At 42.2% G+C, this 288358-nt stretch overlaps 2 protein-coding genes across 6 annotated transcripts; one reads left to right on the top strand and one right to left on the bottom strand.

The window, feature by feature from the left end:
* Positions 1 to 139222: 139222 nt before the first annotated feature.
* tbpl1 (TBP-like 1) lies at positions 139223 to 181876 on the top strand. Of its 2 annotated transcripts, none has more exons than XM_080192743.1 (9): positions 139223 to 139403; positions 154830 to 154921; positions 158691 to 158771; positions 159341 to 159528; positions 165161 to 165243; positions 166055 to 166118; positions 172689 to 172792; positions 173077 to 173171; positions 179492 to 181876. In XM_080192743.1, exons 4-9 carry the CDS (start codon positions 159394 to 159396, stop codon positions 179569 to 179571), a joined length of 561 nt encoding a protein of 186 aa, XP_080048869.1. In that variant the 5' UTR covers positions 139223 to 139403; positions 154830 to 154921; positions 158691 to 158771; positions 159341 to 159393; the 3' UTR covers positions 179572 to 181876. The 2 variants fall into 2 exon arrangements, with proteins under 2 accessions (XP_080048869.1, XP_080048868.1); XM_080192742.1 differs by having other exon boundaries at positions 159336 to 159528.
* slc2a12 (solute carrier family 2 member 12) lies at positions 179725 to 270786 on the bottom strand. Of its 4 annotated transcripts, none has more exons than XM_080192740.1 (7): positions 270696 to 270786; positions 232939 to 233053; positions 227448 to 228782; positions 227074 to 227196; positions 221515 to 221647; positions 216092 to 216234; positions 179725 to 181237 (listed from the first exon to the last, which is right to left on the bottom strand). In XM_080192740.1, the coding sequence occupies exons 1-7, from the start codon at positions 270699 to 270701 to the stop codon at positions 181197 to 181199; spliced, it is 1896 nt and encodes a 631-aa protein (XP_080048866.1). In that variant the 5' UTR covers positions 270702 to 270786; the 3' UTR covers positions 179725 to 181196. The 4 variants fall into 4 exon arrangements, with proteins under 4 accessions (XP_080048866.1, XP_080048867.1, XP_080048864.1 ...); XM_080192741.1 differs by lacking the exon at positions 270696 to 270786 and adding an exon at positions 270451 to 270491; XM_080192738.1 differs by lacking the exon at positions 270696 to 270786 and adding an exon at positions 263551 to 263693.
* Between the last annotated feature and the right edge of the window lie 17572 nt (positions 270787 to 288358).

Raw genomic sequence — 288358 nt, 5'->3', positions numbered from 1 at the left:
GCAGAACTGTCAGGAACATAGGAATACAGAGAGATCTGGGAGTACAGGTCCACAGATCCTTAAAAGTGGCAGTAGAGGTGGAAATGGTGGTAAAGACAGCATATTCATGATTGCCTTCATTGCTTGGCAATGAAGTATAAAAATTGGCAAATTATGTTACAGTTATATAAAATGTTGGTTAGATCACAGTTGGAATACGATTTTCAATTCTGGTTGCCACACTAACAGAAGAAAGTGGAGGTTTTGGCAGGAGTACAGAAAAGGTTTACCAGCATGTTACCTGGTATTGGCTGTCAGGAGAGCTTGAATAAACTAGGATTGTTTTCCCTGGAAAGACGAAGGCTGAGGGGCAACCTGATAGAAGTTTATAAAATTATGAGGGGCACAGATAAGGTGAACAATTGGAAGCTTTTTCTCAGGGCAGAAATGACAATTACAAGGGGGCACAAATTCAAAGGGGGAAATGTTCAGTGGAGATGTGCAGGGAAGTTTTTACACAGAGTGGTGGGGGCCTGGAGTGCACTGCCAAGTGAGATGGTTGAGGCAGGTTCATTATGGACATTTAAGGCTTATCTGGATAGACACATGAACAGGTGGGAAATAGGGGGATATAGGTGGTAGTCTAGATAGTGCAATGTGGCCTGTGCTGTACTGTTCTTTGTCTTTGTTTCTTTGCATGTACTAGAATAATGTTAGGATTCCAGACAGTGGAATCAGTGACGTAACTTCTTTTTATACAATCTCCTTATGTATCCTTACCTCTAATGTTTTCCTGAATCCTCCTTCTGTGGTCCAATTTCACCTTTCTTTATAAAATGAGGCAAAATACTTATTTAGTACCTTAATCATTCCTTTAAATCCCAGTATAAGATGACCACATTCATCTCTAACTGATCCATACTTTTTTGAATATGCACTTTACTTTTGTTTGCCAATATGTTTTCTTCCTATTTTTCAACACATTAATCAGCAGTCTTTATCATTCTTGTGCTTGTTTGTAAATTCCTTTATGTCCATTTTCCTCCTGCATCCGCTGTGATCGGCTCAAACCATATATATCTCTTTCCCCATTCGTCCAACAATAGTCCATTTGCTACTTCCCAATCCAGCTTTGGCTGTTGTTCCTTCCAGACAAGATACTGCGTCAGTATGCCTGTCTTTCCACATTCACCTTCTTCCTTCAAAAACCTTCAAACCTATCTTTCCTTTGACATTGTCTCTGTTTCCTGTTAATTCCCATCTTCCTGCTCCTCTCCCTCTTACTCACTTTGTTTGGTCTACTTTTCTCCTTACCAAGGATGACAGTAGAGCTCCCATAAAGGGTTTACCACTAAAGTGCATTGGACATTATTGAAGGACTGGGGTTTTAGTCCATGAGGTGAAAGAATAGAGTGAGCCTACGACTGGACCACACTGATGACTGTGAGGCTAGCCATGTGAAGCATTGACAGCTCTAACTGAGCTCTGCAAAGTTCATGCAGGAAAGATGTTTACTTTGGCTGGGGAGTACACAAAGATGGATCACAGCCTTGGACTAATGCCAAGGCCATCTAAGATTGAAAGTTGTAGGAGATCCTGGAGTAGCTACAATCCGCAACCCATTGTGCAGGTGAGTCACTCTCAGTGCATAGACACCAAAAGAGCCTTTAAACCACTTGACATGATAAAGCTGTTAAAGGATATGAGTTTACAGTGAGTGAGTGTGTGAGTGATGGAACACAATTTTCCCTTATCCGTCTGCTTGGAGGAGCTGCCTCAAGGGGCCAAATTGTGTTCTTATGCTGCTCCTTTCTGTGGACCTATCTATTTAATTCTCTCTGCCAGGTTCGCTTCTCTTTGGGAACAAGTGTGAGGGTAACATGAGTGTATTCCTGCCGAGTTTAATATGAGATTGATTCCAAGTTCCATGGCCATGGACATTGTGAGGGCATGGGAAAAATTACAGTTCAACTCACAGGTGCCCAAGGTCATAAGAAAATGGAGTGCCATGCACATTCTAATGTGTGCATTTAGCACAAGGGCATGGTTGTATAGTTTAGCACATGCAAAAGATCATAACAACAACAGGGCAACCAGCACAACTTAATTAAGCTATCATCAATCAAGGAAAAGTATAATATCTATAACCAAAAGATTCTGGGCTCTTCCAGCCAGCCTCTACATGTGACTTGGCAACATCCTGGCCCTGTCAGCTCCTTTCCCCACACTGCCCTCATCACTGGAGAAGTTTCAGCCCTCCATGTTTCCCTTAGCCCAGACATCTCCCTTTCTAGCACTAGGTTGTGCTGGACACAGAAGACAATGATAATCAATGGCACTCTCTATGGTGAGTATTGGAATCCCCTGCCTGAGTGGTCCAAATATCTGACTCTCATCTTTAAGAAGCCTATCGTCTGCTCAGTTATGGACCCCGGTGGAGGCACGTGCGTCACGGTAACTCCCCTCAACGGAACTCCGCAGACAGTGAACTGTGTCATCAGCCAGGGTCTTCTGGGGGCATTCCTTGTCCCCAAGAAGCCAGCCTTTACTGAGATCCTTCAAAAATCTATGGCACCTGGGAATGGGTCGGATCTTAGGCATTGTGTCAGTCCCTGGGAACCAAGCACAAGCATGCAATATTTGCTTTTTGTGATCAAATATCAACTATACGTTTAAAAAGTAGAATGCTTTTCTGCTGATGAATATGCTAAGCAGTGGTGATCTTCAACATCACTGGCATGGAATTTCCTCCAAGTCTTGTGGCCGCAATTTATCATGGAAAAGCTGGAAGATGTGTGCAACCGCATTCTGGGAAATTCTAAAGTGCTTCTGGCATTGCCTTTCACTCATTTGTAGATAGCTATATTGTCTGCAATATACCCCATCAGATAAATAGGTTGCCATCACAGTGGACAGTTTTGTCAGCATCCTGACCTTCTTGAGGCCTCACTACCTCTTGTTGTTCAGGCTGTTGCTTCTTCTGGCCCTGTTCCAACCTATAATGGGCCCTTCATTACTCATCCGGATGGGTTCCATGAAAAGGCAGGGTTGCCTGGAACCTGCATCATTTAAGCCTATTTAGAACTGTGGATGAATTGAAGTAATGCATTTGGTGAGCATATTCTTTACAGACTTGTCACCATCAAAAAGCCATGAAATCAGTGCTCAGCCCTGTGCCTGGCTTGGGTCTGGGTGAAGCAAATCCTGGAGTACCAGAGATTCCTCTCATTCACACATAACTCCGCTTAAAGACATTGCTCTTTGACAGGTCCTGGTGAGAGCCATACGCAAGACCCCTCCCCCGAACACAATTCTGCTTGCCCCCACCACCCTCGAGACTCTGTCGAGAGACTATTGCCCTGGCAGAATAGAAAGATTAACCACATGAGCACTTGTCAGCATAGACATTCACCCAGAAAGATAAAGGTTTGGAGTTGGGAGGTTTCTGTCATCCATTAACAGTGTCCATTGGAGGCATCCAACTACTTCCTCCCTCCTTCCCTCCCTCCCTCCTTGCCTCCGACAGTAGCCATTTGCAAATGGCACAGAATGAATGACAGTCCACACCTCACTGGGATCTCACTGTTATCAGACCTAAAGACTCAAGAACAAACATTCTGCTGTTTGGGCTTCACCAAAGACAGGAGAAAACAACTGAGAACTGAGTGCCATCCAGTTGTATCATGATTATTAGGGCTCCCTTATGGTTGGCCAGTTGTGTTGGCCTTGAACTCCACTCACCGGAAAAGACCCTCCTCCTACTTCAAGATACTACAGTTTTTCATGGACTGTGTTATGTTCTGGGGAATAACAAAATGTGCATGTTTGAGACTCCACAACTTCTACTATCCCCTTAATAGCCATCAACTCCCCTCTCATTACTCTTGACCCACTCAATATTACCATTCCGGTTTGCTCTGTCAAACTTGAATCTCCTCCCTTTTCTCTTGCATCTCCACATACCTTCCCTCCCTTCTGAGCCCACACATTTCCATTTGCTCAAGCACCTTGACCCCTCTCATTATATAAGCTACCAGTTTTTCCCACTTCTGCAAATCTGTCACCCTGTCCATTGAACCATCAGTAACTGAACTATCAGTTACCATCTATCACCTTGGACCTCTCACCCTACCGCATCCCACACACCAGCCCCTCCAACCCCTCACCCCATCTAGCCGCCACCATCTCCTCCAACCCCTCCACCCTTTCCCCCTATGTGACTATTCCCTCAGCTGCCCAATGGAACATTTCAAGCCCTGGACCACACAGTAGACAGCACCAATTCTATTTTCTAGAACCACCTGTCTCCCACATCCTTGGTCCTTCCCCCACGCAGCCACAGGGCCCCTAGACCCAACAAGAAAGGCCCTTCCCTCCATACCACATTGCTTGCATTCCCTCATTGCCTCCTCCCCTGCCCCAGACAGTGTCTTCCTTCATTACCCCTTTACCTGCCTCTGATGCCCAGCCTCTGCTCCACCCTCCCACCCGCCCTCTCCTCCCCCTTTACCTGCCTCTGATGCCCAGCCTCTGCTCTACCCTCTACCTGCCTCCTCCTCCCCCTTCATCTGCTTCTGACGGCCAGCCTCTGTCCATTCTTCCATCCTACCTGATCCTCTCCACCCTTCCCCTGTCTCCCAGCCCTGAAGCAGCTTGTGCTACTGGCACCGGATGTGAGTCAAATTGTGAGCAGTCCCCAAGAAGGAGAAAGCAGCATCTACTTATCTCAAAGTTATGGAAGAAGTCAAGCTCGCCAGGTTTATGCTGCTTAAAAACAGTCGTAAAACTGAAGCTTCTAATTTCTGACTCAATTTGCTGGGGGAACCTAATTCCAGTTGAGTTGGTCCTTTAGTGAGCATGTATGACATGCTAATACAATCTTCTAAGCATAGTTGACCTGGAGGCTCTTTAACCCACCTTTAAAGTCCCAAGATCAGAATTCTTGCAGTTCATCCCAACGCCAGGGAAGTGATTTTTGGCCTCACTCCAAATTAAGTTCCATATCCACTATGGGTCCTGCTGCTGGTGGGACCAAAAAGTTCCACCTAGTCTGTGGACAGCTGAGGGGAGGTAAGGCAAGTCTGAAACCACAACCTGAGGTGGAACACCAGACAGCAGCCTGAGGAAGTAAAGTAACCTGGCAGCAAGCTTTCACACTGTCCCACAGACCAGCACCATAATTAAACAGAGGAGTCTGCCCCAACCTCCGTGTTATCAAAATTTCACAGGATGATAGAGAAGCCAGCAACATCCTATAATGAGCGAGTCGCCATGGTGGCAATGGACACATATGGTCTCTCATCTACTAAAAGGGGAGATATAATGGGATAGGGGAAGGAAATAGTTAAGGCTGTAAGAAGAGGCTGAGAAAAAGGTGTTGAGGAACTGGCAGAAGATAAGAGAGATTTGTCACTCATTACTGGCAATCAGAAAAATATCTCAGGGGACAGGCAGAAACGATATCCTCAATGCAAATCAGATACTCTTTGATAGGTCAGATACCAATTAATATTGGTAATTAGCCTGATGATCACTTTTCAGTTATTAATGAGATATAAACATTTGAACATTCTCAATTCTCTTTTCTATTTATGTTATGTTCAGTCTAAGCATCACCTGCATAAACAAAAGTCGGCAGAGCACTTTATGGGACTGAAATTTCTATTCAGTTATGCTGCTGTAAACTGACAGTGGGGGTGGGAGTGCAATGATGTGTAGGAGGAGTCATTCTATTGCCTTCAGCAATCTTACCCTATTTCTGCAACTTTCAACCAGAAGTGGTATTTAAAGAAAGTTTATATATTAATATCATAAGTAGGTTTACATTAACACTGCAATGAAGTTACTGTGAAAATCCCCTAGTTGCCACGCTCCGCCATCTGTTTGGGTACACTGAGGGAGAATTTAGCACAGCCAATGCACCTAACCAGTACATGTTTCGGACTGTGGAAGCACCCAGAAGAAACCCATGCAGACACAAGGAGGATGTCCAGACTCTGCACAGAAGTGACATAAGCCAGGCATCAAACCCGGTCCCTGGTGCTTTGAGGCAACAATGTTAACCACTGTGCAACCATGCTACCCTCTACAGAATATCTTCCCAAATATGGACAGGTATATTGCAATGAGGTGGAAATAACATCTGTTATTTGTGCCTTAGTAGTGCTGGGCACTGGGAAAGACATGTACTCATGGTTTGCAAGAGGCACTCAAAGATTAGAGAGCTGCTAATCAGCAGCAGAGAGACTAATTACACTCTTTCAACCATGATTCCTGTGGTCACCTCTTGATGTACTTATCTGATGGTAAGAACCACTATTGTGCGTGTCCGGTGGTGGCTCCTGCCAAGTGATATTCACTCTTGCCCACTGGTTGAGAATTTGAATCAGACATTGGGGATGAAGGGTGGTTCGGAAGTTAAAATGGTTGAGCCTCTTTTTTTTCTCCCTCTAATGTAGCCAGGTGGTGATTCTCGCTCCACCAGCCTGAAACCAGACTCATTCCCTCAATTAAAAACAGGGCCACAGTGTTAACAATTGCAAGGAAATCAGTGCCAGAAAACTTTTAGTTTGATCTGGTAAGAAACAGCAAAAATGGTAACTCAACAAATATAGAAATGTTTTGTGGTGATTGTCTTTTTAAGGGCAACACAGCAGAAGAGGTTCATCTGGTTTGAGGGACCAATTGGGACAGGGAGTGGGTAATCACCCCAGAGGGTGGAGTCCTATCTTGGAAAGAACTCAGTCTGAAAACATAGGGTGGGATTTTAAGGCCTTGTTTGTTCCGAAACCATAAAATCCCTCCACGATGTCTATGGTCCATCCCTCACTTGCTCCGACTCACATGGCAGGTGGGATGGGAAGATTCTGGCCATAGAATCCCTACAGTGCAGAAGGAGGCCATTTGGCTCATCAAGTCTACACCAACTCTTTGAAAAAGCATTTCACCTGGGCCTGTGGATTTATCGTGACTAATCCACCTGACCTGTATATGTTTGGGTTGTAGGAGCAAATTGGAGCATCTGAAGGAAACCCTTGCACACATGGGGAGAACATGCAAACTTCACAGAGTCATCCATGGCCACAATTGAACCTGGGTCCCTGGCACTGTGAGAAGACATGTAGGGGTTGGGTTAGCTGCTCTAGAGCAACTGGGAGGCTGCCAGCCGCTGTACCATTTTTCCTTATTAATAAATACCCTTTGTGTTCGTACATGCATCATTACAGTGCAGCTGGGCAGGAAGCGGATCACCTCACCATTGCGCCAACCCCACCCAGGGTGCTATCCCAGAATCTGTCGAGTCCATAAGTGTAAAAACCTTTTGCGACTGCTCCAACAATATCTTATTTACAAAATTTTCTGGACAGCTGCAATGTTCAAAATACATGCAAAGCCACACTGAACAAAATTTTGCCTGACACCTTGTGGTTGGGGAGGGAGATCAAGAAATACTCTACCTATTTAAAAATAGTTTGGCATTGAGGAGCTTTACAACTCCCTCATAGGCATCCATATCAGATTTTATTGTTAGTCTGACTCAACACCGTTTGAATAGTGTGGATGATTTTCACTATTATTTTCAATGTATATAGGGATATATATTTAAAACAGATATCACCATACATCTTGGAGGGGCATTTTTCTCTTTACAAATTCCATTATTATGTAATGGTCATCCATTATTCCTCAATAAATTGTGCATTGGAAGATTATTAAATACATCAGCTTCCTGTTTGGCTCACTGGTTTAAAAACTCTATTGGAAACACAATCCATATGTTCTGTCCCAAGTCCAGAGTATACAGATTTTGTAGAGTGTCTGTATAGAAAAGCATAAACTTACAGTTTTAGGGAACAGATGTTCACTTTCATTTCCCAAAAAGCTCACTTTTCATGGTCAGGTCAAGCAAGTATTTTTGAGCTTTCAAAACAGTTTGAGTCATCTTTTTCATTTGCCATGATTCTTTTTCTTAAACAGATACCAGAAACCTAGTGGACCATAGGATGATACAGTGCAGAAGGAAGCCATTTGACCCATCATTCCTGTGCTGGCTTTTTAAAAAACGTTATCCAACTTCTCCCATTTTCTGTTATTTTCTCATTAGCTTTGCAAATTTTACCTTTTCAAGTTTATACCCAATTCACTTTTGAAAGTAATTCTTGAATCTGCTTCCTCCACTATTTTAGGAAGTGTAATTATTCAATCATGGGACATGGGCATCGCTAGCTGGCCGGCATTTATTGCCCATCTTTATTTGCCTGAGGGCAGTTGAGAGTCAACCACATTGCTGTGGGTCTGGAATCATTTGGAGACCAGACCAGGTAAGGGTGGCAGAATCCATCCCAGAAGAGCATTAATGAACCAGATCACAACAACTTGTGCAAAGTTTCTTATTTCCCCTCTGATTCTGTTGCAAATTTTCATTAATCTGTATCCTCTGGTGACTGACACTTCTTATAATTTCACCTTAGCTACATAATCACAAGCCCTGATCACTCTGGACACCTCCATTAAGTGTCATTTTAATCCTCTCTGTTCCAAGGAGAACAATCACAGCCTTTGTCAAAATCCAGTTTTGTCGCATAACTGATCTAAAGTAAAGTTTATTTATTAGTCACAAGTAGGCTTACTGCAACGAAGTTACTGTGAAAATCTGCTTCTAGTACCATTCTAGTGAATCTTCTCTGCACTCTGTCCAGAGCTGTGAATTCCTTCCTAAACTATGGTGCCCAAAATAGAAGACAATACTCCAGCTGAGGCCTATAACCAGTGATTCAAGTAAGTTAACCATGACTAGCCTGTTCTTGTACTTAATGGGCATAAACATGACCAAATGGTGCTCATGATGTGGTGAGATCAGTAATGGGTGAGGAACCCCTTGGTAATTAAAGGGACTTTGCCGTGGCTGTTTAAGTCAGAAATGGAATTAACATTGTGTTTCCAGGTTTCCTGGCCGATCATAATGTGAGCATAATGATGACCTGCACTCTACCAATGAAAGCTGTCTATTTAAAGGGGGCCTGATAAGGTTATGAAAGGCTGTAGAAAAGCATTTCCCTTAAGAAATCTGAAGGCAAAGGGAGACCTGAGAAAGTTACTGACATGAATTATGACATGGGGCAGAATTTTCTGGCTGTTCACACCAGCAGGATTGTCTGGCCCAATTGCAGTGATTGGAGATTTGGTTGAGCTCAAGGGGGAGGGGGACATGATTGGGCAATATGCTCGCACTGTCCCCAGCATTGCCCCTTAGAACTGCTCAGTAGGGGGGAGTGAGGGTCAGAAGAGGTGGACGAATGTGGGGTATCCTGCTTAGGAGGAGTGGAACAGTGGTTTCTGATTACTTATTTACTTCCATGTACAGGAACAGCCTTCAAAATGGCACCCTAATCTTTAAAAAATGAAGTTTCTGATTGAGTTTCCCCTGCCCATGACATCATGGAAGATTTACGAAGAGAAAAAGATTGGGCCCTCACAGTCAGAAATCGGGGAATTTAAAATGGGGAGCAACTAAATAGCCAACCAACTAAATTCATACTTTGGTTTGTTCTTCAAACCACAAATAACGTGCCAGAAATATTGGGGGACACAGGGACAGCGAAGCATTGAAGGAAATCAATATTAGTAGGGAAATGATTGGTTGGGGAAATTGATGGGATTGAAGGCCAATAAACCCCACGACTCCACCTACATCCCAAAGTTGTTAAAGAAGTAGCTGTAGAAATAGTGGATGCATTGGTGGTCATCTTTCAAGATTCTACAGACTCTGGAACAGTTCCTACAGGCTGGAGGATAAATTAATTTGACTCCACTATTTAAAAAGGGAAGTAGAGAGAAAACAGGGAATTATAGACCAGTCAGCCTGATGTCAGTAGTGGGGAAAATTCTAGAGTCCAGTATCAAAAATTATAGCAGAGCACTTGGAAAACAATGGCAGGATTGGACAGAGTCAGCATAGATTTACAAAAAGGAATTCTTTGAGGACGCAACTAGTAAAGTTATGAGGAAGATCCATTGGATGTGGTTTATTTGGATGCTCAGAAAGCTTTTGACAAAGTCAACATAAGAGATTGGAGGTAGTGTATTGAGATGGATAGAAAACTGGCTGGCAGAAAAGAAACAAAGAGTAGGAATAAGCATTTTTTTTCTGAATGGCCTACAGTAACCAGTGGAGTACCTGTAGGTTCAGTGCTTGGACCTAGCTATTCATAATGCATATTCATACTTTAGATGAGGGAAGTAAATGTGATATCTCCAAATTTGAAGATGACACAAAGCAGGGTGGGATGGTGAGCTGTAGGGAGGATGCAGAGATGTATCAGTGAGATTTGGACAAGCTGAATGAGTGAGCAAGTGCATGATAAATGTGAGCTTATCAAATTTGGTAGCAAAAAGAAGGCAGATTATTATCTGAATGGCTATAAATTGTGAGAGGAGAATATGCAAAGAGACCTGGGTGTCCACGTACACTGAAGATAAAAAAGACAAATGGCATGTTGACCATCATTGTGAAAGAATGTGCATACAGGCGCATTCATGTCTTGCTCCAAATACACAGGGCCTTGGTGAGGCCACACTTCAGATATTGTGTGCAGTTCTAATTTCCTTATCTGAGGAAGGATATTCTTGCTATAGAGGGATTGCAGCAAAGGTTTACCAGACTGGTCCCTGGGAGAGCAGAACTGATACATGAGAAGAGATTGAGTGGATTATATTTATATTATATTATATTGAGTGGATTACCTTCTGCAATAACCTCTTGTGAGGCACTTTGTCAAACGCCTTCTGAAAATCTAGAAAGACCACATCCACCGGCTCTCCTCTATCCACCGCCCTAGACACATCCTCATAGAACTCCAGTAAATTTGTCAGACACGACTTCCCTTTAATAATATAATATAATAGGCTGGGCGAATGGGCCAGGAAATGGCAAATGGAATTTAATGTTGGCAAGTGTGAGGTGGTCCACTTTGGTAGGAAAAATGGTAGGAAGGACTATTACTTACGAGGCAAAAAACTGCAGCAGGCGACGGTGCAGAGGGACCTCGGGGTCCTTGTGCATGAGTCGCAAAAACCCAGCTTGCAGGTGCAGCAGGTGGTCAGGAAGGCGAATGGGATGCTGGCCTTCATAGCGAGGGGGATTGAATATAAAAGTAGGGAGGTCTTGCTGCAGCTGTATAGGGCATTGGTGAGGCCGCAACTGGAGTACTGTGTGCATTTTTGGGCGCCGCACCTGCGCAAAGATATTTTGGCCTTGGAGGGAGTGCAGAGGAGGTTTACTAGGCTGATACCGGAGTTGAGGGGGTTGAGCTATGAGGAGAGGCTGAATAAACTGGGCTTGTACTCGTTAGAGTTTAGAAGAATGAGAGGAGATCTCATTGAGACGTATAAGATGATGAATGGGATGGATAGGATAGAGGTGGAAAGACTGTTCCCGCTCAAAAAAGACAATAGGACTAGGGGGCACAGCCTCAAGATAAAAGGGGGGCGGTTTAGAACGGAGTTGAGGAGGAACTTCTTCACTCAAAGGGTGGTGAATCTCTGGAATTCTCTGCCCGTTGAAGTGGTGGAGGCTGCCTCGCTAAATATTTTTAAGACGCGGGTTGATGGGTTTTTGATAGGAGAGGGGATTAAGGGTTATGGGGAGAGGGCAGGAAAGTGGAACTGAGCAGCGACAGATCAGCCATGATCTTATTGAATGGCGGGGCAGGCTCGAAGGGCTGGATGGCCTACTCCTGCTCCTATTTCTTATGTTCTTATATTCACTGGAGTTCACTGAAGAATGAGGGTTTATCTCATAGAAACCCATAAAATTCTAACATGACTAGACAGGGTAGATGCAGGAAGGAAGTTCCTAATGGTGGAGGTGTCCAGAACCAGGGGTCATAGTCTAAGGAAAAGGAATAAACTTCTTAGGACTGAGATGAGGAGAAATTTCTTCAACCAGAGAGTGGTAAGCCTGTGAAGTTCACGATTACAGAAATCAGTTGAGGTCAAAACATTATAGGTGAGATTGTCCGGCCTCCCAATAGCAGGAGGTGGCACGCTGTTTGCTAGTGGCGGAATTCTCTGGTCCCGCTGATGTTGATGGGAATTCCCATTGACATCACCCCTTGCTGGTGGGAAACCCCTGGGCAGGGTTGCTCTGCTGGCAGGACCAGAAAAACCTGCTGGCGTGAATGGCCAGAGAATGCCAGCCTATATGTTTTCAAGAAGGAGTTAAATATATCCCCTGGGGGAAAGGGGATCAAAGGATATGGTGAGGTTGGGCGGGGAGAGAATGTGAGATTGAGCTACTGATTTAGATGATCAGTCATGATACCAAATGGCGGAGCAGACCCAAAGAGCCGAAAGGCCTACTTCTGCTCCAATTTTCTATGTTCTAAAGGACCCATGCCTTAGATTCCTATCCTAAATTGCTATCAGAATGGTATTGGGGCCAACGGCTTCAACACAGCTTTTCCCCTTCACTGCGACATTCCTGAAAATGGGAAAATTCAGCCCCACAATTATCCTCGTTATCCTACGCCAATCCCAAAGTCTACGCCTTCACTCTTAATTCACAGGAACAACTGTTGCAGTGTTTTCACCAAACACCCTGAACTTGTTCTCAGCTCTCTGTATATGAATCGTCAAGAGAATACCTGCCTGCCATGGTCAATGAGGTATAGGACTCCACATCATCAACAACACTTACGTTCTTTTTTTCAGGCTTTTCAACAGGAATGTGTGACAACGTATCCACTGTAGTTTGTTGCTTTCCCTTCTCTGTTGAAGCATCTGGTCTCAATGTTATGTGATGTGATGAGTTTCTTTCAGCTTCCTAAGATGTCTAGATAAGTTAGAAAATTCTGTCCTGAAATCTTATGGTTTGACTCGGCTTCCAATTCTTCCACTTTGTACACAAGTGGGCTTGTACAAGCTTTCTCTTTTTGTGTCACACACAAAGTTCCTGTGATTTCTGTTCCTTTATACTGAAGGATAGAAGTCAACTGCCTCTTGACCATTTGTTGAATGTCTCCTGGGTGTAGGTGCACTGCTACTTCTGTGTCCTACAAACTGCATAATGACAGTCATTTTTCTTTATGAAATCTCATTGTCACGTTGACTAAATGCACAAATTTGTTTTTCACTTCTGCGTGTCTTTTACCTTTTAATCATGTTAAATTCTCCCTCGACAATAGAAAATCTAATAGTCTCTCCCAAGACTCTCATAACAATGTGACCCCAAATTTATTTGTCTTTTGGAGCTCCAACTAGTTCTATCTAGTCAATATAAATCATTAATGAAGAAATCTATACTCTCTCCCAGCCTTTGGCTATAACTATTGAGCTTTTCGTTATCTATGATGGTCGTCCTTCTAAGGCTGAAATATGTATCACTGGATGTTATAATTTCTTTGTACATTGTCATTTTTTTCATTTATGCCTCGCCTGACAAACTCAGCTGTGCTCGCCCCAAGACTGGAAAATCTCGCCTGAGGTCAAAAGACCTTTACAAGATCCATGTCCCGCCCATTATGATTCCTGTGACAGGCGGGACGAGAAAATTCTGCACGAGTGCCAGTGCCATAGGGAAGGGCATTGATCTGTTCCTTTCTAGTCTGAAAGTGGTTCTGTACCTGGTAAAATTACACCAGCATATTCCTCCTCACCGATATTAATGATTTAGATGAGAATATAGGAGGCATGGTTAGTAAGTTTGCAGATGACACTAAGATTGGTGGCACAAGAAAGTGAAGACAGTTATCTCCAATTGCCACGGGATCTTGATCAATTGGACCAGTTGGCTGACGAATGGCAGATGGAGTTTAATTTAGACAAATGTGAGGTGATGCATTTTGGTAGATTGAATCAGGGCAGGTCTTATTCAGTTAATGGTAGGGCATTGGGGAGAGTTACAGAACAAAGAGACCTAGCAGTAAATGTTCATAGCTCCTTGGAAGTGGAGTCACAGGTGCACAGAGTGTGAAAAGGCATTCGGCATGCTTGGTTTCATCGGTCAGAACACTGAATACAGGAGTTGGAATGTCTTGTTGAACTTATACAAGACATTGGTAAGGCCACACTTGGAATACCGTGTGCAATCTGGTCACCCTATTGTAGAAAGGATATTATTAAACTAGAGAGAGTGCAGAAAAGATTTACTAGGATGCTACTGGGACTTGATGGATTGAGTTATATGGAGAGGTTGGATAAATTGGGACTTTTTTCTCTGAAGTGTAGGAGGCCAAGGGGTGATCTTATAGAGGTCTATAGAATAATGAGGGGCACAGATCAGCAAGATAGTCGGTATTTTTTCCCAAAGTAGGGGAGTCTTAAACTAGAGGACATAGGTTTAAGGTGAGAGGGGAGAGATACAATAGTGTCCAGAAGGGCAATTTTTTTACACGGATGGTGGTGACTGTCTGGAACAAGCTGCCAGAGGTAGTACTAGAGGCAGGTATAATTTTGTCTTTTAAAAAGCATTTAGATAGTTACACGGTACAATGGGTGTAGAAGGATATGGGCCAAATGCAGGCAATTGGGATTAGCTTAGGGGTTTAAAAAAAAGTGGCATGGACAAGTTGGGCTGAAGGGCCTGTTTCCATGTTGTAAACCTCTATGACTCCCTGTCTGACATGGGTCACCCACATTGGGGCATCAGGGCCTCCCCAATGGGTGCCCCATCATGACCCTTTCTATGATCCGTCTGTGCACAATCTGCACCCCCCCCACCCCATGATCCACCACTGCACGGTCCCCCTTGCATATCCCGCCATCATGGCACTCATCCAAGCCCCACTCTCCCGACATTCTTCCTGGAACACTGGTGGGGTCCAACTGACACTGTCAGAGTAACTGGTGGCTGCTTCTGGGGTGCCCGATGGGCAGTGCCAGAGTGCGTGGTGGGTACTGCTGGGTGGACAGTGCCTTATGCATACTGCCCGGCCCATGCCCACAACCACCTAGGGGGCTTCAGTGGCCTCCAAGCCCCCTGGCATGCCCATTGCACCAGGTCTGTGCTAATGGAGACTTGTACTGATTGTTGCCATTATGGTGCCATCCCCAAAGGGCAAAAGATTTCATGCACTGGGTTATGAATGGTTTATGCAAATTTAAATGCTATTTTAAATCCGCTAATTGGCTTCACGCCCTTTCTGGACAGGAAACAGTTCGCAGCAGTGGAGCAGGGCTGGGAACACAGCAAACCATTTGGCGTTGGGCGCCAATTGGATTTTTAGCATCGCACACTAGTTTCCAGGCTCACCACATTGTTTGCCTTGCACAATGAGGTGGTAAAGTCACACACTACGTTTTGAGTTTTGAATCAGAACATCCAGAGGAAAGCCACGCAGACGTGGGGAGAATATGCAAACTCCACTCAGACAGTCACACAAGGCCAGATTTGAATCCGGGCCCCTGGGATGGCAACCACTATGCCACTGTGCCATCCCACGGTTTTTTGCCACAGTCCAAAGATGCACAGGTCAGATGCACTGGCCATGCTAAATTGCCCCTTAGTGACCAAGAATAAAATGTAAACCTGTCATTCCTAGTTTTAGATACTGATGTGTCTTTCTACCGCCTCCTAATTCAGTGTTGATTTATTAGCCCATTCATTTCATAATTGAGAATGGTTTCCCAGAAGGTTACTTTTGAGGTTTTGATTACTTGAGGGGCTTGAGGTTAATTGGATAACTTTTTCTAATGGCTGACAGTGCCATGATTAGCTGAATGGTTTCATTCTGTTCTGTATCGTGTTATGATTTAATTGCTTTTTCAATTTAAATCTTAAGTTAAGTATTCTCCGAAGTTTTAGCTTGTGCAGGCTTGTATATAGATTTCATCTTGATTTTATAGATCAACTACATTCCCAAGTAAAGGAGCACATGAAGTCCTGTGTGCAACATACTCCCAGCACCATCCTTTGGCCAGTAGTTCAAATACCACAGTTGTGTCTGTTGTACAGTATAATCTTGATAAACTTCTTTTCCAGGAAATGGTATGTTATGCTTGGATGGCGTTTTCTGTAGACTCCATCTAAAAACTGACCAAACTCTTAACATTATTACCTCAGTCCATTTAAGACATAATTCTGCAACTTGATCTCAATCAAAACAATATACTAGTTAATTCAGTCATATTTTTAGAAAATGGTAATGACTTTGTGCTAAATAATTTTGAATATGAGTTCTGTTTTCCTTCAGTAATGACCATATTTATGAGTAGAGAGCAAAACAAGGTCATGTTCCGTTACAATGTCAAACGGGTCTATACTCTCTGGGGTTTAGAAGAATGAGAGGTGATCTCATTGAAATATACAAGATTCTGAAGGATCTTAACAGGGTAAACACTGAGAGGTTGTTTCCCCAGACCACGGAATCTAAACATGACGGGTACATCTTCGGGAGAAGGAGACAATCATTTAGGGCTGAGATGAGGAGAAATTTCTTCACTGAAAGAGTTGTGAATCTTAAGATTTCTCTATCTGGAACAGTTTTGGATGTTCCACCATTGAATATATTTAAGATTGAATAGAGGGATTTTGGGGTTCTGTAGGAATCAACTGATATGGGGAATTGGTGGGAAAGTGGACAGGAAGCCTGGGTTCAAGCTTGATCGTACTGAATGATTTTAAGTTTATTGATTAGTGCCACAAGTAAGGCTTACATTGACACTGCAATGAAGTTACTGTGAAAATCCCCTTGTCAGAGCCACACTCTGACACCTGTTCAGGTACATTCAGGCCAATGCACTTAACCAACAAGTCTTTCAGACTGTGGGAGGACACCAGAGCACCCGGAGGAAACCCATGCAGACACGGGGAGAAGATGCAGACTCCGCACAGACTGTGACCCAAGCCAGGAATCGAACCCAGGTCCTTGGCACTGCGAGGCAGCAATGCTAACCACTGTGCCACCACATGGCCACCTGATCTAATCCTGCTTCTATGTCTTGTGTTCTTGTGTTGTGTTATTCCAGCACTCATTCCATTCCATCCACTTTGTATATTTTCCCTTCACACCACTTATTTCCTTTTTTCAATTGATGTAGTCTTCTTAAGCTGTGACAGTAGACTACTTAATTAATTAGAATTCCCTTTGTATCCTTGTTCCAGAAGAAGCACATCAGTGGAAGGTGAACACTGGCAAAACCCAGTGGACATATCTCACTTTATGTAAAGTTAAAATAAAATATGTATATTTTCATGAACGTTTTTTAAATATAAATAGGCAGGACTTTTTGATTTTGCACTCATAGCTTGGGCCTCATTTGCTAGGGGCATGACTTTCTGATATTCATTCTGAGCAAGCAAGGCTTCCCTCTCAGAGTGCAAAGATGAAAACCAAGCCCCCTGAATCACAGTTAGGTAACATAATTCACTTTGCACACTGCAAAAAATACCCTTTAGAAAATAACCACTATTTAGGGCAGGATCTTTATCATCCATCAGAAATTGGACCTTGGTTTAATAACTCAAAGATACAACAGCCGCCTGTGAATATTATATTAAGAAGGCTGCATTATGTATGGTTTCTTGTTCCATAGTACTGCCTAAATCCAAAGCTTTCTTGTCCAGAGGCAAAAGCATAACAAAAGGACCTTGGTGTGTTTGTCCATAGATCACGGAAGATGGAAGGGCGTGTTAGTAGGGTGGTGAATTTGCCTTTATCAATCAAGGCATAGATTATAAAGGCAGGGAAGCCATATTGAAGTTGTATAGAACTTTGGTGAGACCACAACTAGAGTACTGTGTGCAGTTCTGGTGGTCACATTATCAGAAGGATATGATTGAATTGGAAGGGGTGCAAGGGAGATTCAGCAGCATGCTGCCTGGGATGGAACATTTAAGTTATGAAGAAAGGTTGGATAGACTTGGGTTGTTTTTATAGGAGTAGAGAAGTCTGAGGGGGTGACCTGATCGAGGTGTACAAGATGATGAGGGACATGGACAGATTGGATAGGGAGTAGCTGTTCCCCTTAGTTGAAGGACCAGTGAAGAAGGAACATAGGTTCAAGGTGAGAGGCAGGAGGTTTCGGGGGCAGTGTGAGGAAAAACTTTTTTGCTCAGAGGGTGGTAACGATCTGGAATGTGCTGTCTGAGAGGGTGGAGGCAAGTTGCCTCACATTCTTTAAAAAGTCCCTGGATGAGCATTTGGCACATCATAACATTCAAGGTTATGGGCCAAGTGCTGGTGAATGGGATTAGGTGGGAGGTCAGGTGTTTCTCACATGTCAGTGCAGACTCGATGGGCCAAAGGGCCTCTTCTGCACTGTAAGATTCAATGATTCTAATGGGAGTTAATTGGTAGTTGTTCGCACAGGCTTCCACACCGCGTTCAGCAAGTATACTTGTCAGCTTTTCCCCTGTCCCTCCTCAACTCGCGAGGCTTGCATATCTGAACTACCGGGCAACTTGTCTTTTTTAAAATAACTGTAACTAGCTCAGTCCGTGAACTCCAACCAAGTTTTATAAATATCACAGAGCCCCCTAGATAATAAACCTGTATTATTCTAAACCGCACTGGTTTTGCTGTGAAAATAATGATGATGGCGGTGTACATTGAATCAGAAATAATTCACTTCAAAGTGAGACTGCATTCTTTCAGAGACAGGCAATGTCATGCCCATCATAGTTGTGTGAATAATAGGTACCATTATTAGTGCTGCAGGAAGCAAAAGTGTATCGCGATAACAATACATTATTCTGAGCTGGAACGGGAAAGGTTCCACCCCTCAGCTCTCAGATACTCTATGAGATATAACAAATGAAGCAAACGAAACTGTTTGACTTGGCACCACGCAGCAGATACTGTACTTTATTATCACCACCAAGAACAGTAAAAAGAAACAGGCCTTGTGTTTTCTAAAGTTTATAATTTAGTAATGGGCTTTTCAGTTCAGAACACATCAAACAACAAATCAACAGACACATTGGGTTTAAGGTTATTTTTGGCTGGCGTTGAATAAATTAACTTGCCAAAAAGTTTTTGAATGATTGCCAAGCTTCAACAAGGCTGAAGGGCAGGAGGTTTATTTCCAGGAAGTCTCGGAGTTAGGAGAGATTTATGTTCACTGCAGTGACATCTTTTTTTTCCAGCAGAGCCAAAAAATGGGTTTGGGAGTAATCAAGTTGCCATGGGGCATCTGAACCTTTCACACTCCACAAACCTGGATCATTAGGTACCAATGTATCAGTCGGCTGGTGCTGAAGCTCAGAAACTAAACATAGCCCCGACATAAATCCCATGATGAATAGAGATTGTGTACAAAGATCGTGTATAACGTATGGCAAATGGAATTTTTAGAACTCCATCCCACTTTGTCACATGCACCTGATGAATGGAAATTTTAAATAATAACATTAAATGGTCAATTAGCGTGATCCCTGTGAAGTTGGAACATCAGAGAGTCAGACAGCAAAAGTCTGGAACATCGGAACAGACTTTTTTCTTAAAGGCATGTCTCTAACTTAACCTTCCTGCACTTCTAATTGGCTTGAGTGCAAGATGGGATATCTGCTCAGTGAATGCTGAAGCTCCTCCTTTATTGCAGAATGGCAAATGTAGTTTAACACAGACGTACGTATTTTGATCTCAAATTACATTAAGGTCACAACAACTATTTGTGTTGTTCCTCCAGTAGTTCAGTCGGTCACCTGCCAGAGTTACCATGGTGGCCTGGGGAAATCCCTGCAGGATTTCACACACGTGGAGATGCCGGCGTTGGACTGGGGTAAACACAATAAGAAGTCTTACAACACCGGGTTAAAGTCCAACAAGTTTATTTGATAGTAAACCCACAAGCTTTCGGGGTTTGCCCCTTTGTCGGGTGAGTGGAGAGTTCTGGTCTCAAACAGAGCATATAAAGGCACACACAGTTTACAGAATACCGATTAGAGTGCGAGTCTTTACCGCTAATCAATTCTTAAAGGTGCAGACAATGTGAGTGGAGATAGCATTAAGCACAGGTTAAAGAGATGTGTATTGTTTCCAGACAGGACAGTAAGTGAGATGTTGCAAGCCCAGGCAAGTCGTGGGGGTTACAGGTAGTGCGACATGAACCCAAGATCCCAGTTGAGGCCATCCTCATGTGTGCGGAACTTGGCTATCAGTTTCTGCTCAGCGACTCTGCGCTGTCGTATGTCGTGAAGGCCGCCTTGGAGAACGTTTACTCGAAGATCAGAGACCGAATGCCCGTGACCACTGAAGTGCTCGCCAACAGGAAGAGAACAGTCTTGCCTGGTGATTATTGAGCGGTGTTCCGCACACATGAGGATGGCCTCAACTGGGATCTTGGGTTCATGTCACACTATCTGGAACCCCCGTGACTTGCCTGGGCTTGCAACTGTCCTGTCTGGAGACAATACACATCTCTTTAACCTGTGCTCAATGCTATCTCCACTCACATTGCCTGCACCTTTAAGAATTGATTAGCTGTAAAGACTCGCACTGTAATCGGTATTCTGTAAACTGTGTGTGCCTTTATATGCTCTGTTTGAGACCAGAACTCTCCACTCGCCTGACAAAGGGGAAAACCCTGAAAGCTTGTCGGTTTACTATCAAATAAACTTGTTGGATTTTAACCTGGTGTTGTGAGACTTCTTACTGAATTTCGCACAACCAGTTCATACTCATGCACGTACATTTTCTGAGTACATTCCTGTGGCCACTAGCACATGTTGGTCAGCTGTGGACCTACAGCTCGATAAATTTATTCCACCTCCTTCTGCAGTCAGCAAAATGATGGTCTTATAGAAGAGAAGAAAAAGAATGCTGACATGTGAATCATGGTCACAGATCTACATCTGGCAGAAACTGCTCAGTTGCAGCTAACCTTCTATTCATTTCCATATCATACCATGGTATGTATAAGGCAATGTGATTAATTCGGTATAAAGTCCTTGTAATACCAGGGTGTCTACTACAAATTTAGTGTTCCAAAATGGCTGCCACGCACATTATGTGCTTTGGGACTATTTTTGCTGTCTGAGACTGTGGAAATGAGGACCTGTCTGTGTCCCTGTGCTTGGAGCCTGTGTTTAAGATGACCACAGCGTTCATTATAATTTAATCGAAATTAGGGACTTGCTTGTGGATTGATCAGGTGGGAGCAGTGCTTAGTAGCCAGGTCACTGCTTTAAATTAGATGATACTTGAGATATATTCCCTTCAGTTGGAGCTACTGAGGTCCTGCACATAAGTAGTTGTGAGAAAGCTCATTGTGAGAAAGCTTACCTTCCAGGTAAGATTATACTCTATTCGAAACTTTTGGGCAGAAAAAGACATTGATCACAGGAGAGGTGAGAGACAGCAAGGATGATAACCATTTTTATATATGAAGGACTTGTTTAAGATGAATTATGAGAAACATGCAAAAATCATTCCTAGAGTTAATGTTAGTCAGCATAATGGCCACATATTTAAATATCCAACATTTATAGTATCATAGAATTGTTATGATGTAGAAGGGAGGTCATTCAGCCCATCTTGGCTGCACCAGCTCTCCAAATGAGCACAATGGCGTGGCTCTCCAAATGAGCACAATAACCGGCCTCACACCTTCCACAGGCTAAGCCTCGATTGGAAGGACTTGGGGCCCCCCTTGAGCGTCGTCAGAGAAAGGTCTTCTTCCCTGCTTTTTCCCTGTACCCCACACATTGGCCGGAACTTTACCACCTCACCTGTCACGGAATCGGCGCGGGGGAGGGTCCAACAGTGGAAATCTCCATTGACCTCGGGTGGGAATTTCCGGTCTCACCTGAACAAGGCCATAAAATCCCACCCATTGTTCTCTTCAAATAATCATCTAATGCTCTCCTGATTGCCCCGATTGAATGAATGAATTAATTCCAATGAGAAATCAGGCAGAATACTCAGCTGAACCCTTTTCATTCAATGATAGGAGACATCTTTGGTTACATAAACATTCAATTTAGCATAGACAGTTGTTAAAACATGGAAAGAACTCAATTTCTGCAGCTGGTTGCCACTTACTCTCATATTATGGAACAGGAAAGACTCTGTCAAACTGTAATTCATCCCATCAATCAGTTAACATTAGACTCCCCCTCCACATTGTACGTAACTCTTATTAATATCACTGCTTAGCTTTATTCTGATTTCACCGGGTGCAAAGCAATTGGCTTCAAATCAACTTTCAAAGTGGATAGAAGAGGAGAGGACTAACTTAATACTCATTGGAGATTTTCACAGTAACATTATTGCAGTATTAATGTAAGCCTATAGGTGACTAATTAATAAATAAACTTTAAATGTGAGTTTATTTATTATATTAAATAGATTAATATGTTCTTATGGCATGTACTTGCTACATTACTCATTGTGCTATGAAACAAAATGGCAGATATTCAGAATACAAGACAGGAAGCATTTTGAACACTGACTACTCAGCCATTTGTGTCAAATATCATAATTTACTTTGCATCCTCAATAACACCACCGCCAAATTAAAATGAAGGTTACTGGGGTAGATGGGAATGTGGAATTAGAAACACAAACCAATCAGCCATGATCTCAATGAATGCTGGAGCAGCCTCTAGGGGCTGAATGGCCTACTTGTGCTCCTATTTTGCATGTTCATATCTGCATATGTTCCCATGATTTATGTTCTCCAGTTGCAGGCTGCTCCTTGGAAGGTCCACTTCCTTGCCAACTCCAAAGTTAGGTGTGTTGGCCTCGAGTCTTGGCACCATTTTATATTCTTCTACTCTGGTGGCCCCCTCACAGATTTGCCATCTCTCCAATATCAAGGTGAGTGTATATGCCTCGAATCTCAATCCCAATTTATATTTTCCCACCTCGGCTGCCCCCTCACAGGTTTGCTGTCTCTCCAACTCCCAGGTAAGTGTGTAGGCCTCAGACCTCAGCCCCAATCTATACTCTCCCACCCTGGGCTGCTCCATCAGTGTCTGCTATTTCTCTGCCTCCACAGGATTCCTCGTTGCAGCTCATATTACTCATATGATTAATTTCAACGAATTGAAGGATCAAAACTGAAATATGCAGCAGACACTATTTGTTCATTGGGTGTATTATATTGTGGTGCAGAATTGTGAAACATGGTAAAGGAGCATGGATAGGTTAGGTGAAAGGTCAAATGTTGTTCACTTTGGAAAAATGTGAATAATACATTTTAGAAGCAAGAATGGGGAAAGGAAATGCACTTTAAATGACAAGAATTTAACTGGAGTATATGAACCTTGATGTGGAGATAAGAAGGCCATTAAAGCTGGCAGCACAACTGAGGGTCACAAAAAGGCAATGGAAATTCTTAACTTTACAGGCGTAGAATAAAATAGCAATGAGGTAAATTGAACATGTACAATTCCTTAGTCATACCATCACTGGGTCGTTATAGACAGTTTGGACGCTCCATATACCAGAATGATATAAAATCAATGGAAAAGGCGTTGTGTAGATTCACAGGGTTGTTCCAAAGGATTATGGTGAACAGTTATGAAGTGAGAGTTGAGAAGTTAAAGCTTTTTTCACCAGAGCTGAAGTTAATAGGTAACCTGATAGAGGTCTTCAAGATTATGAAAGGTTATGATAAGATAACATGAGCCTAACTCTTAAATTCTTCCTTCACAAATCACAGACTCCACTCCTGTAAACACCAGCATAGGGTTTATGACATCTGCATTAATATACTCCACTACTCTGTCACAACGGGAGCACTTACCTGATACAGGGATTTATCCATTCCGGGATGGCAAATTGGAGAGACTTGTGTTTGGTGGGGAGGACTCAGAGAAGAGGGAAGCTACAGTTTTCAATATGCTTTGGTTCTTCACATAGTCTCATCTGAGCCTGAATAGTCTTGTGAAATAAAAACAAAAAAAACTGCTGCAAATATTCAAGAGGTCAGGAAGCATCGGTGAGAAACAGTGCTTAATTTCATCAGAAAAAGGAAAAAGTTGGGATTATGACCGGTTTAATACCAGACCAAAGAGAGGGAAAGATGGGACTGGTGGGGAGGTAGGGAGGAAGAACACAAGGGAGGGTCTGTAGTGTAGTGAAAGGCACGGATGTTTAAATGACTAAAGGGATGAAGGTATAAGGCGAAAGGGATGAGGTAAGTAAAGGAATAAAATAGAGAAGCTGTAAATGGTAACAGCAAAACCATTACTGGCATCTGCTGTCCAAAAAAATAAAAGGAACAGTGATCATGATTTGGAATAGCTGAATTCAATGCTGACTCCAGAATGTTATTAAGAACCTTGACAAATGATGAGGTGTTGTTCCCTGAGCTTCCATTTAGCTTCATTGGAACAGTGCATGGGGTGGGTGGTGAGGGTACAAAGATCAAAGTGGATTCGGAATATAGAATTAAAATACTAAGATTCAGAGTCACCCTTGCAGATTGAACGACAACTTGCATTTATATAACACCTTCAAAGCAGTAAAATATCTCCAAATATTTGACAGGTGTGATATAAAACAAAATTTGAAATGAAATCACATGTCCCATTAAGACATTTAAGGACACATAACCAGAAGCTTAGTCAATGGTTTTAAGGGGAATCTTAAAGAAAGAAGGGAAGGTAGAGAGGTGGAAAAGTTTAGGGAAAAAAGGCTGAATTTTACCAGCCTTCGATGTTGAGCTGGGAGGCGTAGGAAAGGATGTAAAAAGGTGAGGGAAGGTGAGGGATAGCATGCCTGACATCCCTCACTCTTCTGGCATTTTACCAGTGGTGGAAAAGATGTAAAATAGCAAATCCATCCAGAGGTTAATTGGGCTATTGAAGTGTCCAATTAAAGGCCTCCTCCCACTGCCACTGACAATTTCCTAGTGGCACCTCAGCCCTCAATTGAATCGGAAGAACATCAGATGAATCCTGATGGCCTCTGGGAATGAGAGAGCCCTATTTAGGAATTTGGTAGCCATGGAAGGCCCCCCCACACCACCCCCCCCCCACCCCTCACCAACCCTGCATTCCTTTGACAAGACCTGCCTAAGTAGGTCCAACTCCTAGATGGTGTCCTCTTCTTCAAGGTGTAGTCTGAGCAGTGGTTATTGTTCCCAATGGGGCATTGAGAGTGCTGAGTTACCAGCCATCCAATTGGTCCACAGCTCCTGCATGCTGGGACTGAGCAGCCTTCCTTCGAAAGGACAAGTCACAATGGCAATTTATTGGATGCCTGACCTCTAAAAAAATGTGACCGGGGATCCTGCAAACGGTTGAGGCAGGGTTACCCCTCACTTCTCGACTCATCGCTAGAACCCCTGCCATGATGATAAATGTTGCTGACATTAACCGATGGGATTCCTGTTATGTTACTAGTGGGGGAGGGGGAATTATCCTGATGAGACTTTCCATCGGCGTAAAATGCGATTTTCCACTCCCGTCCTCAAACCCGGGAGAAGAAAGGCAATGGGAAATCCCAGCCATTCTCACCAACGCTCTCTTTGATGGTTAATCTGAAAACTGACCTTTTCATCTGCCTGGTGTAGCAGCACCAGTTGTGGGCCTTCTTACTCAAATCTATCTATTTAACTCTGAGAGTCTGTATGCAGCCAAGTTAGGTGCCACCCCCCATTGCAAACTACTCACTTTTATCTTTAAATAAAAGAGACAGTTTAAAACATAACTGTCTCATAAAATCCTATATTTGTGACACCATTGTATGGCTCTTGTCCAAATTTAAGTGTCTGTGTGAACATTATTTGCATTTGCATGACATAATTTACATTCTTTTATGCAGTTCCACCATCACAGGGTTCTAAGCAAGTGCCAATTTGGTTTTAAAGCATTATATTATTTCCACAGATTCTAACCCTCCAGACTATATTAATACACAGGTGAATAAATTCTTACAGCACTACAAACGGTTGGATGACAATACCACCATATTCTTCCTCAAATAAGGAAACCAAAACTGGACACAATAGTCCAGATGTGGTCTCATCAACACCTTATACAATTGCAACAACACTTCTCTACTTTTATACTCCAGTCCTTTTGCAATAAATGCCAACATCCCATTTGCCTTTTTTATTAAATTCTATTCTTAAATAAAGTTATTGAGCACCAAAGCACAGAAGTTATGCTAAATGTGTCTGAAGATCTGGTGAGGCCACAAACATTGCACCTAGTTTTGGTCACCATATTTTATGAAGGATGTGAGGGTCCTTGAGATGGTGCAGAAGAGGTTCACCATCCAGGCCAAACCAGCCATTTGACTGGCGTCCCATCAACTACCTTAAGCATTAACTCCCTCCACCACTCACACGGTGGCACACGTGTGTACTCTCTACAAGATGCAGCGCTGCACTCACCACGACTTCGCCAATAGCATCTGGGGTCTCTACCACCCAGATGGACAAGGGAAGCAGGCATGTAGGTACACCACTATCTACAAGATTCCCTCCATGCCACTCATCATCCTGACTTGAAAATATATTGGTGCATCTTCATCGCTTCTGGATCAAAACACTGAAATTCCCTCTATATCAGCAGTTTGGGAATGCTTTCACCACATGGACCACATTGGTTCAGAAGGAAGCTTACCACCATATCCTCAAAGGCAATTAGTAAGTGCTAACACTGCATTGACACACTCATCTTCTGAATAAATAACTTCCTAGTCCAGATTCTTGAGATATAGACATAGATGGTTAGTCTTTCATCCGTTAATATATTTACCAGATGTTTCAGTGACCTTTGGTCTTGAATGCAGACTGTTTCCATTGGCCAGAGCCTGTCTTTGAAACATTAAGTGCCATTATCTAATCCCTTTTGAATTTGGCCTCTGCAAGTACAGGATTGTTAGCGCATCTTCAGGAATAATGAGATTGTACCTGCTTTGGATGCCAAAATCATAGTCAGAAAAGGCATAATTCATTGGAAAACCTTAGGCATTACACCTTTTTTGAATAAACGAAAGCACAGGGTACAATAGCTGCCTGGGGCATTGGCCATGCCAACATCGCTACCAATCAGAGACAACTTACCAACCAATCAGCACCTCTTTTCTCATGCAGTATAAATTGGTAGTCCCTTTGAAATGTGCCATTTTTGTATCTGTCCTAATAAATGCAAGACGAAGACAAGAGGTTTGCAAGAATTATTGAATATTTATAAATATTGAAAATTGAATTATTGAATATTTATTTGGGCAGCTCGGTGGCACAGTGGTTAGCACTGCTGCCTCACAGCGCCAGGAACCTGGGTTTGATTCCTGCTTGGGTCTGTGTAGAGTTTGCACATTCTCCCTGTGTCTGCGCGAGTTTCCACCGGGTGCTCCGTTTTGTGCAGGCTAGGTTGATTGGCCATGCTAATTTGCCGCTTAGTGTCAGGAGGTTAGTAGGGTAAATAAGTAAGGTTATGGGGATAAGGCCAGGGTGGGATTGTAGTTAGTGCAGGCTCGATGGGCTGAATGGCCTTCTTCTGCACCGTAGGGATTCTATGATTCTCTGAAAAGGTGACTTTAATTATCCAAAAATAGATTGGGATCACCATCATTGGCTGTTCCACAATTTAAGGATGATATCTACTTGGGGTCATGGATCAGGCCAATTGCAGACTTGCAAATCTTTAGGCATGAGCATTAGGATGTCCTGGAGATAGTGAGATCTGGAGTGCAGGATTTGTTCCCTTTCTTTCTCTGCTTTCACTTTGCCTCATCATTAAGATATTTGAACACAAATCATGATGGCAAACACCCAACAACCATTAATGTTAAAGCTGCCATGCTTCAAGGAGAGCTTCAGAGTGTTGCATTTCTTTGAATTCCCCAAAATATTGGCTATTTAGTAGTTGAGACAACAGAACTTGGCAGCAGAGACAGTTGTTGATCATCCAAACACGTTGTATAGTTGACTGAAGATGATTTTGAGGAAGCTTTTGCAGGAATTTAGCATGAACAATTGTGGAGGTGGCTTCAAGAAGGACATTAGTGTTTGTTGAAAGATCCTCCCATTGAATCCAAATGTGACTGGTCTCACTGCAGTTCAGCAGTGTGTTGAGAACAGCTCTGTACATCAGGACTTCTGTTGACTTCTAGATATCTTTGTTGCCAAGCACTCACAGCCATGGTATGTCCAAGGCTGAACTGGCCCAGCTTATCCAGTGTTGAGTCTCCTCATCAATGGTGACCATTGGAGGGAGGCTGCCAGATTAGTGTAGTAGTGTAAAGGGCAGAGAGGCACAAGAGTTCCTAAAGTGTGTTCAGGAGAATTTTCATCAGCAATATCTTTCTATGGCATGGTGCCAGAGGACTGGAGAATTTTAAATTACTCAGAAAGGGTGTAAAGCCCAACAACAACAAGCCAATCATTTTCACCTCAGCGGTGGGGAAACTTCAAGAACCAATAATTTGGGGTAAAATTAACAGCCATTTGAACAAATGTGGATTAATTATGGAAAAACTGCAAGGTTTTGTTAAACACAAAACATGTTCAACATGTTGTTTACCTTAGTGATGGAAAGGGATAGGCATATACCAAAGGACAGAAGTTATAGCTGGGGAAAAGGTAATTATGAGGCTATTAGGCGAGATTTAGGATACATAGGGTGGAGTAGGAAATTGCAAGGACTGGGAATGTCTGAAATGTGGAGCTTATTCAAGGAGCAGCTACTACGAGTCCTTGATAAATACGTACCTGTTAGGCAGGTGGGAAGAGGTCGAGCGAGGGAACCGTGGTGTACTAAGGAAGTTGAATCTCTGGTGAAGGGGAAGAAGGAGGCTTATGTAAAGATGAAACGTGAAGGCTCAGTTAGGGCACTGGAGAGTTATAAATTAGCCAGGAAGGAGCTAAAGACAGAGTTAAGAAGAGCTAGAAGAGGACATGAGAAGACTTTGGCAGATAGGATCAAGGAGAATCCTAAAGCTTTCTACAGGCATGTCAAGAATAAAAGATTGGTTAGGGCAAGATTAGGGCCAGTCAGAGACAGCAGTGGGAAGTTGTGCATGGAGCCTGAAGAGATAGGAGAGGCACTGAATGAGTATTTTTCGTCAGTATTCACACAGGAAAAAGTTAGTGTAGTCGAGGAGAATACTGCGATACCAGGTTGTAGACTAGACGGGATTGCGGTACATAAGAAGGAGGTGTTAGCAATTCTTGAGTGTATGAAAATAGATAAGTCCCCTGGGCCGGATGGGATTTACCCTAGGATTCCCTGGGAGGCTAGGGAGGAGATTGCAGAGCCTTTGGCTTTGATCTTCATATCGTCATTGGCTACAGGTATAGTGCTGGAAGACTGGAGGAGAGCAAATGTTGTCCCCTTGTTCGAGAAGGGGAGTAGAGACCATCCTGGGAATTATAGACTGGTGAGCCTTACTTCTGTTGTGGGCAAAGTTTTGGAAAGAATTATAAGGGATAGGATTTATAATCATCTAGAGGGAAATAAATTGATTAGGGATAGTCAACATGGTTTTGTGAAGGGTAGGTCGTGCCTCACAAACCTTATCGAGTTTTTTGAAAAAGAGACCAAAGAGGTGGATAAGGGTAAGGCAGTTGACGTGGTGTATATGGATTTTAGCAAAGCACTTGATAAGGTTCCCCATGGTGGGCTACTGCAGAAAATGCAGATGCGTGAGATTGAGGGTGATTTAGCAGTTTGGATCAGGAATTGGCTAGCTGATAGAAGACAGAGGGTGGTGGTTAATGGGAAATACTCAACCTGGAGTTCAGTTACAAATGGTGTACCTCAAGGATCTGTTTTGGGGCCACTGCTGTTTGTCATTTTTATAAATGACCTAGTTGAGGGTGCAGAAGGATGGATTAGTAAATTTGCTGATGATACCAAATTCGGAGGAGTTGTAGACAGTGAGGATGGATGTTACAGTTTGCAGAGGGACAGATAAGCTGCAGATCTGGGCTGAGAGGTGGCAAATGGAGTTTAATACAGAAAAGTGTGAGGTGATTCACTTTGGTAAGAGTAACAGGAGTACAGAATATAGGGATAATGGAAGGACTCTTACTAGTGTTGACAAGCAGAGAGATCTCGGGGTACATGTGCATAGCTCCCTGAAAGTTGGCACCCAGGTTGAAGAAGGCATACGGTGTGTTAGCTTTCATTGGTAGAGAGATTGAATTTCGGAGCCGTGAGGTCATGTTACAACTGTACAAAACTCTGATGCGGCCGCACTTGGAATATTGCGTACAGTTCTGGTCACCGCATTATAAGAAAGATGTGGAGGCATTGGAAAGGGTGCAGAGGAGGTTTACCAGGATGTTGCCTGGTATGGTGGGAAGGTCTTATGAGGAAAGGCCGAGGGACTTGAGGTTATTTTCATTAGACAGAAGAAGGTTACAAGGTGACCTAACTGAGGCATACAAGATGATCAGAGGATTGGATAGGGTGGACAGTGAGAGCCTTTTTCCTCGGATGGTGATGGCTAACACAAGGGGACATCGCTTTAAATTAAGGGATGGTAGTTATAGGACGGATGTCAGAGGTAGGTTCTTTACTCAGAGGGTAGTAAGGCCATGGAATGCCCTGCCTGCAGCAGTTGTGGACTCGCCAACTTTAAGGGCGTTCAAATGGTCAATGGTTAGGCATATAGATAACAGTGGAATAGTTTGGGTTAGAGGGTCATTAGATTGGTTCCACTGGTCGGCGCAATACTGAGGGCCGAAGGGCCTGTACTGCGCTGTAATATTCTACGTTCTATGTTTTAACTTTTTTTTATTTTTTGATGAGGTTACGTTTCTTACACAGTGTGGTGGGTGCCTGGAACTTGCTGCCAGGGGAGGGAATGGAAGAGATATGCTGGTGATTTTTAAGGAGTGTCTAGACAAATACATGAATAGGATGGGAATAAAGGAATATGGTCCCTGGAATGGTGGGGGGTTTGACTTCATGGGCAACATGATTGGTACAAACTTGAAAGGTTGAAGAGCCTACTCTTGTGCTGTAATTTTCTTTGTTCTTTGTTACTGAAGATGATTGGTGAAGGTACCGTGGTTGATGTGATATGCAGGAACCTCCAAAAAGCATTTGGATAAAACACTTCACAACATAATTGTTTGGAAAGTTAGAGCTCATGGAATGAAAGGTATAGTAGCAACTTGGATACAAAATTGGCTGAGTGACAAGAAGCAGAGAGTAGTGGTTAATGAATATTTATCATACTGCAGGAATGTTTGTAATGGAGTTCTAGGATCCCAGCTCTTCCTGATACATATTAATGATCCTACCTTGGTGCACAAGACCTAATTTCAAAAACTGCAGATGATAAAAATCTTTAAGTATTGTGAACTGTGAGAAGGATAGTGTATAACTTCATATGCAGATAGGTAGCACAGGTGAACAAATGGCAGATGAAATTTAATGCAAAGAAGCATGAAGTCATCCATTATTTTAAAAAGAATGTGGAGGGATAATGTTAAGTAAATGTACAAATGTAAATGGAGTACAGGAGCAGAGCGACCTGGGGTAAATATACATAAATCACTGGAAATGGTGGTTCGCCTACAGCACCCTAGGTTGCAAAAATGGTTAATAACGCCTACAGCATCCTAGGCTTTATCAACAAAGGCAAAGGCCTGAATTTGAAGAATCAGAAATGCTCTGTACCTTAGCCAAAATGGTACCATAGCCCTGATTCTGGCAGTCCTACCACTGAAACCAGCACCCACCATTTTGCCGGGAACATGGGGAATTGGAGCAGGAGGTATTTCAAATGTTCACAGAGGCAGCAGCCTCCATGCAATGCAGTTGCCTTGACTCAGCAATTTTGCTCACCCTGATTTCTGAAAAGCAACTTGTGGGCTTAGACATTTGAGGAAAAGGTCTAAACCTCCCACAGTTCTTTAATGAGATACAGAGCACTTTTGGAGAGGTCTAAATACCTCTTTGAAATTGTTAGCAGTATGTATTAATGTGTATAAAAAGTGGATAAGCTCTATGGAACTGTCAAGCCGTCAAATCATTTAAACCTTCAGCCTTTTAAATTTTGAATGAAAATAACCTGCTCTGACTCTGTCAAAGAAAATCTGTGCTTGCAATTTGTTTGTTAGCCTAAGCTTGAGATCCATCATTATAGGATTGACACAGCTTGACTGCTTCCAAAACTTTTCATTATCACAACTGAGTCTGTGAGATCAATTTGACTGCACCTCCAAGTGGCTGCTAATGTCTCTGATGTGGAATAGAAGAGAAAAACAGTAAAATTAAGAAATAACTTCATACTGGCCCAAATTGGGGTTCAATTTTAAGGTATATAAAACCAGTTTGGATCAGAAACAGTCTTTTAGAAATTTTATTGACTTTTCCAATTTTTTGTGTTGTTTGTTTTTATAATGAATTAAGTACTTGAAGATATTTAAATCCATTGAATGAGCTTTTCTGAATGAATGTTTTAATATACTGAAGTCTGTAATAGATACCTAGAACTTTATTTTTTCATCCCAGAATGGCCCTGGATGAGTTAGCATGGAGTGTGAAAGGGCAAAAGATGGTGACTATAGTGCATGGGTTGACATGAGTTGACATTAAGTTAACATAGAGATTGTTAAAAAGCTTTCTGGATGATTGTGGCATCATGGGTTGCCATAGGTTAGCATGGAAAGTATAAGGGACCATGGGAGTTTGATGGGGTGATGAATTGTCATGAAAGGGGCATGAGGAGTGTGTGGGGAGAGTGAGGGTATATGAGAAGTGAGGGCATTTTAAACATGTTTTATTGTAACTGGGAATACCGCCTTAGAGCATAGAAGTGGGCTCTTTTAAACAGCCCATCTCAGCACCTATTAGCCTCTATGGATGCCTCCACACTGTTTCCAGGAATAGTAGGATTGACTCCAGTTAGCATCCAACCCCCTCAGAATGAATATGCAACCATTTGGGGCATTTTCTCTCATGTTGGCTTTTCAGAATTGGGACATTTCCTGATTTTAGGACAAAGATTCAGCCTTTGAGTACAAAATTTAGGAAATTGTGTTAAATTTGTAAAAAAAACACTGGTTCAGCCTCGTCTGGTGTACTTTGTCCCGTTCTGGGCACCACACTTTACAAAGGATGTAAAGGCATTTGAAAGAGTGCCAACAAAATTCATGAGAATAGTTCTATGGATGTGGGAACTTCTGTTACATAGATAAATTGGAGTGGTTGGGACTGCTTTCCTTGGGGAAGAGAAGGTTGAGTGAAGATTGGGGAGAGCTTTTCAAAATCATGAAGGACCTGCAAGGAGTAATCAGAGAAAATGTTCCCTTGGTGGAATGATCTAGAAACAAAGAACAGGTTTAAGGTTATTGGTAAATGAAGCAATGGAGATATGAGGAAAAACTATTTGAAACAGTGATTGGTTAGGATGCAATGGAGGGAGGATTGATCAAGGTATTCAAGAGGGTTAAGAATGTACAGAGAGCTGGTGCAAAAGTGGCACCAGATGAATTGCAAATCCTTCTGCACTGCAAATTCTTCTAACCTTTTCCCTTGTTGCACCCTTCACGCTTCAAACACTGCTCTACCAGTCACCTTGCTGCTGCATTCTGGATCAATTTTTTTATATCACTCCACCTTGCTCCATTTCCTTTCACTTCCAAAAATCTTCTTTAACTCCTACTTATTCCAATGCACATCTAACCATTGTTTTCTCATTTCCCTCCCGATGTTATTGAAGTCTGGTCTCCAACTCTGAAACACTTTGAGATATTTAACTCCACTGGAGATACCAAAGTGCATATGGTTGTAGATGGTGATTCGGACTTTCCTGGGTTGCCTTAGGGTGGAAATTGTGGTCGGAGTGAGATGTCTGCCCAACCATTGTTGATGTCCCTGACCTCACCACCAATCCCAGAATTAGACTAGTTGGATTACTTTGGACAGGGTAACAATAGTATTTCCAGAAAATCTGTGCACTTGCCTAACCAAGTGGGGGGATAAAATACTAAGGCATTTTAACTAAGTTAAAATGCATTCAAATTGCTTGGTTCTTCCTTCTACTTGTTTCAATAGCAAAATTGATCCTTCATCAATTCTGTTGTTCTTGGAACATCGGTCCAAATTCCAGCCCTGGGAATTTTACAACCTTATTTTCTTTCAGTGAGAGATTTAACCGTTATCACTGGACATCATTTTATTCTTTTTTTTAAAGTTTCTTTGATTAACTGGTGTATTATGTCTGGAATGGGAAGAGGTTCTTGACCTTGAAGTGTTTTTATCTTAGCTGTGTTGTATTTTCATTGGTTCTTTTCAATCTGAATGAAGCAATGTTTCAAAAAACTGAGATATCCTCAAAAATTAGGTCCTGATACCATTATCCAATCAACCTACTTTGAGAGAGAAATGTCACTCCCATGAAAAACTATGCTGAAATCCAGTTACTACTTAGTGATCAAGGAATGGGACGAGGCTGGAATCTTATGCCAACCTTAACGGATTTGGCCCTAGCAAAGTGGGATATTCGAGAAAACACTGAAAACAATATTTTTGCATCTGTCAGTATGGACACAAACCATAGAAAATGTTGCAATAAAAGAACATGTTCACTTAATTTACCTATTTGGTAGATAGTTGATGAAGATCATGATGCTTGCACAGTTCTGGCTAAACTGAAGTCCAGTGAACTTAGATAACAGCGATGATGCCATCACTTCACTAATTATGGGGATGATTCTCCCAAAAGTGCTGATTTGGTAGGGAAAATGGTCTAGATCACGACTGTTTTTTAGTGCAACTTCAGACCTGAACCTCCCCACTTTCTGCAATGTAGACTCCCAATTGTGAATCTCATTAAAAACCTTGGGGGAAGACAGAGCCTACTTGCACTAGGGTCTGACAGCTCCGGACCTCTGCTCATACGAGGTGGTTCCAATCTGTCAGTCTCCCCGTTTGCAGGCCAGTTCGATCGCTGGCCAGCCTGGGACCCCCCAAAGTGCTACTTCTCCAGCCCTCCTCATGGCCAGATCGTGGCCACCGCAGCAATTCCCAGGCCAGCCCTGACCCACCGCTGCCCTGGAGCGCCTTGATGTCCAGCCCACATTCCTCCCTCCTCCCCCCCTCCCCGCAGTGGCAATCACTGGCAGACACCCCCCCACCCCCTGCCCCACTAACCTCCCCTGTGGTCAGACCACCGCTCCCCAAACGTGCGTCAGGAATGTATGTGCGAATCCCGCGAAAAGGCTGACACGATTCTCTTGACTGGACCCGCCAGAAAATTTGCGGGTCGCCCCCTGTATTTCTATAAAAAAAAATCCAAGTCAGAGAAAGAATTTACATGAAAAATATTTATTGTGACATTTCCAACTGCTGATGTAAACAAGATGTTCCCTTCTCTTCATAGCTACCCTATTATCATATAGCTTCAAAAATAAATAAAACATAATCATTTACAAAAGGTCACAATGGGATTTAAGTTTAAAACAACAAAATATTTGCAAAGAAGTTGTTTGCTTTTAGTTCTTGTTATTTGTATATGAAACACTAGATAATAACCACTGACATTGTATTTCAAAGAAACAAACCATTCTGATAGGACTATCATTGTTTCCAATAGGGCATGAAGACCTTTAATCTACCAGAAGTAGTCTGGAGAGAGCTGATTTATCTCTCTGCTAGTTGCACTGTGTCACAGTCCAATACTTCAATTGAAAAGGAAATGAAGCGGGCAGAATTTTTCCAGCTGCTGTACTAAGACGCCAGCAGGTTCACATCAGTGGACAGCCAAATGGGCCTATGTGCAGGCAGCAATGGAAGGTCAGCACTAGTATCTGCCCCCCCATGCACAGTAGCAGAAGTTTGGTTGGACAGCAATTAACACCAACCCAAAGAAGATGAACTATCATGTAGATGACCTTCACAAATAATGGGACTGAGAGGATGATGGGGTCCAATGGGTTGCACTGGGCCAGAAAAGATTCCATCCACAATCATGTGACATTTTCTATATTTGCAGCAGTAAATTCCCTCATAAACGTTAAATACTTAATGTAGTATTGCCATATTTATCGCCATTTAATTAAATCAGTTTCAAATATTCATTGCTTATGTAACAATCATCTGAGAAATGCATTTTAAGAATATAGTCCATATAAAATAATAAAATTCTTTTAGCTTACAGAGAAAATAATGAACTTGACGCATTTCAAACTTTTAAAATAGACTTCTGTAAATCTCTCTGTCATCTGTCAGGAACGTATTTAACGTAGTTTAAAAAACACAGAGAAGTTTAAAGTTTATTTATTAATGTCACAAGTAGGCTTACATCAACACTGCAGTAAAGTTATTGTGAAAATCCCCTAGTCGCCACACTCCGATGCCTGTTCGGGTACACTGAGGGAGAATTTAGTATGGCTCGTGCAACTAACCAGCATGTCTTTCGGACTGTGGGAGGAAACTGGAGAACCTCTGCACAGACAATGACCCGAGCCGAGAATTGAACCTGGATTGCTGATGCTGTGAGGCAGCAGTGCTAACCACTGTGACAATTTCTCTTTAGATTAAAAAAAAACACTATCCTAATTGCATACGTATCTACTTTACTCAACCTCATAGGATTGATTTTCCAATAAATAATTTCAAATTGGGTTCAATCCGGCAGATAAATGGACAAAGATCATTTCAGTCACGTATCCAGTGTCCTGCTTAATTTTCATGTTGGATTTTCAAATGTCTGTGAAAGTACCCAACAGTTTCACAGTTGCAAGTTCAGATGAGGCCTTGATAGTGCAATTTAGATGTCAACATAATTTATCAGAGCACTGAGTCATAATCCTGCCCGCAAAAATAGAATCCAGGATTACTTGTGGTCATCTCAGAGTGATCTTTTTCCTGTGCTTTAACAATTCTATCATTCCATTATTTTAGATAAACCTATCAGAAGACATTGCTGTATCCAACTTTCTCTCTTCTGTTAGGAATGAGTTGCTCAGGAGTTTTTATAGCAAATATCTCAGCAGTTGTAATTCTCTGGAATGTCTATAATATTAGTATAGTAGACTATATCTGAAATCGCCTTTAACTTAGTTTTTAGGAAGAAGAGATATAAGGTGAGTCAGGATACAATTAGAAGCAAGTAGGCCCACTCGATAGTACAGGTAGAGAGACATTTACCTGAACTTTTCAGAGATGCTTTGCCCACAGATTCTGCAAAGCACTGAAGAGACAACAATGGGTCTGTGCAAAAATATCTGCAGCTTATAAGAGCCAGCATGTAAAAAGGGAGGAATGTCCAGCTGGTTATGTAGGTTTTTGCATTTGTCTTCTTCTAGCCAGCTTTCAACACTTCCCCATGGAGAGTGCCTCAAGGAGCAGGAAACAAGGCTGTCACTATTCTTGCCATGATGTGGAGATGCCGGCATTGGACTGGGATAAACACAGTAAGAAGTCTCTCAACACCAGGTTAAAGTCCAACAGATTTATTTGATAGCAAAAGCCACTAGCTTTCACAGCCCCGCCTCTTCATCAGTAAGTGGGAGTTCTGTTCACAAACAGGGCATATAAAGACACAAACTCAATTTACAAAATAATGGTTGGAATTTGAATCTTTACAGGTAATCAGGTCTTAAAGGTACAGACAATGTGAGTGGAGAGAGCGTTAAGCACAGATTAAAAAGATGTGTATTGTCTCCAGACAGGACAGTTAGTGAAATTTTGCAAACCCAGTCAAGTTGTGGGGGTTACAGATAGTGACATGAATGCAAGATCCCGGTTGAGGCCTTCCTCATGTGTGTGGGACTTGGCTCTCATGTCTGCTCAGCGATTCTGCGTTGTCATGTGTCGTGAAGACCACCTTGGAGAACCCTTACCTGAAGATCAGATGCTGAATGCCCGTGACTGCTGAAGTATTCTGGTGAAGTAACCTGGTGTTATGAGACTTCTTACTGAAGTATTCCCCATCAGGAAGAGAACACTCTTGCCTGGTGATTGTCAAGCGGTGTTCATTCATCTGTTGTCATAGCATGCGCATGGTCTCCCCAAGAGCAGACGCTATATGCCCTGTTTGTGAACAGAACTCCTACCTACCTGATGAAGGAGCAGCACTCTGAAAGCTAGTGGCTTTTGCTACCAAATAAACCTGTTGGACTTTAACCTGGCATTGAGAGACTTCTTACTATTCTTGCCATCAGCTTCCAGAGCACCACCTCCATTTTGCCTGCCATCATCCAAGGTCTGGAGTGATGCATTGCTCGATCATCAAGCCACAGATTCACTTTTCTTCTCCATGTTTATTGTGCTGGCCTTCCTCTTACCCAAGCAGCCTTTGCAAAGATAAAAATATACTTTCAAAATATTAAAATATTAACAGTGCCAGTATACGAACATTTGGATAAGCTTTGCTTTCACACTGCCCAACTAATACACAACCCAAGGCCCAATTAAAAAAAAAGACACACATTTGCCAAGAATTGTGGTGTTATTTTCCTTGTCTTCATTCTTGGGATAACATGATAACATAAACATTGATTAAAAATCTATCTCGATGGCAAAAAGAGGATAATTTGTCATGAAAAATGAAGAACTGTAATATTTTTCAGACATTCGCAGCTTGCTATCCAGCTGTCAGGAATTTAAAATCACCAATCAGAATTCACGATCCTCACACTTTGGCACCTTAAGCAAAAAGGAAATGAGGCTCCTGGCCCCAGGATGACACAGTCCGTCCAATACTCCAGACATGTTGAATAGAAACTTACAAGCTGTGGCTGCAGGAACCTGGAAAGGGATGTTTTACAGAAACGAAGATCTTCTTCAAGACGATGATGATAACCAGTCTGGAGTGGCTCCCTCTACCAAATGTCAGGAGGTATGACTGGGAATAAATAATAAGCTGCATGCCAGCTCTCCAACTGCTCATGGATTTTGTTTTCAAAGATGAACAGGAACACATGTCTTTTCTTCACTTGTCAAAAATATATGTGTGTCGTTGTAAAGGGGAGATGCTCAGTGCAGTACTGGAAAGGTTACTGCTTGAACCCCCGTCATTTCTTAAGTACATACAAAAGCAACATTCAGCTTGTTAATTTTTTGTGGAAAACTAAATCAAAAGATATAGTAGGAACAGAAGATGCGCTATCATTTCTCAAGAAAGTTGAAGTCAATTATATGAGTGAGGAGCACAAATGATAAAGTTTGGAATACTGTGGCAAAGAATGTATACGTTGAAGGTCAGACAGAATGGGTCATTTTAATGCAGCACCCAAAATTGGTGTCAAGTCAATGGAGTGTTTGTTCTGCCAACCTACTCCTGCCAAAATGAGGCCCGAACTCTTCCCAGGAAGCTGCTAGAAATGAGTCACAGCAGCTTGAGCTGAACCAGACCATATCAGCTTCGAAAAGACCTGACCTATGTTCAGTAGCCACAAGCAGCATTCAGGACAAATGAGGAAAAGCTTTTTAAAAATGTTTAGCAAACTTCTTATGGCTTTGCTTAAGGTTGAACCAGAATGAATTTCACACTCCAGATCTCTGACTGAATCATGGAATCATAAAGCCTCAACAGTGCAGAAGGGACCATTTGGCCCATCAGGTCTGCACTGACTCTCTGACAGAGTATTTTACCTTTCCCCGGCCCTAACACATTTCCCATAGCTAATCCATCCAACTGACACATCTTGGGATGCTAAGGGGCAATTAAATATGTCCGATCCACCTAACCTGAAAATCTTTAGGATGAAACCGGAGCATCTAGAGGAAACCTACATAGACAAGGGGAGAACATACAAAGTCCACACAGACAGTCACCCGAGGTTTGAAGTGAACCTGAGTCCTCAGCCAACAACTATGCCACCATGCAAACTGGTCATGAAAATATAATGGAGGCATTTCCAAAAGAGTTAAACAATTCTATCGGCACATTGAAACCTGTCTTTTGTTTTCATTTCCAACATTAAAACTGATATTTTTACCACCAATTTACAGTCCATACCTGCCTACCAAGCATCACACCTCCGACCATTTCCTTCGTTATGCCGCCATTGAACGTCACCCCAGTTTTAGCTGGATTCCATGGGGTCTGTCACTTTTAAGTTCCACCTGTGAGAAAAGAAAAGATGTGGCCATTTGCTGGTAAAGTTTTTGTCACACTTGCACACGATTGGTTCATATTCAAATAATTTCACCCCATTGATTGATATGCAACCATGGTCTCCATTCAATTCTCCAAACAGAGAGAAAGTGAACCAAATCTCAACCATTTTTTTCTTCAGTCAACCAACTACACAAAAGTTAAAAAATATAATTTATGATGTTACATATGAAAAAGACAAATGTACGAATACGATTGTTTAATTCTTGTTGAAAATGCATCCATTATATTTTACTGTAATCTGTCACCTTTGGCAGGGAGCTGGAGTTTGAACTTGGCTTGAAGTCAGCCACAAGAAGTCTGTTGTATATTTTTTAAAAGCTATTTTCTCGCTTGTCCAGAATTCTGTCTGTGGCTACTGAACTAGCTCAGACCTTTCTAAAGTGTGGTCTCATTCTGTTGTGACATATCTCCTGCTGAATCCATAAACCATTTCCAGTCATTAGCCCTACCCCTCTGACTTGTCCACAGGCCATTACCCCCACAATAGTTTATAATGAATACAATATTAAAGTCCATATAGTGCTATAATCTAACTTCAGCTGTCAGCACAGATTACACTGGGACAATGCACCTGATGGCAGAATACAGAAGCAGACCAAAATACATTTTCCTTCCCCACTGCCTCAGAATTATTTTAGTGCATCCAGACCAGAGGACTTCCTTCCTCCAGTGGCCCCTGGCTCCATGAACTTCCTCCATAATGTTTCCTGACCCAGAGAAACAATTTTTCATGATTCCCTCGATCATTTCCCCCTCTCCCTCTAGTGCTATACCACTCCATTGCTTTCATTATTCCTCTGCAAGCACTTGCAAAGATCTTCTTGTGCTGCTATGGGACTCATACCACTTGTATCCTCTGTCTCTGCAGTGGCCATAGTCTTCTTTTATTGTGAATCCCATCAGGAGACCACCATGCATATGTAATTAGCCTTGACCCATGAAAATGAGAAAAGGTTGAGGTAAATATTTAGAGCTGACCAGACGTTCCATCCCTTGGGAACTCCTCCTCGTATTGGGCACCCTTCCTTTGAGGTTCCATTGCACTACATGAAGGTAAACATTACATTATCCACGTCAACATTCCTCCCTTTACCAACACCATTAATAAACAGATTGGTTCACCCATTTGCTGTTTGGGAGAATTTTCTTTGCAGCCAAGTTTTCAGCTGGATGGTGCATTAAAAAAAGTAATTTGATATGTGGTGTTTGGGACATCCTGAGAGATATCATAGAATCCCAACAGTGCAGAAGAGGCTATCTGGCCCATCAAGCTTGCACCAACTCTGACAGAGTATCTTACCCAGGCCCTCTCCTGCACCTTGCCCCTGAAACTTCCTACATTTCCCATGGCTAATCCATCTAACCTACACATCTTGAGACACTAAGCAGCAATTTAGCATGGCCAATCCACCTAACCAGCACCTAATCTTTGGACTGTGGGAGGGAACTGGAGCATCCAGAGGAAACCCATGTAGACATGGGAAGAGTGTGCAAACTCCATACAGTCACCCAAGGCTGGAATTGAACCTGGATCTATGGAGCTGTGAGGCAGCAGTGGTAACCACAGTGCCACTATGATAAAATATTACATAATCTAGCTTCTTCAAGATAATGACACAAAAGGGAGTATGACAACTTGTTAGCATTGTAAAATATTCAATAAGATACATAGAGTGAGAAGTTTTGGCCACGTGCATCGAAAGACCAGAAATTCCTACCTGAGGTCAATAGACCTTTACATGGTCTGCCAGATTTTCTGTCCCGCCTGCTTTGATTTCCACAGAGGACGAGATGCCATGAAGTTGGCCTGCAACACTTAGAGGCAGTGTGAAGTGACTGCTATAAATTCATTAAGGGTTTATCCTGTATTTGACAAAAGTAAATTTGATTGCCAGATCCAGTGTGCTAATGATTTATTTGTTATGTTGAATGTAACAATCAGTGATGAGACAAGTAACATTAGAAAGTCTATTGGGAGAATTGCGAATTTTATAATGTTTCTAGAATTATTCTTTTGGCTCTGTGTTCCAAGAACACAGGGTGGCATGGTGATTAACACTGCTGTTTCACAGTGTCTGGGACTGGGGTTCAATTCCCAACTTGGGTCACTGTCTGTGTGGAGTTTGCACATTCTCCACATGTCTGTGTGGGTTTCCTCCGGATTCTCCAGTTTCCTCCCACAGTCCAAAGATGTGCAGATTGGCTTGATTGGCCATGCTAAATTGCCCCTAGTTTCGGGGGGATTAGCAGGGTAAATATGTGGAGTTATGGTCATAGTATGGGAATGTTGTTGTTGCAGGCTCAATGGGCTGAATGGCCTCCTTCTGTATTCTGGGGATTGTATGATTCTATGAAGGATGGAGATGGTTCACTCTATTGTCCGTGGGAAAATACTACTGATACTCAATGAGTAACTGCGAATAACATTTTTATCTTATTTGTAAGGAAACTACCAAATTGAGTGAAGGGTTTACAATGGTGAAATGCAGATCTTGCACAAAGTGTGAAAATGATATACTTTGTATACTTTGGCTTGAATTTTCATTGGGAAGGAGGGTGTCTAGTGCTTATCTAAAATTGCACAAGAGCTACAAAATTCTGGTAGTCCTTCCCCTGAACCCAGCACCCACCATATTTGATGGCCAGGGTTGCAGGGCAGGGGAAGGGGGGTCAGGTGTGATTGCACATCTAGTTCATGGAGGCAGCTGCACTTTGAAAAGTAGCTTAACAGTGGTTTGTGGTCAGAAACGATGATAAAGTGTGTGTCATGTAAGTGTTGGTTGAATTTCTTGATGCTGAAGACTATTGATAGTCCTTCCTTCTTGATTTGTTAATAACTTTTTTGGTCTATGAAAGTGTTGTGACACATAATCTATCAGCCTTTCAGAGCTGTTGTCCATCACATGGGGCAACAGCACACCAACACCATATGGAGAGGCATCGTAGGTCAATATTAGTTCTTCAGAAGGATTGATGCATACTAACAGGTTTGAGAAATGCAGCAATTGCTTCACTCTGTTGAAAGTTTCCTCCTAAGAAGCCTTCCAACGCCAATGATGGTGTTTCTTTAGCAGAATATGCAAGAGAGCCATGCCATTGGTAAAACAAATTGGCCATAGAAGTTTACCATCCTCAAAATCAATTTGAGTTCAGTTGTATTTGTGGGGCCAGGTGCCTCCTTTATCACTTTGACCTTGTCTTCCATGAGGTATAATCCTTGTGCGTCTATATGGTGCCCCCAGGTAAATCACCTCAGTCACTTGGAAAGTGCACCTCTCTTTCTTGAGGAGAGCTCTAGCCTCCTGAAATCTCTATAACACATCTTCTAAGTTTGCTAGATTCTTGACCTATTTTGATCCAGTTACAAGAACATTGTTGAGGTATACTCAAACCTGTGGTAGCCCCTATAGCAGATTGTTCTTTGGAATAATGCATATGCTGAAAACATGCCAAAAGACAAACACATGGACTAGAATTGGCCTTAGTGTGTGTTTGTTGTGACATACTCCTGGGGAGCATTATCTAATTCAAGTTGCTGGTACACGTGACTCATAGCTAGCTTTGTATCAGATTGACATCCTGCCAGCTTTGCATACTGTGATGATACTGTGCCTCTAAAAAAATCTATCTGTGGCGTGTTTCTTGTGAAAGATATATTTAACATTCATCTCTGGTTTAGTCTGCCGATTTGTCTGCCAGGCAGCCCATATGCTGAGAATGTAGAAGAATAATTGTTTGTTTCTATCTGAGATAATGAAGTTTTGCTTATTTTTTGGGTTGTTCCCTGGGGTTGCAGAGTAAGGTTTAATTAAGTTGATTGACCAAGTCATGTATTAATGGGAGAAGTTAAGCCTAAAGAGTCAAGCAGACAGTTTTCTGCTTGGGTCTACAAGGAGCAGGAGGTCTTTTCGTGCTATGTCTCCAGAGACTACAGTTTGGAACCTGCTAGAAAATAGGTATCTCTCATGAGAGGTATTCTCAAGGCTAGAGGATTCATAGTCCATGTACTAGCACGTAAACCTGTTGTTTGCTATCTGAATTTGAAGAGAAGTTTATGGCTATGGGGAATATTGCTTAAATTGGAACTAATAGAAATAGGCTAATAGTTAAGAATTATATCTTGTCATGTTTAAGTATTTCAATTGGTAAAAGTTACACTAATTATTTTTGTTATAGTTAAACTGGAATTAGCTTATTAGTGGTTTAATAGAATCACACCTGGAATGAAACACCTTATGCCCACACTATTAACAAAATCAAAAATAGTTGTGGTCTCATCTAACTTATTAATATTCCTTTCTAATCTGGTCTCTAATATAGATCTTCAATTTCAGGATTGGATATTCATCCAGTTTGACAGAAATGTTAGCTTTAAGTCACCACAGATGCAGATGATCTGGTTTCAGTACAGATACTATAGGCACTGCCCATTTGAGAACTGAACCAGCTGGATAATGCCACATTCTTCCAACCTGTTTAACTTAGTATCTACTTTCTCTTGTGAGGCAAATGGTACTGGTCATGCCCTAAAGAATCAGGGTGTCACTTTAGGGTCAACGTAAATCTTAGCCCTTTGATTTAGCCTAAATCATCAAGAAAAACACTATTGTATTTTCTTATCAGTTTGGGCAGTTTCCCCTTCCTGCCCTTGAAAAACCTCAGCCCAATTCAACTTGATTTCTTTAAGCCAATCACAGCCGAGAGAATAGATCCTTCACCCGTCACTATTATCACTGGGAGCTGGATAGACTGGCGCCCAAAGCTTACCGGTACCATTGTGGTGCCTTTTACTTTTAATGCTTCTCCCATTGAAGTCTTCAACTTAGCAGAAGTGCTCTCAAAGCTCAAAACCTAGACTCCCTCACTTAGGTACTGAAATGTATATTCATCCATTACAGGAGTTGATTCCCCTGTATCCACCTCCATCTTAAGGTGTTTCCCATTTACCCAGAGCATTACAGTCATAGGGCCTGACTGGACTGTTTTTAGATTAAACTGAGTGTGATTACCAGAATCACTGGTGCCAGGCTTTTCTCACTGCTTTATCAATTGTCCTTGTTTATGGCAATAAAAAGACACTGCCGCCTTAAACCAGCATGACTCAGGAGTGTGGTGACTTCCACATCATTACTGTCTTGTTCATTCTAATGTACCATTCTGTTTTGCTGGTGACTGTAATTGTTTCCCACTTCACAGCAACTTTGACAGTTGCTGACGAATGGTGCCATTTGTGCATGCTGCAGTTCCTGTGCACATTTTTCTATGCTTTTGATGGCCAGCTCTCTGTCCATTACTTGTTTAAAATTTATGTCGACCTCTTCAAGAGATCTGCATTGAATAGCTTTGTTATTCATACCACAGACTAACCTATCCCATAAAATATCATTTAGGGTTGCTCCACAATCACAATAGTCCGGTAATTGCATTAGTTTATCAATGTAAGTTGCACTTCATCTCGGGCTCTCAGCATTGAATTAAATTTGAATTGATGGAGTTTGACTGGTGGTTGAGTTTGCAATTGAGCCTGCACCAAATCCATGAGCTCACTAATGATTTGGAGTCTGGCATGCTTGGGGCTGCAAGACTGTGAATAATGTTAAAGGTCCGAGTTCCACAAATACTTAGGAGAATTGCTTTGCATCTGGCATCCTTCCCTATTTCCTTTGCTTGCAGATAATATTTGAGGTGCTCTATAGAAGAGTAAAATGGGTCTATTCACCCAAAGGGAACATTCTGGTGAGTGTTTTTTTCTCTTTTGCTCATACTTTGATTAAAACAGGATATTCAGAGACAGTCAGGATAATTTATCTTCATAGCCAGATGTAATGATGCATTTTTAGGGACTTCATCAGTGAACAAGAAAAAATGTATTTACAAGGATCTATAAGAGCAGCAGCATGTCTGCCTTTGCCTAAGAGAACTCCTTCCCCTGACTCCTGATTGGTCACCAAGCCAATTGACCCTTATTCTGCTATATTGCCCTTAAAGGGTCAGTTGCCACACCATTTCTACCTTGATTTGTGTCTTCAGCAAACTTGGAAATACGACATTTGGTCCCTGTATCCAAATCATTGATACAGATTGTGAATAGCTGGAACCCAAGCTGATCCTTGTGGTATCCCAACTGTAATAGTGTGCAAACCTGAGAATGACTGGCTAGTGCTACTCTCTATTTCTATCCATTAACCAATTCTTAATTCTTACAAGTATATTACCCCAATGCCACATGATCTAATTGTGTTTACTAACTTCTTGTGTGGGATCCGTTTTCTGAATATCTGAACATACTGTATCCATGGCTTCCCCCTTATCTATTCTGCTATAAAGATTTGTCAAACACTATTTATCTTTCATAAATTCATGTTGGGGGAGGTGGAGGGGGTGGTTCTCCAGGCAAGCTAGCCCCAATCGCGAATTGCGATGACCTGGAGAATCAGGAGTCAGCGGGAGAGTGGGTTTTGCACTGGTCGCTAAACCCGCTGTGACCCTCCCAGACCACACTGCCGACATCGACCAGGCACCAGGTCAAAGCAGGCAGGAAGCCTATTAATATTCAAATATATAAATTTAAATACAATTAGCAAGCTTGCAGCCGAAGTCAAATAACCCTCACTCTTCACCCACCTCTTCAGAGCGATATGCACTGAACAGCCTTTGGTACAGGTTCTTACAAGCAAGAACCTGGCGTGTTGAAGCCCAAGGGTTGAGGATACACTACTAATCCCTCAGCAATGAGGGGCATCTTTCCCCCCACATCATACAGGCATGAGGCTCATCTGACCCGAAGTCCCACTCAGGCCCCCTTCCCCCTCAGATCACCACTAGACCCCCTTTCCTTAGACCCTCTAGCCAGGCCCCCTTTTTGCTTAGATCCCCACTTGAGCCCCCTTTCTGCGTAGACCCCCACTCAGGACCACCCCCCCCTTCAGATCCCCACTCAGCCACCCTTCAGACCAAGTACCTTTGAAGTGCCAACAGTGTATTGCCCACTAACACTCTGACACTGATACCCTGGCCTGGCACCTTGGGCCCTGAGGGGGCTTGAGGAGACAGGTCGAATGGCCATTTGCAGGCTGGGGGAAAAGTTGTTGATATGACCATTCTCCACCAGGATGGGGGTGTTGTGGCTGCCCTTTCGAGTCCTGGCAGACCTGGGGATCACCCCCTGGCATGGTGATTTCAGGCAGCCCTGTGATTAATTTCTGCATTCCTGCCTGTTAGCTATGCTAATTCTGAAGTGACGAGCTAATTTTAACCTCCATACCCACAGTCACGTAACAGGTTCATACATCATCGCAGCACTCCATTCTGCAGCAAGAAATTTCCTTTCTCATTGTCAGAAGTGGCAGGTGAGATCAGACCCCTCTGAAGTCCTCTGACAGAAAGGAGATGTCAATTCCACCTGAGCAGTGAGTGATTTCCAGTTTGTTCAGCTGTGCACTTGGATCCAATGTGTGTGCACAGTTTTGATTTGAAGTTGCTGTGGCTTTCCAGCAAGCAGAAATCATTGAGACCCTCTCCATGGCGCTTGACGTTTTTGATCTGTTACAAGTTCAAGTGCAGTGCCTTGTAAAGAATTCAGCTGTCATATCAAGGGATTTCTATCATTCTCCAGCCATCTGTGTTTATTTTGATTTCCCTTCATGGTTAACTGCACCTCAAGTACCCCATTAATCCTGACTTCAATGTAGACAAGTGTCTAATCCTGATTGACAGTCTGTTGTTTCACTTCTTTTGAAAACCACCTAATAAACCTTTCAAACAGGGAATGAAAGCACAGTTCCATATTTACAAGCCCTTTAATTCTCTATTATTTCTGGGAAGCTTTTGTATATTCTCCCATGAAGTTTAGTTTCTCTACCATTTCCTTATTCTTCTTTGTAATTTCACCTGTCTCTGCCTGTAATGGACCCACATTTGTCTTTGAAAATCTTCCCCTTTTTGCATACTTATGCAAGCTTTTACAGTTTGTTTTTCTGTTTCATGCTAGTTTATTCCCATATTCTATTTCCCCCTTTATCAGTTTCTTGGAATCTAAAAGGTTTCTAATCCTTAAAGTCTCAATGCATGTACTTCTCTAAGCATGTATTCAGTTTCCATGTACAATGGAAACTGAATCCACCTTGGGGTCTTGGTTGGAGATGTGTGTTTATATCATCAGTAGTTTGTAAATCATACAAACATATGAACATACAAAATAAGCGCTGAGGCAGGCCATTTGTCCCCTTAGGCCTGTTCCACATTTTAATAAGATCATGTCTGATCTGCTTGAGTTTCAAATTCCACATTCCTACCTCTGCCAATAACCTTTGATTCCCTGCCCTAACAAGAATCTATCTACCTCCGCCTTAAAAACATTCAACGGCCCTGCCTCCACTCCCTGAAGCAGAGACTTCCAAAATCATAAAACCATCTGAGAGAAAGAAATTCTCTTATCCTCTGGCCTGAAAGACAACCCCTAATTTTAAAACAGTGCTCCCTAGTTCTGGACTCACTCACAAGAGGAAACATCATTTCTATGTTCACTTTGTCAAGTCTGTTCAGGATCTTGCATGCTTCAATCAATCAACCCTCACTCTTCTAAACTCCAGTGGAAACAAGCCTGTTCAACCTATCCTAACAAGACAATCCATTTATTCCAGATATCAATCTGACAAACCTCCTCTGAACTGCCTCAAATGCATTAACATTCTTGCTTAAATAAGGAGACCAAAACTGCACACAGTGTTCAGAAATTGGTCTCATCAGTGCACTATATAACTGATTTGATTTGATTTGATTTAATTTATTATTGTCACACAGTACTGTTTCTTGCGTGTTGTGCAGACAAAACAAACCTTGAACATAGGGAAGGAAAGGAGAGAGTGCAGAATGTAATGTTACAGCCATAGTTAGAGAAAGACCAACTTAATGCAAGGTCGGTCCATTCAAACGTTTGATGGCAGCAGGAAAGAAGCTGTTCTTGAGTCAGTGACCTCAGACTTTTGTTTCTTGTTCCCAATGGAAAAGGGTGGAAAAGAGAATGTCCAAGGTGCGTGGGGTCATTAATTATGCAGGCTGCTTTTCTGAGACAGCGGGAAGTGTAGACCGAATCAGTGGTTGGGAGGTTGGTTTGCATGATGGACTGTACTACATTTTGTACTTTCTTGCTGTCTTGGGCAGAGCAGGAAACATACCAAGCTGTGATACAACCAGAAAGAATGCTTTCTATGGTGCATTTTGTAAAAGTTGGTGTGAGTTGTAGTGAATATGCCAAATTTCCTTAGTCTTCTGAGAAAGTAGAGGTGTTGGTGGGCTTTCTTCACAATAGCATCGACATGAAGGGACCAGGACAGGTTGTTGGTGATCTGGATACCTGAAACCTTGAAGCCCACAACCATTTCTATTTCATCCCCATTGATGTAGACTGGGGCATGTCCTTCAATATGCTTGTTGAAGTTGATGACTATTACCTTCATTTTGTTGACATTGAGGGAGAGATTATTATCGTTGCACCAGTCACCAGATTCTCTATCTCTTTCCTCTACTCCATCTCATTATTGTGTGAGACCCAACTCACTATGGTGGTGTTGTCAGCAAACTTGAAAATTGAGCTGGAGGGGAATTTTGTCACACATTCATAAGTGTATGAGGATGCAATAAGAGGCCAAGGATACAGACTTTTGGGGCACCAACGTTAAGAATGATTGTGGAGGAGGTTTATTGCTTACCCTTATTTTTGTTTTACTCGTTCATGGGACATAGGCAACGCTAGCTGGCCAGCATTTATTGCCCATCCCTTGAATCGCTGCAGTCCGTGTTCTGTGGGTTGACCCACAATGCCATTAGGGAGGGAATTTCAGGATTTTGACCCAGTAACTGCGAAGGAACGGCGATATAGTTCCAAGTCAGGATGGTGAATGGCTTGGAGCGGAACTTGCAGGTGGTGGTCTTCCCATTTATCTGCTGCCCTTTTCCTTCTAGATTGAAGTGGTAGTGGGTTTGGAAGATGTTATCGAAGGATCTTTCATGAATTGCTGTATGTAGTACGCATAACTACTACTGAGCGTAGGTGGTAAAGGAATTGAATGTTTGTAGATATGGTGCCAATCAAGTGGGCTGCTTTGTCCTGGATGGTGTCAAGCTTCTTGAGTGTTGTTGGAGCTGCACCCATCCAGGCAAGTGGGGAGTATTCCATCACACCCTTGACTTGTGCCTTGTAGATGGTGGACAGGCTTTGGGGAGTCAGGAGATGAGTTACTTGCCATAGTATTCCTAGCCTCTGATCTGACCTTGTAGCCACTGTGTTTATGTGGTGGGTCCAGTTGAGATTACTGTCTATGGTAACTCCCCCTGTTTGCTGTCTGTGGGTTCGAAAGTTCATTACTATAGGCTGAGTTGTAGTCGAAAAACAGGAGTCTAACATAGGTGTCTTTGTTATCTGGGTGTTCCAGGGTTGAGTGCAGGCCAGGGAGATGGCATCTGCTGTGGACCTATTGCAACAGTAGTTGAACTATAGTGGATCCAAGCAATCTGGAGGCCGGATCTGATTTGTACCATGACTAACCTTTTGAAGCAACTCATTATGATGGATGTCAAAGTCACTGAGTGGTAATCATTACAGCACACTGCCTGGCTGTTCTATAGTACCAGGGTGATGGTTGTCTTCTTGAAGCAGATAGGGATCTCAGATTGTTTTAAAGAGAGGTTGAAGATGTCTGCGAGTATTCCCACCAGCTGGTCCGTGCAGGATCTGAATACTGATCCGGGTACTCCATCCAGGTCAGTCATTTTCCATGGATTGACCTTCAAAAGGCTGCTGTGACATCTGCAATGGTGACCTCCAATACAGGTACACTTGAGGCTTCCAGGATAGAGGGCGTACTCTTGCTGACCTCTTGCTCAAAATGGCATAGAATGCAATGATCTCATTGGGGAGCATAAGATCCTTACTTTTATGTTTAATTCCTCTCATAATAAGGAATAATTATCTGCATACTAACATTTTGTAACTCATGTATTAGAACACATGGATCCCTCTGCATCTCAGAATTGAGCAGTCATTCTATATTTGAGAAATACTTTTTTTTGTTCTTCCTATCAAAATGAACAACTTTATATTTTCACACATTATACTCAGTTTGCCAGCTGTTTTCCCACTCACTCAATCTATGTACATTCATTGGCAAATTCCTTCTGATTTCTTGGCAACAGATTTTCCTACCTGCCTTCGTATCTTCTGCAAACTTAGCTTCTCTGTTTCCCTCATCTAAGTCATTGATGTAAATTGTAAAATGGTGAGGCATCAGCACAGCCCACTGTAGGACTCCACTCATCACATCCTACCAATTAAATAAAGACTTATTTATGCATACTCTCTGTTTTCTGCCAGCCAGTCAATCAAAAGAGAATGTGGGATAAGACAGAGGTAGGATGTGAGAAAGAGCATTAGATTAGCTATGAGAGTATAATCATCTTGATAGTTTCAGATTCACTGATAGTTACATCTCAAACAATAGCCAACATCATCTCCTGCTTAGGACTTGCTGGTCCCTTCCAATTAGTTCCTGCTGTCTTCAATTGTGCACCACCTTGTCTTCCAAGATAGGGAAATGTGTCAGTGAATGTGATACAATCTGTTTGGAAAATATGGCTCTCGAAGTTGCATTAGTTGGCAGTGTGTTGCAACCTGTGAGACATTTGGCAAAGTGAATATGCAGTGAAGCACATGTATTTTAGGTATGGGTCCTGATTGATACAGAGCTTGTTCCTAGGTATGTGATGGCAAATTGAACAGTATCTGAGGATGATGGTGCAGATGATGGGAAATGGCTCATACCACTTGTGTGAACTCATTGAACTTTTGAAACTCTCTTTGTGAGCATCTGGAGGGCCCACAATCAGAGCAGGACATCTCTCCTTCCTCTACCAAGACCTCCAGCGCAACGTCCTGAAACCTTAAAACCTACTCTCCCCCCATCTTGTGCCATTCATCACAGTTTTTCAGAGTTGATTCCCAACAGCCAGCAAAGGCTCGAGCCACAATGTACTTCCTCTTTAAGAAGCACAGGATACCTTCAACAGGTGTTAACAAGTTTCCAGTTTGGCCTTCCTCCGGATGTATCCAGCATCCAGCTACTCAACAGTGCTACTCAATAGTGTTGGCCAAACACAGCTATCATTGAAATAAGCAGATAGCATGAAGTTGGTGGACTGTCTGCATCACAAAAAAACAGGCGCGGTTTGATCGCACATAGTGATCCCATTGCCTGTTTCGGGGGCTATTGAATTTAGCCCCCAGGCTCTTTGGATCTGTTTGCGTTCACGTGAAGAATCTGATGCTCAACCTAAGTAATTGAATAATTGTTTTCATCTGTACATTGCATTTATTATAAGACAGCCTGATGTAACTTTTACAGGATGGAGCTGAAAGGTTAATTTCATGACTGCTTATTTATCACTTTACATGAACAGAACTGCAAGGCTTATTCACTCTTAAAACATGGATGAAAATGCTCCATCTGTGAACTTTAGGAGCTAATGTATTTTGGGGAGCGTATCATTTAAAACATTGCATTTATTCTGAAGAGGTATTAGGTTTGGAGTGCAGTTATTTAACTAGAGCTTAGAAAGTGAAGTTTGCATTGTAACTCCTCAAGCCTGACATTTATAGGTTGGTATTTATGTGAGGTATCAAGAAACTATAAGTTAGAAAATAATAATGACCAGAAACATTCAAATAAACCATCGGGTTTTTAAGGATTAAAGTACCTCTTCAAAATCAGCCTCTTACCATTATTAACAGCCACGGGGTTGCTGGCTATTCGTTTGTCGTGATATTGCCACCCTGGTCAAGCACCATTTATTCACAATAGCTTAACTACACAATGATTAGTTCATGTTCCTGTGGAATTTGGTCATGGTGATAACACTGCATTCAAATTCTACCTCCTTAGATCACCCATCACTTCTTCTTCCACAACTTAGCTGTCAGATAAGTTAAAATTTATCACCCAATTCATTTTGCAAGGCAGCATAACTAATGCACATTTTATTTTTCAGCCTGAAACCTTTCAGTTCTTTACTTTGATGAAGCATAGACATTTGCTTTTTAATTTTGTTCATTCACTTTTTTTCTATTTAAATCCATCTTTTTCACTTCACTCGCCTGCATTTATTTAGTTAACCCTTTGATCTGAGTTGATTTATTATTATCACATGTATTAGCATAGAGTGAAAAGTATTGTTTCTTGCACGCAATACAGACAAAGCATACCGTTTATAGAGAAGGAAACGAGAGACTTTCAGTGTCCTCTGCACACCTTGCTCTGTCATTCATCTTAGTGTCATCTGCAAATTTTGGCACACTACACTTGGCCCCCAGCGCCAAATCATCTATGTAAATCGTAAACAATTGCAGTGCCAACACTGATCTCTGAGGCACACCACTAGTCACTGATTGCCAATCAGAAAAACACTCATTCTTTGCTTTCTATTAGTTAACCAATCCTCTATCCACGCTACTACATTACCCGTAAGACTGTGCACCTTTATCTTATGTAGCAGTCTGTATTGTGGGACCTTGTCAAATGCTTTCTGAAAATCCAGATACACCACATCCACAGGTTCCTCATTGTCCACTGCACATGTAATAAAAGCATATTTTTGGGGCAGAGTTAGAAGACATTAGATAATTAAAGAGAGAGGCTATTTTGCGCGTCTCAGCTCTATCTAGAAGACACAAACATTTTCAATTTCAGAATCCAATTTGTGAAATTATTCCAAAGGTTTTGCTGCCATTTATCTATCTGAAAGTCTACTTCATGGTTTAATCATTATACTTCTTCTTCCAAAGTTGCTATTGTTATTGATCAGGAACCCCATGGTATATTGTGCTTTCTGAAAATCCAGACACACCACATCCACAGGTTCCTCATTGTCCACTGCACATGTAATAAAGTCACAATGTACCCCAACAATTTGTTATTTTGGCATTAATGTGAAGATATGGGGGGTTTTGATTCTCCCAGCCTGCTGCACTGCTTCTGTAATGCAACAGACCGCGAGACTCTAGCGGAGGGTGGTTTGCGGGTGCCATGTCCTCCGCACAGCTCCAGCAGCCAAATTTCCAGTGGTATCAGCTCCATGATGGAAATTGGTGTGGAGCTGCATAATTCATGCAAATATGAATTTTTATACTGTTTAAATAGCATTAGCAGGCCAGGGACTACAATCCTTGGGCTTGCTAGCCCCTCCCACCCTGCCAGGAGTGTTTCACTCCAATGGCATTTAGTGCAGCACTCCGACCCTGCTGAAGTGAAGGGGGGGCAATCAAGGCTCCCCAGAGGGTTGGGCACTGGGGCCGTGCCCCTTGGGCATTACCACCTTGGCAGTGCCAGCCTAAGCCCCCAGCACTACTCAAGGGGCAAAGTGCCAATGCCCAGGGGGCACCTTGATACTGCCCACTGGGCCTGTGGCAGTGCCAAGGGGATGGGTCCTAATGAGGTCGGGCCTTATAGGGGTGAGGCCTCTGGAGACAATTGGTGGGGATGGGGAGTCCAACTTCCACTCTGCATTTGGGTTGTATGACTGAGGGAAGGAAGGCCAGCGATTGGGGCTGGCCATTGGGGGGGGGGGGGGGGGGGGGGGGCAGGTGTCAGGCTGCAGAGGGCTGGGATGAGATTGGGGGAGGAATCAAGGCCGGCCCAGGCATGTTTGGGGGGGCCATTGATCAGGCCATGGAGGGGAGGTTGCATGGCCGGTGATGCAGAGGTCGCGGGGCTGGCCAGTGATTGAGCTGGCCAGCGATCGGGATGTCAATGCTGATAGATCAGCGTATGTGCAGTGGCCCACTCAGCACATGTTGCTTGTCTTCTCAGCAGGAATATGTCCTGCCCCTGGATTTTTAGTGTGATTCGTGCTAGTGCACTCTATAGTGCACAGAGTGTGGGAAATACACTTTGAAACTCATGCTGAAAAAAACTGCATGATTTACTCCAATTTTTGTGCAAATTTGACATTTAGAATTTTTGGGGGGAATTGGTGATGTTTCACACCTGACAGAATTCTATTGACATGCTGGGAAGCTTTTATCAAAACAAATTTTATTTAATAACACAGTTTTACTATAACAAATTAATTAGCTTAACTTTTAGCATTTGAACAATACTTAAACAAGATACGATACAATTCGTGACTGCTAACCTCTCACACTGAGTTCCAATTCAAGCAACTTTCCTCTTATAGACATGAACCCACTCTTTAAAATCAGTTAGCAAAACACAGGCTTACTTGCTCGTTTCAGGTTAACAGTCCTCAGGCGTTCGGAACACCTCTGGAGAGAAAGACAGATAGAAAGGTGTGTCATGTGTCTTTCAGAATCAGGCAGTAACTGCTTGTATTTTAAAAAATGAAATGGAAATAGTATTCCATCCCTGCAAGTATAGCTCTTCATATTAAGCACATGACTCTGTACCTGTCAATCAGCCTAATTAAAACTGTACACTGGGGAGACCCAAGTAAACACAAAAGCATTAGTTCACTTAAAACAAACACTCCAGGTCCAAAATGTATACTTAGCATGTGTTCTCAACTAGCAATTTAAACATTTTGCTAGAAAAATTGGCACACTGCAAAACAGATCTGAATTCTAAACATACCCCCATACATATATTTCTTAAAGGCACAGTTTCATCACACTATACACCACTTTGAGTAGCAGCAGATTTTATGTGCTGACTCTTTAAAAAAAACACACATTCTGTTCCTCCAAGCATTTTTATCACCCATTTAAGCCCAAACACTTGTCTGTAATGTGGCCTATTTATATCTACCTTCTGAAATTAGCTGAAGCTGCAATTCATTCTGAGGTCAATGCTATGCCCAGAAGACCAATGTGTTTTGCCTTGTTTTTTGGACTATTAGAATATCGGGCCCATGGCATAATTCTGACTTCCAAGTCATGCATCCACAGAATTATGACACTTTGTACCTTTGTACTGTTATTATTCTTTCTCCCCCACAGAATCCACATCAGCTCTTCTAAAAACACAAACTTACTGCTACCAATCTACCAAGTCAGCTTTAACATTTTGGTGGTAATTTTTACATTATGTGGCCACTTGACTTTTCAAAAAACAGTTTATTTGAATACTCGAACCCCCAAAGCAGTATTATTCCAGCAGATCAATGTGCTTTTTACTGTGTGCCCCATGCTCCATTTCTGTAATCAGTTCCTACAACTTGATGGCAGATGATGTAATTAGAGTCTGATGAATGAACTAATGAACCAGGAATTCCAACTCTGCTGAAAAAGCAGCAAATTGATCTGTTTTAAAGAGATTAATGGATAATGTCTACTGAGTCACAGATTTTCAGAAGAGCTGCATGAATGGTATGCCACTGCTTTCCAACTTCCTGCATCATGTAACTCTCAGAGTTACAGCAGATTACAGACCTGTCACATTTGTGATTTGGTCCACAATGCAGTCAGAAATACAGGTACAACTCCTTGGCCCTGGACGCATATTGAGGTTAATTTAGAGGTGTCAATGCATGTGCTCAATTTAAATACATCTCAGATAAGAGTACATTTTCACTGAGTTTTCCAAAATTGCACGTTCATTGCTTTTCTCTGATGCTGCTATTTTTTCCCTTTTCAAATCTCGAACGTAAGTATTTGATCCCCTTTAACTTTCTTTACTCCACTGAAAGCAACACTGGTTCATCAAGTTTCTAACTATAACAATATAATCTTTTCTCTGTACCATTCTAGCAAAGCTATATTGCACTATTACCATAACTGTAACATCCCTTATATAGTGAGTCCAAATAAGCATAGAAAAGTTTACTTATTAGCCACAACTAGGCTTACATTCACACTGCAATGAAATTACTGTGAATATCCCCCAGTTGCCACACTTCAGCGCCTGTTCAGGTAAAATAAGGGTGAAGTTAGCATGGCCAATGCACCTAACTAGCACTATTAGAATAATACTGCATTTTTAAAAAAATTCATTTACAGAATGCAGGTGTCACTGGCTAGGTCAGCATTTATTGCCCATCCCTAGTTGCCTTTGAGAAAGTGAGCTGCCTTCTTGAACTGCTACAGTCCCTAAGGTGTGAGTACACCTACAGTTCCATTAGGGAGGGAGTTCTAGGATTTTGACCCAGTGATAGTGAAGGTGCGGCGATATATTTCAAAGTCAGGACGCTGTGTGGCTTGGAGGAGAACATCCATGTGGTAGTGCTCCCAGGTATTTGCTGCCGTTGTCCTTCTAGATAGTGATGGTCATGGATTTGGAAAATGCTTCCTAAGGAAGCTTGGTGACATCCTGCAGTGCATTTTGTAGATGGTACACACAGCTGCCACTGTTTGTCAGTGGTGGAGGGATTGAATTTTCATGAAAGGGGTAGCAGTCAAGCAGGCTGCTTTGTCCTGGATGGTGCCAAGCGTCTTGAGTGGTTTATGAGCTGCACTCATCCAGGCAAATGGACAGTATTAAACATCTGATTTGTGCTTCGAAGATGGTGGATAGGCTTTGGGGTGTCAGGTGAGTTACTCACCACAGGATTCCTAGCCTTTGACCTTCCCAAGTCTTATTTAATCACTTTTTTATTCTAAGAAACCATGTCTTTAGGCCTCAAAATTATTTGCCGTTTTAAAAATCTATCATAAAAGCACCTAAATCAGATTGTAGCTAGCAACACTCAACATTTCCATGGCAGCTCTATAATTTTTGAGTGAACCAGTAGAAACCCATATTCCATCAATGGATCCCATTCAGATTTTATTTGCTTCTGAATTTCTCTTCAGGTAAGTTTTTTAAAACATCACATTTTCTTTAATATACTTTAAAAACATACCTTTTAGTTTGTCACTGCTGATTTCTTCATCCCACTCACCCCACTCTCTTTCCACCTATCAATTCCTCCGCTAGCCCTAACCTATCATCTACTAGTTTAACAATAGTCTTGGTTAGATACTCGCCTCAAAACTATATAACTCTCACATTTATCTTTTTCCTCTGCTCTGTTTCTTTTACCTTTTATTTAAACCTTCATTTTGACCTGCCAGATCAATTGTTAATAAATACCAGCTGGCCTCCAAGATGGTCAGTTATACTGTGTTCCCAGTCCTGACTGCCACCTGCAAGGCATTCCAGCTCCATTGTCCAGTCAAAATGAATAGTGGAAAGAAAATCAGGTGGGATTATTTACCGGCCTATTCTCTGGCCCACTAATTTCTCAAAAACTTTCACTGAAGGGTTTCACATTTGCTGTCCTCTAGTCCTCTGAACAATTTCCTTTCCACAGTACTCAAAATATACTCAAGGGCAGAATATTTCCCTTTGAAGCAATCTTGTAACGCCACACTTCATTAAAATTCAAAATGCTGAGATCATAATAAAGAATATCCAAATTAAAGGTCAACTGCCTATTTTCCATCTGGTGCTGTAATAACCTAGGGATCCTCAAGCTGAGGTTCTTGAAATCTGCACTTAAATTTTCTGAGCTCATGGTGTCCCAGTGTGTTTGTGTGTGTGCGCGCGTGTGTGTTTGTGTGTGTGTGTGTGTGTGAGAGAGAGAGAGAACAGACCAAAACTCACTCAACTTACAGACATTTCTCCTTGTCAACCTTGATTCTGTGCACAGGTCTTTTCCCATAATGATTGCAACATTCCACCTCCAGCTGACTTATCTCCAGGAGATTGTAGACGTCATGGGAGGATTCAAATACATGGGATGAACCAAAGTATCCCTCCATTAAAAACATCTCATACAATGCATAAGATCCTCCTTCCCCGTTGCTGAACATAATTTTATTGATTTAATTCAATGCTAGTCCTTTCAGGGTAAACAGTGGCAATTTGTATTTTGAAAAATTAAAAAGAGCTAACAAATATAATATAATACAGTTTACAGTGGTAAATGTTTCGTTCAAAATATAAGAGTCAGCAATCTGAAAGCTTGTGGAACAGAAACAATAACTGAATTATTATAGTTTAGTAAATTATAATGGAGGACTAGCGTGGCCTTAAATTGCTGTGACTTCATTAGATTGTCTGTTTGCAATTCCCCTGTTTGTAACCATTGCCTGTCCACCCCAAGAGGTTAGAATCCTTCACACTTAATCCCAAATATCAAACGCTGTCTTGATAAAAGGGTATTTAAGATTCTCCGACTGGATCATTCCACATTGAACGATGAAGTTCTGCTGTTATTATGAATATCAGAATGCTTTAACTGTTTGAAGAGCTGCCATTGTTCCATTTGAAATGAATACAGTACTTCAACTTTAAAATGTCTTTCGTTCCAAATAGAATTAGCAGCTTGGCATTGAAAAATAGCTGGAATTTCAGTGTAATAAGAATGCATAATAAAAAACTTTTCATCATGTAAGAGAAGCAACTGAATTATTGAACTATCTGGAGAGTTCCCAACATGCGAATCATGAAAAAGCCAACTTTAGCAAATGGACAATGAAACTATTGTAAATAAATCAGTACTCAAAATATACAGTTATACTTAAAATGCAAATTCCAGTTGAGAAGAAGATATCAGTATGAAACAATAAATTTATATGTTCTCTTGTCTTTCATTTACTCCAATGTGCCTATAGAATCATAGAATCCCTACGGTGCAGAAGGAGGCCATTCGACCTATCGCGCTTGCACCGATACATCCACAGAACCGCACGTATTTACCCTGCTAGTCCTCCTGACAATAAGGGACAATTTAGCTTGGCCAATTAACCTAATAGGCATAGGCTTAAGGTGAGTGGGGAGAGATACAAAAGTGTCTAGAGGGGTGAATTTTTTCACACAGAGGGTGGTGAGTGTGTGGAGTAAGCTGCCAGAGGTAGTAATAGGGGCGGGTACAATTTTGTCTTTTAAAAAGTATTTAAATAGTTACATGGTACGATGGGTATAGAGGGATATGGGCTAAACACGGGCAATTGGGATTAGCTTAGGGGTTTTAAAAAAAAGGACAAGTTAGGACAAGTTAGGCCAAAGGGCCTGTTACCATGCTGTAAAACCTCTATGACTCTACAACCCACACATCTTTGACTTTTATCAATGAGTATTTGTTGGTAACTTCAACATCCTGGGCTGATAAAAATCTGGGCATTGAATTTGGATGTAAAAGTCACATGAAGCATAGTTTGGTAAATTCCAGCAGATAGTTTCACTTCATTTATATTTTTGCATGGGCTACAATGTAACTGCAGACCAATATGAAGCAAAGGTTAAGAAGTTCTTCATGTGATTGACCTTAGACAGACAGTGGTGCAAGAGCCAGCAAAGTAATGCAGATTTGCATTCCCATCATCAGTCTGCACAAGGTCAGTCCAGGTCATGCAATGATGACCTATAACGCACTGCAAAGTTTTGATTGTTAAAGAAAGCAAATACTTCTTTCAGATACTTGACATACTATTCCCTGTGCTCCTACATCACTATGGTTATTTCGATATCAATGTCATATTTATACGAAGCATCTATTTTTCTTTTCTTCCTAGCAGCATTCACCATATATAAGAAAATTGATGAGTTGCAGTGACTTGCAAGGCAGTAATTCAACTGCAAATTTCTGATAACATCATAAACTGCGGGGAAGAAGATGAAAGAATTTGAGAATGTCAGCAGAGCCCCAGGAGTCTTGAATGCAACTTTAAACTCACTGCCAGCAAGTTTTTTATTCTTCACTATAATTCGTGGTGAATTTATATAATATTTATTTCCTCTTCATTTGCCATCAGGTAGTAGACACATTGAGAATAGTTGAAACAAAGTATTCCAGGTGTGCAAGTGATAATATTGTTAATGACACATAGCTAGTAATAATATACAACTTGGCAGTAATATATCACCTGAAAGCTATAGATAGACAAATTGTGATATGCAACCTAATAGCTATAGCTTAATAATGATGTATAGTCTAATAATATATTACAACACTAAGCTCTGTAATTTTCTAGTGATGTATTGCCTGATAGCAATGTATAACCAGGTACATAATCTCAGATATATAATCATAGCGATGTTTAATTATTCTGAGGTTAAAACACATTAGCAATAGTGATGCACATAAACTTATTGTGATACATAAAATAGTAGAAATGGATTCAATGCCATCCCAGTTACAATTAACAATTTTATTATTCCACAAATGAAGAATGACCACACATCATCACAGTGAACCATTTGTCACTTCTCAGAATCTTGAAAACTTAAATTCATTGTATCCTCTTTTTCAAAGTAAACAAGGATAATTCTCTTAACCTTCATAACTTTATTGCTGATACCCAGCTGATATCCAGAATTATCTATGTTGTCGCCTTTTCTATAGATCAATAGTATAAGTCATGTTTTAAGCTAGCCAGAACAACATACTTGTACAGTAACCACACAGCCTCTTTTAAATTCTGTCCTTCTGCTAATATGATACAGTACCATATATTTTTCCTTTCACTTCAACTAAGCATTGGGCTAAAGGTTTCAAAAATTTGGCATTTGCAACACCTACTCTACCCTGGGACACCTGTAAACAAAGACACCTATGCCAGACTCCTAATTATTGACTACAGTTCAGCCTTCAATATCATTATTCTTACAAAACTCATCTCCAAACTCCGTGGCCTGGGGCTTGGCTCCTCCCTCTGCAACTGGATCCTAGACTTCCTAACTCACAGACTGCAATCAGTAAGGATAGGCAACAACACCTCCTTCACAATCATTCTCAACATCGGCGCCCCACAAGCCTTGCCCTCAGCCCCTTACTATATTCCTTATACACTTATGACTGTGTGGCCAAATTCCCCACCAACTCGATTTTCAAGTTTGCTGATGACACCACTGCAGTGAGTCAGATCTCAAACAATGATGAGATGGAGTGCAAGAAAGAGATAATCTGAAGAACTAGCGTGACGACAATAATCTCTCCCTCAATATCAACAAAATGAAGGAGATAGTCATCGACTCCAGGAAGCATACTGGAGGACATGCCCTTGATAAAGAAAGAGAAAATAGAATATGAATACAAACTTGTGAGGAACATAAAAGCAGGCCGCAAAAACTTCTTTAAGGGTGTGAAAAGAAAAAGATTAGCAAGGACAAATATGCATTTATTACAGGTGAAGACAGGTGAATTTATGGTGGGGAATAAGGAAATGGCACTACTCTGTCCTGGTCTTCGTGGAGGAAGATACAGAAAATCTCCCAGTGATACCAGAGAACCAAAGGACTTGTGAGAATGAGAGACTGAAAAATATTTGTATTAATGAAGAGATAATACTCAAAAAGTTAATTTGATTGAAGGCTGATAAATCCCATGGACTCAATGTCGAAGGAGATGACTATAGAGATGATGAATGGTTACCTTTCAAAATTCTACAGACTCCAGAAAGGTTCCTGCGGACGGGAAAGTAGCAAATATCACCCTGCTATTTAACAAGGGAGGGAAAGGAAGAAAGAAAAACTACAGGCCAATTATTTTGACAACAATTGTAGGGAAAATATTATACTCTATTATAAAGGATATGATAACCAGATGTGAGGGCAACAGGAAACTATGGCTGAGTGAGCCAAAACCTATAACTTTGTCAGCCAACCAATGACATATTGAACCATTTAAAAAAGACCTATGTTTTTCAAAAAATACAAAAAACTGATCAAAAATGGCTGTCACCAGTCACCTGATTGCTGATACTGTAAAGTTGACCACTTCTCTGGAAAGTCGAGTTGCACTACAGACCTGTTACATGGACTTTCACATCTGTCTGGAGTCAAGGTCCATTTGAAATAGGGAAATTCAAGAAGGGAAGACATTAAAGGTTCAGAGTAATGGACTTTGATCAGATACTCCTCAGACAATCACAGCCCCTGACAAATTAACACCTATTTCCTGTTGATATGTATCTTGAAATGTGTCAAAAATTCAGAGATGCAACAATCAAAAAATAGGATTGCTTGGTCTACAGCAATGAATGTACAACATGCTAATTGAATTCCCATTTGGGAACATACAGACAGTAAATTGAAAAACCAGTTCTTCAAAGCAAAATGAGAAAGAACGAGCAGAAAAAGAAAAAACAACATGAAAGTCACCTAAACCATTGCTGGAAAAGAGCAGGAAAAACTTTTTTCTCTCTCTGTAAGATAAAGGTGGCCGCTGCAACAGTATGCAGACCTGAATAAAGTCAATTCCAGAATTCTACAGGAAAACATAACATAAGAACATAAGAAATAGGAGCAGGAGTAGGCCATCTAGCCCTTCGAGCCTGCCCCGCCATTCAATAAGATCATGGCTGATCTGTCGTGGCTCAGTTCCACATTCCCGCCCTTTCCTCATAACCCTTAATCCCCTCTCTTATCAAAAACCCATCAACCCGCATCTTAAAAATGTTTAGCGAGGCAGCCTCCACCACTTCAACGGGCAGAGAATTCCAGAGATTCACCACCCTTTGAGTGAAGAAGTTCTTCCTCAACTCCGTTCTAAACCGCCCCCCCTTTATCTTGAGGCTGTGCCCCCTAGTCCTACTGTCCTTTCTGCGGGTGGACAATTGAACAATCTAACAGCAGGTGCAGATTCCACAAATATCTCCATATTTATTGATGGGAAGCACAGTACATTGGTACAAAAGACAAGGCTGAAGTGTTTGCAACTATCTTCAGCCAGGAAATGCAAAGTAGATGATCCATCTCGGCCTGCACCTAAGGTCCCCAGCATCACAGATGCCAATCTTCAGCCAATTCAGTTCACTTTGTAGTATCCAGAGCATTCGGCCATTTCACGATATCACAAAAGGCCCTGATAAGGTTCTGGCAATCTTACTGCTCTAGAACTAGCCACACCCAAAACCAAACTGTTCCAGTACAGCCACACTAGCATCCAAACAGTAATGTGGAAAATTGTCCAGTCTACAAAAGCAGGACAAGTCTAATCAAGCCAATTATTGTATCATCAGTCTACTCTTGATCAAAAAGGTGGTAGAGGCGGTCATCAATAGTGATTCAAATGACACTTGCTCAGCAATAATCTACTCAGACAGTTTGGGTTCCCCGAGGGCCACCCAGCATCTGATCTCATTGGAGTTCTGGTCCAAATGTACACAAAAGAGCTGAACTCCAGTGGTGAAGTGAGATTGACTGCCCTTAACAGCAAGTCAGATTTGACTGAGGGTGGCATCAAGCCTTAGCTTAACTGGAAATTAAGTTAATTTATTAGTCACAATTAAAGGCAATGAAGTTACTGTGACCTTCCCCTTGCTGTTTGGGTCAATGCACATAAACAGCTTGTCTTTCAGAATATGGAAGGAAAATTTTCCCTTCAGTATCACTGGGTCAAATCCTAGAACCCCCTACCTAACAGCACTCTGGATGTACTTACAACATATGGACTGCAGCAGTTCAAGACAGCTCAGCACCATCTTGGAGGGCAGTAAATTGCTTAGTCAGTGATGCCCACAACCCGCAAGACAAATTCAGCATGTTGCCACATCCCGTCAAATGGGGAGAGCTGCAATATACGAGGGGACTGGTAACCAGCAAATTGGATTTGATCTCAGAGTCCCAGTGACTACCCTCACTTTGTGTATCAATGTGTGTTTGGCATGACAACTTGAAGTTCAGGCCCATGAAACTAAAACCCAACAGCTAGCGAAATAAAAAAAGAGAAAGGAAGCTGAGTAAGAGGGAACTCGTTAGAATAAAACCCTTTATAATTCAAAATCCTAGGGCAGCTTCCATAAAACTAAGAATAATGCACAGTGGCAAAATGGTTAGCACTGCTGCCTCACAGCATCAGGGACCCAGGTTCGATTCCTGGCTTGGGTCACTGCCTGTGTGGAGTTTGCACATTCTCCTCGTGTCTGCATGGGTTTCCTCCAGGTTGAGAAGGTGGGCCTTCATAAATAACCTCAGCCTGTATGGGAAACGAACCCATGCTGTCAGCATCACTCTTCATCACTAACCAACTGTCCAGCCAACTGAGCTGAACCGATTCTAAATGATTGGGCATGATCTAACTGGGAGGTGAAGAAGGCTTGATAGGTGAAGACTACTCCTGCTCTTATGTTTCTATGCGTCAATGGAACCCACACTCAGAAAGTGGAGCAGACTTAAGAGTTACCAATAATAGGTGACCAGAAAATCCCAATTTTCTACACTGCTGCTCCAGTGAAGAATCAGAGGACATTGGTAATATTCTTGTGAGTGCTTGCCCCAAAGATTACCAAAAGGAAATTATGGTCTGTAAATGTATAGAACCTGCAATTTCTGTTACTGGGCCCCAACACTAAAATGTTAATATCTTTCTAGGTTTAATCTGCTTTGACAATTCCACATATGTGAGATGCACATTATTTGCAGTTTTAAATTGTGCAGTTCTAAAAATGGGCAGAATTTCTGTGCAGAGTACTGGCTGAGGTGAGAAAACCAGTGTGCAGCTGGCAGGCTGCAAAACCTGTGCAGAGAATAAGAATATCATTTTCTTTGAAATGATCAATGTTAAAGATAAATATCACCAATTGCAATAAGACAGAATGAGGCAGGTGCATTGCCAAATTGATCCTTTTCAGCCATGCCCCAACATTCCAATTTTCCTTTGGGTATCTGGCACTTTGGCTTGAGGGACAGCTTGTAATTCCAATAATGGCCACCACTCCTGATGGCACTGCTGAGACTACAGAGCTGCCAGCCAATCTGATTATCCAGCATACCTCTAAAGAGGGATTTCTGACTGAATGAGTCACCTCCTGCTAATGAATGCTCCTCACAGTGTTAAATAGCTATGGGAGCTCCCTGATTGGCAGTGTTATATTCCCCAATGACTCATCCAATTTTTCACTGGAAAGGCGGAGGCCGAGGAGAGACCTGATAGAGGTCTACAAAATTATGAGAGGCATAGACATGGTGGATAGTCAGAGGCTTTTTCCCAGGGTGGAAGTGACAATAACAAGAGGGCACAGGTTCAAGGTCAGAGGGGTAAAGTTTAAGGGAGATGTGCGAGGGACGTTTTTCACGCAGAGAGTGGTGGGTGCCTGGAACCCACTGCCAGAGGAGGTGATGGAAGCAGGCACGTTAGCAACATTTAAAAGGCATTTAGATGGGTACATGAATAGGGAGGGAATAGAGGAATATGGACTGAGTGTGGTCACAAGGTTTTTTGTTAGTTTAGTTAGGGCACCACGATTGGTACAGGCTTGGAGGGCCAAAGGGTCTTTCCTGTGCTGTTCTTTGTTCAATGGCAGAAACATTTTGTCTGAACCTTTTGCACCTATACTTCAGTCCCCAATGCACTCAACATCATTCTTAGCTTTCCCAATGGAACAATTGCTATGAACCTTAATTGGAAAGTTTAAATGCATCTTTTGTGACCATTACTAACAATTTTGAAACATTCGCGTATATGAAATGAGATATTATTTGCAAACATAGATGACAATATTGTAAAACTGTCACATGTACAAGACTTTGTTTGGACCAGCATCAAACTCCAAGTTAAGCTGTGCATTATACTGAAATGAATCATGTTACAAAAATAAAGTTAAAAAGTAAAGTTTATTTATAGTCACAAATAAGATTGCAATTAAGTTACTGTGAAATTCCCCTAGTCGTTACAGTCCTGCGCCTGTTCAGGTCAATGCACCTAACCAGCACGTCTTTCAGAATGTGGGAGGAAACTGGAGCACCTGGAAGAAACCCACGCAGACACGGGGAAAATGTGCAGACTCCGCACAGGCAGTGATCCAAGCCAGGAATCGAACCTGGTTCCCTGGTGCTGTGAGGCAGCAGTGCTAACCACCATGCCACCCCTTTTTCCCCCACATACTTCAAGTTAGGATATCACAAAATGGTGACAATCCGTCCACTACCCACGCTGTGACACTCAGACTGCTGCCAATTGCCTGGTTCAGTCAGATCCTGCTCATCGTTAAGCTGCTGAGGCAGCTTTCCTCTGAATGTGATGTCAACCAAAAGTTAAAGTTTGCTCTGATCATTTTTACTTATTCTTATAAAGATATCAAAAGTTTGACAATATGTTTTGAGGCTGAAAGACATCCAGCAGGTCAGACGCTATTCTGCTGTTTGAATTTGCTCTCTCAGTTTATGATGTGATATGAACCCTTCAATATGTTACAGCCCTGTAAGGCATTCCTAAGTATCTGTTGTTCTCTTTACTCAACAAGGCTAGAACGAGTACAAAGAAACAAAATTGTCTTTTGTAATGCATGTATTTTAATAACATCCTGTGGGATTTGAGCACTGGCCTGAACTGTCTCTGCAAAATAGTTGTTCACATCTATTTTGTAGATTAGACAACTCTGAGTTACTAACGAGAAGCTCCAAATTTTGATGAGGAAATTTTTCCTGGAATATTTCAAGGGGCCTGCAACCTTTGGCTGACACCCAACAAGGCTATTAATTCAGCCATGAGATACACTACAAAAAAATAGAAGAGTCAGCAATTCATCTCTGTGGACCAGCTCGTAACCTTCACCAAGAACTCTTTGGAACATGGGAAGAGCCGATAAAATAGAAGACAAGTACTGAGAATTACTTAACGACTTCCGATGGCTGGCACAACATCAGCCCCCACATTTTCCATGGACTTGGTAAGTAAAACAACTCGGATCCAATTTAAATGCCTTTCTCTCTGCTCAATAAACATGTATCATTCACCACTAAATATTTATATTTGAACTGTTAGGACTAAGGTCTTTGCCAAGGGTGGGGGGATTTGTTCCATTCAAAGACTTTATATGTGATGGATTTCTCAGTGGAGTAAACATCCCAGAAAGGGTCAAGCTGTGCCAGATAACACATGCACAAAAAGCTTATTTTCGGTTAAATTTGGTTCAAATCATTCAAAACAGTAGCTTATATTTGATTTGATTTCTCATAGTCTTTGGATTGTATATCAGAATCTAAAGCAGCATATATATTGCAAATACTTTTTGGCTCATGTCTCAAGGGTCTCCAGCTTTCTAATGAAATGGGATGGAGGCCATGAGTCAACTTAAGTGCACGGGCCCCTCACTATATTATCCTGGCTCACCACAGCTCCGAACATAACAGGCATTGTTTATCTCCGACATAAAATAGAAACACTTCCCTTACTATAATGTGGCTTTTGCAGAGCTCCCAACAACAGTGCCTGGGAGAGTGAAAGATTGGGGTCATCCACATGTGATTAAAGAATGGTTGTCATATCCAGAACATGTACCCCACACCATGTACAAACATTGCTCTATGGCCTGTGAGCATTTTTACAGAATAGGTCCTACTCAATAACTTTACAAATTGCCATGATTTTGATGTAATTTTAAATTTCAATGATTTCATTTCTGAGGTCAGTTGAATAATTTGCTTAAAATAACAAATAATAATTTGTTGCAAATTATTAACACTAAAATGTGGTCACATTCGTGTATGCGTAGCTGAAATTTGCAAATTGTCACGGTTGCAATTTCCTTCACTTTTTAATTAACAAATTGAACACATGAGCTGCATCGCAGCAAGAAGATTGAATTCTCTTCTGACATTCCAGTCAAGAAATTTGGCTGGGTATTAGGCATGGGGAATAATCCCAGTGCTAAAATAATTAGGCCCAAGATACCACTGATAATGGGCTTGGGTAGGGTTGCCAACTTGTATTGAGCATATGCATGAAGCTTTTATCACATGACCTTCCACCACCATCTGCCCCACGCCTACAGTCATGCCATTGATTAACTCAGCATGTCCATCAACATTTAAAGGGGCCACACACTGAAACAAGTCACCTGCATGCGCTCCAAAAGAATTAGAGGGAATATTAGCAACCAGAACAGTCAATGATTGTTCTCCAGTTATAATCTTGGCTCTTGAAAGTTTAAATGAAGAATAAAAATAAAAGAAGATAGGAAGAGATTTTTTAACATATAAAAAGTAAGAGACAGGCAACAAAAGCCTTTGGACCGCTGGAAAATGAGGCTGCAGAAGTAATAATAGGAAACAAAGCAATGGTAGAGGAGCTGAATTGTTACTTTGTATCATTCTTCATGGTGGAAGACATCAGTGGATGCCAGAACTCCAGGAGAGTCAGGGGGAAAAGGTAAGTGTAGTGGCCATCACTAAGGAGAAGGTTCTGAGGAAACTGAAAGGTTTGAAAGTGGATATATCACCTGGACCAGATGGACTACACCCCAGGGTGCTAAAAGAGATAGCTGAGGAAATTGTGGAGGCATTGGTAGTGATCTTTCAGGAATACTGAAGGCAGGGAGGATACCAGAGGACTGGAAAGTAGTGAATGTAACACTGCTGTTTAAGAAGGGAGGGAGGCAGCAGATGGGAAATTATAGGCCGGTTAGCCTGACTTTGGTTATTGGCAAGATTTTCTAGTCCATTATTAAGTATGAGATCATAGAGTACTTGGAAGTGCATGATAAAGTAGGACTGAGTCAGCACAGCTTTGTCAAGGGAAGGTCATGTCTGACAAATCTGTTAGAGTTCTTTGAGGAGGTAACAAGGAAGTTAGATAAAGTAAAGCCAGTGGATGTTATTTATTTAGATTTCCAGAAGGTCTTTGACAAGGAGCCGCATAGGAGACTGTTAAATAAGTTAAATGGCCGTGGTGTTAAGGGTAAGCTCCTGGCATGGATAGAGGTTTGGTTGACTGGCAGGATGCAGAGAGTGGGGATAAAGAGGTCTTTCTCAGGATAGCAACCAGTGACTAGTGGTGTACCTCAGGGATCAGTAGTGGGACCACAACTTTTCACAATATACATTAACGATTTGGAAGAAGGAACTGAAGGCACTGTTGCTAAGTTTGCAGATGATACAAAGATATGTAGAGAGAGAGGTAGTATTGAGGACACAGGGGGCTGCAGAAGGACTTGGACATGTTAGGAGAGTGGGCGAAGAAGTGGCAGATGGAATACAATGTGGGGAAGTGTTAGGTTATGCACTTTGAAAGGAGGAATGGAGGCATTATCTATTTTCTCAATAGGAAAATGCTCAGGAAATCAGAAACACAAACGGACTTGGAGTCATTGTTCAAGATTCTCTTAAGGTTAACGTGTAGGTTCAGTCAGCAGTTAGGGAGGCAAATGCAATGTTAGCATTCACGTTGAGAGGGCTGGAATACTGAGGATGAACCTCTGAGGCTGTATAAGGCTCTGGTCAGACCTCATTTGGGGTATTGTGAGCAGTTTTGGACCCAATATCTAAGAAAGGATGTGATCTCCTTGGAAAGGGTCCAGAGAAGGTTCACAAGAATGATCCCCAGAATGAAGAGCTTGTCGGATGAGGAACAGTTGAGGACTCTGGGTCTGTACGCATTGGAGTTTAGAAGGATGAGGGGGGATCTTATTGAAACTTACAGGATACTGTGAGGCCTGGATAGAGTGGATATGGAGAGATGTTTCCACTAGCAGGAAAAGTTAGAACGAGGGGGTGCAACCTCAGGCTAAAGGGACAATCCTTTAAAACTGAGATGAGGGGGAATTTCGTCAGCCAGAGAGTGGTGAATCTCTGGAACTCTTTGTCGCAGAAGGCTGTGGAGGCCAGGTCATTGAGTGTCGTTAAGACAGAGACAGAAACAGTCTTGATTGATAAGGAATCAGGAGTTATGGGGAAAAGGCATGAGAATGGGGATGAGAAAGAAATCAGCTATGATTGAATGGTGGAACAGGCTCAATGGGCCGAGTGGCCTAATTATACACTGTAGGGATTCTATGGGTCTGATTCTATGGAATGACGCCTGGAAATTGCTGGAAATTTGCAAACTTGAACCATCTGAACTATTGTCTTCTCAAACTCTAAACAAACCACTCCTCAAGAAATTTATACTACAACAGACATAAGAGTGATAAAATTGAACTCCAGCAGTGACAGAATATGGATCACAATGGATTGGCTGCCTGTTGTATTCCCCCACTGATTTTCCAAAAACTCGATGAATGCATAATGAGCAGCTTCTCTTTTTGTGGCCCTGACCAAGTTAAATAATCCTGCAGTACCTATTACCACTTGACTTTAGTTTAATCAATCACAGAATTCGAGCTAAGGTTTCACAAATTAATTTTTGTCTCCTATCGTTTTCTTGGGCTTGTTAGGCCTCACTGCACTACATCTGATATCAGGTTGATGCAGGTAGTAACACACTCGTTTCCCAGTTCAATGTTATGTGTTCAAGGGCTGCATTTTATACAGGTAGAAAAGGGGAGGGAGCAATCTGTTCATCACCCCAGAAAGAAAGTTAGCCACAGCAGACACATCAGCAAGAACATCCACCCCTGTTGCAGCCCTTACACTGAGGGTGGGCTAATCTAGCTGAGAGTGGGACATTCACCCCTCAGTGAGAGAAATCCTGACCTCAGTACGAATGCAGGACAGTGGGTGCTGCCAGAACGGTAGGAAGGGACTTGATGGCTGCTGCAGAAAGGCAAGTCTTGGGTTTTTAGGAGAGGGAGGGATCTGAGAGCCTTGGGAGGTGGGAGGGGATATTTGGGCACTGGGTTTTGGAGGGCAGGTGGCGAGGAAGGAAGAGTGTGACTTTTTGGGAGGTGTGCCCAATGCACACAGGGAACCCCCAAATGGATGGCCCTTCCTTCCAGTCATTTTTCACCTGGGCCACCAAGAAGGGCCTGCCCATTCCACCCAGATGTGCACACAAATGGCATTATGGCATGGGGCAGCATGTTAACCAGTCAATGGGCTGCTAACAGGCCCAATTGATCTTTAAGTATTCATTTAAATATGGCATTTGGCGGCAGATTTTGACACTGGTCTGTTCAGCATTATCTGAGAGGTCAGCTTGGGGATGGGTGTAACATGGTGGGTTAGCTACCCAACATATTATACATGCCCCCACCCCCTACCCCAATTAAAGGCATTCAGCAGGGGGCTGTAAATTCCAGTCCCATGTCACACTACAGAGTTGAGTTTAGAATCCATTCAGACCTTTTAGTGCAGTACTGAAAAAATGTTTCACTGTCAGAGGTGGTGCCTTTTGGTTGAGGCATTATATAAATGATGTCTGCCATTCTCAATGTGGATATAAAGATACTTTGACCCCATTGAATGGAAGCCCAAGAGTTTTCCCAGTATACTGTCAAATATACATCTTTCAACCAACACAACCAAAATCAGACAATCTGATCATTCACCCATTTCCTGTTTGTGGAACTTACCTGCATGCACATGATGCCCTAATTGTCCATGTATTACAAAAATAACTGTGGATTTGTTAGGGAGATGAATGGTCTTATTTAAATGCAAGATTTCATTATTTCTTTCTATTTACTATGCCCCAGTTAAATTTGAGAAGTTAGCTGCCTCACACCACAGAGTTCCCCGCCCTTTCAATACCCAACAACCTTGCTCTTGAGGAAGCTATATCTGGACAACTCAAGAGGAACAGGGTAGTGTCTAACCTGGCTACAAAGAGCTTCTGCTGTGAGCTGCAAGTTCATTTAGAATGTGTTTGCTACAAATCAACTCGCACATGTCCACACAATTTCAAAAAGGCCAAACTCAGATAACTCCTGGATTAAATGAGGAATCTCTGCCTCTCTAAACTGGAGGTACATATTTGGTATCTCCAGTGTTGTTTGTGGACTGGAAAACTGAATAAAAATCAGGCCAAATATTCAAAAAAGGCCCTTTTTTGCCTGAAAAGATTATATAACCTAGTTGAAAAACAGGTTGTTCAGCCAAAAACAGACAATTGGCAACCTCAATGGCAATGATGAGACAGAATTGATTTAGATAGCAAATTAGAAGAGATGGATTTAAAAAGGCCAGATGGATAAAGGTGGAACAGAAGATCAACAAAAAAAGAAGCAAAGTAAATTCAAAAGAATTTTTAAAAAGGACAGGAAAGAATGAAGAAAGGGTGTGATAGATCTACTGATAACAATGAGCTGGGCCCCAGAAGATCCACAAAGGGAGACTTCTCTAAGTAATTGTCCAGATTGCAGCCAAGAGGAGCTTCTGTAGCTGATTCTGTGACCTGGTGGGGAGTCTACCACGTCTGGTCTTGTCAGGCACATCTGCTCCTGACACCATGTCAGCAATGTGGGAATACATGCTATCATCATGCTGAGGGTGACACGGTAGCACAGTGGTTAGTTGCCTCGCAGGTCCAGGGACCCGGCTTCAAATCTGGCCTTGGGTGACTGTATGGAGTTTGCACATTCTCCCCATGTCTGCATGGGTTTCCTATCGGTGCTCCGGTTTCTTCCCACAGTCCAAAGCTGTGTGGGTTAGGATGACTGGCCATGCTGAATTGACACTAATGTCAGCGGAGTAGCAGGGTAAAAATGTGGGGTTAATGGAATAGGGTCTCAGTGGGAGTGTGGTCAGTGTAGATTCGATGGGCTGAATGGCTTTCTTCTACTCTGTAGAGATTCAAGGATTCTAGGAAAATCCCCCTCATTCTTCTAAATTCCAATAGGTATAGTCCCAGTCTATTTAGTCTTTCCTCATATGCCAACCCTCTCAACTCTGGAATCAACCCAGTGAAATCTCCTCTGCACCCTCTCCAGTGCCAGTATATCCTTTCTCAAGTATGGAAAGCAAAACTGTACACAGTACTCCAGGTGTAGCCTGACCAGCAGCTTATATAGCTGTTTCAGTACCTCCCTGTTTCTCGCAATGAAAGACAAAATTCCATTTGCCTTCTTAATTACCTGCCGCATCTACAAACCAACTTTTTGTGATTCATGCACAAGGACACCCAGGTCCCTCTGCACAGCAGCTTGCTGCAATTTTTTACTATTGTGCCGCCGTGCCTGGATGGGATGGTCTTTCTGAGAGATGGCGCAAACTTGATGGGGTGAATGGTCTCATTCCCCATGGTAGGGGTTATATGATTTGATGGTTCTATGTAATAGGAGTTCAACCAAATATTGGTCAAGTTATTTGGAGCCAAAATATATTGCTCAGAAAGTCGCCAGCTGTTTATTTAACTGGAACAGATTACTGCACTGCAATAAATAAGACATAGAATCGCTACAGAGCAGAAGGAGGCCATTTGGCCCATCGGATTGTACCGACAACAATCCTACCCAGGCCCTATCCCACAACCCCACATATTTATCTCATTAATTCCTCTAATCTACACATCCTGGGATACTAAAGGGCAATTTTAGCACGGCCAATCAACCTAACCTGCACATCTTTGGACTGTGCAAGGAAACCAGAGCGTCTGGAGGAAACGCATGCAGACACAGGAAGAATGTGCAAACTCCACATAGACAGAGGCCCAAGCAGGAATTTAACCTAGGTCCCTGGTACTGTGAGGCAGCATGTGCTCACCACTGTGCCACCATGCTGCCTGCAATCACATTAGGACAGACCCAGCAGAGGCAGAAGCAACACAGTGGTATACAGTTGGGAGGGAGTTCCCCTGGGTGATCTCAAAATTGACTCTGGACTCCATTGGAACCAGATTAACCGTGAGCAAGGAAACATCTTGCTGATTATCAAGCACCATCCCCCTTCAGCTGATGAATCAGTTCTCCTCCATGTTGAACACTGCATGGCGGAAGCACTGAGGGTGGCAAGAACACAGAATGTACTCTGGATGGGAGACTTCAATGTCCATTACCGAGAAGTAGTACCAACACAGAACAAGCTGGATGGGTCTGCTATACGGGATCTGCAGCAGATAGTGAAGGAACCAATAAGAGGGAAAAACATACCTGACCTTATCCTTACCAACCTGCCTGCCACAAATGCATCTGTCCATGGCAGTATTGGTAAGAGTGACCTCTCCTTGTGGAAACATATCTTCACACTGAGGACACCCTCTATCATGTTTTTTTTTATTCATTCATGGGAAATGGGCATTGCTGCCTGGCTAGCATTTATTGCCCATCGCTAGTTGCCCTTGAGAAGGTGGTGGTGAGTTGCCTTCTTGAATCGCTGCAGTCTATGTTCTGTGGGTTGACCCACATGCCTTTAGGAAGGGAATTCCAGGATTTTGACCCAGCGACTACGAAAGAACGGCAATATATTTCCAAGTCAGGATGGTGAGTGGCTTGGAGGGGAACTTGCAGGTGGTCGTGTTCCCATTTATCTGCTGCCTTTTTCCTTCTAGATGGATGTGGTCGTGGGTTTGGAAGGTGCTATCTAAGGACCTGTCTAAGGTGAAGATTAGCGGGTAAACGTGTGGGGATAGTGCCTGGATGGGATTGTGGTCGGTGCAGACTCAATGGGCCAGATGGCCTCTTTCTGCACTGCAGGGTTTCTATGATTCTTTTCTATGATCTTTGGCGAATTGCTGCAATGCATCTTGTCGATAGTACACACCGCTGCTATTGAGCATCAGTGGTGGAGGGACTAAATGTTTATAGATGTGGTGCCAATCAAGTAGGCTGCTTTGTCTTGGATAGTGTCAAGTTTCTTGAGTGTTGTTAGAGCTGCACCCATACAAGCAAGTGGGGAGTATTCCATCTCACTCCTGATTTGTGCCGTGTAGATGGTGATCTGGGGAGTCAATAGGTGAGTTAGTCGCACTATTCCTAACTTCTGACCTGCTCTTGTAGCCATTGTGTTTATGTGGAGAACCCAGTTGAGTTTCTGGTCAACGGTAACCCCAAGAATGTTGACAGTGGGGGATTCAGTGATGGTTACATGATTGAATGTTAAGGGGTGGTGATTCCTGTGTCTCTTATTGGTGATGGTCATTACCTGGCATTTGTGTCGCGAATGTTATTTGCCACTTGTCAGCCCTATCCTCAATATTGTCCAGATCTTGTTGCATTTGAACATGGACTGCTTCAGTATCTGAGGAGTTGTGAATGGTGCTAAACATTGTGCAATCATTAGCGAACATCCTCACTACTGACCTTATGACGGAGGGAAGGTCATTGATGACGTGGCTGAAGATTGTTGGACATCAGAAACTCCCCTGAGGAACTCCTGCAGAGATGTCATGGAGCTGAGATCACTGACCCTCCACAACCACAACCATGTTCCAATGTACCAGGTATGACTCCAACCAGCAGAGAGTTTGTCCCCTGATATCCATTTCACTAGAGCTGCTTGATGCCACACTCGGCGGAATGCAGTTTTGAAGTCGAGGGCTGTCACTCTCACCTCACCTCTGAAATTCAGCTCTTTCATCCATGTTTGAACCAAAGCTGTAATGAGGTCAGGAACTGAGTGACCCTGACAAAACCCAAGCTGAGCATGACTGAACGGGTTATTGCTGAGCAAGTGCTGCTTGGTATCACTATTGATAATCCCTTCCATCACTTTACGCATGATCAGGAGGAGACTGATCGGGTTGTAATTGGCCAGATTGGATTTGTCCTACTTTTTGTGTACAGGACGTGCCTGGGCAATTTTCTACATTGTTGGGTAGATGCCAGTGTTGTAACTGTACTGGAAATGCTTGGCTAGGGGAATGGCAAGTTCTGGCGTACAAGTCTTCAGTGTTATTGCCACACTGTTATCAGGGGCCATTGCCTTTGCAGTATCCAGTGCCTCCAACTGTTTTTTGATATCACGTGGAGTGAATCAAATTGGCTGGAGACCAGCATCTGAGATGCTGAGGACCACTGGAGGAGGCTGAGATGGATCATCCACTTGGCACTTCTGGCTGAAGATTGCTGCAAATACTTCAGCCTTATCTTTTGCACTGATGTGCTGGGCTCCTCCATCATTGAGGATGTGGATATTTGTAGAGCCTCCTCCTCCACTGAGTTGCTTAATTGTCTACCACCATTCATTACTGGATATCGAAGGACTGCAGAGCTTAGACCTGATCCGTTGATTGTAGGATCACTTAGCTTCGTCTATCAATTGCTGCTTTTGCCATTTTGCATGCAAGTAGTCCTTTTTGGTAGCTTCACCAGGTCGACACCTCATTTTTAGGTATGCCTACTGCTACTCCTGGCATGCCCTCCTGCACTCTTTATTAAACCAGGTTTAATCCCTTGGCTTGATGGTAATGGTTGAGTGGGGGATACAAGAAACAACACCAGGCACAACTAAAAATGTAGCTGGTGAAGCTACAACACAGGACTTCTTGCATGCCAACCAACATAAGCAGCAATTCATAGACCAAAGAAATTCCACAACCAGTAGATCAGATCTAAGCTTTGCAGTTCTGCCACATCCAGCCATGAAAGGTGGTAGACAATTAAACAACTTACCATAGGTGAAAGCTCTGCAATGAGCCCAGCACATCAATGAAAACAAAAAAGGTGACACATTCACAGCAATCTAAAACTAGAAGTGCTGAGTGGTTGATCCATCTCTTTCTCCTCCAATGATCCCCAGCATAACTGATGTCAGTCTTTAGTCAACTCGATTCACTCCATGTGATATCAAGAAACAACTGAAGGCAATGAATACTGCAAAGGCAATGTGCCCCGGCAACATTCCAGCAATAGTACTGAAGACTTGTGCTTCAGAACTTGCCATATACCTAGTCATACTGTTCCGGTACAGCTACAACACTGGCATCTCCCCAGCAATGTGGAAAATTGCCCTGGTATGTCCTGTACACAAGAACCAGGACAGATCCAACCTGGCCAATTACCACACCATCACTCTACTTTTAATCATCAGTAAAGTGATACAAGGGGCTCATCAACAATGCTATCAAGCAGCACCTGCTCAGCAATAACCTGCTGTCAGACGCTCAGTTTGTGTTTCACCAGGGTCACTCAGCTTCCGTACTCATTACAGCCTTAGGTCAAACATGGGCAAAAGAACTGAGGTGAAAATGACTGCCCTTGACATCAAGGCAGCATTAGATGAAGTATGGCGTTAAGGAACCCTAGCAAAACTGGAGTCAGTGAGAATCAGGGGGAATACCCACAACTGGTTGGAGTCATACCTGGCACAAAGAAGATGGTTCTGGCGGTTGGAGGTCAATCATCTCAGTTCCAGGACATCACTGCAGCAGTTCCTCAACCTAGGCCTAAGTTGTGCCTAGGATACTCCTATGATAGTTTCCAAGACCCAACAATCTTCAGTTACTTCATCAACCAACTTCCCTCCATCATAAGATCAGAAGTGGGGATTTTTGCTAATGATTGCACAACGTTCAACAACATCCACATCTCCTCAGATATTGAAGCAGTCCATGTCCAAATGCAGCAAAATCTGGACAATATTCAGTTTTGGGCTGACAAGTGATAAGTAGCATTCACATTACAGAAGTATCAGGCAATGTCCATCTCCAATAAGAGAGGATCTAACTATTGCTTCTTGACATTCAATGACATTATCACCACTGAATCCCCAACTATCAACATCTTGGAGGCTACCACTGACCAGAAACTGAACTGGACTAGGCATATAAATAATATGGCTACAAGAGTCTAGAAATCCTGTGGTGAGTAATTCACCTCCTGGTTCCCCAAAGCCTGTATGTCATCTCTAAGGCACAAATTAGGAGTGTGATGGGATTCTATCCACTTGCCTGGGTGAGTGCAGCTCCAGCAACATTCAAGAAGATCAACACCATCCAAGACATAGCAGCCCGGTTGATTGCTACCCCTTCCACAAATATTAAATCTCTCCACCAACAATGAACTGTGGCAGTTGAGTGTACCATCTACAAGATGCACTGTAGGAACTCACTAAGTCACCTTAGAAATCTTCTAAACCCATGATCGCTATCCTCTAAAAGGACAAGGTAAGCAGATACCTGGGAACATAACCAGCTGGAGATTCCCCCCTAAGTCATTCACCACCATCCTGACTTGGAAATATATTGCCTTTTCTTTTTGTTTTTAACCCACTACCCCTAACATAGTTAGGACATTACACCTTTTGCCACCATTAACACTCTTCTTTCCTTAATGAACCATTAACACTTGTCTTTGTCTTTTGTCTATGACCAACATGTCAATATCTCCTTTTCCTTGACCTATCCCTTCTATTCTACCCCAACTCCTCTGCCCCCTTTCCAACTATTCATTTAATTTCTACTTTTCTTCAGTTCTATAGAAGGGTCACTTAGATCTGAAACATGAACTGTTTCTCTCTCTGTAGATGCTGCCAGACCTGCTGAGTTTATCCAGCATCCACAGCATTTTGCGTTTATAGAGGGGAGAAATATTCCACTGCAAAGATGTGACATCTGGACATCTGTGGGGGTGACGAAATGTGAATGAAATGATTGACCCAAAGTAGTTCTTCACTGCATTCTTTCAAGTGGCATTCCAAATATCTTTCTGTTCCTGATGGTCAATGAGTAAAATCTGTTGGATTCCAGGTGGAATGCCTACTTGTTATTCTCCAGTCTCCATTACTAATATTGGATCATGTCGTGGTGGTGAATATTCCAACCCTCTCTGCAAGCCCATCTCCTGAAAAGCGTCCATGCTCATGTCAACATCCCCCCACCCCATCTGCAGGCTGCATGTACAGTTACTGTAATAGATTGAGGATGACTCAATGTGGCTTGAATCAACAAAGGCCCTATTGCCAAATAAAGAATTGTATCTATGTACATACACACCAAGGTCAAAGTAAAGTGTAATGTGATTGCTCTACTCAATTCCCTGGCTTCACTGCAAGTCCCTCCTCGACCCCGTGATATGTACCTTCCTGCCAATTGTCTCTGCTTCCCTTACAGATGGGTGATCCATTGGGTCCTCACTGATCTCGTGGTTCTTACAACTACTACAACTATGTACTGAGGTGTCCCAGCTATCTCCACTCCCATGACAGTTTCCCACACTTGCCTCTATATTAGACTGCAGATGCCCCTATACCATCACTACACCCTCTGCAGCCTATTACAGAGCCTGCCAAGCACAGCTCCATTGACTGTAGCCCAGACCTGCACACCAAGCTATGTTTTTTCATCTTGCTTCTTACCCCTCTCTGTAGCTGAGATACACCATGCTTCCAGTTATTGCTCCTGCTACATGCTCATTGCTCTTCTGCACTGTCTCCAATCTCTGACTTCAGACTGTGGGGTTCACAAAGCCCCTGGACTGCCAGTTATCTATTACTGCTTTCCGTTCCACAGCAGGAATGTCTGCACTTGGTGACTTCCGTCTGCAAGCCCCAAAGTTCAAACTCAGCGTGAATCTGGAGGGCATGAAAGCAAGTTATTGCAGATGCTGGAATCTGAAATCAAAAGAGAAAATGTTGGAAAATCTCAGCAGGTCTGACAACATCTTTAAGGAGAGAAAAGAGCTGATGTTTTGCGTCCAGATGACTCTTTGTCAAAGCTTTGACAAAGCATCAACTGGACTCGAAACATCAGCTCTTTTCTCTCCTTACAGATGCTGCCAGACTTGCTGAGATTTTCCAGCATTTTTTCTTTTGGTTTCTGGAGGGCATGGATTGGCCTGTCCCAGCAGAGTTATTCAGTGCAGCAGGAGCAGCACAAAGGGTCTGATGTATGGTCATCTAGATTCAAAACTTGGCTCTATTCTCTCCCCAGTGATGCTGTCAGACCTCCTGAGATTTTCCAGCATTTTCTATTTTTGTCAGGGCGGCGCTGTGCCAGCTAGTTTATTTATATTGGATTCATCTTGATGTCTCAAGCAAACTGAGGTCTGCCTTGTGCATGCCATCCTTTCTCATATGGATTTGAGAGTAATGTAATTTCCAGCCAAATGACACAAGTTTGGAAGGTGTGGGGAGATTCTGACAGGCAGCTATTTTAATGAGCGTTCATGACATGCAAATCCGTACTCATTACAGCCTTAGGTCAAACATGGGCAAAAGAACTGAGGTGAAAATGACTGCCCTTGACATCAAGGCAGCATTAGATGAAGTATGGCGTTAAGGAACCCTAGCAAAACTGGAGTCAGTGGGAATCAGGGGGAATACCCACAACTGGTTGGAGTCATACCTGGTGGCCTTTATGCCACTAGCCAGCAGGGAATCTGACCCACCATTAACCCAGTATTGGGAGAACTGCAACAGGTTTTTACACCGATGGATTCTCCAATCCAGCCCGCCACCAAACCCACCACAGGCAGGCTGGGAAAATTCCATCCATGCTTTTGATGAATGGTTTACCAATACCTAAGAATATCACGAAGAGATGTTAAAAGTATCATTTTAATATGTACCATCAAGTAAATTGTGTAGGTTATCAAATATATGATGACCAGTAACAAAAGTGGTTTCATCTGACTTCATCAAACTAAGAATAATCAGCCTCTCTCCCAGAAAATTGACCAATGTTTTGTAATTTGCACTGCCTATTATGTGGTTCTTCTGATATGAATGATCCATAGAATTGGATGCCAGAGACAATTTTCTAGTCTCGTACTGCTAGTCCTGGACAGACTCAAGGGACTGAATGGCTGGCATATTGCTGTTCTGATGGACTTTCACTTACCAAGAACATTAGCCAGACATTCTGGAACATAATCCACATTTTTTCCATTATTTTTAATGCTTGAAAATTATACTCAATGTGAACCTGAGTTACAGAAATGCATTTTAGTGTATAATGGGTCTGACCTCGATCACAAAGTTGGTAAAGTACCCCTCAAAACTCAGCACCAAAGTAAGGAGCAGAAGGTTTTTGCGTAGTTTAAAAAAGGCAACATGAATTCGATGGATGTTAAATTGTGAGAAATGGTTGGGTAATTTTCTGGTAAGTTATCTTTAGCTGTAATAGCATAGGTCTCAGGAAGGCTAGTTCACAGCATACACGCACACAGAAACCACACTATATGATTCCAATGTACAGATGCTCAATGCACTCCTCTGATAGCTCTCTCCATTATTTTAATGTGTGGTAACCCATGAATGACATAAACATGCAACTTGGTTGGAAATTAAGTTCAAGAGAGGCATTTAAAAGCGCAATCATCCAAAGTTAAAAATATTCGCATTGCCTTTGATATCAGCTGTTACAGCTCATAGCAAAGAACCATGATTAGATATAGTCAGAGAGCGAATCGATACTTAATGGTAGTGTTTATTTAATGATATCTAATATAATTCAAAGTATTATTGGAGACGATAAGCAGATCCAGGTGAAAATGTTCTACAAAGGTAGCGTGATAGCAAAGTGTTAGCCTCTTCCATCCCATTGTCAATTCCATTATCTTCAATTTATTGGTTATTCCTAGTGCAGGCACAGATAGTCATTTTAAATGTGACCCATTCATCAGACAATGAAAGCAAAGTCCTGGCAGAGCTTTAATGTTTTAATTATAAGGCTAGGTATAAAATCAACTGTTGAGCACACATTTTGTGCTGGTCATCCAAAACTGATTTCATCCCTTTCAAATCTGCAGTCCTTGGGAATAATTTTTACTTACTGGAGTAATTCAGTATTTAGTGATTAAGAACCGTTGCAATTCTATCCAGGATGATGAAAGATCACATTATGTTGGAATGGTTCAGCAGCCACTTTAATCTGCTGGCAGTGTTTATCACGGCTGAAAGAGAAGAGAGCTGAGAAGAGTTAGACAAAATGAAGTGGAAGGAAACCCCAAACAGAGGCATGTGTCCACAAGCTAAGCATGTGCCCCATTGTTGTTTTCCTATACTGAGCCGTATCTGCATATTCAGGCTGTTAGCTGGAGCGCTATCTATCCTTAATCAAATCTGACACAGGGAGTGAATGAGTGGTCAGCAACACAATAGTCCTCAGCTTGCTGTGCAATATACTGAGTTCAATCTTCCCAAAATTGCACATAGTGTTGGATCAGATGAGAAAAACTGTGTGAACTCATCTGAGTCACAGACACCTTTCCTTGTCTGTATTAACAGGCACTCTGCAATTCCAGAGTGCTGGCGAGCATCACACATCTAGCCGGAGGGAAGAAGCTTAAGTAGATTGAGAATGCCGGGAATCTGACTCAGGGGTGCCATTTTTAAACGTAGGCAAACTCTAAAGTATCAAGCCCTTTAATAATATTGTAATTAATATCTGTGAAAATACGTATATCAGGTTTGCTTACTTTCTATGCACTTTCCTAATGAGATGAGAGCTGCCAATTTGCATTGGTTATTCCTGGTGAAGGCCCAGACAGTCATTTTAAATGTGACTCCATTCATCAGGCAAAGTAGGGTGGCACGGTGGCACAGTGGTTAGCACTGCTGCCTCATAGTGCCAGGGACCCAGGTTCGATTCTGGGTCACTGTCGGTGTAGAGTTTGCATGTTCTCCCTGTGTCTGTGCATGTCTCTTCTGGGTGCTTCTGTTTCCTCCCAACTCCAAAGATTTGCAGGTGAGGTTGACTGACCATGATAAATTGTCCCTTAGTGGCGGGGGGGGTGGGGTGGTTGGTGGTGGGAGCTAGGAGAGTAAATATGTGGGATTATGGGGTTAGGACCTGAGTGGGATTATTGTCAGTGAAGCCTCAATAGGCGAAATGGCCTCCTGCACTTTAAATTCTATGATGAAGTAAGCAAAGTCCTGGCATAGCTTTTATTTTTTAATTATAAATGAGCTTAGTTGAAGATTGTTGGGCCTAGGACACTGCCTTGAGGGACTCCGGCAGAGAAGCCCTGGAGCTGGGATGAGTGACCCTCCACAACCATAACCATGTTCCGATGTACCAGGCATGACACTAACCAGTGGAGTGTTTGCTCCCTGATACCCATTGATTCCAGTTTTACTAACGCTCCTTGATGCCACACTCAGTTGAATGCAGCCTTGATGTTGAGGGCTATCACTCTCACTTCACCTCTGAATTCAGCTCTTTTGTCCATGTTTGAACTTGAGGCTGTAATGAGGCCAGGAACTGAGTGACTCTGGCAAAACCCAAACTTGGCGTTACTGAGCAGGTCATTGCTGAGCAGGTGCTGCTTGATAGCACTGTTGATGACCCCTTCCATCATGTTACTGATGATGGAGGGTAGATTGATTGGGCAGTAATTGGCCGGGTTGAATTTGTCCTGCTTTTTGTGTACAGGACGTACTGTGCAATTTTCCACATTGTTGGGTAGATGCCAGTGTTGTAACTGTACTGGAAGAGCTTGGCTAGGGGAACAGCATGTTCTGGAGCACAAGTCTTCAGTACTATTACAGGAATGTTATCAGGGCCCATTGCCTTTGCAGTATCCAGTGCCTCCAACCATTCCTTGATAACACGTGGAGTGAATCGAATTGGCTTAAGACTGGCATCTGAGATGCTGGAGACTACTGGAGGAGGCTGCGATGGATCATCCACTCGGCACTTCTGACTAAAGATTGCTACAAATTCTTCAGCCTTATCTTTTGCACTTATGTGCTGGGCTCCTCCATCGTTGAGGATGGGGATATTTGTAGAGCCTCCTCTTCCAGTGAGTTGTTTAATTGTTCTTCACCATTCATGACTGGATGTGGAAGGATTGCAGATCCAATCTGATCCATTGATTGTGGGATCACTTAGCTCTGTCTATCACTTGCTGTTTTTGCCATTTGACATGCAGGTAGTCCTGTTTGGTAGCTTCAACAGGTTGACCCTTCATTTTTAGGTATGCCTGGTGCTGCTCCTGACATGCCCTCCTGCACTCTCCACTGAGCCAGAGTTGATCCCCTGGCTTGAGGGTAATGGTTGATTGGGGGATATGCTGGGCCATGAGTTTGCAGATTGTGCTGGAGTACAGCTCTGTTGCTGCTGATGGCCCACAGCACCTCATGGATGCCCAGTCTTGAGCTGTTAGATCCGTTTGAAGTCTATCCCGTTTAGCATGGTGATAGTGGCGCACAACACGATGGAGGTTATTCTCAATGTGAAAGTGGCACTTCTTCTCCACAAGGACTGACACTCTTGCCAATACTGTCACGGACAGATCATCTGCAGCCAGCAGTTTGGTAAGGATAAGGTCAAGTATGTTTTTTCCTCTTGTTGGTTCCTTCACTACCTGCTGCAGTTCCAGTCTAGCAGTTATATCCTTTAGGACCCAACCAGCTTGATCACTAGTGCTGCTGCCGAGCCACTCTTGGTAGTGGACGTTGAAATCCTCCACCCAGAGAATCCTCAGTGCTTCCTCTAAGTGTTGTTCAACATGGAGGAATACTGATTCATCAGTTGAAGGAGGACTGTATGTGGTAACCAATAAGAGGTTCCCTTGTCCATGTTTAACGTGAAGCCATGAGACTTCACGGGGTTCAGAGTCGATGTTAAGGACTCCCAGGGCAACTCTCTCCCGATTGTACATCACTGTGCTGCCACCTTTGCTGGGTCTGTCCTGCTGGTGGGACAGGACATATCCTGGAATGGTGGTGGTGGTGTCTGGGGTGTATTTGTAAGGTATGATTCCATGAGAATGATTACGTCAGGCTGTTGCTTGAGTAGTCTGTGAGACAACACTCCCAATCTTGGCACTAACACACAAATGTTGGTAAAGAGGATTTTGCATGGTCACCAGGGGTGTTTGTTTTGTCGTTTTCACTGATGTCTAGGTCGATGCCAATGGTCCATTTGGTTTCATTTCTTTGTTGAGACTTTGTAACAATTGATTCAACTGAGAGGCTTGCTAGGCCATTTCAAAGGGCAGTTCAGAGTCAACCACACTGCTGTGGCTCTGGAGCCAGACCAGGTAAAGGATGGCAGATGTCCTTCCCTAAAGGATATTAGCGAACCAGAAGGGTTTGTCCGACAATTGACAATGGTTTCATGGTCTCTTAATTCCAGATTTTTTTTTATTATATCCAAATTCCATCAGCTGCCATGGTGGGATTCAAACCCAGGCTCATAGAACATTATCTGGGTTTTTGGATTAATATTCAATAATACCACTTGGCCATCACCTCCCCACATTGCATGGCACAGACTGGCTGCACTATTTCCTTATGTAGCAACATTTCAAAATCATTTAATTGGCAGTGAAGTGTTTCAGGAGATTGGGATATCCTGAAAATGTGAAAAGGGCTTTTCAAATGTAATTTCTTCTTTTGTTGTGTGAGATTGTGTTGTGTTCAGTCAGCTGATTTACATGCTGTGTGGGGACAGAGCATGCAAATACTGCAGTGCTTAGATTTTAGTGGGCAAAACCTATTTGCAGGAACCACAATTAGAAGGCTATAGGAAGAGATGAGAGGTCCATAAAATCTGGGAATTTTATGAGCAGCAAAGAGATATCATTTTAATCTCGCTCTCTAAATATGACTCCGTTTTTTTTTAGAGATCTGCAGTATGTTACAAAAAAAGCCACTATTTGGATAACTTCACTTTTTTGCATTTTTATATATGATATAGTTTGACAGAATATAAACGAGTGGTTCAGGCAGAACTCAAGCAAGGAATAAAAATAAGCATCTCCATGTGTAGCTAAGTTATTACAGTCACTTAACATATGCCAGCACATTTTATTGGATAAATGAACGTCAAAGTACAGATAGACAACAAGCAATAAATTATCCAATAACGTTGCTTTCCTTTTCGTTTTTTACCAAGCAGGTTTATATGCACATTTTAAAAGATTTTCCAAATGGTGCTCAGACTGAGCATTCCGTGCACTTTCAATGGAAACTAATGTTTATACTCTCCTAAAGTCAAAAGCTATTCTTTAAATTCTCATTAAGTTTTGCAATGAAATTTCAACTTCAAAAATGTGTCTGGCATCCTGATGAAGGCAAAGCAACTCTAGAGAAATTATGTCACAAGCCTGACAATGTAAAACTAAGGCATCCCTGTTTGGAAAGGTTATATATAGGTCATCTTGCATGAATTAATCACACAAGAGGCAAGTGAAAAATGTGACGAGACCATTTGAGATTCTAAAGACTGCCTTGAAGTGTCTGGACAATCTCATGGGGCGTTACAGTATCTCAATGCCACATTATTATGTAATATATTCTTTTTGCAATGTTCTGTATTATGTAAACCAATTTTTGAGCCATTTTTATGATACTTGTGAAAAGGAATTTCTGTAGAAATATATGACATTACAAAGTCATTGCAAAGCCACCACAAAAATGTCCATTGCAATCTATCTTCCCCAACTAAAACAACATGTAGCAAGTATTTGAATTGAAATACAGAGGTGATTTTCCTCTGCTATGCACGAATTGCTTACTTCCTTGACACAAAATAAAAGAAAAAGGGGAAGTGGTCGTCTCTGCCTGATACATTGAAAGTTAACTTCTGGGGATTTATTCCTGAAGCGATTTGGGGGATTTGCTGGTAAAATTGGTAGAAGAGTTAAATGCAACCAAGGTGGGAGTGACATCACCATATCTCCCAACCCGTCTTTCTGAGATTGGAACATGGTTTAAGACCAGTGAATTGACATCCACTTTATTGTAGCCCTTACTGCTAAGTGTAGCACATGCCTAGTTTCTTCATGGCAGAGAATCAGAGAGAGGCAGATGAGGTCCTATTACCTTTCCTTACAGGACACTGTGGCATGACCATCAAGAAGTGAGACTTTCTGTTTTTGATCAGTGGTTAAAAGACCCTGAATCCAATAGACATCACCTCAGATTCAGGCCTTTTAGCCTTTCTGTAACAGTTGTGGATTTTTCTTTTTTACCTCTGAGCACAGGCCAATGCCAAAGGAAAGCCTACATAAATGGAGCAACAGGATAATGTAGGTGATCAGTACTCAGCAATACTGGGAGGGTTAGGTCAGGTAAGTGCATTTTAAACCATCTCTGTATTTCATGTGTTGCTATCAGATATGGGCTCCAAAAATCTGCAGCGCCAAACTGGATAGAAAACCAAAACAGAAAATGTTGCAAAAACTCAGCAGGTCTGGCAGTGTCCGTGGAGACAGAAACTGAGCTAACGTTTCGAGTCCAGAACTGAAGAGAGGTAGAAATGAAAAAGAATCATACGAATTCGACACATTAACTCTATTTTTCTCCCTACAGATGCTGTCAGACCTGCTGAGTTTTACCAGCATCTTCTGTTTTGGATTCAGATTCCAGCATCACAGCATTTTGCTTTTATTTTAAGAGTAGAAAAATGATGGATTATATGCTTGGAGAAAGAGGTGGAGAAGATAGAGAAGAATAGAAGGGCAGTGATAGTGGGAATTCAGGAGAGATTTGGCAAAGATGTATAGGGCACAAGACAAATGGAGTGTAAAGACTAAAGAAGCTACTAATAATGACATAAAGATAAGATAGCTTTGAATGTGTTGATAGCAGAACAGTGTAAGTATTCTGAAAACTAGTTATAGAATAGCCTGTGGGGGAGGGGCTGGGGAAAAATAATGGTTTGAACTGTTGGACTCAATGTTAAGTTCAAAAAGCTGTAAAGAGCCTAACTGGAAAATAGGGTACTGATCCTCCAGTTTGCAATGGACTTTACTGGGAAATTGCAACAGGTTAAGGATGGACAAATGGGCATGAGAGAAAGATGGTAAGTTAAATTGGCAAGTGACAGGAAAGTTGGGGTCATGCTTGTGGACCGAGTAAAGGTGTTCTGCAAAGTGGTCACCCAGTTTGCATTTAGTCTCCGCAGTGTGGAATACAGTGGACTATATTGAGGGGGGTGCAAGTAAACATTACCATTAACACTCCATTGGTCTTGTGGCAATGATATCTTTGTCAATCTCACCTGAGCTTCTACATATGCCTGACCGTCTAAGTTTGTTGATGACACCACTGTAGTGGGTCAGATCTCAAACAATAATGAGATGGAATACAGGAAAAAGATAAAGAAATTGGTGAACTGGTGCAGCACAATAATATCTCCCTCAATGTCAACAAAACGAAGGAGATTGTCATCGACTTCAGGAAGTGTAAAGAAGAACATGCCCCTGTCTACATCAACAGGGATGAAGTGAAATTGGTTGAGTCCTTCAAGTTTCATGCTTCAAGACCCCACAAACTCTGGACATACTCTCATCCACCTTCTTTCATTGGGAAAAATGTACAAACGTCTGAGGTCATGCCAGGGATCAGGGTTCAATTCCAGTCACTGTCTGTGTGGAATTTGCACATTCTCCCCGTGTCTGCGTAGGTTTCCTCCACGTACTCTTGTTTCCTCCCACAATCCAAAGATGTGCGGGTTAGGTGGATTGGCCATGCTAAATTGCCCCATAGTATCGGGGGACTATCTAGGGTAAATGCATGGGCTTGTGGAGATAGGGTTTGGGTGGGATTGAGGTCAGTGTAGACTCGATGGGCCGAACAGCCTTCTTTGGCAATGTAAGGATTCTAAGTACCAACTGACTCAAGAACATTTTCTTTCCTGCTGCCATCAAATGTTTGAATATCCTAAACTCTTATTAAATTGATCTTTATCTACATACTAGCTATGACCGTAACACTACTTCTGCATCCTTTCCTTTCTTTTTCTATGGATAGTATGCTTTGTCTGTATAGCGTGCAAGAAACAATACTTTTCACTGTATGTTAATACATGTGACAATAATAAATCAAGTCAAACTAAATCTAATCTAACCTAATCATTTCCACCTTCTTTTCATCCCTTCTCCAGCTGTAGAATCAATGGAATTCTCTCCCTGTTCAGGTCTGAAGAAGAGAGATATGGACTCAAAACGTTATCTCTGGTTGGAGCTTTCCGGCTGTTCATGTTGGCAGGACCTTCTGGTTCCATCGATGATGCATCCCTGTCAAGGGTTTCCTGATGGCATGGGATGGAGTCAGTGGGAAATCCCATTGAGCAGTGGCAGGCCAAGAAGATCCCGCCACCAGCCAAGTGCTGGACCTCTCACGCCATGAGAAACACACTGCAAAGAGACCTATCCGGATGTATCTCTGCTTTGGTCACGCTCCTGCTCTGACCAAAACCACAAGGAACGACAAAAGGTTGTGAATAAAGCCCAGTCCATCACACAAACCAACCTCCCATCCATTGACTCCATCCACACTTCCCACTGTCTCAGGAAAGCAGTCAGCATGATCAAGGAGCCCACGCACCCTGGACCTATTCTCTTCCACCTTTTTCTGTCGGGAAGAAGATACAAAAGTCTGAGATCACATACCAACCGACTCAAGAACATCAGACTTCAATGATCCGATTATATGTTAAGCTGACCTTTGTCTTCACCCTACCTATAATTCCAACACTATATTCTGTACCCTGTCTTTTCCTTCTCCCCTATGTACTCTATGAATGGTATGTTTTGTGTGTGACAATAATAAATCAAATCAAATAAATTATCAGGAGTCCTTAGATATGACACAATTTCTCACAGAAGAGAGGAGGGCATGATCCCCAGTAGTTGTATCACAATAGAAACATTGTTATTAACCTTGGGCTTTCTCGATCATGTCAAGGGTAAGACAGCCTGTTTCAGATGACTGAATAATCCAGGCTGAGACAGAGGGGGTTACAGCCTAAATTCTGAGTGGAGCTGGCATCCCTAATCACTGACTCAGGTGTGAGTGCTATGAGCAATGAGTTATTTTGAACTGCAATGGGTTCTGTTGGTACGCAATTTATAAAACTGGAGAGAAACTGGAGGGACAGAATGAGGTAAAGGGTAAACAGAACAAAACTAATTTACCAAAATGTTTGGATTTAAAATTGATTTCTAAGTGTTTATTTTAATTGTACTGTGTGCAATACAATGAGAAATCTATCGCTTGTTATTATCTTAAGCAACTGAGGACAGTGGAGCAAACTTGTGCTGCCTTACTGCTGGTCTCTTTAAGCATGTGTCCTGTGCACAGCACTGCGTTCACCATCCTTCTCAGACAAGATCCAATTGCTTCAAGTCCGAAAAGTTTGAATCAATAATGGAGCAGCATATAGCCATTTACAGCAAGTTCAGGCGAACACCAGTCTTGAGCTGCAAGGTGGCATTTAACATTTGTGCCACACAACATCCAGACGATGATCAATTCACACAGAGTACGATGGCGCAGTGGTTATAGACTAGCTACCTAGAGGCCGTGACTAATAATCCAAAGTCAGGCGTTCAAATCCCTAATATCAATTTACTAAACAAAATCTGAAATTTAAAGGTGCCTTATTAATAATAATAGCTTTTTTGTAATGAAGTTACTGTGAAAATCCTCTAGCCACCACACTCCGGCATCTGTTCGGGTACACTACAGGAGAATTTAACATGGTCAATGTACCTAACCAGCAATACTTCTGGGAGGAAGCCAGAGCACCCGGAGGAAATCCATGCAGACATGGGAAGAAAATGCAGACTCTGCACAGATAGTGACCCAAACTGGGAATCAAACCAAGTCCCTGGCACTGTGAGGCAGCACTGCAAACCACTGTACCACCTTGTCGCCCTACTCTTAGTAATGGTGAACACAAAACTACTGGATTGTTGGAAAATCCCATCTGGTTCACTAATGTGCCTTAGAGGAAGAAATACGCCATCCTTACCTGGTCTGGCCTCCATACGTTTTCAGACCCATTGCAGTATGAATGCTCTTGGCTGCCCCCTGAAATGTCCAAGGAGCCATTGAGTTAATAGAGACGGTGATTCATCACCATGTTCCCAAGCATATTTAAGACTGGACGGTAAATGCAGTCTAGCCATCATCACCCGTATCCAAGATTGAACTAAAAAGAGAATTCTCAGTTACAATGATATAATACTTTTTTAAGTCACATTCTTGTCAAGCAACTGATTCCCCATGGCAATGTCCCAATTTAGTGAACAGCCGATGACTGTAGCAACAGAATGGATAATGTCAGGGCAACTTTACTATATGTTATTTGTGGAATTTGTTATTTGTGAAATTATAAATATGTGAATAAAGTAATCCTAGAAATAGCAATCTCCATGATTCATTTATGATTCACACATTTATGATGCATTTATATTTAATAAAAAAAGCATAAAAATGTGAAAGCTCCGAAGTAGAAGTTTATTCTGCAGCCATCATTTTTCATTGTGACCCACAGACCAGTTAGGATTAGAGCAGAGTTCTCAGAACAGAATATTTCAGGAAATGAGGCTGCCAGAAATCTCCACACCGGAGTAATGACATCTCTTTAAAATAATTTAAAAGTGGTCTAACAGCCTAATGAGCACTGATTATAACGTGCCTTTCCAACTGGATGCCATTGGGTCCAAGTTGATGAATCGAACTTGCCTGCTGGAGTTGGGATCAGTTCCTTAAACGGCCACTATGTGGAGCTCCAAAAGACAGGAGCAAATTCCATTTCACAGTAGGAGGAAAAGGTCTTTCTCCACTTTACCCCCAACCAGAGCTGCTCTTTCAGGACTAAGAATATGCATAAGCAAGAAGAAATCTCTGAACATTGCCTTCCTGAATACACACATTTTGTCACACTTGAATCAGTTATTCATAGAATTTATAGAATCCTACAGCGCAGATGGACGCCAAGCTGGGAATTGAACCCGAGTCCTTGTGCCACCATACCGCCCACTTGCTCTTTGTGCTGTTTGTTGACTTTCTATTGTAGAGTATGATTTCCTGATGGGAATTGTGGGAGGCACACAATCTATGGAACACTGCAAATTTCTGACATTCATCTGGCCAAAACAAAAAGAGGGAAGTATCAGCTTTGAACATTTGGGTTGTTATCCTGCAGATGTCAGTTGTAAGCACAAATATATGGTGTTGTAAAACATTCTGATATATTCTTTTATATGGTGGCCAGTATGTGATTTCTGGTCTGTTTCAGTTCAAGGTCAAACAAAATAAATTCCATGTGCTGCAGAGATAATCCTTCTTTTAAACTTTATTTTTATCCCTAGTTTCTCCCTCTACCTTCCAGCAAGAACAGCATATTGTTGGAGTGTAGAATACTTCACCACAGGGAACTGTTGAGGCAGAGACCGTTGGATTTTTCAAAAAGGAAATGAGATAAGTATTTGCCGAAGGTTATTGGAAGAGGCAGAGGGATTCATTTTTGGAGTTAATCATGTAACAAAATAAGTTGCACTCAGTCAGCACAGAGAACAGAAAAGAGTCACCAAAATTGGCCCTAGTATCTCTTTAAATTATTTTCAGGTATTGTTTGTGGTTTGTATGCCCAATGGTCTCAGAGTCAAAATCATTAACATAAAGTGTGACACTTGCATTTGGCATTTGCACCCTGCAGAAAGAGGTAGATTTCTGGTTTAATGGTCAGAATTTTACTGGGCCATTTAAAGTGAGGTTGGACTTGAGGGTGGATGGGGGCCATAAAATGATGGTAGAAGGCAGAGGTGGCATCGTTGATGCACTGTCATGCCATCTTAATAGCAGCAGGGAAGATGGTTGATGACCCACTTGCCCAGAGGCTAATTGAACCACTGAAATGACTAATTAAGGGCCTCTTCCTGTCTCTGCTGGCATTTAGCCAACAGCAGGCTGGTACCCTCTGTCAATTGGCTAGACAGCCAGATAGATCTTGGTGGCCTCCCAGCAGACTCCAGGGGATCTCTGTGCACAAGCTGCAACTCCTGTTGCAAAATATTTTACTTTGGAAAGGTTGAAATCACCTGAATTTAAGATCTCCATTGAAGTACTTTGCCTTCCTAGCATGTTAATGTGTTCAATTCGGCAACCCAGTAAAATGTTTCTTCGGGCATAGCCTGTAAGGAGGTTAAAAATGGAGCATCTGTGACAGGCTTCTGGGCATCCAGATAACTTTTGTACCCCTTTGAACACTATCCTACTATGTACCGAGTGAATCTGCAGATGCAGGAATGACAGCACAACCCTGCACACTTTCTGGCACATGTGAAGTGACTGGAGGAAGGTAGTAGATTAATGTTTCCAGCATCTTCTATTTCAGTTTCTGAGTTACGAAGGATTCAAGGTGATCTTGTTTCAGTCATCATCCTCTGCTGCCTGTTTTGTGCTACCCTATCCAATAATAGCAGAAGCATGTGTTGCTTAGCTGATGCTGATGCAGAATTGTTTTAAGCCCCACTTGTCAGTATTCATATAGACGTTCTGAAGGCAGCGACATGGCAGTGATGGTCAGAGGAGTTTGTAGTTGATTATTGTGTACAGGCTTTGAGTGAAGGAGGTGGTTCTGCAAAGAGAAAGTGGTGGAGAACAGGTAATGTAACATAACAGAGATTATAATAATCCTTAAGAAAGTGGAAACTATGAAAAGAGAATGGGTAGAAGTGTTCACAATAGTAATAGTTGACACAGTGTTCAGATATTTAGATACGACATTAAATTAAGGTCCTGTCTTCCTTCTTGTTTGACCATAAATGGTCATGGTACTATTGCAAAGAACTAGGAAAGTTCCCTCATATTTATCCATCAGTCATTATCACTTACAAGTAATATGAATGAACAGATGATCTGTGTATGTGGGACCTTTCTGTTTCCCTTCACGCCTGCCTCATCTGGCCAATGACATGACCTCTTTGCCTGCCTCCTCAGCTTCCAGGACCTCAGAGCCATCATCACATTTGACATTCTCTTTATTGGAAGGAGTGTACAGCTCCTCCATCTTGTCATCTGGAAAGTCCTCACCCCCTTGAAGCACCAGGTTATGTAGTGTGCAAGCCATGATGATGCATGACACCCTCTGGGGTGTCTACTGGAGTGCTCTTCCAGTTTTCATTGTACTGAGGCATCCCTTCAATAACTGCACCACAGTCTGGCATCAGGAAATACAGCTCTTTATTATGTCTACTTGCTCCACACTCCACAGGCCGGTTCCCAGCAGCTCACCCAACACCCAAAGTCACATGAACCATTCTCTTAAAGGGGCTATGCCCCAGCATACATAACAGAGTCCCATTATCAGCACAGCATTTTCAGAATGCCTATTTTATCTTCTATTAAAGTCAGCGCTGCACGATGAGCTTGTTATATCTTCTCTCAGCAGGAGTCCAAGGCCGCCATGCAGGCGTCATCAGCCAGATCCTTTGCGAGTAACCCTTACCAATCCTGTGTGGTCCCTCAAAGTTTTCCAAGGCCTGTTTTCAACTCAAAATATTTGAGTCGTGGACGCTTCCTGATGCAAACCTGCATGATAAATTTGTTATGGTCACACCCCAGTTACACATTGAGCGAGTGGAAGCTTTTGCGAGTTGACATACTGGGCTGCCTGTTGCAAGAGAGATTTGTAGCCACATGAATACTGTCAATGGCACCCTGAACCTCTGGATATCCAGAAATCTCAGCAGAAGCCAGTGTTTATCGTGGTTTTCTTGATCTCAGTTGAAGTCTACAAAATAATGGGTTTTGTAAAAATGTCGTGTGTAACCTTCTTGATGCATTTGCGGATGAAAACTTTGGAGATCCTGCAGAGGTCTGTAATGAAGTCCTGGGAGGAACCATTGCCAGAGAAGTTGAGTGCAGTGGTGGCTTTCATTGCCGCCAGAAAAGGTGTTCCCCCAGTACCTGTGGCACCAATTCCTGCAGAATGTGGCAAGTGTGAGTGAGCAGTTCTATTGACATGCACAGGCATTGGTGACACTGATTCGTGCTTGCCTGCAGAAAACACTCAGGGTCTAACAGGTCACAGCACTCTGGTTGGTACAAAGATTCAAATAGTAAGAAATATTTGTGAAATCAGAAAATACTCAAAGTCAGAAGCGCTATGACCATAGTTCAATTGAAAACATTGGAGATGACTTTTTTTTGGTGTAAAACAGGTAGCAGTGACACAGCAGCCCAACACTATTCTAACCCTGTTTTCTTTCTATTGAAGCAAGTGGGCCACAGTGTAAAGGAACTGATAATTCTCTTATTGCCAGCTTTGCACGGCTGCTGAAAACCAAGGTGGCACCATTTTTTTTATATTCATGAAATATAACCACTTTGTGGTTACAACCAACCTGATGCGTGTGCAAGTTATTAAGCTCAAAAGAGTCACACAGATGTAATTTACAAAAGGAGCAGTTAACTGATGTCTGGGGACCAAGAAAATTAGGGCAGTGGTGTTCTCTTAATTTCATTACTTCAAGGTTAACCAGCACCAGGCTAATTATAATGCTTTAGAACTCTTCATCAGCTCTTAAAAAGAGTATGCAATTTGTCTACTTAGCAAAAGGTTCATTTGAAAGTAAAAAATTGAAATTTAAAAATGATAAATTACCTGCAAATCCTAAATAGTGGATCCATCAGAGATGATTTCTAATGTAGCTTTCCAGTCACATTTTACTCAGATTATCAAAGATGTATGGTATGACAAATAAGAACAGCAGGCAGTTCAATAAGAGCATTCAATGAAATATGAAATACATCTGTGTAAACTTTGATGAAAGTATTTTCTGCGCATTGGCTGGTCTTTGGTTCCAACAAAAAAATCAGCTTTGTATTCCTCAGTAATTAAAAAAGTGAAAAAAAATCAGATGTTGAGAATCTGAAATAAAAACAGAGAATGCTGAAAATACCCAGGTGGTCTGGCTGCATCAAAACTTCAAGCAAGTGCAGAGACAAGGAAAGCGGGAGAAGAGATAAATCATAAGATCATAAGACATAGATGTGGAAATAGGCCATTCTGCCCATCAAGTCTGCTGTACCATTCAATAAAATTGTGGCTGATCTGATATAATCCTCAACTCTACTTTCCCACTTTATCTCCATAGCCCTTAAATTCCTTACTGATTGAAAATCTGTCCATCTCAGTCTTGAATATACTTAAAGACCCAACCTCTACAGCCCTCTGCATTAAGAATTCCACAGATTTACTATCCTCCAGGAAGAAATTCCTTCTCTGTTTAAAATGGGCAATCCCTTACTCTAAGGATATGCCCTTTGGTCCTAGACATTCCCACAAGGGGAAGCAACCTCTCAATATCTACTCTGTCAAGCCCCCTAAGAATCCTATATTTCTCAATAAAATCACTTCTCATTTTTCTAAATTACAATGAATACAGGATACACCTACTTATCCTCCCCTGAGAAGAAAACAACTCCATTCTCAGGATTAACCTAGGAAACTTTCTCTGGACTGTCTCCAATGCCAGCTTATCTTGTTTATCTTAGTATATCTTAGACAAGGGGACCAAACCTGTTCACAGTCTTCCAGTTGTAATCTAACTAGTGCCTTGGATAGATATAGCAAGATTTTCTTATTTTTATTCTCCATACCTTTTGAAATGAAGACCAACATTCTGTTTGCCTTCCCTGTTACCTGCTGAACTTGCACGCTAGTTGTGATTTATGCATGAGGATCCTGAAATCCTGCTGTAGTTTTCTGCAGTCTTTCTTCAATTAACTAATATTCAGCTCCTTTATTCTTCCTACCTAAATGCAGAACTTCACATTTTCTGACATTGAATTCCATCTGCAATGTTTTTGGTCCACTCTCCTAATCTCTTTATATCTTTCTGTAAACATTTTGGGTGCAATCTTACCAGCCATTCATGCCACGCTCCCACTGCAGAGAAGTCAAATCTCCTTTCACTGCAGGGAGATGAATGCGTGAACATCTGTAATATTTCAGCCTTTGTGCCATTCTCACCATTTGCCTTCCCACCTATTTTTGTGTCATTTGCAAACTTTGGGCAAGGGAAGTAAATGTACTATAGCAAGTCTGTCCCGGATAGGGGACCCAGATAAGCACTCAGGTCTTGCGTACATTAGCTGGCGGGACTTTTGCAGACTTCTCTCTTTACAACAACCTGAGGCCCCTATCTGTTTCAAGAAGATGACTATCATCCTGGAACCAAAGAAAAGCCAAGCAGTGTGCCTTAATGGCTATCGGCCCATGGCTCTGACATCCATCATTATGAAGTGTTTCGAAAGGATAGTCGTGACATGAATCAATTCCAGCATCCCAGACTGCCTAGGTCCACTACAGTTCACCTACCGCTGCAACATGTCCACAGCAGATGCCATTTCCCTGGCCCTGCACTCAACCCTGGAATACCTAAATAACAAAGATACCTATGTCAGACTCCTATTTATTGATTACAGCTCAGTCTTCAACACAATTATTCCCACAAAACTCATTTCCAAACTCTGTGGCCTGGGCCTCGGCTCCTTCCTCTAAAAACTGGATCCTAAACTTCCTAACCCAGAGACCATAATCAGTAAGGATAAGCAACAACACCTCCTCCATGATCATCCTCAAAACTTGTGCCGCACAAGACAATGGTCTCAGCCCCCTACTACATCTCTTATATACCTATGACTGTGTGGCCAAATTCCCCTCCAACTCAATTTTCAAGTTTGCTGACGACTCCACCGTACTGGATTGGATCTCAAACAATGATGAGACAGAGTACAGGAACGAGATAGAGAATTTGATGAACTGGTGCAGCGACAATAGTCTCTCTCTCAATGTCAACAAAGTGAAGGAGATTGTCATCGACTTCAGGAAACATAAAGGAGAACATGCCTCTGTCCACATCAACAGGGATGAAGTAGAAGGGGTCGAAAGCTTCAAGTTTTTAGGTGTCCAGATCACCAACAACCTGTCCTGGTTCCCCCATGCTGACACTATAGATAAGAAAGCCCACCGAGCCTCTACTTTCTCAGAAGACTAAGAAAATTTGGCATGTCAATTCCGACTCTCACCAATTTTTACAGATGCACCATAGAAAGCATTCTTTCTGGTTGTAGCATCTTGGTATGGCTCCTGCTCTGCCCAAGATCACAAGGAACTACTAAAGGTCATGACTGTAGCACAATCCATCTTGCAAATTAGCCTGCCATCCATTGACTCTGTCTACACTTGCTGCTGCCTCGGCAAAACAGCCAGCATAATTAAGGACCCCACAGACCTCTGGCATTCATTCTTGCACCTTCTTCCGTTGGGAAAAACGTACAAAAGCCTGAGATCATGTACCAATAGACTCAAGAACAGCTTCTTCCCTGCTGCTGACAGACATTTGAACGAACCTACCCTGCATTAAGTTGATCTTTCTCGTCACCTTAGTATGAATGTAACATCACATTCTGCACTCTTCCTTTTCTCTGAATGGTATGCCTTGTCTGTATAGCACACACGAAACAATACTTTTCACTGTATGTTAATACATGTGACAAAAATAAATCAAATCAAATCAAAGCAAATCAAATCAAATATATTGTAAATAATTGTGGCCCCAGAACTGTTCCCTGTGGCATTCCACTAGTTACACGTTGCCATCCTGAAAATACCCCTCTTATCCAAACTCTCTGTCTTCTATCAGTTAGCCAATCCTTTATCCATGCTAATATACTATCCCCAACAGCATGGACTCTTATCTTATTCATTGCCTTTTGTGCAGTACTTTATCGAATGCTTTTTAGGAATCCAAGTATATTTCATCTACTGGTTCCCTTTTGTTTAATCTGCTCATTACCATCTCAAAGAATTCTAGTAAATTTGAAGGCATAATTTTCCCTTCGTGAAGTCATGCTAACTCTGCTTGATTCCCTTATGCATTTCTAAATGCTCTGCTATTACATTCTTTATCGTGGACTCTAACATTTTCCCAATGAGAGATGTTAAGCTAGCTGACCTATAGTTACCTGTTTTTTTGGTCACCCTCGCTTTTTGAATAAAGGTGTTACATTGGCAGTTTTCCAATCCTCTGGGACACTGAGAATTTAAGGATTCTTGGAAAATTTTAAACTACCAGTGCATTCATTATCTCTGTAGCTATTTCCTTTAGTACCTTGGGATGCAACAAATCAAGTCCGGAGATTTATTGGCCTTTAGTCCCATTAATTTTACTAGTAATTTTTCTGCGCTGATATTGTATTTATTTCCTCTCTATGTCTGTATGTTTGGAATGTCATTTGTATCTTCCACCGGGAAGACTGAGGCAAAGTATTTGTTTAACTCCTCTGCCATTTCCTGGTTCCGCAATATTATTTTCCCAGTCTCATTCTCTAAGGGACTTCACTTTGGCCTCTCTCTTTTTATATATTAAAAGAAGCTCTTACTGTCTGTTTTAATATTACTTGCTAGTTTACTCTCATAGTTTCTTCCATCCTCTATTACTTTTTGGTCATCTTTTGTTTCTTTTTTAAAAAACTTTCCCAAACTCCTGACTTACCACTACTCTTTGCCGCATTATATGATTTTTCTTAATACTATCTTTAATTTCCTTGGTTAACAATGATTAATTTATTCCCTTCTTGGAATCTTTCTTCCTCATTAGGATATAACTTTGTTGTGAGTCATTAACTATTTTCATAAATGTTTACCATTGCTGATCAACTGTCTTTCCTGCTAAACTCCTTTCCCCATCCACTCCAGTCATCTCTGCCTTTACTCCTTCGTAATTACTTTTTATTTAAGTGTAGCACAGATGCTTCTGACCCAACTTTCTCATTTTCAAATGAATTTCTGCCATATTATGGTCACTGCTTCCGAGGGGATGTTTTATTCTGAGATTGCCTCATTGCAAAATAGTCTGATCCCTGGTTGGATCCACAGCATATTGTTCTGGGAAACTGTCCTGAATACACTATATGAATTCTTTCTCATGGATACCTCTGCCAATTTGATTTTCCCAATTTAATAACTCATAGAATCCTGCAGTGCAGAAGGGGCCCATTTGGCCCATTGAGTCAGCACTGACTCTCTGACAGAGCATCTTATCCAGGCCCGGGATAACACCATGTATTTACCCTGCTGATTCCTCTAAACTATACCTTTTAGGACACTAAGGGGCAATTTAGCATGACTAATCAACCTAACTTGCGCATCTTTTGATTATGGGAGGAAACCAGAGCACCTGGAGGAAACCCACGCATCACAGGGAGTATGTGCAAACTCTTTGCACATATGAGATCTTTGCAGCCTCACTGGCTAGGGGAGGTCCCAGAGGACTGGAGAATAACCAATGTTGTTCCTTCGTTTAAGAAGGGCAGCAAGGATAATCCAAGTAATTACAGGCTTGTGAGTCTTACATCAGTGGTAGGGAAATTATTGGAGAGGATTCTTCGAGACGGGATTTACTCCCACTTGGAAATAAGTGGATGTATTAGTGAGAGGCAACATGATTTTGTGAAGGGGAGGTCATGTCTCACTAACATGATCGAGTTTTTCGAGGAAGTGATGAAGATGATTGATGAAGGTAGGGCAGTGGATGTTGTCTACATGGACTTCAGTAAGGCCTTTGTCAAAGTCCCTCATGGCAGGCTGATACAGAAGGTGAAGTCGCATCGGATCAGAGGTGAGCTGGCAAGATGGATACAAAAGCTGACTCTGACATAGAAGTGGAGATGCCATCGTTGGACTGGGGTAAACACAGTAAGGCGCCTCACAACACCAGGTTAAAGCCCAACAGGTTTATTTGGTAGAAAACGCCACTAGCTTTCAGAGCACTGCTCCTTTGTCAGGAAAGGAGTTCTGTTCACAACTGAAGTTCTGTTGTCAACAGAACTCCCACTCACTGGATGAAGGAGCAGCGCTCTGAAAGCTAATGGTGTTTGCTACCAATTAAACCTGTTGGACTTCAACTTAGCGTTGTGAGACTTCTTACTCAGACATAGAGTGCTTTTCTGAATGAAGGGCTTTGACTAGTGGTGTTCCTCAGGGATCAGTGCTGGGACCTTTGCTATTTATAATATATATAAATGATTTGGAGGAAAATGTAACTGGTTTAATTAGTAATTTTGCAGATGACAGAAAGATCGGTGGATTTCCAGATAGTGATGAGGACCATCAGAGGATACAGCAAGTTATAGATCAGTTGGAGACTTGGGTGGAGAGATGGCAGATGGAGTTTAATCTGGATAAATGTGAGGTAATGCATTTTCAAAGGTCTAATACAAATAGGAAATATACAGTAAATGGCAGAGTCCTTCAGAGTATTGATAGGCAGAGGATCTGGATGTACAGGTATACAGGTCACTGAAAGTGGCAACGCAGGTGGAGAAGGTAGTCAAGAAGGCATACGATATGCTTGTCTTCACCGACTGGGGCATTGAGTTTAAAAATTGGCAAGTCATGTTGCAGCTTTATAGAACTTAGTTAGGCTATACTTGGAATATAGAGTTCACTTTTGGTCTCCACAATACCAGAAGGATGTGGAGACTTTGGAGAGGGTACAGAAAAGATTTACCAAGATGTATGGAGGGCATTAGCTGTGAGGAGAGGTTGGAGAAACTTAATTTGTTCTCACTGGAGCGATGGAGGCTGAGTGCAACCTGATAGCAGTCTACAAGATTTTGAGGGGCATGGACAGAGTGGATAGTCAGAAGTTTTTTCCCCAGGGTGGAAGAATCAAATACTAGGGGACGAGGGGCAAGGTTTAAAGGAGATGTACGTGGCAAGTTTTTTAAACAGGGTGGTGGGTGTCTGGAACTCACTGCCGGGGAGGTAGTGGAAGCAGGTATAGTAGTGACTTTCAAAGGGCATCTGGACAAATACATGAATAGAATGGGAATAGAGGGATATGGTCCCCGGAAGGATAGAGGGTTTTAGTTCAGTCAGGCAGCGTAGTTGGTGCAGACTTGGAGGGTCGAAGAGCCTGTTCCTGTGGTGTAATTTTCTTTGTGCTTTATTCTTTGTCCATACAGAAAGTCACTCATGTCTGGAATTGAATTTGATCCCTGGTGCAGTGAGGCAGCAGTACTAACCATTGTGCCACCATGCTACCCTCAAGATGAAGATTAAAGTCACCCATGATCAAAGTTCTGCCTTTTTTACATGCCCTTATTATCTCCTGATTTATTCTCCATTTTGCAGTATACCTAATGTTAGGGGGCTTAAAGACAATTCAAACCAGTGTCTTTTTCTCATTGTATTTTTTAGTTCTACCCATATGGATTCTAGGTCTTCTGATCAAAGATTATTTCTTGCTATTGTACTTATTCCATCTCATACTAACAAAGCTACCCCAAGATTCTTTCCTTCCTGACTGTACTTACAAAAGGCCACATATTCCTGAATATTTAGTTTCCAGTTTTGATTTTGCAATATATCTCTGTTATGGCTATATCATACACATTAAACTTAATTTGTGCCTTTAATTCATTTATTTTGTGTCAAATACCACTTGCATTAAAGTAAAGAGCCATTAATTTTACTTTGTTGTCAAGGAATAGCAGCACATGTTTGAGAATTGGAAAGGGGCAAGGGTTAGATCCTGGGGAGACTCCAGAGGTAATTGTTCAGGTGCAGGATGAGGCACCACTCCAGATGATTATCTAGCTATGAGTGGATAGTTCAGATTGGAACGAGTTGACTGCAATCTCACTCAGGTGAATGCCAAAATAGAGGCTTTGGAGAAGGATGATATGGTCAACCATATCAAAATTTACATGCAGGCCCAGAAGGATGAGGCAGGATAGTCTACCATGGCCACAGTGACACAGAGTGCTATTTCTGACTTTGATAAGGGTGATTTCAGTGCTTTAGCTGGTGGGGAAAGCTGATTGGAAAGGTTCAAAAATGCGGTAGAATCTTCCCAGAGATGAGCAGAGTGTTGGCTCAGGCGAGTAAACCAATGTGAAGCTCGAAGGTTTCACAGCCCCTTTTCTCGCCTTATTGAACAACAACACCCTGTGCATTTTAAAAGAGGAAGCAAGATTCAAACCATCAGCAGGAGGGATTGGACCTAAAGACAAGGGCAAGACCAGGAATCCCGAAACGGTGGAACATCCCTCCCTACCCCAAGTATTGGAACAAACCCCTCCACAATGCCAACATGAGGTGTACCCTCTTCTACACCCCCCCCCCCCCCCCCAGTAGGCACCATAGCTCTCCCTCCTCCTACCACATATATGGGGGAACTCCACCACCACACTGGGGATCCCTCGAGGGCCCACCTGTAGCAGGGCCAGCCTGGATTGCCACCCTGGAACTGTTAGGTCAGTATTTCCAGATTTACCGGCATGTCCCTCACCACCCATGCATGCCAGTGTGATATCATGCCGACTGGGGGGAGGATAAGGCGTGGGCAGACATTATGGCGTCAAATCCAGTAAGTAGATGTTAATTATGGAAGGGCATGAACCTGCTCACATCACTGGTGAGGGGGTGGGGAAAATCTCAAACTGAGATCTTACTGGCACAAATCCCAATTTTAGCCACTCACAAGATTTTGCAGCTATTATGGGATTTGTGCTCACAATCAATGGGGCTGTTAACTTGTGGCTATGGAGTTTCATGAATGGTGGGCACTGATTTGAGAAGCAACATGTTCAAAGACTTTGGAGATTAACTGAATGTTGGAGATGGGAAAGGGTGGTGACAGCGGATTTGAAGGGGAAGAGGACTGAGGGGAAAAGACTCAGGCATCAGTTGTGGGTCCATTGTTATTTGTCATTTATATTAATGATTTGGATGAGAATAGTTAGTAAGTTTTCAGGTGACAATAAAATTGGTGGCATAGTGAACAGTGAAGAAAGTTGTCTCCAATTGCAACGGGATCTTGATCAATTGGACCAGTAGGCTGATGAATGGCAGATGGAGTTTAATTTAGACAAATGCGAGGTGATGCATTTTGGTGGATTGAACGAGGGAAGGATTTACTTAGTTAATGGGAGAGTTACAGAACAAAGAGATCGAGGGGTACAGGTTCATAGCTCCATGAAAGTGGAATTAAAGGTGGACAGAGTGGTGAACAAGGAGTTCGGTGTGCTTGGTTTCATCAGTCAGAAGTCTGAATACAGAAGTTGGAATGTCTTGTTGAAGTTGTACAAGACATTGGTAAGGCCACACTTGGAATATGTGTGCAATTCTGGTCACCCTATTATAGAAAGGATATTATTAAGCTAGAAATAGTGCAGAAAAGATTTACTAGGGAGCTATCACGACTTGATGAATTGAGTTATAAGGGGAAGTGGATAGACTGGGACTTTTTTCTCTGGAGTGTTGGTGGCTGAGGGGTGACCTTATAGAAGGTCTATAAAATAATAAGGGGCACAGATTAACTAGATAGTCAATATCTTTTCCCAAAGGTAGGGAAGTCTCAAACTAGAGGGCATAGGTTTAATGTGAGAGGGGAGAGATACAAAAGTGTCCAGAGGATCAATTTTTTCACATATTTGATGGTGAGTGTCTGGGACAAGCTGCCAGAGATTGTAGAAAAGATGGGTACAATTTTAGCTTATATAAAGCGTTTAGATAGTTAAGTGGGAATGATGGTTATAGAGGGATATGGACCAAATGTGGGCAATTGGAATTAGCTTAGCAGTTTTATAAAGGTGGCATGGACATGTTGGGCCGAAGGGCTTGTTTTCATGCTGTAAACCTCTATGACTTTATGACTCTATGACTGTACATAAGGAGAGGAAACCATTAACAATATCAGTTAATATAGGGAACATGAAGTGAAGTTGTCAGTTTGATGGCAGTAGGGTTGAAAGAGCACTAAGTGGCTTTTATGGATAAGGGGAAATGAAGGGAACATAAAAGAGAAACTAGAGAAAGATGTGAGTTGAGACCAGAAGAGTATGATTCTGCACCCTCCAATGTCAAAACAGCAAGTTTCACTATTCTGTGTGAGTTTAGGACTGACATCACAGAAATTTCCAATCAAATCAAATAAGTATGTCACAACTGGAACTCAAGGGCTATACAAACATAAACCGTAAAACCAATATTAAAGAAGGCAAAAACTTCAGAAAATTTATGATTGTATTTTGATGAAAATTAAATCAGTTCCAGATGAGATGATTTCTGCAAAAATATTTCTTTTTAAATCTCAATTTTTAAATCTTTTAGCTCCTGCTGCATCATGCACTCTTCTTACTTTTGCACTTAAACTCTCCCCCCACAGTCCACACCCCAGCGCCAAGTCTTTCCTTCCTCTGCCATGGATAGATATTTTGTGAGCATTAGTGATATTATTGCCTGAACTATTGCCTTCTTATCTCATCATATTTCCTTTTTTTTTAAACTTTGGCACTAATTTGTCTTGGCATTTCACCTGAAATTAATAAAGAGTTTTTCTAAAAAGACAAAAAGCTAATGGCCTGCTTAGTTGACAGACCAGTCAAACCCACATCCAGGATGTAGTATTTTGCAAGATCTGAGCATTTTGTTCAACTGGCATTTCAATATTCCGGGGTACAACGGCCATAGGAAGGATAGAAGGGAAGGCAAGAGAGGAGGGGGAGTTGCATTTTTGATTAAGGAAAACATCACTGCAAAGTTTTTTAAAAAAACTTTATTTATTAGTGTCACAGGTAGGCTTAGATTAACACTGCAATTAAGTTACTGTGATAATCTCCTAATCGCCAGACTCCAGCGCCTGTTCGGGTACGCGGAGGGAGAATTTAGCATGGCTGATGCATCAAACAGTACCTAGAGTGGGTATTCCTGAGTGACCGTCCAGTGAGGCTATTTGGGGCAACAAAGAAATAAAAAGGGGGTGATCGCTTTGATGTGATTTTACTATAGGCTCCCCAGTAGTCAGCAGGAAATTGAAGAGCAAACAAGCTGGGAGATCACAAATAGTTGCAAGAGTAATAGGGTTGTAATCATGTGGGATTTTAACCTTCCAGGCGTAGACTGTGACTGCCATAGTATTTAAGGGCTTGGATGAGGATGAATTTGTTAAGTGTGTTCTTAAAAAATTCTCAGTCACTAACAGGATGGTCCTGTTAGAGAAGGGGCAAAACTCGACCAGTCTTGGGAAATAGGCAGTGTTAAAGGGGGAATACAGTGGGACCAGTGAACATGGGGGCACTTCTTCAAGCCCACTGCACTGCTTGATTTGTGCAGCGGACCAGGAGACATCCCATCGGGCGTCAGAGCCTTCACAAGTCTCCACAACTAAGGTTTCTAGTAATCAGCTCAGTGCCGGAAATGGCCCATTCAGCGCTATGCTGCCAGCCTCCTGGGCAAGAATAGGCCCCACCCCTAGATTTCCAGTCTGAATCATGCTAGGACACTCTGTGTTGCACAGAGTGTTGGAGATTCATTCTGGAAATCATACTAAAAACAGCAGGATTTACTACCAATCTCTCCTAGGTTAGGGACTTAGAATTTGTTTGGGAGAATCTCAGCCCATATTTCTATTAGTTTTAAAATAGTTCTGGAAAAGGATAAGTCTGATCCACAATTAAAATGATAAATTAGGGCAAGGCCAATTTTGATGGTATTAGACAGGAACTTTCAAAAGTTGATTGTAGCAGGTCACACATAGGTAAAGAAACGTCTGGCATGTGGGAGACTTTCTGAAGTGTGATAACAAGAGTTTACGGCCAACATATTCCTTTTAGTCTGAAGGGCAAGGCCAGCAGGAGTAGGGAACACTGGATTACCAGGGATATTGACACTCTGGTCAATAAAAAGAAGGAAGCATAGGTCAGGTATAGGCAGCTTGGGTCAAGTGCATCCCTTGAGGAGTATAGGAGGTGTACCAGTACAGTTATGAGAGGAATCAAGAACGCAAAAAGGGGACATGAGTTAACTTTAGCAGAGAAGGTAAAGGAGAATCCAAAGAGGTTCTATAAGTATATTAAGGGCAAAGGAGAGAATATGACCCTTTAAAGATCAACAAGGTCATCTATGTGTGGAACCACAGGAGATGGGTGAAATCCTAAATGAACGTTTCTCATCAGTATTTACTGTGAAGAAAGATATGGAAGCTAAGGAACTCAGAGAAGTAAATAGTGATGTCTTGGAAAGCATCTACATAACAGAAGAGGAAGTGCTGGAGGTCTTAAAAAGCATAAAGGTAGATAAATCCCCAGGGCCTGATCAAGTGTATCCCAGGACATTGTGGGAAGCTAGGGAAGAAATTGCAGGGCCCCTAACGGAGATATCTATATCATCAACAACCATGGGTGAAGTGCCAGAAGACCGGAGGGAGGCAAATGTTGTGTTGTTATTTAAGAAAGAGAGCAGGGAAAAACCAAGGAACTACAGCTATGTAAGCCTAACGTCAGTGGTGGGTAAACTGTTGGAGGAGATTCTGAGACAGAAGATTTACATGCATTTGGAAGGGCAATGATTGATTAGGGATCGTCAACACAGCTTTGTGCATGGGAAATTGTGTCTTACAAATTTGATAATAGCTTTTTGAAGGGTTGCCCAAAAAAATAGATGAGGACAGTGCAGTAGATATTGTCTACATGGAATTTAGCAAGGCCTTCAAAAGGTACTGCATGGTGGATTGGTCAGTAAGGTTGGTTCACATTGGATCCAGGGATAATTAGCCAATTGAATACAAAATTGGCTTGGTGTATCAGGTGGACAGGGTGGTGAAGAAGGCATTTGGCACACTTGCCTTCATTTATCAGAGCATTGAGTACAGGAGTTGGGATGTTATATTATAACTGTACAAAATATTGATAAGAGGTTGGTGGTAGGGGGTTATTTTTCAGACTGGAGGCCTGTGACCAGCGGTGTGCTGCTGGGGTTGCTGGCTTCACTGTTGTTTGTCATTTATACAAACGATTTGGATGAGAATAAAGGAAGCATGTTTAGTAAGTTTGCAGATAACACCAAAATTGGTGGTGTAGCGGACAGCGAAGAAGGTTATCTAAGACTACAACAGGATCTTGATCAACTGGACCAATGGGCCTAGGAATGGCAAATGGAGTTTAATTCAAATAGAAATGAGGTGCACATTTTGGTAAGACAAACCAGGGCAGGACTTACACAGTTAATGTTGTGTGTGTGTGTGTGTGTGTGTGTGTGTGCGTGTGTGTGTGTGTGTGTGGAGGAGGGGGAGAGAGAGAGGTATGAGGAGGAGGTGGTGGTGTTGTTGTCAAACAGAGAGACCTAGGGGTACAAGTACATGGTTTTTTGAAAATGGTGTCACAGGTAGATAGGATGGTGAAGAAGGTATTTGGCACACTTGCCTTCATTGGTCAGAGCATTGAGTACAGGAGTTATGGTGTTATATTATGACTTTACAATATATTGATACGGCCACATTTGGAACACTGCATACAATTCTGGTCACCCTGCTATAAGAAAGATATTGTTAAACTGAAAAAGGTGCAAAAAAGATTGACAAGGATGTTAGCTGGCCTGGAGGATTTGAATTATAAGGAGAGGCTGGGTTGGCTGGGACTTTCTTCCCTGGAGCGCAGGAGAATGAGGGGGTGATTTTATAGAGGTTTATAAAATCATGAGGGGCACAGATAAGATGAGTTAGTGAAAGTCTTTTCCCAGGGCAGGGGAATCCAAAACTAGAAGGCATTGATTTAAAGTAAGAAGGAAAAGATTTAAAAGTGACCTAAGGGTCAGTTTTTTCACCCAGAGGGTGGTGTGTAAATGGAATGACCTGCCAGAGGAAGTGGTAGTGGTGGATACAATTACAACACTGAAAAGACATGTATAGGAAAGAATTAGAGGGCTCTGGGCCAAATGCAAGCAAATGGGAATTGTTCAGTTTAAGAAACCTAGTTGGCATGAACGAGTTGGGCCAAAGGACCTGTTTCTGTGCTGTATATCTCTATGACTCTATTGTCAACCCTGCAGTCCTCTCTGTTAGGGAGGTGTAAATAAAATTAGTTCAACAGTGTCTGTCCGCAATTGAGAGTATGTTAACCTCATGCAATACACAACTGAAAGATGGTGACAAGGCTGAGATAAAATTTTCTCTTACATTTGATTTGAGAAATTAAGGACTGAAGAACAGTGTGACACATTTTTATAACTCTGAAAGTTGATTTTGACGCAGTTTGAGCGATTTGAAAGATTGCTCGATGTGGGCGTTGTATTCAGGGCTGGAGTGAGTCAGCGCAGTAAATAAATGAGAAAAATGGCACTGAGGGCCTATTTGGGGGCAATGGAGGAATTAAATTTTCATAAAGAGGGCTGTTGTAATTATGAATGACGGCTTCACATTTGACTGAAAGTGAACAAAATAGGAGGTGAAGATAAAGTAAATGTTTTCTGCATTAGGGTGAGGCCAGATTCTTTTGAGGTGGTACCTAACCAATGTCATCTGTGGGACTCCAGTCTTATCGATATTAATGAATTCTAGACTCCTACTATGGCATGGCTAACAATGAAATAGTACTGAGCATTTCATTTAGTCAAGGGAAAAGGTTGACATATGAGACTGTAGCTGATTCCGTTTTTGAGCTCACAAAACTCGCTCACCACTGTGGGTATGATGCAGACCTAGAAAGCAACCTTAAAGACATTTATGTGATAATAACATCCAGGCCAAGCTTTTGACAAAGGCAATAAACTGGTGTCAATGAAGATCTGAGGCTTGGAAATGTCAGAAAGTGATAGCTGCAAATTACAAGGAAGTTCTTTTCCTGACCTAGCAATATCCAGGCCATAGCAGCCTCAGAGTCAGAAATTTGGATGTTACCATCGTCATAGCAGCCACCAACCACTTATTTGCCCTCATTTCCCATCAAAGTGCTATACCGGTGTGAAAATTGGGCATATTCAGATGGCATGAGGGATAGAGAAAACATTAATGCCCCAAGACACAGTAGTCTTCAGATTACAGTCATGCATCAGGTGGAGGCTATGGTAGATCTAAAACTAGTCCAGGAGCATGTAAATGCTCAAATGCACATAAGATAACTACGGAAACAGTAGCTGATCTTATTCGAGGAGGAAGATCAGTTGTAGTTGGTCAGAGAGCAAGAAAAACAGCACGTGGAAGATAAGAGTGTGAGGTGGTCCACTTTGGTAGGAAGAATGGTAGGAAGGACTATTACTTACGTGGCGAAAAACTGCAGCAGGCGACGGTGCAGAGGGACCTCGGGGTCCTTGTGCATGAATCGCAAAAACCCAGCTTGCAGGTGCAGCAGGTGGTCAGGAAGGCGAATGGGATGCTGGCCTTCATAGCGAGGGGGATTGAATATAAAAGTAGGGAGGTCTTGCTGCAGCTGTATAGGGCATTGGTGAGGCCGCAGCTGGAGTACTGTGTGCAGTTTTGGGCGCCGCACCTGCGCAAGGATATTTTGGCCCTGGAGGGAGTGCAGAGGAGGTTTACTAGGCTGATACCGGAGTTGAGGGGATTGAGCTATGAGGAGAGGCTGAATAAACTAGGCTTGTACTCGTTAGAGTTTAGAAGAATGAGGGGAGATCTCATTGAGACGTATAAGATGATGAATGGGATGGATAGGATAGAGGTGGAGAGACTCTTCCCGCTCAAAAAAGACAGTAGGACTAGGGGGCACAGCCTCAAGATAAAGGGGAGGCGGTTTAGAACGGAGTTGAGGAGGAACTTCTTCACTCAAAGGGTGGTGAATCTCTGGAATTCTCTGCCCGTTGAAGTGGTGGAGGCTGCCTCGCTAAATATTTTTAAGAAGCGGGTTGATGGGTTTTTGATAAGAGAAGGGATTAAGGGTTATGGGGAGAGGGCGGGAAAGTGGAACTGAGCCACGACAGATCAGCCATGATCTTATTGAATGGCGGGGCAGGCTCGAAGGGCTAGATGGCCTACTCCTGCTCCTATTTCTTATGTTCTTATGTTCTTATGTTCTTAAGAGTAACAGAGCCAAAGATATAAAATTTCAGCACCCACGGCAAAGATGAAAGTTGGAGTCATAATTTATCTTTATCATCGACACAGCTGCAGCCATGTAATAAGGCGAATACAAGAAATCCTTTAGTCACTTCTCCTTATGCAAAATCTGATGTGAAATTGATTAGTTATTCTAATTCCAGTGGGAGGTGAAGTTAGTGTTATGATGGAATATGATAACACATCCAATTGCTTGTCATTGGTAGCAGTAGGAGAGAACAAAACTGTCCCTGATGGGATGAGAAAATACAATTATGTTTTATCTTGGATTTGAGGTCTAGATGGGGGCTTCATTTTATGATTTCTTGTCAAATGAACATCATCTTGTTAAACATGTACTGGTGTTGACGAAGAAACATTTCTTTAACTCGTAAATTATTCGGAAAGGTTTGGTCATAAGCTTGTGATGACATTAAAATCAAGCATGCAACCCAACCTGCTAAATTTTCAGGTATTATCGATGTTTATATTGTATTCTGGGAAATCATGTACAGATTTCATTTCAAATTTTAATGTGAAAGTGGGGAGAGAGAGTAGATTCTGGCAAAATCTGAGCATATGGTAATTAAAAGGGCAAATGGCATTTTGTCCTTCATTGCCAGAAGGATGGAGTTTAAAAACAGCGACGTTATGTTGCAGCTATATAAGGTACTGGTGAGGCCACACTTGGAGTACTGTGTATAGTTTTGGTCTCCTTACTTGAGAAAGGATATACTGGCACTGGAGAGGGTACAGAGGAGATTCACTAGGTTGATTCCAGAGTGAGAAGGTTGGCTTATGAGGAGAGACTGAGTAGACCGGAGCTACACTCATTGGAGTTCAGAAGAATGAAGGGACATCTTACGGAAACATATAAGGTATGAAGGGACTAGATAAGATAGAAGCAGGGAAGTTGTTTCCACTGGCAGGTGAAACTAGAACAAGGGGGCATGGCCTCAAAATAAGGGGAAGCAGATTTAGGTCTGAGTTGAGGAGGAACTTCTTCACACAAAGAGTTATGAATCTGTGGAATTCCCTGCCCAGTGAAGCAGTTGATTCTACCTCATTAAATGTTTTTAAGGCAAGGATAGGTAAGTTTTTGAATAGTGAAGGAAAGGTTATGGTGAGTGGACAGTCCATGGAAAGATCAGCCATGATCTTATTGAATGGCAGAGCAGGCTCAAAGGGCCAGATGGCCTATTCCTGCTCCTAGTTCTTATTTCTTATGTTCCTATTTGGTTAGACTGCTCTCTCTGGTAACTTCTCAGTTGGGGATGTGTAAATAAAGTTAGTTTAGCAATGACTACTTGCAATTGTCTTGCTTAGTGCATTACACACCACAGGACTGGACTTGAGGACCACTAACCTGCAGTGATGCTCTTCCATTCTCTCCCACTTTCAGTGCAGAGATGCCTGGCAACCTTTTTAATTTTTCCCTGAGGTCAGAAGCTTTAAAATCTTATTATAAAAACATGAGGTGCAAATAGTTAGAATGTTAACAGTACGCAACGTTAATACTGTCATCAATTACAACAAATCTTCCCAAGTCAGTGTGGGTCATATCTTCAGCAGAATGCTACAGCTGCACGTTCTCATGCACTTGTAATGTCATGTTTGTTACTTAGCTAAAATTGCGGCTAATCCGGGGCCTACAACTAATCCAGCTAAACCAGATGCTTCTTTTATTTATACTTCAACTGTTTATCTCAACCGCTGTCATTGTAAGGAGAAAAAATAAATAAACAGCAATTCCAGTATAAACTTCAAAGGTGTTTGCTGGCTTCTAGTGAAACTCTGGAATTCTTTTAATTGAACCTTCACCGAGAAAATCGTAACTTATCCACAAAACCCTCCAGTTGTTTTGCTGAAATGGGGAAGTTACAATGTAGTCCATGTGTCATTCTGACTGAGAATTCATTGTAATAATTCATGCATAATTTGCAACAATTAGCCAAAGCATTTTCTCAAATCATTCGCCGCTGGAATCTTTGTCAGCAATCAATTTGCTGATCTGAGTGATTAATTAGTAAATAGGGACAAATCTTCCAGTCTCTGGACCTATGTGGGAATTGCTTAGGAAGTTCTGATGGACAATTCCTCTGCTCCCCAGAACCCTCCATGAATGTCTCCAACTCTGAACTAGTGACAGAAATTTTGGATATTTCCACAGATAGATAGTTCCCTAGATAGTTATGAAGAAATGTTAGACAAAATAGTGACTTGATGGTGACTTTTAAGGGACATCTTGACAAATACATGAGTATCAGAATAGAGGGATAAGGTGCCCGGAAAGGTAGGGGGTTTAGTTCAATCGGGCAGCATGTTCGGTGTAAGCTTGGAGGGCCGAAGGGCCTGTTCCTGTGCTGTAATGTTCTTTGTTTGCAAAATTAAAACTTCAGTAACTAAACAACTGACCTCTATCTCCAATAACCCCCAAACCACGCTCCCCCCCCCCATCACTCCTTGACCCATTCTGCAACCAACTCTCTGACCAGAGGCAACTAGTTCCCCCAACACCTGACTTCCTCCCTCACACAACCCAACTACACAGCTCCGATCCCCTGGCTGCACCACCAACTGCACCCCGATTAGCCGACTAATGCGACCCCCAGTCACCCACCCCCAACCTGATTACCCCTCAGACCCGACCGGAATACCCCAACCTGACTGCCAAATCACCCACTTGCCATCATACTCACCTACCACACCACCCAGTTACTATGTTGCCCACCTCCCTACCTAGCAATCGAGTCAGGCTGCCCACTTGCTCATTTACCCATTCATCCACTCTTGCACTCATCCATTCACTCATCCATTCACTAGAATTGGGCCTGCATCTTTAAGCTTGCCATACAGCAGCAAGTGTCTTAAAAAGAGGGGTGCGTCCTGACTCCCCGATTCTACTCCACTCTGACAGAATTCCCTCAGGGATGCTGCCCTGTGCATTTCTGTGAGAGCTTACTTCAGGAGACTCTGAAAAATTGTGCAGCAATATCAAATTGGGGGTATCTCTGAGACATGACAGTCTGACTATCATCACCGCCGCTCAAGAGATCTGGGTCCAAAACTAAAGCCAATATGAATCTTCAAAGAACTATTTGGTGAATTCAGACAGACTTTATCTGTTAGGGTTCCAGATCAGAAACCCCAGAGTATATTATGAAGCCAACCGAGATAACTTTTCTACTTTGGCATTAATGAGGATAGGATGTTTTACTCCAGGCACGATTCTATTGACAAAGTAGGGAACTTTTATCAAAACAAACTACATTTAACAACCCAGTTTATTTATAATAGATGCAGCAGTTTAATGTTTACCAATTGAACAATACTTAAACATGGCAAGATACATTTTAAACCGCTAACCTATCACTATTAATCCCAATCAAGCAATATTTCTCTTATAGACTTAAACCCCCTCTTTATAATTAGTTACCAAAACACAGGCATACTTGCTTTGACTTAGATTAAAACTTTTGGAGTTTTCAGAAAGCATCGAGAGAGAAAGAGAGAGAAAAAGAAAGACAAATCTTTTTTCCATCAGCTCCAGGCAGCAATTGCTCTTAGTGTAAAATTAAAAATAAAATTGTTCTTTCCTGCAAGCTTAGCTCCCAGCCGCCCCCAGGCTACATTTCCAAGCTCCTGCCTAATGCTGTCACAATTAGCCTTCTCTCTGTTTAGTACTTTCACACTGAGACTACTTTTATCCTTTTCTAAGAGTATCTTGAAACTTATAGAATTTTGATCACTGTTCCCAAAATGGTCTCCCACTTAGACAGCAATCACCTGACCAGGCTCATTTCCCAGAACCAGGTCTAAGATAGCCCCTTGCTGAGTTGAACCATCTACATATTGCCTCAAGAAGCATTCTGGGACACACTGAACAAACTCTGTCCCATCCAAGTCCCTGGAACTAAAGGAATCCTAGATTATGTTGGGGAAGTTAAATCGCCCATCACAACAACCCTATTGTTTTTACATCTTTCCATAATCTGCTAACATATCAGTTCCTTCACTTCACACTGGCTGTTGAAAAGTCTGCAGTACAACCACAACAGTGAAATTGCACCACTCCTGTTCCTGAGTTCTGCCCATGTGGCCTCACTGCATGACCCCACCAAGTCCTCCCTCTGTATAGCCATGACATTCTCCCTAATCAGTAAAGCAACACTTCCACCTCTTTTGTCATCCTGTCTTTCTCACCTGAAGCATCTAAGTCCAGGAATGCTAAGTCGCCAGTCCTGTCCTTCTTTCATCCAAGTCTCCGTACTTGCCACAACATCATAATTCCACATAATAAAGCAAACACACCTCAGACCATCTGTCCTGTCATCTTTTGTACACTCTCCTGTGTTTTATTTCTCTTAGCCTTACTGGACCCATTCACTGAGTTCTCCACTGTCTCTGTATTGTCTGACATACTGCTGTGGATCCCAACCCCCTGCCTTTTTAGTTTAAATCCACCCAAACTGCACAAACAAATCTCCCCACTAGGATGTTAGTGCCCTTCCAGTTAATATGCAACCCATTCTTTTTGTACAAGTGCCATCTGCCTTTGAAGAGATCCCAGTGGTCTACAAATCTAAAGCCTTCTCCCTGTACCAACTTGCAAGCCACTTATTAAGCTCCATGATCTTCCTATTTCTTGCCTCACTACCAGATGGCACAGGGGCTATTCCTGAGAATACAACCCTGGAGCTCCTGCATTTCAGCTGCTTTCTCGACTCCCTGAATTTACTTTGCAGGACCGCATTTTCCTTCCTACCTAGTCGTTAGTTCCGACATGAACCACAAGCACTGGCTGGTCGCTTTGCTGTTTCAGAATGCTCTGTGCCCCCTGAGAGACATCCTTGACACCAGAGAGGCAACAGACCATCCTGGAGCCTTGATCACACCCACAGAAGCATCTGACTGTTTACTATTGAATCCCTATCTACTACTGCATGCCTGCATTTTGACCCTCCTTGCTGTACAGCAGAGTCAACAGCGGTGCCACCGTCCTGGCCACTGCTGTCATCATCCTCTGATATGCTGTCCCAACAGCATCTAAAATGATTTATCTATTTGAGAGAGCAAGACAGACAGCCTCAGGGGACTCCTGCACTGACTGCCTCCTGCTTGTGACTGTCATCCATCTATCTTCCTTAACCTTGGGTGTGGTCACCTCCCTGAAACTTCTGTCTATGATGGTCTGTGCCATATGTATGCTCCTTAGTGCGACCGCCTGTGCTCCTGTCGATCTAAGCGATCTCTGCAGAACCTCATTTGTATGCACTTCCTTCAAGTGTAGTCCTCCTTCATTTTGTTGACACTGAGGGAGAGATTATTATTGTCGCACCGTGACAATATGAAGATACTTAATGGCATGAAGTTAATCATAGAATCACAGAATCCTACTGTGCAGAAGGAGGCCATTCGTCCCATTGAGTCCGCATCCCACCCAGGCCCTAGCCCCATAACTCCATGCATTTACCCTAGCGAGTCCCCCTGGCACTAAGGAGAAATTTAGTATGGCCAATCAACCTAACCCGCACATCTTTTATTAATAAGTAAATGCATCTATGTTTCTGGGAAGTACATTCTTCAATTTTAAATAAATATTTTATCTCATTGCAGCTGGGAGAAAAAGAACAACTGTAGAAGTCATTGCAGCTGCTAACCTTACTTAACCTTACTGCAATGACTCTCCAAAAGAGTATTTTACCAAGACCCACAACATTGCCCTATCCGCATAACCCCCAAGCATTTACTATGGCTAATTTGACCACTTACACACCTTTGGATTGTGGGAGGGAACCAGAGTACCCGGAGGAAACCCATGCAGATGTGGGGAGAACGTACAAACTCCACACAATCACCCAAGGCTGGAATTAAACTCGGGTCCCTGGTACTGTGAGTTAGCAATGCTAACCACTGTGCCACCGCGCTAACCTAAGGTTTCAACCTCTTCACTTCAGAATGAAAGGAACACAAGCAGTGGGCCTGCAATATCTCAGAGACTGGTTTGAAATCGCAACTTTAAATATCTTTTTTTATTTTTACCTGCTTTTAACTTTTGTGTCCGTAATTTTATTAATAGCTTCATCGCTTGTTACTGAAATTATTTTCAGCATTAGCTTTGTCATGAACTAATATATACGGTTTAAGGCTGAAGCTTGTCTGCTGGGGTATGTTTAAATTGAATTGCTTGTAAATTAGAAGGGAACTACGTACATACATACAAGTTCTTAGCGGATGGACCGTTTTAAGGAAACGCGTATTACATTGTCATGACATAGCAATTATATTTGCATACAATGTAAAAATTGAAAATATCTTTCAATTTTCTGCCTTAAGGAAATAAATATACACAACATAAGAACACAAGAATTAAGAGCAGGAATGGACCATTTGTCTGCTCAAGCCAGCTCTGCCATTCAATAAGATCATTGCTGATCTGAGTGTGGCCTCAACTCCACTTTTCTGTCGGCTCCCCAATAACCCTGGCTTCCTTGCTGATCAAAAATCTACCTAACCCAGCCTTGAACGTGCGCAATGACCCAGTCTCCAGGCAGAAGACAATGTCACAGACTAACAACACTCTGAGAGAAACAAGGTTTCCTTTTCTCAATCTTAAATGGGAGACACCTAATTTTTAAACTGTGTCCCCTAGTTTCTGAATCCCCCACAAGTGGAAACATTCTCTCTGTGTCCCCCCTGTTAAGCCCCTCAGAATTTTCCCATAATTAAAAGGAAGCGGGGGGCGGGGGGAGCTTTTGTCTCCAGGTCTTTGGTTCTGACTTGATAGCTTAGCTGATTGATACTGTTGGCTTCTGGTCATGTTTTCTGAGTGATCTGTTAGCTTTATATTAAGAGATGCTCATCCCCATGACAAATGCTAACTTTTGGTGTTAATTGCTGCCAGTTTTGCACATGGGTTGAAAATCATATTGTTAACCTAAAGACCTGTTGGTTGGGTCTGCCTGCAGCATTAACTTTAATCCATTACCCTGATCTTCTCTTGAAACAAATCATGTTCCTTTAGACCCTTTTGGCAATGTTACTGCCAAGTGCCTTGGAGGTTCTTTGTTGGGTTCAAAACCCAATGCAAATGCAAAATTTTTTTATTGCTGTTGAAGTTAAATAACTTGATTACTCCTATATTATCTAAACCAATGCACATTTTTATGACCACTATCATACTCCTCAGTATACCTATGTAGTGAAAGCAGATTCAATAAGGCTATTTTCACATGTTACAGCCCCAACTCTTGAAATTGGGATTTTTCTACCTTTCAGACTCATCTTTAATTTGATATAACGTTGCCCCAATTGCATGTTTAGATGGAGAGTTACTTTCCTTTTAAATAAAAAGGGAATAAAGAAACTTTAAGAATTCATTCTTAAACTACAAAGAAGTCAATCAAAATTTCTTTGTGGGTAAAAGTATTTAATCAAGTATGTTAGGTTCAATTGAAACATTTAATGGGTAATTATGCTTGCCAATCTTTCACTATTTAAGGAATACTCTGTTTTTTCTACTAAAGTGACTAAATTCACATTTATTCACATAATATTCCTTCTGCCATATTCTTGCCCATTCACTTAACTTGTCCAAATCCTCATGAAGCCTCCTTGCATTCCCCTCACAAGTTACATTTTCACTTAGTACTAGGTCATTGCTGAAGAAAGAGACATGCTGACAAAGTTTTACATCTTGCACTCATCAGGAAAGACACAAAAATAATAATTTTAAAGGGAACAACAGTTTATATTGTATTAGAAAAGAGTGTGCTTGGTTAGAAAGTGGACTGTATAATTGGTAGCTATATTGTTATGGAGAATGTCATGATAACAGTTGGCTGCCAAGTCTTTGTTTAAATTCAAACTCTGATTAGTCAAGGGATTCCCATTTGGAATGAATGAGGGAATGGCTGTCCTCCAGGCTTTTGTTTAGTTAAAAAGGTGCAATGCATGGACAAGCACCTTTTGTCTGCAAAGGACAAGGCCCTGTGTGTGAATATATGTAGCTTCTAACATGTGTTAGTCAGCCATGCTGTGAGCCTGACTGATACAGAATAAATTATTATTCCCTTTACAACTGGTATTCTTGCAAATTCTTTCCTGAAGAGTGTGAGATGTGAAGTTTTGACAGCATGTTTCTTTTCCAGCAATATTCAAGTTCTATGCTATTAAATGAAAATTTGGAAATATTGCATTTTATTCCCAGAATCAAACCATTTATACAGATTGTGAAATACTATGGCTTTAGCAGTGAACTTTGTGATACCCCCGCAAGTAATAGCCTGCCATCCTGAAGATGACCCATTTATTCCTACTCTCTGTTTCCTGTCTGTTAACTAATTATCAATCCGTACCAGTATGGATTACCCCATTTTCCTTATGCTTTAATGTTGATTACTAATCTCCAGAATGGGCCCTTCACAAAAGCTTTCTGAAAATCCAAATATACTATGTCCACTGGTTCCTCTTTATCTGTGCTACAGGTAACATCCCCAAAAAGCTCCAAGTGTTTTGTCAAACACGATTTCTCTTTAATAAATCCATGTTGATTCTGCCCAACCTTATCATTATTTTCTATGTGTTAGTCATCACATCCTGCATAGCAGATTCTAACATTTTTCCTACTACTGACTTCAAATTAACTGATTTGATTTGATTTAGTATTATCACATGTATTGGTATACAGTGAAAAGTATTGGTTCTAGCATGCTATACAGACAAAGCATACCATTCATAGGGGAGAAGGAAAGAAGAGGGTTCAAAACGTAATATTACAGTCATAGCTAGAGTGTAGAGAAAGATCAATTGAATCTTGAGGATATCCAAATGTGTAAGAGATTGAAATAGAGCATTGTTAGACAGTTAATAAGAGAGTAAAGTTTTAAAAGCATAGAACGAGAGTAGAAGATAAAATTAGAGAGTATATTGGGGACAGCAAGCAAGAGATCACGTCACTCCAGCACCATCTTGAGTGCATTCTGGTCTGTAGTTTTCTGTTTAGAAAGATAATCACCATTTGTATAACTATCTTCTTCAACATGTAGCTCATCTGCTCCAGGGGATTCATCAACCTTCAAGTCAATTAATTTTACAAGTATTACTTCATTATTAATACTAACTTTGTTCAGTTCCTCATTTTCAGAAGTAGCATGGTTCCCTAGTATCCCTAAGAGATGTTTTTGTTTCTTCCTCCCCGAAGATAGACACAAAGTAGTTGTTTAGTTTCTCTACCATTTCCCTATTCTCCTGTCTCTGCCTGTAATGAACCAACCTTTGGCCGTTCTAATCTTTTCATTTTCACATACCTAAAGAAGTGGCCTTTATGTTTCTCACAAGTTTGCACCCATATTCTTTTTGCCTTTTCTTTATCAGTTTTTTTTTGGTCATATTTTGCTGGAATGCAAATTTCTCCCAACCCTCGGGCTTGAATACCTTTTGGCAACGAGTTTGAGAATGAGAAATTTGGATTAGAAACAACTCTGCCAAACTTAAATAAAAGTCATTACAAAGGAACATGGGCAGAGTTGGCTGAAGTAGACCTGAGTGCACTCAAGATGGGAAAGGAGTGTAGCAGGAAAGACATTTGATCAGCAATGGTAGACACTTATAAAAATGGTTCATGACTCACAGTAAAGGTATATCCCAGTAAGGAAGAAGGATTCAAGGAAGGGGCTAAATTAACCATGGATAATCAAAGAAGTTTGGGGGAGTAGTAAACTGAAAGAAAACATACAATCTGGCAAAGATTAGTGGTAAACCAGATGATTGGAAAAATTTTAAAAACCAATAAAAGATGACCAAAAAATAAAGAGGGAGAAGATAAACTATGAGGATAAACTAGCAAGTAATAGAAAACAGACAGCAAGAGCTGCTTTAAATATATTAAAAGGAAGGGAGAAGCCAAAGTGAACATTGTGCCTTTAGAGAATGAAAATAATAACAGGGAACCAAGAAATGGCAGAGGAAGAAATGAATACTTTACATCATTTTTCATAGTACAAGACTATAATAGCATTCCAAAAATACTAAATAATCAAGGAGCAAAAGCAGGAAGGAAATAAATACAATAATTATCACTAGTGAAAAAGTACTAGGTAAACTAATAGGGTAAAGATCAATTATGCTACCTAATGGGTCGCATACTAGGGTTTTAAAGAGATTGGCTACAGAGATAACGGAGGCACTGGCAATAATCTTCCAAGAATCCTTTAATTCTGGAAAATCTCAGAGAGTTGGAAAATTGCCAATGTAACTTCCTTATTCAAAAAGGGAGGGAGACAAAAAACAGATAACTATAGGTCAGCTAGCTTAACATCTTTCATTAGAAAAATGTTAGAATCCATTGTTAAGGATGTAACAGTAGAACACTTAGAAATACATAATGTAATCAAGCAAAATCAGCATGTCTTCATGAAAGGTGAAATCATGCCTAACAAATGTGTTAGAATTCTTTGAAATGATAGCAAGCAGGATAGATGAAGGGGGACCAGTTGATGTGGTGCGCTTGGATTTCCAAAAAGCATTTGACAAGGTAGAGCACAAAAGACTAATTAACAAAATAACAGCCCATGGTGTTGGGGATAATATATTAGCATGGATAGAGGATTGGCTAACTATTAGAAGATAAAACATTGAGATAAGAGGGACATTGTCAGGATGACAACCCGTAACTAGTGGAGTGCGACAGGAATCAGTGTTGCGACCACAACTATTTACAATAGATATTAAATGACTTGGAAGAGGGAAGTGAATGCATGACTGCAGATTGTAGTTTGCAGATGAATCAAAACAAGTGGTGGCAGAGGCACAGAAATGGCAGGTAGGTGGGCAAAATCTTGGCAGATGGAAAATGATATAGGAAAAGTGAAGTCTATTCACTTTGATAGGAAGAATAAAGGAGCAAAATATTATTTAAATAGACAAAGACTGCAGAAAACTGTGGCACAGAGGAATTGGGGTTCTTGTGCATAAATCACATGAAATTAGTATGCATGTTCAACAGGTAATAGGGAAGGGATGATGTATTGAACATAAGAACATAAGAACATAAGAAATAGGAGCAGGAGTAGGCCAACCAGCCCCTCGAGCCCGCCCCGCCATTCAATAAGATCATGGCTGATCTGTCGTGGCTCAGTTCCACATTCCCGCCCTCTCCCCATAACCCTTAATCCCCTCTCTTATCAAAAACCCATCAACCCGCGTCTTAAAAATATTTAGCGAGGTAGCCTCCACCACTTCAACGGGCAGAGAATTCCAGAGATTCACCACCCTTTGAGTGAAGAAGTTCCTCCTCAACTCTGTTCTAAACCGCCCCCCCTTTATCTTGAGGCTGTGCCCCCTAGTCCTGCTATCCTTTCTGAGCGGGAAGAGTCTCTCCACCTCTATCCTATCTATACATCTCAATGAGATCTCCCCTCATTCTTCTAAACTCTAATGAGTACAAGCCTAATTTATTCAGCCTCTCCTCATAGCTCAACCCCCTCAACTCCGGCATCAGCCTAGTAAACCTCCTCTGCACTCCCTCCAAGGCCAAAATATCCTTGCGTAAGTACGGCGCCCAAAACTGCACACTGTACTCCAGCTGCGGCCTCACCAATGCCCTATACAGCCGCAGCAAGACCTCCCTACTTTTATATTCAATCCCCCTCGCTATGAAGGCCAGCATCCCATTCGCCTTCCTGACCACCTGCTGCACCTGCAAGCTGGGTTTTTGCGACTCATGCACAAGGACCCCGAGGTCCCTCTGCACCGTCGCCTGCTGCAGTTTTTCTCCACGTAAGTAATAATCCTTCCTACCATTATTCCGACCAAAGTGGACCACCTCGCACTTGCCAACATTAAATTCCATTTGCCATTTCCTGGCCCATTCGCCCAGCCTATCTAGATCCTTCTGTAGACTCTCCCCACCCTCCGCACAATTTGCCTTTCCACCAATTTTGGTGTCATCAGCAAATTTCAACACCCTACACTCGGTTCCCTCCTCCAGATCATCTATATAAATGGTAAATAGCTGAGGCCCCCGGAACGACCCCTGGGGCACTCCACTAGTCACCATCCGCCAATCCGAATAGCACCCATTGACCCCCACTCTCTGCCTCCTATTTGACAACCAGTCCTCTATCCACGCTAACACCCTACCCCCAACTCCATGCCCCCTGACCTTCTGCAATAACCTCTTGTGAGGTACCTTGTCAAACGCCTTCTGAAAATCAAGAAAGACCACATCCACCGGCTCTCCTCTATCCACCGCCCTAGACACATCCTCATAGAACTCCAGTAAATTTGTCAGACACGACTCCCCTTTAACGAAACCGTGCTGCGTCTGCTCTATCAAGCAGTTCCCCTCAAGATGCCTCGCTATTTCCTCCTTGATGACGGATTCTAACATTTTACCTACCACAGACGTTAAACTAACAGGCCTATAATTCCCCGCCTTTTGCCTGGCACCCTTCTTAAACAACGGCGTAACATTAGCCGTTTTCCAATCTTCCGGCACTTCCCCGGAATCCAGCGACGTCTGGAAAATAACCACCAAGGCATCCACTATCACCTCCGCCATTTCTTTCAGGACCCTCAGATGCATTCCATCCGGTCCTGGGGACTTGTCCACAATCAGCCCCTCCAGTCTGTCGAGCACCACCTCTCTAGTAACAGTAATGTCATCGAGACCCTCCAGTCCTACCACCTTTCCATCTCTAACATCCGGCAAATTATTCACGTCCTCCTCCGTGAAGACAGAAACAAAAAAGTTATTCAAGGCCTCAGCCATATCCCCATCCCCTACCACTAAGTCCCCCTTCTCATCCTCTAAGGGACCAACATTCACGCTAGCCAGCCTCTTCCTTTTTATATATTTATAAAAACTCTTGCTATCCTTTTTTATATTAAGCGCTAGCCCAGCTTCATAGTTTCTCCTACCCTTCTTTATCAACTTCTTTGTCAATCTTTGTTGACATTTAAACCTCTCCCAATCCTCTTCTCGCCCACTACTCTTAGCTACTCTAAACGCCTCCGCTTTTAATTTAACACTTTCCTTCACCTCCTTTGTTAGGAATGGAGTATAAAAATAGGGAAGTCTTGCTAAAACAATAAAAGGGTCTAAGTTAGATGACATCTGGAGTATTATGAACAGTTTTAGTCCCCTTAGAAAGAACAAAGAAAATTACAGCACAGGAACAGGTCCTTTGGCCCTCCAAGCCTACATTGACCATACTACCTGATTTAACTAAAACTCCCTACTCTTCTGGGAACCATATCCCTCCATTCCCATCCTATTTATGTATTTGTCATGATGCCCCTTAAAAGTCACTATCGTATCTGCTTCCACTACTTCCTCTGGCAACAAGTTCCAGGCACCCACCACCCTCTGTGTAAACAATCTTCCTCATATACCTCCTTTAAATCCTGCACCTTGTCCCTTAAATCTGTGCCCCCTAGAAATTGACTCTTCTACCCTGGGAAAAAGCTTCTGACTATCCACTATATTCATGCCTCTCATAATCTTGCAGACTTCTATCAGGTCACCCCTCAACCTCTGTTGTTCCAGTGATAACAAACCAAGTTTCTCCAACCTTTCCTCACAGTTTTATGCTCTCCATACCAGGCAACATCCTGATAAATCTTCTCTGTACCCTCTCCAAAGCCTCCGCATCTTTATGGTAGTGTGGTGACTAAAATTGAACACTATATTCCTAGTGCGGCCTAACTAAGGTTCTATAAAGCTGCAACATGACTTGCCGATTTTTAAACTCAATGTCCCGGTCGATGAAGGCAAGTATGTCGTATGCCTTGTTGACTACCTTCTCCACTGCATTGTCACTTTCAGTGACCTGTGTACCTGTACTCCCAGATCCCTTTGCCTATCAATACTCTTAAGGGTTCTGCCATTTACTGTATATTTCCTATTTGTATTAGACCTTCCAAAATGCATTACCTCATATTTGTCCAGATTAAACTCCATTTGCTACCTCTCCACCTAAGTCTCCAACTGATCTACAACCTGCTGTATCCTCTGATGGTCCTCATCGCTATCCACAAATCCACCAACCTTTGTGTTGTCCACAAACTTACTAATCAATCCAGTTACATTTTCCTCCAAATCATTTATATATAATACAAACAGCAAAGGTCCCAGCACTGATCCCTGAGGAACACCACTTGACACAGCCCGCCATTCAGAAATGCACCCTTCCACTGTTACCCTCTGTCTTTACCTAAGGAAAGATATGCTGGCATTGGAGGTAGTCCAGAAAATGTTCACTAGATTGATCCCAGGTATAAAGGGATGCCTTATGAAGAGAGTTTGAGTATGTTGGATCTGTATTCATTGGAGTTTAGAAGAATGAGAGGTAATCTTGTTGAGGCATATCAGATTCTCTGAGGTATTGACAGGGTAGAGGCTGAGAGGTTGTTTCCTCTTGTTGGAGAGTCTAGGGCCAGACAGCACAAATTCAGAGTAAGGGGTTTCCCATTTAAAACAGAGATGAAGAGGAATTTCTATTCTCAGAGGGTAGCAAATCTATGGAATTCTTTACTGCAGAGGGCTGAAGAGATTGGGTTGTCAACATCTCCTTCATCTTATAATCTAACCATAAGACCATAATAGTAGTCCAAAAATACTAAATAATGCAGAGGCAAAAGCGAGAAGGTAATAAATACAATAGTTATCACTAGTGAAAAAGTACTAGGGAAACTAATAGGGGAAAGACCAATAGGTCTCCTGAACCTTACTTCGACCTAATGCGATCTTTAGCTTCTTTTGTTAGCCACAATTAATTTGCCTTTCCAGTGGGTTTTTGTGTCTTTAAGGAATATATATTTGTTGTAGACCATGTAATAATTCTTTAAATACTAGGCATTGCCTATTTATTGTCAAATTTTTAATGTATTTTCCCAATCCAGCATCGCCAACTTGCTTCTCATGCTTTCATAGTTTCCTTTGTTCAGATTTAAGACCCTAGTTTTAGAATGAACATTTACAAATGTAATGTAAAATTCTATTATACGATGGCTACTATTTCCTAAAAGTGCATTTAAAAAGAAGTTATTAACTTACTGTCATCATTACATCATGCTAATTTCCCGGTTTATACCATGCCCAACATTACTGCTACAGTTTGATGGCCTGTAACCAACTCCCACCGATGTTTGTTGTTCCTTACTAATTCTTAGCTTCACCCAAACTGATTCTATATCTTGATCTTTTGATATAAGATCTGCTGTAATTAATGTACTGATCCTATGCTTTATTAATAGTGTTAAGTGTAATAATTCTTGTACACCAGTTAAGGGAAATACAACCACATATTTGGGAAACGTTATATCGAAGCTGCAGCCAGCTCCCAAGATGATTCTTGAACAGAAACCCTTGCTTGCTGGAGTGAATCCCCAACCTGCTCCCTAATCGTCCCTTTAAGAATCACATGACCTGTGAAATCAATGACCACACTACGCTACCTTCTTTTCATTTTTCATGTATCTTTTCTAAATGATGAATATCCTTGAATATTCAGTTCTCAGTCTTGATCACCCTGTTATCACATCTCCTTAATGACATTAAATCATATCCATTCACTTCTATCTGTGCCTTTAAAACATCTACCTTGTTACAAATGCTGCATGTGATCAGATAGAGTGCCTTTATTCTGCTTTCTGATCCTATTTGATGCCTCCCTGTGCATCATCTGTCTTCTAATTTTGCTTCCAAATTTTATAGTTCCTGTTACCAATTTTACTTCCCTCTAATTTGAGCTCCCTCTCAGGTTCCCATTGCCATACCAATCTAGTTTAAACCCTCCCCAACAGTGCTAGCAAATCTGCCTGTGAGGATGTTCACCCTAGTCCTGCTAAGTTGCAAACCATCCATGTTGTATCAGTCTCTCCTATACCAGAACTAGTCCCAATGCCTCAGAAGTCTGATGCCATGCATCTATACCAATTTTCCAGTCACATGTTCAATTGCTCATTCCCCCTATACCTCTGCTTTCCAGCACGTGGCATTGGAAGTAATCTTGAGATTACTAATTTTGAAGTCCTGGTTTTGGTTTTCATACCGAACTCTCTCACATCTAATTTCACAACATCATCCCACCTTTCTATCTCTGTTATTCGTACTAATGTGGCCCATGATTTCTGGCTATTCATCCTCCCCCAGAAGAATGTTCGGCAGCAGCTCTGTGGTATCCTTGACCGAGTGGTCAGTGTGGTCATGTAGCAGCTTGGAGTCACATTTATGACCGCAGAAATACCTAGAAATTTAAAGTGCCCAGAATTGTATGTAACCTTCTGATTATGACCTTTCCAATGCTCTGTTCAAGGTTGCAATAACTTTAGAATTTACAATTATGGTTGTAATAAGTAATCCTGATATTTGATCAGCTTTATTGATAACCTGATATTTACTGTATACTTTCACGAGTAGCCAGTAACCGACATAAATCCTCTTCCTACTCAGAAATATTTGTCATGGACCCTTGTAAGTTTTTTAGTTATTCCAATTCCTTCCCATTGCTAAAGATTTTTAAGGGCTTTGGTTCCAGTTATTGGGTTGTCAACTGTTCATGATGTGATGGGAGAGAATGAGATTTGCGAAGCACTAAACCACACCAGCAAAGTTAGCATTGCATTTACCGTCTTCCTGTCTAGTCAACTTTCTTACTCACCAGTGCCATCTATTGGCAATGTGTGAGAAATTCATTACATTCGCAGTGTTCAAATCCACCATAATAATATTTAAATACACTCAGAACTGGAGAAAATACATTTTCTTATAAATTTAGTTTATATCAATCCTGTTGTTATAATTTTAGTTCTTGGTACTAATATTAGTGGAAGAAAGTACCTATAATTAACTTGTTGAACAGCCTAAAAAAAGAACTCTTGCCACTGAGTCACAAAGTTTCTGGGTTCAAACCCCTCTCTGGGACTTCAGCACAAAAATCAAGGTTTACACTGTAATGCAGCACCGAGGGAGTGCTGCACCAACAGAGGTGTTGTCTATTAGGTGGGACTTCATTGAGGCTCTGCCTATCCTCCCAACTGAACCTGAAAGATCCCATGGCATTATTCTGAACACAGTAAGAAGTCTCACAACACCAGGTTAAAGTCCCAATAGGTTTATTTGGTAGGAAACTCCACTAGCTTTCGGAACGCTGTTCCTTCATCAGGTGAGTGGGGAGTTCTGATCACAAACAAAGCATATGCATTATACCCTGTTTGTGATCAGAACTCCCCACTCACCTGATGAAGGAACAGCATTCCGAAAGCTACTACCAAATAAACCTGTTGGACTTTAACTTGATGTTGTGACTCTTCTTACTGTGTTTACCCCAGTCCGACGCTGGCATCTCCACATCAATATTCTGAACAACAGAGAACTTACCCAGTGACCAGATCAATATTTATTCCCTCAGCCACTGTCACAGAAACAGATTATCTGGTCATTATCAGATTGCTGTTTGCTGGAGGTTGCTGTGCTCAGGTTGGTTTCCAGTTTGCATACATTACAATAGTCACCACACTTTAAAAATATTTTGTTGGCTGTGAAGTGATTTGGTACATCTGGTGGTCATGAAAGATGTTATATAAGGGTGGCACATTGGTAAGCACTGCTGTTTTACTGCACCAGGGACCCTGGTTCGATTACTGGCTTGGATCATTGTCTGTGTGGTGTTTGCACATTCTCCCCATTTCTGTGCGAATTTCCTCCACAGTGTGAAAGATGTGCTGGTTAGGTGCGTTCACCAGTGTGGCGAATTTCACAATTACTTTATTGCAGTGTTAATGTAAGCCTTACTTGTGACTAATAAATTAATTTTTAAAAAGTCTTTCCTTCATTTTAAAACTCAAATTCCAAAATGAGATCCAGTTATAAAGTCATCATAGATGTATACAGCAGAGGAAAAGGCCCTTCAGTCCATCATGTCCACACTGGTCAAAGACAAACCATCTAACTATTCTAATCACATTTCCAGGTACTTGGCCCATAGACTTGTATACTTTGGCATCGCAGGTGCACATCTCAATACTTCTTAAATGTTATGAGGGTTTCTGCCTCCAAGTATATGGCAGATGCAATATAAAATGGATAAATGTGAGGTTACCTACATTGGTATCAAAGGCAGATAGCAGATTATAGAGGAATACGTGGATCGAGGATTGGCTGACTGGCAGAAGGCAGAGTGCGGGAATAAAGGGGCCTTTTTCAGGATGGCAGCCAGTGACGAGCGGTGTGCCTCAGGGGTTGGTGCTGGGAAATCAAATTTTCACAATATATATTAACGATTTGGAGGAAGGAACATAGAACATAGAACATTACAGCGCAGAACAGGCCCTTCAGCCCACGATGTTGCGCCGACCAGTTAAAAAACAATGACCCTCTAACCTAAACCAAACCCTTTCCATCCATAAACCTATCCACGGATCTCTTAAACGCCCCCAAATTAGGCGCATTTACAACTGCAGCAGGCAGGGCATTCCAATCCCTCGCCACCCTCTGGGTAAAGAACCTACCCCTGACATCCGTCCTATAACTACCACCCCTTAATTTAAAGCTATGCCCCCTCGTGCTAGCTTTCTCCATCCAAGGAAAAAGGCTATCACTGTCCACCCTATCCAAACCTCTAATCATCTTATATGTTTCAATAAGGTCCCCTCGCAGCCGCCTTCTTTCTAATGAAAACAACCTCAAATCCCTCAGTCTCTCCTCATAGGACCTCCCCTCCATACCAGGCAACATCCTGGTAAACCTCCTCTGCACCCTCTCCAAAGCCTCCACATCCTTCCTATAATGTGGGGACCAGAACTGCACACAATACTCCAAGTGCGGCCGCACCAGAGTTTTGTACAGTTGCAACATGACGCTGCGACTCCTAAATTCAATCCCCCTACCAATAAACGCCAAGACACCGTATGCCTTCTTAACAACCTTATCTACTTGATTCCCTACTTTCAGGGATCTATGTACACATACACCTAGATCCCTCTGTTCATCCACACTATTCAGAGTCCTACCGTTAGCCCTATACTCTACACATCCATTATTCCTGCCAAAGTGAATTACCTCACACTTTTCCGCATTAAACTCCATCCTCCACCTCTCGGCCCAGCTCTGCAACTTGTCCAAGTCTCCCTGTAGACTAAGACACCCTTCCTCACTATCAACCACACCTCTGACTTTGGTGTCATCAGCAAATTTACTAATCCACCCAGCTATACCCTCATCCAGATCATTTATAAAAATTACAAACAGCAGTAATTACAAACAGCAGGAAACTGAATTACAAACAGCAGGAACTGAAGGTGCTGTTGCTACGTTTGCAGATGCTATAAATATCTGTGGAGGGACAGGTAGTATTGAGGAAGCAGGGAGCTGCAGAAGGACTTGGACAGGTCAGCAAAGAAGTGCAGATGGAAAAGTGTGAGTTTATACACTTTGGAAGGAAGAATGGAGGTATAGACTGTTTTCTAAATGGGAAAATGCTTAGGAAATCAGAAACACAAAGGGACTTGGGAGTTCTTGTTCAAGATTCTCTTAAGGTTATCGTGCAGGTTCAGTCAGCAGTTAGGAAGGCAAATGTAATGTTAACATTCATGTCGAGAGGGCTAGAATACAAGAGCAGGGATAATCTTCTGAGGTTGTATAAGGCTTTGGTCAGACTCCATTTGGAGTATTGTGAACAGTTTTTGGCCCCATATCTAAGGAAGAATGTGCTGGCCTTGTAAAGGATCCAGAAGAGGTTCACAAGAATGATCCTGGAATGAAGTGCTTGTCATATGAGGAACGGTTGAGGACACTGGGTCTGTACTTGTTGGAGTTTAGAAGGATGGGGGGGGGGGGGGGGGGGGGGGTGGGGTGGATCTTATTGAAACTTACAGGATATTGTGAGGCCGGGATAGAGTGGATGTGGAGAAGATGTTTCCACTAGTAGGCAAAACTCAAACCAGAGGGCACAAACTCAGGCTAAATGTACAATCCTTTAAAACAAAGGTAAGGAAGAATTTCTTCATCTAGACAGTGGTGAATCTGTGGAACACTTTGCCGCAGAAGGCTGTGGTTGTCATTGAGTGCCTTTAAGACAGAGATAGATTAATATCTCTGATTAATCTTGATTACTAAGGGGATCGGGGTTATGGGGGAAAGGCAGGAGTATGGGGATGAGAAAAATATCAGCCATGATTGAATGGCAGAGTAAACTCGATGGGCCGAGTGGCCTAATCCTGCTCCTAATTCTTACGGTCTTATGGTCTTATTATTATCTGAATGGTTATAAATTAAAAGAAGGGAGTGTGTGATGGGACCTGCCTGTCATTATACACCAATCATTGAAGGTAAGCATGTAGATGCAGCAGGTGATAAAGAAGGCAAATAGTACTTTGGCCTTCATAGCGAGAGGATTCAAGTACAGGAGCAGGGATGTCTTGCTTCAGTTATACAGGGCCTTGGTGAGGCCACACCTGGAAGATTGTGTACAATTTTGTTCTCCTTATCTGAGGAAGGATATTCTCGCTATGAAAGGAGTGCAGTGAAGGTTAACCAGACTGATTCCAGATGGCAGGATTGACATATGGGGCAGCACGGTGACATAGTGGTTAGCACTGCTTCCTCACGGCTTCTAGGGCCTGGATTCAATTCTGGCCTTGGGTGACCGTCTGTGTGGCGCTGCACATTCTCCTTGTGTCTGCGTGGGTTTCCTCTGGATGCTCTGATTTCCCTCACAGTCCAAAGATGTACAGGTTAGGTAGATTGACCATGCTAAGTTGCCCCTTAGTGTCCCAAGATATGTAAGTTAGATGCATTAGCCATGGTAAATGTGTGGGATTATGGGAATAGAGTGAGGGAGAGGACGTGGGTCCGTCAGAGTCAGTGCAGAATTGATGGGCCAAATGGCCTTTTCTGCACAGTAGGGATTCTGTGGTTCCATATGTGGAACAATTGAGTTAGTTAGGATTATATTAGCTGGAGTTCAGGAAAATGAGGGGAGATCTCATAGATATCTATAAAATTCTAACAGGACTGGACAGGATAGATGCAGGAAGGATGTTCCCAATGGTGGAGGTGTCCGGAACCAGGGGTCACAGTCATGGGGTAAACCTTTTAGGACTGAGATGAGGAGAAATTTCTTCACCCAAAGAATGGTAAACCTGTGGAATTCATTACCACTGAAAGCAGTTGAGGCTAACACCTTGGATATTTTCAAGAAGGAGTTATATTTGGCTCTTGGGATGAAGTGGATTAAAGGATATGGGGGAGAAGGTGGGACCAGACCATTGAGTTGAACGATCAGCCATGATCTTAATAAATGGTGGAGCAGGCGCCAATGGCCTACTCATGCCCCTATTTTCTATGTTTCAATGTAATTATATTTCCAATATTTCTTCACAGTAGCTTTCTTGCGTAGGAACCACAGCTACACTTGAATTACCAAGAATTGAGCTGTGTTTATTAAGAAAAAATTGATCTTACACAGAATATTCCTTGATCTTGGAATGCGCAAAAGCATTTCAGAGGTAATTATGTACTTTTTTGAAATGTAATCTCTGCAATAATGTAGAAGAATAAGGTTGCCAATTTGTGTCCAACAAGCACAACTTTGTTAGTGATCAGATCATTTGATTTAGCGATGTTGGTTGGAGGACAAATGATGTCAGGACATGAGGAGAGATTTCCTCCTTTTCTTTATACATAATGAGGAATGAGAGAATGACTCTCAGGAACAGAGTGCGTCCTAACTAAACTTCAGGTATTCCCAGTGCTTGAAACTATCATTATCTCACTAAGGAATTTGCCGATGTAACCATAACTGTAACCCTAGTTCAGGGGAAGGTACACATTGCAGTTGCTGTGAAAGTGGTCTTTTGTTATTGATTTTCATCTGTCTTGGTAGCTACTAGAAACATTAGCTACATCTTGCAGGATGCGGTGCGCTGTTGCATAAGCCCACTGAGGCTCTCTCTACAAAGTGAAAAAACTTAATTTCATTTGCTATTTCCAGAGTGAAGCAGGTGCCATAACCACAATTAGCATAGATTGCAGGTTTTCCCGCAGCGCATGATACCACTGACTGTACACATATTGCTTTGCATCTTTACTAGGTCAACTTTCTCATAAATCTGAGTGATAGGGTTGACAATTTGCTCAACATGTAGCTGATGTGTGACCATGACAGCACATCATGTGGACAATGCCTGACATCCTGGCAGCAGTCATGATCCATTAATTCTGCAGCAATCCACTGTATTTCAAAGGGTGGCTGTTGGCCAACATGGGCTATCCCACTAATGGCAAAACTCACATTTCATACACACATGTTCACCAAAGAACAAAGATCAAAGAACAAATTCCATCTGCCATGTCTCCGCCCAGGCCTCCAACTGATCTATACCCTGCTGTATCCTCTGATGGTTCTCATCGCCATCTGCAAATCCACCAACCTTTGTGTCATCCGCAAATGTACTAATCAAACCAGTTACATTTTGCTCCAAATCATTTATATATATTACGAACAGCAAAGGTCCTAGCATTGATCCCTGAGGAACGCAACTTGTCACAACCCTCCATTCAGAATCACACCCTTCCACTGCTACTCTCTGTCTTCTATGACCAAGCCAGTTTTGTATCTGCCTTGCCAGTTCTGATCCCATGCGACTTCACCTGCACCAGTCTGCCATGAGGAACCATATCAAAGGCCTTACTGAAGTCCATGTAGACAACATCCACTACTCTACTCTCATCAATCATCTTCGTTACTTTCTTGAAAAACTCGATCAAGTTAGTGAGACATGACCTCCCCTTCACAAAACCATGTTGCCTCTCGCTAATACATCCACTTACTTCCAAGTGGGAGTAAATCCTATCTCACAGAATCCTCTCCAATAATTTCCCTACCACTGATGTAAGGCTCATAAGCCTAATTACCTGGATTATCCTTGTTACCCTTCTTAAACAAAAGAACAACAGTGGTTATTCTCCAGTCCTCTAGGACCTCCCCTGTAGTCAGTGAGGCCCCAGCAATTTCCTCCCTTGCCTCTTTCAGTATTTTGGGATATATTCCATCAGGCCCTTAATGTCTACCTTAATGTTTCTCAAGAAACCCAATGCCTCCTCCTTTTTGATCGCAACATGACTCAAACTATCTACACACCCTTCCCAGATTCATCATCCACCAAGTCCTTCTCTTTGGTGAATACTGACACAAAGTACTCATTTAATACCTTGCCCTTTTCCTCTGGCTCCATGCATAGATTCCCTCCCATATCCTTGAGTGGGCCAACCCTCTCCTTGGCCACCCTCTTGCTTTGTATATATGTATAAAATGCCTTGGGATTTTCCTTAATCCTGCTGGCCAATGATTTTTCATGGCCCCTTTTAGCCCTCCTTACTCCTTGCTTAAGTTTCTTTCCACTTTCCTTGTAATCCACACTTGCTTTGTTTGTTCCCAGCTTCCTAGCCTTGACAAGTGCTTCTTTTTTCTCTTCAACTAGGCTCACAATATCTCTCGTTATTCAAGGTTCCCAAAACTTGCCATTGTTATCCTTCATCCTTACAGGAATGTGCCTGTTCTGAATCCCTATCAGCTTATACTTGAAAGCCTCCCACATGCTAGGTGTTGATTTGCTGTCAAACATCTGTCCCCAATCTACTTTCTTCAGTTCCTTTCTAACATTGTTGTAATTAGCCTTCCCCCAATTAAACACCTTAACTTGAGGATTACACTTTTCCTTATCCATCAGTACCTTAAAGCTTACTGAACTGTGGTCACTGTTCCCAAACTGCTCCCCTACTGAAAGGTCACCAGGTACACAAGAGCAATGCTGCTGTAAGAAATTGGATAGAGCAGATATTTGGCATCTATTGCTTGGACCACTCTGCAGGAGACTTGAACTACTCTCCTGATTGCATATCAAGATTTGTTATTGTACTCTACATGCTGCTCAAAATTGCTGTCATGGAAGAATAGCCCTCTCCACCACCTATCAAGTAAGAAGCTAATGAGCACTGGCATGAAGAGAAGGCAATAGAAGCGGATGAAAAGGAAGGAATGCTGCAAACTAGATTGGTCCTCTCTCCTCAGGTTTTGCATGAACAACTAATCCAACATGTTACGAGCGAGTGAGGAGTGAACTAGTTCCCTTCTATTCAGCCTCATTGGTTTATCACAAAAAAGTTTAAGTTTCTTTTTCACAAGGATATGTCTTTATTGATTTCAGTGTATTTAACTATTTAGGCTGTGAGCAATAAGGAGCCAATCAAGCAAGGTTTTCCTGAGTCAAAGAAACAGCGAATTTATTAGCCACTAAACCTGATAGAAATTAGCATCCAATAAATAAAAGTTAAACAAATTTAACGTTGTGCCCTTTGATCATCACTGAGGTGTAGATGTTCAAATGTTGCAATTGATTTAGATTAGTTGATTTTGTGTTTGCAGTCATATGTAGGAAATGTTGCAATTCTTGCAACATCTCAGTTCACTGGTAGATTTCTAGTAATGTTACCTTCTGAACCTGGCCATATACTTATTACAAAAGAGAGAGGGGGGAGAGCCCAGTTTTCAGTCTGTTTATTCTGCTGAAAACGTTATTGCAATCTCTCTGCAGTAGCTGCAGCTTGGCCTGTTACTTTTCACCCACTGCGTGTTTCTAAGCAGTTTTGGGTGGGTCTGTCTGTGGCAGCCATTGTTTCAATATTCAACACTTTATATTTTATGTCTCTTCATTAAATAGTAAAGAGTTTCAAGGGTCTCTGAATTATTGGAAATGTCTCCCTCTTCACATTCGACTGAGGGTGATTTCTTTGTTTTTTTATTTTCACCTTTGAAGATGACCAACTTAGATATAAATGATCTACAGTATGCAGTTGACTGCACTGTCATTGCCTGCTCTGCAGCAGATTTGCACTCTCAAACTCTTGAATTCTTCATACAAGCAACTTGGCCTGTCCTTAAATGTTGCCAAACTAAACTTGTATATCAATCCACACCAGAGCAGCCAAATATTCCACTGCCATGTATCTTGAAGGAGAGACTCTGGAACATGTTGAGCACTTCCCATTTCTTTCAAAAGGTCACCACCCACAAGGAGATTCAACTGGATCAGCTGTGCTAGTCTTCTATAGACTATGGCAGTGAATATTTGACAACAAAGATATCCACAAGTCAACCAAAGTCCTGATGTACAGAGCAGCTGTCATCACCACGCTCATACTGTGTATCAGTGTCACATAAGGGCATGAGAAAATCCATCAGCAATGCCTCTGCTGCTCCCCTTGGATTCAATGGAAGGACCGTCAATTAAAGATAACCTTTTTGAAGCCAGCTCCACAAGCACTCAGGTAAAACTCCTGCAACATCAACATCAATCAACACTGTATCAAGATAGCCAAAAACCATGTCCCCACCAGGTTCTGTTATCTCAACACTCAAATGGCTGATACTGTGGGGGGGGGGGGGTGCATTAAGTCAAAAATACACTGAAGTTCTCCTTGAAACACAAAACCATTGACATAATTACTGAGATGAGCTTGCTACCAGTCATTCAAAATGGCTACAACTTGTCCATCAAGGTACATCTCACGGAATAACAAGGTCTTAATAATGAGGCAGAGCGACAGCACAGAAGGAAGCAAATCCTGCCCCCCAGATCCCAGTACCTCATTGGACATCCTGCCCCATTTGTTCAAAGAGCTGTGTGTCAAGAGTAGACCTGCTCAGTCACATGAAGACTCATGGCAGAAACTTGCCAATCTGGGTATAGGTCATCCTGGTGGCACAGTGGTTAGCACTGATGCCTCACAGTGCCAGGGACCCAGGTTCAATTCCAACCTTGGGTGACTGTGTGGAGTTTGCAAGTTCTCCCCACGGCTGCGTGGGTTTCATCCAGATGCGCCGGTTCGGTTGATTGGCCATGCTAAATTACCTCTTAATGTCAGAAGGACTAGCAGGGTTACGTGGTGTTACGGTCGGAGTGAGATTGTTATCGGCGAAGATTTTTTAGGCTGAATGGCCGCCTTCTGCACTGTATGGATTTTTCGAATAGAAGGACAGCCAAGGGTGATGCATAGAGGATGACAGGGAAATAGAAATAAGGGACAAAGTAGGAGAAAATTGAAGTCAGAGGAACAGTATTATGGCGGGATCACTTGGGATTAATGTTTTTGTGCTGTAGTTTATTAACCATGACTACAACGTCCTGACTTGGAAATATATTGCCATTCCTTCATTATCACTGGGTCAAAATCTTTTAACTCCCTCCCGAACAGCATTATGGGTGTACATACACCACATGGACTGCATTGGTTCAAGGGCAATATAGGATAGGCAATAAATGCTGACCTAGCTAGTGATGCCCAAATCTCATGAATCAATAAACTGAATTTAACCATACCATATAAGTCCATTGCATTTGATATTGGTGTTGAGCATTACACAAAATGGGATTGCTTCACATTGTTGGAATTATTCTACACACCTTTTCTAATATTTTCCTATGTTTACGGAAAAATTAACTTTAATGCCTTTTTCAGGAACATAGTGCTTTGTTAGTTGGTCCCTTAAAAAAATGGGGTAGTGGGACAAAGGTGGTTTCTATAACTTCGGCAAAAGATCATAGTCTCTCCACAGAGTAAAACATTACTGGATTTGAATTGTCCTTGTCTTATTCAGTGTTTCAACTTCAGGAGATATAGAAAATACAGCGCAATGATCTTTTAGCTCCTGCAGTCCATGTGGTGTATGTCCACTCATAGCGCTGTTCGGGAGGGTGTTAAAGGATTTTGACCCAGTGATAATGAAGGAATGGCAATATACTTCCTGTGAAATATTTTCCTGCATTTACGGAGAAATTAACTTCAGCAAAGCGCCATAGTCTCTCCAGTGTGTAACATTACTGGATTTGAACTGTCCTGGTCTTATTCAGTGTTTCAACTTCAGGAGACATACAAAATAGAGAGCAATGATCTTTTAGCCAAGAAACAGCCTTTGTCCTACCATCCCATCTTTTTTAAGGGATCAGCTAACAGAGCACTATATTCCTGAAAAAGGCATTTGTTAATTTCTTCGTAAATGCAGGAAAACGTTAGAAAGTGTGTAACCTTTGAAGATGGAATAATTCCAACAATGTGAAGCAACCCCATTATGTATATTTTGTGTGATTATAGAATCCGTAGTGATGTTTATAATATGTATGCAGTTGGAGGATCTTCATTTACACGTCCAGATAGGTCCATAACAAAACGGCAACTTTAATGAAACATCCCAAAACGCTTCACCAGATTGTTAACAAACACTTTGACACATAATGACATTGGAGAAGATAGCCAAAAGCTTGTGTAAAGAGAAAAAAGTTAGCGAATGTCAAAAGAGGAAGGAGTGATAGAGAGACAAAGTAGAGAGGGAATTGCAGGATGTTCATCAGTTTAAGGTGTGGCTACCAGTGGTGGCACATTTATCTTTCCGGACCTGAAGGGAGCACAGATACCTCTGAGAGTTGTAGGGATAGAGGCAACGACAGAGATTGGGAAGGGCTTGCCATGATTTCCTCCGGGTGCTCCAGTTTCCTCCCCCAGTCCAAAGATGTGCAGGTTAGGTGGATTGGTTACGCTAAATTGCCCTATAGTGTCCAGAGAGTGTGGTTAGGGGAATTAGCCAGGTAAATGCATGAGGTTACACAGACATGTCCTGGGTAAATGCTCTTTTGGAGAGTCAGCGCAGACTTGATGCACCAAATGGCAATGTAGGGAGTCTATAGAGAGATTAGAGGACTTGGCTTCACTTGTGTCAGGATCACAAACCAAATATCAGTAATCCATCAACATGTATAAATGTGGTGAGGGCAGGCTTCATTAATTGAGTTAGCGGTAGCTGCTTTCATTGACAAAAACAGAAAACGCTGGAGAAACTCAGCAGCTCTGACAACATCTGTGGAGAAAGAAGAGAGGCAACGTTTCGAATCTGGATGACCCTCTGTCAGCGGGAACACAACTGATGAAAGGTCTGTCAGTATATCGCTGCGGCTAAAAGAAAACGGTTCAAAATTGTCCACTCCGGCCCGGGCTATGCGCACGCACACCCACCCAACGCCCGTCTCTGTCTCCCCCTCGCCCGCCCGCCAAAGACAAACCTCAGAGGAAGTCTCGCCTCCCCACCGCTCTCATTGGCCAACCACCAGAGGCGCCGCGCTCTGACTGGTAGGCAGAGCTGTCGATCAAAGCGTGCGGGCACGCTTCCGGGTCTGGGTGCGTGCTCCAACAGAAATAGCGTTGGAACGCTGGACCGTTAAACCGCCGCGTTCCAAACAACAACAACAACAACAGCAGGGAGAGGAGCCGAGCAGCGTCCGCCTGCAAATCCCGGGCCGGCCCCACTGGAGCGGAGCGGAGCTGGGAGGGACAGGCCGGCCGGCCGGTGAGCAGCCTGTCACGACTTTCTTTCCGACTTTGTGAACATGCGCGGCGGAGTTCCGATATCCGGTTGACCGGGGCCTTGGGTGAAAATGGGAATTGGGAGCCGGCGGCAGTGCGTCTTGTGCCGACCTTGCACTGGCAGTGGGGCGGTGGGGGGTGGAAGAGCCGGGGGGAAGTGAGCGAGCCGTGCCTTCCGGAGCTGATCGCCCACTGACTCGGTGTGTTTGTTGGTGTGGGCCCAGGGCTTGCTTCATCCACAAAGCCGTCCCCCTCGCCTCTCTGCTGTATGGACGCTCTACAGATATCCCCATCCCCATCCCCGTCCCCTCTCCCTCTCTCAGATTTGTCACAGGAGGCCAATCGGCCCATCAGGTCCATACCCGCTTTCCCAATGGGTGCCGATGACATTCCAATGGCAGTCCTGAAGACTTGTGCTCCCCTGGCCAAGCAGTACCAACTCTGGCACCTAAGCCGGCAATGTGCAAAATTGTCCAGGTGTATCCTGTCCACAAAAAGCAGTACAAATCCAACGGAGCCAATTACTTGCCCCTCGGTCCATTCCCAACCACCAGCAAACTGATGTCCACAGTGCTGTCAAATGGCATTTACTGATCAATAACCTGCTCGTTGATGCTCAGCTTGGGTTCTGCCAGGACCACTTAGCCCCTGACCTTATTTCAGCCTCAGTCCAAACAGGGATGAAACAGCTGAACTCAGGAAATGTAAGTGACTGCCCTTGGCATCATAGTGGCATTTGCCATCAGAAGGGAGGGGGGGAGACATTTGTGAAATCTTCGCCATCTGTGACTCCTCAGATACTGCAGCAGTCCATTTCCAGATGCAGCAAAACCTGGACAACATTCAAACTTGGGCTGATCTGTGGTGTGGATATTACTTGCAATTTGGCAATGACCATCTTCAATAACCATATCTCCATGACATTTAGTTGCATTACCCTAGCTGAATCCTGCAATATTGACATCTTGGAGGCTGCGGGTTATCATTGATCAGATACTGAATTGAACCAGTCATGTAAATACTGTAGCTACAAGAGCAGATCAAAGGCTAAGAATCCTGTGCTGAGTAACTTGCCTTCTGACTTTCCAAATCCTGTCCCCTATTGTATTGCACAAGTCAGTAGTATGATGGAATATTTTCCCCTTGCCTGAATGAATGCAACTCAAACAACACTCAAACTTGACACCATCTAGAGCAAAGCAGCCCACTTGATTGGCATCCCATCCACTACCTTAAACAGTCAATTCCCTCCACCACCGATGCACAGCTGTAGTATCTGCAGGATGCACTGCAGCAAGTCACCAAGGCTCCTTTGACAGCACCTTTCAAACCCACAATCTCTACTATCTCAAAGGGCAAGGGCAGCAGATGCACCAGCAAATTCCCGTCCAAACCTCACACTATCCTGACTTGGAAATATGTCGCTGTTTCTTCACTGTCACTTGATCAAAATTCTGTAAATCCTTTCCTAACAGCACTGTGGCTATCTCTACTCCACGTGGACTATAGTAGTGCAAGAAGACAGCTCATCAACCTTTCAAGGGCAATTAGGGATGGGCAATAAATATTGGGCTAGCCAGTGACAACCACATCCCGTGAATGAATACACTTTAAAAATGTCCTGTTATAACGAAGTGTAATGTAATTATATAACTAATGGAATGCAGTTTTAATACTGTACTTCTCCCACATAAAGAAATGTAAGGGTTGCTGGTGGGTAAAGCCAGAGCTGGATCTCAATGGGACAGTTACTTGGGGGAGGGGTGAAGTGACGGAAAGCAATCAGTCTGACTGAGCAGCAGATGCTACTTGTTACTTCCACTGGTGAAACAGATGGCTGCTGGATCTAACTGGTGTTTCTTTCATGGAATAATCCAGTCATTTCTGTTTCTCTGCTCTATCCCTGGAGCCTTATAAGTTTAACTTCTAAAGTACTGATCCAATTCCCCTTTTGGAATTGATCACTTCTGTTGCCACCACCCTTGTAGGCTGAACGTTCCAGGTCATTACCATTCGTGGTGTAAAAAAGTTCATCCTTCCGTCCTCACCTTACCCCTGCAGCTCTTATCAAAAACCTTGTATCTTAAACGATAGTCTTTGCTATCACCTAATGAATAAAAAGTGTCACCACACCAGGTTAAAGTCCAACCAGTTTATTTGATAGTAATCCCACAAGCTTTTGGAAACGGTGTTCCTTCGTCAGGTGTGTGGAAGATTCTGATCAGAGAAGGGCATATAAAGTCACATACGGTTTACAGAATACTGATTAGAATGCACATCTTTACAGCTAACCTGCTATTCAAGTCTTAAAGATGTAGACTGCATCTGTATTCTGTAAACTGTGTGTGACTTTATATGCCCTTCTCTGATCAGAATCTTCCACACACCTGATGAAGGAACGCCACTTCCGAAAGCTTGTGGGATTACTATCAAATAAACTGGTTGGACTTTAACCTAGTGTTGTGAGAATTCTTACTGTGTTTACCCCAGTCCAATGCCGGCATCTCTACGTCATCGTCTAATGAGAACAGCTCTATAGTATCTTCTTTCAATATCCTTTGCTCCAAGAAGAAAACACAAGATTCTCGAACTTGTTCTGCTAGTTTCATTTTCTCATCCTGGAACTATTCTGTAAATCTCCTCTTCACCCTCTCAAGGACCTCATATCCTTCCTAATGTATGGCGACAGAACTGGATGCAGTGTCCTATTTCTGGTCTAACCAGAGCTTTATACAGATGGAGCACAACTTCCTTGCTTTTGTATGTGAAACCCAAGATTATACATTCTTCAACTACCCTCTCAATATGTCTTGCTGCCTTCTAAAATCTGTGGATATGAAATCCCTCTGTCCTTGTACCCATTTTAGAACTGCCATTAATTCTATATTGCTTGTCCTTGTGTCTTCTGCCAAAATTCATCACTGCATTCTTCTCTGTTTTAAATTCCATCTGCCACTAGTTGGACCATGCTACAAGCTTATTTGTGTTCTGTTGCAGTCAATTGATAACATCTTCACTGCTGCTTAACCTATTGGCAAATTTTGAAATTTTACTCTATATGCCAATACCCGCATCATTTTAAAAGTGATCAGAAAAGCAGTAGTCCCAGCATTGATGCTTGAGGAGCATCAATCCGCTACCATCCTCCAGTTTGCAAAGTAACCATTTACCACCACTCACTATTTTTTGTCATTAAGCCAATTTTTGATTAAAGCTAACATGACTCTCCCACTTCAATAGCCTCTGTTTTGTTAACCAGCCTTTTATGTTTGTTGAATGCTTCCTTAGAATCCATATAGACAGCATCCATTACATTTCCTTCATCAATCTCTGTTACTCCATTAGGTTGGTCAAGTACCGTCTGCCTTTTGTAAATCTGTACTGGTTGTCCTAAATTAATTCTACACTCTCCCGAGTACCTGTGGATTTATTTCCTCTTGATTGTTATACCATTACCCCTGTTAAACTGACTGCCCTGTAGTTACTAGGAATACCATTGCACCCTTTTTTTGTAAAAGAAAGTGACACATTTACCACTTTTTGATACTCTGGCACTTGCTCTGTATCTAGCGAAGATTTGGAGATTATGACAAGACCTTCGCTGTCTCCTGGAATGCAAGCCATCTGGACCAGGCAAATTGCTACTCTGAGCATAAACAGCTTTTCCAGCGCATCCTGTCTTTAAATTTTCATCCCATCCATTACTCCTACCATCTGTATTTCTACTGATAATTGATCAGCTTTTTCTTCCTTGATAAATGCAGATACAAAATAGACATTAGCCTTGCCCTGTGCACTAAGCACATGTCTCCTCTACAGATAAGACCCACAATGGCTTTGACTGTCCATTTACTGTTGACATGCTGATGGTTGATTTTTGGGTTTCCTTTTATGTAAATTGCTCTTCTATTTTCATATTCTTTCTTGGCAGTCTGTTTCTCTTCTCAACTGATTGTATCTGGTTTAGTTTGGACTTGAAAATTTACCAACATACATTATAGATTCTTTTTTTGTTTCATCATATCCTCTTTTGTCATCTGAGGAGCCCTGGTATTGGTTTGTTCATCTGTGTTGGAATGTACCTAATCTGTACCTTAAACAATTCTGCTTTAAAGATCACCCTTTGTTCCATTATGTTTTTTTCCATTCTGTCTTTGGTTTCATTTTATTTTGGCTGGATCCTCTCTCATCCCACAGGAGTTAGCCCGCTTCCAATTTAGAAATTCCCATTTGATTGTCCCTTGTTGTTCTCCATTACCAATCTGAATCTTAGTAAGAAGTTTCACAACATCAGGTTAAAATTCAACAGGTTTATTTGGAAGCATGAACTTTTGGACAGCTTACTCTTTCATCAGGTGAGTGGTTCACCCGATGAAGAAGCAGCGCCCTGAAAGCTTGTGATGCCAAATAAACCTGTTGGACTTTAACTTGGTGTTGCGAGACTTCTTACTGTGCCAACCCCTGTCGCCATATCATAATCTAAACCTTTTGATGGAATGGTAACTCTTATCTAAATGTTCCTTACAGACACAGTTCACCTCATTTCCCAGCACCAGATCTAGCAATGGCAGCTTTCTAGTTGGGCTGAGAACATACCGATCAAGGAAGTTCTCATGAAAGCATTTCATAAATTTCTTGCCCTTGTTAACTTTTAGTATTATCCTAATTGATATATGATTAATTCAAGCTCTCCAATATCTTAACTATAATTCTTACACATTTCAGTGATTTCCCTGTAGGTTTGCTGCTTTCTCTGTTTCACTGTTTCGAGGTCTGTAGAATATCTCTGGTAGTGTGATCATGGCATTATTGCTTGTCATCTGTAACCAAATAGATCTTGTCCTTGCCCCTCAAAGACATCCTTTCTTTCCAGTACACCATTGTCTTCCCTATTTAGTTCTGCCTTCCCACCTCCTTCCTTTTATCCTTCCCTATCTTTTCTGAAAACTTTGTATGCCTGATTATGAAGTGCGCAATCATCATCATTGTAATCCAGATTTCCATTTTTGCCACCATATCATATTACATACTAGATACTACTTATCTATATCATAAACCTATTTGTATTTGTAGCTCACCAACCTTATTCAGTATTTAGATATATGCGTTATAAACCTGCCTTTATGTTTCTAGTAGTCCTTCTTGGTCTGATATGGTATTAATGCCTTATTTAGTACACACCCACTTTATACACCTTAACCCTCTTTTTGACTTGATTTGATAATTCCCACTCCCCTGCTAATTTTGTTTTTTTTTTAATTCATTTGTGGGACATGGGCATCACCAGCTGGCCAGCATTTATTGCCCATCCCTAGTTGCCCTTGTTCAGAGGGCGGTTGAGAGACAATTACATTGCTGTGGCTCAGGAGTCACACGTAGGCCAGACCAGGTAAGGACGGCAGACTTTCCTCCCTATAGGACATTAATGAACCACATGGGTTTTTCCGACAATCAACAATGGCTTCATGACCATTAATAGGTTCTTCGTTCCAGGTTTCTTTCAACGAATTCAAATTCCACCATCTGCCGTATCGGGAGTCGAACCCAGGTCCCCAGAACACTAGCTGAGTTTCTGGATTAATAGCCTAGCAATAATACTGCTAGGCCGTTGCCTCCCCCGAGTTTAAAAACTCTCAACTACACGAGTGAACTTTCCCATAACGACGTTGGTCCTAGTTCTGTTGAGATGTAACATTCCCTTTTGAAATAGTGCCTCCTGCCCAGAACTAGCCACAATGTCCCAAAACCTGAAGCCCTCCCCCCTCTATGGTTCAAGACACACATTAATTTTTCTTATCCTATTCATGCTAATGTGCAGCACTTGGAGCAATTCAAAGATTATTACTGTCAAGTTCCTACATTTTTGTTCCTCGCTTCTGAAAATCTGATCATTGGACCTCAGTACCTTCTTTCTCTGTCATTTGAATTGACATGTACCACAATTCCTAGTTCACTCCCTTTCCTGCAGAATATTCAGCACCCTATATGAAGTGGCCTGCACCACAATGACACTTATTGAGATAACTTTTGTCCTCCTAACTATGAAATAACAACAGTTTTGCTGTGCTCTATCCTCCTGTTTTGTCCTCTGCCCAGTGGTACCATTTATTGCCCTTGTGAAGGTGGTGGTGAGTTACCTTAATTTCAAACAGCTGCAGTCCATCTTCTGCAGGTATTCCCACTGTGCTATTAGGAAGGTAATCACAGAACTTGAAAGTGATGGAGGGTTGGTACAGTTTCATAGTGTGTCCCGGAGATGAACTTGCAGATGCTGGTGTTCCCCATGTGTCAGCTGTCTTTGTCCTTCTCGAGGTTCTGGGTTTGGAAGATGCTGTGGAAAGATCCTTAGCAAGTTACTGCCTTTAGACCTCATCTGTGCTAATACGCTTGTTAACTCACTTACTGTCATATTTAGCATGCAGACACTTTCAATTTTTATTTACAATGTTCCCTGATGCTCACATTCTCTGCTGTCACAAACCTCTTCAGCTACATGCTTTTCACCTTTTGGGCTTTCCAACCAATCGCCAACCACTGTCTTGTGATGGCGCTGCTTGATAATTTTTTGATTTCTTCTGTCAGTGTAATCTCTAACGCTCCCTGACTCTTGCAACCTTGTTCTCTGCTGAAACCCCTCTCCCGCTATTATCTGTGGGTCCCTGTCTCTTTTTTCCCTCAGGCTCACTCTGTGTGATCCCTGCTGATGTCACTTTTACCTATGGGTCTTGGTCACTCTTTCCCCACAAGCTCTCTTTCTCTTAACGGGTGTGGTTTGTTGGTTGTTTGATGGCATATAAATTGGCATAGAAGTTGGACTATGACAATCATGTAAGTTTCTTCTGCACCAACAGGACTTTTATTTTTGCTTCTTCTTGTCATTGAGTTTTTTTTCTGAGTTCCTATACTCTAAACTTTGCACTTGATCACTTGGGATGGTGCCACATAAAGCACTGTTGAGTCCTGCTTTGATCTGTCCATAATGTTCACTATTACAGGATAACTGATAACCCACGTTTTCGTTCTCCATAGAAAACTGTTGTTCTAATTTTCTCATCCTTGTCTCTTCCACTCTCGCCTCCAAGGCAATCATGAACTTTTTTATTGCTAAGATCAGGAGCCTCAACTGGTTCTGCTGCTTTCCTTGCCTATCGGACAAAATTGCCTCTAAAGTTTTCTCCAAGCTAGATTGAACTTGAATCTTTATTTGGTTTCTCTCCAGTCTCCCATGTATCACCTCTTGTCTATGAGGCACACCACCTGCTCCCTTACTCCCATTCCTAAAGTGCTGACTTTTCAACTTTCATTTCTGGCTCCCACATTAGCTCATATTTTAGTGGTTCTCTGCCCTCAGGTGTTATCCTGCCCCCTTCAAATTAGCTGTGATGACCCTCTCCTCAAACAAAACCCAACCCTTGATCCTTCAGTCTTTACCACCCATCTCCAGCTTCCCGTTCTCTTAAATCCTTGAAATGTAATTTAGTTTATCGGTGTCACAAGTCGGCTTACATAAACACTGCAACGAAGTGACAGTGAAAATTCCCTAGTTGCCATATTCTGGTGCCTGTTTGGGTACACTGAGGTAGAATTTAGCGTGGCCAATACACCTAACCAGCTTGTCTTTCGGATTATGGGAGGAAACACACGCAGACGCAGACACAGGGAGAACATGCAGACTCTACACAATCACTGACCCAAGGCTGGAATTGAACCCGGGTCCCTGGCGCTGTGAGGTAGTAGTGCTTGCCACCATGCCGCCCCACTGTATTGAATGTGTTGCCACCTCCCAAATTCATGCACTAAGTTCAAATCTATATTTAATGAGTTAGGCGAAGAGACAGAGTAATAGATCTATCTATGTTTGCTGATGATACAAAACTAGTTGTGAATGCAAGCTGTGAAGGACACAAAGGTTGCAGCAATATAGACAGGTTAAGGGCAAGAAGGTGACAGATGGAGTATAATGTGGGAAGTGAGAGGTTACTCATTTTGGTAACAACAGAATCAGAATTTTTTGAAAAGTGTGGAGCTTGTAAAGATTGATATTCAGAAACTTGAGTTTTCTTGTGCAAAAGACAGAAAGTGAGCATGCAGGTGCGACAAGCATTTGGGGAGGCAATGACATGTTGGCCTTTATTGTAAGGGATTGAAGTAAAATAATAATGAAATTTTGCTACAGTTGTACATGGCTTTGGTGAGACTGCACCTGGAATGCCGTGTCCAGTTTTCCATATTTATGAAAGGATATAGTTGCATTGGAGGCAGTACAGTTAAAGTTCACTTGTTTGGCTCCTGGAATGATACTGTTGTCCTATGATGGTGAATTGAGCTTATACTTATCAGAGGCATAGAGGTTTGCAGCATGGAAACAGGCCCTTCAGCCCAACTTGTCCATGTCGCTCTTTTTTTTAAACCCCTAAGCTAGTCCCAATTGCCCACATTTGGCCCATATCCCTCTATACCCATTGTAACTGTCTAAATGCTTTTTAAAAGATAAAGACGTACCTATCTCTGCTACTACCTCTGGCAGCTTGTTCCAGACACTCATCACCCTCTGTGTGAAAAAAATTGCCCCCCGGACCCTTTTATATCTCTCCTTTCTCATCTTAAACCCGTGCCCTCTGGTTTTAGACTTCCCTACCTTTGGGAAAATATATTGACTATCCAGTTGATCTATGCCCCTCGTTATTTTATAGACCTGTAAGATCACCCCTCATGATCTCTGGAGCCTCCTATGCTCCAGAGAAAAATGTCCCAGTCTATCCAGCTCTCCTTATAACTCAAACCATCAAGTCCCGGTAGCATCCCGGTAAATCTCTTCTGCATTCTTTCTAGTTTAATGAAATCCTTTCTATAATAGGGTAACCAGAACTGTACACAGTATTTCAAATGTGGCCTTACCAATGTCTTCTACGATTTCAACAAGATATCCCAATTCCTGTATTCAGTTTTTTGACCTGTGAAACCAAGCATGCTGAATGCCTTCTTCACCACTCTGTCCACCTATGACTGCACTTTCAAGGAGCTATGAACCTGTATCCCTAGATCTCTTTATTCTATAACTCTATCCTTCACCCTATCATTAACTGAGTAAGTCCTGTCCTGGTTCAATCTACCAAATGCATTGCATTTATCTAAATTGAACTACATCTGCCATTCGTCAACCCACTGGCCCAATTGATCAAGATCCCATTGCAATCCGTGATAGCCTCCTTCACTGTCTACTATGCCACCAATCTTGATGTCAACTGCAAACTTATTAACCATGCCTCCTATATTCTCGTCCAATCATTAATATAAATGACAAATGACAGTGGACCTAGCACTGATCCCTGAGGCACACCACTGATCACAGGTCTCCAGTTTGAAAAATGATCCTCGAAAAACGATCCTCTAAAAGCACCCTCTGGCTTTGTCATCAAACCAATTTTGTATTCATTTAGCTACCTCACCCTGGATCCAATGAGATTTAACCTTATGCAACATGCAGTACCTTATCAAAGGCCTTGCTAAAGTCCATGTAGACAACATCAACTGCACTGCCCTCGTCTACATTTTTGGTTACCCCTTCAAAAAACTCAATCAAATTTGTGAGATATGATTTTCCACTCACAAAGCCATGCTGACTGAGCAAGGACTTCTCTAAATGCCTGTAGATCCTGTCTCTCAAAATACCTTCCGATAACTTGCCTACCACAGATGTGAGGCTGACCGGCCTGTAGTTCCCAGGCTTTTCCATGTAGTCCTTTTTAAACAAAGACACAACATTTGCCATTCTCCAATCTTCAGGCACCTCACCTGTTGACTATTGATGATTCAAATATCTCTGTTAGGGGACCCACAATTTTCTCCCTAATCTGTCACAATGTCCTGGGATACACTTCATCAGATCCCAGGGATTTATCTACCTTGACGCACTTTAAGACTTCCAGCACCACCTCCTCTGTAATATGTACACTCCTCAAGACATCACTATTTATTTCCCTAACATCCATGCTTTTCTTAGCAGCAAATGCTGATGAGAAATATTCATCTCTCTGAAATTTAGAAGAATGAGAGGTGATCTCATTGAAACATCTAAAATTCTAGAGAGGGTTGACAGAGTAGACACTGAGAGGTTACTGCCACTGGCTGGGAGACGAGAGTTTGAGAATCCTGTCTCAGGTAAAGGGATGTTCACTTAAGACTGATATTAGGATAAATTTCTTCACTCAGAGGATAGTGAATTTCTATCCCAGTGGGGTGTTGATGTGCTATCAATAATTATAGTTAAGAAGGGATGGACAGATTTTTGGTGCCTTAGGGAATCGAGGATATTTGGAAGTGGGTGGGAAAGTGAACTCCAGATCAGCCTCGATTATTGAATGGTGGCTTTGTGGATTTTATGGTCGACTCATCCTGTTTCTTATATTCTAATGAATCCCTCCAGTCACAGCACCAAAATGACCTTATGAAAGTCACAAATGACATCCCCCATGACTGTCACCCCTCAGCCTGGCTGCAACCTTTTGATCACACCATCAACCTCCAATGCTTCCACGATTAGCCAGCTGGATGGGACAGCACCTACTTAGTTCCTTCTTTAGTTATCCAGTTGTAAACCGAGAATAGTCTATAATGGCTTCTCTTGTTCTTGATTTGTTAACTACTGTCCTCCAAGGATCTATAACCTGAGCTCTGCTGTTCCTCATTTACATAACTCTTTTTGTGAGGCATCTGAAAGTACATCATCTGTGTGTACTTCAGAAATCGAAAGCCAAATCTGAACCAGTGTGCAATCCTAATAATACCATAGTGACTTGGAATGAATTTGATGAACTCTTTGTGTCAGATGCTAAAGATAATGAAGTTGATGATTTTTAAAATGTTTTAATTTGGGTTAATGGTAACCTTGTATAATTAATTCATTTTAATAAAGTGTGTCATATTGATGTTATTTGAATTGCCAGTGTTATCTGTTTACACATTTCAAAATGATGACCACTGGCACCAACACCAATGTTTCACATTTCATACTTGCTGAATAAGTTGACCTCCCTCAAAGAATTTTTGTGATTTCAGAGATTGGCTTATATGCCTCAATTAAAAGAAATTTGTTATTTCTTTTGAGAATTATTTGAAATAGAATGCTGTACTCCGTGCGCACATAACAGAACATACAATGTGTTTATCAGATTTGTTCATGTCTATACTAAAACAGACGACAGCTGTTGTGTCAGAGACTGCAAGTAACAAATAGCAGCATACGTGCAAAGTGCACCACCACCGTTGGAGGCCGAACCTTAAGATAGTGCTGTCACAATACAGTTTTTGTACAGAGATCATTCGAGTGCAACCCCGAAAATCCATGTGATCCATTTTAATAGCCTAGTTTGATTTGACCTCTTGTGCTGTGGAGAACCTGAAGTCTGGGTCTCCTGCTTGTTACTTTGTAGCCTTGTCTGCATGCAGTATTTTGTTTTCCTTGATGAATTGAAGCAGACTTGATCACCAACACAGTGAAAAAGGTATCCTGGAGTTTCCGAGTCATCCTACTTCAAACGATCTAGCCGATTGAAAGGAATCCTGAGGGTGTGACGCCTTAAGTCATTATATGTAATTTAAATAAATTATTTACATGTGGATTGACACATTATCATAGTGGGGCCATAGTGGGATTTGCGCTATGTTAAATTAACAGAATTTTTCTAATATTTCTGTGGTTGCTGTTTATGAACTTCAGTACGAAATTCTGCCGAATGCAAATCTATGTCATGGAGGTGCCCACCTGGTGCTGAAATTGGATGTTGTTGCTTGTGTTCCCCTTTACAGTGTGCTGTGTTGATATATTTTGGCTTATAGAACTGTCGGGGTGCTTTTGAATGTCTCGGAAATAAAACTGGAAATATGCTGCATTTATCCTCAATGATGTAACATCAACTTGTCTACTCTATTGGATGTAGTCCTCCTTCCAACCAGTCCTTGTGTTAGTATATGGACATTCGTTCAATGATCTTGAAATGCAAAAACTGCATAATCACAGTTTTGAATACAATAAGTTGTTGTTGAATTTACTTTGGGAAATCCAATGCTTTAATTGACATTTTATACATAAGAAATAGGAGCAGAAGTCGGCCATCTAGCCCTTTGAGCCTGCCCCGCCATTCAATAAGATCATGGCTGATCTGTCGTGGCTCAGTTCCACTTTCCCACCCTCTCCCCATAACCCTTAATCCCCTCGCTTATCAAAAACCCATCAACCCGCGTCTTAAAAATATTTAGTGAGGCAGCCTCCACCACTTCAACGGGCAGAGAATTCCAGAGATTCACCACCCTTTGAGTGAAGAAGTTTCTCCTCAACTCCGTTCTAAACCGCCCCCCCCTTTATCTTGAGGCTGTGGCCCCTAGTCCTACTGTCCTTTCTGAGCGGGAAGAATCTGTCCACCTCTATCCTTTCCATCCCATTCATCATCTTATACGCCTCAATGAGTTCGCCCCTCATTCTTCTAAACTCTAACGAGTACAAGCCTATTCAGCCTCTCCTCATAGCTCAACCCCCTCAACTCCGGCATCAGCCTAGTAAACCCCCTCTGCACTCCCTCCAAGGCCAAAATATCCTTGCGTAAGTGCGGCGACCAAAACTGCACACATTACTCCAGCTGCAGCCTCACCAATGCCCTATACAGCTGCAGCAAGACCTCCCTACTTTTATATTCAATCCCCCTCGCTATGAAGGCCAGCATCCCATTAGCCTTCCTGACCTCCTGCTGCACCTGCAGGCTGGGTTTTTGCGACTCATGCACAAGGACCCCGAGGTCCCTCTGCACCGTCGCCTGCTGCAGTTTTTTGCCACATAAGTAATAGTCCTTCCTACCATTATTCCTACCAAAGTGGACCACCTCGCACTTGCCAACATTAAATTCCATTTGCCAGTTCCTGGCCCATTCGCCCAGCCTATCTAGATCCTTCTGCAGACTGTCCACACCCTCCGCGCAATTTGCCGTTCCACCAATCTTGGCGTCATCAGCAAATTTCGACACCATACACTTGGTTCCCTCCTTCAGATCATCTATATAGATGGTAAATAGCTGAGGCCCCAGCACCGACCCCTGGGGCACTCCACTAGTCACCAACCGCCAATCCGAATAGCACCCATTGACCCCCACTCTCTGCCTCTTATTTGACAGCCAATCCTCTATCCACGCTAACACCCTACCCCGAACTCCATGCCCCCTTACCTTCTGCAATAACTTCTTGTGAGGTACCTTGTCAAACGCCTTCTGAAAATCAAGAAAGACCACATCCACCGGCTCTCCTCTATCCACCGCCCTAGACACATCCTCATAGAACTCCAATAAATTTGTCAGACACGACTTCCCCTTAACGAAACCGTGCTGCGTCTGCTCTATCAAGCAATTCCCCTCAAGATGCCTCGCTATTTCCTCCTTGATGACGGATTCTAACATTTTACCTACAACAGACGTTAAACTAACCGGCCTATAATTCCTGGCCTTTTGCCTGCCACCCTTCTTAAAAACGGCATAACATTAGCCGTTTTCCAATCTTCCGGCACTTCCCCGGAATCCAGCAACGTTTGGAAAATAACCACCAAGGCATCCACTATCACCTCCGCCATTTCTTTCAGAACCCTTGGATGCATTCCATCCGGTCCTGGCGACTTGTCCACAATCAGTCCCTCCAGTCTGTTGAGCACCGCCTCTCTGGTAACAATAATGTCATTGAGACCCTCCTGTCCTACCATCTCTCCATCGCTAACACCTGGCAAATTATTCACGTCCTCCTCCGTGAAGACCGAAACAAAAAGTTATTCAAGCCCTCAGCCATTTCCCCATCCCCTACCACTAAGTCCCCCCTCTCATCCTCTAAGGGTCCAACGTTCACCCTAGCCAGCCTCTCCCTTTTTATATATTTATAAAAACTCTTGCTATCCTTTTTTATATTAAGCGCTAGCCCAGCTTCATAGTTTCTCCTACCCTTCTTTATCAACTTCTTTGTCAATCTTTGTTGACATTTAAACCTCTCCCAATCCTCTTCTCGCCCACTACTCTTAGCTACTCTAAACGCCTCCTCTTTTAATTTAACACTTTCCTTCACCTCCTTCGTTATCCACGGCTTATTACCTCTCCTCCTACGGTCCTTTTTAACCATCAGAATAAATTTCTGCTGAGCACCAAGAAAGATCTCCTTAAAGATCCTCCACTGCTCCTCAGCAGACCTACCTTCCAACGCGCTCCCCCAGTCAACAATCTGGATTTTTGGCAAGTCATTTGGCATTTAACAAGTAGCTTCTAGCAAGATGGCGTTTACATGAAAGTCATGTTTAACCATGGAAGGGGGGACAAATGCCACCTTTCGTCATTAAAGAGATCCATATATTTGACCAGTAATGTAAAGAAAAGAAACTTTTTTTTTACATTACTGAATTGACCGAATTATTCTTCTCCATAAAGTCAACCAGTTTTTGACAAACATTTTCATGTTGTGACCTCGTTTTAATGCCTCAGACTTGGTGTGAGCTCAGGGTAGAAAACTTGGCTGGCAAGTGGGAGTTGTTGGGTGGCAGGAGTGGAAATAGTAACCTTCGCTATTTAATTAGTGCACACTATTTTTTGAAGATTTGAAAATCATGTGTTTTCAAAGTTGAGATATTTTTTCCCAATGTTATCTCACTGAGCCGAATCAGACTCGAGCCATGCGTGTTGTGACAGCTTTTTAGGTTAATGTGATTGATATGGCACATCTAACCTCTGATGCTGCATACATCTTGAACCGTATCGAGATTTGATGCAGACCTGTATTTTTTAAAAATTGAATGTGTTTAAGGCACACTCACTGGCTGCCTGTGCAAAGCTTGTTCACTGTCCACCTTTTCCAATGAACTGTGAACAGCGGAACTAATTGGATAGGCATATGGGACTGCAAAGCTGGTCCCAGGACTATCCAGACATTCTCTGCCCCAAAATCGTTCCCAGTTTGGGAACTCCTGAAATAGGCCTGATATCCTTCATTATCAGGAATGCTAAATAAATGTAAGGCAACTTTTGAATGATCTTAGGAAGATCTTGAAAGCTTTTCAAAAATAACTCGAGGTACAGGTCTTGAGAAGAAGGCCAAGATATGTCACATAAGAAAGACTGCTATTGAATGGAGAGTGCCAAGCAACGGGAAGGTGAAACTACACTGATTTTTGAAGTTCGGTAAGTTATTTTATGTAAGCACATAATGTGAATAAATCTGCCATGAAAATGATTTAGATATTGTTTTACGTCTGTAGTGCTCCTTGTCCTCATTTTCAGAACTCCGAATAGTAACATCAAAATGGTCCAAGATTTGGGTACTATCTTTAAAATATTTTCTAAGTGATGTGCTGTACAATGTCTTAATTTGAATTATTCACTTCATATTTTCACAGATAATTAATCCACATTCCAGCCAACAATTGAATCTTTGAGCATCTTGCTTCTGGAGGAGGATGAATCTCAAGATTTGAAGGAAGAGGAGGGGGTAAATTCTATTATTTCTCTAATGCAGTATGCCCAGGGCATTTTTTTAAAAAAAGGAAATAGGTGCAAATATTTAGGAATATCCACAAGTCTCCCATGTAAAAAGCTGTCAACATTCAAAGAGCCACCTAAAATAGATGCTTTAAAATAAAAAAACAAAATACTACAGAGGCTTGCAAACAGGAGCAAATGGAATTAGGATCAGAGATAGGCCGCTGAACCCTTCAAGTCTACTCTGCCATTCAATATAATTGTGGCTGACCTGATTTTAACCTCAACATTTCTGTCTACCTTTGATAACCTTTCACCTCTTATCAAGAATCTATCTACTTTTGCCTTAAAAATATTCAAAGATTTTGCCTGTACTGTCTTTTGAGGAAAAGGATTCCAAAGACTACTGACCTTCTGAGAGAGAAATTTCCTCGTCTTTCTTAATTGGGTGACCCCTTATTTTTAACAGTGATCTTAGTTCTAGATTCTCCCACAAGAGGACACATCCTTTCTGCATCCACCCTGTCTGGTCCCTTCAGGATTGTGTATGTTTCAATCAAGTGGCGTCTTACTCGTCTAAACTCCAGTGGAGTTTCTTATTGGTGCAACATTTACTTTGCACTTCTTTTTAACATGTACAGTAATACCAATTTGTTTTTAACTTCATAAACAATGTTATTTTTTAGGGTTGCTAAGCCGACAGTCAACATCTTTTCCCAAGGATAGCGGAGTCTAAAACCAGAGGGCATAGGTTTAAGGGGAGAGGGAAGAGAAACAAAAGGGTCCAGAAGAACAATTTTTTCACAGAGGGTGGTGAGTGTCTGGAATAAGCTGCCAGAGATGGTACTAGCGGCAGGTACAATTTTGTCTTTTTAAAAGCATTTAGACAGTTACATTGGTAAGATGGGTATAGAGGGATACGGGCCAAATGCAAGCATTTGGGCTTAGCTTAGTGGTTTTAAAAGAAGGGTGGCATGGACAAGTTGGGCTGAAGGGCCTGTTTCCATGCTGTAAACCTAAATGACTTTATCTTCCAAAAGTTGATCACCCTGCAAGAATGCAAGAAGTCTCAACATCCTTGCACATTGGCCCCTTAAAGGGCAGGCTTTCAAGGAAGTGTATGAGACTTATTAGTTTATAGTCTCAGTACAGGTGATCAAAATGATACTAAAACATGTGTTCGAAATTAATCTTTTTGCAAGAGTTTGTTCAATAACAGCCTAAAATTACTAAATTTTGTTAGAATTGAGAGTTCTTGTACTGTGCTTAAATATAAATAAAGTTAATAGCTTTTAGCAAAAAGTTAGTACTTGCATGGAGGTCGGTCACCAGTGGAGTGCCCCAGGGATCCGTTCTGGGACCCTTGCTGTTTTAATTTTCACAAATGACCTGGATGAGGAAGTGGAGAGATGAGTTGGTAAGTTTGCTGACGACACAAAAGTTGGTGGTGTTGTGCATAGTTTGGAGGGATGTCAGAAGTTGCAGCATGACATAGATAGGATGCAAGGCTGGGCGGAGAAGTGGCAGATAGACTTCAACCCGGATAAATGTGTAGTGGTCCATTTTGGCAGGTCAAATGGGATGAAGGAGTACAATATCAAGGGTAAGACGCTTAGCAGTGTAGAGGATCAGAAGGACCTTGGGGTCCGAGTCCATAGGACTCTTAAATCGGCCTCGCAGGTAGAGGATGTGGTTAAGAAAGCGTATGGTGCACTGGCCTTCATCAGTCGAGGGATTGAGTTTAGGAGTCGGGAGATAATACTGCAGCTTTATAAGACCCTAGTCAGACCCCTCATGGAGTACAGTGCTTAGTTCTGGTCGCCTCATTACAGGAGGGATGTGGAAACTATTGAAAGGGTGCAGAGGAGATTTACAAGGATGTTGCCTGGATTGGGTGGCATACCTTATGAGGATAGGTTCAGGGAGCTTGGTCGACTCTCCTTAGAGAGACAAAGGATGAGAGGTGACCTGATAGAAGTGTATAAGATGTTGAGAGGTATAGATGGGGTGAATTCTCAGAAGCTTTTTCCCAGAGCTGGAATGGTTGCTATGAGAAGACACAGGTTTAAGGTGCTGGGGAATAGGTACAGAGGAGATGTCAGGGGTAAGTTTTTCACTCAGAGAGTAGTGGGTGAGTGGAATTGGCTGCCGTCAGTGGTGGTGGAGGCAAATTTGATGGGGTCTTTTAAGAGACTGCTGGATGACTACATGGGACTTAATAGAATTGAGGGATGTAGGTAAGCCCAGTAGGTAGGGATATCATCAGCACAATTTGTAGGCCAAAGGGCCTGTTTGTACTGTAGTTTTTCTATGTTCTGTGTTCTAAGTAGATATCATGCGGAATAGGAATTTGTTTTTTTCTCTGATATCTTAAATAATTATGCAGACAATTATGAGCACCCTAAGCCTATGATTATTGGCTGATAATCAGTTTCTATTTTGCTTTCTTGAGATTATACTTGACCTTTCCCATTCCACTTTACTGTCTACCTAGCTTCTGTGTGTTTAAATCAGGATTTTTTCAGGCATTTTTTTTCTCTCAGCTGCAAATTACTTTTTGTCATCAACAAAACAAACTTGATGAAATACAGATGGAGAAGATTATTAATACATAGGATTTCTGACAAATCACTACAAATTAGGGATGTTTGGAATTGTTATATTTTCATTGCTGTTTACTTAATTTTATCCTTTTTTGTTCATTCATGTGCTGTTGCTGGGAAAGCTATCATTTATTGCCCACCCCTATACAATTGAATGGCTTGCAAAGCCACATTAGAGAATAGTTAAGGGCCAATTACAATGTTGTCATCTGGAGTCACATATATGCCAAATTGAATAAATTCAGCATATTTCCTTCCCTAATGGACATTATTATTGAACCAGGTAGGTTTTTCTTTACAATTTAGTTGTTTGTATGGCCACTATTACTGCTACATGGTAGCTTTTGTTCCAGATTTATTTAATTAATTGAACTTAAATTCACAGCTGCTCTGATGGGATTTGAACTCTTGTGTCTACTTCATTAGTCCAAATCTCTGGATTATTATGCTAGTCATGTAACCGCTCCAGACCCACAGCAATGTGATTGACTCTTAACTGCTGTCTGGAAGGACCTAACAAGCCATTCCGTTGTATGGAGGAACCTCAGCACCACCTTCCCAATGGCATTTGGAAATGGACAATAAATGTTGTGATGCCATATCCTGTGAATGTATTAAAAACTATAATAATAAACTATATTTTATTCAAGGGTTAAAGAAAAACATTACCACTGACAGGCTGGTTCTTTGACATTAGAACATTGTGAACAGTATTACACTACATCATTTTTGGAGTATGATTTTTCAGCCATGTATAATTTGTGTCTACAGTTGAGGCATTAAAAAAAACAAGATTGACCCTCAAGTCTGTCAAATACACATTTTACCCAAGTTATTTCTGTTTTAAAAATGTGCCCAATTACTTTTGGAGCAGAACATCCACTGCACAGTTCTTTTTGTTAAAACAGTAGAATTTTTAGACCTGATGAAAGCTTATCCTAACTCAAAATGTTGGCTCTATTCTCTCTCCACAGATGCTGTCAGACCTGCTGAGATTTTCCAGCATTTTCTGTTTTGTTTCAGATTCTAGTATCCACATTATTTTACCTTTGTTTTAGGATTTTTATGAATATCAGTGTTTTTAAAGGCATTAGTTACATTGCACATAGTTTATAGAGCATTTAAGCAGTAAACCAAGCTAATAATAAAATTGAGCTACTATTATTTCACTTATAGGTGTGGTACCTTTCTTTGCTAGACTTTGATCATTTCTGCCTTTTACTCGGACTCCAGAATTCGGCTGCCCAGCTGGCTATGGTGAGTAGTTTTCTGTTCTTGACTCTCAAGTTTCTTATCAGAAAAATGTGGGCTAACCAGACGGCACAGTGGGACAGTGGTTAGCACTGTTGCCTCACACTCCAAGGACGTGGATTCGATTCCCAACTTGGGACACGTGTAGTTTGCACGTTCTCCCTGCGTTTGCATATTTTACCTCCGAGTGCCCTGGTTTCCTCCCACAGTCCAAAGATGTGCGGGTTGGAATGATTGGTTATGGTAAATTGCCCCTTAGAGTCCTGGGCTGGTTAGGTTAGAGGGAGTAGTACGGTAAATATGTGGGCTTGCAGGATATGGCCTGGCTGGGATTGTTGTTGGTACCGAGTTAATGGGCTGTGTGGGTTGTATGATTTCTGTGAACTCATGGGCCAATGCAGTATATTTAGCAAAATGTAACTTCCCTGTAGTACCATCAAAATTTTATGGACTAGTTTTATGGATGCTATTTTGAGTAAGGAACTCCAATTGCTTATTGTTATGGAATACATTGCGTATTCTTAGATATCTCTGTACATATGAAGTTAACATTTTGCTGTTCTAATCTAGTATAGCACTATCTAGGTGGTATGCTGTCTGTTGGTCAGTTGGATAACAAGCCATACCCATGGAACCGGACAATGATATTGCACTGGATATTTTGATAACAAATGTAGTCTGTGTCTTTAAAACAAGATGCCATTTAAATCTGCGGAAGATTGCACTGGAAGGAACAAATGTGATCTACAAAAGAGATGTTGGAGTAAGTCCTATTCTTTGCGTCATCACTTCTGTGTCATTGTATTAGTTGCAATAAACTCTCACTTCTATACTGCTATGGTGAACAATACTAAATTATTTAATAAGCAAGAGATAAATCTCTTCTGTTGTATTTAGTTTTATAATGTGGAGGTTTCCAAGAGATTTACTGACCTTTGTTAGTGCTTAATTTAATGAACTCTGATTTCTATATATAATCTTGGCATTAATGCTTTGCACAAAAGTCTATCTAGACAAAATTAAATGTGGTGATGACGTAGAGGCTGCTATAGACTTTGGAGTACTTAATGCCATTAGATTTCAGACATAACCTTTTGGTGTGTTTTCAATTGCTGCCTTTTTATTATTGCAGCATTTAAAATAATGAGCAAAATGGCAGTATTGACATTTTGCATTTTTTTTAGTCTTCTGTACTGGTTTTAGCTAATTATTGTCCACTCAGTGTAGATGTATCTGCGGGAGCATTTCTTAAATTCCAGTGCATCTTCGCAACAGCCTGTATTGCCTTTGTGCCCAATTATAACATAACTAAAACATATATTTTTGTGATAAAAGTTTGAAGCTGCGACTGATGTGAGGATAGCATATCATGGCTGAAATGAGGGGAGTCGAATTAGATGCGTTCGGGGTTGCATGTCGAGTATTTGCAAAAACAGAATTTTTTGGGCCAGAATAATGAGATCCTATTGTATATTGGGTTGACTTACTCGATTTATGGTAATTGAATACATAACACAAGGTTTTATCCATTGGGATGACAGTACAGGAGCTGTGTTGCATCTGCAACATCTGAGTGTTCGTCAAGAGCTTTGGCATTCAGAACAGTTTTATCTGCAGTCTATATCAGCATCTCAGAAAACTTAAGTTTCGAATTGTTGGCTTGAATTTGAGCTGTAGACATTGCAAGCATCAGGAGGGTGTGCCTGCTTTTGAGCAAGTTAAGAGAATCCCAGGTGCAGTACTAAAGGAGCCTCGGCCTCTGTCTTTTTCCAATAGATACAAATTTCTTGCTGCTTGTATGGACAAGAATGTGCAGGTATATGAGCAAATTGACTTTGGCGTAGTGAAGAAATGAAGAATAAATATGATAGGCTACACAAGGATGGATGCCATTTCTTGTATTTGTGACTGGGAGTTCCAATTGTTGGGCCAGTTGCCTGTTTGAATCTAGCAATAAGGATGTCATCTCTTGGCTGGGGATGAACTTGAGAGTGTGAGGATTCAGTTGTCATGGTCCATATAGGAAGAAACAACATAGTTGGCATTAGGAGTAAAATTCTGTTGAGACCATTTTGAGGATGCGGGCCCAAACTAAAATATAGAATCTCAGGTGATAAATTCTGCCATGCATAAATTGGCATAGAGACAAACAGATTAGAATATTAAATATGTAGTGGTAGGACTGGTATGGATGGCAAAGTGTTCCATTTATTGGGCACTGGCACAGTTTCTTGGGAAAGAGGTTTGGAATAGCCATTTGCTTAAACCAGGCTGGGGCCGGTTTGGGGTTATTCTTTCACATGATGTGGGAATTCTTGGCTATGCCAGCATGTCCCAGTGAATCAAATGACTTGCGTGGTAGATAAGACTTAATGCTAATGAAATGGGATGAGAAAGGATAAATTCAAAAACAGTAACAAATCAAGGTCATAGGACAACAATGATTTGAGTAATGTTAAGGACAGGAGAGAGGCAAACTGAACTTGTTCATTCTCTCTTCGGCTGTCCATAAGCAGCGGTGTTTTGAATTATTTTTGGAGTAGGCTATGGTGTGTTTCCCAAAACCCCCAATTTGTGAGGTCCAATATGATAGGAAACGTGCAGCAAACACTTGTGTGGTTAACTCACAAGGTTGGTTTATTTCACATTCAAACCCAATTGAGGAGTATGCGTGGTAGTTCACTACCATGCACACACACCCCCCGCATACAGGAAAGGGGCATGGAAGAGCTAAGCTTTTACCGACTATAGATAATGATAGTAAAAGAACCACAGGAATTAATAGTTCAGATGATTTTCACATGATTTCCAAAGCCTGGGAAATTGTAAAGTCTTTCCTTCTTGATGGGGTTCCATCCAAATGATTTCCTGGTTGGAGGGAGCAACATGAAAATCCTCGAAATGAATGACAACTTTGACCACTTGACAGGTGATAAATCAGACACTTTTAAAATCAAAAGACTTTGAAAAATTCAGACATGGTGAGCAGCTGCTTTGTCAGCTGAAAAATTCCCTACCTCCAATGGCCTACATCTTTATGCCTTTAAAAGATGTAGCTACAAGGATAGTGGGTGCATCATTTTAATCTTTCACCATTCTAGATTTTTGAATGGTCACCGCACATTGCAAGATGGTAAGCTCAGCTATTCAAAAGAAAGAGGGAAGGAAGAGAAGAACTGTGATAGGATGATTACAGCACAGAGAAGGACACTGTTCAACTCTTAATTCCATGTTAGCTTTCGTCAAGAGCAGTGCAGCTAGTCCCACACTGTCTCTCTTTGTAACCTTGCAATTCTTTTCTTAACTAATCCCCTTTTGAAAATCATGGTTGAATCTGTCTCCACATTCTGTCAGGTAGTGAACCCACTGTCTGCTTGCAAAAGTTTTCTTTTCACCTTTCAGTCTGTGTCCTTTGATCCTGGATCCTTCAAAATACGAATTTGAAGCGGGGATGACCCATTTAGTCTCATCAGCTTGCTCCACCATTTGATAAGATAGGGCTGATTTGATTTTCCTATCTATGCCCTGGATGCTTATATTCTTGAATGACAAGGGGGTCAATTTAACTCGGCTTTTAAAAACATTCAACATACTTGCCTCCACTGCTGTCTGGCAAAGAGAATTGAACAGACTAATAACACTCGGAGAAAAGATTCTCATCTCCGTCTTAAATGGGAGGGGGGCTTTGTTTTTAAACTAGAACACCTCGCTGTAGTTTCTCTCATAATGGTAATTCCTTCCCTGCATCCACCATGTCAACTCCCCTCAAGATCTTGTCTTTTAATAAGATCATCTCTTGTTCTTCTAAACTCCAGGGGACATAGGCACAATCTCTCCAACCTTTCCTCATAAGACAACAATTGGGAACAGCCTCTCTATCTACACCTTTTACAATTTTGAATAACTCTATCAAACTTCTCTCCTCTTGGGAGAAAACCCCAGCTTCTGCAAAACTATGTTGCGTCCCTCAACTCTGGAATCATTCCAGTAAATCTCCACTGAAGCCTCCCCTGAAGCTTTTGTATTCTTTCTAAATTGCCACTACTCCAGCTGAAGTTAAATTAGTGTTTTATAAAAGATCTGCAAAATATATAGTTTGAGCACAGTTCTGCTGATCTTGGATCAAGTTGATATAATTTATAGGTTTTTTGCGTTATTCATTCTGAGCATAAGCCCCTCAATTAGGATTTCTTGTGACAACCATGAGACTTAGTAGTTTCAAAAATACCCTTTTTTTAATATGGATTAAATGACTACTATACCTGCACAAATTCAACTAAAATTTTAAAAAACAAGTTGGTTGGGCACAGTTGCACAGATAAGCTGAAATTCTTCCATTTGGGCATGAGGTGTCACTGTTTGCTCATCTTACTCTATAAAATGGAGACATGCTGATATAATTCTCTCCAGTATAAAACACCTATGAATAGAATATTTTTACCTATTCTTTTATTAGAAATATTATCATAAATACAGTTTCATTCCTTGGCATTATTGGAAGTTTCATTATTCAAAAAGATAGTAACTTACATTGCTACCCACTAGAGCATTATTTCAATATTTATGCTATAAAGAATAGGCCTTTCCTTAATTGATATATAGAATGTTCACTTGTGCTCTTTAACTTTTGCGGATTCTTTGTGAACAAAAGGGTCTACCATCACAAGCTAAAGATTGGGAGCAGTTTAGAATTCAGCAAAGATGGACCAAGGGACTTATTAAGAACAGGAAAATAGAGTACAAGAATAAGCTTACGGAGAACATAATAACTGACTGTAAAAGTTTCTAAAAGTATGTGAGGAGAAACAGATTGGTGAAGACAAATGTAGGGCCCCTTATCGTCAGAAACAGGAAGTTGAATAGCATACAAGGCCGTTTTACAGAACGTTTAACTACATTGTGTAGATCTGGAGGTCAGGCAATAGGTTTCCTTTTCTGAAGGACGTTAGTGAACCTGATGGGTTTTTACGATAATCAATGTTAGTTTCTTGGTCCCATTACTGAGACTAGCTTCAATTCCAGATTTTATTAATTGAATTTAAATTTCAGTAGCTGCCATAGTAGGATTTGAACCCATGGTCTGAGTATTAACCTGGTTTACTAGTCTAGTGACATTATCCCCACACCACCATCTAATTGATTTATTAAAATAATATTGATAAATTGTTTTCTCTGGTAAATATATCCTGAACAAATAGGAATAATTTTAAAATGACAGCTAAAGTAATTTGGCAGTGAAATTAAAACTTTTCCACATCATTTATAAAGAAAATCTGGAACACTCTCATCCAAAAGTTATGAATGCTGGGGCAATTGAAATTTTCAAAACTGAAATACAGTTTTTTGTTAGGATATCAAGGGATCTGAATGACAAGTAGGTAAATTGATCTTTTTTTCCCCAACAAAAAGATGATTTCTTTGACATTTATTCAGAATCTTAAACTCCAGCCAAGTTATTGTGGTTATCAACACCAGCAGAAACAGATCCCAGTGAACATGTTTTAGTCCTGGGTGCAATTAAAAGCAAACCCAGTCAGTGCAGATACTTGTGAACTCACTGGTAGCTAAACAAGGTGAATGAGTGATTGAAACCCTTTCACACTTCGTGCAGGCGAATAGTCTCTCCCCACTGTGAACTTGCTGGTGTCTCAATGGATGGGATGAGGTCATCAGTGTGAACTTGCTGAGGTAAATTGAAATTGAGGTATACATTAGCCATGATTTAAATGAATGGCAAACAGGTTCGAGGATCTAAATGACCTAAACCTCTTTCCTATGTTCCTATTGAATATTAGAATGACTAGAACTTCCACTTGCTCCCACAGAAATATTATTTTATTTTGCAGGCACAGAAATCTTCCATGCTTTATTTTAAATTTATATGCACTTTTCATTGTTATAGTAAGTGTCCTGTATGTAATCATTTTGATTTTTACGTGTGAAGCATTGATCTGGCTGATAAATTAGCAATCATACACAGATTATATTAGTTTTAATCAATGAAGTCAGCCGAGATGCAAACCTATCCTTGATTAAATTAGGCAAGAATTGCATCGAGGAGTAACAAGTAGAAAGCATATCTCTCAAATTCCAATCATGCTGGGAATAAAAGTGTTTAAAATGATCAGAAAAATCCTAATTTACCACAGTTCGTAATATAAAATGAAACAGAATAAAATGAATTGCTTGTAAATAGTGCATATAAAATGCATTGTTTTATATTAACAACCCACCTAAACTTCAGGTGCAAATTATAATGCAAGTTTTTTTTAACCAAAGCACCCCTCTGACATTTTTTGCATGTGACATGATCTAAAGTTGAATCAAAATATAAACGTGACATTCTCCACGAATGTACCAAGATACAGATAATCATCTGTTATATATGTTTTCAGAAGGTGTTAATGAAACTGAGGAAACCCAGGATAACAGCCACAATCTGGTCCTCAGGGAAAATTATATGCACTGGAGCTACAAGGCAAGAACTTCATTTTTCTTTTTAAAAGCTTTTTATTACATTATCATTGACTGTTGCTGTATTTAGTCTTAACTTTGCTTTAATGGCTATTATTATACATATATTGGATGAGAACTGAACTGTGTTTCCCCAGAAATGTGGGGTGGAAAAACACTATCCATTTTTGTATTGGTGGTGATGTAGTATAAAATAAGAGGTTAACTACAAAACTATATGTTATAAACCAATTACTTATCTTTTTAAAACCTGGAATGCTATCTATTAATGTACTGAGAGTAAAGCTTAGTCATTAATGGGCAGGAAGTAAAGTACAAAAATATTCTGGTCTAAATTTTGAGTTTTGAAGCTCATCAGTAAAGCATTGGGCATGTATGTTCAGAATTCAGATGCTCATTATGCACTCTGATTAGTGGGTACCCTGCACAAAAGACATGAGTGAGGTTCAGCTTTGATGGAGGCTAAAAGCAAACAGATTGCCCACCTATTATACATTGTGTTTAATTTTCCTTTTAATTAAAGTCAGTGGAAAGGAATATTAATCAGGATGTAACTGGTTGACTAATCTGCAATTTGCAGTTCAGCAAGATTAAATTTTACTCGTACTTTTGTCCTCTGTCTCATTCAATTGTGATAATCATAAATACAAAGTAGATTTATATAGGTGTCAGCCAACTATTATGTATTTCTTTTATTTATTAAGAACATTCCCTATCCAATAATAAAATGTAATCTAGTATTTAAAAACTGTGATGCAGTTTTTATTGAACTTCACCTGAAAAGTAATGTCAGAATATCTTCAAACATAATTTAGTGAAGAAGATGCAAAAACTGGCGCTCGAAGATTAGCCCGCCTTCTGCAGAAACTGGGTTTTCAGGTAATTATTTTGTATGTCTTATTTATATAGTGAATGTAAGTACTGAACTGTTAAAATCATTTTTGGGCATTTAAGCTAGTCATTTAGTTTCTTGGTGTCCAGCTTTTCAATGAGTTGTGCACTGCTGTGTAAAATTTGCACTCTGGCCTGTTATTCTCTGTTAAAGTTAAAGTTCAAATTCTAATCTCTGAATACATTTAAAGTTGATTCTGCTTGTGCATCTTGTTTATGTTTAAATTCTATCGGAGCTGATTAAGTCTATTTTATCTCCAAGTACAAACATGAGATGTTAAGTTGAGCCGGGCCAAATATGCTAACACTTTGCAATTCGGTTCCTTAGCATCACTATTCTGTAGCACTTAAAGGGCTAGGGAGGATTAGGTAAGAACAAATTAGCATGTGTCAAATACTCCTTTGATTTCAATACTTTTTTTGTCAGTAAGGAGATGTTCAAGTTTGATCTCTCTTCTTGCTCGGCCTCTCTGATGCTACTAGCTTTAAGTGCTCCTGGATCATACAGGAGTTCTGCTGTAACTAATAGGAGGCTGAAACTTTAGACTTACGTATTCCCTGTCAGTGATGTGGTTTCCAAAGGTGTTCGTGCTCCAGAAAAGTTGATAGGCTAGTTTGAAAACATGGCCTGGCTTTACGATGGAACCACTTCAGTGGGATAGATTTTTGTTAAGAAGCACAAATGATGGGCTATAAAGAGAGGGGACAGCCTCTCCTCAGTCACTTCGGGGATATCCAACAGCTTTTCAGACTCATCTTGTAAATAATGGATTCATCTTGTAAATAATAAGCTATCATTGGGTTCCTGACCCTTTAAGGGGTAAGGCCTGAATCTAGTGCTGCCAGTCTACCAAAGCAGTGGCAACTGCTGGGACTACACCCAGACAAGAGCAACAGTGATGGATGGTGCCCTTTGAACAAGCTAAGTGGGGTCAGGTGTTTCTAGGGCCAGTCAGGCAGACTTTGACACTGGAGGAGGTGGCAGTTAATGAGGGCAGGTGACGTTGCTGCAGTGGTAACCATTGCCACTGGGAGGGACCAACCCTCCACAGGCAAGAGTCAGCTAAAGTGGCAGCAGTGCTAGGAAGAAACTCTTCATTGGCCACTTTATGTGCAGAATACAAGATGCACTGCAGAAACTCTCCAAAGCTCCTTAAACTGCACCTTTCAAACTCTTGACTGCTACCATCTAGAAGGGCAAGGGCTAAAGATATCTGAGAACACTACCACCTAGAAGTTCCCTCCGAGCCACTCATAATCCTGACTTGGCCATTCCTTCACTATTGCTGCGTCAACTCCCTTTTTAACAGTACTGTAGGCGTTAACCATACCACATGGACTTCAGCAGTTCAAGAAGGCAGCTCACCAGCGCTTCCTCAAGGGCAATTAAGGATCGGTAGTAAATGCTGGCCTAGACAGTGAAGCCCACGTCCCTTACTGAAAAAGAAACACTTAAGTGGCACTCTGGGCAGGACGGCTATCCTCCATCTTCCCTGTTGCTGACAAAATGCCCTGGCAATGTGATAGGCACTCCAGGCCCAGCCTCACTCTTGATTTTTTGGCCCTTCACGCCACCTATCCAATTCCTTCAGTGCTATAAAATTGAGCCCTGTGATGTCACTTCTGTCACCTACCCCCCAGCATGGAGGATGATTCTATTGGAATATCTCCATAGAAGCAAAAAATATTTTTTTAACCAATATAGAACATTTCTAAAGTGACTCATTTTCTTCTTGGAAGAGCGAGGATACTATGTTAAACAATCTTCCTTCCTCTGAAGTATGCACAATAATGCAAAGGCTAGTATTAATTGCAATTTGCAATTTTATTTCCTAATTACCAAAAGAAATGTTGCAGAGCATTTTAAAGGAATGAGAAAGGGAAACAGGTTGGTGGGATACAACAACATGGTCAAAATATATAATGAACTTTTAAAAGCAGGGAGGAAGTCTGAGGCAGCAATTATTCATGATGGGTGGAAGGAGTGGGGAGCAATAAATTTGTCAATTGTCAGATAAGTGTATATATCAATATAAAGCTAGAGGAGATAGCAGAAATGCGGAGGGCCATAACCTTGGAGGGATCTGAATACTAAGATGAGACACGAAAAGCCAGTTCATAGAACATAGAACATTACAGCGCAGAACAGGCCCTTCGGCCCACGATGTTGCGCCGACCAGTTTTTTTAAAAAAAAACACTGACCCACTAATCTAAACCAATCCCTTTTCGTCCATAAACCTATCCATAGATCTCTTAAACGCCCCCAAACTAGGCGCATTTACAACCGCAGCAGGCAGGGCATTCCAATCCCTCACCACCCTCTGGGTAAAGAACCTACCCCTGACATCCATCCTATAACTACCACCCCTTAATTTAAAGCCATGCCCCCTCGTGCTAGCATTCTCCATCCGAGGAAAAAGGCTATCACTATCCACCCTATCTAAACCTCTAATCATCTTATATGTTTCAATAAGATCCCCTCTTAGCCTCCTTCTTTCCAGCGAAAACAACCCCAAATCCCTCAGTCTCTCCTCATATGACCTCCCCTCCATACCAGGCAACATCCTGGTAAACCTCCTCTGCACCCTTTCCAAAGCCTCAACGTCCTTCCTGTAATGTGGGGACCAGAACTGCACACAGTACTCCAAGTGCGGCCGCACCAGAGTTGTGTACAGTTGCAACATGACGCTGCGACTCCGAAATTCAATCCCCCTACCAATAAACGCCAAGACACCATATGCCTTCTTAACTACCCTATCTACTTGATTCCCAACCTTCAGGGATCTATGTACACATACACCTAGATCCCTCTGCTCCTCCACACTATTCAAAGTCCTCCCGTTAGCCCTAGACTGAACACATCTGTTACTCCTACCGAAATGAATTACCTCACACTTCTCCACATTAAACTCCATCCGCCACCTCGCGGCCCAGCTCTGCAACCTAAGTCACCCTGCAAACTATGACACCCTTCCTCACAATCTACCACACCACCGACTTTGGTGTCATCAGCAAACTTACTAATCCACACAACTATACCCTCATCCAGATCATTAATAAAAATTACAAACAGCAGTGGCCCCAAAACAGATCCCTGAGGCACACCGCTCGTAACCAAACTCCATGACGAATATTCACCATCAACCACCACCCTCTGTCTCCTATCTGCCAGCCAATTCCTGATCCAAGTACCTAGATTACCCCCAATCCCATACATCTGCATTTTCTGCAGAAGCCCACCATGGTGAACCTTATCAAACGCCTTACTAAAATCCATATATACCACGTCAACTGCCTTACCCCTATCCACCTCTTTGGTCACTTTCTCAAAGAACTCAATAAGGTTAGTAAGGCACGACCTACCTGCTACAAAACCATGCTGACTCTCTAATCAATTCATTACTCTCCAGATAACTATAAATCCTATCCCTAATAATTCTTTCTAAAACCTTGCCCACAACAGAAGTAAGACTCACCGGTCTATAATTCCCGGGGAAGTCTCTGTTCCCCTTCTTAAACAATGGGACAACATTCGCTGTCCTCCAATCTTCCGGTACTATACCAGAGACCAACGATGACCTGAAGATCAGAGCCAGAGGCTCTGCAATCACCTCTCTAGCCTCCCAGAGAATCCTAGGGTAAATCCCATCCGGACCAGGGGACTTATCTATTTTCAAGCCCTCTAGAATATCCAGCACATCCCCGGTTTCAACTGCAATACTTTCTATTTTACACCCCTGCACCCCAGTGTCCTCCACAGCTACATTCATGTCCCCCTGCGTGAACACCGAAGAGAAATATTGGTTCAGTGCCTCTCCAATCTCTTCCGGTTCCACACACAACTTCCCTCTACTGTCTATAACTGGCCCTAATCTTGCCCTAACCAACCTTCTGTTCTTGACATACCTATAGAACGCCTTAGGATTCTCCTTAATCCTATCAGCCAAAGTCATCTCATGTCCTCTTTTAGCCCTTCTTAACTCCCTCTTCAACTCCCTCCTAGCCAATCTAAAGCTTTCTAATGCACTACCTGAGCCCTCAAGCCTCATCTGAACATAAGCCTCCTTTTTCTTCCTAACCAACGAATCAACTTTTTTAGTACACCACGGTTCCCTAGCCCTACCAAATCCTCCTTGCCTGACAGGGACATACCTATTGCAGACCCGCAGTAGCTGTTCCTTGAAAAAATTCCACATTTCGGATGTTCCCAGTCCCTGTAATCTTATAGTCCAACCTATGCTTCCTAATTCTCTCCTAATAGCCTCATAATTACCCTTCCCCCAGCTAAAACTACTGACCCGAGGTTCATGCCTATCCCTATCCATCACTAAGGTGAACGTAACCGAATTGTGGTCACTATCACCAAAATGCACACCAACTTCCAAGTCTAGCACCTGGTCTGGCTCATTACCCGGCACCAAATCCAATATAGCCTCACCTCTAGTTGGCCTATCAACATACTGAGTCAAAAAACCTTCCTGCACACTTTGAACAAAAACTGACCCCTCTAACGAGCTAGAGCTATAGCAATTCCAATCAATATTAGTAAAGTTAAAATCCCCCATGACAATTACCCTATTACTTTCACTCCTAACCAGGATCGTCTCCGCAATCCTTTCCTCAACCTCTCTAGAACTTTTTGGAGGTCTATAAAAGACTCCCAGCAGGGTGACCTCTCCTCTCCTATTTCTAATCTCCGCCCATACTACCTCAACAGACAAGTCCTCATCAAACTTCCATGGGAGCAAGAGTGTTGAGAATGTGGACTATGGTTAGTATAAAGCATGCAGCATTCTATATCATTTGTAGCTTAGATTGCAGAAGTGGAGGTGCCAGTTAGGATCAGCTTGGAGGAGATCATTTGCAAGATGTTATTGACATGAATTAAGATTTTGGCAACAGAGGGTCAGAGATAAGCAAATTGGAGTAATGCTTTGGAGATGACCTTGCTGATGGATTGAATGTAAGAATGAAAGCTGAGAGCTAAATAGTGATGAAGTTGAATTTTACTTGAGATATATATAATGTAATCGATATGTACTTATTCACTCTCTAATTAATAACTGGTGCTAATCAAATTTTGTATTTATTCTATAGCCACTGCCTGAACTAACATGATAAATTTTAAATGGCCTAGATTTAGTGATAAACATAGCAATGAGGTGATCTGCATTCACTTTTAATTTAGACCACAATTTCTGGTATCTGCACATGTGTCCTCAGCAACCTGTCATTAATGGTATCTTGCTGAGAAATATACTAACCAAGTAGTTACTGGTGTGAAGTTGTCGTACTTACCCACGGCACTGTAGCACAGTGGTTAGAACTGCTACATCACAGCGCCAGGGACCTGGGTTTGATTCCAGGTTTGAGTCATTGTCTGTGTGGAGTTTGTACGTTCTCCCTGTGTCTGCGTGTGTTTCCTCCGGGTGCTCCCATTCCCTCCCACTTTCTGAAAGACGTACTGGTTAGGTGCATTGATCCGAAAGGCTTCAGACTGTGGCGACTAGGGGAATTTCACAGTAACTTAATTGCAGTGTTAATTTAAGCCTTACTTGTGACTAATAAATAAACTTCGCTTTACTTACCCAATAGTTACCAATTAAACATACCAGTAAAGATGGAACTTGTCCATTCAGGAGTAAGTGAATTTTTAATGGTACAGTAGGTCTTGATTCTACCAAACTCCCTGAAGTTTCCCCACACCCTGTTAGAAATTCAAGAGGATTGCTGTACTGAGCATTTTCTGAACTATATCTGACACGGCTTGGTTATATTCCACGCAGTGTCAAATGCAGTGTTGTGAGATGGTCTTTCTTAACTGTTCTGCAGAAATGGCAGGATAACTATGTTCTAAGATAGCTGGTATGACCCAAGTAATAAGAGAACAAAAGTAAGTCTTATAAACACCTAGGCTGGAATTTTACCATCCCTCCTTCCATGGGAATCGAAGCGGGCGAGGGCTGAAACATGAAAAAGTCTGTTGACTTCGGGTGGGATTTTGCGGTTTTGAGATGAGTGAGGCTGTAAAATCTCGCCCCTGATGTTTCACTTCTCAAAGTGGGTTACCTTTGGCTTTTCTTCATGTTATTCCTTAAATCTCAAAGTAAATTTGCAACTGATGTTTCAGGTTAATTATCTCTTTTATCTCTGCCTCTAATTGTGAATAATGTCGCCTGACTGAAAGAATAATAATTTAGCTTGTTTAAATTTTAAAAACCTGTTTCTCTGTGTGTTTGGCAATTCTGTGTCAATTACTGTTTAATTAAAGATGGTTTGTGCTGTGCATTTGTCTGCCCCCAAGGACTAGTTACAGATTGCCATAAACATGTATAGACCTATGACAGTCAGTAGAGTGGAGTCTTTTACACTTCAGCATTTGATGGATAGTTAACTCGGGTGCCAAAGAGAGGAAGCTATTATCTAACCGATCATGCATCCCAGATGTATTTGTATTTCAATATTTTCACTATTAACTTAAAAAAAACAGATTGTTAAATATTAATAGAACAACATTAGGTCATTCTTTTAAAAAAATTTTCTTCTTTATTCTGAAGGTAAAATTTGCTGGCTACAAAGTTGTCAACGTTCTGGCTGTATGCACTATGCCATTTGAAATTAGGCTACCAGAATTCACCAAAAGAAATCGGCCAATTGCAAGGTATGCATTCAGAAATTTTTGAATAATACTGTGGTGGCAAGATTATCCAACAAAATCTGAGTAAACACCAGAGAAATGAAAGATCTCTACCCCAAAAGTAAGCTCACCTGGTTTCTTCTTAGATGTTGACAGATCTGTGTATTTCCAGAATTTGTTTTTATTTGAGATTTGGAGTGTTTACTTCTTTTCTCTCGCATATTACTGTTTTTTTAACAATCTGTAAGATGTGTGTTCTGTTATTTTATGCAGTCACTGAAATTCCAGTGTTTTTCTTTCTCTTGCAGCTATGAGCCAGAACTCCATCCTGCAGCATCTTATAGAGTTAAAGCGTTAAAGGCTACACTTCAAATTTTTTCCACAGGAAGTATAACAATAACAGGTGTGCTTACCAACATCAAGTTAAAATCAGCAATTATAGCCACTAGCTTTTTCATTTTAGGTTGCTCTACATTTCATAAGCTTTGTGAAAATGAGTTAAAATGTGTCTGCCTTTTTAAGAATTTCCATTGTTGAAATTATGATGTCATTGTGCATGATTTCTTCTCACATTAAGTATACCCTCTACAATATCTGCACAGTTCCTGGTCTGATGTGCACCATCAATTATGCAGTACCTTTGACATACTTAATGTACATTTTTAGAATTTTTATTATTTCCTCCCGCCAGTCTGAATAAATTCACTGCTTCAGGTCAGAGATATTCCTAAAATGTTAGCTTGAAAAATATTATAATATGCAGTTGTCAAATAGACTCCCAGTTATGAAGGTAGTCTTTAGCAGCCAAAGAATGTCAACTCATGACTTCAGAGAGATTGATCACCAAAGCGGTGCTAACCAGATGGTTTGACTACCAGTGAGGAAGAAAATGTAGTTGCTGGGAAGCTATATGATTAATATTGAGTCCTTTTAGTGTTATGTTCTTCTGTTCTACAGTTGACCTCTTTATGACTCTCAATTTAATTTCCTTCCGTTTATGTATTTTTCTATCACAGAGTACTAAATGCTAGTGTTCATCAGCATTGACTTTTCTTTTAGTGACAGTTTTCTCAACAAATGATTTTTGCAACAAAGCAGTGCGAAAAGAAAAGTTTGAACTGGACACCTGCTTGACCTTGTGTCCCTAACAGCATATTATAATTTGTGCTAATAATTTTTCATCGATACAAAATACCATTAGATAGCAAATACTCATTGAAATATTGCATTGATTTCTTGATTCTCTAGTGAAGAGGATAATGTGGGCTTTGAATGGAGAAAAGATTTTTAAAAAAATTTAGATTCTGAAACAGAATATGAATGATGGGAGAGGACTGGATTAGTTAAGTTGACAATAGCATCGCTTTGTAATCGCATCTATTAATTTTGTTAACTGTTGTCCAAATTTGGCATAGTTTTTTTTTATAGTGTTATTTCACTGTACAAAATAATAGATTGTAATTTCACTCAGAGCAAAGGAAAATGTACATTTGGGGCATTCTCCAAATTAGTGTTGGAATTCAAAACTAAGCTAGAACATGAGATTGGAGCAGAAGTAGGTCATTAAGCCCATTGAGTCTGTTCTGCCATTTGATAAGATCATAGTTGATGATCTACCTCAGCTGCATATTTCCATACTATTTATGTGTCTCTGATTTCCTGTCAAGCCATTTAAGAATTTAATATATTTTATTGAGATTGCCCTTCATTCTTCTAAACTCGTGGGATTATAGGCCTAGTCCAGTCTATAGGTAGCCCACTCATCACAGAAATCAGTTTGGTGAGTTTTCATTGCACTTCCTCTAAGGCAAGTACATCCTTCGGGTAACAAGAACAAATCTGTGTACACTACTTCTGTGTTCTTGCTAAGGCTTTTATAATTGAAGTAAGTCTTCTTTACTCTTGTAAGCCAATCCCTTTGTAATAAATATAACAATACCATTTGTATTCCTCAGTGCGTGCTATATCTGTCTGTTCACCTGCTTGATTCAGGTGCCCTGGTCTCTCTGAACATCAGCATTTCTCTCATCACCTAAAAATACTCAATTTTTCTATTTTTTTCTACCTCACATTTTTCCATATTATAATTCCATCTCTCATGTTCTTGCCCACTCACAATCTATCTAAATCTTTTTTGCAGCCTCTTTGCATCGTCCTCAGTTGAATATATTGTATTGTATCCTCTCATTGAAGTCGTTGTCTGAAGCCCGTACACAGATCCTTGCAGTACCCAATTAACTATTGCCTGCCAACCTGAAATGACCCATTTATTCCTATTCTGTCCATTAACCAACCATCAGTCCATGTGAATATTTTGCCCCCAGATCCATGCACATGTTGTGTGGCACCTTGTTAAAATCTTTCTGAAGATCCAACTATACTACAAGCACTGGTTCCTCCTTACGAACACTGTTAGTCACAACCTCAATTACTCTAATAGAAATCAAAAATGATCTCCCCTTCGTAAATCTGTGACCATTCAATCTCATTGTGATTTCCAATGCCTTGATACCACATAGCTGATAATAGATTCTAGCATTTTCTGTCGGACAGCATATGTTGTGAATTATAAATTAATTCTTAAAATGTCTACAATTGCCTGTCAACCATCATATCTTTTAATCTAGTTTCCCTTTACACCCGAACCGACTTGCACATTTACCTTGTTCAGATTCAGTCCTTAGTTTTGGAGTTAACTAAATCACTTAATGTTACATTGATCATGTTATGATTGTCAATTGTATATCAGTTGGATATTAATTGCATTCAGGCAGGGGTATTAATTAACCTGTGCTCATATGCAGGAGCAAGCAGGCTGAAAGAGGGTTGTGCTGTTGGAGGTACACGGTATGTAATGTGTATCTCTGCAAATAAAAGCTACTAAGTTCATAAAGACATGACTTCAATGTTTTATCGTTCATTGCCTGGCTGTTCAAGTTTTGATCATGATTGCTGTTCTCCAGAGACTCCGTTACTACAGAGTTATTACTTAACCCTGTCTCGTTGCACAATGCTAAATCTAAAATGGTCTCTTCCTTAGATGGTTCCTGACACACTTAACTGGAAAATAATCTTAAATGCATTCCATAAACTCACCCTCCATACTGTTATTGTAAATTTAGATTGTCCAGTTTATATGAAGATTAAAGTGCTACATGATTACTCATTGTAACATCCATCTCAACTTTCCCAATTCATACTCTATCTACATTCCCACCATTATTTTCTTCTTCTTGTTTTTTCTTGGCTCCACTCATACTGATTCCATATTGTGAATTTTTCCCAGCTAAGATCCTTTCTTTCTACTATCTTTATCATTAGAACAAACCCTTTTCCTTTTCCAATTTTACCCTTCCTCTAAATGCAAAATATCATGGAATATTTTAATTCCCAAACTTGATCGTTTTGCAACTACATCTCCATAATGTGGGGAAATGGTGACATAGTAGTAATGTCATTGGGCTAGTAGGACCCAGGTTAATGCTCTGGTTAACGTTAACTGGTAGGATTTAAGTTCATGTGATGAATCTGAAATATGAAGCTAGTTTCCGTAATAGTAACAACCATCATCGATTATTGTAAAAATCCATGGTTCAATAATGTCCTTCAGGGAAGGAAATCTGCCATCCTTACCTGGTCTGGCCTACATGTGACCTCAGACCCTTTAGTAATGTGGTTGACTTTTAATTACATTCTGAAATGGCCTAGCAAGCCACTCAATTCAAGGGCAATTAGGGATGGGCAATAAACGTTGACTTTTCTGGTGACCCTCACATCCCATGAAATAATTTTTTTGAATAAAATAAATGGGATCAAATCAGTTTCTATATAATTCATCTATGTGTTGCGTACAATTAAATGAATTACTTTTAGTCTTCACCACAACCCTTTTGATTCTGATGTTACATTAGTCACTATTCCTCTTAATACGTTTGTTAACCCTTCTGTTTCTACACTATCACTGACCCACTTTGTTTCTTTTTAGCCAAATCACTATTCTGCTTTACAACCTTAGCATTTGTTTTGAATGTATTCTTTCTTGGATCTTCTCTCTCTTCCCACCAATTTTACCTACCACTCTAGTTATTCAGTTTACCAGGGCAGTGATTCCAGCCAATTTTAAATGGTGCATGGACCAAGAGAAGAACTCTCTCTTTCCCCAGTATTGATATTAATGCCCTATAAATTGAAACTCCTGCTTCTCACACTACTCTTTCTGCTATGCATGTTACCTGCTAATCAGTTTGACCCGATACAGATTTGCATGTGGCTCAGTTAACAATGCCGAGGTTTTTGTCTGAGATTCCGCTTTTTAATTTCAACATTATCTCCTCCAGCTCTTTCAGTAGAACCACTTTTCTAGTTCTGGCTACGTTGGGCCCTGGACTGAATACAGTGGGACCCTCTTCCTCTCATTCCAAGTTTTTCACCAGCCGCAAATGTCTTTAACTGTAGCACTGAACAGTTTTTATGCCTTGTGCTTTGACTATATTGCTTCCTATCACTTGCATATTCCTCTCACTACCTCCTATGTCATGGACAATTTGCTCATCCGCCCTGCAGACTTTGGTTTCATCCACAAGAAATAGAGCATATGGCCCACTTGGCTTGCTCTTTCATTCATTACGATCATGGCTGATCTTAGGGTTCAACTCCATTTTCCCGCTCACTTCCCATATCCCTTAATTCCCGAGACTAAATCTCTTGTCTATTGCAGCCTTAAAATGTATTTAACGATGGCAGATGCACAACCCTCTGGATAGAGAATTCCACATATTTGCAACCATTTGGGTAAAGTAACTTCACCTCATCCTGGTCCTAAATGATCAACCTTTTTCCTAAGACTGCGCCCCCATGTTTTAGACTTCCTGACCAACAGAAACAACTTCTCATTAGGTACCCTATCAAGCCCCTTAAATTTTGGAGGGTTCAATGAGGATTGCAATGAGGTTGTTCCCCCTTGTGGGAAAAGTCAAGGATCAGAGAGCCTAATATCAGAGTAAGTGGTCACCCATTTAGGACAGAGATGCGGAGGAAGTTCTTCGCTGAAGGTAGTGAATCTATAGAATTCTGTACTGCAGAGGGGTGTAGAGGCTGAGTCATTTCGTATATTCAAGGTTGCAATGGATAGATTTTCAATCAGTAAGGAAATCAAGGGTTATGGGGATATGGCGGGAAAGTGGAGTTGAAGATTATCAGTCATGATCTCATTGAATGGTGGAGCAGATTCAATGGGCCAAAAAACTCTAATGGCAAAAAACTCTGATAAATGTGGCAAACAGGATTTCTCTTTTGTAAAGCCATGCTGATTTATTCTAATCATACTATGCGTTTCTACTTGCATTGTTAAGGCTTCCTTAATAATAGATTCCAGCATTTTTCCAACAACTTATGTTAGACTAACTGGCCTGTAGTGCCCTGTTTTCTTTTACTCAGCTTTCAAGCAAGATGGGAAAGATTTGCCAACTTCCAATCTAATGGGATCTAAGGAATTTTGGAAAATCATAGCTGTAGGGATAGTGGTTGAGCTAGGATGTAGGCCATCTGGTTATCGGATTTAAGCTCTTAAGTTTCTCCAATACTTTTTCTCATATTAATTTCAAAAAAACAAAGAAAGTTACAGTACAAGAACAGGCCCTTTGGCCCTCGAATCTGCACTGACCATGCTGCCCAATTGAACTAAATCTCCTACCCTTCTTGGGACCATATCCCTCCATTCCCATCCTATTCATGTATTTGTCAAGACGCCCCTTAAAAGTCACTATTGTATCTGCTTCCGCTACCTCCCCGGCAGCAAGTTCCAGGCACCTACCACCCTCTGTGTAAAACAAAAAAGTTTGCCTTGTACATCTCCTTTAAACCTCACCTCTCGCACCTTAAACCTATGCCCCTAGTAATTGATTCATCCACGCTGGGAAAAAGCTTCTGAATACCCACTCTATTCGTGCCCTTCATAATCTTGTAGACTTCTATCAGGTCTCTCCTCAACCTCAGTCATTCCAGTGAGAACAAACCAAGTTTCTCCAACCTCTCCTCATAGTTAATGCCCTCCATTCCAGGCAACATCCTGGCAAATCTTTTCTGTACCATCTCCAAAGCCTTCGCATTCTTCTGGCAGTGTGGTGACCAGAATTGAACACTGTATTCCAAGTGTGGCCTAACTAAGGTTCTACAAAGCTGCTGCATGACTTGCCAATTTTTAAACACAGTGCCCCAGCCGATGAAGACATGCATGCTGTATGACTTCTTGACTGCCTTCTCCACTACATTGCCACTTTCAGTAACCTGTGTACCTGTACACCCAGATCCCTTTTGCCTATCAATACTCCTAAAGGTTCTGCCATTTACTGTGTATTTCCTATTTGTATTAGACCTTCCAAGATACATTACCCCACTTCCTTAATTCTCTCACTCTTTAGCCCCAGTGTTACCATCTATTTATGGTATGAAGCTTGTCTTCTACTGTAACAATAGACACAAAGTATTAAATCAGTGTCTGTTATTTCCTCATTCCTGATCATAATTTCTTCTGTCTCTGCTTCTTAGGGATCAACATTAAATTTAGCTACTCTTTTCCTTTTTGTATACTTATAAAAGATCTTGCAATCTGTTGTTATCTTTCTAGCTAGATTAGGAGCAAACATTTCAAATTGTTAACTTTGCTCTGTAGAATTCGTTTACAGATTATGATTTACAATGTGTCTTTTTTTTTCTGTACCTTAGCACCCAGTATACAGTGTGTTGCCACGGCAGTGGAGCAGACCTATCCATTAATCTTTGAGTCCCGAAAGATGATCAAATAATCATTCCTATTCTGGGACCATCCTTTAATTATTGAATGGATGACTACACAGGCAAATTTTTACCATATAATAATTCCAGGAATGGACATACAGTAAATGAGAGACTGTGACATGCTTATAAAAATGTATGAACACAATGCAAATGTATTCATATTGGGATGTTAATATTGTTTTATTGTGAACTGTTTACATGACATGATGCTGCTGTTTTTCTTGGGAGAGCTCTCTTAGTCTGTGCAGTAAGGGGAACAAGATTATAAAATGTGCACTACATTTAAAGTTGAACCATTTTTTCTGGTTGAGCTTTTGTGTTTTATTGTGAGGTCTTTTTAAAAAAGAAATTTATGCTGTATATGAAAACCAAAGATGCCACCAATATCACTGTCCATTTGGTTCGTGTTTAAATAAAATTAATAGATGTGTATTTAATTTTAAACAAGAACCCTACCATCAGTCATAATTTCTTTCAAAATTTATAAATAGCATAATAAATTCAGTATTAGTAAATCCAAAACATTATTTGGAAAAGCATTTTGACTTACAGGTCCTCACAAGAAACAGTTGTGGTTGAAGTTAGATTCCCATTTAGTAGTGATTAAAATTTCAGGTAGACATGAACTGAAAGTTCATTATTAAAATGATTATTTTGTGAGTTAATGTAAAATGGAGGGTTCCTAAAAGTTGGAGTCAAATCACATCCTATTAATAAAAAAACTAGTGCATCAAACCTTTTACACATTGTAGGGCATTGAAAAGTGTTTAAATATTTGCATGGTTGCTTGTTGATTTTTAATATTGATCACTAAGCTATGAAACTTCATATACAGCATCATCTAATGGGTTAGAAAGGCAGTGTAAAGTTGTTTTATCAAAATAGTTACATGCTGTGATGCATACCATTTATGTCAACCATTGGACATATATCAAAACATAGTAACAAGTATTGCGTTAATATTCTAAAGCAGTATCTTAGGAAACTTTTTCTGTATTTGAAAAGAACTTTCATGGGACTAGAACCATATAGCCCATAATGCTGCAGAACATGAATTTAAACTTCTACCAGGGAGCCTCACACCCACACAATAAAGAGAATCTCACTAATGTTGGTGAGTTCCAGTGGTTTTTTCATTTGTGCTTGCTACAAACTTTGATCAGTTAAGTTCTTGAGGTATGAATATTTCATACTCTAGAAAAAATGGAGGTGACTACCCATCACCAGTGAGATTTCTTCTTTGAACCCAGATTTACTTTGTCTATGTTTTAATAAATACTGACTTGAAAAAGTGTTTTATGATGCGCAACCTTGATTTGAAGTTCTTTAATGTACCTATAACAAGCAGACTATTGACTATTACTTATGTAACTTTTTAAAAGAAACTATTCTATTGCCCTTCAACCATTACCAAAAGAAAAAAAATCAATTGTTACAGTTTGACCACTGTTACTCTGCATAATAAACTTAGAATATTGCTGGTATGCCATTAGGTATTCATGATTTACAATGAAAACAAGGTTTCAATTACTAAGTTTAAAACTCTTGACTTTGTGCTGTAGAAGTTGCACTGCACTCTAGCAGTGAAAATGTTCTTGATTCACTCCGCTTTTCCCAGCTGAATCTTTATTCCTCAGGTTGAGTGTCCATCCTCACGTGCATTGCAAGTGGCATCTGTTTGATACAAGAATACTGTTGAATTTCAAACTAGAATTTACTTTATCATTGCAATTTTAATTCACAAACAAAACTTTTCAATTGGACATTACATCATCTAAATTAACATTCACAAACATAATCCTTTGAGTACTGGATAGCACTTATGAATAGCATATTTTCTATTATGTATGTTTTTGTAAATTTCCAATCCTCAAAGTTGTAGTAGATGGATGTATGCACTGTAAAATACTGATTTACAATATTCTCACAATAAATGTAGTCCTGAGTATATGGTAGTTGCTTATTTAATGTAGCAAGGCTTTCTCAGTCTCAAAGGGTTATGTTGAGCGACAGAGTGCATCTGTCATGTAAATAGTCTACTTCAAAATATGTCAGCATTGTTGCTTAGATGTTATGTCTTTATTCCAATTGCTAGTAGTTGGAATATTGTATTGCTTTTTTACCATACCTTGGAAATTGCCTCTGCTGTTGAATTTGAGTTGGAAAAGACAATTATGTATTGCAAAGGCTAAATGTTTGTGTTGATGAGATGTAGTTAAGATGGTATACTTTTTCATAGAAAATATGTAACTTTCATATGTAAAACTGTAAATTCAGGAAAAATACTTCAAAATCTACTAATTTGAAGAAAAATGTGTTTTGGATTGCTTTCAAACTTTCAATAACAAGGTCACCATGTTAGATTGATGTGTGAACACTTGACTGTTGAAGATGGAAATTCCAAAGCTTCCTTGAATACATTTCAACAAGTAAACTTCTGTTTGTTCATGGCTGAATCGGACAAAGTCATGGGGAATGATTTGGAATCAGGAAAACAAAATTGGCATTGTAAGCTGCAGCTTGTATTGTGACTGAACTGCAGATAGGACACTCATTGTTTATCAGAGGCATGGCATGTACTGGTAAGAACATTGCAATACTGCTGTGAAAATACTGTAACTTTATTTTGTGAGTGATAATAGACCATTGCTAAAGTATGATGCTCTGTAAACTAGAAGATTTGGAGTCAATGCAAAACAATGAGTTCTGAAAAACGTATGTTGCCACATAAATGATATTTATGATATACAGGTAACACTGGTAGACCAATGAAATTCCTGGACCTCTTCTAAAATTTGAAGTTGGCTGCCAGAAACACATGAATTCCAATATTATCTGACAAAGTCAACTGCTTCTTGATCATTGTCAATGAATCTGATTTTCTTGTTAGTGCATTTAACATTACTGAGTGCTGAGCTTAAAGGGAATACTGAATTGGATTATAACTGTAGCCCCAAATATAGATTACTCCAGATCGGGAGTACTCCCTCAACAATCGCCCTCACCTGAGTTCAAGGCTGCAACTTGCCACACACCTATTCTGAGTCTGAGAACGTGAGCCACATTTCCCCTTAGGAAAGCATCTATTAAGAGATAACGGAGGCGATTCTCCCCAAAGAAAAGTCTTAAGTGCTGAATTTGCGTGAAAATCAGATTAAATCGCACTTTTCTTCCAAGCGGAGGTTCAAAGTGAATCTCTCCCACACTGTGCACTACAGTACACTAGCGTAAATCACACTGAAAAGCGTGGGTGGGGAAGCCGGCAGCATAGCACTGAGCAGGCCACTGCGCATGCGCCGATCTGTCAGTTCAAGATCGGGGCATGCACAGTGACCTCTGTCTGGGAGCCTCCCGATTGCTGGCCAGCTCAATTGCTTCCATTACCATTTCCAGATAGTTGAGTAATTTGTTGGCCAAACTATAATGACCTGGTATTATAAGGGCCTGGGGTCCCTCTTTAAAAAAATGTATCTTCCCTCTTTAAGAAAATACAAGAGAGTAGGATCTTGTATTGCATGCAGAAGACTACAAGCAGACATTCTATTAATTTATTTACAAGTTTATTTACAGGTCTATTTAACATGCAATACACTTCAAAGTGGGTAAGTACATTGCAATGTTAATGAATATAAAAGATAACAACTGGAATTTTACTGCCCCATCATGGGAATTGGAGAGGGTGAGGGACTGACAATAACATAAGAACATAAAAACTAGGAGCAGTAGTAGGCCATCTGACCCTTCGAGCCTGCTCTGCCATTCAATAAGATCATGGCTTATCTTTTTGTGAACTCAGCTCCACTTACTCACCATAACCCTTAATCTATCCTTACCTTAAAAACATTCAATGAGGTAGCTTCAGCTACTTCACCGGGCAGGGAATTCCACAGATTCATAACCCTTTGTGTGAAGAAGGTCCCCCTCAACTCAATTCTAAATCTGCTTCCCCTTATTTTGAGGCTATGCCCCCTTGTTCTAGTTTCACTTGCCAGTGGAAACAACTTCCCTGCTTCCATCTTATTTATTCCCCTCATAATCTTACACGTTTCTATAAGATCTCTCCTCATTCTTTTGAATTCCAATGAGTATAGCCCCAGTCTACTCAGTGTCTCTTCATAAACCAACCCTCTCAACTCCGGAATCAACCTAGTGAATCCCCTCTGCACCCTCTCCAGTGCCAATATATCCTTTCCCAAGTAAGGAGACCAAAACTGTACACAGTACACCAGATGAGGCCTCACCAGCACCTTATACAGCTGCAACATTACCTTACTGTTTTTAAATTCCATCCCTCTAGCAATGAAGGACAAAATTCCATTTATTTTCTTAATTACCTGCTGCACCTGCAAACCAACTGCTTGAGATTCCTGCACAAGGACACCCAAGTCCCGTTGCGCAGCAGCATGCTGCAATTTTTTACCATTTAAGTAGTAGTCCATTTTGCTGTTATTGCTACCAAAATGGATTACCTCATTTACCAACATGGTACTCCTTCTGCCAAACTCACCCACTATCTATATCTGTTTGCAACTTTCAGTGTCCTCTGCACACTTTGCTCTGCCACTCATCTTAGTGTCATCTGTGAATTTTGACACACTGTACTTGGTCCCCAACCCCAAATCATCTATGGGAAGGCCCATTGACCACAGGTGGGATTTTACAGTTTCAGGACAAATGAGGTGCAAAATCCAGCCCAATATTCAACCACTGTGTCTAATTCATTAATATAGACTGTAAATAGTTGGGACCCAAGGACTGAACCCTGTTGTGTCCCATTAGTTTCATCAATTAAATTCAATTATCCTAACTCTGCCTTCTGTCAATTTTCTGGTCTCCTATCCAAGCTAATAAATTACCCTTACTGATCTTAGGTATTAACTTCTGTGTGGTGTGCCACCTTATCAAACACCTTCCTAAAGTCCAGATATACTATACCTACAGGATCCCCATTATCCACTTGGCTTGTTACATCTTCGAAGAGCTCCAGCAAATTTGTCAAACATGATATACCCTTCATAAAACCATGCTGACTCTGATGGATTGTGTTTTGATTTTCAAAATGTCTTGTTATTACTTTCCTAATAATGGATTCTAACAATTTCTCAACAGATGTTAAACAAACTGGTCTGTTTCCTACTTTCTGCCTCCTTTTTTTGACAAAGGGTGTCATGTTTGCACTTTTCAATCCACTGGAACCTTTCCACATCCAGGGAATTTTGGAATATTACAACCAATGGATGCCCTCTCTGCTGCCACTTCTTGATAACCTAGGAGGTAGGCCATCAGGCCTTGGGGACTTATCTACCTTCAATCCTAATTTTCTTTGTTCTTTGTTCTACTACTTTCCTATTGATTATTTTAAGTTCCTCCCTTTCTATTACCTGGCACTACCTGTTACTGTTGGGGTTGTACTAGTGCCTCCACTTTGAAAACTAAGGCAAGCTATTGATTTAGCGCCGCTGCCATTTTTGTGTTCCCCACAATTAACTCCCCAGTCTCATCCTCCAATGGACCAACATTCACTTCAATTATTCTCTTCCCTTTTATATACTTATAGAAGCTTTTGCTTTTTTTTTTATACTTTGCACTAGTTTTCTTCCCTAATTTACCTTTGTTTTTTTAAATTAAGTAAAAAATTTCCCAATCTTCCAGCCTGCCACTGGCCCTTGCAATATGTTTTCCTTTAGTTTTTGTTTATATGTTGTCTTTAACTTCTTTGCTCCTATTTTCTATGCTTCTATGTCACAGCCTGCCAACCTGAGAATGACCTGTGTATTCTGTCTATTACCCAATTCTCAGTCTGCCCCTCCTTTCTTAAATATGGGATTACATTTACTACTTTACAATCTGCAGGTACCCTTCCAAAAGCTATAGAATTTTGGGTGATGACCACCTACGTTATCAACTTGCAGTACCATTATTTTCTCTGGTGTTACTTATTTACTAAGAAAATCTTTCAGTTTCTCATTCTTGCTAGTCCTTCATTCACTTGTCTTTCTGGGAGGCTCTTTGTATCTTCCTGTGAAGACAGAAGCAAACTATTATTTAGTTTCTCTGCCATTGCCTTAATTCCCCGCTATGATTGCGTGGTTCTGTGTGTACTGGGCCTGTAGTGGTCTTTGTAAAGGCATCTATGCGTAAAAAGGAAAAAATTAACAATCTACTTTTTTGTGTCACTTGTTTACACTCGTATTCTGTTTCCTCTTTCTTTAACAGTTTCTCGGACCTTCCAAATTGTTTTCAATCCTCAGGCTTACTTTATAAGGCCCTTTTTTTGATCTAAACAAAGAACAACACAGCACAGGAAACAGGCCCTTCGGCCCAACGACCCACACCGCCATTTTAACATTGTGAGCCCCCTCTTCCACCCATGACCCTTGTCTACGCTTATGGCACTCCACACTGGAAAAACCAACCTCCGCCACAAAGGAGGACGAGGGTAGTAGTTGTAGATGAACATCATCCCTCCAAAATTCCCTTCAAGTCACCCTAATTTATCTGGCATTCTGTACTGGATGAACAGAAATTCCCTCCATGTACAGTCATAGAGTTTTACAGTGTAGAAAGAGGCCCTTTGGCCCATCATGTCTGTGCCAGCTATCAAGCACCTATCTATCCTAATCCCATTTTTGAGTAATTGGTTCATAATCTTAAATGCTAAGGTGTTTCACATGCTCTTCTAAATGCTTCTTAAATAATGTGAGGATTCCTGCCTAATACAATCTTTAACTTCTCATGTTAGCCATGGTTAGATCACCTTTCCTGATTGGTCTCTGCCTCAAAGAAATGCAGATTTGGTGTAATCCATGTGTTAATTCTTTAAATGCTAGCCATTGTATAGCATTATAGCTTTTAGCTAATTTGCCCCTCATGTTTTCATAGTTGTTTAAATTTGGGATCCTAGTTTCGGATTGAACCAAATCACTTTTAAAACTTAATGTTATGGTCACTCTTCCCTAGAGACTTCTTTGCTGCAAGAATATCAATTAGCCTCTTCTCATTGTACAATACTAGATCTAAAATAGCCTGTTGTCTAGCTGGTTCCTCGACATACTGTTCTTGAAAACCATTTTGTTTGCATTTCATGAATTTGTCGTGCACAGTATTATTGCTGATTAGTTTATCTGGTCTACTTATATGTAGAAGTCCTCCATTATAACTGAATTGCTGTTATATATACACCTCTAATTTCCTGACTCGTGCCATGCCCTTTATTACCACTATTGCTCAATGGCCTATAAACACCTATCAATGTTTGGTGGTCTTTGCTGTTTCTTAGCTCCACCTAAACTGACTCTACATCTTGATTTCTGATCTAAGATCCTCTCTCACTGATGTACTGATCTCATCCTTTATTAGCTGCACGACCAACCTCATTTTCTTTTTTGCTTATCTCTCTTAACTGTTAGAGAAACCTGGTAGAGGTTTATAAAATGTTGAGAGGAATAGATAGGGTGGATTCTCAGAGGCTATTTCCCCGGGCTGAAATGGTCGCTACGAGAGGACACAGGTTTAAGGTGTGGGGAGGAAAGTACAGAAGTGATGTTAGGGGTAAGTTTTTCACTCAAAGGGTGGTGAGTGAATGGAATCGGCTGCCATCAGTGGTGGTGGAGGCGAACTCGCTGGGGTCTTTTAAAAGACTTCTGGATGAGTATATGGGGTTTTATGGGATTGGGGGTTATAGATAGGTGTTGATGTGATCGGCGCAACTCGTGGGCCAAAGGGCCTGTTTGTGCTGTAGTGTTCTATGTTCTATGTTGAATACCTTTAAATATTCAGTTCCCAGCTTTGGTCACCATGCAGCATGTCCATGAGATCATACATGTCATTTCTATTCCTGTGAATGCTATGTGCATTCAGAATGCCTTTAATTTTGCTTTATTATTTTTGCTGGTGCACTCTTAAATTTGTATGCTCCATTCCTTTCTGCCATGCTCAGATTATCAATTTCCAGCCATGCTCATTCTTATATTCATCACATCTTCCCTGATTTGAGCCCTCACTCTCTACTTAGTTTTAAGCCCTCTATAGCATCCTAGCTATATAACTCAACAGAACAATAGTCCCAGCATGGTTCAGATGAAGACTGTCCAAATCACACAACTCCCCCATAGAACACAACTATGTTCTAAATCACACAACTCCCCCATTCCCCAGTACTGGTGCCAGTGCTCCATGAATCAAAATCTTGTTTCTCACACATCAATCTTTAAGCTATGCATTTGACTCTAACTTTATTTGCCTTACTCCAATTTGCTTATGGCTCAGGTAGTCATCCAGAGATTGTTACCTTTAAGGTTTTTTTTAATATAGCTCATGGTTTTTAGTAGTTTCTAAACAGAATCTCCTAATCCTACTTATGTCATTGGTCCCTATGTAAACCACAACACCTGGATCCTCCCCCTCCCATTAAGTTTCTCTCCAGCCCACAGCAGATGTCGTGAACCCAGGCAACACTACCTTTTGGACTCCACTACATTCCTATTAACTCTCCCTCCCCCTCCCCCTCCCCTACCCCCATGGGTTACTTTAACGTTGCCACAGTCAGTTCGTTCATCCATCCTGCAGACTCTGCTTTTGCCCATACAGGTTGCAAGAACTTAGAACCTATTAGATAATTAAAAATTGAGGATCCTCCATTTCCATCTCGATCTCCACACCTGCCTCACACACATCCCTCTATCCCTGACCATGGAACAAATCAGACAACTGTACCGTAAGTGGTGTGACGACTACTGGAATAAGGTGCCCAAGTAACTTCTCCCCCTCTCTGTGTTGCAGTGTCTGCACTTGGTCTCCATCTCAATGAATCTGAGCTAAAGCCACTGACACTGCTTGAATCTCACAGGTTCATGGAACTCTGCAACCAACACACTCCACCTGCCCTGACATTTTTATTTTACTGCTGAAATTCGAATTAATGTCTCTATTCCTACCTATGCTTATATTCATATTACTTACATAAATATGACTTGTTTGAAATTCCCTAGTTAAGATAAATAGGAAATAGTCACCAGTAAATTAATAAGCTTTACTGCTGTTAGTAAACCTTGCTACTGCTCATACAAACCTTGCAATTTTGAAAGATCAATGAGAAATGTACTCACCAGTGAATCAACTGTTTCCCTGTGAAATTACACTTTGATTTTTCTCAGAACATAGTTGATCGATTCTGGACCTATGGATTGGACTGGAGATCTTGGTTGGGGGAAGCTGTCTGTCTCTGGGTACTTCTATCCCCCAGTCTTTAAGCTGCTGCTGCTGTCCCCTTCCTCTCTCACTCTTTGACGTACTGTCTCCAGTTCCCTACTGCCTTGCTCTTTTAGCTGCGGCTTTCTGTCTGTGGGACCTCCCCTCTCCCACTGTTTTTGATGCTGGTGTATCTCTAGGTCCTCCTCTCCTGCTCTTTTCACTTTCAGCATGCCTGTTCTTCAAAAGACAGAAAAACAGGAATAGCAATGAGTTGATAAGTCATTATGATTTAAATTTTAATCTGACGAGCAAGAATTTACTCCATTTGACAGTTGCCACTTTTCTAATGTTGACAAATTTGACTTGTACAAATGTGATTTGATTGCAGTTAAAACAGAACTGGTGGGATTTCATAGAAACACTACAGTTCAGAAGGAGGCCATTAGGCCCATTGAGTCTGCATCAACAACAATCCCACCCAGGCCCTATCCTCACTTAATTTCCCTGCTAATCCCTCTAACCTATCACATCCCAGGACACTAAAGGTTAATTTAGAATGGCCAATCAACCTAATCTGCACATCTTTCTGATGTGTTGGTGTTTTAGGAAGGAATTGGTAAAGCGGGAGTTCCACCCTGCTTGTCCTATCTCTTTCAGTGATGGGGTAGAATATGGCCAGAACAGGAAGCACTGCTTCCCTTTCATTACAATTTCCAAGCATAGCAATTCCACCCTTTTTCTGTTTCATTCTGTCCACCCATAGCAAAGGTATTTGGGACTGCAATATGTAGCAGTGCTGAGTGGAAAGGGGAGAGGGAGTTGAACTGGAATGGATCTTGGACGTTATTACCATCAGGAAAATAAGCTTGGAATTTTATAGCACTGGGATGTTTCGGGGCATTGGTGGAACTGAGATAGAGGTCCTGGAGTTTGACAACTCTGTCGTGGAATTTCTGGGATTTTGCAACACTACAGAATCCATTGATATCACTGACAAAGGGGAATGGGTAATGACATTATTATTTGTTCTGTTTCCGGTATCTGGCTATCAGCATTGAAGAAGCATTCTAGATGCGTAACTTGGCAAGAGATCTCTGCAACTACTATGTTTATCTTTTTGTGTGCTTCAAGGAAGTATACCTCTCTGTCTTTTGAAGTGATGAAACCTTAATTAAAACATTTACATTTTTAAACAACTCTAGTGATAAATATCACAGGTGATATTTGCTGTCTTTGCTTCCAAAATTCAACCTAGTTGTTTTTGTATGAATAAAAATTAGAAGGAGGAAAGATGCTGTAGAAATTTTTCGGCTAGCCAGCCAAACAAGTGTGAACTGTTATGCGTACTGACGAAGAAACACAGAGGGCAGGGGTAAGTCATTTGATCCTCTGCTCCTGTGCTGCCATTCAATTAAATCTGATCCATTATCTCATACTCTTACTCTCCGCCCAGACCCATTGATGCCTGGCTAGATATCTATTTCCTGCTTAAATATATTCTATAACCAATTATCATGCAAATACAGATTAGGTATTTTGTCAGATAATCTAGAACTAGGGAGCACTGTTTAAAAATATGAGTCACTTAAGACTGAGATGTGGAGAATTATTTTTTCAAGAGGGTCGTGAGTCTCTGGAACTCTTTCGCAAAAGCCAGTGGAAGCAGAATCTTTGAATATTTTTAAGGCAGAACTACATAGATTCTTGGTTAATAAACAAGTGAAAGGTTATTGCGGGTAGGTAGGAATTTGGGATTGAGTTAGATGTTCAGTTTGTTTTTGGACTTCAGTTCATTTGCTTTTCAATTTTAAAACTGATTTAGATGGATGGACATTTTGGCTGGTTTCCAATGATTTGGCAGTTACTACTGATCTTCCAGTGCTGTTCAGGTCAGACATTGGGAGGACCTTTTCTGAAATTGCTAACAATACAGTGAAATTGCAATAGGTCAAACTCAGGTGAGACAACATTCCAGTTATGTCAAAGTCATCAACCATTACCACTGGTAGAATAGCGAAGCCAGTGGAATGATGATGATGATAAAGCCAAAATCCTGCACTAGTAACTCCAGATGAGCTGAACTTGTCTCAGCTTGTCAGATGCCAATCAGAACAGAGTACACCCACTGGAGTACACAATCATGGAGTGCTGGGATAATCATCATTTGACAACAAGATTTTCTTGAGAAAGTATGTGAAAAGCCTGTGAGTATGGCTAAACATGAGGAAATGTTTAAGGTTATTTATTAGTGTCACATGTAGGCTTGCTTGCTTAACACTGCAATGGAGTTTTTGTGAAAATCCCCTAGTTGCCACACGCTGGCAGTTGTTCAGGTACGCTGAGGGGGAATTTAGCATGGCCAATTGCACCTACCCAGCATATCCTTTGGACCATTGGTGGAAACTAGAGCAAGTGAAGGAAACCCAAACAGACATGGGGAGAACGGGCAGACTTCACACAAACAGTGACCCAAGCTGAGAATCGAACCCGGGTCCCTGGTGCTGTAAGCTAGCAGTGCTAACTACTGTGCCACCCATCATTTGGAGAGAAGATGACGTTGATGCAGCAAGTGGAAAGCTGGTATGAAGTAAAAAGTGGACATTGCAAAGGAGTGGCACTTCCACAATCAGGTTTATCCACCATTATAAATCACAAGGCGAACATCTTGGAACAAGTCAACAAAAAGGCATTCTCTCCAGCAGGAAGATAAGAAAGGTTGCCTATCCAGATGTTGAAGGAGATCTGCTAATGTGGTTCAAGGCAGCCCAAGCACAGAATGTACCTATCTCTAGTCGAAACCTGAAGCAAAGGGGTAGAGAATTCCATGGATTCATAACCATCTGCGTAAAGATATTTCTCTTTATCTCAGTCCTAATTGATCGACTCCTTATCCTGAGACTGTGCCCTAGTTTACCCGGACAATAGAAATAGCCTCTGTCTGGCCTTAAGAAACTTATGTTTCAATGAGATCACCTCTCAGAAATGTTCTGAAAAATTCATGAACTCTGTTTTTCTCTCTCCCCAGATGCTGATGAGTACTTTAAGCATTTTTTAATAAAAATGCTAGCTACTCTCTATATACTTGTAAAAAGTTTTACAACCTGTTTTTATATTTTTGGCTAGGTTACTGTCATCTCTTTCTTTCTTTTAAATCAACTATTTAGTCAGCTTTTGCTGGCTTCTAAGCCTCTCCCAACCTCAAGTAATCTAGATAAGAATCTAGTACTATCCTTAACTTCCCTAGGTTAAGAATGCATCTTTAAATATTTGCTGCTGCCTATTTTTCACCATGTCTTTATTTACCCAATCAATATTAACCATCTCACCCCTCGTACCTATATAATTCACTTTGTTTAAATTTAAGATTCTCATTTTGGGCTTTGGTATGTCAGTCTCAAACATAATTTGAAACTCCATTGTTTTATCACTTTGTTTCCTGGAGAATTTTTTTTACTGTGCTCTTTACATAGTACTAACCCAAAACAGTTTTAACCCTGGAATCCTACAATCTCATATTCCAGACTACCTCTGCCAACTTAATCCATCCAGATATATGAACATTAATGCCCCTTGTAATTATTACATTGCTTTTGTTACAAGCTCCAATTATTTCTTGATTAATGCACTGTCCAATTACTGTTAAGAGGCTGATGAATTGCTCCTGCCAGCATATTCAAACCTTTTTCATTCCCAATTTCCACTCATACTGCTTCTACCTTCTAATCTTGAGTGCAGATTCTTTCTTTCAACTGCCCTTAGACCTTTTTTGATGAAGGCTGTTCCTCCTTTATCACTATTTTGTAAATATCGTAGACCTTGGAATATATATTTCCCAATTTAATTTATTATTGTCACATGTATTAGTATACATTGAAAAGGACTATTCCTTGCACGCTAAACAGCCAAAACGTACCGTACATAGGGAAGGGAAGGAGAGAGAAATTTGGCTACACAATACCCCCAGGTTTGAGCTGAACACAAACAAGGTTGTGGGTATTCAGATGTTCCTATAAGAACAATTCCCGGGAAAGTTCATCCTCCACATAGGCAATATCCTTTCAAACCAGAAGTGATGGAGGTGGTTAAAACATCATTGCGGATTTAGAAAAACAACAGGCAGTAACCAAAACTACTTCTGAGACGAATTCACCTGTTTGGCCAGTAAGGAAACCAGATGGCAGTTATCAATTAACTATCAATTATATAGCTCTGAATCGCTACGTGACTCAAGAGCACCTCATTATGGCAAATCATGCTAGCATCTTGAACATAATTGGAATACAGCAGATGATATTTACAGTACCAGACATAGCTACTGGATTTTGGCCATTCCCTGTACCTGAGGAACACCAGTATATGTTTGCATTTATAGTTAGGAATCAGCAATATACTTGGACCCATCTGCCATTGGGATTCCATAACAGTTGTGATTTTTCACAAATGCATAACACAGATAATAGAACTCTTAGAATGCACAGGAACCACCATTTCGCATTATGTGGACAAAACTTTGATAGCATCAGTTAAGTAACATATTGCTTAGCCGTGCACAGAGTGATCCAAGCAATTCAGGAAGCAGGTCTTAAGCTAAATCCTAGCAAAGTTCTGTTGGGGTAGGTGACATACCGAGGACATGTTATATTCCAAGGTTTAAAAAGATTCCCCCAGAAGAGTGAAAGAAAGCTATGCTAAATGTGTAAAGACCACTTGCCATGAAAGGGGTAAGACAAGTGTTAGGGCTTTTGAATTACTGTGGGAATTTTGTGAAAGATTATGGAGTGTTAGCAAAACCTTTTACATGGTTTAGTGAAAGAAGGAAGGGCTAGCAGCAAAAGAATAGAAAAGTGAGAGAAAGAAGCACAGGCTTTTCCTATTTAAAGCAAGCTATGGGAAAAGCTCCTGCATTAGGATTACCAGATCTCACTGAACCGTTTCACATTTTTTGTCAGGAAAATGATGGAATAGAAGCCACACTGGTAACTCAACAACATGGAGACAATTAAGACCAATGGAGTACTACTCCACCCACTTCAACTCAATTGTAACAGGTATGCATCGGTGTGTGAGAGCACTGGCCTTGCCTCATGGGCAGTAAGTGTTTCAGAACCACACACCTTGATGGGAAAAACAGTGCACCCGCAATTGTCCAACTTTTAGAAGCAGGGAGATTAAAAGGATTTTTTGATGGAAGACATTCAAAATGGAAAGCAAATGTTTTACCAGGCGATAGACCTTAGAAATCAGCAGGAATGTGAGGGAAAATCCTGCAGGAGGATTGACAATATGAGGAACAGAGCATGAATGTGTAGCAGAAGTGAATGCAGGGGTAAGTGAGGGTTTAGCAGAAGAACCACTCAGGTGAAGGAGTGAGCAACCTATATGGAGATGTTTATGGTGAACTCCACACTGCATAGGGAGTGGAAAATGATGAGGGAACAGTGATTGCAGGAGAACAAGTCCCAGGGAGTAATTCACCACAAGTAGCAGAGTTGCTAGCTTTAACTTAAGCTTTAGAATGGGGAACAGGAAAATGAGGTAACATCTATACATATCGATATGCTTTTGGGGTAATTTATGACTACATTTCATTACCTCAAACGGCGGACATGAAAATTTGATTAAAGATCTAATCCAAGCCGCCCGTAGCCCTTTAGGAGCAGCTGTAATTAAAGTGCAGGCGCACAAGAAAATTAAGGGTCAAGCTCAGAAAGGAGACAGTCAATCTGACAGGGTAGTTAAAGATTTATTAGAACAAAATTGGGAAGGGACACAAACAGCAAGTGTGGCAGTATTAAAAATTGATGATTGATGTGAGGCAAGTACAGGAGCAAGCACTAGACGAAAGAAGCACAGTAGCACAGTGATAAGCATTGCTGCATCACAGCTCCAGGGATCAGGGTTCGATTCCCGGCTTGGGTCACTGTCAGTGTGGGGTTTGCACATTCTCCTCGTCTCTGCTTGAGTTTCCTCTGGGTGCTCCAGTTTCCTCCCACAATCCAAAGTTACGTGGGTTAGGTTGATTGGCCATGCTAAAATTGCCCCTTAGTGTCCTGAGATGCTTAGGTTAGAGGGATTAGTGGGTAAAATATATCGGAATATGGGGGTAGGGCCTGGGTGGGATTGTGGTCGGTGAGGACTCTATGGGCCGAAGGGCTTCTTTCTGCACTGTAGAGTTCTATGATTTCTAAGCAGAAGTGGGGAAAAACAAGGGTGGGGGGATGGCCGGGGGGTGGGGGGGTGCAGAAAGATGGAGGAGAGAAGGAAAAGTAATAGCACCAGAAGCAATATAGCAAACATTGTTAAAAGTGTAGCGTGGATTAGCCCATATAAGTAGATACAATATGGTCAATTGAATTGGAAATTGTTGGTGATGGAAAGGAATAGGGGAAATGATAGCGAAATTCTGTCAAAAATGTTTGCAGTGCGCCCTGTTGGAACCAGGTTATCATTGCAAGGTTAAAATGGGGAACCAGCCAAGACTCAAAGGATCATGGGAATATATGCAAATAGGTTTCACAAGACCACTCACTAGAGCAAAAGGGAAAATGTATTGTTTAGTCAATATTAATCAGTTTAATCGATGGGTTGAAGCATTTCCATGTAAAGATCCCACAGCCAAAACTGTAGCTTTGATATTGACAAATGAGATCATACCTGAGTTGGAGAATGCCACTTCACTGAGACTCAGACCAGGAACTCATTTCACAGGGAGAGCTTTAAGAGAAGTTTGTGGAATGTGAGGGATAATACAAAGGTTTCACATACCATTTCACTCACAGAGCTCAGGAATGGTACAAATGAATTGAACACTGAAGAATAGTTTAGCCAAAACCAATTTAGAAGAAGGAAACAACTGGGTACAGACTTCGTCCAAAATACTATTCCAACTTTATAAGACCCTTGTCAGGCCTCATTTGGAGTACTGTGCGCAGTTCTGGTCGCCTCACTATAGGAAGGACGTAGAAGCTATTGGAAGGGTACAGAGGAGATTTACAAGGATGTTGCCTGGACTGGGAGGCATGCCTTATGAAGTTAGGTTGAGGGAGCTGGGACTCTTTTCCCTGGAGAGACGAAGGTTGAGAGGCGACCTGATAGAAGTTTATAAAATGTTGAGTGGAATAGATAGGGTGGGTTCTCAGAGGCTATTTCCCCGGGTTGAAATGGTCGCTACGAGAGGACACAGATTGAAGGTGCGGGGAGGCAAGTACAGAAGTGATGTTAGGGGTAAGTTTTTCACTCAGAGGGTGGTGAGTGAATGGAATCGGCTGCCGTCAGTGGTGGTGGAGGCGAACTCGCTGGGGTCTTTTAAAAGACTTCTGGATGAGTATATGGAATTTAATGGGATTGGGGGTTATAGATAGGTCTATAGATTGGTAGGTGTTGATGTGATCGGCGCAACTCGTGGGCCGAAGGGCCTGTTTGTGCTGTAGTGTTCTATGCTCTATGTTCTAACAGGGAGCCACTCCATACCGAAGAACAGGATTAACTCTTTTTGAACTAATGACTGATAGGACAATGCACCTCCCAGAGGATGTAATAACGGGGAGCAGAAGTTGAAGCAGCGTCTCAGTGTTGCATTCTCTCAAAAAGCAGGTGATCTTTCAACAGCATCATTGCAAGTGGATGAAATTGGCTGAGGAAAACACCCTAAATTACCTATACCATTACCTAAGATAATGGTGAAACTCTTGACAGATAAAAAAGGGCTAGGGGTCTGATGGGAGGGGCCTTTTAGTGTAATTGTTACTGGACAAATATGTTTTAATTGGTGGAAAGTACAGTCTGCGATGGAGACACTGGACACAACTGAAACTACATCCTAATGAGCGCTACAGCAATAACAAAATTGTTCCAGAGGGTGGATAATCTTGTAGAACAGGGCATCATCATAGTTTTTGTAGCTGCATTACTGATAATAGAGATGATTTGGGTTTGCAGACAAGTTATTAGATTAGGCCAGATAATGGCACTGGGAAATCAGGGTAATATTAGAATAGAGGAAATAGAAATAATTCAGTAATGTCATACTAACTCAAGTGCCTGAAGGCACTTTGTTTGTGTTTACAGAATTTGTACGAAAATATCCGGAGAACTGCAGTCAAAAGAACATAAGAACCAACAACGAAATCCCAAAATGGATTGTCAAGCTCAAGACTTGAAATTTAAGGCGATGTAATTGTGGTGCAGTTCTGTAAATTAATTTTTATCGTAATATCGACCAGTGATTGGGAGATATAAAAGAGAATGTTGAGATCATCAGTTGATAATTATCAAAACAATAGCAAACTTGTTATTGAATGTACCCAGTTTAATACAGACAGTCCATCAGGAATTGCATGCTAATACTTACTTATATATGGCATACACTTATGCTAGAACAGTCAATCTATCTAAAATGTTGGGTTTGCTCGCACATTCCTATACATGCTGAGGGAGGGATACCTCTCCATACTGTGTCTGTCATGGTCAGATTTAATTATGTGGAATCAGTTTACTCAATCTTTTGGAGGTCATAAGGTAATAGCATTGGCTTTTACTAGAGATGATGATAGAGTACTTTTCTAGAAATAGGTCTTGCACAGGTGACATGAATAGGTATTCACCTGTTTTTAACACACCTACTCCAGCATCCAGCCTTATTTTGAATGAAGTAGAATCAAAACCAAAAGGGATATTGCGAGTCGAGAATAAAAAAGGTTCTGGAGTACACTTGGGCACAAGCAAGTGTCAACTTGAATGAATCCATCCAGTAATGATCAATCTTGTAATAATCTATATTGTTTTAAGGAGGAACATACATATTCAACTCTTATTGGCACTTATTGGATTTGTGGGAACAAGGCATATTCATGACTACCAATTAGATGGAAAGCGGTGTGTCACCTTGGTTACGTAGTCCTACATATTTATCATTCTTACCAGCTTCCGCTGAACAGAATTCTCTGTTGGCCTTGAGTGAAATTTTGCGTGCCTCCATGGGAGGTTTCCGTCCTCCCTGAGCTCACCTTAGGACACCTGCGTTACGGTGTGACAGGTGTACTGCCCCAGTCAAACTCCCCACCTGCCACTGTCCACGGAGCAGGTCACGCCCGGGCGCTTCCAACCAGAAGCGAGAGCCCCACTGGGGTCGCCTCCCTGCATCACCGTGTAAGTGAAAAAACAATCAGAGTAGTGGTATTTCACCGGCGGCTGGAGCCTCCCACTTATTCTATGCCTCTCATGTCTCTTCACAGTGCCAGACTAGAGTCAAGCTCAACAGGATCTTCTTTCCCCACTGATTCTGCCAAGCCCGTTCCCTTGGCTGTGGTTTCACTAGATAGTAGGTAGGGACAGTGGGAATCTCGTTCATCCATTCATACATAGAACATCCATAGAACTTGATCATCCATTCATACATGGAGCATTCACGCGCATCACTTATTAGATGATGAGGCATTTGGCTATTTTAACACACTCACCGTGAATGCCAATTCCAAGTCTTTACTCGTACAATCCTGGCCATTATCTCAATTCTGGAACAAGTTGCCAATGATAACACTACAGCCCTCATTGAGATCAGTGATGCGATGGTTGCAGTGTGCACTGTTATGCTGCAGAATTGAATGGCATTCGACTCCATGTTGGAAGGGGTGTCAAAGGAGCCTTGTTGAGTTGCTACAATGCATCTTGTAGATAGTACACTGCAGTCACTGCGCATTGGTGTGAAGGGAAAGGACATTTAAGGAGGCGGGTGGGAAGCCAATCAAGATGCTTTTTCCATACAGTGTTGAGCTTCTTGAGTATTGGAGTTGCACTCAGCCAGGCAAATGGAAAGTATTCCATCACACTCCTGACTTGTGCCTCGTAGATGGTGGAAGAGTTCTCCACAGAATCCCTAGTCTCTGGCCTGCTCTTGTAGCCACAATATTTTTGTGACTGGTCCAATTCAGTTTCTGGTCAATGATTAATCCCAGATTGCTAATAATGGGATTCAGGGATGGTAAAGCTATTGACTGTCAAGCAGAGATGATTAAATTCATCTTTTGTAGGAGATGCTCATTGCCTGGTACTTGTGCTGTATGAGTGTTACTTGCCACTCATCAGCCCAAGTCTGAATGTTGTCTTGTTCCTATGGATACAGACAGCTTCTATATCTAAGGAGTAGCTGAACTTCCTCCCAATTCAAACACTTGGGGCAGGATTTTCTGGCTGCGTTCACTCCGAAACTGGAAAATCCTACCCAAGGTCAAGAGATCTTTGGTCTGCCCTCGCCTGCTACGATTCATGGAAAGGAATCCTACAGAAGGAGGCCATTCGGCCCATCAAGTCTGCACTGCTACCATAATCCCACCCAGGCCTTATCCCCATAACCCCATGCATTTACCCTAGCTAGTCCCCCCTGACACTAAGGAGCAATTTAGCATGGCCAACCCACCCAATCTGCACATCTTTGGACTGTGGGAGGAAACCCAGGCAGACAGGGTGAGAAGGTGCAAACTCCCATGGGCACCATGCAAATTTATGTATATGGTTTCCTGTTGGAATCTGCATAAACTTTATTAGGTATTTAAATTGGGACAGCTTTCACTAGATTTCCATCCCAGGACCCACTCAACATTTGATCTATACATTCAAAATTGGAACTAAGAACAGAAAGATGTATCACATTAGTGTCAGAACTCAAATCAGGCATTGCATAAGAATTCCTTCCAAGGTGTACATCACCAAGATTCAAGTAACAGTGCAAAAAAGGAACAGTAGGCATACTAAATGATTCCTAAATCTAACAACGTACCTACCAATTACTATGCAAGTTACCATCACTACAAGCTCTCACACAGCTACATGGTAACATAAGTAGGAGCTGCTGGTGTAGATTCTTCCAGTTATAGAACTGAGCCACCTGCAGCAAGGTAATTTGCCAGAAACCTTCTCACTTTAAGGATGGCATTACCAAGGCAACAACTCTCTCAACTGCGTGCCACCTGTGGCAGGCAGAATGAGAAAATTCACCTCCTGATTTCTAAACTATCTTCACCCCTTTCCATAACTTTAAGGCAGGGATAGATACGTTTTTAAACAGTAAAGGAATTAAGGGTTATGATGAGTGAGCAGGTATGTGGAGCTCAGTCCATGAAAAGATCAGCCATGATTTTATTTGAATGGCAGAGCAGGCTCGAGGTGCCAGATGCCTACTCCTGCTCCTAGTTCTTATTTCTTTAATGACTTTGAAACTTAGGGATATGTTCACTATCCCAAAATGTTCACGCACTGACACTTCAACCACTTGCCTGGCTTCATTCCCTCGGATTATGTCTAGCATTGGCCCATCCCCAGTAGGGCCATCTATGTACTGGCACATAAAGCTCTCCTAGATGCACTTTCATGCTAAAATGATTCCAATTAAGATGAAATCACCACTATTGTAACCCTATTCCTCTCACATCTCTCTGATTTGCCTACTTATCTGTTTTTCTATCTCCCTCTGACTGTTTGAAGGCCTGTAGTATAATCCCAGCAAGATGATCGTCCTTTTTAATTTAAACTCCAACCACATGGCCTCATTTGAACATCTTTCTAAGACATCCTCTCTCATTACTGTAGTGATGGTTGCTTTTAGCAATAATGCAATGCTCCCCCCTCTCTTACACCACCTGTAGCATCATGCCTGAAACTTCTATACCTTGGACTGTTGAATTGCCAGTTTTGCTCTTCTTTCAACCATATCTCAGTGATTGCAATAATATTTTACTTCCATATGCTGATTAACGCTTCAAGTGCATCTCTTTTACCAGACAGGCTCCTTGTAATAAAATAGATACAATTTAGCCTTTCAAACCTCTCATGTGTCTTATCATGCCCATGTCTTCTCTGCCTGTTGGACTAACCTAGCTTTTCTTCTATATCTGACTGAACCTCACACCCAACTGTACATCTATTCTGTGTCCTATCCCCTTCCTCCTTGTATTGGGCACCATGCAAATTTATGTATATGGTTTCCTGTTGGAATCTGCATAAACTTTATTAGGTATTTAAATTGGGACAGCTTTCACTAGATTTCCATCCCAGGACCCACTCAACATTTGATCTATACATTCAAAATTGGAACTAAGAACTGAAAGATGTATCACATTAGTGTCAGAACTCAAATCAGGCATTGCATAAGAATTCCTTCCAAGGTGTACATCACCAAGATTCAAGTAACAGTGCAAAAAAGGAACAGTAGGCATACTAAATGATTCCCAAATCTAACAATGTACCTACCAATTACTATGCAAGTTACCATCACTACAAGCTTTCACACAGCTACATGGTAACATAAGTAGGAACTGCTGGTGTAGATTCTTCCAGTTATAGAACTGAGCCACCTGCAGCAAGGTAATTTGCCAGAAACCTTCTCACTTTAAGGATGGCATTACCAAGGCAACAACTCTCTCAACTGCGTTGCTCTGTCTTCTAAGGCTATCATGAGGATCACCTCCAGTGACAGCAAATTTGTTATTCATAATCAAGCAAGTGACTGCGACATCATTGATCAGGGGCTGAAATTTCATAGGGTATATGTAGATTATTTGATTTACTTTGCCTGTTCCACCATTTTTGTTAACAGGCCAATTCCAATTCCCTGTCCCTTTTCCATGTCTTTTCCTGAATCTATCTAGAGTCATAGATGTTTACAGCATGGCAACAGGCCCTTTGGCTCAACTTGTCCATGCTGCCCAGTTTCTACCACTAAGTTAGTCCCAGTTGCTCGCATTTGGCCCATATCGCTCTACATCCATCTTACCCATGTAACTGTCTGAATGCATTTTAAAAGACAAAATTGTACCTGCCCCTTCTACTGCCTCTGGCGGCTCGTTACAGACACTCACCACCCACTAAGTGAAAAAATTGCCCCTCTGGACCCTTTTGTGTCTCTTCCCCTCTCATCTTAAACCTATGCTCCTCTAGTTTAGACTCTCCTACCTTTTGGAAAAGATGCACCTGCGCAAGGATATTTTGGCCCTGGAGGGAGTGCAGAGGAGGTTTACTAGGCTGATACCGGAGTTGAGGGGATTGAGCTATGAGGAGAGGCTGAATAAACTAGGCTTGTACTCGTTAGAGTTTAGAAGAATGAGGGGAGATCTCATTGTGACGTATAAGATGATGAATGGGATGGATAGGATAGAGGTGGAGAGACTCTTCCCGCTCAAAAAAGACAGTAGGACTAGGGGGCACAGCCTCAAGATAGAGGGGAGGCGGTTTGGAACGGAGTTGAGGAGGAACTTCTTCACTCAAAGGGTGGTGAATCTCTGGAATTCTCTGCCCGTTGAAGTGGTGGAGGCTGCCTCGCTAAATATTTTTAAGAAGCGGGTTGATGGGTTCTTGATAAGAGAGGGGATTAAGGGTTATGGGGAGAGGGCGGGAAAGTGGAACTGAGCCACAACAGATCAGCCATGATCTTATTGAATGGCGGGGCAGGCTCGAAGGGCTAGATGGCCTACTCCTGCTCCTATTTCTTATGTTCTTATGTTCTTATGTTGACTATCTACTTCATCTATGCCCCTCATTATTTTGTAGACTTCTATAGGATCCCCCCTAAGCTCCTACATGCCAGGGAAAAAGTCCCAGTCTATCCAGCCTACTCTCTCCCTAGTTACACTTTTGGCTTTTATGTATTTGTAGAAGCTCTTTGGATTCTCCTTTGTCTTATCTGCCAAAGCAATCTCATGGCTCCTTTTTGCCCTCCTGATTTCTCCCTTAACTTGACTCCAACAACTTCAACACTCTTCAAAGGATCCACTTGCTCCTAGCTGTCTATGCATGTCATATGCCTCCTCTTTTCTTGACCAGGGCTTCAATATCCTAAGTCATCCAAGGTTCCCTCCTATCAGCCTTGCTCTTTACTCTAAAAGGAATGTGCTTACCCTAAATCTTGGATACCACAACTTTTGAAAGCCTCCCACTTACCAGCCGTCCTTTTGCTTTCCCACAGACTCCCCTAATTAACTTTTGAAAGTTCCTGCCATATATCATCAAAATTGGTCTCAACCCAATTTAGAATTTTAACATTTGGACCAGACCTATCATTCTCTATAGTTATCTTAAAACTAATGGAATTATGGTCACTGGTCCCAAAGTGATCCCTCACTAACACTTCCATCAACTGCCCTTCCTTATTTCCCAAGCAGAGGTCAAGTTTTGCCCCCTCTCAATGACCGCAGGGGACTCCCGCATTGCCTTCCTATTCTTCCTATGTCTGGTGGTCATTCATTCCCTATCTCTCTCAATAACTTTTATCTGTGGTGTGACCAACTTACTAAATGTGCTATCCATGACTTCTTCAACATTGTGGATGCTCCAAGATGAATCCATCCACAGCTCCAGAGCCATCAAGTGGCCCATCAGGAACTGCAGTTGGACGCACCTCTTGCACAAGAAGGAGCCAGGGACACTGGAAGAATCTCTGAATTCCCACATCACACAAGAGGAGCTTGACATGGGTCTGGGTCTCCTGCCATGGCTTAACCCTTAAGTTAACTTTCAACAACAACTACAATGCCAAGACAAAAAAAGAAAAAAAAAGAAGGGAAAAGCTACTTACCAGTCACCAACAATCACTTACCTGCTGGCTATGACAATTGCTTTCTACCCCTCACTTGCCCTTGAGTCTCCCTCGCAGGTCTATCTCTCTGCTCATTCCAAAGATTTTTCCCTCAGCACCAAATTCCCACTCAGCTCCAAATTCCCAATACCCTCATTCTGGCTGAATCTCACTCGGGCTCAGCCTCTCTCCCACTGGCTTGTGCATTCTCACTGGTCATGCACTTGCTGAAAAAAACACTGTCTTATATAGAGTGGAGTATGTATTTCCCTTTAACATTTGAGGATTTCTGCAGCTTTGGGCATTGTGTTCCACAATCTCATCACACTTTATTTGAGGAAATGTTTTCAGATTTTGTTTTTAGCTAGTTTGAACAGGTTCTGAAATGATGTCCCCATTATTCTAGATTCCCCTGTTGAAGGACAGAATTGTTCCCTGATAATCTTTTTGAAGTATTTACAAATATAATCAGATCACCTATCAGGGAATATTACCTACATTTATTCAAGTGTTTCAGCATTGGGGTGGCACAGTGGCGCACTGGTTAACACTGTTACAGCGCCAGGGACCTGGGTTCAATCCCTAGCTTGGGTCACTGTCTGTGTGAAGTTTGCATGTTCTCATCGTGTCTGCATGAGTTTCCTTCGGGCGCAGTAGTTTCCTCTTACAATCTGAAAGACACGCTGGTTAAATGCATTGATCATGCTAAATTCTCCCTCAGTGTGTCTGAACAGGCACTGGTGACTAGGGGATTTTCACAAGCTGACTTGTAACACGAATAAATAAACTTTAAACTAATCTATCTCTTCAATGTCTAGTTTTACAGTGTTATATCCTTTTCTTTTCCAGCTTAGAATATTCTTCCTATTGTATCTCATCCAAAACTGAACAAAATACTTCAAATTGTCTCACCAGAACCCTATATAACTGCAATAGTCCTTTCTTGCTTTATTATTTTAAACTGCTTGTGATGAAGTCTATTTGCCTCAGGGATGTTACAGTCTTTGCCTGTTTAATAATGAATTTTTTGTCTCCACAGGCATTTAAGTCCACCTTGTTGACCAGCAAGGGGCATGCATGCGGCAGGTTGTAGTGGGCTGCTCTTGGATGTTGCTTCGGGAGTTGCCTATTGCTTCATGTCGTTAGTGTGCTTAAACTGAACCATCTCGAGGGCAACATGACAGCTCAGAGACTATCTCTGTTGCTGTGCGGACACATGGATTTGGGCCTGTGTCTGTGGGAGTTTGCGCGTTCTCCCCGTGGTTGCGTGGGTTTCCTCCGGGTGCTCCGGTTTCCTCCCACATCCCAAAGATGCGCTTTTAGGCTGATTGATTGGGTAACAAATTGTCCCTATATTGGACCTCCCTGATCCTCGCACATTAGGCGTAGACTAAAATCATGAATAGGTCACTGAGACAATGGGACGGCGGCGCGGGCTCGTTGGGCCGAAGGGCCTGTTTCCCGTGCTGTGTTGTTCTTTGTTCTTTGTATTAACCATTTTGTTTGAGCCTGCAAGCTAGCCTATATTTAGACCTCAAGCATTTTTCTATGCACACCCATCACACATTCCAGCACTTCACAATTTAGATGATAGCATTTCAGCAACCCAATTTGTATTTATTGAACACCTTTTAAGGTAGTAAGACATCCCAAGATACTTCACAGAGGCATTATAAAATAAAGTACAACACTATGTGGTGCGAGGAGATGTTAGGACAGATGACCAAAGTCCTAGTCAAAGAGGTAGGTTTGAAGAATGTCTAAGTGGCAGAAAGAGAGGTAGAGTTAGGGAGAATAAATGCCAGAGTATGGGACCCAATGGGGGTGCATATAATATCTGAAAATAGTTAGAGAACTACAGCTGCCTCTGAAGATTATAGGGCTGGGGGAGTTTACAAAGATATGGAGGTGGCCAGGTCATGAAGGGATTTGAAAACAAGGATAAGATTTTTTTAAACTGAGGTGGTCTTTAATAAGATACCGGAGTAGGTCAGAAGAACAAAGGGGTGAATAGCATTTGGTGCACATTAGGACATGGGTAGCAGAGTTTTGAATGACCTCCAGTTTAAGGATAGAAAAAAGCAAAAAGCCATTCAGGAGTGTCTTAGAATATTGAAGGCAATGAAGAAATAATGAGGGTTACAGCAACAGAAAAACAGAAGAAATCAGCGGGGAGAAGGGGCTAGCATTTAAATGATATTTTAAAAATAATTGAAATGCTAGTAGCCAGCCTGGAGAAGTGTTGGAAGGGAGGAAGGTTGACAGGAACTCATTGTCAAACATTGAGGCTGTCCTTGATTTTCTCACTTCCTTGGCTTCTTTCTCCCAGCCACCTGTAGAGAGACACTGGGTGCAATCTCTTCTTAAACACTCAATATTCATTAGAGTGCAATCTCAGCTGTATTCTAATGCTATTTCTTCACTGGCAAGTTCCTGAATGCTTCCCGGTTATAGGGAGAGTCATGCACATTTATAAATAACCATTGATCAACTGCAAACTTGCCAACATAACGTTTTCATTCACCTAGACAATATGGTCTGATTCATCTGGCACAGTCAGGTGCCAAAGGTGCTCAAAATGGGTGGCCGTAATCTCCTTCCAGGTCACAGCCTGTCCCCTCTGTGCCCAGACGCCCTGTCTTCATGTGCCAACTGGACATGCTACCAGCAGCTCCCAGTGCTGATGGACGGCTCCTGGCTATGCGGCTGTTAATTAGATGATTCTCATATTATTTGACATCCTTTACAGGCAAGGACAGGGAGTTAGTGATCCACTGACTTCCCAAATGGACTCCCAGCCATCAACAAGGTCTGTATAATTCAACCCTTTGTGTTAATGAGGAGAGGAGAGGGTGTACCTAAGGAGATGGTGGAAGATAGAGAGTTTTCCATTGAGAGGATAGGATGTATCAGAAGAGATGGTGCACATGAAGAGTTTTCCAGCTACAATATTGTCCTGAGAATAGAAAACTTATCTTCAGTTGTCTGGTGAGTAGGGGCGAGGAAGCTAAGATTCTTTAAAAAAATTACTCCATGCATTATAGGAACATGGAAACAGGACCATCCATTCCCTTCAGGCTGTTCCAACTTCGTACAAGGGCATAGCTGATCTGTACTCAATTTCCCTGCCTCTAACTTACATTCCTCAATAGTAATAACTCATAAAGGAATGTATCGATCTGAACCATGACCATTTTGGTTGTCCCTGTATCCATAGCCTTTCGAATGTTGGATGTGGGAATTGGGGTGGCGGGGGGGGTGCAGTTTTTTGAACAAAAGATACTTCCTGACTTCTCCCCTAATTAGTCTGGTATAATTTTCAGGTTATGCTGCCTCATTCTATATTCTCCATCCAGAGGGAATGGTTGATTTGAATCTACCGTATTCAGACAATTTATCATTTTAGACAATTGGATTAGATCACCCCCCACCGATGTCACATTTAAGGAATGCAAACAAGATTTAAGAAATCGATCTGTTTAATGTAATCCTTTATATCCTAGCTTCAGTCTGGTAAATTTGCACTGCAACTTCTCCAAGGCCTGCGGGTGCACTGCTCAAAACAGAACACAAGATGCCAGATGGTGTCTGAGCTAAGGCTCTGTGCAACTAAAACATGACTTCTTACTTAAATATTTTAATCCCCTTCAAATAAAGGCCAACTTTCCGTTAGACTTTGATTTCCTTTTGTGCCTATGCACAATGTTAATGATTTATGTATTGTAGATGGACACCTAAGTTCTTTTGCTCCTCCATAGCTTCTAGCCTTTTCCCCATTAAGAAATTACTCTGATTTGTCATTCTTGGATCTAAAGTGGGTGATCTCACACTAACCCATATCGAGCCATAGTTTTTGCCCACTCATGTCTCTCTGTAACTTCTTACTCCTGTCTACACAACTTCTTTGAAATTAATGTTGTCTGTCATAACATCTGAAAACTTGGACGTACAACTCTTGATGGTTCCTTAATCTGAGTCATTAAAACATCTGGTGTAAATGTGAGGTTCCAATACAAATCCCTGGAAACATTCCGAAACTTTATCTTAAACCACTTCAAAAAGATGCTATAGCACCATTTGTAAAGTTGAATGCTTCCATTATCTTCATTTTTTTTGTATTAGGATCCTGTCAGCCAAATGTGACATTTCACAGCAAAGTTCTGCACATTTCCATCAAACAGGTGGCTAATGTACTATTCGCTAGGCAGTTCATTTAATTCCCAATGACAATATTAAAGTGTTGGAATTTGGACGGCCTGTTTTTGTAGTGGGTAAGGTAGGGTGATGTACTCTGCTATGAATGGGCTTCAATACTAAGGAGAGAAATTACCTGCTGCATCCTACATAATTAAGCATTTGGAATGCAGAGACAAGAGAAAGAGGAATCACAGTGGGGGGAAGGAAGCTGTGGGAGCAGTTGCTAATGATCAGGAGAATGAGGTTGACCTAGGTACTTATTCCATGCCTGAAGTATTCTGATGAAAAAAAAAATTGAGTTACAAGTAATGAGTGCATATGTCCATAGATATACCTGGTCTTAAATATTAGACAGGGGCTAATTGTTTCACAACTTTAACAACTCCCACATTGCTACTAGATTGATTTGAGGGATGAAGGACCTGTTTTATGAAGTGAGAGTGAGCAGTTTAGGCCTAAACTCACTGGAGTTTAGAAGAATGAGAGATCTAACCAAAGAATACAAGATGCTAAAGGGGATTGGCAAGGTAGACGCAGAGCGGATGTTTCCCCTTGTTGGACATTCTAGAACAAGAGGACGTAGTTTTAGGTTAAAAGATGGCAGATTTAAAACAAAATGAGGAGAAATTATTTCACTTATACATTTGTGCAATCTTCTACCCCAGAGTGCAGTGGATGCTGGAGCAGTGAACAAACTGGAGTGAGAGACAGATAGTTTTTGAATGAATAGTGGGATGAAGGTTTATGGGGAATGGGCAGGAAGGTGGAGTTGAGATCTGCCATGATTCGTACCAAGTGGTGGAGCAGGCTCGAGAGGCTGTATTGCCTACTTCTGCTCCGACCTCTTATGTTCTTACAACATCATACAACCTTGTTTCTCTTTCTGTTATTATGTTCAATGGAATACAAGCAGAAAAACAGTACAGGTGTTCCATCAACATATATTAATCTGCAATATAGTGTTTCCCCTTTGCGTGTCTAATAGCCTCCAGCGAGCCATGTAATTCTTTGACGTGTCATCTGAATGATCAAAGTAGTGGAGATGGTTCTGAGTTGACCTGAGGCTCACATTGCTGAGGCAGTTGTTGTTTCCAGCAGCCGCTATCATGAGAAGGACCAGCTGAGAGTTGTGTTTCCAAATCAGATAATAATGTTTCCCAGTCCTGCTGCTGTGATCCTGTATGTATTATGTTAGTGATTTATGTATTGCACAGACACCTAGATTGGTGAGAAGTATCAGGGATCTGACAAGTTCACTGACCTTACTTTCCAGAGAGAATTTTATGCAAACACTTACCTGCACTGTACGATGGAGAGGTGGTCTGCAAGGTCTTATTCAGAGTTGGAAAAATCCATGGGTGGAATTTTCCCTAAAAATGACCAAGTGTCATATTGACTGGAAAACAAAAAGCTAGCAAGTCCAACAAATAGTTATGAAGGCAAATGGCATTTTGGCCTTTATTGTAAAGGGGTTGGAGTTTAAAAGTAGGGAGATTTAGTTACAATTGTACAGTATGTTGGTGAGGCCTCACCTGGAATACTGCCGACAGTCTTCGTCCCCTTACCTTAAAAAGGATATAGCAACATTGGAGGCAATCCAAAGGAGATTCACCAGGCTAATTCCTGGAATGAGAAGCTTGTTCTATCAAGAGAGACAAAATAGCCTGGGCCAGTAATCCTTGGAACTCACGAAAGAGCGGCCTCCTTTCCCCTAACCACAAATGCTGGATAACCTCCCACACCCCAAAGCTTTGATCTGTGTAAATTTCAAAGTTCAAAGCTTTGAGAGGCTTTCATTGATTGCTGTGTTTATTTGATTTCCCTTCATGCTTGAACGCATTTCAAGTGCCTCTCCGTAATATTTGCAAAGATTCCAAGCCTGATTGACAGCCTGGGGTTTCTTCAAAATAAACAAATGATTTCCAAAAGAGGAAGTTGTGCTGAGTGTGTTTATTTTATACTGAATGGCAGTGGAGAATCCTGTGGTTTGCCCATCAATGTGGAAATTACCTGAAAAGTTTGAATTTCTGATGGGCAGTTCCCCTGCACCCTGGAACCTTCTGTGACTGTCTCGGACTCAGAATAGTTCCGATTTACTTACCTGAACAGTTACTTGGGAAATGTTAGATGGTTTAAACCATTGTCTAACTCTAACTCCAGAACTGACCCACAACTCCCAATCACTCACACTGACCCAATCTTGTGAGCATCTGTCCGGATGTGAATATTTCCCAGCACCTAACCACCCTCCCATCTGACTGAGTAATCCCCTGACCAGACCAGGCTTGCTTGAAGAAATGACCTGACATGCACCAAATACCATTTGTTTTGTTTCTATTACGACCAAGTGAGGCGTTTGTGCCAGGACTCATTCTTTCCTCCCCACTTCTCATCTCATTGTAACGTTTTTTTTACACTTACAAGAATGAAGGTGTCAATTCAGTGTTTATATTGAACTGCAAATAACTCAATTCAACAGGCTGTCTCGAGTTTATGCACAGACACACACACACACACACACACACACACACACACAGATGTCTATGCTAAAAGCAAGCAGAGTTCTCTTCAATTGAAGTTCTCTGTCTGCCATGTATTTGAAAATGTAATACAGGTAGGGCTCCAAACTTGAGACAGCAGGAAGAGATGATGTTACTTGTCCATTTGCAGACTTCTTCAGACAGATCAGACAATTAAATCCTTGTATTCTATTAGCCATTGTGATAGCCAATCATGATTGAATATTAATGTCTCATTTATTAACTTCTTGAATAGTCTATTTTCCTCTTAATAAGGTCTTTTATACCACCAAGATGAATGGCATTGTCTGTCTGGGGGTTTTACAGACAGAATGATAGATTTGAAAGCTCCATAATGGGGAATGTAGCTTTCACAACACCAAATCAGCAGCCATTTTAAAGTCAGTGTCATAGCTTAGTCCTTTTTGAAGATGTTCATACATACCTGACAGCCAATGAAATTGAAGATCAATATTTCACATGCGCATGTTACATTATCATGACATTTCTTCACATCTCTATCTCCCTTGACATTCAAGGAACCTTGACTCTGGTTCCTGTAACCTTTGTCAATGTTTTGTCAATGTACCTGTGCTTGAAACATCTCATCCTTGAAGGTGACCCTTTTCTAGTTGGATCAAGAACTCCTCACTTTTTGCTCTAACATTATCCCAGTCAATATTTTGCTCATTAAAGACCAATATCATCACTCTACATTTCAGGCACATCTCTGCGATTTCTCTGCAGATTTGCTCCTCTATCAGTACTATTTGGATGCCGATAGAATACCCCCAATGTTGTGATTACACAAATTTTGCTCCTCAACTCTAACTAAATGGATTCACTCTTTTCCCCTTCAGGACATCCTCCCTTTCCAACATGCTAATCTCTTCCCTGATCAGTACTGTCATCCCACCTCCCTTTCTGCTTTCCCTATCTTTTCTGAATATTTTAGATCCATGAATATTCAGCACCAGAGTCCTCACCATTTTTAAGTCACATTTCTGTTATTGTCACCTTATCATATTCCCACATTGCTATTTGTGCCTTTAGCTCACAGCCTTATTCACCGCACTTGTGCCTACATGTCTGCAGTGTGAAATAAAAGCAAAATACCACAGATGCTGGAATCTGGAACAAAGTCATGATGTGGAGATGTTTGCTGGGGACTGGTGTAAACACTGTAAGAAGTCTGACAACACCAGGTTTAAGTCTTAAGATTTATTTGATAGTAAACTCACAAGCTTTCGAGGTTAACCTCGAGGTTCACCTGACGAAGAGGTTGATCTCGAAAGCTTGTGAGTTTACTATCAAATAAGTTGGTTGGACTTAAACCTGGTGTTGTCAGACTTCTTACATCTGGAACAAAACCATTCAACATTCTGATCACCTAATGGACACTTCTAGCACCTCTCTCAGCCTTCTTCATCCTTTTACATTCCCTTTCTCAAATTGCAGCCATACTCTCCCCCCCCCCTCCCCTCCCCACCCCGCTGCACCCCTACAACCCTCATTGTATAAATCTTTACTGATCTTCTTTGCTCTTAGCTCTGACGAAGAGTCAACCAGACTCAAAAGATACTGTCAGATCTGCTGAGATTTTCCAGTGTTTTCTGTCTGCGTATACATTGTAAACCTCTTTGTATTCCTGGTAATCCTTCTTAGTCCACTCTGATCTAAAATAGTGCCAGTCCGTTCTTTATTACTGTCCAACACTCTCATCTGATGCACATTCTTCTTTTCTGCTTATATACCCTGATGCCCATGCCCCTGCCAATTTAAACTCTCTCCAAGTACACCACAGAACCTTTCCATGGAGAAACAAGTCCTGTTGAGGTGCCACCTGTCCCTTTTGAATAGGTGTCTCCTGCCCCAGAATTGGTCCTGGTGAACATTTTATAGTTGAAAAGGCTTTGTTTCAAATTTTTAGAAATGTATTCTTTCCTGGGATATGAGCATCACTACAAGGCCAACATTTGTCACCATTCCTAATTGCCCTTGACTGAGTGACTCATGAGGCCATTTCACAGGGCAATTAAAAGCCAACTATATTGCCATGGATCTGAAATCACATGTAGGCCAGGAAAGCAGATTTCCTTTTCTGACAGGCACTTTCAACTACAAATCGATGACAAGTTTGCAATTTTGGACTTTACCAATTGGTATTTGATGCATATCAGGTCATTTCTTCAAGCAAGTCTGGTCTGGTCAGGAGGTTACTCAGTCAGATGGGAGGGTAGTTAGGTGCTGGGAAATATTCACATCAGTAAAAAGTCTGACAACACCAGGTTTAAGTCCAACCGATTTATTTGATAGTAAACTCAAATAAATCGGTTAGACTTAAATCTGGTGTTGTCAGACTTTTTACTGTATTTACCCCAGTCCAATGCGGGCATATCCACATCATAAATATTCACATCAGGACAGGGGATGTTCACAAGATTGGGTCAGTATGAGTGATTGGGAGTTGTGGATCAGTTCTGGAGTTATCCAGAGTTAGACAATGGTTTAAACTGTCTAACATTTCCCGAGTCACTGTTCAGTTAAGTAAATTGGGGTGGAATTTGAACCCATGTCCTCAGAACATTAGCCTGGGCCTCCAGATTACTCATCCAGTGACACTGCCACGATGCCAGTGCATCAGCAGAGAAGGCCAGAGATTGCAAAAATGATTACAAAAAGACAGAATTAAAGACCCTGTATCTGAAAGCACAGAACATTCATAACAAAGCAGATATACTCATAGCTCAAATAAAAATAAATATATGTGATCTGATAGCCATTACAGAGACATGGCTGAAAGATGACAAAGGTTGGAACCCAAATATTCAAGCGTACATCACATTGCGGAAGTACTGGAAACTAGAAAAAAGGTGGAGGGATAGCTTTGTTAATTAAGGATGAATTAGTACAATTTAGAAATGATCTTAGTTCCTTTTTTAGAGAAGGTCACTGAAGTAAGTGTCACTTAGGCACTTAGCTGGACAGGGGTGGTCTGTCCCCAGGATCAAGAACTGGGGAAGTCAAGGTCCAGCTTGCCAAGAGCAGCCAGCAAATCAGAGATTGACAGGTCTATTAAGCACAGCCACAGGGATGGTGCTGGCTACTGCAAGTAATACATCCACCCAGCACCTGATATTATTGCTGGATCCGAGGCTTGCTTGTTGTGGTCTTCACACAGCGAATATATCCATACCCTCCTGCTCTCTCTCTTCACTGGGTTAATTGGAAGGCTCTGGTGCAGAGCTATTGTTGTTGGATTAGCACTAAAGAGGCTTGGGTAAGGCTATGGAAATCCAGTTTCAAAACCTACCATGGCAGGAATTAAAAAGCAACCATCCTGACATGGTGTGGCCTACATGTGACTTCAGACCCACAACAATGTGGTTGGCTCTGAAATGGCCCAGCAGGCCACTCAATTGTTTTAAACTGCTTAAAAAAAAGTCTCAAAGGAATGAAACCAGACAGATCACCCACCTGGCATCAGCCTAAGCATCAGAAACGACAACAACAAACTCAGCCCTGTCGATCCTGCAAAGTCCTCCTTGCTAACGTCTGGAAGCTAGCGCCAAAATTGGGAGGACTGTCTCACAGACCAGTTGAACATACTCATGGGATCATTACAGATAACGTCCCAGACACCACCATCATCATTTCTGGATATGTCCTGTCCCACTGATAAGACTCAGCAGACTTGTTGGTACAATGGTATACAGTCAGGAAGGAGTTTTCCTGGGAGCCCCCAGCATCTACTCTGCCATCAGGTTAAATATGGGCAAGGAAAACTCCTACTCATTACAATGTATGATTCCTCTCAGCTGATGAATCAGTAATCCTCCATGTTGGACCCCATGGGAAGAAGCACTGAGGGTGGCAAAGGTGCAGAATATACTCTGGGTGGGAAACTTCAATGCACATCACCAAGAGTGGCTGTGTAGTACCACAGACTGAGCTGACTGGGCCCTAAAGGACATAGCTGCTAGACTGGGAGTGCGGTAGATGGTGAGAGAATCAAAAAAGGGAATACTTGCCATCATCCCTGGTTCAATGAAGAATGCAGGAGGGCATGCCAGGAGCAACAGCAGGCCTACCTAAAAATGAGGTGTCAATCTGGTGAACCTATAATACTATTTGTGCGCATAAACATCAGGTAAAAGAAGAACAAAGTGATTCCACAATCCACAGATCAAATCTAATCTCTTCAGTCTTGTCACATCCAATCCTGAATTAGAAACATAGAAAATAAGTGCAGTAGCAGGCCATTCGGCCCTTCGACCTTGCACCACCATTCAATATGATTATGGCTGATCATGCACTTTCAGTGTCCCACTCCCACTTTCTCCCCATACTTCTTGATCCCTTTAGCCATAAGGGCCATGTCAGGCTCCCTCATGAACATATTTAACAAAGTGGCCCCAAGAGCTTTCTGTGGTAGAGAATTCCACAGGCTCAGAACTTGAGTCAAGAAGTTCTTTCTCACCTCAGTCCTGAATGGCTTACCCCTTATCTTAGACTGTGACCCCGAGTTTTGGGTGGATAATTGGGGTGAGCAATTAAACAACTCACTGGAGGTGAAGGCTTCAGAAATATCTCCATTCTCAATGATGGAGGAGCCCAGCACATCAGTGCAAACGGCACGGCTGAAGCATTAGCAACAATCTTCAGCCGTTGCTGAGTGGATGATCCATCCCAGCCTCCTCCTTTGGAGGTCCCCGGCATCACCTATGTCAGTCTTCAGCCAATTTGATATCAAGAAACGGCTGAAGGAACTGGTTACTGCAAAAGCTATGGGCACTAACAATATTCAGGCAATAGCGCTGAAGACTTGTGTTCTAGAACTTGCCTCGCCCCTAGCAAATCTCTTCCGGTACAGTTACAACACTGGCATTTATCCAGCAATGTGGAAAATTGAGCTGGTATGTCCTGTACACAAAAAGCAGGTTAAATCCAACCAAACAAATTACTGCCTCTTAGTCTACCCTGATCATCAGTAAAATAATGGAACGTGTCATCAACAGCACTATAAAGCGACACTTGCTTAGTCATAACCTCCTCATGGGTGCTCATTTTGCATTCTGCCGGGGTCACTCAACACCTGACCTCATTACAGCCTTGATTCAAACATGGACAAAAGAGCTGAATGCAAGAGATGAGATGAAAGTGACTGCCTTTTACATCAAGGCAGCATTTGACCGACAATGGCATTAAAAAGCCCGAGCAAAACTGAAGTCAATGGGACTCAGGGAGATAACCCTCCACTGGTTGGAGTCATGCTTAGCACAAAGGAAGATAGTTGTGGTTTTGTTTCAGGCCAATCATCTCATTCACTGCAGGAGAACATCTCTAGCTGGAAGTTCCCCTTCAAGCCACTCAACTTTGTGACTTGGAAATATGTCACTGTTCCATCACTGTCGCCAGTTCAATGGAACTCCCTCCCTAACAGCACCGTGGATGTACCTACACCACATGGACTGCATCACATGGATTGCAACAGTTCGAGAAGGCAATTCACCAGCAACTTCTGAAAGGCATTTAGGGGTGGGCAATAAATGCTGAGCTAGCCAGCGAAGCCCACATCCCTTGAATGAATTTGTAAAAATACTAGTATTAGTTGTCCACTTCAGGGCCTCAATTAACAGCAGAGTGGGAAGCCCATTCATGGTAATCTTTCTAACAGACTTTATTGAGGTGGAGTAGGGGTCCTAGTCGCCACCCTCAGGCCCGATTAAATTAACATTCTACCACCAAACTCATGATGGGAATCAGGCATGAAATTCCATGACAGAAACTTTGGCAGTATGGATAATTTGGTTTGGAGATTGGTTAGCATGGTGGTAGAGGCATACAGTACAGAAAAGGCCGGTCACCCATTGGGTCTGCACCAATGGGTAACATGATGCATAGAAACACAGTTACAACCAAGCTGCACTGGGAGACTATTGCATCTGAAGAATGAAGATCCCATTTTAAATTAAAACAGAATTTGTAGAATGTCAGAACAATATCACTTCCAAACGGTCAGTTTTTTTTGGAATACGAGTTACAAAGTAGAATCACCAAATGAATCTTCCAAGCCATTGGTATGGTATTGGATGTCAGTAGCCCAGATGGAGCTGTCACCATCAATGCGTTTCCGAACCACTTTTGGAATCAGTCCCTTTATCCATTCAGTTGTGCAGCAAACTTGAGTTGTGTTAGATCTGGAAGAGTTTTAACATTTCATGCTCGTTAGAAAATGGCTTTTCAACGACAAATCTTTTTCTTCAATTACATTAATGAACATACGCTGGGCATTAAGATAAGTCAAACAGCTTCCAAAAGATTGCCTTTGTTCAAAGTACAGTGAGGAGTCTCACAACACCAGGTTAAAGTCCCTTGTAGCAAGGGGCTGTGCACTCTCTATCAGCTCAGCAGAAATTCTGGACACCAAGCTGGTCACCCCAATGGTTTCAAATATGTGGCAGAACAAAACAAAAAAAATTACATTACCTAACATTTTTTGTAAGCAAGCTGTCAGCTTCAACAAGTATGCCAATGAAACACAAATCCCTTTTAGCCATACATTCTAACTCCTTGTCCAGTATTAAGTCCTGGATGATCTGTAGAGTAGGAATTGCTTAGGAGTTGCTCCTGCTCTGTTGCTGTGACTTTGTCCAAACTACACAGTGTATTTACCACTCTTCTGGCAAAGTTGTAGTTCAGTGAAAATTTGGGGTGATAATAGCCATCAGCACAAAGCTGGGAAAAGCAAAACCATCCCAGGACATCTTTGCAATAGAGAGGATATGGAATTGTAAAGGCAGTTCAAGGTTAACTCCACACTTCTATTCTTTGTGATTTCCTTGTCCTCACCCTTCAGAAGCTTCAACTTTTCGAAAATGCTACCACTTTTATCCCCTTGTACATAAAATCTAATAGAATCATCATTCTTATCCTTCCTATGTCCCTCATTTTGATTTTGAAATGTTGACATTCAGTTTCAGCCCCTTGTCTAATCTGAATGATCTCCCATCTATTCCTGCACATCCAGTTCTGAATTATTCCATGTTTCAATGTGCCTTTTGTTGCTAGGAAGGTCTGCATTTCTTGCCTATATCTAATTGTTCTTGGGCACATTTGGTGATGGGGGACAATTACTGAAAAACAAGGACAGGGGTAATGCTTGAGTGGAACTCAGTGAACGAGGGGATACAGTCAGCAGAGTTGAAGGCGAACTAAGCTTTTCAGAGGGATAGGCCAAAAGAGCATTGCAGTATAGTCAAATCTGGACAAAGGAATGAATTAGATTTTTTGACATCAATTTTGACAATATTTCCTCTCCTATCCTGAATATGTCAAAATTTTTTTTTAGTCATTCATGTGGCGTGGGTATCACTGGCTGGTCACAATTTATTGTCCATCTCTAGTTGCCCTTAGATAACAGTTGAGAGTTAACCACATTGCTCTGGAGCCACATGTAGGCCAGGTAAGGATGGCAGATTTCCTTGCCTAAAGGACATTAGTGAACCAGATGGGTTTTTCCAATGGTTTTGAGATCATTCTTAATTCCAGATTTTTAAAATTGAATTCAAATTCCACCACTTGCTGTGGCAGGATTTGAACCCAGATCTCTAGAACATTAGCTGAGTTTCTGGATTAATAATCAAGCAATAATACCACTAGACCATCTTCTCTCCTCTCTAATGCTGTTCACCGCTCAGTCAAATCACCATTCGCTGCAGGGGAGATTGGAGATCAAGAGGTAGTAATCAAGAATTAAAAAGCTGGTTGAATTTAATTCTCTGTAACCAGAGGAAATTGAGGCTGCTTGCATCACACATGTTCCAGCAGAGATCAAGTATTCAAGCACAAAGATCAAATGTGGGATGTCCCTTGGACCTATATAAAAATGCCCAATTTCCCCAATGTAATGATGGGTGCCTGTTATGCTGGAACATATTGGCCATGGAATATCCATTTTAGTGGTTTCAGAGTCCTTCAAACCAATTAATGGGCCCTGTACTGCCCAATGTAAATCTGCAGACAACTGGTATATGAAGCTCAGTAGGCCTATGAATCATTGTTCAAATTAATGAGCCAACTCATAATGCAATAAATAGTCTCTACAATGCTCTTTTCACTTAGTGACTATTGCTAATAGGTCTTGAAATCAAAAGTAACCTAGAATTAGGTCTTCCTGCATTTTCTGCCACCCTTATATTTCTATTCATGATTCAACTAGGACTTAGGCAAGTAAAATTTAGACATCAATTTGTTGGCCTTCAAAAGTGGGGTTTTAGGTGAGGAAAAGAATGAAATGTTGTAGTTTGACCCTGGCTGCAATTTTCCAGGCCTGGTCTCTGTGGACATAAATCCCATTATGTCTGCAAACTCTCATAAGAGGCCCCTCACCTTCCCCTTAATGTAATCAGGTTCACACTCAAAGGGCGAGAACCTGATTTGGATGCGTTTGAATGTCATTACTGAGGTTAGAAAGTCAGCTGTTCCGGCCTCACTGAATCTTCTTGCCCACCAGCGTGAGGTCACCCTGACCGCAAATTACTACTGCTCATTAAAAATATGGACCGGGCGCCACGGGCTCAGAGGATGGGGAGGTGAGTACTACTCACCACTTAGTGCCAGGGTACATAAGGGCAAAGTAACTGCTGACTACATGTGGGGATGGGGGTTTCCTTCAAAGGGGCTTTGGGTTGGAGGGGTGGGGGCTGGGGTTGAGGAGGCCAAGTCAGAGTCAGTCATGTTCAGGTGTTTGGGGAGTACATGGGGCATGCTTTAAGTCATAGATAATACAATAGCTGCTCAGGTGTCTTAACTGTTAAGGCATGACAGTAATTAGGTTACGAATTGACCAAGCCTGAATATTATCCGTGCCTGTTAGTGTTGTCTTTCCCTGCTTCAGAGAGCACTTGTGCCCTCCAACATTCCTGAGAGTCTCGCTCCTCCAGCTAAATGGCCAACATCATTTAACCCTCATCAAAGATCAGCTGCCTACATTCTCCAAGTTAAAATCAGAGTTTGAAGGTTGGGTGCAGATCATCAGGAGGGAATGCCTCACAGTAGCAACCACCCACTGTCTTGGGGGATCCAAGAGACTTCAAGGTTCACATGGGCGTCCATGTGAACATGATGTACCCCACTGCTGCTGATGTGAACAGAGACGGGGGCTGTGGATGATTCTGAAGCAGCATGGGCAGTGACCGTAGGCATTGAAGCGATGATGTGTAATGGATAGCAGATAATTGAGGCAAAATTGCCCACAGGGTAGAATTGTCAGCCTCTACATCATGAGGATAATAGGGCATGCTAAGTTTGTCCCTTAGTGTCCTGAGATGTGTAGGTTAGAGGGATTAGCGGGTAAATATGTAGGGATATGGGGGTAGGGCCTGGGTGGGATTGTGGTCAGTGCAGACTTGATGGGCCAAATGGCCTGTTTCTGCACTGTAGGGTTTCTATGATTCTATGATTGTATGATAAGGGGTGTTGGGAGGGATTGAGTGTCCATGACATGGATCACCTAATTGACTGCCTTTATATCTCTCCGTCTCTTTCTCTCAGATTTGTCTTGGTATGGAGCCAGTGGAGCTGGTGATAATTCTAACCACATCACTGGAGATGGACAGACAACACTGTCTCTGAGAAGCCCAACTCATGGTGTAGCCTGCGCCAGTAGAACAAAAGGCTGTTGCTCAGGCTAAAGACTTAGCCACCCATGAGACTGTTAAGGAGACCTTGGGTCTCCTTGCATGTCCTTCTCCGGGCTGTTGGGCACCATGTGCCACTGAAGACCCCATCTGAACAAGGAAACAGTGTGGCACCTCAAACACATCTTCCTAGACCTGCGACACGTGGAGGAGAAAGACACTCACTCCCAGTGGCTGTAAAGTCCATGGCAACCCTAAACGTCTTTGCATTCAAGGGCTCGACTGGTGATGTACGTAGCATCTTTCAACCGTCAGCTCACAAGTGCAGCCAGGAGATGCTTTGTATGCCCGGGCCTCCGATCTGGACCAGGCCCAGCGAGATGCCAGGGCTGCTGGATTCACCACATTCGCTGGAATGAGTTAGATTCAGGGACCCATTGATGGGATACATGTAGCCCTGAGAGCACTGCAGCGTCAGGGAGTGTCCGTCATCATCCGTAAGGGGGTGCATTCCCTGAATGTCCAAATTGTCTGAGCCCACCGGCTGAACATCATGCATGTGTGATTTCCAGCAAGCATACACGATAGCTTCATACTGGGGTATTCGCAAATCCCCGGGGTCTTCAAGGATCACCCCAGGCTGCCAGGACGGCTCATATGGGAACAAGAGCTATCATTGAGGTTATGATTGATGATGCCAGTACAGAGGCCCAAGACCAAGGTGAGGTCTCATTATAATGATGCCCACAATGACACCCAGTCAGTAATTGAATAGTGCTTGGACTGCTGAAAATATGTTTCCGTTGCCTCTACCCATTCAGCGGGGTACTTCAGAATAGCTTCCAGAGAGTGTCCCACATTGTTTTTGTTTCCTGTGCCCCCCAAATCCTGGCACAGCAGTGGACTGACATACTGGAGGAGAGAAGGAGGAGGAATCTGTCTCTTCCTCTCAGGAGGAAGAGGAGGACCGGGAGGGAGTGGAGGATGAGCTTGAGGAGGATCCTGAGGATAGAGGAGAGGCAGCAGCCTTGATGTGCCAGGCCAGGAGGGCCAGGGAGGCCTTCATAGGCTCCAGGTTCACAGATTTGGGCCTGGGTTGGCAGTGTCAGTAAGTCGCTTGTCAATGCTCAGAGTGATGATGACTCACTGTGTGTAAAGCGGTGATGCTTCCAAGATTCTGCTTATGTCTGCTGTCTGTGCTGACAGCACACTGACTCCTGGGCTCATGCCTGAGTCAGGGTTGGCAGGGGAAACATTCCTTAACCCCACTGCTCCAACGGAGGCCTATCTCTCCTCCATGGCATCAAGCAATCTTGTCAGGGCTCCCTGTGAGAGTCGTGACACTGGTCTTCTCACAGCTTGATTGGGAGTGGGTGCTGAGCAACAATCCAAAAGCAGCTTCCTCTTGTGAACAACGCTTAGCTGAGGCCTGGGTTGGGTGAATCAGACACGCAGCAAGTCAGGCATGGCATGAATCACATGGGAGAGCAATAATTTAACAAATTCGGGGAAGAACACGATCCAACACAAGGTGCGATGTGCACCGATTTTTGCACCTGAAATTATATTTAGTCATTTTTTTGGGAAAATTCAGTGCAGCAACCAGCACAAATGGTGAAGCCTTTTTGATGCTAATTTTCAATGTCCTGAAGTGGCTAAAGCAGCCAAGGGGATGAAATCTGTAGCGACAGAGGGAGTTGGAAACTATTAAAATACATCATCCAACTGATCATACCCAAATCCTAAATTACATTTTATGCCTACTGCATAATGTTGGCTGTTAAATCTGTCTGGCTGGCACGCTCCACTTACCATGAGAATATATGGAATTCAACTTACCCGTGGCTTAGCCTTTCAGATATCTCCTCTAGAGACTGACCTTTTGTCTCAGGCACAACGATGAAGATAAAAATCAGTCCAACAAAACTCAGCATTGCATAAATTAGAAGCACCCACATGAGGCCAATTGATTCTGGAATCAGTAAATAACAACACGGGTAAGCACATTTTCAAAGAGGAAATGACAACAGTTTATGTAATGTTCGCACTCCACAAGTTTGCAAAATCAGAATTATCACAGAGACTAGACATAACGTGAATGTAAGGTCATGAGTTCAGTGCACATCCCAGCCAGCTGTATGGTCTAATTTTAAAACTGCAGAAAGATTTAAATGAAAAGAGTTGTGCATACATTGAGCAAATATTTCATAAATAAGAACATACAAATACGTGTTGGCCAGGCATTTATCATAAAATCATAGAATCATAGAATCCCTGCAGTGCAGAAAAAGGTCATTCAGCCCATCGAGTCTGTACTGACCACAATCCCAGTCAGGCCCTATATCCGTAACCCCATGCATTTACACTGCGAATCCCTCTGGAGCTAAGGGACAATTTAGCTGTGCCAATCAACCTAATGGTGCCCACAGAGCTTGTTCCACCATCCAGATAGATTATGCCTGGTACGTATCTCAATTCGAATTACCTGCCAATGTAAGTTTTTACCTGAGTACCTGATCCCAACAAAAAATCATTTGTAAAAGCAAAATACTGTGGATGCTGGAATCTGAAACAAAAAATGTTGCAGAAACTCAGCAGGTCTGACAGCATCTATGGAGAGAGAATACAGTCAACACTTCAACAGGCAAACTCGGTGGGTCGAGTGGCCTAATTCTGCTCCTATGTCTTATGGTCTCGGTGATCCTCCATCAAATCTGTTAATCTAAGTCTTGAAAATTTTGATTGTTCCAGCATTCACAGTGTCCTGAAGGTGTTCATTTTAATCTTGGTAATAAATGGCACACGGTCCCTGAACAGTTACATTACCTAGGCTCAGAATCCCTCATCAACTGAGTTGACCTAGATTTGACCTTTGATTATAACCATGGTTCAATAGCACCTTATTATGGTGAAACTCCTCACAGTGTTTCAAATAATAAATTACTTTGTGAAATGCAGAGACAAACATTCCCCGGTGAGAAGCCAATGCCCATGTTGCTGAGCTTTAAAAAATATAATTGAAATGGTTTGCGATAGTTCAAAGTGCTAAGACACTATTGTCTTGACTTTTCAGCTCCTATCCATTTGGATTGATCTCCAGTCAGGAAGGATTCTGATTCACCATAAAGATGCACTCTCAGGTCTTGGGGTTGCAAATACATGACATGAAAAGTTTGTAAATAAAGACCTGTACTCTCAGCAATTTTGACAATTTCCTAGAGCATTTTACACCTAATAAAGTACCTTCAGAGTTTGATCACTTTTATGATGTAGAAGATGCAGCAGTCAATTTGCACACAAGAAGGTGCCATCAAGTAGGGTCTGCAGCCTATTATGTTTGAGATCTAATTATGGACTATAAAGAAACCACGAGGTAAGTAAGTATAAAACAAACAGGAACTGTTTATTCAATGTTGTGACACTAGCAGTCAGTACAAGACTGTCCGAGCAACTTCTGTCCTGGCTGGAGCTTGTGCCCTGGATCACCTGACACCATCTCCTCCACAGTCCAACTACATTCATAACACAGCCTCCACCAGGGAATATTGCCCAAGTATGGATGGAGATCTGCTGCTCCAAACTTAGGTAACCAGTCACAACATAGGGATACAGACAACCTCTGAACTCCTGCTAAAATAATCAATTGTTCATTCCGCTCTTGTTGTTGTGACAATGACTGAACAGGCCCTCACATAAACCAGTGGATCACAGAATCTCTACAGTGCGAAGAGGCCATTTGGTCCATTGGGTTTGCATCAACCACAATCCCACCCAGGCCCTATTCCCATAACACCACATATTTACCTTGCTAATGCCCTGACAATGGCCAATCAACCTAACCTGCACATCTTTGGACTGTGGGTGGAAATCGGAGCAACCGGAGGAAACCCATGCAGACATGGGGAGAACATGCAAACTCCACACAGACAGTGACCCAAACAGGAATCGAACCCAGGTCCCTGGCGCTGTGAAGCAGCAGTGCTGGCCACTGAGTTACCATGCCACTCCAATCTAAAAAAAAGTTACGAATTTCACTGTAACTATCTTCGTATAACTTGACGCAACCGATTGAAGTCTGTAATTCTACACATATTTTTCATTTGTTGGAGTCACAAAATGAAGTGTAGAAGTAATATTTCAGATAACTAAATTGCAGTGCTTTACAGCTTACTTAGAATTCCTGGTACATGTACAATTTCCTCCTAAGTAATATAAACAGATATGAAACTCACCTAAATCGACAAGTTCAGGTGGCATGGTGAGACAATGATTAGCAGGGACCCGGGTTCAATTCCAGCCTCAGGTGACTGTCTGTGTGGAGTTTGCACGTTCTCCCTGTGTCTCTGTGAGTTTCCTTCAGGTGCTCCGATTTCCTCTCATAATCCAAAGATGTGCGGGTTACATTGCGTGGCCATGCTAACTTACCCCTTAGTGTCAAGGGGATTAGCAGAGTAAATATGGGGATGGTCTCTGGGGGGTATTGTTGTTGGTGTGGGCTCAATGGGCCAAATGGCCCCTTCAGCACTGTAGAGATTCTATGATTCTATGAGTGCAGGTTTGGGAAGTTTGAAAAGGAAGGACAACAGACTATTAGGCTTCATTAAGATTTAAAGATACACAGCTAAAAAACGACAGGTAAAAAATAACTGACAAGCAAGTCGATTTGCAGGCTTTTTGGCTAAGATCAAGAGTTGGATGGAGCCCAAATGGAGTGCAATGCCTTATCTTGTCATCAGGGATCTTGTTGTCTCTCTTGTGGGGACCATGAATTGGATCCAATTTGAATTTGGCTTTTGGGGCAAGAAAAGAGATGGATTTGGGTTCGCCTGGTCCGCTCTGAGCATTGGCTTTGTAAATTTAAGGATAGGAAACATTTTTTTTAAAAAAGCAAGTCAATGTGAGGCAGAGGGCGGGATTTTACAGCCTCACTTGACCCAAGATTGGAAAATCCCAGCCCGAGGTCAAAGAACATTTCCATTTGCCCGCTCCAATTCCGTGGTGGGCAGGGCAGTAGAATTCCAGCGAGAGCCTGCATGTAAGTGTTATTTGGATAGCAGGCCTGTCTGCCATTATGTGGCATCATCCCCATTTTTTGGCAGCAGTGAAAAAATAAGGAAAAGAGATAAAAGTGTAGAAGTGGCCTTAAGCTGTTGATTTCCTTACCACCCCCTCCATCGATTCCTCTACTGATGCCAAACTATCAGGCTGCTTATCCGACATCCAGCACTGGATGAGCAGAAACTTCCCCCAATTAAATTAAAACTTCCCCCAGTTAAATTAAAACAGCACTGTGTGAAATTTCGAAAGGGAAGCGAAATTGGCACAGTCAGCTAGAAGGACAGGGCTGAAGAAAACCAGGAATACGGGAAATCCCAAGATGGAGGCGCTTTTTTAAAGGGCGGCCCATTCTCTGATTTACATAAAAGGAACAGCCCCCCACCCACCTTCGCCACCACTCATCGACTATGTGGACCCTGGTTCACCACTGACATTGATATCCCCCCACAGACACAAGGAAACCCCATTCTCCGTCACAGACATTGAGAAACCACACACTGGCGGATAACCACCGTGCCCCCCACACTCTCTACTCCCACCACCACCACCACCACCCCCCCCCCCCACAACACCCCCCCCCCCCCCCCCACCCGATAAGGGGAACCTCTGCAATGGAGCTCCCATGAGTGCCTCCTGAAAGTGGCCCAAGTGCCAGGGGGCAATGCCCAAGCATAACTCTCGCCCCTGTTAGCTACACTCACCTGTGCACCTCCATCGTGGTCACCTCAACTGGTTTTCGCTTTTGCAAACCAGTAGCGATCAGTGCTGGCGGGACATCACACAGGCTGGGAGGGAAGTTAGGACGATGGTGCAGGTAGTGGCATCAAGCCCATTAATGTAATGTTTATTTATGTAAACAAAGCTCACGCTCTTCCTGAGTGTGAACTGGCGGGAGTGATGGGGAGATCTTGTCAACGCAAATCCCCTCCTTGGTCTCTTGCCAGATTTAGCGGCCATTGTGGTATTTGAGCTGGTGGTCAATGAGACCATTTGATCAGAGTCATAGAGTTTCACAGAACAGCAAGAGACCCTTCACTCCATTGTGTCTGTGCTGGCCATCAAACATCTATCGATTCTAATCTAATTTTCCAGCACTTGGTCCATAGCCTTGTACGCTATGGCATTTTGAGTGCTTGTCTAAATGCTTCTTTAATGTTGTCAGGGTTCCCGACTCCACCACCCGGTCAGGCACAGAGTTCCAGATTCCCACCACCCCTCTGCATGAAAACATTTTCCCACTAAAACTCCGGCCCCTTACCTTACATTTGTACCCACCTGGTAATTGACCCCTCAACTAAGAGGAAGCAGTTTCTTCTTATTTTGAGAATTTAGTTTGCCATATCATTTTGGCACCATGGAAAAAGTGAATGTAACAGAGTAAATGTTTAAGTTTATTTATTAATGTCGCAAGTAGGCTTACATTATCACTGCAATGACATTCCTATGAAAATCCCCTAATTTCAAACCCTGGTGCCTGTTCAGGTACATTAAGGGAGAATTTGGTATGGGCAATGTACCTAACCAGCACGTCTTTTGGATGGTGGGAGAAAACCGGAGCACCTGGAGGAAAACCATGCAGACATGGGCAGAACATGGAGACTCCACGTGGATAGTGAATCAAGTTGGGAATCGAACCTGGGTCCCTGTTGTTCTGAGGCAGCGGTGCTAAACCACTGTGCCACTGTGCTGCCTTTGTTCTCTAAATTCTGGAAATGATATCGTCCAGAGAGTGTGGATGCTCTGATGATTGATCCCACGCTTGATCGAAACCACAGGGATTGTGTTTAACACAGAAAAGGACACGTGCCTGCTTTCTGATTGCAGCCAATGTGATCTCAGTCAGTGAAGTTCTTTGATGCTGCCTGCACCTGTGCAATTATTTCAGCTCCAAATGGCCCTTCCCTTTTTGTGTACACTTCCTGCAGCACGACCTCCAACTCTCAAAAACAGCAAAGGGAGGAATGTTGTGCTTGTTCCATGCGGTTCCACTATTTCTCTTTTCAGTCCCTGCCAAAACTTTTCCATGTATAAGCTGACTGCAGCACTTTGACAGTTAAACCTTTGTGTGGAATTCCTGATCCTCAGACAAGTATGCCTCAGATCTTGCTCCTTGGGCAGGTTTTCTTGTGCTTATGACCTACACGAGGGCAGGGATGGGTGGGCAGGATACCATTGGAAAGTTGAACATCTGCACTTCAAAGGCAAATAAGCCAACAAGACGGGTCATAACAATGCCCACTTTTTGTCAGACTTGGAAAATGTGGATTTGGTTTCAAACTATGCGTGTTGTTATTCTCAATTCAGGTTTCATTCAACATTTCCCAAAAGCCTGTTCCTTACCTGTCACAGACAAAAAAGTTAAAGCAATGACCAGAGTCATGACCCAATTCAAGCATCCTATGAAAGCTACGGCTCTGCCTTTGATCCCTATCGGAAAGATTTCACTCAACAGCACCCAAATTACTGCAATCAAAAAACAGAAAATAAAGTTAGAGTTAGCACTTCCAAACTTAAATACTGCTCAGAAACTATCCTTAAACAATGCACGTCCGACATTTGCACATCATTTTAAAAGCAAATAATCACCTTGGTGGATATGGAAAAGATCGTGTACAGGTTATTACAATACATTTTGATAATTAATTCTCTAATAAGATTATAAAGTTTACCAATGGTATAACCTGTGCAGGAGCAACTCCTGCATAAGAGCTTACCTGGTCCAAAGCTTACAGAAAAGGCAGCCACGTATACAAGCAGGCAACACAGAATAAGCCACTTCAAGACAGGAGAGACTTGTTCATTTGTGTGTCCATCTTTCTCAGGGTTTCCCGTAAATGGAGAAGAGGATGCATTTTGCAGCATTGTAATTCCCGTACTGCCATGATCTGTTACTGAGAGCTTTCTATGTTTTGATGAACTAAAGTCTGTATTTGAAGGTAAGGCAGTGGCAGCCACTGAATTATATCCAGGCGTTGTAGAGGTGATATTGTCATGCCAGTGATTAGTGTAATTATGGTCATTGCAGATGTTTATGGATTCCATTGGGATTTTATGGATCATCGATGCCAATATAATCAATGATATAATTACAATAGTATTTCCCATGTAAAGAAATGTTTTACGTCCTATTTGGTCAATGAAGGCCATTGCTAGGACTGTGCCCACCACTTTCACCAGTCCCACACTAACTGAAGCTAGTGTCGCTGCTGAATTACTTGCAAAACCAACGGACCTTAAGATAGTTGATGCATAAAATAAAACATTTGTTTGACCAGTAGTTTGCAGGAACAAGGCCAAACCCAATCCTATACAGAGTCGCATTCTCATATTGTCCTTTGACCTAAACAGATCAAAAAATGTGTAACTGCTTTCAGTGGCCAAGGAAGATTTGATGTTTGTGAGTTCGTTGTCAATGTTGGAATATGATCTAATCTTCTTCAGGACGAGGCTTGCCTTTTCGTCATGTCCTTTCTTAACCATATACCGAGGGCTTGGCGGGAGGAAGAAAAGGCCAATGAGTTGCACTGCAGCCGGTGGCATAGCAATTATGAACATATATCGCCATCCATTTGAAGTGTGAGTTAAGGCATAATTAAAAATATAGGCAAACAGGATGCCAATAACAGTCATGAATTCAGTCAGCACTACTAGCAGGCCTCTTCTGTCTGGTGGTGCAATCTCCGATAGGTAAATGCAGGCTGCAAATACACCTGAAGTTGTAGCAATTCCCACAATGATGCGACCTGCAATGAGCATTGCGTAGGAGGTTGACGCAGACATAATGGCATTTCCCAATATAAAACAGCAAGATGTTATGATGATTCCTATCCGTCTTTCCCATCGATCTATCATGTAACCACCAGCAAGGGAACCTATTATGCCTCCAATTAAGATTGCACTGACGGCTAGCTCTTGTTTCTGACAGGTAAGCTGGAACTCGGTGTTCAGCTGCAGAAGAGCTCCAGAAATGTTTGCAAGCTCATAGCCAAAGATAAGTCCACTGCCAGAAGCAATCACAGACGCAGCAACGAGAATCAGGCTAATAGGTCCTAGGAGAACAGTTAAATGATTAGACTTCAGGTGATAAAATCATACGTGGCAATTAAAATAAATCACGAGGATTCCTCTAAGTCCCTCCACTGGACCTGAACATTCTACATCAAATTCAAACAAACTCATATTGCTTATTGGGGATATTGGTCCTTGTGATTGGAGAATAAATTTACAGATGCCATGGGACGCATCCAGTCTAATTTCACACAGCATTTCTAATGGACATTTAATCACCCATTGAACTAAATTTTTCTCCGCATGCATTAGGCTACGGAAAAACTGAGGTTTCTTTCAATTCTTGGGCTGCCAGCAACCATCCGTGCTTCTTATTTAATTTACATTGCACTTTGTAAAGACCAGGGGGAAATGGTGTTGTTATTGAGATTCTGCATCTTGAGTCATCTGTATGCAGCTTGGAAAATTGGACAGTAAGAATTGCACGCATAGGAAAGACCCCAGCCAATTTCCATCTATGGTATTTAGTGAAATGCAAACTTACACAGCAATCGGTATGGCAGCTGAGTATTTTTTTAACTCGGTGATACTACAGAACAACTTCCAACATGTAGTTCCATAAACAAGCCATGGTTATATTGAGTCATGGAGCAGGCTCAAAGGATCTGATCCAAGATTCTATGTTTTTTTGCAAATGCAACTTGGTGTCAAATCAGCCTCATTTTTACTGGGAGGCAGAACAATTGCATATCCGTAAAAAAAAGTCGTATTTGTCGTAGGAAGATTTATATATTGCAGCAACAGCGGCAGTGAACTGTTGACCTACCTAGGTGAATTGAGAGTTCAGTGTGTCTATAAGCAAAATTAAAATGGTAAGTAAATTGTAAGGACGGCCAGCAAGCACAACTTACTTTTTTGCTGGCACAATCAACATTGTGTTTTAGAATTCCCCAGTGAAATGACTTTTCAAGAAAGCTTCAATGCCTCCAAGGATTCTGAACCTTAGTGATTTAGACTACAAGATGTTGCTGTGAATGGAGCACTTACATCATCAACTCTAGGTGACATGATGGCACGATTGTTAGCACTGCTGCCTCACAGCATCAGGGACCCAGGTTCAATTAACAGTTTGGGTCACTGTCTGTGTGGAGTTTGCACGTTCTCCCCGAGTCTGTGTGGGTTTCCCCCAGTCGCTCCGGTTTCCTCCCACAGTTCAAAGATTAGGTGGATTGATCATACTAAATTGCCATTTAGTGTCGGGGGACTAGCTAGGGTAAATGCAGGGGGTTATGGGGATAGGGCCTGGGTGGGATTGTGGTCGGTTCAGACTCAAAGGGCCAAATGGTCTCCTTCTGCACTGTAGGATTCAATGAGTCTCTATCAGGCAAAATAACCAGAAAATGGCTTTTCCAGGGACAAATCCTATCCAGTGATTGAAATAGCAACATCTCCTAAAATAGACAAAGCAAACATCCTAGTGCAAAATAATTTATCTAACCGTAATTTATAAATTTGGAAGTGAATATTTTTGACATTCTGTAGCAGTTGTTGATAGATTTGGGATGATTGGCAAAATAATCTTTTCTTTTTAAATATTTGTGCAACTTAGATCCATGAACAACAAAAATACGCATTTGTATGGCATCCTTAGTTAAGAAAAACATTCCAAGATATTTCAAAAATGTAAGAAAGAAAAACCAGCATGAAGCTAGAAAGGGAGAAATTAGAAGAGGTAATGAAATGCATGGCTCAAGAGTTGACTTAAAAGATTTACAGAAGGAATTCCAATAATTAAGAATGACTTTTTCAAATTCATTTGTTGGATATTGGTGTCACTGGTTGGCCCAACATTTACTGCCCATCCCTATTTGCCTTGAGCTGAGTGGCTTACTAAGTCATACCAGTTGAGAGTCAATCACATTATTGTGACTTTAGAGTCAAATGTATGTCACACTAGGTAAAGACGGCAGATTTCCTTCCCTTAAGGGCATGTCGGCAATGGTTTCATGGTCATCAATAGACTCTTAATTACAAATATTTTTTATTCAATGCAAATCTCACCATCTGTCATGGCAGGATTCGAGCCCAGAACATTAGTCGCGTTTCTGGATTAAAAGTCTAGTGATAATACCACTGGGCCATCGCCTCCCTTGAGTTGAAATCTCTTCTATCAACAATAAAGTAGTTGAGGCAGCAATAAAAACCTGCAATCCTTGGTGGTCTTGAGGGAACAGGCAAGGAACAGAGTGGAATCAGTCACCAGGAATGAAGTTAGTTTCATATATGTTAGCTTTAGTGGCTTTAGTTTTCCCCGTGTTGAGCCAGATTTGTGACCAAATCTTGATAATGGACAAAAAGACTGAGAGATGGAAGCAGTTGAAGGGTCAGAAGAAATGAGGGAGATGTGGGGCTAAATATCATTGTCACACATGTGAAAAGAAGGCAACTGTGACTGTACAAGGAACTGGTGAGACCACATCTGGAGTACAGTGAGCAGTTTTGGTCCCCTTTTTTAAAGAAAGATATTGGAGGCTGTTTAGAAATGGTTCACTCAGATGATCCCAGTCATGGAGAAATTTTCTTCTGTGGAAAGGTTAAACAGGTTGGGACTCGACTCATTGGAATTTAGAAGAATGACAGGTGATCTCATTAAAACATATAGGATTGTTAAAGGGTTTGACAGAGTAAATGCTGGGAGGAGATTTCCCCTCATTGGAGAGTCTAGGACCAGATGGCATAGTCTCAGAATAAAGGGGTGCTAATTTAAGAATCAGATGAGGAGGAGTTTCTTCCATAGAGAGTTGAGTCTTTGGAACTCCTTGCCACAGTGAGTTGTGGAGGCAGCGGTCTTGTGTATATTTAAGTGTGAGATAGATTTTTGATCAGTAAGGGGATCAAAGATTATGGGGAAAGGGCAGGAAAGTGGATGTGAGGGATGTCGGATCAGCCATGATCCTATTGAATGGCGGAGCAGGCTCAAGAAGCCGAACAGCCCACCCCCGTTGCTATTTCTTATGGTCTTGTTATGTGCCAGCGGAGGTCTTGCTAATTTATTACTTGTATGCCGGGCTGTCCAGTGTCCATGGCCAAGCACCTGCAGTCTGCCAGGTGGGCACTGACTGATGTGCACCACAGAGCCATGCCCCTGACCATCCAGGGACTTCAGTGGCCTCTGAACCCCTGGTGTGACCATCGCGCTAGATTTCCGATGGTGGAGACCTGTAATAATTCTTGCTGTTCTTGCAATGTACCTGAAGGCCAATGAATTCTATGCAATGGGATTTCATCGGATCACCGAATCCCTACAGTACAGAAGGAGGCCATTTGACCCATTGATTCTGCACTGACCACAATACCACCCAGGTCCTATCCCCATAACCCCATGCATTTACCCTAGCTAGTCCCCCTGACACTAAGGGGCAATTTAGCATGGCCAATCAACCTAACCCACACATCTTTGGACTGTGGGAGGAAACCCATGCAGACATGAGGAGAACGTGCAAACTCCACACAGACCCTGATCCAAGCTGGAAATCGAACCCGGGTCCCTGACGCTGTGAGGCAGCAGTGCTAACCACTGTGCCACCATGCCTTTTGAATGGGCTATGCATATTTAAACGCTACTTTCAATATGTAATGGGTTCCACAACAAAGGAGCATTGAGTTGTTTCTCCAGGATGATTGTTCAAGCTCAGGGAGGCAAAATATGGTGGCACCTGACATGGTCAAGCCAGCTTTGATAATTGATGACAAAGCCAGTAATGCAGCAAGTACCTTTGAGTTTGCACTCCTCTGATCAGAGACTAAAAATGAGGATGCACCAAAAGGGGCAACTAGAGAATAGGTAACAGATTTGCAAAGAGACAAGAATGGCAAGGTCAGAGGTGAGATAGTGATTAGATTGGTCCATAGGCATACCGTGTTTTGGTTGATCAAAGCGGAAAGCAGGGATTTTGTGAAGGAGTTGGACAAAGAGTTTCTTTCATGAGCAAATGATGGGACAAGTAGATTGGAGCCCGGTAGGAGATGTGAGAGATAAGGAGGAACAGAGGTCAGAGATTGCCTTGACAGTGATCAAGATCTCAGGTTTATTGAAGAGGAGTTGGGAGAGCAGCTAAGTGAGGAAAGAAGCAGCGAGCAGATTGAAGTGAGTAACTCTGTAGCTTTGAGGTGTGCACTAGCATGTAACGCTTCTACCTTTTTCAACTGCCGGCTGGTTCAGGATAGAATATGAAAAACCATTTTGAACCTCAATTGACTTGGATTCAATTTCTTGTTCAAGTTCTGTCTCAGTTTTCATTGTTGCGTCTTGCTATAAAAAAGAATAGAATAAAATGTAATCTTTACTTGTTTGCCTGGAGCTAACTTCTTGACTCAGGCATGGCATAAAAATATGAAATAAACTTTTGTATTCAGCCATAAATTAAAATTCCATCTTATAAACTCAGATATTTCAATCAAAATGAATATTGTATAAAGACAATGAATGTTACTCATTTTGATTCCAAAGAAGTGCACTAGAGGAGATAAAGTCCACAACGTTGGTAGCGTGATTCTGGACAGAATGTTTAGGAACACATCTTGGTTTGAACGTGGAACTGGATCATCCTGGAATAAATTTGTGGGATGCCTCAGGGATCAATGCTGGGTCCATTAGCTGCCCTAATAAACACAAACATAATCTAAACACAAATTAATTTCCATGTTTATAGATGGGATCAAATTAGAATTGACAGGAGGGAGGTAAGGTGGGAGAAAGGGAGGGATGGGAAGGAAAGAAAGAAGGACAGATATTGAGGAAATAGGACCTTGGGCTGAATGATCAAAGAAATAGAACACTTCTCTCAGGAAGTAAGTCTAATTTCTTCAGAAAGCTGGCCTGGCAGAACATGAAGTACTGTCTACAATGTGATCATGATATTGAAAAACTCATAAGCACGTAAGAACTAGGAGCAGGAGTAGGCCATCTGGCCCCTCGAGCCTGCTCCGACATTCAATAAGATCCTGGTTGATCTTTCTGTGAGCTCAGCTCCACTTGCCCACCCACTCACCATATCCCTTATTTCCTTTACTGTTCAAAAATTTATTTATCCTTGCCTTAAAAACATTTAATGAGGTAGCCTCAACTGCTTCACTGGGCAGGGAATTCCACAGATTCACAACCCTTTGTGTGAAGAAGTTCCTCCTCAACTCAGTCCTAAACCTGCTTCCCCTTATTTTGAGGATTTGCCCCCTAGTTCTAGTTTCACCCGCCACTGGAAACAACTTCCCTGCTTCTATCTTATCCATTCCCTTCATAATCTTATACGTTTCTATAAGATCTCCCCTCATTCTTCTGAATTCCAATGAGTATAGCCCTAGTCTACTCAGTCTCTCCTCATAAGCCAACCCTCTCAATGCCAGAATCAATCTAGTGAATCTCCTCTGCACCCCCTTCGGTGCCAGTATATCCTTTCTCGGAGACCAAAAATGTACACAGTACTCCAGGTATGGCCTCATCAGCACCTTATACAGCTGCAATATAATCTCGCTGTTTTTAAACTCCATCCCTCTAGCAATGAAGGACAAAATTCCATGTGCTGCCTCAATTACCTGCTGCACCTGCAAACCAACTCTTGAGATTCCTGCATAAGGACACCCAGGTCCCTCTGCACAGCAACATGCTGCAATTTTTTATCATTTAAATAATAGTTCATTTTGCTGTTATTCCTACCAAAATGAATGACCTCACATTTACCAACATTGTACCCCATCTGCCAGACCCTCACCCATTCACTTAGATTATCTATATTCCTTTGCAGACTTCCAGCATCCTCTGCACACTGCTCTTCCACCTATCTTAGTGTCATCTGCGAATTTTGACACACTACACTTGGTCCCCAACTCCAAATCATTGATGTAAATCATAAACAATTATGGTCCCAACACTGATCCCTGAGGCACACCACTAGTCACTGATCGCCAACCAGAAAAACACCCATTTACCCCCACTCTTTGCCTTCTATTAGTTAACCAATCCTCTATCCATGCTAATACATTACCCATAACACCGCGCACCTTTACCTTATGTAGCAGTCTTTGTGCGGCACCTTGTCACATGCCTTCTGGAAATCCAGATACACCACATCCACAGGTTCCCCATTTTCCACTGCATGTGTAATGTTCTCAAAGAATTCTACAAAATTAGTCAAACATGACCTGCCCTTCATGAACCCATGCTGTGTCTTACACTATAATCCAAGTGCGGCCTAGTTAAGGTTCAATAAATCTGCAACATAACTTGCCAAATTTTAAACTCAATGTCCCGGCCGATGAATGCAAGCATGCCGTATGTCTTCTTGACTACCTTCTCCTTTGCATGTCTTTCACCCGTTTTATATTATTGCACAAAGTTGAGATCTATCCTAATTATTCAAAAGTGAGGAACAAAAAATGATAGTGGTGACCAGTGTTCTGAATATTAGGAAGTTCCTTTTGATTGGGTCATTTGGCTTCTGTCATTTTAATTCCTTTATCCAGATTTTAAAAATAATTTTACATCTGAGCCAGGATAATATATATAGATATATTTTGTAAACATATAGGGCCTGATTTTACCATTTTTGGGTGTGAAATCGTGGTAATTTGGGCATTGGGCCTGTAACGCGATCTGCACCCGAAACCTGGCAGATCACGCCTTTACCGACACCCGATTTGGGCGCAGATCCGGTCTGTGCCCCAATCGGGTGACCCGATGAATTAAATGCATTAGCGTGCATTTAAATTGACTTAATGAACCGTGCGCCCAACTCTACCTCCAAATGCCGCTTTACTGTCTTCGGATCTGTTCTGGATCCGCGCTGCTATCAATGTGCAGAATAAAAATCCGAAGCAGATTCCTATTCTGCAGGGGAACCTCCGAAGCCCAACCTCCTCAAACACTCTTTGCAGACCCCCCGCTAACCACCCCGCAGACCCACCCGTCCGTGATCTGAGCCACTGGGAGGCAGGCCCCACCCCGCTGCCCCCACACCCCCCCACCCCCTGGCAGACCCCGCCCCCCCTCGCCTGGATCAGACCCTCCCCCCTCCCACCAGGAGGCAGGCCCCCCCTGCGATCGGACCCTACCTGGGAGGCAGACCCCCCTCTTGGCAGAGCACACCCCCACGATCCACCCTCCCGGGAGGCAGCTCCCCATGTTCAAACTCGCCTGGAAGGTCTGATTGGGCGGGGGGGGGGGGGGGGGAGGGTGGTACGGTGGCTGCCTCCCCGGGGTTGGGGGGGGGGGTGGTTCTGACCGGGGGTTGAAGGCTGCCTCCCAGCAGGGCATGCGCAGTTCAGAGCTCCAATCGTTCCGGCAGCGCTAAGCCCCGCCCACAGTGCGGACCTGATCGGAGCTAGCAAAAAGTGTATGGGTGCGCTGGAATGAGGATTCCAGGCTCAGATCCGTTTTACATCTGGATCCAGCTCTTGGCCTCCGGTTGGTAAAATCGGGTCCATAGTGTACAGTCTTAGCCTTGGGACACTGAGAATAAGCCAGTTTGTTCACAACCTTGATGTCACATTTGACCCAATGTGTGGTGCCAAGTTCATATTCGTGCCATCACAGAAACTGTTTATTTCCATTTCTGCAGCATTGGCTGACTTCAACTTGTCTCAGATTTCAATTATTTCAACACAGTCCTGACTGATCTCCAAAATTCTACCCTTCATAAACTCAAGGTCATCCAAAACTCTGCTGCCTTTATCTTAGTCTACACTAAGTCCCAATCCCCTGTCACCACCCTGTACATTAACTCTTGGTCAAGCAACCTTGTGATTGAAAGACTCTTATCCTTCTTTTCAAATCCCTCCTGGCCTCACCCCTCTCTATCTCTGTAATCTCCTCCAGCCCCACAACCCTTCGAGGGATCTGCTCCCCTCTAATTCTGGTTTCTTGTGCATCCCCAATTTTAATCGCTCCACCATTGGTGGCAGCACCATCAGTTTCCTATGCTCCAAGCCCTGCAATACGCTCGTACACCTCACCGCTTCTACTTCACTTCTTTTCTACAAGATGTTCCTTGAAACCTATGTCTTTGGTCAAGCTTTTGGACATCTGACCTAATATTTCCTGGGTGTCATACTTTTTTCTAATAATGCTTCTCTGAAGCGCCTTGAGATATTTAATTAAGTTAAAGGTGATATATAAATTTAAATTCTTGTTGCTAAATCATTTGCTCTGAAATCCCAAAGGTTCTTCCAATCCTTGCTGCCATGAAGAAGTTACAAAGCACAAGTCAGCAGTGTGATGTAATCCTCTCCTGTTATCTGGATCAGTGCAGCTTCAACAACATTCAAGAAGCTCAACACCATCTAGGACAAAGCAGCCTACTTGAGTGACATCCCATCCACAAACGTTCATTCCCTCTACCGCCAATGCAGACATGTGTATCAGCTGTAAGATGCACTGCAGGAAGTCACAAATACCCCTTAGGCAGCACCTTCCAAACCCATGACTGCTACCATCTAGATGGACAAAGACAGAAGATGCATGGGGACATCACCACCTGGAATTTCCCCTCCATACCATTCATCATCCTGACTTGGAAGTATATCGCCGTTCCTTTAGTGTCACTGGGTCAAAATCTTGGAACTCCCTCTGTAACAGTATTGTGGGTGTACCGACACCACTGGGCTTGCAGTGATCAAGAAGGCAGCTCACCGTGCTTTCTCAAGGGTAATTAGGGATGGAAAATAAATGCTGGCTTAACCAGTGACACACGCATCCCATAAAAACTGAACTAAAAAGAAGAATGCTCAGGGTGGTTGAAAATTGCTCAGTATACCATTTGTTTGGGGGACTGACCACATCATTTCAATTCACTTATTTCCAATGGTTTCTCACATGGACACCCATTAAGCGACCAAACAGTAATCACAATGTTGTGGGATTCAAAACACGTTCTTCAGTTTTCAAGAATCAAAACTGCTAGGTCTATGGTTCAAGGGCAATAGCCAGGTCAGTGTAACAAATATCATAGAATCATAGAACCCTACAGTGCAGAAAGAGGCCATTTGGCCCATCGAGTCTGCACCAACCACAATCCCACCCAGGCCCTACCCACGTATCCTGACATATTTACTCACTAATCCCCTAACCTACGCATTCCTGGACACTAAGGGGCAATTTTAGCATGGCCAATCAACCTGACCCGCACATCTTTGGACTGTGGGAGGAAACCGGAGCATCCGGAGGAAACCCACGCAGACACGAGGAGAATGTGCAAACTCCACACAGGCGGTGACCCAAGCTGGAAATTGAACCTAGTCCCTGGAACTATGAAGCAGCAGTGCTAACCACTGTGCTACCATGCTGCCCCAATATGTGATATGAGATATGAGATCTCATCAACTGCAAGGTGCATATCTCACAAAATAGCCAGAATGTGCCTCCTAATTTTTCCTTCATTCATTTCTGTAGGCAGTAAATTGTAGAGGAGCACAACATAGATGTTTCCAGCAGCTTCCAGGAGCAATCTGACATCTTCTAAGCTCAGCCACAGAAGATAAATCCCAAATATCTTGGTATCAGCCTCATACCCACAACATGCATTTTCACCTCATTGTTTCCAAATTGATGCCGACAACTGATTGGGATTTTAATTTACAGCTCTAAGATACTACATATTTCAGATAAGACCTAAACATTGCATCGTGTAGGTTTTGGGAATCAAAATTAAATTAAAATTCCAACCCTATGTGCTCTCCCCCCTCCAGCAACAGCCTCAAACACGGTGGCACAGTAGTTAGCATGGTTGCCTCACAGCTCCAGGGACCCGGGTTCAATGCTGGCCTTAGATGATTGCCTGTGTGGAATTTGGGGTGGCACAGTGGCACACTGGGGCAACATGGTGGCACAATGGTTAGCACTGCTGCTTCACAGCGCCAGGGACCCAGGTTCGAGTCCCAGCTTGGGTCACGGTCTATGCAGACATTCTCCCCACGTCTGCGTGGGTTTCCTCCAGGTGTTCCAGTTTCCTCCCACAATCCAAAACTTGACCGGCCATGTTCAATAGACCCTTAGCATTGGGGATTGGCAGGGTAAATATGTGGGGTTACAGGAATAGAACCCGAGTGGGATTGTGGTCGGTGCAGACTTGATGGGCCAAATGATGTCCATCTGCACTGTAGGGATTATATGATTACATATGCACCTTCTCCCCCTGTCTGTGTGGACTTCCTCCAGGTGCTCCACTTTCCTTTCAAGGTCCAAAGATATGCAGGTTAGATAGATTGGCCATGCTAAATTGTCCCTTCATGTCAGGGGCATTAGCAAGGTAAATATGTGGGGCTACGGGGCTAGGGCAGTGGGTGTGCATTGGTAAAATGATCTGACGGAGAGTCGGTGCAGACTCAATGGGCTGAATGGCCACCTTCCAGATTGTAGAGATTCTATGAAAAGTCATGGTGGTGACCAGTTGAATTTCTCCTGTGTTTTCTGTTCAATCATTTGCTTCAAGAGGGCACACCACAGCCTCAGAATTCCCTTGACTGAAAAGACTTCTTCCACAACTTGCCTTAAATATTGTCTGCTTAGTTTTATATCTATACCCTTTTGTTCTAGACTCCTCATCCAGCCAAGCAAACAATTAAACTCACAATCCGATATGACAAACAACTAAAGTCAAAAGCCACAGCCAGTTGCTAAAAATGAGTTATTAAAAATAAAGTTTAAAGTTTGTTTGTTAGTCACAAGTAAGGCTTACATTAACACTGCAGTAAAGTTACTGTGAAATTCCCCTTGTTGCCACATTTTGGCACCTGTTTGGGTACACTGAGGGAGAATTTAGCACCAACAATGCACCTAACCAGCATGTCATTCAGACTGTGAGAGGAGACCAGAGCACATGGAGGAAACCCACACAGACACAGGGAGAACATGTCGATGCCACACAGACAGTGACCCAAACTATGAATCAAACCCAGTTCCCTGGCGATGTGAGGCAGCAGTGCTAAGCACTGAGCCACCATGCTGTCTTTACCTTTAGCTCAACATAAATTTGTTCTATTTTTCAATTTGAAAGAAAAACATTTTCTTCTGAGGATGACTTCTGGCTATAATTACAATTTGATTTTCTGGACTTAGGATTCAAGTGGGGAGGCGATGGGCCTAGTGGCATTATCGCTAGACTATTAATCCAGAAACTCAGCTAATGTTCTGACGATCCGGGTTCAAATCCCACCACAACAGATGGTGAAATTTCAGTTCAGTAAGACTATCTGGAATTAAGAAACTACTGATGATCCTGAAACTGTTGTCGTTGCCAGGATTGGGAGGCATGCCTTATGAAGATAGGTTGAGGGAGCTAGGGCTCTTCTCCCTGGAGAGACGAAGGTTGAGAGGTGACCTGATAGAGGTTTATAAAATGTTGAGAGGAACAGAGAGGGTGGATTCTCGGAGGCTATTTCCCAGGGCTGAAGTCGTCGCTACAAGAGGACACAGGTTTAAGGTGCTGGGAAGCAAGTACAGAGGAGATGTTAGGGGAAAGTTTTTCACTTAGAGGGTGGTGAGTGAGTGGAATCGGCTGCCGTCGGTGGTGGTAGAGGCGAACTCGCTGGGGTCTTTTAAAAGACTTCTGGATGAGTATATGGGATCTAATGGCATAGGAAATTACAGATAGTTCTACGGCTTGGTAGGTATAGATGTGATCGGTGCAACTTGTGGGCCGAAGGGCCTGTTTGTGCTGTAGTGTTCTATGTTCTATGATTGTTGGAAAAACCCACCTGGTTCATTAATGTCCTTGAGGGAAGGAAGTTCCTTTCTCACCTGGTCTGGCCTACATACGACTCCAGAGCCATATCGATGTGGTTGACTCTCAATTGCTCTCTGAACAAAGGCAGCTAGGGATGGCAATAAATGTTGGCCAGCCAGTGACGCCCACGTCCCACATATGAATTTTAAAAAATGGGCTGATTGGGATTTAACAGTATCTCAGTTTCAATGGGGAGATTTTGAACTTACTTCCTGCATACCTTGTACACAGATTAACTGACTCAGTGCCGTATGGTTGCGACAGTTACCTTGCACTGAGCTGTAAAAAGAGAGAGAGAGCGAGGGCAAAGGGGAAATAAACAGATGTACGCAAGCTTGACAGAACTATCGAACTGTGAGTTAACTTTGCTCAGGCAATTTGACGGAATGTCGAGGGTCAAATGCAGGAAAACCGTAAAATAGAAGAAGAGAATTGAGAAGTAGGATGGATTTTCAACTTGCGAAGTTACAAACTGCTTGACAACTCTCCAACCGCCCTGTTCTGGATTGCTTTGTGGAGGAGAGAGAGGTAGAGAGATAGAGAAGAAGGAGAGGTGTGGAGTTGATCTGGACAAAAGTGAATAGAAGTTGGGCGACAGGAGATGGGACTCAGGCATTTGACACTGAGGGAGTGTCAAAAACCTGTCTCCTTGGAGTGGGCAGCTATGCCGTATCTCATCCAGATTCTAGGACAGAATCCCAGCCCGCAGGACCAGTTTGGGGGACTGTTTCAATGTGGTTACTCACTATTTTGCTGGCTTTCGCCTCCCATCTTAAGGGCACAAATTGTTGGCTCATACTCAACTTGCCTTTGATTTCCTCTGTTCACACCGCTAGCCGCTCCTGTAATGCAGCCGGGCTGAATTTTATCACACTTGTAAAGTTGAAACAAGCTTACCAATCAATCAGCAACTTCTCTCTATCTCTCTCTCCCCTCTTCCTGCTTCTCAATTCTCTTCTTCTATTTTACTGGGTCAGATACAGGAAAACACAAGGCCACAGACATGTCAATGTGGGAATGAAAAGCAGGCCCTGCACCCGCATTTGCTGACAGCAGGACAGTCTCCTGATATTAGAATCCCGACAGGGCAGAAGGATACCATTCAGCCCGTCAAGCCTTCTGTTTTCCTGTATTTGATACTGGGCATTCCATGTAATTGCCTGGATAACATAGAACATAGAACATAGAACATAGAACATTACAGCGCGGAACAGGCCCTTCGGCCCACAATGTTGCGCCGACCAGTCTTATTTTTAAAAAAAAACAATGACCCACTAATCTAAACCACTCCCTTTTCATCCATAAACCTATCCACCAATCTCTTAAACGCCCCCAAACTAGGCGCATTTACAACTGCAGCAGGCAGGGCATTCCAGTCCCTCACCACCCTCTGGGTAAAGAACCTGCCCCTGACATCCGTCCTATAACTACCCCCCCTTAATTTAAAGCCATGCCCCCTCGTGCTAGATTTCTCCATCCGAGGAAACAGGCTATCACCATCCACCCTATCTAAACCTCTAATCATCTTATATGTTTCTATAAGATCCCCTCTTAGCCGCCTTCTTTCCAGTGAAAACAACCCCAAATCCCTCAGTCTCTCCTCATAGGACCTCCCCTGCATACCAGGCAACATCCTGGTAAACCTCCTCTGCACCCTCTCCAAAGCCTCCACATCCTTCCTGTAATGTGGGGACCAGAACTGCACACAGTACTCCAAGTGCGGCCACACCAGAGTTGTGTACAGTTGCAACATGACGCTGCGACTCCTAAATTCAATCCCCCTACCAATAAACGCCAAGACACCGTATGCCTTCTTAACAACCTTATCTACTTGATTCCCAACTTTCAGGGATCTATGTACACATACACCTAGATCCCTCTGCTCCTCCACTCTATTCAAAGTCCTCCCGTTAGCCCTATACTCAACACATCTGTTATTCCTACCGAAATGGATTACCTCACACTTCTCCGCATTAAACTCCATCCGCCACCTCGCGGCCCAGCTCTGCAACCTGTCCAAGTCACCCTGCAAACTTCGACACCCTTCCTCACAATCTACCACACCTCCGACTTTGGTGTCATCAGCAAACTTACTAATCCACCCAACTATACCCTCATCCAGATCATTAATAAAGATTACGAACAGCAGTGGCCCCAAAACAGATCCCTGAGGCACACCACTCGTAACCGAACTCCATGATGAATAATTACCATCAACCACCACCCTCTGTCTCCTATCTGCTAACCAATTCCTGATCCAAGTACCTAAATTACCACCAATCCCATACATCTGCATTTTCTGCAGAAGCATACCATGGTGAACCTTATCAAACGCCTTACTAAAATCCATATATACCACATCTACTGCCTTACCCCTATCCACCTCTTTGGTCACCTTCTCAAAGAACTCAATAAGGTTAGTAAGGCACGACCTTCCCGCTACAAAACCATGCTGACTATCTCTAATCAATTAATTACTCTCCAAATAACTATAAATCCTATCCCTAATAATTCTTTCTAAAACCTTGCCCACTACAGAAGTAAGACTCACTGGTCTATAATTCCCAGGGAAGTCTCTGCTCCCCTTCTTAAACAATGGGACAACATTCGCTGTCCTCCAATCATCCGGTACTATACCAGAGACCAACGACGACCTGAAGATCAGAGCCAGTGGCTCTGCAATCACCTCTCTTGCCTCCCATAGAATCCTAGGGTAAATCCCGTCAGGACCAGGGGACTTATCTATTTTCAACCCTTCTAGAATATCCAACACATCCTCTGTATCAACTACAATACTTTCTATTTTACACCCCTTCACCCCAGTGACCTCCTCAGCTACATTCATATCGTCCTGTGTGAACACCGAAGAGAAATAATGGTTCAATGCCTCTCCAATCTCTTCCGGTTCCACACACAACTTCCCCCTACTGTCTGTAACTGGCCCTAATCTTGCCCTGACCAACCTTCTATTCTTGACATACCTATAGAACGCCTTAGGATTCTCCTTAATCCTATCAGCCAAAGTCATCTCATGCCCTCTTCTAGCCCTTCTTAACTCCCTCTTCAACTCCCTCCTAGCCAATCTAAAGCTTCTACTGCACTACCCGAGCCCTCAAGCCTCATCCGAACATAAGCCTCCTTCTTCTTCCTAACCAACAAATCAACTTTTTTCGTGCACCACGGTTCCCTAGCCCTACCAATTCCTCCTTGCCTGACAGGGACATACCTATCACAGACCCACAGTAGCTGCTCCTTGAACAAACTCCACATTTCAGACGTTCCTAGTCCCTGTAATCTCCTAGTCCAACCAATGCTTCCTAATTCTCTCCTAATGGCCTCATAGTTACCCTTCCCCCAGCTAAAACTACTGACCCGAGGTTCATGCCTATCCCTTTCCATCACTAAGGTGAACGTAACCGAATTGTGGTCACTATCACCAAAAAGCACACCAACTTCCAAGTCTAGCACCTGGTCTGGCTCATTTCCCAGCACCAAATCCAATATAGCCTCACCTCTAGTTGGCCTATCTACATATTGAGTTAAAAAACCTTCCTGCACACTTTGAACAAAAACTGACCCCTCTAACGAGCTAGAGCTATAGCTATTCCAATCAATGTTAGTAAAGTTAAAATCCCCCATAACAATTACCCTATTACTTTCACTCCTAACCAGGATCGTCTCTGCAATCCTTTCCTCAACCTCTCTAGAACTTTTTGGAGGTCTATAAAAGACTCCCAACAGGGTGACCTCTCCTCTCCTATTTCTAATTTCTGCCCATACTACCTCAACAGACAAATCCTCATTAAACTTCCTCTCTGACACTGTGATATAGTCCTTGACCAATAATGCTACTCCACCCCCCCTTCTACCTCCTTCTCTACTCCGACTAAAGCACTTGTACCCTGGCACCTGCAACATCCATTCCTGACCCTGCTCTATCCACGTCTCTGAAATGGCCACAACATCAAAGTCCCAGGTACTGGTCCACGCTGCAAGTTCATCCACCTTATTGCGAATACTCCTCGCGTTAAAGTATATACATTTCAAACCTCGCTCCGCCCCACCCTCACAATGCCGTGCAATGCCATCCCCTTCTATGCCCCCCTCACTTTCACCCCCTCTACCCAGGATCCCACCCCCCCTCTGAATCAGTTTAAACCACTCCGCATAGCCTTCACAAATTTACCCCCCAGGATATTTGTTCCCCTCTGGTTCAGATGTATACCATCACTCTTATAGAGATCCCATCTTCCCCAGAGAAGTTATCACACAGTATGATGGTTCTGTGTAGCTGGCATAAATCTGTTTATCTCCCCTTTGCTCTCCCTCTCTCTCTCTTTGTACAGTTCAGTGCAAGGTAAGTGTAGCAACCATTTGGCACTGAGCCAAATGTAACCAGTGTACAAAGATAAGCAGGAAGGAAGTGAGTTTAAAATTTCCCCGATAAATTCCAATCAGCTCATTATTTAAAATTCATTTGTGGGACATTGGCATCACTGGCTGGCCAGCATTTATTGCTCATCCTTAGTTGCCTTTGATTGAGCCAACGGAATATCTCGCTAGGCCATTTCAGAGGACAATTGAGAGTTAACCACATTGCTGTGACCTGAAAGCCCTGTTTTGAGCCATTTTAAGGAGCTGTCAGTAGTTTGCCCATGGTGGGGCAACACCTCACTATTTGGGAAGGCTGGCTGCCAAGTTTAATGAAGATCATCCTGCTGCATTGCATATGGTGGCTTCAAGACCAAAAGGAAGGATCTACAGATAGGGAGGGCAACTGACCCTGCTGCCCCAAGGGTAACCCTTAAGCGATTTCTCCTCTGACCCTCAGTCCCCCAAATTTTTCACTTGGTATTTAATTTAGTTGTTAGAGGCTTGCAGTCTGTAACCTTCTGTAGCTTCTACCCAGCTCTCTCAGTGGTGGCACAGTGGTTAGCACTGCTGCATCACAGTGCCAGGGACCCAGGTTCAATTCCAGCCTTGGGTGAGGGACTAGTAGGGTAAATACATGTGGTTACAGGGATAGGGCCTGGTTGGTATTGTTGTTGGTGCAGGCTTGATGAGCCGAATGGCCTCCTTCTGCACTGTTGGGATTCTACCATCAGGAGACTGTCCTGCTTTCAGCAAATGCGGCTTCAGGGTTTGCTTTTCATTCCCACGTTGACATGTCTGTGGCGTTTCATCAGAGCTTGTAAAGTTAAAGCTGGAATAGGCTTGAAGTGAAATTAAAAGTGGAGTAATGGAAGATCGAACAAAACAGGAGGTCTGTGATCTTATAGTGAATAAAGACATTTTCAAAGGGAATTCAATGAACTTGTGAGAAAAGTTATAATTCATGGAATAAAAGGGACTGTAGCAATGTGGATACAAAATTGTCTGAATAACAAAACAAAGATCAAAGAACAGTACAACACGGGAACAGGCCCTTTGGCTCACCAAGTCTGCCCAACACATAACACCTTTCAAAACTGAAAACTTTTTGCCTCTACATGGTCTGCATCCCTCTATTTCCTGCCTATTCATGTATTTGTCAAGATGCCTCTTAAACTTAGGGCAAAACATATTTCTTGTGCTAGAGGAATGTTCCCAGGATTCTTGCTTTTCCTGGTAATATAACCTCCTACTTCTCTTAAAGGGTCATAGAGTCATAGAGCTTTACAGCATGGAAACAGGCCCAATTTATCCATGCCATATGGTACATTGGGGAGACCATGCAGATGCTACGACAATGGATGAATGAGCACTGCTTGATAATCACCAGGCAAGACTGTTCTCTTCCTGTTGGGGAATACTTCAGCGGTCATGGGCATTCGGCCTCTAATCTTCGGGTAAGTTTACTCCAAGGCAGCCTTCACGACACACGACAGCCCAGAGTCGCTGAGCAGAGACTGATAGCCAAGTTCCACTTACATGAGGACGGCCTCAACCGGGATCTTGGGTTCATGTCACACTATCTGTAAAGACTTGCCTGGGCTTGCAAAATCTCACTAACTGCCCTGGCTGGAGACGATACACATCTCTTTAACCTGTGCTTAATGCTCTCTCCGCTCACATTGTCTGTACCTTTAAGACCTGATTATCTGTAAAAGCTCACACTCCAACCATTATTTTGTAAACTCTTATCTGACAAAGGAGCACTTTGTGGCTTTTGCTACCAAATAAACCTGTTGGACTTTAACCTGGTGTTGTTAGGCTTCTTACTGTGTTTACCCCAGTCCAACGCTGGCATCTCCACATCAAAAACTGATCCAACCAGACCAACTGCTTTTGTAACACAAAATTACTTTGTAAATGCGCACAGCTCATTCTTCTATAATTAAAATAAATCCAAAACATCATACAAAAGACCTGAAATGTAAATTCTGCTTCTGTCTGCAACCAGGCCTGCTGAGTATTTTCAACATTTTCTGTTTGTATTTCACATCTTCCATTAGAGATTGAAGTATCACTTCACACGAATCGCAAAAACGTATGGTAGCCAATTAAAGTTAAAGGTTATTTGTTAGTCAAAAGTAAGGCTTGCATTAACACTGCAATGAAGTTACTATAATTCCCCTTTCTCCAAATTGAAATAATTAAAGCAGAGAGCACATTTTAAATGTTCATTAAGAACTATAGAAGTCTAGAAAATCTCTTTGAAACAACAGTAAACTCCTGCCGGGTTTGTAAATGACGTGGAGAAGTGAATGGTAAAGCACTCCCTTGTGTTTTGTTACACCTGGCTGGCACTGTGTACAATAAACAGGCTGTGTCATCATTCTGTAGTAGAATGAATCTTTCACAGCCAAGTGCATGGTGTTGTTCTGTCCATTTCCATTGAGATTCTATGCATGTTATAGTATTTATGTAAGATCAAGAAGCTATGGGTTGCCTACTCTCCAGGTTTGACCTGGAAGCTCCAGGATTTGAGGACATTTGGAAGTAAAATATAAAAATGTGTTCATTTAAATTTTTTATTTTGGGAATGGGGCAACAAGACTGTTTGAGAGTCAAGAACCATACTCTTGGGTAAGAAAGGAACTGCTTCCCAATCTGTTTTGGGAAGTTGGTGCACTGTGAGGATGGACATGTTAAGCGACTAATGGTGCGAGCCTGTAAGGCAAGGCAGTTGGAGGCTGATCATGTGATGAAACCTCCAGAAATATCTGCTACTGAGGAAATTAGGGAAGTGAACATGTGGCTAAAGGAGTGGTGTGGGAAAGAGGGCTTCCATTTCATGGGCCATTGGCATCCATATTGGAACAGGAGGGATCTCTACTGTCTTCACCTGAACCCATACACCCAAATGGCTGTGAATCTGGAATTCCCTGCCCAGTGAAACAGTTAAGGCAAAGATAGATAAATTTTTGAACAGTAAAGGAATTAAGGGTTACGGTGAGCAAGCGGGTAAGTGGAGCTGAGTCCACTAAAAGATCAGCCATGATCTTATTGAATGGCAGAGCAGGCTTGAGAGGCCAGATGGTCTATTCCTCCTCCTAGTTCTTATGTTCTTATGCTCAAACAAATCCAAAATTCGAAAACTGATGAAAGAAATAGAGGTCATGTCATTGGTGAAAAAGTGCATTTAGCAGAGGTGATAAATGAATAATACAATTTTGAAACAGGGGAAAAAGAAGGTTCAGATAGGAATTGAAAAAGCAAATATGAGAAGCAAAGGGGGAAAATAGGAAAAATCTGGTAGCAAACATTCAGTGTGCTTCGGTGCAGAGGGATCTGGGTGTCCTTGTGCATGAACAGCAGAAAACAAGTATGTAGGTACTGCAGGTAATAGAACATAGAACATAGAACATAGAACACTACAGCACAAACAGGCCCTTCGGCCCACAAGTTGCGCCGATCACATCACCTACCAACCTACAGACCTATCTATAACCCTCAATCTCATTAAACCCCATATACTCATCCAGAAGTCTTTTAAAAGACCCCAGCGAGTTCGCCTCCACCACCACTGACGGCAGCCGATTCCATTCACTCACCACCCTCTGAGTGAAAAACTTACCCCTAACATCACTTCTGAACCTCCCTCCCCGCACCTTAAATCTGTGTCCTCTCGTAGCGACCATTTCAACCCGGGGAAATAGCCTCTGAGAGTCCACCCTATCTATTCCTCTCAACATTTTGTAAACTTCTATCAGGTCGCCTCTCAACCTTCGTCTCTCCAGGGAAAAGAGTCCCAGCTCCCTCAACCTAACTTCATAAGGCATGCCTCCCAGTCCAGGCAACATCCTTGTAAATCTCCTCTGCACCCTTTCAATAGCTTCTACATCTTTCCTATAGTGAGGCGACCAGAACTGCGCACAATACTCTAAATGAGGCCTGACAAGGGTCTTATAAAGTTCCAGCATTACCTCCCGACTCCTAAACTCAATCCCTCGATTAATGAAGGCCAGTACACCATACGCCTTCTTGACCACCTCCTCCACCTGCGAGGCCGATTTAAGAGTCCTGTGGACCCGGACCCCAAGATCCTTCTGCTCCTCAACACTACTCAGACTTCTGCCCTTGATAGTGTACTCGTTCATCCCGTTGGTTCTGCCAAAATGGACGACTACACATTTATCCGCGTTGAAGTCCATCTGCCACTTCTCCGCCCAGTCCTGCATCCTATCTATGTCCTGCTGCAACTTTTGCCATCCTTCCAGATCATCCACAACACCACCGACCTTCGTGTCATCAGCGAACTTACTTACCCATCCCTCCACTTCCTCATCCAGGTCATTTATGAAAATGACAAACAACAAGGGTCCCAGAACAGATCCTTGAGGCACTCCGCTGGTGACTGACCTCCATTCAGAAAAAGCCCCATCCACAACCACTCTCTGCCTTCTGCAGGCAAGCCAGTTCTGGATCCACAAGGCCAAAGGCCCTTGGATCCCATGCCCTCTCACCTTCTCAAGAAGTCTTGCATGGGGGACCTTATCAAACGCCTTGCTGAAGTCCATGTACACTACGTCCACGGCACTTCCTTCGTCAATGTGTAATAATAGGAAGGCAAATAGAACTTTGGCATTTATTGCTAAAGGAATAGGATATAAAAGTATTAAGTGTTGCAGCTACTGAACAAAACATTAGTGAGACCTGCACTTAGAATATTGTGTACAGTTCTGGGCCGCTAACTTCAGGAGGGATGTTGTTGCATTGGAGGCAGTTCAGAGGAGGTTCACAAGATTGATTCCAGAGATGAGGGGTTTGTCTTACAAAGAGAAATTGGACAGTTTAGGCCTATACTCCCTGGAGTTTAGAAGAATGAAGGGAGATCTAATTGAGGTGTATAAGATGATAAGGTGGATGTTTCTTCTTGTAAAGCAATCTAAAACAAGAGGTCATAGAATCTACAGTACAGAAGGAGGCCATTTGGTCCATAAAGCCTGCACCAACAACAATCTCTCCCAGGTCCTACCCCGTAACCCCACACATTAATCCTCCTCACCCCATTGATACTAAGGGGTAATTTAACATGACCAATTAGCCCAAACCAGACACCTTTGGAGTGTATGAGGAAACCAGAGCACTCAGAGGAAACCCACACTGACATAGGAAGAATGTGCAAACTCCACACAGACAGTGGCCCGAGGCCGGAATTGAACCTGGCGCTGTGAGGCAGCAGTGCTAACCATCGTGCCACTGTGCTGCCCCCAAGGTCATACTTTTAGGATGAAGGGTGACAAATTTAAAACAGATGAGGAGAAATTACTTCTCTCAAAGGTTCATGAGTCTGTGGAATTCACTAGCATGGGTGGATGCCAGGACTTTGAGTAAATTTAAGGAATTTAAGACATTTCGTCACACTTGGCATCCCACGAAGACTCAAGACAGACAATGCTTGCCAAATTTTCTCTGCTAAATTTTGCAACTTTGCACACATATATCACCAGCAGTCCCTAAATCCACAGTCACACAGTTTGGCGGGATGGGGTTTCGCTTAGCCAAGCATCTTCTCAAGAAGTGTGCACAGGATTGCACAGATTACTATGCTGCACTCCTCAGCCTGCAAAATCTACAACAGGGCCTGTCCTCCTCAGCGTGACTTCTTTCCAGGCGTACTAAGACCATAGCTAAGGCTCTACTATTGTCTATGAAGCATGAATTGGCCATGATGGACTGGAAAACATTGCTGAAAAGAAAGACAGTGGACAGGAAATGGCAGGCATTTAAAGAATGAATAGGTGAACTCCAGAAGTTGTTTATTCCTATTTAATGTAAAAGTAATCAGGGAAATGCAGTCAAACCATGGCTTACAAGGGAAATTAGAGATAGTCTCAGATTCAAGGAAGAAGCATACAAATTGGCAAGAGAAAGTAATAGGCCTAAGGATTGGGAGCAGTTTAAAATTCAGCAAAGGAGGACCAAGATCCCTTTAAGAAGGGAAAAATAGAGTATAAGAGTAAGCTAGCGGGGAACATAAAAACTGACTGTAAAAGTTTCTGTAGATATGTAAAGAGAGAAAGATTGACAAAAGCCAATGTAGACCTCTTACAGTCAGAAACAGGAGAATTCATTACAGGAATAAAGAAATGGCTGAGGAATTAAATTTGTACTTCGCTTCAGTCTTCACAGAGGAAGATATGAATAATGTACCAGGAGTGCTGAGAGAAATATGTTTTGATTGAGGAGCTGAAGGAAATCAGCATCAGTAGAGAAATGGTTTTGAGGAAATTGATGGGATTGAAGGTGGATAAATGCCCAGGTCCTGATTATCTTCTTTCCAGAGTACTTGAGGAAATGGCCCTGAAAATAGTAGGTCCATTGGTGGTTATTTTCCAAAGTTCTTTGGATTCCGGAATAGTTCCTACAGATTGGAGGTAGCTAATGTAAACCCACTATTCAAAAAGTGAGGTAGAGAGAAAACAGGGAACTATAGACAGTGAGCCTAACATCGGGACTGGGTAAGGTGCTAGAGTCCATTATCAAGGATTTCGGAACTTGGCATTTGGAAGGCAGTGGTGTAATCAGACAAAGTCAGCATGGATTTACAAAAGGAGAATCATACTTGACGAATCTGTTGGAATTTTTTGAGGATGTAACTAGTAGAGTTGACCGGGGAAAACCAATGGATGTGGTTTATTTAGACTTTCAAAAGGCTTTTAACAAGGTCTCACATAACAGACTGCTATGTAAAGTTAAAGCACATGGGATTGAAGGTAATGTTGCGAGATGGTTAGAAAGCTGGTTAGCAGATACGAAGCAAAAATAGGTCTTTTTCTGATTGACAGTCAATGACTAGTGGGGTTCTGCAGGGGTCTGTTCTAGGACCTCAACTGTTCACATTATATATTAATGATTTGGAAACCTAGGGGTGATTCTACCAAAAGTGCTGAATTGGTGGGAAAACTGTTCTGATCACAACTGTTTTCTCAGTTCAGCTCCACATTTGAATGTCCGCACTCTGTGCACTGCAGAGATCTCAACCGGGAATCTCATTAAAACCCAGGGAGGGGGTGGGGCCTACTTGCACCGGAGTCTGACAGTTCTGGAACTCTGCGCTTGCGCAGTGGCCCCCGATCTGTCAGTCTCCCTGTTTGCTGGCCAGCTTGATCACTGGCCAACCCAGGATTCCTGCAGTGATGCCCCTCAAACCGCATCCCCCCCCCCATAGCCCAATCTCAGCCCCCACAACAATTTCCAGGCCAGCCCTGACTCTTCACCACCCTGGAGCACCCCAATGTCCAGCCCACCCTCCAACAGTGCCAATCCCCTCAACCCAGTAGACTGCCTCCCCTCTGACTCCTTCTCGGTGTCAGACACCCCCCCCTCCCCCTGGGAGGCAGCCTCCCCCGGCAGACCAACCCCTCGCTTCCTGGCTTCCCCAACCCGCCCCAATTGCTGGCCTCCCTCCAGCCCAGACCGATTGCCATGCAGAGTGCCAGCGGGTCACTCCAAACTCACCAATCACCCCTAGGCCCCACCCTCTGACAGTGCCCGATGCATGGGCACAGGCACTTTGCCCCTTGGGCAGTGCCAGGGTCACAGGCTGGCATTGCCACCCAACCCCATGGGGGCCCTGATTGCCCTCCCTTTATTCCAGCAAGATCTCCTTCTAGTTCCCCAAATGTGGGGAATTACTCTAAACCACGCCAGCATGAAGTGCTTCTGCGTAGTGGGAGATGTTATCAAGCCTGGCATGTTCTGTACTGGGTCCAATAATCACATACAAAATATATTCGAACTACACTAAAAATAGATTCAAATAACTTACCTGTCTTCCCACTGGTTTCCAGCGCAGTCTCGACTGTGACTGTTCTCCGGCTCTGGGAGATGCGCACGCGTTCCCAGCCCATGCGCAAATCCCAGAGAAAGGCCGACATGTGATTCTCCCGACCAGACCCACTAGAAAAGTTGCAGGTTGTGATGGGAGAATCAGGGCCCTAATGTTAGGGGGATTAGCAGAATAAGTATATGGGGTTACTTGAATAGGTCTGGGTGGGATTGTGGTCAGTGCAGACTTGATGGGCTGAATGGACTCCTTCTGCACTGTAGGATTCTATGGGTTCTATGGACTCGGTCTTCTAACACCAGGTCAAATGCTTAGGATTCAGTTGAAAGTTTCCATGACGAGTTAGCAGTAGCACACAGTAATGCCCTGCGACTGAACAGTAACGTGGTAGCCTCAGACAGTGTCCACTATGTACACATTCACTGTCACCTTCTAGAACCAGCACCAGCATATAACACTAATTCAGTCATCTGGACTATGGTACCAGCCTCCTGCACTAATAGACATGCAGACTCTTACTGAAGCTAACACAGTGAATGCTGCACCTGACCAACACACAGGTGAAGTGTCCTGTGTTGCTAACATTGAGGACACAGAAAGACTACAACACCACCAATGGGTGTAATCACATGCTCAGCGCATCGGAACAAGTTAAACACATGATTCCCGGACTTAGTTACCACTTAGCTTTTAACTGACTTTTGAAGTTCAGCTTTGTTTTCAACAGAAAAACAGGAGGGAAGGGGAGAAGACACGATAAGCAGCTAATATGCTATAGCCTAATTCTTGCCTCTGTATATATGTATTTGTGTAAATAGTCAGTTTGTTCAATTGCATATCACACATGCGGCACGGTGGTACAGTGGTTAGCACTGCTGCTTCAGAGTGATAGTGTCCCAGGTTCAACACTCAGGTCACTGTTTATATAGAGGCTGCACGTTCTCCCCTTGTCTATGCGGGTTTCCTCCAGGTACTCTGGATTCCTCCCACAGTCTGAAAGACATGCTGGTTAGGTGCATTGGCCATGCTAAATTCTCCCTCAGTGTACCTGAACAGGTGCCAGAGTGTGCAACTAGGGGATTTTCACAGTAATTTAATTGCACTGTTAATGTAAGCCTACTTGTGACACTAATAAATGAAACAAACTTAACTAAATAGTCTATACATAGTTGTCTATTGTGCACAGTTACATCTCACTGGGTGTTTCAACAAAACGGGGAAGATGTAGACCAAGTGATCAAGTGAGAACTTGATAGTGCAGCTACATAAGAGGTCAGTATGTGAGAATCAACACCCTGATATCTGGCAGAGCACAAGTGCTGTATATAGCCGTTGAGTTTAGGAATAAACTATCTTTGTTGGAAGTGCTTGACTTAAGGAGCCCACAATGTTCTACAATTCTTATGTTCTTTTTTGAAGTCATATTAGTAGGCAGTATATTTTTAGCTTGACCATTTCTAGACTATTCTCATTATATTTACTGGAGTAAGCTAACAAGATCAAGATACCATTTTGTACTAACACTGGACTAAAAGAAGGCATTTTTTATTCTGTAATTCATAACTTATATTAATCAAAGATTACAACATAATTAGTAACCAGCTAGGACAGTTTGTTGACTCAGTTGCCAATTTTAGCTAAGCTTTAATTTAAGAATTAATTATTAATCAGATAGATATATTACTGAGGCAGGGTTATATTCAGAGATATGGAGGGTGGTTTTAAAAGTATTAATTAGCTACTGAATAAAAAAGTAAATAATAAATGGCAATGAAGTGCATTCCCTGGGAAAAAAATAACAAGTTTAATACTTCTGTGGACTCTTGCAATGGAAAATGGTTGCCTACTTAAGCAGAGTTGACTGTGAATTGTTGGTATGTTAATCGATACAACTAAACTCTAATATAAACAGTAAGGAACAAAAGAAAACTGGGTTAAGACAGCTTATTGTAAGGTTCTGCTTGTGGGAAAGAACAGGTGATCAGGTAAGTTGGAAGCTCCATGTCCCTGATGCAGTTGAGAGGAGGACTGGGTAGTTTAAAGTTTAAACTTTATTAGCATCACAAGTAGGCTTACATTAACACTGCAATGAAGTTACTGTGAAAATCCCCCAGTTGCCACATTCTGGCACCTATTCGGGTACACTGAGGGAGAATTTAGCATGACCAATGCACCTAACCAGCAGGTCTACTGGACTGTGGGAGGAAACCGGAGCACCTGGAGTAAACCCACACAGACACGGGAAGAACCCACACAGACACGGCAGTCTCAGCACAGACAGTGACACAAGCTGGGTCCCCGGTGCTACGAGGCAGCAGTGCTAACCACTGTGCCACTGATGAATGGAGACTTGCACAACATCAGATGAAAGAGTTTCTCTGTATCCTGTAATGGGACAATGTGCTCAGGTGGCTAAACCCAATGAAAATAATTCAGTACTGGAATTGGCCAAAATTATAGCAGGTTCAAGTCAAGATGAGGTCATGGCAATTCAGGGGTTCAAAGTAGAGGTTCTGAGGGACATCTTTGCTCACGCAGCATATATTGAAAACCCCCAAGGCCAAAATCCAAAATAATTATTGCCAACAAAGGAAATTGAGGGAATTGATTCTCCAGCCTGATCAAATGTATGAAGCTATAAAAGGCTGTTTTAAAGTTGTCAAGTAATCCTTTTTCTTTCAAATAGACTTCAGGTAAAACTTTATTATCCAGAGTTCTGTTTTTTGCCTTAATTGGTTAAAGTCTTGTCCAAAACAACGTGAATCTATTTAAGTTTTGTTTTTTTTTGAGATGGCTAAAATCAATTAAATTACAGAGAACAAGATCAGATAACTTAGAGCTTATGCAAAAACTTTACAGAAGTGTGATATGCTTGCAACCCCCTAATCCCCTGGTACCATCCCCACCTGGAAGGTGTGTTATAAGATTGTGACGATACCTTTGTAATTTGCCATCCCTGCTTGCCTCATTATCCTTTGAAGCATCCGATTCAATCCTAGTGCCTTATTAACCTTGCGTACAGCCAGCCTTTCGAATAAACCCTGTTTAACAAATTTTAGCCCATCAAACATGTCACCTACCTTCTCTTTCATCACGACTTTGTCATTATTTTCTTCTTTAACTGTTAAGGACGGATGTTAATATTCATTCAATACCACAGCCATATCCTTTGCTTCGCTGTGGAAATTCCCTTCTGCTTCTCACTTATGTTATGAGACTGAGGTCACACCTTTCTTATGCTTCATCACTCTCTTGTCATCCAGAGAGCTCTGCTCTATTTTCCCTATTGTTACAGCCTGTGGGACTATACCTCAACTGTGCCTAAACCAAATCTTCACATTAAACTTTTGCTTGTCAATCTTTGATAGATCTGTTCTCATTCCATTGAATTTGACCTTTCACCAATTTAGCATTTTCATGATAAATTGCTCATTGTTCCTTTTCCACACTAACCTAAATCTTACAGTACTGTGATTCCTGTTCCCTGTAGATTCCCTACTGCCACTCTAATAGATCAAGGGTGACTTGATGTGGCTTGAATCAACAAAGACTTTATTGCCAAAAATAAGAGTAATATATATAACAAGGTCAGACTGAATTACAATGCAGCTGTTCCACTCGACTCACTAGTTTCAACTGCGAGTCATTCCTCAACCTATGGTTTCGTCCTTGGCCCGTAGTGTCCTTGACCCATGGTCTGTGTGCTCCTGCCAATTGTCTCAGCTTTCCATTGGGGTGATCTATAAGGTCCTCACCAATCACATGGCCTTGTGGAAACACCCTCACAACTCCCCCTCAAAGAGCCATACTACACCTCCCCGTATAAATCTGCAATATAGCTATAGAAGAATGAAGGGAGGTGATGGCCTAATGGTATTATTGCTAGAATATTAATCCAGAAACTCAGCTCATGGTCAAGGGACCAAGTTCAAATCCCCCCATTGCAGATGGTGAAATTTGAATTCAATAAAACATATCTGGAATCAAGAGTCTACCGCTGACCGTGAAACAATTGTCAATTGTCAGAAAAATACATCTGGTTCACTACTATCCTTTAGAGAGAGAAACCTGCCATTCTTACCTGGTCTGGCCTATTTTTGACTCCAGAGCCACAGCAATCTGGTTGACTCTCAACTGCCCTCTGAATAAGGGCAACTAGGGATGGACAATAAATGCTGGCCAGCCAGCACGTCCATGTCCCACAATGAATATATTAGTAAGGCACACAATCGGCTTTAGATAAAAAGGCACAGGATAAATCACTGGAAAACCCATCAAAGGTTTAATCAGTCTGGAGGCTTCTGGAGCACCTCATTTCAATGGTAGGTTTTTCTAAAGTTAAAGGGCCAGACTGAAAAGATGAAAAAGGCAGATTCATTAATCCAGGGTACAGTGGCTCCATGGCAACTTCTGGTTCCTCAGTCTTCACAACCACCGGTTGCTCCGGTCCCACATTCTCCACCAAAATTTCCAGTAACCAGATGTGGTATCCTCAAACTATCTGCAGGGGTTACCTGTGGATCCCCTGTGTCCATTACTGTTCTCTTTCTTAGGTGGGCCACATGTTTTCTGAACCTCCATGATGCAGGAGACCAGTCCTGTTCTCTCCACAATTTTGTCAGCCATCCATGCCAGGCCTGTTGCAAAATTTCTGCTTATGACTGCAACCTCCAAACAGTCAATGCTGGCACCCACCCCCACCGTCCCCCAAACATGACTGACATCAGACCCCTTCACCCCCAACCCCTACATGAAACACACCCACCTGTTTTATTTTTGACAGAGTGTCATAAGACCTGGAGAGAAAACCAAATATTTTCTCTGGAGAGAAACATGCCGTTTTCTCGCCGGAACAACACTTTGCCAAATTCTGCTAATTTTGTCCCCACTGTTTTTGCTTCCTGATGTTCCTTCTGAGAGGTTTGACTAGACTTTGTCCTCCCAGTCAAATTTGAGAATGTAATGCCCAACCGTGTTCTTAAACGGCATTCCATCAGTAACATGGCTACTGTAACCCCTCTGGCCATGTTTGGGCTGGTGTTATATGATAATAGAAAACTGGCTATCCATAAAGGAAGGGATCTGTTCCCCTGTTTTTTTATTGATATCTAAATGTTTTCCAGCATGCTCTGCCAGCCCATCTGATGCCAGGAGATGAGGTGCTGACTTCACATGGAGAATGGTATTGGACTTGAGAAATTTTTGGAACTCTTGCGCTGTGAATTATATGCCATTGACTGAAACCACCCTCTGGAATGTCATGGAAGCAAATATCTTAACCTGTCAATGGTGACCGTGGCTGTTATGGTCTTCATCATAGGAAGGAAATCTGTACCTTAGCAGAATAATTCAGGGACACAGTTCAAATGATTTTTCAGCAGCTCCACAATCTGGTCAAATGACCTTTATCTAAAGCATTTAGTGATGTCAATGTTCTCACTAAACTATAAGTCTGTGGGATACAGACTGTAAGCAAAATAACCTTTTACTTTTCTCCAACGGTTATTTTACCCACCATGAAGTAGTAACATCACCTTTGTGGGTCAAATGCCTCGATAGGTCTTGCTAAGTGAATATACCTTACTTCATCTTATTCTCAATGCTCAAGTCTCCTCCCCCTCTCGCTGGACACTGTGATCCCCAATGATTTTGAGGTTTTGCCTCGTCGCCAATGCAATAGATTGAGGGCGACTCAGTGGTGTCTGAATCAACAAATGTTATTGCTCTACCCTATTGCCCGACTCCAACTGTGTGTCCCATTTGAGATATGATCCACACCCTCCTACTGATTAGCTCAGCTTCCTGCGGGGGTGATCCATAGGGAATATGCCACTCACATGGCTGTCCAGATATACCTTCACATCTTAAAAGGCCACACAACTACAAACACCTGATCAATTTGATCCAGTTCATTAACCAGAATTAGATCCAGCAATACCTTCTTCATTGCACCAACTGGAAAAATACTGACCAAGAAATTTTCCTAAGCAAGGAAATTCTTCCCCCTCTCTTCCATTGCACTATTCCAGAGTATTTTGGTGTAATTGAAGTTCCCCATTTTCATTACTTTACAGATTTAGTACAGATCTGTAGATTCCTTGCACATTTGTTCCTCTACATCTTTATAATTAGTGGACTATGGAATATAGTTGGCAATATTCATTCAAGAGATGTGGATGTCACTAGCAAGGCCAGCATTTGCTGCCCATCCCAAATTGCCCTTCACTTGAGTGACAACTTGAGAGTCAACCACAAGGATCTAGAGTCACATTTCGGCAGATACCCATTTCTAAAGGGCATGAGTGAACCAGAGGATTTTATAAAACTATCAACATGGTCATCATGAGACTTATTTCCAGATTTTTACTGAATTCAAATTTCATCATCTGCTTTAGTGGGATTTGAACACAAATCCCCAGAGTAGTACTTTGGGTCTCTGGATTAATAATCCAGTGAAATCCTCACAATGCTATCACCTTTATTGCTTTTCAATACTAACCAAATAGAACCACTCTTTGAGCCTCCCACGACATCTCTGTCCAGCACTCTAGTACTTTCCTTAATCATTACATTCACCTTTCTTTTTTATTTGGTGCCCAGTCCTTTTATGAACCAGGTTTCTGTTATTGCCACAACATTGAATTTCATGTGAATATTTGCACTGCAACTCACTGATTGCATCACCTCCAAAACCCTAAAAGCGCAAGATGACACAGTGATTAGCACTGCTGCTTCACAGCGCGAGCGACCTGGGTTCGATTCCAGCTTGTGTCACTGTCTGTGCAGAGTCTGCACATTCTCCCCATGTCTGTGTGGGTTTCCTCCGGATGCTCTGGTTTCCTCCCACAGTCTGAAAGGCGTGCTGGTTAGGTGCATTGGCCATGCTAAGTTTTCCCTCAGAGTACCCAAACAGGTGTCAGGGTGTGGCGACTAGGGGATTTTCACAGTAAATTCATTGTTGTGTTAATGTAAACCTATTTGTGACAATAAATATATAAACTTAAAAACTTAAACAATAACAAGACTTGGGTTTGATTCCCAGCTTGGGTCACTGTCTGAGTGGAATTTGCACATTCTCCCTCTGTCTGCGTGGGTTTCCTCCAGGTACCCCGGTTTCCTCCCACAATCTGAAAATTATGCTGGTGAGTTGCATTGGCCATGCTAAATTCTCCCTCAGTGTACCTGAACAGGAGCCAGAGTGTAGCAACTAGGGCATTTTTATGGTAACTTCATTGCAGTCAGCCTAGTTGTGACTAATAAATAAATTTTACTTTTTACATGTGCAGGCTAACACCCACACAACCCCCCTGCTCCCCCCGCCGCTGCTCCCCCTGATCCCCCACTCAATAATTCAGATGACACTGAGATTTCACAGTAAACATGCATTAAACTATTACACCCTGCAGCTTGTTTATCCTTCCGTTAGCTACAGCCTGGTGCCCATCCACCTGTCAAATTAACTTAAACTCCCCCAGTTATAAGACAATGAAACAAGAGAGGTTCGGATCTCAATGTTTTGGCATTGGGTCTTACTCTTCACAGCCCCACAGCCCAAGAATATGTGCTCCTGAATTGCCTGAATAAAGTCCTTTCTCATATATGCTGCCTCCTGTCTGCCCCACACTGGCCTCTCGTCAGCAGTTCTGCATTGCTGAAATGATGAAACAGTGTATTTCTCTGTTGAGAATTCTGATAAACAGCTTGGCACTTCACATTTCGCTTTAATTATTGACCACGGATATCCGCCTGAAACTCCATGCCTGATTGCCCATTCCGATGCAGTGCAACCAGTCAACCAAAACTTTATGCACTTTGTCTTAACTAGGTTTGGTACAATGATTGTATTCGATTGTAGCAATCCAAACAAACAGCAGAGAAGTTACATGGCTCTATACATGCAGCTTTGTTCTGTATGCAGAGCCTTAACAGAAATTATTCTTTCTATTGAACACTGGAGGCTTGGGAGACAATTTTTGCCCAATATCTTTGATGCTAAAGAACCAAAGAGGTGACAAAGATGAAAAGCTGGTTTAGCTGAAGTGCCAGTTTAGTCCATATTTAGCACAAGTCATCATTTTGGTAAAGGAGTTACACTAGGAAAAGTTGGCCAGAGGCTTGTTTAATAGCTGATTGGCACTTAAAATCCCTGCTCACATTCTTTCTGAAGGCTGGCTTTGGTGGCCTCAACTAATCCAACCCCTTCTCTCAGAACAGCAATCAACTGTTAGGCATTGATATCAATTTCTAGAGTTACTTAAGGGGATGCACATTACTGAAAGGGATAATGGCAATTTCCTGTTCATTGCTATTGAGCAGTGAAGAGGACCCATGTAACACAGCACAATACTTTCTGGGACATTTTGGGTTAGGTTCTCTGAGCTCGCCCGCAGCTGGAATTCTCTGATCCCACTGCAGTGAGCAGAGATTTGGCTAAGCACTAAATTATCCATTCTCGTTGGCAGTGGCGGGTCGCAACCAATGGGAGAATTCTAGCTCATTTTAACGCTTTGCCAACACTTGAGCAACTTTTATTAAACAAATTTTCTGAGGATGTCATCTACAAAATGCTGTGCCGCTGCACGTTAAAGGTATAGGATTGGAATTTTCCAGCCCTGACTGCCAGCAGGATCTTCCAGTCCTGGCAATATGAACAGAGATTTCTGAGGTGTGAGAACATAAGAACATAAGAACTAGGAGCAGGAGTAGGCCATTTGGCCCCTCGAGCCTGTTCTGCCATTCAATAAGATCATGATCTGCCTGAGGCGAGTCTGTGGCTGATCTGAAGCGGGTCTAAGGCACAGCTGAGGCAGGTCTGAGGTGGGTGTGAGGCTTTAAAGTCAGGCGACCCTGACCTATACAGGAAAAGCAGATATGATCAACAGAGATCCGTCAAAGATGACAAAAGACATTATCAGACTAAGTTAGAGCCTTAGGCTAGCCAATCAGACCCCTGCCAATCTCTGCAACACATATCAGGCCAGAAGATGAAGTCATGTAAAATCACCAGCAACAATACTCTTCTCCCTAATGAGTTCAGTACATTATAAGCCCATTTTGAACAAGAAGTCAATGAGTGCAAGCCCTCCATCCCGGAAGCCTTGGACAAACCTATATCCAAGATCGCCATCGCAGGCATCAGGGCAGCCATGAGAAGTCAATTCATGGAAAGCAACTGGTTGGGTTGGGGGACCCGGATGAGCACTCAGATCCTGCATGGACCAGCTGGCAGGGGTATTCGCAGATATCTTTAACCTCTTGTTACACCAGTCCGAGATCCCTATCTGCTTCAAGAAGATGACCATCATCGCTATACCAAAGGAAAACCAGGCTGTGTGCCTTAATGATTATCAGCCGGTGGCTCTGAGATCCATCATTACGAAATGCTTCAAAAGGTTAGTCATGGCACGAATCAATTCTAGCCTTCCAGACTACCTGGATCGACTATACTATTGCTGCAATGGGTCCACAGCAGATGCCATCCTCCTGGCCCTACACTCAACCCTGAAACACCTTTGTAAGATTGCTATTTATTGAAAACAGCTCCGCCTTCAACACCATTATTGCTACAAAACTCACCTCCAAACTCCATGGCCTGGGCCTCAGCACTTCCCTCTGCAGCTGGATCTTAGACTTCCTAACCCACAGACCACAATTAGTAAGGATAGGCCACAACACCTCCTCCACAATCATCCTCAACACTAGTGCTCTGCAAGGCTATGTTCTCAGCCCCTTACTATGCTTCTTACATACCTATGATTCTGTGGCCAAATTCCTCTCTAACGTGATTTTCAAGTTTGCTGATGACACAACCATAGTCAAACAATAATGAGACAGACCATAGGGAAGAGATAGAGAATCTGTTGGACTGGTGTGATGACAATAATCTCTCTCTCAATGTCAACAAAATAAAGGAGATTGTCATCAAATTCAGGAAGTGTAAAGGAGAACATGCCCCTACCTACATCAACAGGGCCGAAGTAGAAAGGGTCGAGAGCTTCAAACAACCAAGATTGTGTCCTGGTCCGCCATGCCGACACTACAGTTAAGAAAGCCCACCAATGCCTCTACTTTCTCTGAAGACCAAGGAAATTTGGCATGTCAGCTACAACTCTCACCAACATTTACAGATGCACCATAGAAAGCATTCTTTCTGGTTGTATTGCAGCTTGCTTTGGCTCCTGCTCTGCTCAAGACCACAAGGAGCTACAAAAGGTTGTGAATGTAGCCCAATCCATCACGCAAACCAGTCTCCCATCCATTGACTCTATCTACACTTCCCGATGTCTCAGTAAAGTAGCCGGCATAATTAAGGACCCACGGACCCCAGACATTCTCTCTTCCACCTTCTTCCGTCAGGAAAAAGATACAAAAGTCTGAGGACACGTACCAATCAACTGAAGAACAGCTTCTTCTCTGTTGCCATCAGACTTTTGAATGGACCTACCTTATGTTAAGCTGATCTTTCTCTGCACCCTAACTATGACTGTAACATTATATTCTTTCTTTCTTTCTCTATGTAGGGTATGTCTTGTCTGCCTAGCGCACAAGAAACAATACTTTTCACTGTATACTAATACATGTGACAATAATAAATGAAATCAAATCAAAGATTTCAATGACTCACCAGCCCCTCCGCAGAGAAATCTGCTGCACAGGAGGTAGGGGGACTGGAAAAGTCCTGCCAGTAGTCACCTAGAAAAAGTGTCACCAGCATCTTAAAGGGTTCTTTGAAGGGACTTAGAGGAGAACGTGAGGCCATGGCAGAGCATAACAAGAAACTGTAGGGGAGAAGAATGGGAGGGCGAGGTGGTGTCTACTTACCATCCATGTAGGGCATTCCTTCTCCACCAGAAACTCCTGTGCCACGACAGAGAAACTATGCACTGGTCCTGTTAGTCCATGAGCCATTCTGAAACATGCTGTCGTATGCCAGATAATGGACAGCGCACTTTCAGTGGGGTGAGAAGCCCAAATCAATTGCCACACAAAAATTAGACCTGCTTACTACATGAATGCTCAACCTTCAGGTGTCTATTTATCTCAGGCAAATTCAAATTGGCATAGTCAATAGTTAGGAACAAGATAGCGTGTTAGGCCTGGGCTTTCAAACAGGTGTATTCTCTTGACACCATTTCCGCTTAGTGCTTTTTTTTAACCCTGCAGCCAAGAAAACTCTCCATATATTTAATTGGGAGAAATCCTCATGGAACGAGCTGGAAACACTACTCTGGAATACATTGCTGGCTCCCTATTGTAGTCATGATGTGGAGATGCCGGCGTTGGACTGGGGTAAACACAGTAAGAAGTCTGAAAACACCAGGTTTAAGTCCAACCAATTTATTTGATAGTAAACTCACAAGCTTTCGGGGTTTGTCCCTTCGTCAGGTGAATGGAGAGTTCTGGCGTCAGACAGAGTATATAACAGCACAGTTTACAGATTGCTGATTAGAATGCCAGTCTTTACAACTAACCAGCTATTCAAGTCTTCCGAAGCATGGTACATTGGGGAGACTATGCAGACGCTACGACAACGGATGAATGAACATCGCTCGACAACCACCAGGCAAGACTGTTTCCTTCCTGTTGGCGAACACTTCAGCAGTCACGGGCATTCAGCCTCTGACCTTCAGGTAAGCATTCTCCAAGGCGGCCTTCACGACACACGACAGCGCAGAGTCACTGAGCAGAGACTGATAGCCAAGTTCCGCACACATGAGGACGGTCTCAACAGGGATCTTGGGTTCATGTCGCACTACCTGTAACCCCCATGACTTGCCTGGGTTTGCAAAACCTCACTTACTGTACTGTCTGGAGACAATACACATCTCTTTAACCTGTGATCAGTGCTCCTTCCACACACATTGTCAGCCTCTTTAAGACTTGAATAGCAGGTCAGTTGTAAAGACTCGCATACTAATCAGTAATCTGTAAACTGTCTGTGCTGTTATATGCTCTGTCTGAGGCCAGAACTCTTTTTTTCACCGGAACCAACACTCTGCCACAATTGGTAAGATTTCACCCAATACGCCTACAAGACATCCATTATCCACTTTGCTCATTACACCTTCAAAGAATTCCAGCTGGTTACCCTTACCCTCCATAAAACCATGCTAACTGATGGATTGTGTTTTGACTTTCCAAATGTTCCGTTACTACTTGCTTGATAATAGATCCCAACAGTTTCCAACAGCAGAAGTTCAACAAACTGGTTTCTGGTTTCCTACCTTCTGCTTTTCTCCCTGTTTGAACAGGGATGTTATATCCGCCTTTTTCCAATCCACTGGAGCTTTTCCATAATCCGGAAAGTTTTGGAATATTATAACCAATGCTTGCACCATCTCTGCTGTCACTTCCTTTAAAGCACTAGGATGTTGGCCATCAGGCCCTGGTGATTTGTCTGCCTTACATCCCAATAGCTTGCTCAGTACATTTTCTCCAGTGATTGTGATTGTTTTAAGCTGCTCCTTTCCAAACTCTGCATTACCTATTACTATCGGGATGGTTATAATGTCTTCCACCATGAATACTGAGGCAAAATATTGATTTAGTGTCTCTGCCATTTCTGTGTTCCCCGTTATTAACTCTCCTGTCTTGTCTTCTCAGAGACCAATGTTGACTTTAGCTACTATCTTCCTTTTTATATCGTATAGAATCTTTTGCTATCCATTTTTATATATTTGCACTAGATTTTGTTCATAATTTACCTTTGTTCTTTTTATTACTTTTCTTCGTAACCTTTTCTTGGTCTTCAGAAGTTTCTAAATCCTCCAGCCTGCCACTGAGCTTTGTAATATGGTATGCCTTAGTTTTTGCTTTTATAGAATAGAATCACTACTGTACAGGTGGAGGCCATTTGGCCCATCGAGCTTGCATCGACAACAATCCCACCCAGATCCCAAGCCCGTACCCTACTAATCCCTCTTGCCACTAAGAAGGAATTTATCGTGGCCAATCAGCAGCAAGGTCATACAAACTGACAATCAATGACATATTTTGCATTTGAGGGGGTTGCTTGCCAAGCCACTGAAAAACTCCTCTGCTTGTCTTCAAATACTGTTAGGGAATCTTCTGTCTAAGCCCCCAAAATAACAATGGAGTAGATAGAAAGATCCCTACAATGCAGAAGGAGGCCATTTAGTCCATTAAGTCTGCACTGACTACCTGACAGAGCATCCAACTCCCGCTCTATCCCTGTAACCCCATGTGTTTGTCCCACTAATTCCCCTAATCTACACATCTTGGGACATTAAGGGTAATTTAGAATCATAGAATGCCTACTGTACAGAAGGAGGCCATTTGGCCCTTCAAGCCTGTACCAACTATGGATGATATTGGAGTAATGTAGGTTAAATGGGCTTTAGATTGGTTTCACAGGGCGGTGCAACATCGAGGGTCAAAGGGCCTGTAACTGTACTGTAATGTTCTATTTCCTATGTTCTATGATGACAATCCCACCCAGGCCCTATTCCCGTAACCCCACACATTTACTTTGCTAATCCTCCTGACACTAAGGGTCAGTTCAGCATGGCTAATCAACCTAACTCGCAGATCTTTTGACTGTGGAAGGAAACCAGAGCACCCGAAGGAAAGCCATGCAGACACGGGGAGAAAGATATGGAGATAGCGGGCAGGACTTTCCAGCTACACTCGCCTCGAAACAGGAAAATCCTATCCGGGGTCAACGGACCTTTGCATGGTCCCCCCTCCCCCAGTTCCCACCCGCACCACCTGCCATGATTCCTATAGCGGACAGAATGGGAAAACTCCCCCCTGTCTGTTTTTCCTGGTGATGGTTGTAGAAATACAGGCGAGGATACAGGAAGAACATTCCTGCTCTTCTTTCAAATTGTGCTCTATTGTTGTCTACATCTAGTTGCTTCCGCAGCAATGGGTTGAAGCAGAAGCAGATACAGATCTGTGTGATATTATAGAGGTAGTCTTGATGGGCAGCCTTGGTCATATAGGAAGCTTTAGCCAACTACATCCCATTGGGAGTATCGCAGCTGAGTTTAACCTCAATAGAATTTATTATTATGCAGTCATACTTTCCAGTCAAGGTCACTGTAAAGTGATAAGGATTGGAAACCCTTGGATTGATTACTTTCCTTTTCCTTACCTGGAAACAATAATTCTTCTGAATTTGTGCAACCATAGGAGCAATAGCAGATACTATCCCAAGTCTGAACATTTTCTTGTAAGTGCAAATCAATTATCTCATTATAATCAATTACCAAATATTTAGAACTCAATGTTAACTCTCAAACTAGTGCTAGGAGATTAAATCAGTCACAATACACCAAGTGCACTTAATGGTACACTGTAATCAAGAAAAACACAACGTCAAGCACATTCTTGAATCACAAACCTGACCTTGGAAACTTTATCTTTCCTGAGAAACTGCTACTGGCCAGAACATTTACTACATATTGACAGATCAGGGCAAACCACTGAAACCTATCATTGAAAATCAATACCTGAGAAGGAGGAAATACACGCAGAAGGGAAGCGAGAATGAAGGTTTGCACAATGTCAATAGGAATCTTAATGGCGTGAAGTATGCAGATAATGAAAGGTCCTAACCCCAGGTCCCAAAGCAGAGGCGGCCTTAAGATATAAATGCTGGAATCTTCTGTCCAGTGGCAGGCAGGAAGAGTGGAGTGATTTCTGTAGGATGGCCTTATTATTAATCATGCAACCATGACGAGCTCGATGAAATTCATGGCAAGGTGAATATCAATTTTCCTGCCCTGCAATCACCTAATATTTAAATAGTACCAAGGCATCTTTCACCATGGTCCTCTGCTCCTGCTTCCATCTCAACTAACTCTATCCTTTGGTTGTGCCTCTCATGCCCAGCCTTGGCACCGCTCTGTGCTGGAAGTACCTAATATGTGGCTGAGTTGGTTTAAAAGGAAGATCATAGATCATAGATCATAGATCCCTACAATGCAGAAAGAGACCCTTCAGCCCATTGAGTCTGCACCGAACACAATCCCACCCAGGCCCTACTGCCATATTACACTGACTAATCCCTCTAACCTACGCACCCCTGGACATTAAGGGGCAATTTCTTAGCATATCCAATCAACCTAACCCACATATCTTTGGATTGTGGGAGGAAACCCACACAGACACAAGGAGAATGTACAAACTCCACACAGACAGTGACTCAAGCCGGGAATTGAACCCTAGACCCTAGAGCTGTGAAGCAGCAGTAGCTAACCACTGCGCTACCACGCCGCTGTAGATGGAAGCTGTGTACTGACCTCAAAGTCATGGATGAAGTAAAGCTCACCAGGTGCCTGTCACCTACATACAATCGTTAAACAGAACATTCTTGATGGTTTCAATTATAAGGAGAGGCTGAAAATCCTGGGACTGTTTTCCCTGGAGCATAGGAAACTTAGAGAGTGAACTATAAAATAATGAGGGCCATAGTTCAGCTAGATAGTCAATATCTTTTCCCAAAGGTAGGGGTGTCTAAAACTGGAGGGCATAGGTTTAAGGTGAGGGAGGATACTAAAGGGTCCAGAAGGATAACTTTTTCACACAGAGGGTGGCGAATGTCTGGAACAAGGTGCCAGAGGTAGTAGTAGAGGAAGGTACAATTTTGTCTTTTAAAAAGCATTTAGACAGTTACATTGTAAGATATGGGGATAGGGGCCAAACTGGGACTAGCTTAATGGTAAAAACTGGGTGGCATGGACAAGTTGGGCTGAAGGGCCTGTTTCCATGCTGTAAACCTCTGTTACTCTATGACTCTATAATTATCCATTGGTGGGGAATTAGATTTGGAAGGGGGATCCTGAATTCAATAAGTGGCCTATTCATGATGATTCATCAGATTTGAATAAATTCAAATTTGAGTTCCCAACATTGCTCATTGGGAAAGTCAACCTATCTTTAACTCACCTCGGAGGAACAAAATTCCAAACTATTTTTCCATAATCAGGAAACTGATTTTTTTGACTCATGCCAAATTTTTTGGCCAATAACGCCTACATCCTGTAAGTTAATTTAAAAAAGAACAGAAAACTCTAGCCAATAACCGTTTTGATTATTAACGTGATGACAGGTTTCATTGACATGTGGCATTAACTCTGCAATAACCTGCTCAGCAATGCTCAGTTTGGGCTTTGCAAGGGCCACTCAGTTGCTGACCTCATTGCTGTCTTGCTCCAAACATGGACAGGGGAGGCAATGGCCTAGCGGTAATATTGCTAGACTATTAATCCAGAAACTCAGTTAATGTTCTGGGGACCCGGGTTCAAATCCAGCCATGGTAGCTGGTAGAATTTGAATTCCATAAAAAATATCTGGAATTAAGAATCTACTGATGACCATGAAAACATTGTCGATTGTGAGGAAAAATCCATCTAGTTCATTAATCTCCTTTAGGGAAGTAAATTTGCTGTCCTTACCTGGTCTGACCTACATGTGATTCCAGAATCACAGCAATGTGGTTGACTCTCAGCTGCCCTTGGACAACTAGGGATGGGTAGCCAGTGGCACCTGTGTCCCACAAATGAATTTTTAAAAATAGCTAAATTCCGGAAATGAGATGAAAATGACTGTCCTTAAATCTAAGGCTGTATTTGACAACATGGTATTGGGACCCTGATGAAATTCACTTGGGAATTGAGGGAAAGCTCTCCACTGTTTGGGACATACTTGGTACAAAGGCTGTGGTTCTTAGCGATCAATCATCTCAGCACCAGGTTTCCTCTGCAGGAATTTCTCAGGGCAATGCGACTTAGACCCAATCACCTTCTCATCAATGGCCTTCCCTCCAACACAAGATTAGAAATGAGGATGTTCACTGATGGTTGCATAATACTCAGTCCCATTTGATACGTCTCAGATACTGAAACAGTCCTTGTTCACATGCAACAAGGTCTGATCAATATTCAGTTGATGCTGATAATTAACATTCACGACTCACAACATACAATTCCCAGGCAATGACCATCTCTAGCAAGATTACGTTTAATCTTTTTTCTATGACATTCAACAACATTATCATCGCTGAACCCCCAGTCATCAACATCTGAGGATTATCTTTGACCAGGAACTGAACTGGACCAGTCCTATAAGAACATGTCAGAGGCTGGGAATTCTGTGGTGAATAACTCACCTCCTAACTCCCCAAAGCCTGATCACTATTTGCAAGGCAAATCACCATTTGTAAGGAGTTTAATGGAACTCACCTCAGCTGCCTGGATGCGTGCAGCTCCAACAATACTCAAGGGCGGGACTTTATGACTTCGTTCGGCCTGAGACCAGAAAATTCCACCTGAGGTCAACAGGCCTTCCCATTGTCCGCCCCTTGCCTGCTCCAATCCCCATGGAGGGTGTGGCGATAAAATTCTGGCAAAGAAGTTTGAAACACTGTGGAAATATCTACACCAAGCACACTGCAGTGGTTCACAAGTGCTATTAGGGAAGAGGCACAGATGCCAGCCTTGCCAGGAATATCCACATCTCAGAACTGTTTCAAAAAATTAAAAAATATTTCCTTAAGTGTTACTGCTGTCAGTCCACTGAATGAGCCAGTCAAATAATAAAACCTACTGAGAGAGCAAATTAGCCCGAGACATATTGTTTCCAATTAAATGTTATTACATAGGTAAGACTGGATTTGAAATACAATTCTACATCATTTAACTGGGTTGTCACCCTCAACTACTGCGACTATCGTATCATGTCTTGTGCTTTACTCACATATTTTTCTGACTCCGTTCACCATCTAGCTGCCTCTTGCCTCATCCATTTTACTGGTCTCACAACTGCTTAGTACAAATCTTGTATCAGGAACTTGTCTCAGCTGAGACCAAAGTGCTTTTATAACACGTTGTTTATTCATACAGGCATAGGGCTTGCCTCACCCTGTACATGATTCTTGCTTAGCAACCTCCTCCTACTCTTTTGGTTCAGACACCTCAGTCAGAATTTTAAACATAGCATACCTTCATGGTGAGATTCTTTCAGTCCATACACTCACTTTCCACACTTACACTCTCTTCGACTCCAACAAACACCTGCTAAGCTTTAGCAAACTTTTATACTGCAAATCAGGGTGTGGCTATATTTCATTAACAATTACCTCAAATAAAGAAAAATCCTACTGCTGGCACCACCAAGAACCAGCTGATGTTCAAAGTCAAAGCTATTAAGTGCACTTAATTCTCCAATGTAAACATCAGAGATGCCAGCTCCACTTCAGAATAAGCAATTGATTCTGGCAATTCATTATTTTTTTAAGAATGAATATATAGTTTCTGCAAAGGTTGCTCAAAGCAGGCAGGAAATTGATCTACTTATTATAAAACTATCCATAGCATTGTGCCAAAGTACAGAGAATTCAAGAATGGAGACGGGGTTGGGGGATGGGGGGGCGGTGGTGTGTGATGCTGGTGGAGGTTGACATTTAATCATAGAATTCCAACAGTGCAGAAGGAGGCCACTCAGCCCATCACATCTGCACCAACAACAATTCCACTCATGCCCAATATAATCCAGTAACCCCATGGTGGTTAGCATTGCTGCCTCACACGCCAGGGACCTAGATACGATTCCCAGCTTGGGTCACTGTTTGAGCGGAGTCTGCATGTTCTCACTGCGTCTGCTCCGGTTTCCTCCCACAGTCCAAAAGACGTCCTGGTTAGGTGCATTGGCCCATGCTTAATTCTCCCTTAGTGTACCCAAACAGGCGCTGGAGTGCGGTGACTAGGGGGTTTTCACAGTAACTTCATTGCAGTGTTAATGTAAGCATACTTACAACACTAATAAACATTTACTCTGCTAGTCCCTCTGACAGTAAGGGGAAATTTAAAACGGCCAATCAACCTATTGTGCACGCCTTTGGATTATCAGAGGAAACTGAAGCACCTGGAGGAGGAAACCCACACAGACAGGGAGAGGATGTGCAAACTCCACACAGACAGGGACCCGAGGCCGGAATTGAACCTGGATCCCTGGCAGTGTTAACCACTGTGCCACCACGCTGCCAATGGAAGTCAATGGACTGGAAGACCCAAAAAATAGTGGATATGAATTCTGGTGCTTGTGCTATCAAGAAAAGACTGAAGATAAGAAAGGCTTGTTTTGATGTTAATGTCAGAACCTCAGATCATTTCCAAGCGATTTGCAGCTAAGTAAGTGCTTTTAAAATGGACCTGGCCATCGACATATCCGTGACCATGACCCTAGAGATGTCACCGACTTACCAGCCTTCCACCCATCCACAACGGAATGTGGTCTGGACATCCTCCAATCTCCGAAATCAAACTGTAGCCCGACAGTAACTTGGAATGACTGACAGCGTAGACCATTCTATCGACCTAGGAACCACATGCAAGGCAACAAATCCTCCATCCACACACTGACTAGTGAGAAGAACCTCATTGAATGCACCTACCCTTAATGCCGCATACTACCGTCACCGTCTCCCAGGCTTGAAAAGAAGCAGTCACTCCAGGACGTGTGGAAAATGTGCTGGCCTGCAGGTGAGAGTCAAACAATGCAGCCCCAAGGATCCCCTCCCTGGTCTGTTCCGAGCAAATGTCCAATCTCTGGAAAACAAGCGAGACAAGCTTAAAGCCAGATTCACTTACCATAGAGAACTGAGGGACTGCTGTGTGCACTGTTTCACAAAGACATGGTTCACTCCTGCTTCACCGGATTGTGCCCTACAGCCAGCGGGCTTCTCAATCCACTGAATGGACCACATGGTAGCGTCAGGCAAGGCTAGGGGAGGTGGAGTCTGCTTCTTAATCAACCGCTTGTGATGCTTAGACATAGCTACACTGGTGAGATTTTGCTCCCCAGACCTAGAATACCTGTATCTAAAATGCCACCCCTCCTACCTTCTGCAGGAGTTCACCTCTGCTATCCTGACAGCAGTCTACATCCCACCCCATATGGACATGAAGACCGCGCTGGGCGAAATATACTCCACCACAAATAGCCTTGAGATGAAACATCCCGAGGTCTTGCTCCTCGTGGCTGGGGACTTCAATCAGGCCAAGCTCAAGAACGTTCTACCAAGAGATAACCAACATGTCCCCTGCTCCACTAGTGGCCCAAACATCCTAGACCACTACTACACAAATATCAAAAATGTCTACCGCGCTGTTGCCCACCCACACTTTGGAAAATCAGGCCACAAGGCTATGCTCCTGCTCCCAGCTTACAGGCAAAAACTGAAACAGGAGAATCCATCAAAGAAAGTTGTGCAACATTGGTCTGAGGAATTGGATAATCTCCTGTGGGGCTGCTTGGAGTCAGTGGACTGGTCGGTATTTAAAACTCTGTGACCAGCCTGAACAAGTACGCCACAACAGCTACTGACTTCATAGTAAGTGTGTAGAAGACTGTGTGCCAAAGAAACAAATCCGCATGTTTCCTAGCTGGAATCCATGGATCAATAAGGATAGCCACAGCCTGCTGAAGTCCAGGTCTGAGGTGTGCAAGTTAGGTGACCCTGACCTGTACAATAAAGCCAGATATAATCTACAGAGATCCATCAAAGATGCCAAAAGACAGGACCGGACCCAGCTAGAGGCCCACGCGAGCAACACGGACTCCCACCTACTATGACAAGGTCTGCAAGGCAAAACAGGCACAAGAGGAAGGCACATAAAATCACCAGCAGCAATGCACACTTCCTCGATGGGCTCAGCGCATTCTATGCCTGCTTTGTGCAAGAGGTCAGCGAGAGCACGTCCTCTATCCTGGAAGCCTCGAATGAAACTGTATCCAAGGTCACCATTGCAGATGTCAGAATGCTGTTTTCTCAAAAGTCAACTCTAGGAAAGCAAGTGGCTCAGATGAGGTACCCAGATGAGCACTCAGATTCTGCGCAGATCAGCTGGCGGGGGTATTTGTAGACATCTTCAACCTCGCTTTACACCAATCTGATGTTCCTATCCGCTTCAAGAAGCCAACCATCACCCTGATACCAAAAAAAGGCCAGCAGTGTGCCTAATGGCTATTGGCCAGTGGCTCTGATTTCCATCATTACAAAGTGCTGCAGAAGGTTAATCATGGCACGGATCAATTCTGGCTTACCAGACTGCATGGATCCACTACAGTTCAACTATCACCGCAATGGGTCCACAGCGGATACCATCTTTCTGGTCTTACACTCAACACTGGAACACCTAGATAACAAGGACACCTATGTCAGCCTCTTATTCATAGGCTACAGCTCAGCCTTCAACCTATTATTCCTACAAAACTCACCTTTAAACTCTATGGCCTGGGGCTCAGCTCCTCCCTCTGTGATTGAATCCTGGACTTCCTAACCCAAAGACTGCAGTCAGTAAGAACAGGTAACAACACCTCCTCCATAATTATCCTCAACACCGGTGCACCGCAAGGCTGTGTCCTCAGCCGCTTACTAACGTCCTTATACACCTATGACTGTGTAGTCAAATTCCCCGCTAACTCGATTTTCAGGTATGCTGATGAAACCACTGTTGTGGGTCAGATCTCAAACAATGATAAGAGTACAGGAAAGAGATGGAGAAACTGGTGAATTGGTGTGATGACAATAAAAATCTCTCCCTCAATGTCAACAAACTGAAGGAGATAATCATCGACTTCAGGAAACGTAGTGGAGGGCATGTGCTGTGTCCATCAATGGGGATGAAGTAGAAATGGTTGAGAACTTCAAGTTTTTAGGTAGCCAGGCCACCAACAGCTTGTCCTGGCCCCTCCATGCCAACACTATAGTTAAGAAAGCCTACCAACACCTCTACTTTCTCAGGAGATAAGGAAACTTGGCATGTCCGCTATAACTCTCACCAACTTCTACAGATGCATCATAGAAAGCATTCTTTCTGGTTGTATCACAGCTTGGTAGGGCTCCTGCTCTATCCAAGACCACAAGAAACTACAGAGGGTTCTGAAAAATCCATCATGCAAACCAGCCTCCCAACCATTGACACTGTCTGTACTTCCTGCTGCCTCGGAAAAGCAACCAGAATAATCAAGGATTCCACATATCCCAGACATACTCTCTTCCACCTTCTTTCATTCGGAAAAAGATACAAAAGTCTGAGGTCATGTACCAATAGACTGAAGAACAGATTCTTCCCTACTGCCATCAGACTTTTGAATGGACCTACCTCGCATTCAGTTGATCTTTCTCTACACTCTAGCTATGACTGTAACACTGCATTCAGCACTCCCTCATTTCCTTCTCTATGAATGGTATGTTTTGTCTGGAAAACGCGCAAGAAACTATAATTTTCACTGAATACTAATGCATGTGGCAATAATAAATCAAATCAAATCAGATCAAACTGTGCTCACTGTAAGAAAGCTGATTACCAATTTGAATGCAGCAACAGTCTCAGCAGCAGCAGAGAAAATGATTCCACTGGCAGTTGAAACTAGAACTAGGGGGTGTGGCCTCAAAATAAGGAAGAGCAGATGTAGACCTGCACTGAGGAGGAACTTCTTCACTCAAAGGGTTGTGAATCTGTGGAATTCCCTGCCCAGTAAAGCAGTTGAAGCTACCTCATTGAATGATCTTAAGGCAAGGATAGATAGATTTTTGAACAGTAAAGGAATTAAGAGTTATGGTGAGTGGGTGGGTAAGTGGAGCTGAGTCCGTGTAAAGATCAGCCATGATCTTATTGAATGTCAGAGCAGGTTCAAGGGACTGGGTGGTCTACTGCTGCTCCTAGTTCTTACGTTCTTATGATCAGTTACCTAGGGGATAAACATGTCTAATTCCCATTACAGTAGGGAAAGAAGGTTTAACTTACTGTAGTCATCATTCCAAAAAACAAAGTATGTGTGAATGGAACTAGCAGAAATGCAAATGTTGGCTGAAACATTCATAGGAAGCAAGAGCAAATGAGAAAGACGTTTATAGATAGAAGAAAGTCAGTATTTCCCTATGCCAAGTAGATGGCCAAAGTTAGCGTTTGACAAAATATTTTTTGTCAACTTGTCAATGCATGAATCATAAGTCAAGAGTCAGTGATCACAGAGCTGTAAAGCTGCCCAAGTGACTTGTATGATTTCTGCTTTAAAAGGCACTCAGCCAGCTATAGAGCTAGCTTTGTGATTGTTAACCATACACTGCCATACTACAACAAAGCACACATTTCAACTGGAACTTACAACTGGATTTTTTGTCACAAAATCTTGAAAAGATTCCATCTGCATACTTTTCACCACAGCCAACACATGTTTCTGTTCCTTCATTTACATAGATCACAGGGTGCGTTACTACACTTCCAATTCTCTTTGTATAGTACAAGACTGCTTACGGCTGAAGCAAGCCAACGCTGTGAGAATGTTCTAGAAATTTCAAGTCACTGAATCCACTCAAGGATTGCCGCAGGGGCCTCTTGCACTAACTGTCTACTATTTGTGAATGTCACCATCTATCTTCGTCATCCTTGGGTGTGGTCACCTCCCTGACACTTCTGTCTATGACGCTCTCCACTATATGCATGCTCCTAAGTGCATCCACCTGACACTCCAGTTGATCTAAGCAAACTATTAGGAGCCTCATTTGCATGCAAATGTAGTCTTCTTAGTTGTGCAGTTATCCTACAAGGAAAGGTTGGGATTGTGTCCAATTGGATTTCGAAGATTGAGACCGATTGTATTGAAAACTATAAGATTCTGAGGGTACTTGACAGGGTGCTGATAGGGTGTTTCTCCTTCTGGGAAAACTGAGGGTCACTGTTTAAAAATAAAGTGTCTCCCATTTAAGGCGGAAATGAAGAATTTATTTCTCTCAGAGGATTGTGGATCTTTGGAATTCTCTTCCTCAGAGAGCAATGGGGTAAATGATTATTTTTAAGATGTGGAGATGCCGGCATTGGACTGGGGTAAGCACAGTAAGAAGTCTCACAACACCAGGGTAAAGTCCAACAGGTTCATTTGGAATCATGAGCTTTCGGAGCGCTGCTCCTTCATCAGGTGAGTGGCTTCATCAGGTGAGTGGCTCACTCCCCGATGAAGGAGCAGCACTCCGAAAGCACGTGATTCCAAATAAACCTGTTGGACTTTAACCTGATTATATTTAAGTCAGAGGTAGACAAATTCTTGACTAACAAGGGGGTCAAATTTATTGAGGGTAGGCAGAATGTGGGGTTGAGTGCACAATCAGAACAGCCATGATCTTATTGAATGACAGAACTGGCCTGAGGGGCTGAATTGTCTACTTCTAATTCATATGGTCTAACTTCTCTCTCCCAAAGGAAAGGAGAGCTCACATTTCTAATGGTGATATCTAAATTACCCCAGCTAATCATACAACCTAAGATTTGAGTAAATTTATCTTGTAAGTTCAATATTTTGCATTTTCACTATCAAACCACATGATATTTAAATGCACGCTTTGTTAATGGATCTCAGCAGTTACTTCTGAAATGCAGTAACGTTCCAATTGATCAACTAATCCAATAAAAACAAGGAAACAAGGAACATTATGCCATGCCACTTCTGAGGAGAAGAAATATATTTACAGAATTAGATAGTTTGGAAGGAGGATGTTCTCTTCGGAAAAACTAATCTTGCACCCCTCTGCTCTTTGTCCACATCCCTACAAATTTTGATTTTTGAAACATGTAAACATCAATTCCCTTTTGTACGTTACTGTTGAATCTGCTTCCATCACCTCCTCAGGGCATCCAGATCATAACAACAAACTGCGTCAAAGAAAAATTCTCCTCTCCTCTGCTCAGTCCTTCTCCAAATCACCTTAAACCCCTATCCCCTGCTTATCAAAATGCTGGAAAATCTTAGCAGGTCTGAAAGTATCTGTGGGGAAAGCATGGAGCCAACATTCCGAGTCTAGGTGATCCTTCATCAGAGCTGATTCCAATATCTGTAGTATTTTGCTTTTATCCCCTGCTTATCAACCCTCCTGATAGTGGAAACAGCTTTTGCCAATCCACTCTATCAAAGTCTGACGTAATTTGGTCACCTGTTGTAGCCTTTGCCAAAGTTAAGGTTTGCTTAGGCATGTGTTAGAAAAAAAAAGCATTGGTGTTCACTTCCAGTGGAATTGAATTCAAACGCAGATAGTTGACCTTAAACAACATTGGACTGCAGTGTTTTCTCTTTTAATCCACAGGTGCTTCGGTCCGCCTTGCTGTCCAACGAGGGGCATACATGCGATGGGTCGTATGAGGGCTGCTTTTGGATATTCGAGAATAGCCTAGTACTTCACGTCGTTAGTGTACGCTTAAACTGGGCCAGATGCTGCGCAACACGACAGCTCAGTGACTATCACTGTTTGCTGTGCAGATACATGGATTTGAGCCAGTGTCTGCGGAAGTTTGCGCATTCTCCCCGTGCTTGCGTGGGTTTTCTCTGTGTGCTCCGGGTTCTTCCCACACCCCAAAGATGTGCTATTAGGCTGATTGGTGTAATAAATTGTCCCTAAATTAGTCTTCCCTCAATGTGGAATGCCATAAGCATAGACAAGGGTCATGGGTGGAGGGGGGACTCATAATGTTAAAATGGCGGTGCGGACTCATTGGGCCGAAGGACCTGTTTCCCGTGCTGTGTTGTTCTTTGTTCTTTGTATTTCAAGAAGGCAACTCACCACCACCTTCTCAAGGGGCAACTCGGGATGGGTAGTAACTGCTGGCCTACCTCTTGACATGCAGGTCCCTTGAGTGAGTAAAAAAACTTACATATAACCCTTGGTTAGATCCAATGATCCTCCTACTGCCTGCCAGGCAACTGCCTTGAGTAAGAACCACCCCTGTGTTTCAGGTATGTGATGTTTGATTGATGGCCCCAATTTTCAGGGTAATAGCAATGTAATAACTGTCTCACTGTACTGCTTCAAAGCAATGTTACACTGAGCCAGGGATAGCCAATGCTGATGTCTTCAATGGTATCAACAGAACACCACGTGGGCAGTCGCTCTCAACGCTGTGCACTCTCAGGAATCAACACAGTCTGCATAACACTGCTTTGAAGAATTGCTAGCAAAAGATTTTCATTTCCCATAATACATAAAAGATACAAGTTTCTGTTAGAAAAATAATCGTAGTCTTCATTTATTTTTGTAACCGAAATACTGTGTCCAAAGAAGCATATGTGTCATAGCTGTGACATAAGCACAACACAGAGCAAACAATGTGCATGCTGATGTCAGAAATATAGGTCCCCTCGGACCTAAGCTTTCATAAAAAAAATCAGGAAATTTGAGACTATTCAAATCTGAGAGAAAATCATCAACTGAAAATATCTATGGGAGCTTAATAATGGAAAGCGGTAAAAGGTAATGCTTTTTTTAAAGTACTATCCAAGTTGCAGTTGACTGCTAAATTGAAGGACAAACATTTCACCTAACATGCAGGCATGTAGCTAATAAGCAAGATAAGTTCACTTAGTTTGTCAATGTGAAGACTAAAGGGCCAGGTACCGCCAGCCTCCTCAATGGATCTGCAGCACCAAAAAGTTGACTTTTGTTACAAATGGAATTCAACTTAGAGAAGGTGGACTAAAGCAAATATTGATTTTATGAGGTTCGGGTTAAGACACTTGTTCAGAATAAATTAACAACTAATCTGCATCTAGTCACATGGTGGCACAGTGGTTAGCACTGCTGCCTCACAGCACCAGGGACTCCGGTTCAATTCCTGGCTTGGGTCACTGTCTGTTCTCTCTGTGTCTGCATGGGTTTCCTCCTATAGTCCGAAAGACGTGTTGGTTAGTTGCATTGGCCATGCTAAATTCCTCCTCAGTGTACCTGAACAGGTGCCAGAGTGTGGCGACTAGGGGATTTTCACAGTAACTTCATTGCAGTGTTAATGTAAGGATACTTGTGACACTAATAAATAAACTCTAAACTAGTCCATCGTGTACTTGACATGGAAGTGCACGTTGTTAGTAGGGGAGGTGGGGTGGGTAAAAGAAGGGGATTGTCCCATTGACAATTTAATAACAATTTTCAGGTACTTGTATCTTGTAATTACACATTTGTTATTCAAACTTCTGGTATTCAAGAAAGAGAGAGTCTTTTATCTCACCTGTGTTAATTTGAGTTTGCACAAGAGAATGAACAGTTGTTGACATAATGGGGCTGCCCAGAATTTTTAATCATTTCATTATACATAGATTCCACCAGATGGTGCTAATGAACCTTGGAGACCTTTGTAGCCATCCCTAAATTTATAAATATATCCATCTTCCAATCTACACAAAATTCAAACTGAGGTCCAGATGGGATGAAAGCAAATCTATTATTGATTATTATACTTAGAGCTTTCATTTTTCTCCCCCAAGTTTTCAATTCACTATGTCAGTGAAAAAGAAGTAAAAATGACAGCTGGACAGTGCCAGGGATCGGGCACAACTGAAGCAGCAAATCTGGAAAGTGAGGGTTTTGGGGCAGGGGTGTATTTTTCTGAGTTACTTATTTAGTTCAGGTTCTCAAAGCTCCACAAGCTGCACAAGTTCACAAATATTTTAAATCCCTGAAGCTGATACTTCTGCATTTACCAATTCATTACCAAGAGAGACCTGTTTGAAACACAGAAACATAGAAACTAGAAGCAGGAGTGGACCATTCGGCCTTTCAAGCCTGCTCCACCATTTACTTTGATCATGGTTGATCATCAAATTCAATATCCTGATTCCCCCTTCCCCATATCCCTTCATCGCTTTCACCCCAAGAGCTATATTTAATTTCCCCTTGAAATTAGTCAATATTTTGGCCTCAACTACATTCTGTGGTAGTGAATTCCACACGTTCACCACCCTCTGGGTGAAGAAATTTCTCCTCACCTCAGTTCTAAAAGGTCAATCCCTTGTCCTCAAACTAAGACCCCTAGTTCCAGGTTCCCCCACCATTAGGAATATTCTTTCTGAATCTACCCTGTCTAACCTCTTAGGATTTTCTAAGTTTCTATGAAATCCCCCTCACTTTTCCAAACTCCAGTGAACATAATCCTAACTGACTTTGTCTCTTCTCATATGACAGACCAGACATCTCAGGAATCAGCTTGGTAAACCTTGCTGTAATCCCTCGATAGCAAGGACATCCTCCCTCAGATAAGGACACCAAAATTGCACACTATACTCCAGGCATGAGCTTACTAACATCCTATACAATTGCAGCAAGACATCACTATCTCTGTACTCAAATCTTCTCACTATGAAGACCAACATTCCATTTGCCTCCTTTACTGTCCGCTGTAACTGCTCACTTACTTTCAGCGACTGATGCACGATGGCATCAAGTATCCACCTCTCTCAATTTATAGTCAATCAAGTAATAATCTGTCTTCTGTACCTGCTGGAGTTTAAAAGAATAAGGGGAACATGATTGAAGCATATAAGTTTTAGGTTCTTGAATGGGTAGATGTGGAGAAGATGATTCCTTTTGTGGGCGAACTAGGGACAACTGTTTAAAAAAAAGGATCGCCCATTTAAGGCAGAGATAAGGAGAAACCTTTTCTCTCATATCGTAAGTATGTGGAACTTTACTTCTCAAATGCCAGTGGAAAGAAGAGTCTTTCAATATTTTTAAGGCAGTGATAGATAGATTGTTGATAAGCAAGCAGATGAAAGGTAATCTGGGGTAGTAGGAATGAGGTTATAATCTGATCTGGCAAGTCCTTAATGAATTGTACAGCAGACTTGATGGGCCAAGTGGCCTTCTCCTGCCCCTAATTCGTGTGTCTGTATAGTGCCCAGAACTATCCAAAGTACTTTAGCGTCTTGTGTAACAGAAGCTTGATTGTATCCCATTTTATTTTAGCCTGTTAGATATAAAAGCCAGAATTCTATGAGCCTATGATTATGTTTTGTACCTTTCCTGTATATTTTAATGATTTATGTTCTTGAAGTTACTTGAAGGGGCAGCACGCTGGCACAGTTGTTTGCATTGCTGCCTCCCAGCACCAGAGACCCATGTTCAATTCCCGGCTTGGGTCACTGTTTATGTGGAGTTTGTGTGTTCTCCCCATCTCTGTGTGAGTTTCCTCCTGGTGCTCCATGTTTCTCCCACATTCTGAAAGGTGTGCTGGTTACATGCATTGACCTGAACAAGCGCCGGAATGTGGTGACTGGAGGAATTTCACAGTAACTTTATTGCATTGTTAATGTGAGCCTTACTTGTGACTAATAAATAAACTGTCCTTTTAGTTTCTGGACCGCCACTGCTTCTAGCTTTTCACTATTTAGAAACTACCATTTTCTGTCCTTTTTAAATCCAAAATGCATGATCTCATATTTACCTACACTAAAATCCATTTGCTATTTTTGCTATTCACTTAATCTATTAATAATTTTACGCTTTCATCTACACTGAATACAATGCCATCTACCCTTTTCTCATCATCAAAGTTGGAATTGCAGCTTTCTCTCCATCATGTGGATTTCCCGGTGGCACGCGTTCAACGGGAAACCCCACTGACAATGGTGGGACTACTCAACCACTTTCTTAGCTATATCAATAGTTTGCCTTTGATCCCATGAACTTCAACTTCACCTAACATCTCTTATTGGAAATATTATCAAATGCCTACTGGAATTCCATATAATGTGCATATACATTCCCTGTCCTGTACTTTAGCTACCTCTTCAAAAGATTTGGTCACTTTTGTCAGATATTGTCTTACCCTTTACAAATCACACTACAACAATTGTAGGAAATCTGTGAGTTGTTGAACTGCACCAAGAAATTTTCCATAATTAGAAAGGATAATTTTCTGAATTTTTTTTGTCATGGAAAGCCATATTCAGTAGTTACACATAGGGACTAATTAGAACATAGAACATAGAACACTACAGCACAAACAGGCCCTTCGGCCCACGAGTTGCGCCGATCACATCAACACCTACCAACCTACAGACCTATCTATAACCCTCAATCTCATTAAACCCCATATACTCATCCAGAAGTCTTTTAAAAGACCCCAGCGAGTTCGCCTCCACCACCACTGACGGCAGCCGATTCCATTCACTCACCACCCTCTGAGTGAAAAACTTACCCCTAACATCACTTCTGAACTTCCCTCCCCGCACCTTAAATCTGTGTCATCTCGTAGCAACCATTTCAACCTGGGGAAATAGCCTCTGAGAGTCCACCCTATCTATTCCTCTCAACATTTTGTAAACTTCTATCAGGTCGCCTCTCAACCTTCGTCTCTCCAGGGAAAAGAGTCCCAGCTCCCTCAACCTAACTTCATAAGGCATGCCTCCCAGTCCAGGCAACATCCTTGTAAATCTCCTCTGTACCCTCTCACAACTTTCACAACTTTCACAACTTTCCTTCCACTTGATTGGGAGGATGACAGGGATTTGTACTGGACCAATATGAATGCAGCAATAGATAAATGAATTGAATAAGAAGCCCAGTGAAAATAGATACTATTATTCTCCAGCCTGCCATCAAATACTGCACACAAGATATAGCTGAATAGATTCATTTAATTTGATGCAATACTCATTCTTGTTTAATGATCCCTCTAGTCATTGCATTTCTATTGAATGTGATACTAAATAAAGTTTCTTAGGCTGAAAAGAAAAATTTGTAGACTCATTCTGCTTGCTTTCCAAAGAAAAACCAGACAATATTTTCTCATTTTCATTTTTCCTCTCTGTCTGAAAAAGGCAACAGCTGGGCCAAGGTAGTTATCTGTATTTCAAAACTCAGCAAAATGATTAAATCTGTGACTATGTCATTTTTAGATATTTCCCATGTTTGTTACATAGAAACATAGAAGATAGGAACAGGAGGAGGCCATTTGGCCCTTCGAGCCTGCTGCACCATTCATTACAATCATGGTTGATCATCCAACTCAATAGCTTAATCCTGCTTTTTCCCCATAACTTTTGATCCCATTGGCCCCAAATACTATTTCTAGCCACCTCTTGAATACATTCAATGTTTTGACATCAACTATTTCCTGTAGTAATGAATTCTACAGGCTCACCATTCTTTAGATGGCTCACCTCCATCTTAAATGGTCTACCGCAAATCTTCACACTGTAATCCCAAGTTCTGGACTCCCCCACCATCAGGAACATCCTCCCTGCATCTAACCTGTCCAATCCTGTTAGAATTTTATAAGTCTCTATGAGATCCCCCCTTATTCATCTGAATTCCAGCAAAAATGGTAGCACAGTGGTTAGCACTGCTACTTCACAGCTCCAGGGTCCTGGGTTCGATTCCTGGCTCGGGTCACTGTCTGTGTGGAGTTTGCACATTCTCCTTGTGTCTGTGTGGGTTTCCTCTGGGTACTCTAGTTTCCTCCCACAGTCCAAAAATGTGCGGGTTAGGTTAATGGGCCATGCTAAAAAATTGCCCCTTAGTATCCAGGGATGCACGGATTGGTGGATATAATATTAGGGGGTAGGGCCTGCGTGGGATTGTTTTCGGTGCAGACTCGATAGGCTGAAGGGCCTCTTTCTGCACTGTAGGATTCTATGATCTAAAACAATCCTAACCTAGTTAATCTATCCTCATACTTCAGCCCTGCCATCCCTGAAATCAGCCTGGTAAACCTTTGCTGCACTCCCTTGAGAGCAAGAACATCCTTCCTCAGAAAAGGAGACTAAAACTGCGCACAATATCCTAAGTGTAGCCATTCTTTCCTATCACATCAATTTTAAAATACTGCAGTGTTTAAGCTGTTCTACTTTTAATGCTGGAGTGATTTTCATCCAGCAGAAGGAACTGCTGACCTTAAACAGCCAACATTCGCTCTCCTAGTAAGAACGTTTCCTAATCAATGTGAGGGCAAACTAGTCTTCAATGCAGAGGGCTGAGGGTAGGGTTAGAAGGTCAGTCTTTGTCTATTTACAAGGATGAATCATGACCAGACAGAGACAAGGTGTTGTTTTCTTCTTTAGACAATTAGGAAGTTGAGATTCTCCTGGTTAAGATATAAATGCCTATGGCCAGTCATAAAATGTTAATCCAATTTAATGCAGGGTCTGCTAATTTGTCAGTAATTCTAGTGGGGAAGCAAATGGTCAGATATTTTGTTGTGTTTAATGGTTAGATATTTTGCTGTGTTTTATGATGAGGAGCAATAGAGTATTTATTGAATCTCGTTATGAAAATTGTAGTGTGTTTATTCATATGTATCATGTGAAATAAACCAGTTAATTGGTTTTTGGTTGCGAAGACTTTTGAGTTGATTTGATTTATTATTGCCACATGTAATAACATATAGTGAAAAGTATTGTTTCTTACACACTGTACAGACAAAGCATACGGTTCACAGAGAAGGAAATGAGTGGGTACAGAATGTAGTGTTACAGTCATAGCTAGGGTGTAGAGAACGATCAACTTAATATGAGGAGATGAGGGCAAACAGTTACATTTCAGTGAGACAATACCTTTTGCAGCCTAGAAATGTATAGAGATAACTGTGAAGATTGACTGGAAAAGGATCATCTTAATTAAGCTTACAAATGGTATTTAAGGTCTATTGATGGACACTCAAATTTTCCTGATTCTTCGCAGTATTTTGTGTTTAGTGAGCTTCCACTCAGTAGGACAGCCAGTGAAAGCACTAATGCCCTTGAGAATGAAATAACAAGAACAAATCCTCAATCAGCTGAAAAGTCAATTTTGTAAAACAGATAATTTAGTAATGGGAAAACTGTAGTCTTAAGGATCTAGAACATAAAGGATTAATGTGGGACAGAGTACAATACTGCCCACACATTACTGCAAGAGAACGCATGACCTGCACGTAGAGGACGGAGCTGTGTGTACAAACAAGCATGGAGACAGTTCCTAGCTTGGATCTTTACTGTATCTATGTCTCTGATTTGATTTGATTTGATTTATTATTGTCACATGTATTGGGGTACAGTGAATAGCATTCTTTCTTGCACACTATACAGACTGTTCATAGAGTACATAGGGAAGAAGGAAAGGAGAGGGTGTAGAATGTGGTTTAAAGCGGCATGGTAGCACAGTGGTTAGCACTGCCCTTCACAGCTCCAGCGGCCTGGGTTTGATTCCTGGCTTGGGTCACTATCTGTGTGGAGTTTGCACATTCTCCTTGTGTCTGCATGGGTTCCTATGGGTGCTCCGGTTTCCTCCCAACGTCCAAATATATGCGGGTTAGGTTGATTGGCCATACTAAAATTGCCCTTTAGTGTCCTGAGTTGCATAGGTTAGAGGAATTAGTGGGTAAATATGTAGGGATATGGGGTAGGACCTGGGTGGGATTGTGGTCGGTGCAGACTCAATGGGCCAAATGGCCTCCTTCTGCACTGTAGGGCTTCTATGATTCCAAGTTTATTTATTAGTGTCACAAGTATGCTTACATTAACACTGCAATGAAGTTACTGTGCAAACCCTCTAGTCACCACACTGACAGTGACCCGGGGCTGCAGTTGAACCCAGGTCCCTGGTACTGTGAGGCAGCAGTGCTAACTAGTGTGCCAGCCCTGACATTGCTGGGCACAATCATACATTTACTACTGATGTTAAGCTCAGTAAATTCTCTGCTGTAGACTCAAGTTCACCAGACTGTTGAATGAGGCTTTGTACAAAGAACAACCCAGCACGGGAAACAGGCCCCTCGGCCCAACGAGCCCGCGCCGCCGCATCCTCCTACACCTACCCTGCCCTGCGTGTATGCGAGTGGAACCCCTAACTTAGCCAGAATAGTGTCAATTTGGTAAACCAATCAGCCTAAGAGCACCTCTTTGGGGTGTGGGAGGAAACCGGAGCGCCCGGAGGAAACCCACGCAACCACAGGGAGAATGCGCAAACTCCCACAGACACAGGCCCAACTCCATGTGTCTGCACAGCTAGCAGTGCTAGTCACCGAGCTGTTGCGGCGCCCGTCTACCGGTCCAGGATCAAGCACACACACCGACACGAAGTACTAGGCCACTCCCGGAACCTCCAAGAGCAGCCCACGCACGACCCACCGTGTGCATGCCCCTCGTTTGACAACGAGGTGGACCTCCACCTGCAGAATAAAAAGACAAAAATGTTAACATATAAGTCTGCATTTCCGGTGTCGTCCCGAGGCTCTGACCCTATTTAATACCCCCTACTATAACCCTCCATCCTCGTTTCACTCATGTGTCTATCTAAGTAAACCTTAAACAAGTCCAATGTTCCTGCCTCCACCACCCTCCTCGGTAGCGTGTTCCACACCCCCACGACCCTCTGCGTGAAGAACCTTCCTCTTACATCCAAATTATACTTCTCCCCCCTCACCCTTAGATCATGACCTCTTGTAATTGTACCCAATCTAGGGAGCAGCCGATCACTATTGACTCTATCTATTCCCTTCAGTATCTTACATACCTCTATCATGTCTCCCCTCAATCTCCGTCTTTCCAAGGAGAAAAGTCCCAGTTTCTCCAACCTTTCCTCGTAACTCAGTCCTTCCATGCCAGGCAACATCCTGGTAAACCTCCTCTGCACCCTCTCCAGAGTCTCCATGTCCTTCCGGTAGTAAGGTGACCAGAACTGGACGCAGTACTCCAAATGCGGTCTAACCAACGTTCTGTACAACTGAAGCATTAGACGGCAGCTCCTGTACTCTGTGCCCCTGTGACCTGTAAGTGTTTGCCACAGGGTGGCACTGGTACCTCAGGAAACCTGCTGCTCACTATCAAATAATATACAATCTGCCTTCACTTAACATTTATAATTACACCAGGAAAATGCTTATTTAACATTTGTACACTTCTAATCCTAAAAATTATTTCAAGGACATTATAATTAGTTTAAAGTTGTATCAAGAACATAATGATAATATTCACAGGGGAGTTCATGAACTATAACTGGAGGATGATTGGATAGCTTACTGTTTCTGAATCAGAAAATGGGGAGATACAGACCGAGACCTAGTGGTCCTGTTCGCTGTGGGCATAAATCACCGTATGGCTGTTAAATCTTACAGGAGGTCCAAAATGGGCTTTGTGCCGTGCAATCTCGGATCTCAGTTTGACATCTTCCCCCCTCCCCTGGCAGTGACATGTTCAGGTAGGGAATGATCCTGATTTCCATGAAGTTGAATAAATGTCACCGTAATTCAAGGGCTTGTTGCTGTGGCAACCACTCATGATGTATCCTCCTTGGGGAGGGAATGGTTTCCTTTATGTGCGATGGGGAGGGAGAGGGGAGAGCCCCAATGACAGAATGGGGATGAGGGGGATGAGGAGAGAGCCCCGATGACAGAATGGGGATGAGGGGGGAGAGTCCCGATGACAGTGTGGGGGAGAGGGGAGAGTCCTGATGACAGTGTGGGGGAGAGGGGAGAGTCCCGATGACAGAGGGTGGTGGGTGGAGGGCAGTGCGGAGAGGGGAATCTCCTCACCAGCACTTTGAAAGAGTTTTGTTCAATCAGATGGGAAAAAGGGCCTGTGACACCAATGAGTTTTACATGTTTTTCTCGCCCAATCCAACACTCTGTGCAATTCTGGGAAAATTCCATCCACAGTCTCAGGAACCGAGGTCCGCCATTTAAGATTGAGATAGGGAGAAAATTCTTTACTCAGAGGATTGTGAATCTTTGGAATTCTCTATCCCTCAGGCCTCAATCATTGAATATATTGTGATTGATCAACCTCTGGACACAAAAGAAGAGTTGGTGACATAAGAAAAAACATGCAGCGAGTGGCTAGGATGCGGGAAGCACTGCTGCAAAGT

The sequence above is a fragment of the Carcharhinus amblyrhynchos genome, chromosome 7 (genome assembly GCF_965287045.1).
Source record: "Carcharhinus amblyrhynchos chromosome 7, sCarAmb.v2.hapA, whole genome shotgun sequence".
In the NCBI taxonomy this organism is placed as follows: domain Eukaryota; kingdom Metazoa; phylum Chordata; class Chondrichthyes; order Carcharhiniformes; family Carcharhinidae; genus Carcharhinus; species Carcharhinus amblyrhynchos.
This window is presented reverse-complemented; position numbering and strand designations above follow the sequence as displayed.

Coding starts and splice junctions, on each gene's coding strand:
- tbpl1 (XM_080192743.1), top strand. CDS start 159,394: ATGGAACCGGACAATGATATTGCACTGGATATTTTGATAACAAATGTA. Junction 172,793..173,076: donor AGAAATCGGCCAATTGCAAG/GTATGCATTCAG, acceptor TTTCTCTTGCAG/CTATGAGCCAGAACTCCATC. Junction 173,172..179,491: donor AGGAAGTATAACAATAACAG/GTGTGCTTACCA, acceptor TCTGTACCTTAG/CACCCAGTATACAGTGTGTT.
- slc2a12 (XM_080192738.1), bottom strand. CDS start 263,637: ATGGCTCATGGACTAACAGGACCAGTGCATAGTTTCTCTGTCGTGGCA. Junction 221,648..227,073: donor AACTTTTTTGTCTGTGACAG/GTAAGGAACAGG, acceptor TACTGATTCCAG/AATCAATTGGCCTCATGTGG. Junction 181,238..216,091: donor TGGCTTGGAAGATTCATTTG/GTGATTCTACTT, acceptor TGTATCAAACAG/ATGCCACTTGCAATGCACGT.